General features: G+C 35.5%; 7 protein-coding genes across 9 annotated transcripts; 2 read left to right on the plus strand and 5 right to left on the minus strand.

Moving 5' to 3' along the window:
• Positions 1-8,769: 8,769 nt before the first annotated feature.
• Positions 8,770-39,187, minus strand: NijA (Ninjurin A). Its single transcript, XM_068774050.1, has 7 exons — positions 38,904-39,187; positions 21,894-21,993; positions 21,304-21,417; positions 17,896-18,012; positions 11,608-11,675; positions 10,242-10,415; positions 8,770-9,372 (listed from the first exon to the last, which is right to left on the minus strand). Exons 1-7 carry the CDS (start codon positions 39,075-39,077, stop codon positions 9,169-9,171), a joined length of 951 nt encoding a protein of 316 aa, XP_068630151.1. The 5' UTR covers positions 39,078-39,187; the 3' UTR covers positions 8,770-9,168.
• Positions 39,188-53,648: 14,461 nt separating this feature from the next.
• Positions 53,649-70,723, plus strand: LOC137930570 (23 kDa integral membrane protein-like). 2 transcript variants are annotated; one of them, XM_068773865.1, is made up of 5 exons: positions 53,649-53,773; positions 64,030-64,218; positions 65,964-66,116; positions 69,216-69,401; positions 70,131-70,723. In XM_068773865.1, the coding sequence occupies exons 1-5, from the start codon at positions 53,714-53,716 to the stop codon at positions 70,200-70,202; spliced, it is 660 nt and encodes a 219-aa protein (XP_068629966.1). In that variant the 5' UTR covers positions 53,649-53,713; the 3' UTR covers positions 70,203-70,723. The 2 variants fall into 2 exon arrangements, with proteins under 2 accessions (XP_068629966.1, XP_068629974.1); XM_068773873.1 differs by lacking the exon at positions 53,649-53,773 and adding an exon at positions 57,430-57,542.
• Positions 70,724-72,737: 2,014 nt separating this feature from the next.
• eIF5 (eukaryotic translation initiation factor 5) lies at positions 72,738-112,400 on the minus strand. Its single transcript, XM_068773145.1, has 12 exons — positions 112,198-112,400; positions 111,868-111,995; positions 81,906-82,011; positions 81,176-81,292; positions 79,683-79,921; positions 79,139-79,256; positions 78,389-78,575; positions 77,165-77,266; positions 75,954-76,089; positions 75,431-75,590; positions 74,685-74,874; positions 72,738-74,276 (listed from the first exon to the last, which is right to left on the minus strand). The coding sequence occupies exons 5-12, from the start codon at positions 79,837-79,839 to the stop codon at positions 73,962-73,964; spliced, it is 1,365 nt and encodes a 454-aa protein (XP_068629246.1). The 5' UTR covers positions 79,840-79,921; positions 81,176-81,292; positions 81,906-82,011; positions 111,868-111,995; positions 112,198-112,400; the 3' UTR covers positions 72,738-73,961.
• Positions 112,401-112,866: 466 nt separating this feature from the next.
• Positions 112,867-119,484, plus strand: LOC137929674 (mitochondrial import inner membrane translocase subunit TIM44). Its single transcript, XM_068772732.1, has 7 exons — positions 112,867-113,017; positions 113,091-113,189; positions 114,385-114,688; positions 116,213-116,319; positions 117,496-117,585; positions 117,912-118,034; positions 118,770-119,484. Exons 1-7 carry the CDS (start codon positions 113,015-113,017, stop codon positions 119,355-119,357), a joined length of 1,314 nt encoding a protein of 437 aa, XP_068628833.1. The 5' UTR covers positions 112,867-113,014; the 3' UTR covers positions 119,358-119,484.
• A 794-nt stretch (positions 119,485-120,278) lies between these two features.
• Positions 120,279-235,220, minus strand: LOC137929746 (echinoderm microtubule-associated protein-like 2). 2 transcript variants are annotated; one of them, XM_068772842.1, is made up of 20 exons: positions 234,988-235,220; positions 206,649-206,746; positions 165,631-165,813; positions 162,364-162,472; positions 161,618-161,767; positions 160,583-160,696; positions 159,673-159,744; positions 149,833-149,997; positions 139,450-139,660; positions 138,406-138,606; positions 137,287-137,473; positions 133,362-133,570; positions 132,158-132,284; positions 130,537-130,667; positions 130,245-130,366; positions 128,707-128,839; positions 124,650-124,737; positions 123,465-123,609; positions 123,251-123,332; positions 120,279-122,403 (listed from the first exon to the last, which is right to left on the minus strand). In XM_068772842.1, exons 2-20 carry the CDS (start codon positions 206,713-206,715, stop codon positions 122,278-122,280), a joined length of 2,622 nt encoding a protein of 873 aa, XP_068628943.1. In that variant the 5' UTR covers positions 206,716-206,746; positions 234,988-235,220; the 3' UTR covers positions 120,279-122,277. The 2 variants fall into 2 exon arrangements, with proteins under 2 accessions (XP_068628943.1, XP_068628935.1); XM_068772834.1 differs by having other exon boundaries at positions 165,625-165,813.
• Positions 235,221-263,051: 27,831 nt separating this feature from the next.
• On the minus strand, positions 263,052-270,781 carry LOC137931224 (MD-2-related lipid-recognition protein-like). The gene is made up of 4 exons (XM_068774637.1): positions 270,491-270,781; positions 265,017-265,133; positions 263,993-264,165; positions 263,052-263,366 (listed from the first exon to the last, which is right to left on the minus strand). Exons 1-4 carry the CDS (start codon positions 270,570-270,572, stop codon positions 263,277-263,279), a joined length of 462 nt encoding a protein of 153 aa, XP_068630738.1. The 5' UTR covers positions 270,573-270,781; the 3' UTR covers positions 263,052-263,276.
• Positions 270,782-275,212: 4,431 nt separating this feature from the next.
• Positions 275,213-281,967, minus strand: LOC137930826 (MD-2-related lipid-recognition protein-like). The gene is made up of 4 exons (XM_068774162.1): positions 281,830-281,967; positions 277,639-277,752; positions 276,661-276,830; positions 275,213-275,533 (listed from the first exon to the last, which is right to left on the minus strand). Exons 1-4 carry the CDS (start codon positions 281,909-281,911, stop codon positions 275,444-275,446), a joined length of 456 nt encoding a protein of 151 aa, XP_068630263.1. The 5' UTR covers positions 281,912-281,967; the 3' UTR covers positions 275,213-275,443.
• Positions 281,968-285,945: the final 3,978 nt, after the last annotated feature.

Here is a 285,945-nt window from a genome sequence, read left to right on the forward strand (position 1 = left end):
TCGTGGAACTTGTTTTTTATAGATAAAATATACCGGATTTATGTAAACACAGGTCATTGAACTATCTCGAAAGATTCAAATGCGTAGGCGTTTGTCTGGTCTAGTGAAATATCTTTGATACATACACGGGTCTTATAAAAATTCATGTTGTGCGTCGAAATTAATGAACATTTAATTATTGTACTGGAACTTTTTTGAATGAATTTAATTTTAAGTTATTTATATTTATCGAATTACATTTTATATTTTTTAGTAACAAAATCATCACCAGAAGCATTACTAACAAAAAGGTACACAAACCACTTTATAAAAATGAATATGGTAAATGAATATCGCAGAATTCAATACCCCATCTCATAAATAACCTAGCCTAGAAATAAAAAAATAAAATTTCACAAAAAATTGTTGTGTGTCTTTATGTATGTGTGTATATAGGTATATGTAAGTATTTACGCACTTATATATACGTAAGGTATGTATGTATATATATATATATATATATATGTATATGTACATATATGTATACATAATATCAATTTTTTTGGACGAAATCTTATGGTCCTATGTTTTCTATGTGGCATCTCCTTCCACTGTCATTGATGCAAGAGGGACTTTACAATCGGTAATGATTTTTTCATTATTTCTTTATTTCGCATTCTCTTTTTTTTCTCTTTATTTATACTTTCTATCATCCTTCACCACATCCTTCCATACATTGCCTTCCTTCTGTCATCATTCCTAAATCACAGTTTATTCTTTAGTATGACGGTTTATGATTCAGTTTTGGTTTTATCTACATTTCAAATTTTTAAAATAAACCTTTAACAGTTAAACGCGGTTTTTATTGTTTTTGGTTTCTTTGGTTTTTATTGTTTGTTTATATATTATGTTTTATAGTATATTAGTTCCATTATTCCTTATTGCTTTAGCCGACTCTTTGTTTTATTACTAAGTCTTATTTAGGCTGATGACATTCCGTATCACCTTCCCGCTAAACTCCAAGAAAGTTGAGGAAGTTCATCATCCTCAAAAGGGGAGGCGACACTTTCAATGTCTATTTATCTTCTCAACTCTACCTGTCAATCTGTTCATTGACCTCCATCCACGGGACAGAACGTGATTATATGCACTACGGTCTGGTCCGCTGGGTCACAGATGCAGTGACTCTCCTTGTGTTTAAACCTATACAGGTCCTAGAATCTCCTGTACCCCGTGAACATTTGGATCAGACATGGGTAATGCGCCACTGTCCGAAGTACTCGATAGACAGACACGAAGTCTGAGAAGAATTTCCGCTTTGTCGAAGCCATCTCACCTTCCACATACCTCCTGTTCCTCGCCAAGCGTATCCAGCTTAGCTGTTGATTGTTGAATGAAACGGGGCATCTTATATTCAGGTCCTCTTTTGCTCTTTAACTGTTATATTTTTTTTATTATAGCCCTCGTCTTTGGGAACAGAGTTTTAAGGAGTTTTTATTTTTTATTTACTAACTGCAAAAACAGCTTTCTGTTTTACAAATTGTATTTATGTTAACAACATTATCCTATGAAAATAACACGAAGTACATGATGAAGTGAAAATAATTAAAATAAATGTTGTGGTAGTTACATCTGTTATAAATAGCACGTAATTAACAAAACATATACAGACAGGCTGTATCATTTGTCATTGGATGAACGTCCTGTTCGCCTTTCTCTGTTTAGATTTAAAAAAAAAACTAATTTTATTCGTTTTAATTTAAAAAGTTAAACGACCATTGGATGTCGGGTCGTTGCCCCCAAAAACGAATCGACTGGTCCTTTGAGGCTGCGCGGACCGAAATGAAACCCTAAAGATAATGTATCCATAAATTATTTTTTAATACTCGGACATATTTGTTTTTTTTTATTTTAAAGGTCCGAAATTTAGTAATCGCGCTTATTTCACTCAAGGTCGTGTATGATGAGGAAAGTGAGATTTTAAAATGAATAGAGTTCAAGTTAAAAAAAATCTGACCATTAGTGTCAACTTACAAAAATTGTAGCACCAATAAAAGGTTGAATTTTCTTCATTAGAAATTAAATAATAATGTATTTTAAAAAATGACAGGTATAAATAGGACTGACTCTTTAGAACTGAAGGAACTGATTTTTAATAATATTAAGAAAAGTAATTGATTTAAATTTCTGATAGATTCAGGCGTTACTTTGCGGAAGTCCATCCTAAGTAAAAAAGGACTAATATATAGCTACTTTCGCTATGTAGCAGTAGTCGTGCAATAAAGTGCACCGCCCGCCAGCCTGTGGTAAATGCGCATGCGGCAAACAATGCGAATTACACAACTACTACCGTTAAATCACTTAACACGTGTTTCACCCCACCACGGGGCATCCTCAGGAGTAATGTTACACCGATTAGTGCCAAATCACTCGGTGTTATCAGCGGGCTGGCGGGCGGTGCACTTTATTGCACGACTACTGCTACATAGCGGAAGTAGCTATATATTAGTCCTTTTCTGATTTAAATTTCGTCACAAATTCTCCATTTACAAAAATGCGCGCTTGACAGGCGGGTTGGCGAACGCGGTGTATTATTATGGTACACAGAGGATGTTAATGCCCATCTTCCGGACATTTGTCAACAAACAAACAATGGCAATCCTATATAATCAATGCACAAAGTGCGAAGTATATAAAATTGTATCCCGGGATTCGAGCCCGCGACCAACAATCGCAAATCTTAGTTCTCAACCGCTAACACTGCTCGCTGTACCATTATCAAGTGTGTAATTATCATTTTATTTACAATTACTTTCGACATTTAGAAAAACACTAAGTTTAGTGTTTTAAAAGGCTTTTTGTCATTTTATTAAATAAATAAAACATAATCTCGTGGACACACTTGTGCGTCAAGGATATATTACTGTTATAATTAAATATGTAATTTTATATATATTTACAAAACTCGTGGCAGTTATGAGAATTGTTTTATTTGTCGGCAAGTTCAATTTTTAATCAACAACAAATACCTATATTAAATTTGAATAAAAAATAAAAAAACACTTATGTCTTGACCACATTTGAGTTTAAAGCAAATAGAATCATATTCAACATACACTTGTAATATCAGAAACTTTTCGCTGAAGTGCTTTTGCTGCACGAAATCAAATCGACCGCCCGAACAGAGCTGGCTTAACCGTTATTTTATCGAATTTAATTAATTTAAACTTGATTTTCATTAAAAATATTCAGTTAAAATCAAACGTCAGGTTGACGAGCGTTTCAACAATTTAGCTGCTGCAGCGGTATGTCAAGCGCTTTAAAAGCGGACGAACATTTTTATTTATTTTGCCGTGAACAACAAACTATTAAAAAAATACTTTAGGAGATTCTATATATACCTATGTCGTAGAATTTGAATTTATATTTTTAATTTTTTTTAAATTGCCTCCTTGGCTTTTTGTACCTCTTGGCCTCTTGTACCTCCCCTGTCATGATTTACTTGGTACTTTATAAGTTCACTTTCTTCCTTTTTTCGTCTCAGTGTCACACACACTCTTTTATTCATCACAAACGCCCTATAAGTCCTCATCTCTTATAAGTCACCTCGCTTCCATCACCTTCCCTCAGAACAACTACATGAAAATTTTATGCTTATTTTGTTATTTGAATCATAAGTAAATATACACTAGGTGGATCAAGGATTTAATCAAGGTGTCAGGAAATCGCTGCCGGCGGGAAGTGCAAGACTGATCATTCTGGCGGTATTTGGGGGAGGTCTATGTTTTGCAGTGGAAATTATAAATTATATTTATTTATAACCACTAACACTAAATATATCATTACGGGTCAAATGACCCATTTTGATATGTTGTATTGAAAATTTAAACAATATGATGAGCTATGGATCAAAAATTTTTGTATTTTGCGTTTGTAAAAGAAATGATCAACGTAACATTTTGTAAATTATAAAAAAAAATTGTATTTCCTTCCTAACTACCATTATCCATACGTTCTAGTAGGACCCAATAAGTGTTGGTATAATTAGTGCTAAAGAAATGTTTAATTAGGAGCAGTATTCAGCGCTGAAGCCGCTTAGTGGTTGAGATAATGCGGTCGGACCGGACCTCGGGCCGTTACCGGCCGGAGAGCAGGTGGCGCCTTACGCCTACACACGTGACGCTGCCTGTGGCACGCGGTCAACATACATCTACATACATACTGATCATACTAGGACTGTATACGTAACCGACATATGACAGCTAATTAGCAAAAGTTGCAGTGAGATCCTAGAACCAGAGAAACACTCTGTACCTAACACCAAAGCCAGTAAACACGTTCATGCTCACTATCCTATAGGCCAGTGATTTCCAAAGTGGTCTATAGCAACCCGTAGGCGTCTGTAAGGGGTCTATTTGTGGGTGCATGAAATGAAAATGGAGGTCCACGATAGTGGATCTCAACACGTGTATACTGATAGTACCTATTTACTTACATCATACTATCTTATAATATCAAAACATTAACGTTATTTATAAAAGCACCTATGAAGTAGTAGTTTTAATTTAAATTCAATTAATAAATGTATAAATTAACATGTGTTTTTACTTTAAGTTTTTAACACTAAACTTCACTACAGTTAGAAATTTACAGGAAATCAATATCAGGTAAGTAGGGGGTCTACCCAACACGGAAAAACATGGCAAGGGGTCTACGACAAAAAAAAAGTTTGGGAAACTCTGCTCTAGGCTCAGGGGCTAAAGAGCGAGATGGTCATCTTCCGTCGAACTCCCTCTGGCTGTATAACAATGTCCATCATGCGGTAGCAATATCACGTCACACACGTGCGTGTATTGCACGGAGGAGACTCAAGATGCGATCGCAAGATTCATCGATGTGGCGAATATGGCAACCGCCGCACAGACACTGGCATACTGGAGTAAAGATGGGGTTACAAACGTTGTTTTTAAAACTGAACAATGTCAGGGCGTCAGCGCCGCTTTCGATCAAGTGAGTTGATATTCAAACATGGACAAAAAGCACTTAATATAAAACACATGTAAGTAAGAAAAGGACCAATATTTAGCCACTTCCGCACATGCAGTGGTAGTCGTGCAATGAAATGCACCGCCCGCCAGCCCGCTGATAAATGCGTGATAAAGTTATGTAACATAACTCCTGAGGATGCCCCGTGTAGGGGTGAAACACGTGTTGAGTGATTTGGTGGTGGCGGTTGTGTGATTCGCATTGTTTGCCGCACACGCATACTTTTCTTACTTAGGATGGACTTCCGCGAAGTAACGCCTGATTCCATTAAATATAAAACACATGTATTAGATTTTATACTCATAATTACAGCACGCACACAAACACAAAAACGAAATGTCACTTTAGCAAATCCTGTAATTATTTGTACAACTTAATATTGATAAATTAATATACTAATAGAATTGTAACAACTTCTATCTTTGCAGATCTTTGCAATAAATAACTGTGAGGCTAGTGAATCTTTACCAGTAATTCAATCCTATTAAGCATTGTACATATATCTATACAAATAAATAAAATTGTAGTATCTGTTTGTAATATTAACCGCTTTACAACATGATATATATACGGTACATACATATACCAAAATAACATTTTTTCAATCTTTTGTCTGTCTTTTTGTTTTGGCTAATCTTTGAAATGGCTGGACCGAATTTGACGACACTTATACCGTCAGGTAGCTAATTTAATAAGGATTACCTTAAGGCTTTATCTTAGAAAAATAGTAAATGTAAAAAAAATTATTCAAGTTAATATTTTTTTGTTCCACGCGGACGTAGTCGCGGGCATAACTAGTAGTAAAAAAATTAAAAAATATTATAACACACCATCCACGATAATGTGTTCTCAGAAATCTAAACTAACCCAAACCTAAGATGATCACCTTCTTCATCACTAGTCACTGTTCGGAGCCTTCGTCCAAGTGTAAGAGCTCGATTCTGCATCTGATAGACTATGTGCCATCTCGCACAGTTACTATAAAAAGGCATATTAGATCAGGTTTCTACCACTCTAAACCTGACAAAACTGTGCTGAAAGGCAAAGAGAAAATCCGTCTATAATATTATATTAAACTCTACAAAATAAAGGATAAAAACGATTTTTTAGTTAATACAGTGTGTACTTAAAAGTGAGAAAGTTTACGGTGAAAGCGTACATTTCGTAGAGATGCAAGTACAAGGTGATAACTTATTTAACACTTAATAACTTTCTTGACAGTGTAAGGTATATATAAGTAGACACCGCCTTTTTCCTTGCTCAGAACTCATACATATATATGTCTATAATTACTATATGATAAACATTAAGGAACCCAACCATCCGCAATAAAAGTTATATAACATATGCACGTAAGTACATGTTAAACAAGTTTACACTTTACGCACGAAATACAACGACTGACAAAACGACACAGGTAGTGTGGGACAGAGATAGTGCTCTACGAAGCCGAAATTAGCCGATGGTCTCTTTCCAAAGGTCGATGTGCAATATTTTTTGCCGTGTACTATACCCATTAGTATATTTATGTAAGGTGTTTTTATGTGAATATTTTCGCTCTTAAATCGAGTTTTTTAATGAAATTATGTTGTTTTTATTGTCGCAGTACTGCTGTACCAAGGTCCGTCTTCTTATTTTGGCATCGATTTTTGGGCTGATAAAATATGAAGGTTTAAGTGGCAGATACAAATGTGTTTGTAACTTTGTCAATACATGTAAACGTTCCTTGGAAACAAACGACAGCCTTATATTACAACCAGGAAAACGTATTCCTAAGGTTATATGTTCCTAAAATTTTGAGTTCGTTATATCGAACCTAACCGTCAAAAATTTCGCGCCATTTTTGTTTTTTTTTTTCATATGAGAGGGCTAGGTATTTAAATTTTATTAATAGATGTAAAAAAAAAGAAATAATTTATGTACAAAATATATTGCTGAATATAATATAGTCACACAATATATATGTATATATATTTACTCTTATATTTATACAAGAATTAAATATGTTAACAATTTACATATGCTTAATATGACATATACAAATAGCATCTTAAACGACATTCAGATCTATACAAAGGTAGAGTATATACAGAAGATTAATGAACTTAATTAATAAATGCTTTTCTTGATCCTTTTGGCATCATATTAGGAGATTGACGCCCACTGGCATAGGCCACCAGAGATCACCTCGATGACTGGTCTACCTGCCTCCAACCCATGCTGCGTCTACCGCTTCGTCGTTTAATCAAAAATGATTCTCAAATATAATAAATACGTATTTTTAAATTTGATTTTCATGTACAGAAATCCAAATAAATTAATTTTATAACAAAAAATATTTTTTTTTCTTTTTTTTAAAGTATCCTATAAATTTGAATAAGATGATGTAGTCATTATAAATTGTGAGAGCAAAAAAATCATCACCATTTTAACATATGACGTTCACTGTTGGACATGGTCTTCCCTAATAGATTTCCTATCGGAACGGTCGGAAGCGGCCGGAATCATTTTAAAATATCGTAGTTTGAATTCAAATCGACGTTCGAATTTGTGTTCGAACGCGCAAGATTATTTAAAACTAAAACTATTGTGGCGGTAGTGGCCTGTATTACAAAGTTTGTTTACGTGAACGCAACATAACTTTAATACAAATCTTTATGTTTATTTTTTTTACATGATCGTATAAAACTTAAACTAAATTATAATGACCACTATTAAGCATTTAATTAACAAACAATCAATTAGATTGTATTAAGAACTTACGAAAAAATATAACAAGGTATATTATTGCATTGTTACTAGCAATTAACACTAAAATTAAAAAACTAAGTTTTTAAATATGGAATATAAATTCATCTATTGCCGGTGTCATACGGCATCGTGTGAGATATTTTTAAAAAAAACTTTCAATGTACAATTTTAATTTAAACATATTGAAATGACTTAAAAATGGACCCACAAATATACATATATATATGTCGGAAACCCTGTCGCTTCGGGCGGCGCCGATAGATGGCGCTAGTAATTTTCTTTGCACTAAATGCAGCGTTCATTTTAATTAAGACGTTAACATAAAAAAGTTAATATAAAAAAGGAAAAACACTTATTATAACAAATTTATCTTTGAGAGTGGTCGAAAATAAACAAATTTATTGCTGATAACTTTTTAAAAATACTATTGCAGCTATTTCTTCGACAATATATATTATAATTAAATAGCACTATATTAAAAATTGCTATGTGTGTGTCTAATGGAAAGAGATTGAGACTTAATACCAATTCTGAGCAGATTTTTGTTATGGAACCATAATGAAAAATCGGTAATATGGGTCCCTTATTCTCTTAGACTAGGACTTAATTCTTAATTTAAAATATTATATCTAAAGCACCGTGCGAGATTCAGATAAAAATATTAAATATTGTATTTAAATAAATAAGATTTAGGTTCAAACGTTTTACAATTCATTCAATATATTTCCGCTAAAATATATATTCAGTTTCAAATCTGTAGGTGTTGACATTCACCAGGAAACATGAATAATAATCACACATTCACACCATATGTACAGCTATTACATTAAATAAAAAAATAGTTATAAATTATCTGTGAAAAATATGTACAAGGTTTAGATATATTTTTTAATATTTTTTATCTGTTACATTATAAAATATTACGTATTTGATACACCATGTTCAAAATTATCATTAATATAAATAAAGATTTAAAAAATGTTTGCATTTATATAGAGTATTTTTATTTATAGAGATATGCTTACTTTTTGGTTCGATCTGTAGCAATGACAGATGTCAAATGTCAATGGAAATAAATATTTTTAATTCGTATTCGGAACATTTCGAACTTACATTATTATGTATTTTAATGAAATAAAAATTTTAAACCTGTTAATTCGTTAGTAATTTAAATAAATGAGCAATCAAGTCTTTCTTCATTTTCACACGTCTTTTTCATCTTTAGACCTGTACGTAGCTAGTACAGTCGCGAGCAAAAGTTTACGCAAACCAAGCAGTCTTGTAAAAGAAAATATTATATTACCAGCATGGTATAACACAAATTCCTTGTTTTACTGATACTCAGTAAACTGTGATTGTCTTTTATATAAAAGCTGGTATGGGAAGCTATTGTTAACCAGCTTGTTGAACCACTGCACCAGTTACAACCGTGGCTACGGGTGTCGATACGCTGAACGACGTGATGAAGACATTGACAATGGTGATCAGAAAGATGCCGAGCACAGTCATGTTGTTGATCTTGTCGGCCTTGCAGATGTCCTTTTCGTCCTTCACGTTATAACGGCTGTTCATGATCAGGCCAACGCCAACTGCGATCTACAATAAAAAAATCAATTAAGTTTGAGTCGTCCAACTATTACAAACACATTAAGTGTCCTACTACAAGGGATAGGCCTCCACCAAATATTGCTACGGTGACCAGCCTTACTCTGCCCAAATCTAGCGACTTCCCCGTCAGTATAACAAACTTTTATAAATTTCCGTTATATTTTTCTTCATGGTTAGAGTTCGTGTAAATTGTTAATCTTGGTAAATGACTTTTCAGGAGAATTCTTGCGAAATTCTCGGCCCGAGCTGTACATAAGACATTCCTACAGATTCAAAAATCATCATTTAGGTTGCTTTGGAGGACGCTTCGTACTGACTGGATACAAGGCCTTTTAGACCTCCTTGAGGATTCTTGCGGAGGCCTCATCTCGAGTTGTACATAAGACATGCCTGCAGATTAAACGATCATCATTTAGGTTGCTTCGGAGGACGCTGCATACCGACTAGATACAAGGCCTTTTAGACCTCCTCGAGGATTCTTGAGGTAGCCTAGTCTCGAGCTTTTACGTAAGATATTCAACTTTTCAGTAGCTCTGGATAACGCTTCTTGGATACGCGCGTAGCTTGGACTGGCACTTGAGACAAATTTAGAACTGAACCATGTTTTTCCTGCTTGCGTTATATCCGTCACTAATGAGGATCGTGGATCTTTTTGGACAACTTGGAAATTCTTTTGATTATTGAAAGATAGAAGGTAAAGATAGCAGTTTCATGAATTGATCCGATCAGGTTCGAACTATGATACTCGATACCAGAATAGCCGAAGTAATATGCCGCTGTCGGCTGGCACAGCTAGTGTAACAGTGCGACGAACCTTCAAAAACATCATGGCCGAGTAATTAGTAACCGAAAGTTACCTGGAAGATGATGCTCAGAATTATGAACACCACGCTGGGATAATAGTAAGGATGCGTGCTGGCGGACTCCAGAACATAGCGCAGCTGGTTAGCGTTCGCCGAAAGCAGTGCCAGGTCCATCATTCCCTGTGCCAGGTTCTTCTTCTGCTGGTACGTGTTCACGTCCGGGATAGTCTGTAAAGTTCAGACTTACTTTTAGATGGTATATTAACATGAAAACAAATAACAAACACAAATATATAACTGATTGTTTACAAGTATAAAAACTTCAAAGAACTAAATGTATAGCATATTTGTCAGCATCATGTATAGTGTGATCATTATAAAATATGGCATATCAATTAATTTTTCTATTACACTGCGTTAGCTCAACAACTTCTGGCAATTCAATCTTTAGGGACAGATATTAAACAATAATTACTTTTTAAACGGTTTTATTTAGTTCGACCCGTACGGAATTTATTTGGATCAGAATTAGAAAAAGAAATTTAAGCACCTTCCCGTTGTCAGATTGATCTGGAATTGGTAAACACATTTAATTTAGATGACAATACAATATAATAAAATCAATAACATTATAAACCTAAGATGGCCGCCGATACAAAATGGCGGATTACATATTTTTCTTTAACCCCCTCAATATGGGTATCAAAAGAAAGGGCTACACTAGTAAAACACAATGATTATGTCAAAATTTAAAATTCAAGATGGACGCCGTTCCAATATGGCGGACTAGGTACATATTTTTCCACAACCACCGTATCAAAAAACCGTTTAACTTAAAAGTTTTTTAAATGTATTTATAATAAGTAGGAGTTCCAATTTTGAAAATGTCTTTTTATAATAAAGTGGCAGTCCCTTAAGAAAACCTTAGAGTTTAGAAAAACCTTAGAGTTTTTTTATGCAACCACTTCCTTGTCCATTTTTTACAATCCTCAGGTTGTGCGCCAGTATCTGTGCGACGGTTGCCGTATTCGTCACATGAACCTTGCGATCGCATCTTCATTCTCATCATCTCACTAGTTCGTGTGACGTGATATTGCTACCGCATGATAGACATTGTTGCACAACCCGAGGGTGTCTTTTGTTGGACGGACAATGACCGTCTTTTTAGCCCCTAAACCTCGTGGTTGGTGAGCATCCTATATCCCATCTCTCTACCGTATCTTTGGCTAATGAGATATTGTTTTGACCTGGATGGTAGGTACAGGGTGTTTCTTCTAGTGCTCCATCTGGACGAACATATACCGTCGTATACCTCCTTCACGACATACATACTTTCGTTTAGTATTTTAATACACATATTTATGTCATTTAAGACATTTATAGAAGCATGAAGAAATGTGAAATGATCTATGATACTCACGCCTGGAGGGAAGGGAGATCCGGGTCGGTCGTCGATGCCAAATCTTGGTTCGAGTCCATTGACACCGCCTATAAAGATAAAAAAAAAAAACTTTTATTAAACTCATTATTATACAAAAAATAAAAATTTCGTACATTGTAATGTAAAATTACATAATACAATAGTATTTTCATTAAAATGAACAAATCGTTAAATATTATTGTTTCGTAGCTAAGCTAGTTGTCAAAAAAAACAAAGATGTTCGTAAATTCTAAGCAATTGCAATATCTTCGTCATTTATTATATTTTGAAATATTCAGAGAGCTTACGGTTAATTTAACAAAATAAGTGTCTAACTTGTACATGCCATTAATTATTTTTTAATTATGTATGTTATGTTTTGACATAGTCTACAAAATTGGTTTTTATTTTTTTTTGTACCACCGCAAAACAAATTTGAATTATTATAATTTAACAGAGCTAGGTAATGAAGGTCGGGTTCTCACAAAAAACTCCCCTCTTCCTCCCTTCCAAGAAAACTTCTGTTCAATGTTCAAAGAACTATTCTTAGGGAAGTCAGAAGTTTTATGCTTTCTATATATAAATCGTTACATTGAAATAAAATAAACATACAAATATAAAATTACATATCAATAATTAAAAATATCTTATAATGTACAAATCAAAAATATAAAAATACTGTTAATTTAGTGTCTAAATATATATATATTAAAGCATGCAAACCATCAAAATTTAGTGCAATAAATTGACGTGCTAGAATAATAAACTTCCGTGCGCCGCCATCTTGTTTAGACTCGCATGCGGGGATTTGTGATATATTTACTATATTATAGTTAAATTATTATAGATTAAGAAAAGCATAACATAGAAGAATCTAATTTGATAGAAGCTAGAATTAATTTGGGCTGCCTTAGCAATAACCAGATTTAAATATATGACTCCGTGCTTCCAAACGCGCATTTATTTAAGAATATAAAACAATTTCATTCGGTTTTTTTTAAGAACCTTTTTAACAAGTAATCTTTAATCTATTAGTTACCAAACCATTTCCTAATTTTATTATAATATAAAATATTTTACACTTGAATATGATTTTTGTGCCGAATTTATGTTTATTAAACTTTTTTTGAAATATGATAAATAATAATGAAATATGATAAATATGAATTTACGTTTATTAATTTTTTTTTGATATTTCTTATACAAATTTTCATCATCATTTCAACCACAGGTCCACAGCTGGACACTGGGCTCCGCAAAAATTTACAATAAGACTGATTCAAAGCGGCTTGTATTCCTCATCTTCCAACGGCCTTTTTATTATTAGAATCTATATTCCACAGACATTAGTGTTTTATTTAAGCAAACAGTTTAAGAGAGTAAATACTGTGATATGTAAACACACGGTTTTTACATTTACGTTTAATATTTCCGAACGTTTTTTTTAAATTCTTCAAATTCAAGAAGTATGTGTCGGATGTACAAAAGATTTGCAGTTTTCTCATTACTTTATTGCGAAACAGTGTAATAGAATGCCGTGTTGTAGAAGGATTACTTAAACATATGTATATCTCGTGTACTTTTGACTAAATAAATATTTAATGGAATCATCTCAGAGGACATACAGACAAACAGTCTTATATATAGCTCGCTACCTATATATCGGTGTAATCGGTGTAACATAACTCCTGAAGGTGCCCCGTGGAGGGGTGAAACACGTGTTAAGCAATTTGGCGGTGGCGGTTGTGTGATTCGCATTGTTTGCCGCATACGCATTTATCAGCAGGCTGGCGGGCGGTGCACTTTATTGCACGACTACCACTGCATGTGCGGAAGTGGCTAAATATTGGTCCTTTTCTTACTCCAAAAAATAAATGACTTTCAAATAGAAGCATCTTTTCGCGACACTTCTTTTCTAACATTTTTTAATTTGATTATAAGTTTTATTTTATTTATGTTATTGTGTCCAATGTATTATTGTAAGTATTATCAGATTTGGTCATTCTACGTATCACTATGTGATCCCATAGCCGGTTACAAGGTATATACCATACATAAACACATTGTCAACCAATAAAGTTTTATTTTCCTTATACAATTGAAGGAAATATTGATATGTTTGTTTACTTGCAATTGTGGTCTACAAGGCAATTATATAAAGAAACCTGACTAACCTAATTTGTAATATGGCGATTTTAATTGACGACAAACTGACAATAGTCTAGCCAGATGTCGCAGAATCAAATGGTCGTAGACCATATGGAAAGCCATTATTGCTATGTTTAATAGGCCAGATGATATATCTGTTTTAGTATATAAAATGTTCATAAACAAAATGACAACGTGTCGATTTTCTAAGATAGATATGGCATTGATAAAAAGGTTATTATATATCACACATAGCAGAGATTTGCTCCAACCACCGACAGATATGAGAAGACATTTATTTACCATTTATTTTTCTATTTTTTGGAATCATTTGTCTACGTTATAAGAAGAATTATAGAAGAACCCAATTTAGATCCCATTTTTGATCTCACTTATAATGTCAAAGATCAATTCACATACTTTTTTGATCACTTTCATCAATATAAAGATAAAATTCGTTTATTCTTTTTAAATTTTGTAATCTATTTTATTTTTACTCTACTTTGATTTGCAAGTCGTTAAAGTTGTGGAGAAGAAGCAGTAAGAAATTCCACAACAAAATCTTTTAATAAAGTTTAGCATAGATTTATACATATACACTTTATCAGATATAGCCTATATGAAAACAAAATAATCAGATGACATCACCGCCAAGTATTCTTGTCATTTAAATATTCGTTTATTGAATAATAAGCTTTTTTAATTTTTGTTAATTTTTAATATGCGTTTGAATTTTGTAAATGGCGGTCCAATAATGTTTATTCTTAGTATTTCAGTATTCAAGCTAGCTATATCACCCACGAGGCAGTGAATCAATATCAACCTTCATTTTATCATCATCATTATATCAGCCAATAGATCTTCACTGCAAGACATAGGCGTTCCCCAAAGATCACTGCGATGACAGGTCCTGACCTGACCGCGTCCAGCGACTTCTAGCGATTTCTACTCTCTCGCCTCTCGATCTCTACTCTCTCGCCTCTCGATCTCTACTCTCTCGCCTCTCGATCTCTACTCTCTCGCCTCTCGATCTCTACTCTCTCGCCTCTCGATCTCTACTCTCTCGCCTCTCGATCTCTACTCTCTCGCCTCTCGATCTCTACTCTCTCGCCTCTCGATCTCTACTCTCTCGCCTCTCGATCTCTACTCTCTCGCCTCTCGATCTCTACTCTCTCGCCTCTCGATCTCTACTCTCTCGCCTCTCGATCTCTACTCTCTCGCCTCTCGATCTCTACTCTCTCGCCTCTCGATCTCTACTCTCTCACCTCTCGATCTCTACTCTCTCGCCTCTCGATCTCTACTCTCTCGCCTCTCGATCTCTACTCTCTCGCCTCTCGATCTCTACTCTCTCGCCTCTCGATCTCTACTCTCGCGACTATGTCGTCAGTCCACCTAGGTCCACGGTTTCGTGGTCGCCACTGGTAACCTTTCCCAAAGGCCTTTACTTTAATACCTTCTATCTTTTACTACCCAATTAAAAGATTGCTATACAATTCCATAACAATTAAGAAGGATTAAAAGTTCATCTCGGGTCATATGATCCCACGCCAGTCGTGATCAATTTTTTTTAAATTTATACCAGACTATGACGCCAGTCGTGCGGTATGCCACAGATTATAAATGTTACATACACAGGGTTCGTCATCTTCATATATAAACTATATAATATTATATGTCAAGATTTGTCTGTTTAGTCATTATATGTACGTAGACGTTCTTTATGTTAGTTTTAATTAAAATATTAAAAGTATGTTGTTAAATAAATATTATTATATCATTCAAGAGTATTTAGTTGGTCGAAATATGGAACTGGTTTGTTGACTCATTTATATGGTTATAATCTATATCTATATTATAACCTATGTATGAAATTTTTTAAAATTTCTTTTCTAAAGTGCAACTGTTAATTTTCTGGCCGTCTCTTCTACAGATATCGTTCTGAGCCAGCGGTAGCTTACTACTTATAATATTAAAGTAATCAAGTATTAAAAAGTGCACGTAAACGTCTACTTGAATTAAGATATTTTGAATTTGGAATTATTTTCCATCGTCAAAATGTCATTAAGTTATATCTGTTAGTACAATATTTTTCTATATTACATTCAGACTTGAGGATTTTGGTATATCGTGATATCAATACAAAACAAAATGTGGTTAAATTTATATAGTGATAATAAAATAATTAATCATACGTCAAACAAGTTTAAAACCGTCAGTAGTATGGTATTGTATGTAGAGACAAAGCGATCTTAGGCAGGTATATATACATACATATATGTACATATATACGTGTGCGTACATTGGTGGACGAAGGCAATGAGCTAATCACTATATCATGCAACATCGCCTTCGCTGTCGTCACTCTGAGCCGGGAAGTAAATTCTTTACCTATTTCATACCTTTTACAACGCAAATACAAAATTTGTTAGAGTTATATTGATTTTTATGTATTTTTTAATAAAAACATCTAGCAAATGGTTTAATAAATCACTTTTAAATTTTATTTTCAAAAAATAACTTATTTTTATTATACATTGATAAAACAAAACGTTTTTAAAAAATTATCCAAAATTAAAAATGTAATTTTAAAATTCGAAAATAGAACTCTTTACTAATCTGTTCACGTCCATCGTTGTCATTTACTTGCAAATTGGTGGCAATTTGAAAATGACATTTCAGGTTATCTGTCATAATGGGTATGTCCATAGAAAATTTTACATGCAGCATGCTGTAACCAGATATATGTTAAAAAGATTGTAATACTATATATGTTATTTGCACAAAGCACCGGATGTATAAAATTTTAAAGAATATAATATATTGTATCTACATATATTATTTATAACAAAAAGACTATCTAATCAATAAAAAATAATAAAAAAGAACATTCTACAACAATTAAATCCTATGTAAAAATAGTTATATTTTTCAGGCAAAAATTTATGCAATTATATCGTAAATACGTCAAAATGTGCAGATTAAAAATTGTGTTAGTTATTGTCAAACTGAAAATAGGTTATACAACATATTTTCAAATGATAACTTATTTGCACTTAGAATATAAGTGTAATTTAATACAAACTTGTGTCAAATTTGGCTCCCCTATTGTTACTTTAAGATATATGTTAGATATTCAAATTATTAATGTTGTGTTTAATATGTTATAGGAATCACACAAGTTTCTATTTCTTATTTAATTCTGAAAGATTAGTGTATATATTTAGTTTTAAACTAAATACATAAAATAAATAACATGCCTTGATTTCAAAAGCGCCCTGATAAGAGCTTATAATAAATTCCGCTAGGTTTAGGCTTATAGCTAGGCATTATTTTGACTTATATTTCATACCCAAGCTCTATTAACACTCGATATACTTAATTATTGACTAGTTTTTGATATACAGGGTGCTTGGTTATAGGTTTAATAGTTTAAAATGGATAAATGTATAGCTCATTTGCAGTCAACTATTGTATACCTATATATAATCAGTTGCGGAAATAATTAGTAACGTAATGGTAATAAAAAAAATATAAAAAGTATAAAAATATAAAAAGTAATTTCTAAATTTGAATTAATATATATTAAAAGAAAAAAAATTGTTTACTGCCTAAAATTATACACCTGACGTATTTTAATACAATAAACAAATTAATATTACATATTTTATATATTAAAGATAAATACGTATTCTAAGGCAATATTTTCCAACGTTTTTTGTGCCTTAGACTTTCCTAAATTTTGCGACACCTATGTAGCAAACATACTGTTTATATTAAGGAGATGGTTAAACTCTTGTCGAGTCCACTTTCGAATTGCCTCCCTGTGGGGCGTGGGTCCCACGTTGTAAAACACTGTTCTAGAATGATAACTGTACACAGGGCTATTGAAAATAGGTGAAAAAATATTTATGCTGTCAAAAGAGCTATATGACATATATAGCTGACAAATAGCTATATATAACTTATAACCTATAATTCTGTATTTCAACAAGTATGAGATTGAATTGAAAATTTCAGTTGGACATTAACGGAATATTATAATTAACAGTTTGTTAATATGGAGGGGGGGTTATGCGGGCGTGAGGTGTGAGGTTAGAGGGGGGAGGGGGGAGTACGGTGAATAATCGTGCATCCAGTCACCGTATGGATAATCAGTCTCGTCGGTGGAAGGCCACAGCCATTTACCGTCGTCGGTGCCAACGCCGTCGTCGTGTAGCGTGTGACCTGTTCCGTCTGCTGTACTCTTGTCGTCTCCTTCTGCAATGAGAACGTACAATTACAACTACATCTCTATCTCTTTCACGAAAGCATCATTGCCACATTTGAAGCTACATCAACATCCTATCAGCCGATATATATCACCATGTCTTCTGCAAAGCCTATGTCTTCCCTAAAGATTTTTTATGATCACCCTTTCTAATGACATTGATACAATAAAGTGTTCCTTTCCCAATTTTCTAACCACATTATAGTCCAATAATCTTATTGATTTCGTCGGAAAGCTGATGTTGGCCGCTTCCAATCTGTTTTATTGTAAATCTATGAGAAGGCTTATGTGTGATTCCCAAACTTTATTATATATTAAAAACTCTTTACTCAATTATAAACTTTTTAGACCTCTGGCAGTACAAACTCTGCAGGAACAGATAGTGAGCAAAAATTAATTTTAATGCGGTAATTCGAATTTTGAAAACGCTTCTTATATCTCTATCACTATCTTACGTATTATTTATTAAACCATGTTGTTGTTTTTCACCATTTGTACAGAATAAACCATATATATATATATATATATATATATATATATATATATATATTATACTAGCTGATCCCGCAAACGTTGTTTTGCAAAAAAAATATATTAATTTACAAATAAAAAATAATCGTAGAGGGGTGAAAATTTATGGTTGTATGTATTCTTGTATGCTGTATCATAAAAAAATAAAAACAAAATTTTTTTTAAAGTGTGAACAACCTTTATCACTTAGGGGTATAGAAAATAGATAGTAGCCGATTCTCAGACCTACTGAATACGCATATTAAATTTAGTAAAAATCAGTCAAGCCGTTTCAGAGGAGTTCAAGTTCGAACACCGTGACACGAGAATTTTATATATTAGATTATGTTTTATATGTATATGTATAAATGTTGGGATGTATGTCTTTTATAGAATCGTAAAGTAAGTATTTGATCATTCGGTGATTTATGACATGTGACATCAAAGGTTTCTAAGCTGGTATGATCGTTTTTCGACAGATGGCGCCACTTCCGTTTCCTCCAAATTTATTTCATTTGATGACGTAGCAACGCGCCCAGTGTACGGCTAGTTCTTCTATATAAATAAATATAATGCACATATAGTACATGGTCAACGGACATACGTGGTTAAAAACACGAAATATTTGAAACATCGCACGGTACACGAAACTTATCACTTGACCACTTCCTAACCGCGTGGTCAGATAACCTATATATAAACTTGTTACGTTAACACGTTTAATAGTCCTTAAAAACAATAGGCACAAAGTGACCCACAATACATAGTTAAGTGCGAAATGATCTAGGCTAAATTAAGCTATAAATACCAACAGATAAACTGCATTTTCTATAAAAAAATAATCTTACTATATGTTAATTTAAAACTATTTATAATTTCTAGAATATTCCAGTCTTCCTTATGATAACTTCTTCGCGTAGAAATGTCAAGCATGCCCTTATGTATTATGTCAACATTAACACTGTAATATATATAGACAGAAGCATTGGTGAGGATTCCACCGCCACTTCGCTCATCTTTCCAAAGTGGTAGCAGTGGTTTTAGCCAGTCAATAGCAACCGACCAAGTCAAGGTTTGTTCCCCCTGGTGTCCTTGTGTTGGAATGCTAAGCGGATATTATCGACGATTGACAAGCCAAGCGATTGAAGAACTCGTCTACCTCCCAAGGCTCTAAAAAAGCCTTTTTAGAGGCCTTTTTCCAACTAGACCTAATGAAAATTTGAAAGCGATCCCTTTGTTCCGCTGTGTAACCGGAAATGAAGATGATGAAACATGGTGGTGGACAGACTCCTTCATTTTGACGTGTTCAGTCATGTACGTGAGCGTTTATCTAACAACGTTTTGCCTAAACCATGACTAGTCTTGCACTGCCTGTTTCCAGTAACTTCCCCACGACATTAACTATGTCAGTCCACCAAGGTATATATATATATATATATATACCTTTAAAGATTTTACACCTGTAACCAATCATCCTGTATATTCTTTGAGGGTGATCAAATCTAGTTCACCGACCCTTCTGTTCCGTGAACTCAGTACCGATGAAGCTGTAAAAGCCTTAGGGCTAACAGCATTAACATCTTCAGAAACAATACAGGGTGATCTTGATTGCTCTCCAAACTTTAACTTGTCTTTTACGATCGGAGTAGTTAATAGTTATAAAAATGCTTCGGTTTGTATAAAACGTGAGGTAAGACATTGGACAGTACACTTTGTAATTATTCTTATTTAATTTTAAATAAATTTAAACAAAAGAATTCATGCGAGATGTTAATGAAGACATTGTTTATTGTTCGCACGTTGATAAGAAGTGCAAACATTCCCAAATGTCAGCATACATTGATAATAATAACATTAAAATAGTTTATTTTTTTTCTTTTGGTCTGAATCTACGTCATAGAGCGACCACTGCTAGATATGTCTCTACATCAAATTCCGATAAATTTGATTAAAAGCCTTCCATCTTTTCGTCTTCCTACAACCTTAAAAAGGTTGTATGTCCACCTTAAGGTTGTATTTTCTAAGCTTTGCTCATTCCCCTATCATTTCATCATCAGGGACTTTGATTTCACTAAGTTTTTCAGTATAGTTTTATTTATTTACCTACCTTATTCCGTCACAATATCTGACATTCTATCTTCTTCCTTCCTTCACATTTTCTTCCATTCTTATTCCTTTTATTTACATACCTTCTATTATTCGACTTCCATCATTCGCAATATTTTGTACAATATTACATTTTATTCTTTAATCAACCTTCTTTACATTGGTTTTTATGATTCTTATTGTTTTTTTTTTCTTAAAAGGCATTTATTTAAAAGTTAGGACATTAGATATTTCATGGAATCAGGCATTATTTTGAGACAACATAGTGAGTCAGATTGAGTGATTTAACGGCGGCGGTTGTGTAATTCGCATTGTTTGCCGCATGCGCATTTATCAGCGGGCTTGCGGGCGGTGCACTTTGTTGCACGACTACCACTGCATGTGCGGAAGTTGCTAAATATTGATCCTTTTCTTACTAAGGACATTAGACCGCAAACTATCATCTGCCCTGTGCGTTATATATGTAACCTGCCTATTGCCACTTACCAATCCTCTAGGCAATGTCGGTTACATTTTTTCATCTGTGGTACTTCTCGTTTCTGATAACCTGATCTCTGAATGGAGCCCAAAGTTTGGAGACCATGTTTTAGTGCTCGTAATAATTGGATTGAAATAGAAAATATATATAAAAATATTACAGAGAAATGTTGGTAAAAGATTCTTACCTTCGTGTGGAATGTCAGGGTTCTTCTCTTCGGGTGTTAAGAATCCGTCGTCGATGCCTGGGTATGGAGCTAAGTCTGTAGGCTTTTCATCATCTAAATCATCTATTTCAGGACCTGTATAATAAAAAAAAAATAGTCCATTCGTATGACTGTCTGCTATAGATCTTTCATAGTGAACAGTTTTTTTACGTCAAATGTAGAATTTAGCAACAGAAACTATTTGACAGAATCGAATTGATGGAAGCTCCATTTCAATTGAGTCTCAACATGAGAAGTTTCGACAACAAAGTCGTATACATGCAACGTCCAAACATATGTGGTTTTATTGTACTAACCCATATTTTACACCTTAACTCTGTTGTTAACCGTGTTTTTTGTCACGTGGTAATGCTAAAGGCAAAAAAGAGACCTGTGACCTGCAATGGGCTTCTATGGGCTGAAACGACTGCAGAAACTTAAGGCCCCAGCGGCTACCTTTTCCTTCCTCAGAGACTTATTAGGTTTAATAGATGCTATTATATATATATATACACTCAGTTATATAAGAGCATTTGATTAATATATTTATTTATAAAGATTAATATATTTACCAGCCAGCGGTGGTTTTGGTCGATCCCGGTCGGGTTCGAGGAGCGGCTGCGACGGATGGGTTGTCTCGCTGTCCAGCCCATTGTTGTGATTGTTGTGGTGCTGGAAAACACATATCAATATAGCGAATCGCGCTAAAGATTGCGATAAATCTACAAAGAAGGACTTTAAAACACCAGACACTCTACCAGACTACTTTTAAAACGTTGTATTAAAGGTTGTCTGGTAGAGATCGCCTCGAGTGATAAAACCACCTCTTGATCATATGTATTGTTTCTTTTTTTCGCTCTATTTATTGTCTGTGGCGTACAAAAAAGTGTTTATGCATAAATAAATAAAAACGAAAGAGTAAATTTAATAACTTTAGTATCAGTGTCAGTGTCTATAGTAAATATTCATATATTTATGATGAACCTATTAAATTTAGGTTAACCACTTAAGTCCTTTTAGAAATTTAACCAATGTTTAAATTTCGTCATACGAAACATTTCAGACTAATTTTATTTTCGCTTATTTTTTTCATCTTTTACCATTACCATATTTAAATTATGTTACATATATAGATTCATAAATAAAAATAGTTTTTCTTGTAAAAGATTAATATAAACATACTGTACACATTTATTAGTATGGTATACTAAGGATTCACTTTGTTGTTGTTGATTTATTTTACTAACAGTGATATGCTTCTTTTAAGTTCACGGACCCTTCCGCTCTGTAAACGCAGCTCAGATTAAGCCTTAAAAGCCTCCGGGCTAACAGCATCTACATCAACAGAGAATAAGTAAGACATGCTTCTACTTGTAATATAAAGAATAAATATTGTAAGATGCTAGTTATATAAACAGCAGTCTTATAGGAAGTTACATCTATTTCCTAAACCTTATTTTGCCAAATAAGCTGTCTGCAGAATGATATCATCTGACGTTACTTCCAAGAAACTCAACATGAGGACGTGAGTGATATCGTATCACAGCGTCAGTTCTGGGTCAGGCTCCGAGGAAATCCCTGCTTACCAGAGCACTAACTTAGTATCACAGAACCTCCAAGTCGACTCTTAGGTAAGTTAAACAATGGAATATGACATATATTCTTGTATAATTTTTTAAAAATAAGGTCTTAAAAAACTTGACAGATTTGAGACTTTATTATTTAAGGGATAGACGTGGGGAACCTTTTGGGGTGGGTAAAGGGAAAGTCAACCTCCTTTAGTTGTCAGTCGAATTGACCCCGCATAAAAGTTGTTGCTGTTAGCCCGGGGGCTTTTATAGCTGTACTGAGTACGCCGAGCGGAAGGGTCAGTGAACTTTACCAAAAAATATTAAGAAGGCACTCGTAACAGCTCTACCCGTGTAGAGATGTGTAGTTGTTGTGTATGCGGTTTGAGACGGCTTATTCTAAGGGTGGATCCTGATCTCCCCTCGGATCCCCCACGCTGTTCACGATTAGGGGCAGGAAGAAGCCCAGATAGACAGTGCGATTTAAGTTTCACTGCGTTATTGTATGTATATTGTTAAATCAGTTCAAAATTTACGAAAACTCTCTTAAATAGTTGTTTGACGAAATTAATCTGTTAAAAGACATCGTTAGGTAATTACAACAATAAACCCAAATAAACTTAATATCCCAACCCAAATAAATTCACGACATTTATGGAAATAAATTAATTTTTTTTTTAATTTAATATTTAATGTCACATTTCTACCATGTAATATGTTATCTGTGATGCAATCATAACATGTACGAACTTTTGGCGCGTATTTCATTCATTAAGAGCGTATAAAAAAGACTGGCCTTAAAACTGACACTTGTGGACTGTATTCAAAATGACTTTGTATAAAATTTTTCAATTTATCCATATTAAATATAAAAATGCGACAGTTATTTCTCGATTTTTAAACCAGTCATAAACGAACAAGAAGAACTAAATAAGTCACATGATCACACTAAACTTACTCCAAACTATCCTATTCGGCATGATACAAATATGTTATTATAAATATTTTCTGCTTTGTGTATTCAAAATTTTTGTGACAACCAATTTTTCGTCTCCCCTAAAAAGTTGCAATCATAACATGTTCATGTCACATATTGCAACATTTCAGGAGACGAAAAGAGAGTTATATAAAGTGGTAAAAATATTTATAAAAAAAAAACATGATTATACCATGACGAATAGAAGTAATGTTTTCACTTCTATCGTTGTAATCTTTTTATTTTTATACGTACTTTACCTTGTTATTAAAAAAAAATCTATAACTATAGCCGCCATTTTAGACGAGAAAATTATGGCATGAATTGACAAGATGTTTGATTGAATTAGAACGTATAGATTGCATATGTTTAAAAACCCGATGAAAATGATGACTACAATTGTATAGATAGCGATATATTAAAAACTGTCAAAAGAAAGTCAAGTAAATAAATCAAATGTTGTTGTTGTCGGGAAACAATTTCGTTCGAAATTATTGAGTACATACAATGCAACTTAAACCATAATATAAATATATAAACAAACATAATATAAATATATAAACCATAGTCTTTGATCCCTGTTTAGTAATGTTTTTATTTTTATTTGTTTTTTCATTGTTTGACTATAAATCATTATATGTTCTCAGTATGATAGTTATAAGGTAACAACTGTAACTAATTTTATATTTCTGAGCTTCTAAGTTTGTACTTTCTTACTGCCTTTTGTTACTGTCTATCTCCAATAAAGTAAATAATCACTCTTTGAGTGATTTGCCGGTGGCGGTTGTGTGATTCGCATTGTTTGCCGCATACGTATTTATCAGCGGGCTGTGCGCTTTGTTGCACGACTACCACTGCATGTGCGGAAGTGGCTAAATATTGTAAATATTCTTACTTAGAATGGACTTCCGCGAGGTAACGCCTGATTCCAATAAATACTGAAAATTCGTATTTAAAGCGAAAGTGTCATTAATAATTTCTCGACAGATAGTTGTGCGTAGATCAACAACGTTGGTGACGTCATCGGTTAGCAACCTTGGTGAAGGTTGTAGAATGTGACCGAAAAAACTTCACTACATTGTAAAGTCGTAGACGATTTTACCAACTTGATCTTAGTCCGTATAATTACGTACCGGTTTATCATATAAGGTATACAGTACAGCTGTTAAATTTTTGGTATCCTATAGTCACAGCAACTGGTTGTTAGTTCTTTTTGTTCATGCCTAACTGGCTTAAAAATCCCCTAAAAACTGTTACATTGTTGTATTTAAATTGTATAAGTTGATAAATTTTAGACAAAGCCTTTTTAGATTATACACTCTTCATGAATGACATACGCACTAAAAGTCCATAGCTAGCCCTATTTTCAGGTATAGCCTTCGTTACAAAATACATTTCAACTATTACCATCTCTAGTTATTACCGAGGTGCCACCATCTGACTTAAAAAAGTAAGAAAAGGACCAATATTTAGCCACTTCCGCACATGCAATGGTAGTCGTGCAACAAAGTGCACCGCCCGCCAGCCCGCTGATAAATGCGTATGCGGCAAACAATGCGAATTACACAACTGCCACAAATCACTCAACACGTTTCACCCCTCCACGGAGTCAGGCATTTTCAGGAGTTATGTCAAACCGATTAGTGCCAAACACAGAGTGAAACACACCACTGCATGTGCGAAAGTGGCTAAATATTGGTCCTTTTCTTACTTAGGATGGACTTCCGCAAGGTACCGGCTGATTCCATTAAATATTTAAAACAGTAGTTAATGTTTCATTGTTCCGATTTCAAAGCGCCATATCTTCTTCTTTTTGATCCGCTAAAGATCGCCACGATGACAGGTCCTGATCTTGTACCATACAGGCATGGTTCCAGCGACTTCAACCATGTCGGCGGTCCTAGTAGAGGATGCCGCGTCTACCGGCTTGTGGTCGCAACTCAAGAACCTTTCGGCCGAAACGACCATCAGTTGCACGAGTGATGTACCACGCTCCCTGCCACTTATACGAGAAATTCTTCGAGCTACGTCTGTGGTTTTGGTTGTTCGGATCTCATTTCTAATTCGATCTCACTGCAATCCTCCGAGCATAGTTCCCTCCATTGTCCTTTCCGTGACCTTGGGCCTTCTTATGAGGCCTGCCGTAAGTGACCACTTCTAGTGTCCGTATGTCATCACCGGCAACACACATTGGTCAAAGACCTTCGTCTTCTAGTATTGCTGTACTTATTAGCACAGTATAGTACTACCAAAACCGCAGTACCGCGCCTTGGGAAAACGTATGGCAGGGGGAGCAGAACGGAGCTGCCAGTGCTCCCCCCCTTCTCCGCCTGTCTCGCCGCGCGTATACCAAAGGCGCGGTACAGCGACTTCTATTGCGCTGGAATTGTGAATGTTATCAGGCTTATATTAAGCCAGCTTTCGTAATACTGCTCAGGAATGACTTCAAAACCATCATATTGTTAATGAGCAGTAATGTATAAACTTAATTAAAAAGAAAACCCCAGTTTAATTACCCGAATTGATAATGATTGTGTAAAATTAGAAAGTGATTATGGTAAAACCGAATCTCGATGTAATGGAGTCGATATTTACTTATGATAATTTCGAACAGTCGCCAAGTGGAGTCGCGTGCGGTTTTCCTTCTCCATTAGTCACCGGGACGAATTGTAATTACGTACAAACCATATCACGCAAGGGCATACCGTCAGATGGACAACCGTGCACTTCCGTTGTTGAAGTGAATTACACAGTGCTATAATTGCACAAGTTATTCGTAACTTTGTTTTCCATCATATATGGGTATATATGTGGTTTCAACAGGGTAATTGTGGTACCATCTATATGTCACACGGAGATCGACACAAATCAATACAAAATAAATTACCTGATCAATTAGATGTTCTCTTGTAGAAGGATTGTTGGATTATTAGATCAAATATAACATATAATAAATATCGTGAATATTATTACATACTGTGGGTTCTGACTCGAAATGAAAAACCAATGGTTAACAAGGAGTTCTTTATTCACAAATCAGATGGTCACCCTTCTTAAACACAAAGTATACTTTCGCTTAGTCCAAACTACACTTTCAAATCGCTCAAGAAATCACTGTCCAAATAACTTACCAAATGGTCACTTTACATCACTAATCGTAGATCTATATCTTATAAGACAACAACAAAACAACACCGAACTGTCGACATGGGGAGTACACCTGTTTATACTACAGAGAAGGTTCTAATAAGTTAGTTCACGATAGAACTCAGTTAAAATTTCCGAAAACCGTGCACTTAATTCTCAACTCCAAGTTTTTATTTATTATTATATTTATTAAATGTATTACACCATATTTATTATAATATATATGCTATATACATATGTATATTTGTATGTATATACGTTTTGTACACGTTAACAACCCGTTATTTATATTTCTACTGTTTCAATACTATGGTTGTCTGTAAGAGATTTCCTCGTGTGATAAGACCGTCCGTTGTACTTTTTTCTTTATTATTATTAAACTGTGTATATTTGTCTAGCGCGTACAATTAAGAATATTAAATAAAAATAAATAAATATAAGCGTAGTAAGTTTTTTAAAGTATATATCACTTCAAGATTATCACAATATATAAAGAATATATTGCAGCTATCGTTTCGTCAAATTTATAAATTCGACAAAGATTTAACATGATAATAAAATACAGTAAACTTACGTATAACATCGAACAGTCTGTTTTATCACCACTAAATATATTATATGTATCACATGAATAAAAAACCACCACTAACGTCAATTAAATAGCACATCTGTAACGCTAAAGATCACTAGTTATACTAAATCTAACGTAAGACGTGACAGATGTCAAGTTTCAACAAACGCGCGGGATTAAGAATGTCAAGGTTATCTTTATAGAGCTGTCATTAACCTTATTTCGTTGGAATAATTACAATATTATCTGTATCGAGGCGAATTAGAACTATGCATTGAATTTGTTTAATTGAAATATAGTACTGTATTAGTTTAGTGATAATCGTTGTCGGAAATATCCTTGAGAGGCAGAACGCTTTGTAAATTATACAGGGTGACCCGTAATGTTAATAACTTGACATTATTAGGACGTTGTGAAAAACGAACAAGATACTAATGATTTGAATTATAACAGTAATTAATTTATATTTAGATAAAAATTGTTTAAGAGATTTAGTAAACACTGCGACATGCAGAAATGTGAGCAAACACTGAAAGAATAAATGTAATTGTAAAAACAAAGGCGCGGACGTTAATGACTGTGGAATGTATAGTCTATACGAAAAATAATAACACAGTGTGATGGATTATTGGTGATAATGCTTAAAGGGGTGAACGTATTACGCTTTTAAAACAATTTATATGATTAGCATCTGGTATAAGGTGGTCACTCTAAAATATATTTATTAATTTTTTTTTATTCCAATACGATAATAACGTCTGGCTGTACAAAGGTAAGGTCTTGTTGTAGGTGATCTTTGGGGGCACCTATGTCTTGCAGTGGGCGTCCATCGGCTGATATGTTGATAATAATTTTACAATAATTCTTAAACATTATTTGATTACATTAAAAAAATTTAACGTCAAAATAATAAATAATATGTAAAGGAAACAATATAAAGAAAATATACGGTCTCATTGCAAACGTATGGGCCACGAATGGAGCTCAGATGGGTTTAAAAAACTTATAAACTACCTTGACATTGGCATTACTTCATAATTATTTTGAGATACTCGACGCCATCACCCACGCGCACGGGAACTGCCAAACGTGTAATATTCTACGAACGTTGTTAATGATTTTCCCGCTGTAAGCTTTTGCGTACTATCTCATTTTCCTTTATGATAATTATAAATAAAACAGGAACATTTGATTAACAGAATTGTATATCTCAACGTTACTTCCTTTCATGTTTGCCAAAACTAAAACTGGCAAATATAAGAGAGTATTTAATAGAATCAGGCGTTACCTTGCGGAAGTCCATCCTAAGTATGAGACTCTATGTTTGTCACTAATCGGTGTAACATAACTCCTGAAGATGCCCCGTGGAGGGGTGAAACACGTGTTGAGTGATTTGTCGGTGGCGGTTGTGTGATTCGCATTGTTTGCCGCATACGCATTTATCAGTGGGCTGGCGGGCGGAGCATTTGTTGCACGACTACCACTGCATGTGCGGAAGTGGCTAAATATTGGTCCTTTTCTTACTTAATATAAGAGAGGACTAAAAGCATAGGAAAACATTATTAATCCAATCATGTTGATTTTAACTAAAAAGATCTTCAAAATTTGAAGTGATTTATATGTCTTTGATGAAAATATTTCAAGTTTATTTTTAATTTAAGGGTAAACTCTGTTGACAAATTTCACTGGATGTAAGCTGGCGTACAACGGCGTTTAGCCTTTTTTATAACAAATTAAAACGAGTTCTGAAACCTCGGCAGGGTCATTGCCTTATTTATTTCAGCACATTAGGATGCTTCCAAACTCCTAATTTGTTCAAATCGACCATTCAATGACTTTTTGCCATCAAGTAGACATGATACACCAACGTATAAAAATAATATAATGGAATCAGGCGATACCTCGCGGAAGTCCATCCTAAGTAAGAAAAGGACCAATATTTAGCCACTTCCACACATGCAGTGGTAGTCATGCAATAAAATGCCCCGCCCGCCAGCCCGCTGATAAATGCGTATGCGACAAACATTGCGAATCACACAACCGCCACCGCCAAATTACTCAACACGTGTTTCACCCCTCCACGGGGCATCTTCAGGGGTTACGTTACACCGATTAGTGTGTGTGGGCTGGCGGGCGGTGCATTTTATTGCATGACTACCACTGCATGTGCGGAAGTGGCTAAATATTGATCCTTTTCTTACGTATAAAAATAAGAAATTTGTGGTCCTTTTAAAAGGAAAAGCAAGTGAAAAATAAATAATAACAAAATTTTAAATTGTCTAATGTCATCAAAACCAGCCAGATACATATAATGCAGCCAAATACGTTTTACTTATAGATACTATTTACAAAAATACTTTTTATTCGCACTTATATTAATTAGGTAATGTTATTTGGAAGTCAAGCAAAAAGTGAATGAACTTCGGATGTGTAAACATATATACATATATTCATATAAATTTTAGTGCCGACGTCCTCGTCACGTGACATACATTTCAGTGAATAGTCCCAGAGCAGTTTCTAAGAGTTTTTTCAGTTTAATTACATTTTCCTTGTCCGATTAAATCGATGCTTTATTTTTCAAACTAAAATAAACCTTATTTATTCTACAAGATGATATGTAATTTAAAGATTTCGTTTTGCTGATATTACTAGCCACTACTACAATATTTTTTTTAAATTTAAATTACGAGCGCGCGTTCGAATTCAAATTCGAACGCCGGTTTGAATTCAAACGCCATTGTTTGACTAAAAGTCATGATTTGTAAATAAAAGTGTCTGTATCTTTTCTATCTGTGAGAGCCGCCACAAATGCCTCTACTTTTCTTACAAGTTGCAGTTTTTCGAAGTTATTTCGTTTCTTTTTTATCTATATTATAATTTATCGTAAATATAAAATGATATTATACCTTTTATAGTGTTATTTATAAATAATATATTATTTTTTAATTCATTTGTTAACGTTTAGATGCAGGCTAGAATAATTATGTTACGGGATGAACTAGAGACAATATTACAAAGGTTTTCAACTAATATGTCCGCATTATATGTATATATTTTTCTCAAGAAACCTGTCTAGGTGAGTAACACCGTAAGAATTTATACCGTTAACTAAAAATACATTAACTTTTTACACGTTTTTGCTTACACACTCTTTGGTAGGAATTTTGAAACGAATGAACGAAAGATGATTTTTATTTTGTTTAAAATCGTGAAAATTAAGTACGTTAAGATGTGTAAATAATGATTTCCGATTGCGTTTGAAACATTAAAGAATCATTGAACGCTATTTCCAGCATATACAGGGTGATATGTTATAGGTATAAAGGCTTATTTTGGACATTTCTCCGCAAAAACTATAAAACTTTTACTAATATCTTATAGCTATTATTTACATAAACTAATTATTTTTAATTAAAAACATATAATTATTAAACCTGGAACCAGCCACCCTAAAAAAATTGTTATTTTTGAACACTAAGTCTATGATTCTGTGCCAAGGACGTATATATATATATATATATATATATATAATATATATATAATATATATATATATATATATAATATATATATATATATATATATATATATACTATGTGTCACTACGTGTATTAAAATACTGATAGTTCAAAAGATCGATTGATTAATTTTTTTATTTTTCAAGTCCTATACTCAACCTTAAAATATTATAGTTAGTTTTTTAAATTTTTACATCTATAATACCTTTACTTGAATTTGAGACTTGTATGTATTGCACCGTTCGTATGCAATTTTTCATTTTAATTTCTTAAATAACTCTGTGATAAGTTTTAAAGTAGGTTAATATTAATGTAGATTTAATTCATAATATGTTATATTATATAATATACAATACATTAAGTTACCCATTTTTAAAATAAAACACTTTTAACTCGATATAATATATCATCGAACGTTCTAGAATTTCGACAAGACCGTTACATTCTTTACATTCGTTTGTTAATAAAAAAGAGCATAACTATTTTAAAATTAAAAAAAAAACTTTTGTCAGAATCAAATCTCTAATTCTACGTGTATGATTCTTGGAATTATAACCAGTGAGTGGAGCAAAATTCTTTTCCTTACAATGACATTGCAATTTATTACAATAAAAAAATTTAATGGAACGCATCGCTTTTTTAGTTCCAAATACAGTTACGAGAAATTTGCCCAATCATCGAACGTACAACGTATGTTAATATATATGTTCCAAATGTCAGAACCATAGACTTTACACTAGTTTTTTTTGTGTAGGTATATACAGGTGTTTGGTTATAGTGTAAAAGATTTAAAGCGGTGAAAGTTTAGCTCATGTAAGCAAGAAGCTTGAAAATTTTACACCTATTCCCAATAATCCTATTTTAAGCTATCAGTTTTAAAAAGTAAAAAAAAATATATAGTGATACAGATTAATAACTAACGGTACATCGTCTGCAGGTACAGATAAAAAATAATAATTAATTTAAATTTTTCTAATGTGAGTAAAGCGCACAACAACCTCTAAAGGTTTTTTTGTAATCATTTTATAAATATCTTTAATATTAAAGAGAAGTTAATTTCATAGGATTGTTAATGTCATAATAAATATGACTTAAACAGCATTTAACTTATTTAATAAGGTTTAAAAGTTATTGTTTAATATAAAGTAATGTTTTATTAATATCAAACGTGAATGTCAAAAAATTCCTTTTAATTAATTTATCTGTGGCTCTAAAGACAACTGTTAACCAAATATAATTATATATCCAAACATTAAAACTAGTATTTTTAAGTATTTTTAATATTTTCACCAAGTTACAGGAATTATTCACAGCTAAAACAAATTATTTCTGGTCATAATTTTCCGCAATACAAGAATGACGCGACATATGTTTCCCGATCGCCTTCGTCACAGCCTCCATGGCCAACGGAATATATAGTAAAACATTTCGCATTACGTTCAACTTAAGGTCAACGACCCGATGACGTCACAGAGCAACTAACTACTTATTTAAACTTCGAACAATTAACACGCAAATTCTAAATCTGTGATTCCTCACAACTCTTTGTCATAAACGCCATTTTGGCAATTGTGCAATAGATAACAATATTACTTAATAATAAAGGTATGAACTTATATGTTCATTGGTTATAGGTAAAAGGTTTAAAAGGGTGAATGTATAGTTCCTTTGCTGTCAATTAATGTAACATATACCCAGAGGCGTTTTAACCTATAGTGCAAGGTGTGCAATGCACACGGGCGCCGCGACGCTCCTTGAGACAGCTAAGAGCATCATCTTGAACCATCATGCTCGTTTAGTTTCGCAACAGAGATGTGCTATAGCCATAAAAACAATGAGTGTTATTATGCCGTCGTAAGAAGAAAAGCCTACTAATACCATACTGTAAGCTATACCTACTTATAAAATAGCTTGAAAAAACTTTCTTGTTACGACGGCAAAGTTAATAGTTATAGCCGCGAGGGGGGAGGTCAGGCCCAGGGGGCGCCAAAGGTTTCATTACACACGAGCGCTACTCGAGCTAGAGATTGCTTTTGCAAAATGCTTACAGAAATATTAACGTAATGATAATATAGTTACAAAAACCGGCAGAATATTCGCATTACTACATATTTAAATTAATTATTGTTATCTATCTGTTTTGCCAAAAATGATTGGTCTGTCGCATTGCTACAGATAAAAAAGGTAATGTAGCACATTTTAGAATGACAACTTTATACAGGGTAATTGGAAATATATTTAAAAAGCTTTTTGCTGACAAATAAGCTACACGTCCACCAATTCAAAGCTTTCGAATCTATAACCTATCACCCTGTATAATTTATAGGTACAAACTGAGGCTTTCGGGAAGGCTTATCTATTAAGCTCTTTCAAACCAGGTGTAACTTAGGTAGTAATAAAACTCGGTAACGTAAAACAGGGTCGGGTGAGATAAAATTTGTTATTAATGTAGGTGTTTCTAAAAAGAACAAATTAAACCAGTAACTAAGTCTGAGGTAGCAAAGTAATGTGATGGTTAAAACGAATCTGTGATATCTTGGGAATGCAGGAGAGGGTAAGTGGGACTCTGAACGGAAGATGATGAAAAAGGAAAATATGAAGCATGAAAGAAGAAAATAAAATGAAAATAATAACTGAAGAAATGAGTTACCTAAGCAAAGTCCCTATACCACACGGTAAGGGGTGAACAAGAGGTCACCATAAATGAGTGCCATGAGAAAAACCCGGTGAAAGTATAAATGCCAACGGGCAAAGAGCTGCTAAGAGCTTCTAAGAGCTGCTAAGAGCTGTTAAGAGCTTCTAAACTATCGTGTGTTGACCATTTGATACCAAATCACTTTTAGAATAATTTTAGTAAGTAATTAAATTGTTCTCATTGGAAATTGATGTTAAAACCTCAAAGCATTTGCTGTCAAATGACCTAAGTAACTTTCACCTTTATAAATATTTTATATTTATAACTAAACACGTGAATACAACTAGTTGGCCCCGGCTTTGTGTGACGCGTACTGCCTTTTGATTACGTAATTTCATAAAATCTATTTTTGATAATATATTAACATGCCAATAAAAATTATGGTCAAAATTTTTACCTTTAAGAACTGTTGCTTCAAAATATGCATTTTTAAAAGAAAGCCACCTCAACCCAGCTTGCAGGTAGAATTTCATAAAATGAGTTCTTAGCAAATATGTACTTGAGGAAAGTAATATTTCTACCAAATTTCAAATCTGCAAACCTTGTATTTCCAGAGATATTGTGATGAGTCAGGACATAATAAATCTAATAATAAAATATAACGTATGCAGATACTATATCTTGTATTAAATATACATAATAATAATAATAAGTTCATACATCACACAATAGTTTTATTGTTATACTAATATAGCTCAAGCTTGGCTCTGTCGCTTCAAGTGTAAACTTTTATTATCTATGGCTAACTCCAGGAAGTAACAACGTAGTTTTAAAATTGGAATGGCAATTCGAAAAAAAAAATAATTTTATGGAGTAACGTTATATGGTCATTGAGACTCAGAGTTTCTGGAGTGGTTACCAAGAAAACAAACATAGCGTAGGAGGTCAAGGACATATTACCTTGGTAAAGTTATCAGAAGATGCTGAATACAGGGCTTTTTCAACCAGACCTTTTGGAAATCTATAGGGTAAGCCAAAATCTAACAGTGGACGTCCTATAGGTGAAACGATGATGATGTGACGTTACTATGATCACCTTTTTTCATCATCGCACAGATAAAAATTCTGTTGAAACGGACGGCTATTTTGAAAGAACATAATTTTCATTGCAGGATTTAAATTATTACTGCTTTCAACTTTAATCGAATGTGTTGAAAAAGAAGTTTAATTTAAAATACAGGATGATTCGCCATATGTATGAAAACTTCAAAAAGGTGAATATATTACTCATTTTCTGTCAAAGTACGGTATACTCTATAAAAAATATATAGATTTCAAACATAATAAGTAACATAATGATAACATATTAAAAAATAGTTTTTAAAATTCGAATGACTTTCATATCATAATTGATTGTTGTTTATTATCTGTTCCTATAGACTTTGTACAGAAGTTACTGGCCTGTAGCATCCCAATAAAAAAAAAATTAATATGACATATTTCGGAGTGATCACTTTGCAGCGTTGCAAATGTCTTATATCTTTAATGCTTTTTGCTGATTATCTAGGTATACGTTCACCGCTTTAAAGTTTTTGCACCTATAACCCATCACCCTGTATAATACTATGATCAACAAGTAAGGTAATTTTTGTTATAAAATGTAAATTCTTCGTCTGATAAAACGCACTTTTGTCAACGCTTTTTCCAGTGCTAGAAACAGTCGGAATAGACTTTTACCGGTATAAGCTTCAAGACCTTCTTAGATTCCTTTATGTTCTCAATCGTGTCAAAATGGCGTCCCAACATTGTTCTTTTAAGATTGCTGAACAGCCAGAAGTTGCACGAAGCCAAATCAGGTAAATACAGATGTTGACAGATTAGACGATATTATGGAAAAATGTCGCGATGAATCTGAGCCAGTATGACATCGACCAATCAATACTTGCCGCGTTTGTGTCGCAAAATATCGATCAAAATTGCTTGGGCCGAGTCAAATGATATTACAATTTTTGACAAACAGATCTTTGGCAATATATACCTACCAACCTAAGAAAAATTAACTTCCCTTTAATACCCGGGAGTGTTACTTGAGAATTTTACCTTAAATTTGTTGATAATTGGATGTATTTTATAGCAAACTAAATTTATAGTTAAATTCATAGCTGTATTTTGTTAAATATATTGTTGTTCAAACCCGAAGTCATTTTTAAACGGCTTTATTTAGTTCGACCCGTACGGAATTTATTTGTTTATTTATTTGGGTCAAAATTAGAAATTGATATTTAAGCACCTTCCCGTTGTCAGGTTGATCTGTAATTTGGTACACACATTTAATTTAGATGACAATACAATATAATAAAATCAGTAACATTATAAATCTAAGATGACCGCCGATACAAAATGGCGGATTACATATTTTCCCTTAACCCCCTCAATATGGGTATCAAATGAAAGGGCTACACTAGTAAAACACGATGATTGTGTCAAAATTTAAAATTCAAGATGGACGCCGTTCCAATATGGCGGACTAGGTACATATTTTTCAACACACAACCACCACAATATGGGTATCAAAAAACCGTTTAACTTGAAAGTTTTTTAAATGTATTTATACGACTTCAATTCATATAAAACAAATACACTAAACTAAACAATGATTCTCTGTCAACAGAATTTAGAAGACCGTCATGTTAAAGTAATTCAAGAGACAGTGGTACCCATTACCCATACACGTAATTAAATTCCTACCAAATCGTCATCGCGTTCTTGGAAACTGTATTTGAACTTGACCTGCATTACCCCGTCTGACTGTAAAAAAATTTAACCGCATTGTGGCGTTGGAAAAACCACTCGTAACTCGTACAACAGCGCAAGAGAAACCTCACATTTCATTACGTAGTTTCATTACGTTCATTCGCATGAGAGATATTACACTTTTGATTCATACAAAATCGAACAAAGAAATTATAAGGCAGAGTAGAACGAATGATTTTATTTTGATTATTAGAGTTTACTTGCAATCCAATTTTAAGCAAAACTTAAAAAATACTAAATATGTACATTTTTCAAGAATTTTTTTGTTTGTGATACGAAATGTTAGGCCAAAATTTTCTTTGACATGACGTTTATGAAATAGATCTTGAAATATTCGTTTTAAAAAAAAGTTATTTTAAATTAAATGTAGTACTCTTTGTAGATTGCTTTGATCTGTAAGAGTAATTTGAAATGCTATTAGATAAAATTTTAATAATGCTGGCAACTAATCTTAAAAGTGTATATGTATAAGTCTGTATTGTTAAACTTATTTTGTGGAGTTTTTTTTTCTGCCTCTTCTCCTCAACTATAACACTTTGCAAGCAGAGTAAAGACAAAAATAAAACAGATAAAAAATAAGTTGACGATCAATAAAAGTTCCAATGTTGAATAAATTAATTTTATCATATCTTTAAAAACTATTCTACAGTTATCGCAACTTAATTTATATATTAATTTATGCCATACTATAGACGCCAACTGGAAGGCATATGCCTCCCCGTTTTTGTTAATTGTCACAATGACAGGTCCAGCGCTGGCTGCAGCCAACGTCTTCCTGCAACCATAATTATGTCGTCGTTCCACCAAGAGAAAGCCTACTTATGCCGGCTCTACCGGCTATATTGGCTCAACCATGAACATTACAAGTATTTTTTTTATCTACATAAATGTTTTTATAGGATTACCTCGACAAATTACTTCGAAAATTAAATCGTATTCAAAATTATTTTTATTTTAAAACACGCAAGCTTTGAACAGATTTATTAACCCATAAACTAATACATAAATATTAATTACTTTTGCTTAACCCTTTGTTTTGAAGGACACTTGACGGCTATTACACAGTTTGTACCTAGAAGCTGCCAACGACATACTTCAAATACATGTCGTAATTTATAAATGAATAAATAAAACCAAATATGTTGAAAAATTATAAATATATGCAGCCAGTATATATTTACGTTAATCTACATAGTACTATACAATAGTAAACGACAAAAATGAACGACGTAAAACGTCAAAATTAGTGCTTTTGTTCGACATACTATAAAACAAAGCAGAGTTTGGAGGTCGCCCAACAAATCGTGTTAAACGTATCAAAATCCAGTGGTAGTCATCTATAACTAAAATAAATATAACAAGAACAGAATAAAAATCAATATTAAGTTATAAGTTATTCTCTTCCTCTAAACACAGTTACTTTAAAACACAAAATTTACATGTAGGTCATTTGAAGCGTTCAATATAGAATCTGCTTTTCATATAGCAGTCCTCGTAGTGGATAACAGACAGTTAAATAATCATTTTATATATTATTTATTTATTTAAAAGTCTCTAACAATGTTTACGCGCCGAATTTACATCGTGACGTATTCCCTAAATTCGTATATCACAAGACAAACATAAGTATTAAGATCAAAAAGAGAAAATAAACAGAAATCCAATTATCTCACAATGTCAAATGAATCTTGAATATTATTCATTTAAACAATATTAGCTTTCCCGCTATGATGACAAGTCATTGAATTATTCAATAAACTTATAAATTCATTCAGAAATATTAGATTGCATTTTTGCACGAACAAAACGCTAATGTATATTGATGCCGTTTTTGTTGTAATGAGACATGTCTTATTTATTCATTTCTTGATATCGAAACGCATTTTTATTAAATGATACCCTAATCAGAATTTTTGACATTAATGTTTTTGAATGTGACATTTCAGCTTGTTTACATTTCTTAAGCGAGACAACGAAAATGTTCGTTGATATAAAACATCGTGTAAAATTTATCTGTGAATTTGTTTGCTCGATTCCTTTTACTTATTTATCACATTTATTAAACCCGACACTGGGTATATTAATTATAGCATTGCTTGTATTTTTTATTTACTTATTTCGCTAACAGTATAGCTTACTTTAATGCAAAAACAAAACGCAATTATGTTTTTTGTTATTAACACTATACTCTGATATTTGAGTATTAATTTCGACATTTGTTAATGTAGTTATAAATTGTAAAATGTAGTTATATATTAAAGCGTGCGAATTGTTAAGAAAAACGTGTACATAAACGTCAAATAACAGAATCGCCAAATACTTCATTTCAGATAAAAAAAAATAAAACTCACTGTGCCCCTCCCATGGTTCCTCTCGTTGGTTATAAGATGCACGTCCGGTTTATTAGATTTCGGTGAATTAGGGGTCCCGAAAACCATTTCTATATCATTAAGATCCAGGGGTTTCGTGGTGTCGTGAGATTCCTTAGCAGTCACTGTTTTACCCGACATTGTATGATCCGACATTATAACACTTAGTATAAACAAGTTAACTTATATTTAAAACTTTCAAGGTAACTGTATGTTACACTGCGATGTTGAAGTTTATAGCGAAATGTTCGAGTTGGCCGACACGTCTTGCCTCGGAGGCGACTGTAATGTCACTGGCTCGTCCCGCGTGTATGGAAGGTTGCTATCTAAAAATATCTACATTATGCCGTTAAACTATTATAAATATTGTTAAATGGTTTTCCCATCGCTTGCATGATCAGGAGACGTCTGGTTTATGTAATATTGTTATTTATTGGAATCAGGCGTTACCTATATAATATATGTATAATATTGTTATTGTTTCAGCGGCTATTAAAAAAAATAACACTTCAGTACATTAATTGCATCAAGGAAACCTAACAAAATAACTCGGGCATTTACGTCTATTGTTTTAAATATATTCGTAAAAGTAATCAAAAATAAATTTAGATTAACTAATTTTTTATTAAAACATTAGAATTCATGTGAAGGAAAAACGTTATCAGAGATCTTTGGTTAAAATGGGCGTACCTCAGGGCGGAACATAGGGTCCTTTTATATACCTAATTTATGTTAATATCTTGCCTGACCTTATAAAAGACAAGTATGCCATAGTATTGTCTGCTCTTTCTAAAGCTGTGCATTCGTTTAACTTTAATTTCCAGCAATTGTTCCTTCACACAAATTTGATTGACGTTGATTTATGGGACATCTTATATTTCTGATTCCTGTACAATCCAGTCTTCGTTCTTCTTTCAAAGTTTGTAAGCACAGTACATTACATAATTTATAAAATAAAAAAAATATCAAAATCTAAATATTCTTTATTCGAATCAGCTATTAGAAGCACTTTCGAATCGTCAATCAAGATAAATTATCGGCATTGTCTCTGCAGGAAGTTGCCACCCGCTCGGAAAGCAGTTCTGCTGAGAAAAGCCGGCGAATCAACTCTTTTCAAACATACTTTAGTAAGCATCAATAATTTAATTCTACGCATTAAAAATCATTATAGATTCTTGTATAGAATAATGTCCTTTTTTCGTTATTTTAGATTTTAAATCTCTCCAGTGACAGATCTGAAATTGTTTATGGAATTTTATTGTGCACACGTATACTTAGTGCCATAAACAATTTATGTAAATTTCGAAGAAGAAAACTAAGGGTATACTGCTAATTTTTATTCCCTGCACTAATACCATATCTATAACTTTATAAAATAATAATTTTCGATGTTTTTGACGTGAACAAAACATTATTTGAGTTTTTTTTACAGGTCAGTTATTTAGTTTGATCAGGATTCGAACTTCAATTCTAAGTCTTTATAATCTAATCTTTCTTTTACCTGTAATATGTCAATATCTAGTAACTGCTTATTAATCATTTTAATTAAACATCTTTGTTAACCTCACAAATAAGTTCAAAAAACAAACTTCTCTTTTTAAAATCTCCTGCTATTGAAGGCCTCTCTTACTTCCCCTGTCCTGGACATACAGAGATAATAGTTATTTTTATCTATTCCTGCAGCCTTTGAACTACTGGAAGTTATTGTCCTGTAGAAAGAACCCGTACGCGTCCGAGGAGTTCGGATATTTTCTTAGGCAGCTGACAGGTTAACTTGGAGTATGCTTTATAATTCCATTTTAATAAATAAAATAATATTAATCAAATTATGTTAAAGGCATTTAAATTAAATGCAAGTTTAATTAAGCAAAATTAATTATTATATTCTATTAACAAATTATTTGAGTATAAAGTGAATAAATGTGACTGATATATATGTAACGTGCTAGAAAACCAGAGATCGATAGATATATATATTCTAATTTGTAGTGTCGGATCCATTTGTTTGTTGAGATTACTCGCCTACTTGACTCGAAGGCGGTCTGCCTTTGCTTTTACCATCTGACTCGTAGCAATTACTCCCCAGTGCATTTAAAACCAATATTTAATGGAATCAGGCGTTACATTGCGGAAGTCCATCCTAAATAAGAAAGGGCCAATATTTAGCCACTTCCGCACATGCAGTGGTTGTCGTGCATGAAAGTGCACCGCCCGCCAGCCCGCTGATAAATGCGCACGCGACAGACAATGCCAACTACACAACCGCCACCGTAAATTCACTCAACACATGTTTCACCCCTCCACGGGGCATCTTCAGGAGTTGTTACACCGATTAGTGCTAAACACCAAGTGAGCTCAGTCCGCTGTCGCCAATATTGACACTGTTTATCATTTCTCCGATATCTACCAGCGATAATTACATTAAACCCGTAAGATTGTCCTGCTTAACACGTTGACTGCCAAAAATCTAACCTACAATTATAATTTGATTTAATAAGATTATATTATTAAAGACTATAATTCTAGTGTATAGTTATTATCAAAAATCATAAAAAAGGGTTTTTTTTCGTAAAAAAATTTATCGTCGGGTATTGTATATGTGTAGGTCTATAATAGCAACGAATCACTTATTTTAATGCAATTGTACTCAACGCAGTGTTGATGTACTATACATAAATTATTAATGTTAAAAACTTCAGAGTAATTACTTTATATATGTTTATTAGAATTAAGTAGAAGGATTTGAGGCTTAATGCTGACAAATGAACTTTAAACAAATTTAAAGCTTTTATATCTATAAAAAATCAACCTTTATAGCAAGCAATGTTATATATTTGCGCCAGTCATAGATACCTTATCTATCTTTCGGGAATTCTCGACCTTCTACTATACACATCACTACAAATTTGAATTAATGCAATATCGTCGTGGGTTTTTTTAATTATTTCAAATGAACAACGTTTTTTGTTGGCGTCTCATTTCCTCTGCCATGTGTGGGGGTGGGTCGTTACAAATTCAGATAAAATAAGATTTAATTCCATAATTTTCGTTCTACATTCTCTTTCGTCATTTACATTATCTTATATTCATTCCTTTTACGCTTCACATGATCTGTCATTCTTCGCTTGCATCTTCTTCCTTCCTTCAACTTTATTTCTAGATCACAGTTTTTTTACATTAAAATATCGCTGTATGTTACTGAATGTTTTAAAATATAGAAATACTAAGAAGTGATGTGATCTCATTTTCGACATTTCCTGACATTTAGATATGACCGGTAAATTTATTAGACTGAGAGATTTGAAATTATGACTCAAATTTCCACATAAATGTTTCAGTTCTGGGGAAAGTACCGCGTTGATGTGCTTTAATTATTTGTGAGTTTGTCTTTAGTGTCTCAATCCTCATTGCTAAGAGTCGTGACTCATTTTACGGATGCTTCCACAAGGAGTTTTTGTGTAAAACTGTATGGTGAATTCCCGCGTCTTCCTGTGTCCTCCCACGTCCTCCCGCGTCTTACCGCGTCCTCTCGCGACCTCTTGCAACATCCTCCCACTCAGACTGTGAGGGTCGTATACTTCTACTAGGCTCTTGTAACCATTTCGTGCTTTAAAGTTACCGGGCTACCTGACCGCCGACGCCGTCTCTACCTTACTAACCAAAGTCCTTTTACGTCCGGACATAGGATTGGTACTGTGGAAGATATTATTTTATCGCCTTTTACGATATCCCAGATAGAGTGGGAGTGGTGACATAAAAGATTATTGTAAAAGAGAGACTCCAAGGTGGGGTGCCTATCCCCCCACTGAGGGTTCACTTTCAATGCTCTTCAACTTATCATTAGACGTTGGTTATAGGACATTCAGAGAATCCCCGGTAACCCAAGCCTAGTTCCCCTCTTGGAGGTCAATTGTGGGTCGACGGCATCACAACGGTGAAAGGTATCTAAGTAAACTTTCGAAATAAGTTACATAAGCCACCACTAGACTAAGCTCCTTTTGCGCTCTGCGCTTTTAAGCCCGCGTAAAATAAAAATGTCATTTTGACAGTAGTATAATTCCAGTGGTAAATATATAGTAGATATAGCCTTCCCGTAAATATAATCTAAATTCATCACACTGTCAAGCGGAATCGGTAAGTTCTTTGCATTATATGGCTTCACAATATCGAAGAGTTTTGTCATCACCATCAGATAGACCACTACAAGGTATAGACCTCAAAGACCTGAGACCAGTTTTGCGCTGTCTACTTCCAGCTACTTCCCGGGACCTCGAGAGTAATAAAAATCATGTTCCCGAGACACGCAAAGCATAATGAACTCTAACGGCCGCGTACAGAGTACATTGTGGCTTGACCATTCGGGGGCAATTTTGAGACAATAAACTTCGTTACGCACCCCGGCATTTCCTTTTGTTTCCTGTTCCTTATAAAACTGTTAATGTATACCATTCTTTATTACTTATTCTAACTAGATGTCCGCTGCGATATAAAAGCCTCCTCCAAATATCACCACATCAGCGCTACTTGCAACTAAAGACTTCCCGCGAGGTTTTTTTTAATGGCCCCCGTTATTGGGAGCCCCTCGTACCCCCTATCTGGTGTGGGACAGGGACTTTTTTTACACTTTTTGTTTACATTTATTTTTTTTCACATACATTTTTTTATTTTCTTTCTCTTCTTTCATACTTCATATTATCTTTCATTCATTTCTTTCTTTCCACAATTCCACTATCTTTCCCTTTCGCTCTGTATCGCCTTTCATTCATTCCTCATTACTGTTACATTTTCTTATATTCTATTATTATTATTACTCTTACATTTTTATTATTTTATTTCTTTATAGGAATATTACATATTGATTTGTTTTACATTATTTTTAATTTTTGTTTTTAAATTTTTTATTGGCTTTTATTTTTTTCTATTGCATTTCTTATTATTTTTTTTACAAAGTATGAGGAACTGTTCTTTCCCGCGACGTTAGCTATGTTGACGGTCCATCTAGTGTTTTATCTACCTGCGCTGCATCTATCGTCTCTTGGTCGCGACTTACAAACTTTTGGTTTCGACAGCCGTCGATTGCAAGGCTTGACCTGTAAATCACCAGTGAATAAAGAGGGAAAACATCTCCTCTTTATTAACACGTTCACTGCGGACCCAATTTTGAAGAACTTTCAGCTGGTGCGGCTGAGGTCGAATCAGCCTCAAGCTATACTTCCTAGTAGTGCGGTTGAGGCCTTTTCTGCCTCATGTTCATCAATATTTTTTTACAATATTGAGTCAATGCTATGTAAACAGCCGCACTAGAGCCGCACTAGAGAGAAAACACGAGTTTTACGCGCCGCACCAGTGCAAAGTTTACCATGAGACTGAATCGACCTCAAGCCGCAGTGAACGTGTTAAATCACGACAAATCACGAAAAATTCTTTTAAAATTCTGCAAATACATTATAAACAAAACAGTAAGTAGAAATAAGACCCAGCCTACCTCCAATATAAGATAATTTAAGCAAGTAGTGTAAGTCAAATATTATTACATATTATTACATACATGAACTAGTTTAAGAAAATAGTATAAGAGTATAATTGTTAAAATAAAGAAAAGACATAAACATAACCAAAATGTAAATTAGCATTAAGAACTGAGGTGAAGAATGAGAGAAGACGGAAGAAAGGAATGTAATAAATGATAAAGAGTGGAAGACATTGTGATGTGTGGCAGTAGAGTGAATGAATGACAATGTGGCGTATGACAGAAGAAATAAATTAAGAGTGTGAATAACTTATTGTATTGTGACTTAACGTAGACCTTCGCAAATCAAATTGACTTGAATATGAACAAAGAAAACAATGAACCGACATACAATACCTGGCGATAAACATTGCACATCGACCTTTAGAAAGAGACAATCGGCTAATTTCGGCTTCGTATAGCGTTATCCCTGTCGCACGACTGACAAAACGTCAAATAAGTAGTGTGGGATATAGATATTGCTCCACGAAGCCGAAATTAGCCGATTGTCACTTTACAAAAGTCGATGTGCAATATTAATAGCCGGTTACTGTATATTTATGCACATAAATTATACTATACTTAGATTACTAGGTTTTTTTTATAAACGAGTGCACTTAAACAGGTTCTGTTATGATGCTGAACAATTTACAAGAACGTAGCAAATTATATGGCATTACGTTACGTCTCTTTGGGTTTTTGAATAAATTAATATATTTAATCATTTCAACTTAGAATCATTTATACTTCGGAATAACTCTTTCCGGTGTATGTTTTTTATATTAACTTAATAAAGTTTTTTGTATAACTTAATATTTTAACTTAATAATTTTTCGTTTACGTTCTTTTTTATTTACTCGTTTATTCTTCTTTTCCTCACGATATCTCTCATTCCCATTCGTTCCTTTAACTTTCATACATCGCCTCTTTTCCATCACCATTCCTTCCGTTCATTTCTACTGTACAATATTTATATTGATTTATATATTTATTTAACATTTTACAATTCTTGTATTTATATTTTTTATTTTATTGCTTTTATCTTAAATCACATTTTTTATCACATAATATCTTAGTCATAATTTATGTGGAGGCTTTCCTCTTTGTTCACTAGTTAGGCGATGTTTTTTTCTTTTATCTTTTCGTGCAACCGAGACCGGCATTCAAGCCTTATTACGCCAAATACGATGACTATATGTACCACGGTCTTGTCTACCGCAGGGTCACAGGTACAGGTATACTAGAGACTATCTTTGGGCTTAAATCTATGCAGGTACTCGGAAAATCAATACCCCGTGAAAATTTGGTCCAGAACCATGTCCAGCTGGATTTTCCGGAGCTCGCTGTAGACCAGAGTTCCCTAAACTTTTTTGTGTCGTACACCCCTTGCCATGTTCTTCCGTGTTGGGTAGACCCCCTACTTACCTGATATTGATTTCCTTTAAATTTCTAACTGTAGTGAAGTTTAGTGTTAAAAACTTAAAGTAAAAACACATGTTAATTTATACATTTATTAATTGAATTTAAATTAAAACTACTCAAAATAAAATTTTGTATCTGTTATGTAAAATATACGTAACATTAAATAATTTTTTTTTTACATCATTGGTACTTTTATAAATAATGTAAATGTTTTGATATTATAAGATAGTATGATGTAAGTAAATAGGTACTATCAGTGTATGTGTTGAGATCCACTTTCGTGGACCCCCATTTTCTTTTCATGGACCCCCAAATTTTTTTTCGCTGACGTAGACCCCTTGCAGATTGTCATAGACCCCTAGGGGTCGATATAAAACACTTTGGGAATCATTGCTGTAGACCGACTCGACCATGACTAACGGGATTTTCTAATTTACAATGATCTTTTATGTCAAGTGTCGTCGGTATTCCGAGTGACTATTTTGGTATATTTTTATTTTGGTAACACAGGTAGACTACAATGTTACACGAGTTGACTGCATGAAGCAATTAAAGGCGCTGCTTTGTCGCGTGAGGTAGAACAATTAAGATGGCGTTTCACACGTGGGCTGACGTGTTTAATTTTTCAATTGCTCTCGAGGTGTGATTAAGTACAAAGGATTTTCAAGGATTATAGGATTATACATGATAATCGATGGATATACATCTAAACAATTACTGGTAATGAAAAATTATATGTCGCCTGATTTCGACATTTTTGGTACTTGTTAGATCAAGTTTAATTCTATATATACAGTAAGAAAAGGACTAATATTTAGCCACTTCCGCACATGCAGTGGTAGTCGTGCAATAAAATGCACAGCCCGCCAGCCCGCTGATAAATGCGTATGCGGCAAACAATGCAAATCACACAACCGCCACCACCTAGACTAAATATTAGCGAGGTAACGCCTGATTCCATTAAATATCTATATATACACTGTTATAAAAAAGTGAATTTGTATATAAAATATATTTTTTTTATTTATTCGTTAAAATCAATTTTATCCCCTTCATAGTAATTCCAGTTCGATAAAACGCATTTATTGTCAACGCTTTTTCTAGTACCCAAAATAGTCTATAAAAAGATTCCATTAGATTAGGTTTTTATCTCCTGAATAGCCAGAAGTCGTACGGGGTCAATCAGGCGAATTCGATGGTTGTGGAATACTATTCATTTTGGCACCAATCGTGACTTATTTGAACGTTTTTATCATTTAGTCATTTCATCATCATCTCAGCCGCATGATATCTGCTGTGCATAGGACACGCCACAGATTACCAATAGGACCGATTGGATGCGACCTGTCACCCAGCGTCTTCCGACAACCTGAACAAGGACACCTGTGCTCCTTAAGAGAACGTATTAAGGTTCTAAATAATTTTCCATTACGGTTTTTTTTATGACCCCCGCTATTGGGTACCTCTCGTACCCCTATTTATGGTGGGACAGGGACTTTATTTGCAATTAATTTTTTCACATAGTTTTTTATTTTCTTTCTCTTCTTTCGTACTTTATTGTCTCTTTCGGTCTATTATCTATCTTTCATGCTACAGTGCTTCTATCTTTCTCTTTTGCTCTGTTCAATCTTTCATTCTTTCCACTTTTGTTATTACATTTTTCATTTTACATTTTTTTTATTGTATATATTTTACATATATATTTTACATTATAATAATAAGTAATAACTTATCCTATAATTATTCTCTATCACAGTTTTATGTATCACTTTGGTTCTATTTTATCTTTTTTTTATCTATTTTCTATTTATTTATTTTGTTTGCGTTTTGTTCCTTTCAATGGCACATTTTGCAATTGTTTTGCAGAGGGCTATGAATGAGTTTTTATCTATTCCGCTTATCAGGTAGGCTATTGACTCCTTCCTGATTTTTATGCCAGACCGGCACTCGAATTCGATCCATTACGGTTATGGTATCCTGGTAATAAACACTACTGTATACGGAACCGATATAATTTTCAAGATCGCGGGAAGTCGCTGAATGTGATCTGCGTAAGACGCGTTCGATACGCTTGGTAATTGTTATACAGTCCTATTAACTTAGGAAAAAAAAAATCTGCCTTCCTAATGCCCGGGAGTTTTAGATGACAATTTCGTCTAACTACACAGAAGTATATATATGTATATACCTATAGTATTACTAATATATATATATATATGTATACCTACCAGAGAGATGGGAGAAAGTGGTCTCTAATGATGGACAATACTTTGAGTAATGTCATTGTAAGCATTGTATTTTAAATAATTTTTTTTTGAAAAAAAAAAAAACAGCGACAACTTATTCAAGGTCCTAATATATATATAAATATATTATATATATATATATATATATATATATATATATATATATATATATATATATATATATATATATATTGTGTTGTCATACACAACTGAAAGAAGTTAGTGCATCTAAACTTTAATTGCTATGACGCTTAATTATACCATTATTAATGCTTTAATTTCCGATGTGATATTCTAAATAAATAAATAAAAAACCCATGAATGCGTATGTAAGACGACAAATAGGAAGTAACGCAAGTAAATTACTCACAAAATAATTATTTGGTTTAATAAACCGAATGAGACGACTTAAACAAACAACGCGACTTCATGGTTTCTAGAACTGTAAAGATATATCTGTGGAAGTACTCAAACAAATGTGTTATTTATTAATTTATTTCATATTCTTTATTAAACACGATAATATACATAATATACAGATACAATAATATACAGAAAAGTACAATGGGCGGTCTTATCACACTAGGCAATCTCTTACAGACAACCATAGTAAGGAAAAGATAATAGTACTTATAAAGGGTAGTTCACGTGTACAAAAAAAAATACATATTCACAAACAAATGAACATAAATATACATAAACATACATACTTAAACATACATACATACGTAAATAACATATATACTTATAATAAAAAAAGGTTTAATACATATTATAAATATAATACAATCTAATATATAAAATTCTCGTGTCACGGTGTTCGAACTTGAACTCCTCTGAAACGGCTTGACTGATTTTTACCAAATTTTACATGCGTATTCAGTAGGTCTGAGAATCGGCTACTATCTATTTTCTATACCCCTAAATAAAGGTTGTTCACACTTTAAAAAAAAAATATTTTTTTAACGAAATTTTTTGTTTTTATTTTTTTATGATACAGCATACAAGAATACATACAACCATAAATTTTCACCCTTCTACGATCAACCCTTATTTTTTATTTGTAAATTAAAATATCAATTTTTTTTTGCAAAACAACGTTTGCGGGATCAGCTAGTATTAAATAAATACATCAAACTGATTTGGATCGCACTTGCCTCGGATAAAATAAAGAAACAGAGGAAGAAAAAGTAATGAATGAAGATATAAATAATCATAGATCTAGTAAATGATTTTTAACCAAATTACAAATTGAAAATAACGAAGTAAGTTAAATTACTGGACTAGCATCATTGTTTCAACGCAAAGATATCTGTGGTATATCCCTACCATAATTGCCACACATGACTGGCGGTTTTTTTTTGGCCCCCCCTATTGGGGGCCTCTCGTACCCCTATTTATGGTGGGACAGGGACTTTATTTGCAATTTAATTTTTCACATGATATTTTATTTTCTCTCTCTTCTTTCATATTTTACTTTCTCTTTCGGTCTATTATCTATCTTTCATGCTACATTTCTACTTTCTTACCCTTTTTCTCTGTTCATCTATCATTCTTTCCTCTTTTCTTATTACATTTTTTCATTTTACATTTTTATTTTACATTTTTACTTATTTTCTATAATACATTATATATCACAATCGAGTTTTATTTTATCACATTTCTTATTGTATTTTTGGATTTTTATTTTTTTGTATAACGTTTTTAACTATTTTCTTGCAACAAGCGAGGAATTCTTTCCTAGTTTCTTTTTCGCCTATCAGGGAGGCTATTGTCTCCTCCCTGATTTCAACGCCAGACCGGCACTCGAAGCCGTGCCGGAGTCCCCCGAATGCGGGACACCGGGCCACAAGGTGGATCACGGTCTGGTCCACGCCCAGTTCACAGAAGCGCGAGGGGTCTTCCTTGAGCTTGAACCTGTGGAGGTACTCAGAGAACCCCCCGTGCCCCGTGAAGAGCTTGGCCGAGACCGCGTCCACCTCTGACTGGCGGGTTGGCGATTACACTGTCTGTGTTATGATACACAAAGGATACTGCTGCCCGTTCTGTGGTAACTTGCCTATGGGCAATAGCAATCCTACGTATTTAATGCACTTAGTGTGAATTACAGATGGAAGTAGAGCTAGGGATGTAACATGCAAGAAGCGAGTTTCACCTAAAGTTTTTGTATCTTGACATTTTGAATATACACCTATCCCCCGATTTACACGGTAGATACGTTCCTGAGTAAAACGTGTAAACCGAAAATTAAAAATTATCAAGTCAAAACCGTGTAAATCGAAAAACTTGCAGAAAATGCATGATTTTGCTATTTAACAGTTGTGATTATTTTCAATATTTTTAAGTGTACACAGAAATAAAAATAAAATGCATTGACAAGTTAAAATATTTAATATATTACGGAAACACTGTTTTTTTTTATTATTTAATTACAATACATTAAACAGAAGAACAAAAAATAAAACCAAAAGTGTTTTATTATCCTTTATCATTGTCAGAAATTACTCTCATTCTTTTTTTCGGAATCGAAGGTTCGAATTCACTTTCATCACTCGAAGTTATTTGTACCGATTCGATGTGTGAAGCAGAAATTTACATTATGATAGATAGAAAAAAACTTATTTGGAAAACCGTGTAAAAGCGAAAACATGTAAAACAAGTACCGTGTAAATCGGAGGATAGGTGTACAGTTATTTTTAACACAAATGTTAAATTTGGAAATATTGAACTGCACGCGTTCTAGACAACGTGGGTAATGATACGATGATCTATTTAGTGATTATCGTCGTATGCTGAAAAGAAGATCTATTTAGAAATGCTTTGCAGACTTATATATTTAGACATACATATATACGTAATGTAAACTTGTGAAATGCTAAAAATTGTTTACTCCGATCTCATTCATTTTAATTTCTAAATTTAAAAAAACCAAAGACACTTCCGATGATTCATTAATTGAATAATGTTTTAAACGAGCAAGAACAATTGATAATTGCAGCCATTTCTGTAAACCAACGTTTTTCCCCTTCAACATCCAGACAATGGAGCCGTTATCAAAGGGAACTTCCCATTGGGAAATAACCCAAATTAATCGCATATAAAAATATGAATATTCAACTTCCAAATCTATTTTCAGTGAACGTAAAATACTTATTACAGTCAACAGTGACTAAGCACTCAAAGATAAAGTTGTAAGTTAGATGTAATTGACTTTTATGCCGATATATTGACGTATTGAAGCTCGTATCCGCTTTTCATGACATTATTTAGGGTCAACGGTTTAATAACAATAAGAATCTATTGTATTTATTACGAAGACATACTTAAGATATAAAACAAAAGATTTCACAAATTTTATACTCTTTATTTTTGAAATGTTGGTTATTTTAAACACAAGTCCAAAAAGGTAATTCATTTATTCCCATGTCCCCAATATGGGACAGAGGACGTCCACAGTACGTCGCCATTCCGAGTAGTCTTGAGCCTCGCGCTTTACTTCACTCCACGTCATTCCAACTGCCTTCACTTCTGCAGTGATCGTCCGCCGTCAGGTTTGCTTTGGACGGCCACGTCTTCGCTGTCCTTGAGGATTCCTTTCTAGGGCTTGCCTCGGTATGTGATCAGGGTCCCTACGGAGCATGTGGCCTATCCAGATCCACTTGCGGCGTTGGATCTGCTGGTCTATCGGCATCTCACCGCAGCGTTTCCATATATCTACGTTGGAGACTTTCTCTAGCCAGTATATACCGAGAATACGTCTAAGACTTGGAGCTGACGCGAGATATCTTTGGTGATCTTTACGTCTCGCATCCATATAAAAGGTTATAGACCATTAAAAAGGCACTTAAATTTTAACAATATACACGTTGTAAATAATAAACGACACGCTTATTCAATATCGTTTCCGGTTTTACACGCGAATCACACATAATTGCAGAGAAAGACCAGTACGTAATATAACCAATTAGGTGGCTAAGAAATCAAGTTAAATTCTCGTTCATATGCTACGATTATCAATATATAGTCTCTAAAGGGATATGAAGGTTTCGCAGAAAGCATGGCAAAATACAGTATAGCGATAAAGAATATGGTTGAACTAACTAGTTCAGTTATCAAGAAATCATCATCTAGTTAATGGAAAGTGCTCCAGCGTGGCTCCATATTTTTTACTTTTTATTTATATTTGATTTTTAGGATCTATAATTAACAGGCTTTAGCGTCCGTGTCTTTGTTTTTACATTTACATTTCATATTTATTTCTTTGCTCACGTTTTGTACATGTTACAGTGTTTACCAAGTCTCTAAATCTAAATCAACGACACCCTAACAATGTTTTTAAAATTACCTTTCCCATAACCACGTCTTCTTCCTACTATATATTGTCATCCTCAAGTTGTATGCCAATATATGCGGTGGTTGCCGTATTCGTCCCATTCATAGCTTTAAGAAGAAGCATGTCTTATATGAAGTTCAATATGATACTAGTTTCTATCATAGAAATCTTCTGGATTCTCGTCAACACTGCTCGCAGAAAATTAAACGCCTGCAAAAATTAAATAGCAAAAATGTGAAACTTTAAAAATGCATTTTCAAATTCAAAGTCAAATCGGTCATAAACTTAATAAAATATAATGTTTTCCAGTATGTTTTACTATATATGAATAGACAACAAGCAATTTGGCGTCATATCTTTTATAATCTATTGTTTAATAATCTGTATCTTATTAAGTATGAAAAGAAAACTTTCAATTACAGATAACATAATAATAATGATTATAAAAACACTAAATATCAATTTTAAAAAAAATTATTTGGAATTTTATAATGTTTATGTTTCGTTAATGTTTTCTGCTTTGATTTGGACTTCTCTTTTAGTATAGGCTTCCTCTGGCATGTTTCATGCATCTCTCCGCCTTTCGTATGGCCGGCCATCATTTCTTTTCCCTATTGGATCTTTCCATTTCTTAGAGAATAGTGTCTACCTTTCATCTTTACGATGTATACATACATACAATACTGACAATTGTTAAAGAACTGTGCTTTCATTACTGTATAAGTTATGTATGCAGGGCCCAAAGGGCGTTTAGCCTGAAATCTTTTTTAAGATAACGAAGCCTCGAGGCTCCCAGAAGAATGTACGTAATACTATTCCACCGCAGGGCAGGCTGCTGAGATCTTAGATAACTTTAGTGGACGCTCCATGGAGTGAACAGGCTCAGAGGTTCCCATAAGGGGAAATCTCGGCTTCGGCTGTCACTCATAGAAGACCGAATCTGGTCTTGGTCGGTTGCTATTGCCTGGCTAGTAACAATAACAACTTCGGTAAACAAAGCAGTTATGAAAGAAACTTTTCAATACAAGAACGCACCAGAGGTCAATAAACAAAATATTATTCGTCATATATGTATAGTAATAACTATTATAAAAACACACATCATGTTTCGTTAGAAAATTGATGTTTCACATTTCCCAAGCGTCGTTATCGGCTTATCTACTGATAAATATTTATTATCTACGTCGACCATTTTATATTGTCAGTGAGAAGTGTGCAACAAGCGCGTGCGGCGGACATTTTGTTATTTTTTTTTTGGTAACATTAAAATAAATCAATCAAAATGGGTTGCGGTGAATTTTTAGTAAAATATATTTTGTTCTTTACAAACTTATTCTTTGCGGTAAGTAATCTATTTATATATTTAGAAGTACTTGATATTTAGGCGACGTAAACATGTCATTTGAAGAATTTATAACGCGAGTGCCGGTAAGGGGGGCAGGGTTTGGTGTTCGATATAGGTAGGCTTTAAAATACATTTTAATCTCGAAAAGCTGTTTTTTTAAAGCAGGTTGATGTTGTTTCAGCTTCATAGAAGCCTGCAAGGCATAGGTCCACCAAATATTAGAGGGATCAGAAAGTAATGTAGCTATCTTAAGTTAAATTCACACGAATACATTTTTAACAAGTTTTTATTTTTAATCAACAATATATTCACCTTCGTTATCAACAACCTCTTGTCATCTTGTATACAACGTCTTCCAAGTGTGTAATGAGCTACCAAATGACAAACGAATATCAACATGCGTAGAAACGACATTACTTTCTGGTTCCCACTAATATATCAATAAGGGGATGTACAATAAACACCACGCTCGGTAGGCGGGTTGGCGTAGTGAGGTATTTCAGTAGGCAGAGGATTCTGCTGACCATCATCTGAAAATTTTTTTGTGAGCAGTAGCAATCCTATATAATTAATGCACAAAGTGTGAATTATAACATTGTATTCCGAAATACCGTTGGGTGACCAATGTTCGACGTTCACACTTGACAGGCTTAAAAATTATAGAAAGGTTTATCAAAAGACGATTAAAAAAATTAACAAACTTAGAAACCTTCGTATGCTCATGCACAACAACCTTGCTGAATCATCATAAGATCAAATGCATAGTTTGCGATTCCATAAAGGACATACAGACAAACAATCTTTTATATATATATATATTTAGATTAACAATGTAGTATAGATTCATTTGTTATAAAACTGTTACTTTTAGACCTTTCTTTAGCGGCATCTTCAATATCATAATTAGACTGTCACCAGCCACATTAAAAGAAGAACAAAATGATTTGCCATGTTTTTCTTCACTTAATACAACTGCGCTGTCTACACAGTTTCTTGTATCTTATTGGAATAATCGTTAAGGATATAGCTACCAACATAACACAAGCGAGAGAAATAATGAATCACAAGTAATATTCCTTATCAAGTATCATTATCAATAACAAGAAAACTATGTTAGCGTTGACAAAGAAACGCAAACACGTGACGCAATAGAGAACGTGTGTCATACAGAATATTTAAAAAACATTGCGTCTTATGAATCCTCGTCTGTTATATAGGGTATTGAGCAGTGGTAGCCTAGCGGACGCCTGATAGTTGCGATTGTAGTTCGTAGGTTCGATTTTCGAAAAAAGAAAATGTATGTTAGATAGGCATTTAAAATTTGAAAGGCTAATGTGGTGCATCACACCATAAAGGTTGGAAAAAGCATTTTCACCCAAGATCGTCCCGAGATGGCCGAATCAGTTGAAATGACTCTATATCGGTTTTGTCACAGAAAAAGTGTTTTTAAAATTAACTTGCCTTCAGAACACATTACTTTAGCAAACTTGTCAATTATGTTTTTTTTTTCTTGGTTTTATGTTATTATGATCTATGTTCCACAGTCTTTTTTGCTAACGTTTTAGCTTGTTACAACGTTTAAGTTAAAAGAGATCTATTCTCTTAATCCAGAGTTCCCCAAACTTTTATGTGTCGTAGACCCCTTGCTATGTTTTTCCGTGTTGGATAGACCCCTACTTACCTGATATTGATTACCTGTAAATTTCTAATTGTAGTGAAGTTCAGTGTTAAAAACTTAAAGTAAAAACACATGTTAATTTATACATTTATTAATTGAATTTAAATTAAAACTATTCAAAGTAAAATTTTGTATCTGTTATGTAAAATATACGTAACATTTGCCAACCCTTGCAGGTTGTCATAGACCTCTAGGGGTCGATATAGAGCACTTTGGGAATCACTGTCTTGATCGATTGTAACGACGCCTTAACCCTTTCGTTACTAGCGCCGGAGTAAACCGGCGTTCACTGGACGACCCGTGTATACCAGCCGGATTTAGCTGGCATCACCTTGTAATGTAGGCTTTCCGTGTTTAAAGATTTATCACAGCCAAATAAATTACTAAGAATTATCCTAACTTCTATATTTATATATAAGTAATATCTTTATATATGTACAAATGAGAAAATTGAAACATCAGCTTACTGCCATGCAATGTGCACATTTCTGCGAGCATAAAGAGGGAAAACATCACCTCTTTATTAAGTCACGACCAATCACCAAAAAATTCTTTTAAAATTCTGCAAATACATTATAAACATAACAATGAGTAGTAATAAGACCCAGCCTACCTCATGCAATAATACAAGATAATTTAAGCGAGTAGTATTAGTCAAATATTATTATATAGCGGCATTGAACTATTTTAAGAAAATAGTATAAGAGTACAATTGTAAAAAAAAGAAAAGACATAAACATAACCAAAATGCATATTAGCATAGCTGTAACATTAAGAACTGAGGTGAAGAATGAGAGAAGACGGAAGAAAGGAATGTAATAAATGATAAAGAGTGGAAGACATTGTGATGTGTGACAGTAGAGAGAATGAATGATATTGTGACGTATGATAGAAGAAATAAATTAAGTTAACAAAGTTCATTTGTTAAGATAACGTTTCGTCTCAATTATGTTTGATTCATAAAATCAACTCTAGTGCATACAGAGATTTAGAGTTTACTAACAGTTGTGTGTTTATGAATACGGCACTATGTAATGACCCATCCCTAACGTAAAAACGTCTTATCGCGTTCGTCAGACTGACAGATGTATAAGTCATATATATGACGCGTTTACCATTGACTAATTGTTTGATTTTTGTTGGACACAGTTTGCCTTATGGAGGTACACCTATCCCCCGATTTACACTGTACTCGTTTTACACGATTTCGGTTACACGGTTTTCCATATAAGTTTTTTTTTTGTTTTAATAACCGATTTTATTACCATCTCTCATAATGTAAATATTTCTGCTTCAAACATCGAATCGGCACAAATAACTTCGAGTGATGAAAGTGAATTCAAACCTACGATTGCGAAAAAAAGAATGAAAGTAATTTCTTTTTTGTTCTTCCATTTAATGTGTTGTAATTAAATAAAAAAAAAACAGTTTTTCCGTAATATATTAAATATTTTAATTTGTCAATGCATTTTATTTTTATTTCTGTGTACACCTAAAATTATTGAAAAAAAATCACAACTGTTAAATAGCAAAATTATGCATTTTCAGCAAGTTTTTCGATTTACACGGTTTTGACTGGAAAATTATTAATTTACGATTTACACGTTTTTCTCAGGAACGTATCTACCGTGTAACGCGAGAAATAAAAATCGTGTTTTTGGTGTTATTAAAAAAATCTTAAAAATATGTAATATTAATAAGATTTTTCGTTTACGATGTAAAAAAAGTATTTTTATGTAAATAAGGATAGCTTATGTTATCAATTACTTTGTGTTTACTTTGTTGTGTTTATTACATATGAAGAACTGGACATTCGAATATTGAACCATTTATATTTATAGACATATAGATACATTTAAATACGAACGTTGTATTATAGTTGGAAGTAAAAATGCAGTAACCTGCGTGGACGCGCTTCCTTATCAGTTATCTACTGATAAACGGCCCCTTACGTCCGCTATTACGACCAGTGGAATTCGTTCCAACGGGTGTGCACTAAATTGTTTTTGCATAACAAAGTTATTTAAAATGGGTTGCGGCGAAGTCCTCGTGAAATATGTTCTGTTCTTTTCAAATTTATTCTTCGCGGTGAGTTTATTTGGCCTTATATCGTACAAATACCGTTTGGCAGTTGGTATCACCGGGTTTCGTGTGACAAAATGCCAAAAAACCTAAACCTCTCAACAGGGATCTCATTTATTGTTAGATTCAGCTCACCTGTTCATAGCCAAGTGAATTATTTAATGGAATCATTATCATATCATACTCGCAGAAGTCCATTGTAAGTAAGAAAAGGACCAATATTTAACCACTTCCGCACAAGTAGTGGTAGTCGTGCAACAAAGTGCACCGCCCGCCAGCCCGCTGATAAATGCGTATGCGACAAACAATGGGAATCACACAACCGCCACCGCCAAACTACTCAACACGTGCTTCACCCCTCCACGGGGCGTCTTCAGGAGCTATGTAACACCGTTTAGTGCCAAACACAGAGTCACATCTCACGACTACCACTGCATGTGCGGAAGTGGCTAAATATTGGTTCTTTTCTTACCAAGTGAATTGGCACATTTAAGTGGGTGTGGAATGTGCACATAGCGCACAGAACAAATGACTTCTAACGCATTAAAAACGCATTAAGCCGAGACCACGGAAGAGCAAACGCAATGTAGAACGTCCAATCACATGGTGGACAGATGACCTTAGTAAAACCCTCGGAAGATGCTAGATGCAACGCTTAACCCTTTCGAAAGTCCCTGAGGGAAGCATATGTCCTGCTGTGCACGTCTCACAGTTGAAACGATGAACACCTCTTAAATGTTATTAAACCAAATTTCTATATGTACTACTGCTATTGTTTCTGTAGAAGTAGGTGCTGTTATTCCAGGGGCTTTTATAACGGAACTGAAGGGTCTATGAAGATATCAAAATTAAAAAATACTGGCCACTAGCATTCCTGTAGCACCATGACGTTTGCGTGTAGGAAACAGTTCTACCCGTGTAGAAGTGTGTAGTTGTTGTGTATGCTAAACGGCGGTGTGGGAAATTTGTCCACGATAGTCTCGAGGCCAGGGTCCTACCTGATACGAATCGTGCTGTGTGGTGAATAACGTGTTGTTATGAACAATACGGTGTCCTGTGCGGTGTGGCTGGTGCAATGGCTGTTGATGTTGAGGAAGTTGCGTTTGTAGTGTTATGAGTATACGTACGTACCCTGAGATTGGAGCCACGAGGAGAAGTGAAAGAAATAGTCTAGAAAATTTTTAAACGTCAGCGCTGGTTTTGTCAATTATTTTATGCGACCGTTTTTGAGGGTAACTCGTACATCTCCTAACTCGAATACACGGGGACTATTTTTACAAAATATATTTCTGTTATCATTTGTGTTATTTGGGCAAATATTTTATTGATTAGCAAGATAATATTTTTAAGAATAGAAGAAATATTTTTCTTTTTAATTTTTTTACCAGAGTTACATTGCTTTCCATGTCGCATTCGCTTCCGTGATACAAGGCATCAGGCGGGCAGGGCGTCGTGGGCGACCTCTTTTATCGAAGGGATCCCTGAGAAGCCTTAGAGGCAGCATAGCTCTTATATCACTTAAGCGAACGCTTCATGGGATCCTCCACGAGAGTACTTGTGCCGGCACTCGTCATCAAGATCGCCCGGGATCGTCAAACCTCGACATGACGTTAATATCACATCGAGAAGCAAAAATCTTAGATTATGCTTGTATTTCAGTCGAGTAGAGGGTAGTTTAGTAACTAATATATATAGCTATATATATAACTTCTGGTAATATATATAGCTTCTGGTCAAAAATTGTTTACATTTCCTCGAGTACAAATTACAATTTAGTGGTGTTTTACAAGATGAACAACTTACAACTCAAAACACTAAATATGGTATTTTACTAGAGGTTCACGTTTTATTGGCGACAATGTACTTCTCTTAAAAGAATATTTATTAAAAAGGTTTTACAGAAAATCGATTGACGTTATTGCTTTGTGAAAAATTCTTTCGGCACACTAGCGCCATCATTTAATATTTACGTAACCGATGCACTACAGTCCTGAGAATTAAATTTTTGCTACAAATGAACTCGATTAATGGTAGGTTTGGACTTGTTTTACCTGTAAAACAGTGAGCAAGGACACACGGGAGGTGCTACTCGACCGATAAAATTTGAATTAAAAAATAAATAAACTCGATTTAATTACAAACTAAACAATTTAACAACATTTTTTGGTGTCCGAATATGCTTAGCTACTAAATTACTAGCTACTAAAAACTAGGCTGGAAGAAGTATCGACAAAAAACTCTAGCAACGGTTCCATATAGAACAGGACATCTTAAACTATTGGTCGCGACCCCAAATAAGGTCGCGAAGCAAAATTCTGGGGTCAGGAGATTTTAATGTCAAATATTTATATATACCAATTTATTACTACTTGAATATATACGAGCGAATTGAGACGGTCGGAATCCACTTTTATTTTTGAAACTATAATAAATTCAATTTTATAATATTTTGTGCGATCTTTAATTTTAGATTTTTGTATATTACAAAACGAATTCTAAAACTATATATTTTCATGTGTATATAGTATATTGCTACCTTATAAGTAAATCATCAAAAAATATTAATTTATTTCTCTTTTATATTTGTATGGGGTCGTCAAGAAACTCGCAATCATAAATGGCGTCGTGAATGACAAAAGTTTAAGAAGCACTGATACAATGATCATAGGTACACACTTCATAATGTGTTATTTTAATTAAATGATTTTAACGACGCATTTAACAATGGTCGATATTCAAAAATTAACGATTAAATAAGTCTCGTGGGCAACTCAGATGAAATGTAACAATACCTCCAGTGGTTTTAACTTGAATATTCCATACAAGTAAACGATAGCGCGAATTTTATCGGCACAGCGCCATCTGTTGGTGGTTAAGGAAATTAACTTGGAATTGCATTTTAGTGGAATATGAAAATATGTATTAAAATCAAAACTTATAAAGAATTATAACTTGTTTCGCAATTTTTAATTTTGTTACAAACCTTCAGAAATGTATTATTATTATTTTTTAATACTACATTAAAAGAAGTCATTCCCAAAGCAGTAAGAAATAAATATCTACAGAATGTTTGATTATAGGTAAATGCTTCAATGCGGTAAATGTATAATTCTTGCTGCTAGAAATGTATTGTATGCTAGAAAATTATTTGCAACAATTTGCAATCAACCTATATAAATTGATCACTCCTAAATATGTTACGTTATATTTTCTATTAGAATGCGAGAGGTAAATAATTTCTGGCAGTAGTCTGCAGAGATACATAGTAAACAGCTATTTATTTTAATATGTAGCTATCCGAATTTTTAAATAAACTTTTTTTTACTATATTATCTTTACATTATTATATTTGAAACTGTTAATTTCTAAATAAAGTGTACCGTACAATTATTGACATTAAATAAGCTTTACTTTCACTCCTTTATAGCTTTCACACCTATAAATAAATACATTTAAAAAACTTTTAAATTAAACGGTTTTTTGATACCCATATTATGGTGGTTGTGGAAAAATATGTACCTAGTCCGCCATATTGGAACGGCGTCCATCTTGAATTTTAAATTTTGACACAATCATCGTGTTTTACTAGTGTAGCCCTTTCATTTGATACCCATATTGAGGGGGTTAAGGAAATATATGCAATCCGGCATTTTGTATCGGCGGCCATCTTAGATTTATAATGTTATTGATTTTATTATATTGTATTGTCTATCTCTCTCTCTAAATTTAATGTGTGTACCAAAATTCAGACAACGGGAAGGTTGACCCAAATAAATGAACAAATAAATTCCGTACTAAAACTAAATAAAACCGTTTAAAAATCATTCTTTTGTAATATTACAAAACATATATATATTTAAGAAGCGATATAAAAAAATAGGCTGTATTACGGATAGATATCAGGGAAGAGTTATATGACGCTCGCTTTCCAAAAATATTTATTTAGGATATATACGAGGAACACAGCCATTCGCAAAAAAACGTGTATTTACCTAATTTCTCCAAAGAAAGTGAGGCTGGGCAGGTCACGTGGCGAGGTTCGCTGATGACAGGTGGACACAAAGGTTTTTATATGGACGGAACCACGAGGTACTAGAGTGAGAGGCGAATATTTTTACTTGATCATGTTATAACTTGAGAAGGACTTTAATGATTTTTTCGAAAATTTTTTTAAATGTTTCCAAATAATTACGGATACCTTATAAAGACAAGTTTCGCCTTTTTTATTTATGTTAATAATCATTAAGACAATATGAATATTAAAACATTTAGCGTTTGAAAAATTGTACGCAGTAAATTTTTATAACCGTTTAATATGTGCATATGTAAAAGTAGGCAACAAAGTCAACATAAACCTAGGTTTAATGTTCATCACAGTATTTATTTATGGCCATTTATTTATTTTTCCTGACTCTTATGTAACATATACAAGGTCTGTCATAAATAGTGGACAAGGGTTAGCCCCCATGTCCAGCTGCAAAAAATATACTTTTTAATGTTAGGGTTGGCAGCACTGAAAATTATGAATATTTTTGTGTTTTTTTTTATTTTTTCCTGCTGCGACTAGGAATTTGTGAACTTTTACAAATTAAGGTGTTTTTGAGTACTTTTTTATATTTACTAGATATGCTTGCACTATCTATCTTCAATAATATATCCATCCACATTGCTATTTTACTTTCTTAAAAATTGCAATATATAACATCGAAATACATTTTAAACGACACATATAGTAATGGTCGCGTATTCAAAAATATATGAGGCATTACTTCTTTCAATGCATTGCATATCCGTAATATAAGCGGAACAGTCTTCAATATTCTCTTCGAGGAAACGAAAGCGTGTATTTTATTAGCGCAGCGCCATCTATTGGTGCGAAAAGAAATTAAACTTTGACTTCTGTGGCGTGCTATATGTGAATCACATAATGTGATACAGACAATGTATTATTTTGGCTTATCATATCGTATGATTAAAAATAATTCATTAAATGTCTATTCCAGACGCTGAAATTATTTATTTTCTTCTATTTTTTGCTAAATGAAAATAATTTTTCTTTGGACACATACGTATTAAATCATGTTCACATGTTGACATCAGACGATCGTCTGCATATGGATTGGATATTCAGGGTCTGCTCATCTGACGGGACCATCTTAAGACAGGCCTCGTTGGAACCTCTCACCATCTTTTTTAACATTTACATAGTGGAAGACAACCCTAGTTCATATCAGAAAGAAACATTTTTTAACTTTCTTCTGTCACTTCTTCGACGAAGACAATATGTTCACTGTTAGATAGAAGATAGATTATGAATCAAACATAAAGTCAATATACTACGTACAAATTTTCACAATACCTTTTTTTGGGGGTTTCGGGGGGGGGGGGGCGGATCTTCCGGACATTCAAAATACCCTTCCTCTGGGGGGAGGATAGGGGTATGTGGGATTTCTATCCACTAAAACCCCCAGTGATCGCCCTCTGCGCTATACGGGGGACCGCGATATCTCCCGGTCAGAGATCGCCACGCGGTCTTCCCTCGCGCTTTGCTATTTTAGATAGCCTGTTCGAGACCACGTCGAACCATCGTCCGTCTCAGAGTAACCTAACCTAACCTAACTTTTGTAACATTTTTGTCGAATTTTTATTTGAATTGATAAGGTATAATTTGTATTTGACGTTTTGTATCAGTTAGTGTTTATATTATGTAATATATAAGTATTAAGTTTTGAAGGACCTCAGTAACATCATCATGTCAGCTGATGCTCCTCCCTCCAGGATCGGCGAGACAACCGGTCCTGCGCAGCCCGTATCAAGCGACTTCTCGCGTCTTTAACTATACCCTCGGTTCATCTAGTGCAGAGTTCCCCAAACCTTTTTGTGTCGTAGACCCCTTGCCATGTTTTCCCGTGTTGGGTAGACCCCCCTACTTACCTGATATTGATTTCCTGTAAATTTCTAACTGTAGTGAAGTTTAGTGTTAAAAACTTAAAGTAGAAACACATGTTAATTTACATATTTATTAATTGTATTTAAATTAAAACTACTCAAAATAAAATTTTGTATCTGTTATGTAAAATATGCGTAACATTAAATGAACAAATTTTTTACTTCATAGGTACTTTAATAAATAATGTAGATGTTTTGATATTATAAGATAGTATGATGTAAGTAAATAGGTACTATCAGTGTATGTATAGAGATCCACTTTCGTGGACCCCCTTTTTCATTTCATGGACCCCCAATTTTTTTTTCGCTGACGTAGACCCCTTGTAGGTTGTCATAGACCCCTAGGGGTTGATATAGACCACTTTGGGAATCACTGATCTAGTGGAAGACTTACCCACGCCACTTCTACCGGATCATCATTTCACAATTATCTTCTTTAAGTTTTATAATTGCTGGTAGTACCATGGATGAAATATATAGGTTTAATTTTATGGCATTTCCTCAACAAAAAGCAGAAGATATAATATTCTTTTTGTCTTTCTAGCTAGCCGGCCTGGCCTTACTAGGTCTGGGAGTAGCTGTACAGCTGCAGATATCCCCGGTAACAGATATAGCAGATGCCGCTATACAGGCTGCTCCCATCGGTTCCATGGTGGTGGGAGGGGTGGTGTTCCTCATCGCGTTCTTTGGATGCTGTGGAGCAATAAAGGAGAGCAACTGCATGTTGATCACGGTAAGTTGTCGTCGTTTTAATAGAAATATATAATAAAAGCTGATCTAATGGTCGATTGAAATTAAAGATCGTGAAAAATCTGACATTTTCATAAATACCTGCAAAGGTATGTGATAGCTTGTTACAAGGTGGCTTGAATCTAAGCAATAATGGTATAAGATATTCAATTTGGAATTCCGTGATTAACCTACATTATTTTTTAAGTATATTTTTTTTCCTAAACCCCACCTTGTAGGATTCGGGATATTTTAAAGCTTAACAAATGTGGGGTGTCGTTAGGGGAGTAAATAATCAGCAATCTCTACAAGACTTTGGATGGAGATGAGAGACATGAAGGAGAGGGTAGTATAGTTACATATACATTTATAAACATACATGTACTAATATATATTTACGTGGAATCTTATTACATAAATACGAATAAATAACAGATGCTACAAAATATCCTATTTTACAAGTTAAGGAAGTGGCTTTTTGCCATCTTTAATTACAATTCGATCAGTAACAATAATCCATAAAAATTAAAACATCAGATAACTGGGTTCCTTATTAAAATTCATTGCTGTAGTACGTGTTAGGCTGTATTTCAGTACAGAACTATGTACAGGTTTCCATTATTGATACTTTTATCGTACGCTATCTACAAATATTCTACATTTCTTCCTTTATTTGTACCCCTGAAACAAACACAGTTATTTCAAATAGTGTGCGGGTATTTAAGCTTGCACTGCCTTACCTTTTTTGGCGCAATGGTCTGTAAAATCTCTTAGTGTATTATCATATAGCGATGCAGTTTTATGACATATCATTTTGATGCGACCAAATTTAGTCAAAACACTGGAATTTGTGACGTATTTCTATTAAATAAATTCAAGTTTTAAGATTTAAATTCACTGCGATTTCATATATGCGCACGTTTCCACCTAAAATGTGGACTGATGAACTTCTTATTAAACCAAGAAAGGGATTAATATATAGCTACTACCGCTATGCAGCAGTAGTCGTGCAATGAAGTGCACCGCCGGCCAGCCCGCTGATAAATACACGTGCGGCAAACAATGCGAAACATGACTACCACCGTTAATCTACTCTACACGTGTTTCACCCCTCCACGGAACCCCTCCTTCTTATAAAAGTCGCCTGAATGCAGGCCGCTTCCAACTGGTTTAATGAGTAATCTCGGGGAAATTTATGCTCAGCAGGGGACGTCTTTCGGCTGAAATAATGATGTGTAATTAAAATATATAAGGGGTACCGGAAAGTAATGTCGTTTCTGTCGACGTATTTTACAGAAACACCTATTGATTTCTCTGTGTTTGGCACTAATCGGTGTAACATAATTCCTGAAGATGCCCCGTGGAGGGGTGAAACACGTGTTGAGTGATTTGGCGGTGGCGGTTGTGTGATTCGCTTTGTTTGCCGCATACGCATTTATCAGCGGGCTGGCGGGCGGTGCATTTTATTGCACGACTACCACTGCATTTGCGGAAGTGGCTAAATATTGGTCCTTTTCTTACTTAGGATGGACTTCCGCGAGGTAACGCCTGATTCCAATAAATACCTATTTATTTGTTACCGCTCCGGCATTGATTTGTATACTAGATGGCAAAAGGTTGTTGATAACGAAGGTGAATATATTGTTAAATAGAAATAAACACTTGTTAAAGATGTAGTCGTGTGAATTTAACTTATTAAAGCAACATTACTACCCCTAATATTTACAAATTAATTTTCTATGATTTCAGTACTCGATTTTCATGATCATTCTGATGATTTTGAAAATTACTCTCGCCAGTTTGATATTTGTGAATCTGGATAAACTGGTGGAAGCCGTACCGCGTCTCCTCAACGAAGCCTTCAACAAGGACCGGATTTCCTTCCAAGAGATCGAGAGAACCGTAAGTTAGAAATATAATATTTCTCTTTGACGTGTATTGTATTGTATCTGCAGATGTTAATGCTGTTAGCTTTTACGTCAGTACTGAGTTCACGGAGCGAAAGGGTCCGTGAACTAGATCTAAGAACTAGGAACTAGAAGCTGGTAGGGCGCCTACCAGTTGCACGGGGACGCTCGCACGTTGTTAAGGCTCTTCGCGGTAGAGCTTTGACGGGGTGTGTTGCTGGAGTGTGCTTGCGGGTTGGGACGGCAGCGTGGACCACAGGCGAGCCGAAGAGGGATCTGGATCCAACCACGGTTCGCCCACGCTGTCCGCGGTTAGGGAGCGGGCGGCCGCTCACTAAAAACGGGTGTTGTGGCGTGATGGGTAATGTTTTGTTCTGTTGTGTAGAACGCGACGACCTGTGTAAAGTGTTGCAGGTGCTGTGGTTCTTTTACGTACTTTTCAAGACCTGGTGGGTTTAATTGAGTGAATACTGGATTTCAAGTGACTCCGGAATATCGGTGGTTTCTCAATTCAAATGTCATTTACTGGAGATTTGGAATGACCCCGAAGGCTTTTACAGTTTCACCGGAACTGAGTTCACGGAGCGGAAGGGTCCGTGAACTTCAAAATAAACAGAAGCTGGACAGACGTATTACAGCTGTACGATGAGGTTCGCGCGTGGTAAACCGCTCTACCCGAGTAGAGTTGTATAGTGTTGATGTTGTGTATATGCGGTTTGCGACGGCAGCGTGGACCACAGGTGAGCGTTGTTCACGGTTAGGGAGAGCTCTAAGAACAGCTGCTGTGGTGTGGTGAGTAGTGTTTTGTTCTTCTGTGAAAGACGCGATGTCTTACGCGTATCTTCTTGGACGCGTTTTATTAAAACTACGAGGACTCCTTCTCACATTACCGTAATCAAGAGAAAACCTAACAATAAAATAGCCTTATATATCACTTAGTAATTATAATATCAGTAATATAATTATCAAAGCAATTAAGTTTGTCACTTCCTATCTTGTTTTCCAGTTAACGGCATTACCATTTCACGTTTTATATGTTATATGATAGCTTATCAATTGATATAATATTAGTTCACTTCGTAACAATTGAACTGGGCTATGTGATGATAATGTGTCTTTGTCGAAATAATGTCTTGACATATAATATTATTTTTCAATCGCTGGTGGATATTAAAAACTAAAAAATATAGTTAAAGTTCATTCGCATGTTATATATACATGGGAAAACATATTTTTAAGTCTATGCAAATAAACGAAAAGATTTTTTAGGAGACTGTCTCTAAGAAATAAATGTGAAATTAGATTGCAGACAGTAGATTGTATTTTATTCGCCTTTTTAAAAATATCTTTATTCAAGTGGGCATTATACATGCGCATTCGTCGATTATTTTAACATTTTAAGAAGTAAGCTATCACCTGTTCGGAACATTGATCTGTTGAGAAGAGTCGGTCAGAAACTCAAAAACTGTTTTTTTTTTTAAATTTTAACAATTTACATTATAATATCAATCATCTAATTGAGTCAACAAACCAAGTACAACACATTTCGAACAACTAATAAATACATTTAAAAAACCTTTAAAGTTAAACGGTTTTTTGATACCCATATTGTGGTGGTTGTGAAAAAATATGTACCTAGTCCGCCATATTGGAACGGCGTCAATCTTGAATTTTAAATTTTGACATAATCATCGTGTTTTACTAGTGTAGCCCTTTCATTTGATACCCATATTGAGGGGGTTAAGGAAAAATATGTAATCCGCCATTTTGTATCGGCGGCCATCTTAGATTTATTATGTTATTGATTTTATTATACTGTATTGTCATCTAAATTAAACGTGTGCACCAAATTTCAGATCAATCTGACAACGGGAAGGTGCTTAAATTTCAATTTCTAATTTTGACCCAAATAAATTAATAAATTCCGTACGGGTCGAACTAAATAAAACCGTTTAATAAAAACCCTTGAATGCTATGATAATATATATTTAATAATATGCATTATAAAATAAATCTGTTATGATATATTTACCGTCAAACCGAAATAAGTGGGAAGCACCCTTTGCTTCCGATCGCGACTAATTTTTTAACGATGTTTTTGACTAACCCAAGTCACTAGCTTACGGAGTTACAGGAGATTTGGTGTTATATACACGAATACAATGTTTATTCCTAGAAACATAGAAAACAATAAAGCACATTTAGTTTTTTGAATGAAAAAGTATAAAAAATTAGTAGCGATCTCACTTAAAGAGGTTTATGTATAAAATTACTGTGCCTGTACAGTAATCATATAATCATTTAAAACTCCCGGGAATTAGGAAGACAGGTATGTTTTTAAATATTTAATGGAATCAGGCGTTACCTCGCGGAAGTCCATCCTAAGTAAGAAAAGGACCAATATTTAGCCACTTCTGCACATGCAGTGGTAGTCATGCAATAAAATGCACCGCCCGCCAGTCCGCTGATAAATGCGTATGCGGCAAATAATGCGAATCACACAACCGCCACCGCTTCATCTTCAGGAGTTATGTTACACCAATTAGTGCCAAACACAGAGTCCAGAGGTATATTTTACTTAGGTTAGTAGGGCTGTCTATAACATTTGCTAAGCGTCTGTTTGTCATAAGGTGTAATTATTACCGAGTTTTGAAAAAAAAATGCGTCAAGAACTCGACTGATATCGTTCCGCAACCACCGTATTCGCCTGGTTTGGCTCCGTGCGGCTTCTGGCTGTGCAGAAAACTAAAGTCCAATGCAGGAACGCCGTTTTGACTCTATTGAGGAGATTAAAACCGAAACGAAAACAGTCTTAAAGGCTACACCGGAAAAAGGCTATTCTGAAAGTTTTGAGGACTGGAAAATGTTGGCAAAAGTGCGTTTTATCGGACGGGGATTACTTATAAGGTGATGAAATTGATTTGGATCAATAAATAAAGAATTAACATTTTATTAACAAATTCGCCTTACTTTTTATCGCAGTATTATAATTGTTTTGTATTTTTCGTACTTACCCAATTCTCATTTACTAAGGTTTGACTGTATATCTGTTAAAAACAATGAAGTTTAATAAATAATTTCCTGTGTTTCGCAGTTCCAGTGCTGCGGACCCACAGGTCCGTTGTCATACCGCGACGTGATGCTGCCCGAGTCGTGCTGCGCTTCGCTGCCCTGCACCATCGTCAACGCGTACACCGGCTGCGACGCCAAAGTGCAGAACTTGATGGAGTCCTTCGGTCTGGCTATCGGTGTTGTCGCAATAGTTATTGTCGCTATTGAGGTAAGACTGCATTCTTCCCCACATGCTTATCAAGTGGAATTCTTCTTAGAATCGATAGTAAGAAAAGGACCAATACTTAACCACTTCCGCACATGCAGTGGTAGTCGTGCAATAAAGTGCACCGCCCGCTAGCCCGCTAATGAACTTCCGTTCATAAATGTAGAGAAATCCCGAATCTTTTTCATGGTTAGTTGAAGCGCTGTGAGCTTGTTGATCAAGTCCGAAGTAAGAGTCCACGTAAATATAACCCCGTCATCATCATTGCAGGTGTAAGACATCCTCTGCTAAAAATTAGCTTCCTCCAAACATTTATAGTATCCTGCCTGTAACCCTATATAGGCAAAAAAGAACAAACGCAATGAAAATAATAAATAAGAATGATAAAATACTTTGAAATTAGAAATGTAAACTAAGTGCGCTTATCTAGTAAGAAAATATACAGGAATTAAGAAGAAATAAACTTAAACAAATCATAAAAATAATAAACGTAAATAATGTAGTGCTCTGTATGGAAGGCGATAGAAGTGAGGCGATGCATGGAAAAGAATGAAATTTTTTTAAAAATGAGTTTGTATATTAATCAAAACTATTAAAAAAATGACAATGTTAATATAAACCCTTTCTTTGAGGCTTTTTAGAGGCCATAAAAATGGGGCGATTAAAAAACCTATACTAGCAGGGTACCACTGGCACTATACATATGTATAAAAAATCTAACATCTTTTGCAGCTGGTAGCAGTGGTCTTTGGTCTTTGCTTGGCCAACCACGCGCGCAACAAGAGCAGGCGCTCGCGTTACTGATCCAACCCTGGTCTACAGCATCTTCGAGAGCCGTCACCGTGGAAACCGAAATTTTTAAACTCTGTTGTTATACTTTTTTATATAAAGTGTATTCAAAACAAACCTTATCCTCTATGGGTTTAAGTCGTGTTTCAAGCAATGAAATATCGAATTATATTAATTATAAAAATATCTTGAACAAATACCATAAAATATGTAATGTATTCATTAATGTTGTAAACTTATCCCGTTTCAAGGGTAAATAGGACTAAAATTCTCTATTAGCGTCCAAATATTAAGTCATTAATTTATATTAATCTTTAAATGCATAATTTTAATAATAGAAAGTTTAAAAAAAACAACAAAATTCCCTCCAAAAGTAATGTCAATTCTTTAATGTGTCATTGTCTATGGTTATCAACGTGCGTTCAAAAACGAAGAAGCTATTTTTTGCAAAATAAATTTACGTCAAATTTAAGTTAGAAAATATGCATTTAAAGATTAATATACATTCAGATATAACTATTTGTTGTACCCACCTTATTGTGATTAACAATAAATATATTAAAATAATTGTACATTTTATTTTATGTGAAATAATTCGGCGTATTAAACAATAACATGAAATATGTTGAGCGATATATAAAAATTTGATACAAATTGGAACATTATTGAATCATCTATCAATAAAAAATACTACGTAGAATATTACACATCTGGCAAAAGAACTAAGACTGTAGATGTAGTTCGAAGAATTGTTGTCTGAAGTGGCAGTAGATGGCGCACATCACTCGTGCAACCGATGGTCGTTAGGGCTCGAAGGTTTCGAATGGCGATCACGAGTTGGTAGACGCTCCACTAGGTAGACCGGCGACATATTTATGGTTTCAAAGTCGCTGGGTGCGGGCAGCGCAATACCGGTCTTTCGGGAAAGTCTATATTGTAGTGGGCGTCCACCGCATTAAAAGAGGACATATATATATATATATATATATATATATATGTGTGTGTATAATAGTTCTATGTAATCTTCAAATAAAAATATAGTGTATAGTGACTAGTCCTTTCAGTGCCGGGAGCCGATATATCAGCGACTGCTACACTGGCGAGAAGTGCCAGAGCCGATATATCGGACCGCGCTTCGCAGCTTTTTACTATTCGCATTGCGGAAGAACTTCATTTCAAAATAAATTGGTAATACGTTATAAATGATCTAATTTTATTATGAGAGAATTAAAAATAAAGGTTTTCGTTTTAACTCTGTGGAAGACTACTGAATATGGAGGTACGGAAATCTAACAAACACCGATGGTTGCCGCTTTAGCGACATACAAGCTGCGGACTCATTCGCTGAAGGTTTGGGCTCTTATCGTTTCCAGATATATTTTACAATAATTAGTCCATATCAAATTTGGAAGAAAAGATGACTATTTGTATATGCAAATACGTTGTGTAAGACAGAACTCAACTTTTACAATTTTTATATTTATACCTTTTTCATTTACATATTTTTTAATGAGTAAAGAAAAACTAGTCAATGTTTTGTTCTCTACTTCAACCAAAGTACATTGCTTTTTGAACCATTTAAATATTGTTTCTTCTTAGGTTTTTATGCGCATTTTCCCCAACCCTAGTAAAACTATGAAATTCGACCGGTTATTTATGCGTAGGCACATCTTTTTCGCCCGGCACTAAAAGGGCTAGATGAAGATATTTGACCAATGTGTTGCCAGTGATGACATATGGATCCGGGACGTGGTCACTTACAATGGGCTCCATAAGGGTCAAGGTAACCCAGAGAACATTGGAGGGCTATGCTAGAAGTTTTGCTGCGAAATCGAATCAGATATGAGACCCGCAGAAGTCAAGCACGTAGCTCACGTTGTCGACGGCCAAGAGCTGGTAAATATGGAGTAGGTAAAACCCTCACGAGGTAGACCGACGACAGTCGCTGGATGTGAGCAGCGCAGTCTGGTCATCGTGGCGACCTTTGGTGAAGGCCTTGCTTGCAGTGGACGTCAGAATTTTCAAGTGTAAAACGATATGATGTTTATACAGTTCCTTACTGCAATCCCGTAATATTTTAAAATTGCTCTAAATAAAATTCTCTTAGTGCTTTCAGTGCATGTTTCTTCTTCTTCTTCTTGCCAAGTTGCTTAAATATAAACTTCCTTAAGAGCATTTAGATTTGTTATCACATTCCATGGCATGTGGGGCGTATACGACCACCGCTGCACTTACCGTTCAGGCCATTTGAAGTTCTCATTGTAAAACAAATGATTTGTATGGTCAGATATAGATATCACGTACGCGTGTATATAATGCATAATTTTTTAACTTTTTCCCGCTAATTATAGCTTTGCAGTATTGAAAAAGTGAATCATACGTCTTAAACGACTTTTTTAAGTGTGGGTCGTACAAGCCCCACGCGGCCTGAATGAAAAATCTTCAAAAAATTGCATGGGCACGGAACATGTTAATATTTAATGCATCAGCATGTTACTGGATTTATCTGTAAATGGGTAAGAATAGGTGTAGGTTAATAAAAAAAACTCATTCAGAATCCAAATGTATTGAATACAAAACAAATCTAATAAAATTGTCAGGTGGCAATTTCAAAATATTCTATTTATAATAGTTAATAATAGGGGAGACGCAGGCACGCGTACTAACCTAAACATGTACACGTGAGAGCGGTGCGGCTGCACGCGGGATCAACCTTCTCTTTCGCACACAAGTACACTTCATTTGAGAGAAGAATATATTTAATCTAGAAGTTGTTTCTTCTTCTCTTACCATTACCCCACCCCGCACGCACCTGCACCTTCAATTTACTATTTAACACTAAAATCATTTAAATATTTCATATAAACATCCATCGATTAGAGCATTAAATCAGAAATACCGTAAAATTCCGTATAGCTCACGCATGTTTGTGACATGACCAAGATGGAGCCACGTGTAAGTTTTTATAAAATAGGCATGTGATTAACTTATCGATATATTGCAATCGATACATCGAGTTGTCAACACCATTTTCACCAAGTTTTTGACAGAGCTCCATAGTGGCGCCGTGCGGAGATCAAGCGCGCATACCATGATATTATTCGACCGATAAATCATCCCAAAAACAATAGAAACAAAACGTTGAAAAACTTCAAAATATTCAAAACTCTATATATAGGAACAATTATCTTATTCATCCGAGATAGAAAAGTGCTACAGAGGGTAGTTTGAAGCGCTTATGTTATCGTAAGGGACACAGACTAACCTACAGGGTCCGATACACCTAGTGCGTGGCACGAGCCTGCGGATACCTTATTGCACAAATACAATTTTAATATTCCGAGTTGTAATGGAAACGTTCCGTGGACGCACGCCGCCAGGTCGCAATACACACTGTCTACGCGAATAATAAAGACGGCCATCGCTACACCGGCGCGCCGCCCTACACACCGACGGTTATTATACATACTAATTATACAATACAAATAGTTGCGCAAACCGCGATCATTTACAAATATTGAAAAGATTTTTTATAATCGGTTCATCTAAATGGTACAGGTCTATATTCCAAAGCGAGACCGACGTATCGAAGGCGAGGAATGTTAGCGAACCGAATGAGTACACATCGAGTTTACAAAGCGCCGAAATGAAAGAGGTGCTTAGATATTTTGATGTTGATGTTGTTCGCTCGCTACTAGATGGCAGTCGTGTTGACAGGGCGGGTAGCGCGACCACGCCTACCGCACACGCCATACACCGATGTCAACAGCAAACTTAGATGGCATCGATATCAACGTCGTCTTCTCCGTCGTCGTCGGGCTTGGGTGCTGGTGGTGGGGCGGCGGCTGCAGGCGCCTGTCGCAGAGGCGCTCGGTCGTCGTACTCCACGTCCAAGTCGTCGGGCTGGTGTCCATCGTCGCTATCCTCCTCGGCCTCCGCCAGCCAGTCGATGAACGGCTGCGCGCGACGACGAACATCCGCCACCAGCTCCTTGGGCGCGTACTTGCGGGACGGCTTAGCTGCCCAGTCCAGCACTGCGCGCTCCTCTATTATATCCGTGTCGTACAACAGCTTCAAAATTGCTGGCACCTGGAAACGATTTATTAATTATTTTAAACACCAGCCTATAGCTGTATATGTTCACGCTTGTATATCTTTATGCTGAAAATAAGTAGATATATGTACATTTTATAAGCCCTAAAATCCCTTACAGACTAGTACCACATCTACAAAAACAGAACGACGTCGAAGGTCGACGTTTAAAAAAAAAGACGTCTAAGGCTTGACATCTACGGCTACCCCAGAATATTTCCAATAGGAACTGCTGAAAGAAGCCTGCTATAAACTGCATAACTGACGTAACACTTAATTTTAAGCTGATGATTATGAACTATTTATTGTAATGATGCCATTTAATAAAGCTATTTTGACAATGGCATTATGTGTGACGGATATGCGGTACAAAGTAATGGGGCGTGTAAGTGATCAAGATCAGACCTTGGGCAGTAGAGCAGGGTGGTGGGCGCAGAGGGCGGTGAGCGCGTTGAGCACGGCGCGCTGGGCGCGAGGCTCGCCGCGCGTCAGTCTCAACAGCAGGTGGCGCTGCTTCTTGACGTCGGCGGACAGCGTGGCTGGCCGCACCAGCACTTCGAACACCACCAGCGGCGCCTTCTCGCGCACCTCCAGCCTGACAACGCAATACGAATATTAAAGATACTGTTCAGCCCACAGATAAGCAAAACACTATAATATAATGCACTGGAAGTATCATTAATCCATGAAGCTTTAAAAAGAAGATTTACATTTATTAAATAGTAAATATATCATATTTAAACTGCAAATTTATGAAAAACTTATGAAGCTGGGCAACCGTCTTGTGTTAGACAAATTAACCGCGACTATTGCTAAGGTCCCTCCGCCCTTACATAGAATAATTTGATAACGTGAGATTTGTGTTCCAAGGAGACCACGGAATGTTACCTCAATTTTCACTGTAGAGGATATATACAGATGGAAAAAGACAAAGCTACGTAACATTGTTACTTTGAAATTCCACGCCCAACTAGTCTGACCACATTTGCCTTATTGGTAACTGTAGCTGTCAAAAAGTTTCAAGTATGAAGAATGCCTATAGACCAAACATCACTTTTTAAGCCTCTGCACCCATAAGTGAGAGACAAGTGTGTAGGAGCTGGAGAATGTGTGTGTGTGTGTGTGTGTGTATAATGCAAATAGATGGTCACCGCTCAGCCTCGTGCACGATCTCGCTGACGGCCTTGCTGCCCTCCGCCGCGGCCGAGTCGGCGCGCTGCTTCACGAACGCATAGAACAGGTCCATGCGCTGCTTCTCGTTCTTCTCCGTGTCCTCCGACAGCGTCATGCTCTTGGCGCCCTCCGTCAGATCTACAAAGTGAGGCGGTAAAATAAAAACCGTCGAATTGTTTCAAGCATTTTAAATTACTAAACCTTTTTTAACCACTTGCACACGAAAGTTCTTTTATCCCATATTACCAGCAACTAAACAGTTTCATTGTTCTAATATTTTGGGCTAATTACCCCCTCCTTTTCTTATTTGAATTCTACTTGATCATTTTAAAATTATTTGACCCTAGATTACAATTTATTCTTGTTGGTCCTACAACTAGCGTATGTACAAATAAAGAAGGCAGCCAATCATCGGAGCCGTGCGACAGAGACAGACTGCTACGCGAAAGAGACCAAAAATTGTTAAAAGCAATTATACCATTAACCTAGTACCCCACATACCTTGCATCCTGGCGCGCACCGCCTCCTCGCTGACGTCAACGGTCCACGTGCCGTCGTCATCATCGTCAACCTTCGACTTATCCTTTTTGCTGCTCTTGGGATTTGGAGTGGTGGGAGTGATAGGCGTTTCCCCATCCTGAAAGGCAACCAATCAGCACACACTAACATATATACCACAGTATTTAAAGATTTTATACTTCTTATTATCATGATTCTTTCCATACTATAGAATCATAATCCATAGAAGTAGGAAAACAGCTTTTTGCGCGGTAGTGTAGTTTTTTTGAATCTCTGGTTAAAAATTCTATTTTATCTTTATTACCAAATAGGTGAAAAATATTAGATATAGAAATATATTTAAATAATACCCAAACCATATTTTGTTTCGTTTGAATAAGCAGAAATCAATTGTCGCTGGATATGTGTGTATACACATCCTAAGTTGAAGGCTGGCATAGTTTTGACAATACTTATGTAAGATGTCTGTCATAGAACACATTGCAAGTGATATTTAGTAAACAATGTAAATTAAATGTTTGGGGAAGGTTTTTATCCAATATGATTTCCAGTTGTGTATCATTTTCATAAAATTATGAATTAACATTCCAGTATTAAAATAAAAATATATTAGCCGCTGGATTTATTTTTATCTATTTATTCATATAGCAACTGTCTAGTAGAGATCTCCTCGAGCGATAAGACAGCATCTTTTACTTAATTTGTTTATTTTTAGTTATTATCTATGGTGTACAAAAAAGAAAATATAAATACTCTGTGGGCCACTTGTGCTTGTCATGATGAACATGGCAGAAAAACCTAATTTGATACAAACTAGAATTCGATTGAATCTATAAAAGCTACAAGGTTTCTAAATGCTTTCTGATCTAAAGGCCCACAACAACTTAGTTATATTTGTGGTCACTTTTACAATACTGTTAATACAATAGAACATAATTCATTTCCAAGTTTTAATGTCCCTTAAAAATATTTCACTCTGTAATACAATATCTTTGCTTTTGTTTCAAAAATTTATATTTATAAATTGATAATTAAAAGGCATCAGTTCAAGAGTAGCTTTTTCGTTTTTGATTTATCATTTTTCTTTTGTATATTGTTGTGTAAATTTAATGTACATTTTTTTCCTGCATTGCCACCTCTCAAATGTAATGTGTTATAGGATAATAGGTGCTAGTGTGGGGGTGCGTGCTTACGTTCTTGCCGTCGTGGTTCTCCTGGCCGTCGTGGTTGCCGTTGGCGGGCGGGCCCGAGCGTTTGGAGCGCTTGCCGCGGTTGCTCTCCGTGAGGGAGGAGCCCTGCACAAGACGATCATATTAACAAATGAACAACTGCTATTGGTCTTATAATCCAGCATGTACCGACATTTTGCAGCTTAGCGCTTGGTCTGGACACATATATACAGCAACCAAGTTTGAACGCTCCCTTTAGAGCCAGTTTAGCGATGTTACATGATCATTAAGCCGATAAACGCTTTCTGTAAAGCATAGGCCTCTCTCAAAGATCGCCAAGATTTCTTGCGCTGTGTCGCCTATGTCGTTTGACCTGAGCCGCGTGACAGCCAACTTATTAAGATGTTACATCAAGTTTGCTAGCTCAGAGTTGCCTAAACTTTTTTGTGTCGTAGACCCCTTGCCATGTTTTTCCGTGTTGGGTAGACCCCTTACTTATCTGATATTGATTTCCTGTAAATTTCTAACTGTTGTGAAGTTTAGTGTTAAAAACTTAAAGTAAAAACACATGTTATGTTATGAAAATGTATAGCATCCACAAAGCGAATACCAACATCCTACAACATACACAATTTTATAAACATATATAATAATTTTTTTACTTCATAGGTACTTTTATAAATAATGTAAATGTTTTGATATTATAAGATAGTATGATATAAGTAATTAAGTACTATCATTGTATGTGTTGAGATCCACTATCGTGGACCTCCAAATTTTTTTTCGCTGACGTAGACCTCTTGCAGGTTGTCATAGACCCCTAGGAGTCGATAGACCAGTTTGGAAATCACTGCTTTAGCTGATGCTACATGGTGCACAGTGCCACCAAGTGAGATTGAGTCTGTAACTATAATACTCATTAAGCATTTCATTATCAATATGCTTGCATACGGAACTGTCCAATAAGCTGTACCAATTAAAGGCAGTGTGTGCACTTTTGTAATCATTTTTAAAAACAAAAAAGTTGCAGAAGCTAATAATTTTCATTCCTTTTATTTGTACTCTAAAAACAGTTTTTAAATGTAACCTCTAGTTTTTATATATAAAAGTATGTTTGTCTAAAAAGTTAATACAATAACATGCTTATATTTAGCTTGTAAAATTTTAAATCAAAAATGTAGGCTATTATTTATTTGTGTTTAAGATTTCCCTTTATGGATTGGTCAAGTTGTATATATCTGTCTCTACCTGCACGCTGGGGTCCGCAGCCGGCGGGTTCTTCAGTATAAAGGTGTTGAGCTTGTGGTTGAAGTCGAGCGCGCCGTGGTAGCCGCACGCCTTGCAGCCCTGCGAAATGCTGTTCTTCTTGGTGGACACGATCAGCTCAGTCTCCGGGTTGTCGCACTCCGGGCACAGCACGAACTTGCGGATGAACCTGTCCATGCAAACACTTTTATTATAAAATTATGGCTCGCCTATGTAGAGTCCTTTTTATTTTAAGATGCTAAGTAAGACTTATACATTGCTAATTTGTGTACTGTGCTTTATCTCATTCCACTCGAAATCAGAAAAATCAATTCCATTAGAAACTGGCTGACTCGGTAATTTTTGTTCCGCCTAACAGACAATAAAGAAAATGGAAATGGAATAATTGAGGTTGTGAAGAACATGCATGCACGCATGACTCCACCGTTTAAAAGCGTGAAGCTAAGGGTGGAAAACTTTGAATAACTAGTTTAGTACGTTAACATATCTTTTTCACTTTATATAATCACATAGAAAACTATAAAATCTTTTTTTTTTCTTTCAGAAATTATTGGATTTTTTTTGTAACAGAACTCATGGCTAGACTAGGTATACTATCCGTTAAATTTTTTTACAACGATACAACTTTACAACGATACTATATTATTAGTATTGTGTATTTGCTCAGATTTTTTTTTCGTATGCGCAAACAGATCATTAAAGAACCAGCAAGCTTGAAAAGCGTGAACCCACCCGTCCAGCAAGTCCTGCAGCTTGGCGGAGTCGTGGCTGCCGTTGACGATGAAGCGCTCGTTCTTGAAGTCAAACTGCGTCTGAGCGCCCAGCTCGCAGCCGAAATATTTTGTTGGGTCTAGAACACGAATGCGGAGATTAAAAACACTGTTGTAGTGATTATTGAAATAGTTAAAATTTTTTGTTTAAAAGTAAGCTGTCATTACATCCGTATATTTGATTAAATCAGAAAGGAGATCCGCAAAAGAACTACGACTACATAACTTGCAACATAGCTTGTTAAATTGCTAGTATGAATTGGACGGGATACCACTATTGAAACCAACGATCGTTGATCATCATCGATCATCGACCAAAGTAGGTAGACGTAATGTGGATACGCACCCAACTAGGTGGTCGACATAGTCAAGGTCACTGGAAGTTGCTGGATGCGGGTAACACAACTACACCTTGCTGGTGGAAGTCTACCGGCTTACATGACGATGACAAGCTAAAAGTATTGATGATGGGATTGTAGGTGGCAAGTAGAGCCAAGTATACTCACAGGTGGCGGGCCTGCCGAGCGCCTTGGCCACCTCGGGCATGTTGACGATGACGGTCTTGATGCCGTTGCCCTTGCCCTCGACCTTGGCGCAGATGCGCGGCATCTTGTAGCGGTAGAACGCGTCCGCCACGTTCCTGTTCACGTTGACCGACCCCATGATGGCAGCGGTGTACGCACTCGCACTAAACTATTTAACCTAACTAATTATATCTTGGAGGATGGTACGCCGGTGACACAATCTGAAACAACAACACGACTATTATCTAAAATGCACATTATTCTTCATAACGCTATCTTGGAAGAGAAGTTTGCTTTGCAGTGGGCCGTCTATCAGCTTTCAAGTGAATAATCGGCCATTACGTTCCGTCAGCCCGCCCAAGCTCGCGGCGATGGACTTATCCTCTATTTTTCTTCGGCATCACCTTTGACTTTGGAAACACTATGGTCAACACACCGTAGTAATACGTATCGTCATCAACTAGTAATGATGGAACAGAAATGATAACACTTGTGTAATCTTTGTTGGTGCCAATCCAGATAAATACTACCGAAATCCGTAATCGTTAAAGTGGGTACAGCAATAAGCAGACAGCGGGATGCTATATATAAATTCAGAATCTTTACTGCTGTTAGTGTGGCATCTGCAGATTTAGAGACTTCAAGATGAGAGGGCGTAGATGGTGCCTAGCCTAAGACTTGTTTTAAAGGCATTATATGTCGAGAGCAACTGGTGGAGTCTCACTATATCACAGGATTGCCAGGTCAAGCTGACGCTCCATGGGTTACCACGTATGTCACTTGCTATATCTCCTCAATAATATTCATTTAACATACCCACATGGGCACCTGAGACCGAACTTCGACTTGGCCAGTTGCCATTGTCTGGCAAACTACACCAGAATCATTTCGAAAAGCGTGGCGGAAGAAACTTCAGCAACACTTCTATCTAGTATAATGGGGGTTGCAGTCTTTTGGAGTCTATAAGGGCTAACACATATGTCGAGTTAATTTTCCGGCAATATCACATTTCACATTTTACGGACAGATGTTTTATAGATGCTTAAAAACCTTTTATCTATAGTTTAAAATCATATTTTGTAGATCAGATTTTAGAGTGCGCTTGTATGCTTCCGGGCAAGTTTGAACGATCCGGCCTTGTTCGCTACAAGACAGGTTGTTTATAGAATGGTCTAGTGCAAGGCTTCTTAAACTATGGGTCGCGATCCCAAATGGGGTCGCGAAGCAAAATTCAGGGGTCGGGAGTTTTTAATGTCAAATATTTATACTACTACTTGAATATATTCGAGTGAATTAAGACGGTCACAATCCACTTTTATTTTTGAAACTATAATATTCAATTTTATAATTTTTTGTGCAATTTGTTTTATATTTGTATGGGGTTGTCAAGAAACTCGCAATCATAAATGGGGTCGTGAATAACAAAAGTTTAAGAAGCCCTGGTCTAGTGGATGCTACCCAGCCAAGGTACTGACCTGCACTAGAGAGCGAGCGTGCGGTACGCGGGCGGGGCGAGGTCCCGCGCGCGCGTCAGTCACGTCTGCCGCAGCGGCAGCAGCTTCCGGTGCCTGCTGCTGCTGAACTTGGATGCTCTGCAACACAACGCGCGCCGCGGTTACTTACTGTCTGCTTATCGATGGACAGTTGACATAGGTTCTCATGTTAAGGGTATACCATGGACAGTAGGAAGATCAATGCTCTACAGCAGACTGTTTCCAGAGATAATTGGCATTGTTAAAGCAGTTTGATATGCAATATATGCTTAATGCAGGCGTAAGGAAATGTTTAGACAGATATCGGCTGCCGTTATTTTCCGGTACTGCAGCAGATGCCGCTTGATGATAGTCACCATTCCCATCAGAATCAGGTATAATAATTCGGAGGTTTTTACTTCCAACGCAATACAGAAGAACCTAGAACCTTCCCAAAATTTCCTCGAGGTTTCTATAACACCATACACTTGCCGTTTTCTATGGAGGTTATGCGACACATGGATGTTCACCAAATTTCTCTACTAACTAACCAGAATATACTTCTATGCAAATAGCACAGCGTTTCCTCGGGTCTTCCTGGATCTCCGGTTTCCCCCACTACCACACTTCGTGCGGCCGTTGTAGGAATGTTGCGGTATAACTAGGGAGACTGTCGTTGGAACTGGTGAGGAGATTGTTGTAACTAGGGGGGGTGGGGGCTGTTGGTGTGCACCTGCGGGCAGTGTTGCACGGCGTGTGCAGCGTCATGCACGCTCGTCGGCAGGCGCACGCTCCCGACGCGACAGTCCGCCTGCTCTCCGCGCTCTGTACTGATGCCTCTGCAACAACCAAACTCACACTTCAGTCCGAGTGGCTCAGTCAATCGTGCCGCGGGGAACTCCCGCAGCTCAACACACTGACGATCGTAAGTTCGTTTCGGTCTTTCAAACTAACAGGTTCTTTGGCAAAAAAAAATACACATGTCACATTAGCGCGCTGAGAATTTTTGTATAAAGCCTGAGCGTTTGAAAAAACTGAAGTTAGAAGCGCTAGAGCTTTGCTATCTAAAATGACAATTCGATAACAAGGCTATAGCAAACTATGCGCTCTGTTTGCTCTGTATATAATACCTGTAAGGGCATCTGTGACTTTCAAATAATTTTTATATACATATTATTCCCCTAGCAGCACCATAAATGCTCTGGTCATCTTCGACCTTAGAGATATTTAACAATATTCTTTACTTCTACTTAATTTCTATAGCCACGACGACTTTTAAGGCAGGACTGATCCTTACTTGTGACAAATTAATTTTAATTTTTCAATTTCAGACGTGTAACATCAAACATTTACTTGATTTCTATTATACGATCTATTGAAGTAACTGTATTTCCAAATACACGCAAATTTATCCAGGACAAAAGATCCCGGGAGCAGGGACACATCGCTGAATAGAATAATCGGGGTTAATGGATAGCGGTTTGAAAGATTACAAAAGGGTTTTCTTCTATTTATTTTGTGCGGTGAGCTTTCCAAAGCAAATTTGTATACTTTCACACTTCCAATTAGCATTGACGTTGACTATTCAAAATGGGAAATGCTCATTTGATTACCAGCCTATTAACACTGAGTAAAAATTATTTAATATATATATTTTTTAATTGTGGTAGACAATAAAAGACTGCTAGTAGCACGTGTAATTAGATATAGACGTAAAAATCTTTTAATGAGGTTAAAGTATAGCATGATAAAAGTATACATATGGTAATGATAATAAATCTAGCAAGAAAAATCTTTTTCATAATTAGCATTACAAATGAGGGATACATTCAACCCCTTTATAGCTTTTACATCTATCATGAATCACCCTGTATACTCCTAATAATCACTGGTTAAGAATTTCGATGGTAAGACAAATTTTCATTTATCCGCTTCATACGGTACGTCAGTTAGCGGAATCGATAAAGAGCAAACGTGGCCGGTTGGTGTCGCTACAATAATTTCCTTGCCAACGAGTTTTTTAAATTTATTTATTTCTTTGGGATGTTTAATAGAAAATATATATTTTTATTTCATTTATAATTACACCAGAAAATAGGTGTTTGGAGAATATGCCAGAACCATTGGTCAACAGCCCAAGAGTAGCAATTTACCAGCAAACATATGATGTCCAAATTTACTACTAGTGCGACAGGTTCTTCAGGACCTATCGTTGTGATTCTTGGAATTTAAACACTGGAGTCGGATAACGTAGGGGTCCGAAAAACATTTATGTGGTAATATTTTATACAATCATTTATATAAGTTTAAAAAATTATGTTTACAAGACATCGTAAAAAAACTGACGGTACCAAAGTTTCGACTGCAAAGACTAATTCATTTGTAATAAAATGAAACAAAACTATTTATTAAAATGCCGCAAAACTTTATTGGACTACCATTTACAAAATTTAAAACGCGTGTTAAAAGTAAATTGACCTAAAAGCTTATTATTACAATAAACGAATATTTAAATGATTAGAACCTTTGGCAGTAATGTCGTCTGATTATTTTGATTTCATTTAGGCTGTATCTCAAAGTGTATATGTATAAATCTGTGTTAAACTATTAAAAGATGTATTGTGGAGTTTCTATCCGCTTCTTCTCCACAACCATGACGCCTTGTGAAGCAGAGTAGAGTCAAAAGATTGACAATTAATAAGAGTTTCCTTAACTTCCAATGTTGAATAAATTAACTGTAACTTATCTTTATCTTATCGTTATATTTATTTTAAATATCCTAGTTACCAATACCTTTATGGAATAATTATGGTTCTCTGCTAGAATAATATATAATTCTAGCGCCAAGCATCGGCTTCAATATGGTTATTGGACCTTCCAGATAAACATCTCAGAACTAGGATTTTTTTACTTATAAAAATAGGAATATATATAATTTTTTTAGTTAGCAAGTTTTTAGATCAAGAAACTGCGGCTGCTGTAGTGTACGTGACTTTACACTGCTTATCGAGGCGCCGGCCGCGTGACGTCGGCGAATCGCAAACACTTGTGATAATACTCTCCCAGCGGCAGAGTTGCGAAAATGTGTATTTTTTGCATTTATTTGTAGGAGTGGTCGTAGTACGGTAGCTTCTTGTTCTTCGGTAGCTTCTTGTGCTTCGGTAGTTCGTCGGTTGTATCTTGTTCGTCGATCGCTTCTTGTTCGTCGGTTGCTCCTTGATCTTCAGTTGCTTCTTCCTGCGTTGACCGGACCTCCGCTAGCCCTTATAACGAGCGCGGAGACTCTCAACAGCGCGATGCAGATTTTCGTTGCGTCTACTGTGGCGCCATCTGTCATGTATCTGTTTCACTGGCGCCGCCGCCATGCGATTGACGGTCACGTGGGTAAGAGCTTGGTGTTTGAGTGGCGCGCGATATGCACGCCACATATTGATTTCACTGAAGGCAACTACCGCATACTACTGCGCCGTGTTCAATGTGTTTCAGCGCTGAAGGTATATAGTCTCACGTCTTCACTAAGATCGAGGGCTACACTTCGGTGCGAGCTTTGTTTACATATAACTTAAGCAGTAGTTCTATGACTGAGCTCCAAAGTTCTCAGAGTACCGACCTCACACGGTATAGAAAAATCATTGCCACAAAGTTTTACGTAAAATATCGTGTCAGTCATAAGACGCCAACTGCAAAGCATAGGACTTCCCTGAAGTTCACCTCGTTGTTGACTTGAGCTTTCCACAATCTCCACTATGTTTTCGGCCCATCTAGTACGGAGGCCTTCACACAACACACACACACGCACGCACACACACACACGCACGCACGAACACACACGCACGCACGCACACACACGCACTCACGCACACACACGCACGCACGCACGTACAAAAAGTAGTGTTGTTTATGTCGGCAAATATTACAGAAAAACCGATTGATTTGTACCGCTCCAGCATTGATTTGTATACTAGATGGCAAAAGGTTGTTGATAACGAAGGTGAATATATTGTTGATTAAAAATAAAAACTTGTTAAAAATGTAGTCGTGTGAATTTAACTTACGAAAGCGACGTTACTTTCCGGTCCCCTTAATATATATTTATACCTATAAAGAAATGGATCTTATCCAATTTTATATAATACTAGCTGACTTCGCAAACGTAGTTTTGCAAAAAAAATTAATTTACAAATAAAAAATAAGGGTTGATCGTAGACGGGTGAAAATTTAGGGTTGTATGTATTTTTGTATGCTGTATCGTAAAAAAATAAAAATAAAAAATTTCGACAAAAAATTTATAAAAAAATTTTTAAGGGTGAACAACCCTTATCACTTAGGGGTGTGGAAAATAGATAGTAGCCGATTCTCAGACCTACTAAATACGCATATAAAATTTGGTAAAAATCGGTCAAGCCGTTTCAGAGGAGTTCAAGTTCGAACACCGTGACACGAGAATTTTATATATTAGAAATAATCAATTCACGTACAAATCACTGATAAATATAACTGATTGTAGTTGGGAAGACAAACGGAGTGGTTAGTGATCGAGATGCGGGCCGGATCCGAGTGGCCTTGGCTATTTTACGATTCAACCTACTACGACTGGTTTCATCCCACTACTGTATACACTTTGTTTACCGTTCTGTTCGCAGAGGACAAATGAACTCAAACGATTGTAAGGATAGCCTCGGCAATTTGCAACGGAGCGATGCGCTATGCTCTAGGGCTGGCAGTGGGAATCATTAATAAATGTTCACTTTGTGCAAAGAAACACTCGACGTTTTGAATGGAACAGAAGAAACTGTTCTGTTCAGTTTCATTTCTGATGTCTACCTTCGAACTAGATAACTAATAATATACAGGATGATTGGTTATTGATGCAAATACTTTAAAGGGGTGAATATGTATATATATTTCTTTTCCTGACAATTACTATAAAATCAATGAATTTAAACATAATGAATATCTTAACACTAAACATACCACAAGGGGTCAAAAGACCCATGGCTCAAATATTAATATTTTTTGCGTTTGTAAACGAAATGGTCAATATACTTTTTTGTTTAATAATAATAAATTAAATTTTCATTTCTTTCTTAATAACCATACTTTATACATTCAAGCAGTAAACATAAAGTGGGGTCATTTGACACGCTATGGCAGAAATAGGTACCTAGTAATTGTTGGTATGATTAGTGTATTATAATTGGCCTGACAATAGAAATATGGACTCTAATAAATTTCAGAGTGATCACTTTATATCGAATGATTGGAAATAGGTATAAAAATTTGGATAGCTTTTTGCTGACAAATTATACACCTGAAGCTTACATACATACATATTATATATATATATATATATATATATATATATATAATATGTATATATATATATATATTTGTATAAGACTTCTAGTAGTGTATATAATAAAAAAATTCCGTTGCGTAAAAATCCACATCAACAACATCTACTTTTTGAATTTGGAATAAACATTGAATAATGATTTGAACACTAGATATCGTCTCGAGCTGTGCATTAAAAAAGCACTAGACAGAAGTACACAAAACCGTAATGTATCGGCCCACCGGAACGGCGCGGCGACAACGGCACGCGTGACATCATAGCACAAAAACGCAAACTCACTAAATTTACGCCATCTTGGGTACTACGTCGCGAAAGCCGCGCCACACGCAGAGAAAAAAAAATAATCCATCATATCGCGAGTGTAGGGGTGTAGGGAAACTGAATATCGATGTTTTTATTTATTGTTACTCTGCAGCTACGATGACCAAAATTTATAATAACACATTAAGGATCGCTCACGAATTTTACTCGTGTTCCACGTTCCGTCTGTAACGGATACGTCACTAAATGACCAGTGTTATCTACACGCTGTCTTCAGATGACACTTGTGTAATTTGATACATTGTGCAAGTATCTATATCAACAGCCAATATATTAAACTTGACGGATAAATCCTTTTCCTGCCAAAAATCTAACAGAGCCTACCGATGGCTCGCTTTCGTCTCATTTAAACCGAAGGAAGAAGCTGGCAGCTAGACCACCACATAAGATCCTCCCGGAAGGTTGTTAGGTGATATAAAACAGCATCAACCTACTCGTACGCTTGAATGCAAAAAATAAATATCCTACCTGGCCTTGCAGTTCGTGCTGCACATGTCAAACGAAACGAATCAAGATATATATGTAAATTTTGTATTATTTATCTTTATAGAGAAAAATGTTTCACACAATATACCCTAAAAAATGTACCAGAAAACATCAAACTTTTTTAACATTTCCAAAAATTGATACAATTTTTTTTACGTAAAAAATTTTATACGGATATTAAAAAACAATTTTAAAATCCAATAGTATATAGAATGCATCTTATTGTGCAATTTCAGTTTCAAAAAGATTGCTTCATAAATAACAAAGTTGTGATGATTTTAGAACGTGCAAGTTTGCTCCCAAAACGTGTGGTGTCCAGGCGTGTTTTGCAGATTCCGTTGCTGTCTTTACAGTGATAACAAAGTGCGCTGTTATGATAATATGGGCAATTAACATCAACAGGCCGACACAGAACACGTCCGGTCAGTTTTTAATGCTGTTGTGTTGACATTGGATATATTTATTACTCAATTTAAATAATCGCTTTCTTAATATAAATAGCTATCCTTGTCGACGGATTCCAGTTTACATAACTAATTTTGATAGCTAAGCCTCTTATTTGCCTAACCAAATAACACAACGACAACATTTCTAAAATTTTTCTTAGACATGAGGGCGAGTGATTATAGATGTAAAAGCTTTTGCATAGCTATTTCTGTTAATCAAAGTATGAGACCATATCCGAAAGCAATGGTTTCGGAAATAATAATATACTATATTAGACAGAAATAATAATACACTACATGTTAAAGTACTAACTAGAATTATTCTTTGTTGAAAGAGAAATTATTCGCCTGCCGCATTCTAACAAAAAAAGGTTCTTAGGGCCTGTAAATGAGCGCTCATTTTATAAAGAATGATTGGAAATAAGCTATAAAGCTTTTAGCTGACAAATTACCTTTTAATAATTAATATCGATAATTACGACATTGGACAACCCTATGTAACAATTTGTAAACTCAAAACTACGAACGAATTCACGTGTAGCGCACGATAACACCGCCACGGCAGCGGATCGCGCGCACGCGATTTTCAACTTTGAAACTATTGGGGCGAGTGCTAATTCGGCAAGGCGGTCGGAGGCCGGGTGACAATTCGCGATCGCGGCGGCGTCCTTGAGCGGCGTGTCGTGATTGGTCAGGGGGGCGCGTGGGTTCTGCGCCGCGGGCCCGTATTAAAGCCGCGTGCGGTTCGGACGGGACCCGCGCCGGCCAAATGCAGCGCGATTGTAATTACCAAAATGATCGGTACACAGAGGTCCAACAGTCGGGTCATTTGTGACAGTACCATGCAGCGTCTAGGCGACCTCTAAAGAAACTTAACACTTGTGAAAGACTGCAAACAAACATTATAAAACATTGCTGTTTAGTGCTACCTAGTTACGAGAACATTGGTAATAGTCACGAAAATCCATGAGTTATCTCCTTCCTAAGCGCTCCAAAATGTCCACAGCTAAATATAGCTCTCCCCATAGATTTTCTTCAAATGGGCCGGTTGCCGAGACTGAATCGCTTAGCTTTGACCTCTGTAGCAACGAAGTTAATAGGTCCCCCCCTAAGAGCTTTTCAGGTAGGATGTGAGTAACAAGGTAGACAGGACGAATTAGTTATGATCGTCGGATGACGCCGGATGCAGACCGCTTCCATTCGGTCATATTGAGAGGCCTAACAGAGTCCAAAATCTTTTTCAACCGATGGATGCCCACTACAAGCCTTAGCAATCCCCCAAAATGGCCAGAATGAGCGGTCCTGCTCTGCTTATATCCAGTGCATTTTCCGCGATCTTAACAATGTCGACAGTCCACCTACAGGGGAAGACCTACCAACGCCGCATCTATCGGCAATCGGTAGCACGAACGATGTGCTACGCTTACTACCACATCAGATGAGCAATTCTTCGAGCTACGTCGGTAATATTGGTTCTTCTGCGAATCTCTTCACTTATAATTCGATTTAGCAGCGAAACTGAGCAAAGCCATTTCTCTCTGGGTGACTAGGTTTCAGATCCGTACGTCACATTCCCCTATTTTATGAGTTACGAGAAGAGGTTACGAAGCTTCCCGAACGCTGCCCATCAGAGTTGGATTCAGTGAATGTTACACAATCTAAATACTACCATTTATTTGATACACATTGATTGTATCATTGACATAATGATATTATCAATCTACATATTTATTAAATAAAATAATTTAACAAAAATCTATTATGCCTAATGATTATAGGCGAATGCCAAACTAGCTGAAGCACTACTCCGATGTACCTATTAGTGTACATCAGGGCTTCTTAAACTATGGGTCACCTCAAATGGGGTCACGTAGCAAAACTCTGGGGTCGAGAGATTTTAATGTCAAATATTTATTTATACCATTTTATAACATCACTAGAGTTAGCGGAATACAGTGGACTTGCAGCGTCTAGACACGCGCATTTGTTGAAGGTTTCAAACTAATATAAGTACAATTTTATAATTTTTTGTGCAATTTTTATTTTCAGATTTTTGAATGTTTCTTGAGTTCTAAAACTACATATTTTCATATGTATATGTATATTGTTACCTAATAAATAAATCATCAAAAAATATTTATTTATTTTTCTTTTATATTTGTATGGGGTCGTCAAGAAACTCGCAATCATAAACGGGGTCGTGAAAGACAAAAGTTTAAGAAGCCCTGGTGTACATAGCTAGCTAGGTATGGCACGCCGGGGCGTAGTTTTAAAACGGCCTAAACAAAGCGCGCGCCCGGCGGCGGCCACGCTGTACCCGCAATGCGGTACTGTTTAAACCACCTCAGTGTAAACGCATTTACAGACGCCACTATTCCTGTATTACTTCGTAATACTCGGTCAATGCGACGAAACATCTTGTAAATGCGCATTACACAAACCCTACCTTGTGACACTTCTATACGGTGATAGACGTAGAAGCTTTAAAGATATAAATATTTAATGGAATCAGGCGTTACCTCGCGAAAGTCCATCCTAAGTAAGAACTGAGAGACACAGAGTACTTTTTTTTTTGTTTGACTCTGTGTTTGGCACTAATCGGTGTAACATAACTCCTGAAGATGCCCCGTGGAGGGGTGAAACACGTGTTGAGTAATTTGGTGGTGGCGGTTGTGTGATTCGCATTGTTTGCCGCATACGCATTTATCAGCGGGATGGCGGGCGGTGCACTTTGTTGCACGACTACCACTGCATGTGCGGAAGTGGCTAAATATTAGTCCTTTTCTTACTAAAGATATAAACGTATAGGTGGTTTGATGTCAATGGTATATGGTGTGGTACACCCCCCACAAAAAACAAATTACGATACTTTCAATATATAAAAAAAAAAAACATCTGTCTTATATTTTTTTCTGACATAAGTTATTAGGCTGTACGAGTTTTAAAATTTTCACAAATATTGATTTATAAATGAAATTACGATGATTTTAGAGCGTACAAGTTTGGCCCCAAAACGTGCAGTTCCCAGGTTGTCTTACAGACGTATTTGCCGTCGTTTGTGTTAATACACCTATCCTCCGATTTACACGGTAGATACGTTCCTGAGAAAAACGTGTAAATCGAAAATTAAAAAATTTCAAGTCAAAACCGTGCAAATCGAAAAACTTGCAAAAATGCATAATTTTGCTATTTAACAGTTGTGGTTTTTTTTCAATATTTTTAGAGTACACAGAAATAAAAATAAAACCAAAGGTGTTTTATTATCCTTTATCACTGTCAGAAATCACTCTCATTCTTTTTTTTTCCGAAAGGTTCGAATTCACTTTCATCGCTCGAAGTTATTTGTGCCGATTCGATGTTTGAAGCAGAAATATTTACATTATGAGAGATGGTAATAAAATCGATCATTAAAAACTTATTTGGAAAACTGTGTAAAAGCGAAAACGTGTAAAACGAGTACCGTGTAAATCGGGGGATAGGTGTACAGTATTTATATCTAATATATAAAATTCTCGTGTCACGGTGTTCGAACTTGAACTCCTCTGAAACGGCTTAACTAATTTTTACGAAATTTAATATGCGTATTCAGTAGGTCTGAGAATCGGCGGCTACTATCTATTTTCTATACCCCTAAGTGATAGGGGTGTTCACACTTAAAAATTTTTTTTTATTTTTTTAACGAAATTTTTTGTTATTATTTTTTATGATACAGCATACAAGAATACATACAACCATAAATTTTCACCCCTCTACGAACAACCCTTATCTTACATTTGTTAATTAAAAACTTCAATTTTTTTTGCAAAACAACGTTTGCGGGATCAGCTAGTAGTAATATATATAGTATTTATATTAGTATATCAGTATACAGCTGTTGAGCCGGGGTCGCGCGGTGCATGGATATTAATATCATACCTATATATAATATAATACCACTGATAAACGTTTGAAATAATAATGCGTTCGTAATGGCTTTCCTCTCCGCCCATAGCTCCCGCGTCTCCGACACTATGATCTAGGAACTCGAACGATTACCGCGCAAACGACTTCCCGTTGGAAAATAACTATGTATGTGTTCATGTTGCGATAACATTAGCAGGTTGAAGGGCGTGGGGCGCGACAACTTATAAATAGTTCAAATCGACATCTGATCTCGGGACATCAGCGGTGAATGGATAATTTCATTGACACAGAGACAGTAGCCCTTGCAGTGAAACACGCACACATGAATACACCCCGCGCAAGCGAGTGTGTGAATATATAGGTATAGGCTCCGATTACATAATAATTACCCTTATTAACCTTTATTATCCACCACGTCGCTTCGCGCGGTAATGTACATGCAACATATAAATATGCCACTAATATAAAAACAATTCACACCACAAGCATCTATTCTGGTGAACATATTTCAAATTAAAGCTATATCTGATAGTACATATAAATTTGTGTTACAATTTATTAAAGAATGTGTTGTTGTAAAGGATGTGTGCTGCTTGTTCTCCACAACTTAAACACTACGAAGCAGAGTAAAAAAAAATAGATTAAAATTTTTAAAAAACGAGAATTAATATCGCGGAGACACCGTTTAACGAATGTCGTAATGCCTCTGCTCTAGTCATTCTGTTAGAAAAGCTATGTGTTAAGTGTGTATTGAATCTGATCTAAACCTAGGAGTATTAAATACTTTCGTACAATTTGAAGACGGTAATGTACTACGACCATAATCTTTAACCCCTTGGAGTGCTTTTTAATGAGCCTGAATAGTGATGAAAATTTTGACCCCAAACATGAAAATGACGAACCAGGCCCGTGAATAGATCATCAGGCCAAACGTATACATCACGAACCTGGGTCGTGATTTAATGTTAGTTTCTATTTATATTTCGGATCGTATCGATCTGTTTACCACGCATTGACGCGGGTTAAAGAGAAAGAAAAAGTTCTAATAAAGTAGATCACAAAATAATACCCGTCTTCTTTCGTTAGTACGAAACAATGTGCATACATAACCTAAAAACCCAGTGCGAGTCCGACACCACCGCGGCTCCCATAACGCGATCGCGTCACAAAGCGGCGATGAAACGCGACGCCTGTCCATCCGTCCGACACAAACACAGGAAACGTATACAGCCACGCGCCAAGCCAAATTGAATGTTATCATCCGGTGTGCAAGCAACACAATAGCGCGGCACGCCCCGCGCCGCCGCCGAGATGCACGTAACCTACCACAATGTTGTCGTTTGCGCTGAACGACAATCATTAAACAAACATTTAATCGACGCAAGTCAACACCTCAAGCGATATTTATTCACAATTCATTAACCTTCTAACTGCCAACCTGTCTTGGCCACGACTTCCCCAGGTGCCAAATGGAAATATCAAGTGTAGACTTTCCTTATGTGAAAATTTGGGATCTTTACATTCTATGAATGAATATAACACATTATGTACTGAGACCGCCGGCGACATTCGTGGCACTTAAAGGCAACAGAGTACTCGGTGTGCCATGAGGTCGCCGGCGGGTCACGTTTTTGTAACACAGAAAACACGATAGGTTTTCAAAGCCAGCTTTGAAATATGAATAAATTGTGAATTCAATACAAAGAAAGGTTTCTATATACATATTCTAATGTAAATTTTATATAAAAAGTGAGGCCGCCCGCGGTCTCATTGGCACCCATGGTAACCGCTTCTAAAACATGCAGCAAATCGTATACCATCCCGTGATCCAGGTGCCTAATGAAGCTAATAATTACCGGAGGGTCGGAAAAAAATAATATTCCTTAGATGTACAGATGAAAAATTGTGAGGTAGCCGGCGGCCCTCACTGCACCTATTGTTGGGTATCGTGAGGTAGCCGGCCTAGTCCTCATGGCACTTAAAAGGTTAAGCTCTAAAGTATCACTCACAAAGGAACTAACTCCACGTTTCTCTAACTTCCTATAAAATTAGTAATTCCGTTGTAAGCAACTGTGTGAAAATAGATTTTAGAGCTATTAGCTAACAAATGAGTTGCATAAAGCGGTCATTCTGAAATATATTTCAATAATTTAACTCCTGGCAATACAGAATTTGTAACGACATAAAAAAATCGTTACATTATTTCAAAATGTACTTGTTATTGTAAGTACTGTACTGTCGGGCTAAAGCACTTTAACAATGAGCTATTAGATTGTTGTAAGGTCGGCCCCCGCTTCAGCGCGTGGCTTGAGGTCGACGTTCGGCATCAATAATTCAAGGGTCACGCGGGCGGTAACAAGATCACCGAGTAAAGCAGCCTTCAGCGATAGCCCGAGCGCGTCGCAAACGACCAGTGTACATTTTATACTAGTGCAACTAATTCTAGCAGATTCTCTGGCTTACTATTATTCCTGCGAAAATATTTGTTTTAACTTTATAATATTCCAGTTTCAAAAACCAGGCCTTCACTGCGACCAAAGTTACGTTGGCAGATTCAGCTGATTTGAGATGGCAAGACGAAGAGCGCGCATAACCCAAGACCTCTTTTAATTTCCCGGGAAGCCTGGGCTTGGGCCCTATATACTATACTTCACCGGATAGGCCTTTCCAAAGTTAGATTAGAAACATCCTCCCAGGAGACTACATAGTATATCTACAGCGGGCTTTGATGCGAATGATATGTCAATCTTTCGAATTATCTCATCTGAATCGGATATCCTTCTGCCTAGAACCTTATGATGTTATACTAGATTCTTACTGGCTTGAATCCCACGGTCTATTACGTCGGTAGTCAAAACCTAATGCGGGTCTTGTTCCTGGAGTAATTGGGGTGAGGAATCAAACTGCCTAGCATCACGGCCAAAGAAAGCCGTCTAGGAATTGGGAAAGGTGAAATGCTACTGATTGTTAGATTCTAAGTCATTTAGTCCGATTAACTTAAAATAACGTTACATGTCGGTTTCGCGGGCATTGAAAGATGGAAGGCATTTATAGTCAACTAAAATCAAAACTGGTAGAGGAGAAACCGTCGGCACACATTCCTCATAGCCCAACTCTAGCATAAACAGTTCATTTGTTTTTTAAATCCGGTTCCAGTGACCAATTTCCAGTGGAGTTGCGCTGAGAGGCTAGGTAAATTATCGTCATCATCATTTCTATCTATCTAGATCTCTCACTCCCACATAGACTTCCAAGACGACTGGTTGGAAGAGTTTAATGGAATCAGGCGTTACCTTGCGGAAGTCCATCCTAAGTAGGAAAAGGACCAATATGCCCACATGCTTCACCCCTCCACGGGGCACCCTCCGGAGCCATGACACACCGAATAGTGCCAAACACAGTCTCTCTAGACTTGTGCATGCATGTGTTGGGTGGTTTGGCGGTGGCGGTTGTGTGATTCGCGTTGTTTGCCGCATACGCATTTATCAGCGGGCTGGCGGGCGGTGCACATTGTTGCACGACTACCACTGCATGTGCGGAAGTGGCTAAATATTGGTCCTTTTCTTACTTGGTTGGAAGAGGCCTGCTGCAGCCAGTTTCAACAAACTTAATTGTTGTCCACTTTACAATGTAACTTATATTGATTCTAGTCTTGAATACTATATGGTATAAAATTACAATCGATAATTACAGTATGGATATCACGAGCGAAGTCCACAAGTGTTCCGGGCTAAGTGGCTGCAATTCACCCCCACTCCCTCCCCCCTCTAGACAAAGCAGCTTAGCGCACCGGTAACCGGGACAATGTCACACAAGAAGTTATTGTTCAGCTAATCTTTTACCAAGTGAAAATAACGTTATACAGGGTGATTAGACACTTGTCAACGTATGGATATATACATCTTATAAAAAAATCAATGGTTGAATAAACAATTTCGAATGTCTTCTTTGGCTTCTCGTGAATATACAAGAAAATATTCAAATCGAGTCTATTGAACAAAGTAAAGCACGTTCAACTCGACGGAAGACATTTGGATTACACACTAAAAAATTAAATCAGCATTTATGTTCTATTGTTCAATTCTTTTGTTTAAACTATATTTGAAATATATTTTTCATTTAATCTCAACACCATAGTCCGTCACCAGGCATCCCGTATGAACTCGAAATAATTTCAATCACTAATCAACTTTGAATCTGAACCGCATGATAAAATCATTAAAGTACAACACAAACTAAAGTTGATACTGTTTTTATACATATGTACACGATACACAGAAGTTATCTAATAGAATAGAGAGGAAAACATGAAATGCGAGAAGAGATCCCACCATGGCATGCAAGGAGAAGAGATAAGACAAAAAGTCATCGTTGAAAACATACATACAATCTTCGTAAACCACACCAAGAAGGATATGGACTGCTTAGAGTAACCAAGCTTCGACAAGGTACGTAAACAAAAGCTCAAGGTCAACAGATTAAAAACAAAAACAAGTCAAGAACATCGAACAGATCACATAGAAGAGTAGAACAACATCAAAGACAACAATTTAAAAAAGGAACTTTCGTTTACCGACAAGCAGCCGCGGCAGCTAACAAATTAAAAAAAATAACCACTCGTCAATGGCGGCGGGCAGATAGCGTCCGATGCAATTCATCTTGTATACAACTGCAATTCGGCGTCGCCGGGGCTGCAGAGGCTTCGCAGGACGACGGCGGAGCGGGCGGAGGGGGGGAGGGGGGAGTGCGGGGCGGGGGGAGGCGCGCCGCACGCATGTGCCGGGCTATCGATTAGGCAAACCGCCTCCTGGAAAGCCTAAGCATCGTGAAAATTTTACACCCACGCAAAACCTAGCGCTACATACGTCATTAGACTTTAAATGTTAGATTGACTAAATTAAAAATAAGAAAAGGACCAATATTTAGCCGTACAATGAAATGCACCGCCCGCCAGCCCGCTGATAAATGCGTATGCGGCAAAAAATGCGAATCAAACGAAACAAGAGAGGACTCTGTGTTTGGCACTAATCGGTGTAACATAACTCCTGAAGATGCCCCGTGGAGGGGTGAAAGACGTGTTGAGTAATTTGGTGGTGGCGGTTGTGTGATTCGCATTGTTTACCGCATACGCATTTATCAGTGGGCTGGCAGGCGGTGCATTTCATTGCACGACTACCACTGCATGTGCTGCTGAAGTGGCTAAATATTGGTCCTTTTCTTACTTACGATGGACTTCCGCGAGGTAACGCCTGATTCCATTAAATAAATTAAAAATGTCGTCATCCAAACCACATCAGGTTTAAATCGATTTCCTCGTTCTACCATTTTTACCATCAGTTACCAAATTATAAATCAAATTTACACGTATCATACACTTACTATAATTATGTACTTATCAAGTAATAAAACCTTTCTCGTTAATTAAGCGCCCTTAACCATTTAATGCGAGTGTTTTTCTGTGAAATGAGGTAAAAAAGCAAGTACTTTTGTTTTCATTTATAATATTCATAAAATACAACTCGTAGTATAAACTTAAAAAACATAAAATTTGTCTCATTCGAGATGATTGTGTGGTCAATGCATATATCCTAATAAAGTAGATCTATCTATTAATCTATTGTTATACGAGTTGTCCCCCCAAAGATCTAATCTATGATGATGTCAAATATCAGACAAATTCTGCGTTTAATAGAAATATGAAAATATTACAGAACACGTAGAAGTTAACATTGAAATATGTATCGAATACATATTTCTCTTTTCTCAAATCATTCGGACATGTCTACAAACAAATCGTTTCGAGCTGAAGTCTTAAATAAAACCGGATGTTTTCAATACTCCGCACCCGCATGTATTTTTGACATTCCAACAAGAACTAGTGTGGTTGCAGTTGCGTTTCACGTGCACCAGCACACGGGCGCCCTGTGTATGAATGAACGGCGAGCGTGACGCAAGCAGACGTCTCTTTCTACTATTGTTACTCGCTCTTCGATCCCACAACACCCGAGCGCACGCAGAGATATACAACATCTGTACTACGGTTGTAGAGAGAAAGTGCAGGGTTTGTACACATGTACTCCAGAGGACAGGCGGTACTACCAGATTGAACTTATCAACTAGATTTTTATAATCATTTCGCGACAAGACACATGTTAATCTAACTCCGCCTTATATAACTTATTGCTTTATTTAATTTAGAAATTTGTTTCAATTAATTTAATTTTAATAAATAAATAAATAAAGCCACAACATAATTCTACTTACAATCGAGTTAATTACTTCTATACGAGGGCCAAACTGAAAGTTTTTAGAACTGGCAACTTAAAAGCATTATATTAAAAAAATAAGTTTAAATTTTGAAAATAGAACTCTTTACCAATAATATTGAGTATACATTTCATTCATTTGTCATTTGTTTTACGATTTGGCGGCAAATTGAAAATTGTCTGTGCACGTCAGAATGAATTTAAGCCGAGAAAATTTTCGTGCAATGATTTTTTATGACTTTCGATGTCATATAAGTCAACAAGAAAGTTATGATAGACTTCGATTGGCTTTTCACGATGAAGCCCCATCTCGTGCCACAGTTTACAACTGGTTTAATGAATTCAAACGTGGTCGAACTAATCTCACCGATGATTTGCGTGAGGGACGGCCTTCTACAGCGACGACTGAAGACAATATCGGTGTTGTGCGGCGTATGATAGAGACTGACAAAAGAGTGACCTATCAGCAGATTCGGACAAGTCTAGGCATAGGTATGAGTCAAGTGCACAAAATCCTCCATGAACATTTAGCGGTCAGGAAGCTTTGTGCCCGCTGGATACCGCATAATTTGACCGAGGCTCAAAAACTCCGCCGTGTTGATTGGTGCCGAGAAATGATCCAAAAATTTAACGGAGGTGACTCAAATGCTGTGTTCGACATACTAACGGGTGACGAAAGCTGGATTTACTGTTATGATCCGGAAACCAAAAGACAGTCTGCTCAGTGGGTGTTTCCTTCCGAAGAGTTGCCAACTAAAGTGAAGAGAGGTCGAAGTGTTGGAAAAAAGATGGTGGCCTCGTTCTTCGGAAAGACAGGTCATTACGCGACAGTTATCTTAGAGGATCAGAAAACGGTTAATGCAGAGTGGTACACTAACAACTGTTTGCCACTTGTCTTGGAAAAAGTTCGAGAGAAACGACCTCGCAGCAGGATCCTCCTTCATCACGACAATGCCTCGTCGCATACCGCCAGGGAAACGATCGACTATTTGGCGACCACAGACGTGGAATTACTGGGTCACCCGCCGTATAGCCCCGACCTCGCACCCTGCGATTTTTATTTATTCCCGAAAATAAAAGAAAAACTTCGAGGAAAACATTTTATGGACGCCGAAGAAGCAGTGGCTGCGTTTCAAAACGCCGTCGAAGAGACCCCTAAGGCCGAGTGGGCAAGGTGCTTTTCTCAATAGTTCCATCGAATGCAGCGATGTATTGATGTAAATGGACGCTATTTTGAAAAGTTATAATAAAACTAATAATTTGCTAGAATGCTTAGTTTTTGATTTTCTAAGAACTTTCAGTTTGACCCTCGTATTGTATGTTTCGTTTTTATTCTTATCCTGACGTGTGAAAAATATTTTTTTCAAAATGAAATTTTGCATTAGCCGCCTTATGGTGGGTTATTTTTTAATGGCCTTCGTTTTTGTGAACCACTTGCTCCTCCTGTATGTGTGATAGGGACACTGTTTGCTCAAATATTATTTTTAACTTTAATTTAAATTACTTTCTTGTTTCAGTATGAAACTTATTAAGCTCTTATCATTCTTCAGTCTTTTTTTACAATATCTTTAATTTTTAATACACTTAGCATATTTATTTCTTTTGTAAGTTTACATTACTTCCAAAAATCTCTTTTCATTCCTCATCTTCATTCCCAAGGTATCACAGTTACTAATTTTTCTTTAATAAATTCATTTCTCTTAGGTCTTCATATTTGATTCTTAATCCTTTTACGATTGACAATTCTTATTTTAAAAACTTTTCGTTTCCTTACCTAACCACTATTTCAATTTAAGTCCTATTTCTATTGATCATGTACTGAATTATCATCCTACAGTAACTCCGGTAGGTTATTTTATTATTTCACTACCTTAGACGTAGGTCCGTATAATCTCACGTCATTGAAACCTTGACGGCTGTATGACAAAATTGATAAAATATATATAAACCACATCACATATATACACACATATATATAATTAATGCACATGAAATAGAACCCGCGACCTACGATCGCAATCTGAAACCTCTGCGCTACAACAGCTCCTTGCCTTGTCATATCACTATTATGTAACCAACGTCACCAACTGTGTAAAACACATTGTAAAAGAAATAAATTAACGCGGTAACTAAAATGAACATGTAACGCGGACATTCTTGATTTATTTTTGCTAACCATTCAATAAACAAGAAGAAATAACATTTTTTTTTCGGTTTAGTATGAATTACCATTTCATTATAATTCATTTATAACAATATATTGATGGTAGAAAAAAGATGAAATAAAATAAATTTTTACAATGCTTGGCGGGTCGCATGAACATGTTAAAAGGGCGGCAAGCGACCCGCGAGTTGTTCACTCTTGCACTAGACTAAAACGTGCACGTATGTCACCACACCTGAGGTGTGTGAACGACAAAAGGTATTTATTATGTTTAATATATTTCTAGTAAATTAATATAAGTTCAAGGCCAGTTAGTTTGATGGCTCGAATCATCATTTATGTCCTCATAAATAAAATCTAGGGTATCCTGTAACAGAGATGTCAGGCCATTTTATATACCTCTCTACCATTGATCGGCAGAGTGCTTTCAATGCGCAAGTTGTATGTTAATAATGCTAACCGCCCTTTATATAGGGTGGGCCAAAAATTTTTGCAAATAGCAACACTTGATTTCTCCAAAACCGTGAGAGTAAGGGGCCAACGGCGAGACGGAGCACATCACGACGATGTAATTTTTAAAAAATAAATTTTAATAAATGATAATTACGGTAAATAAATCATAAACAAAATAGCATTTGTACTTTTACTTCTACACATGTTTCAAAAGTGCAAAAATTTATGGCCCACCCTATATTTTACGACCTTTTTCATTACGTCCAGAAACTCTACCATTATCTATCTCAACGTTGTCGTATATTATGCGCGTTCATTTACAGTTTAATAGTAATTTGTCTGAATCCATGAAGCTGTAAACTTTCTTCAGGTTTTTCAGGTCAGAGGCATCTGGACCTCAAGCAGGTGCTCCGAAACATTATCCTGTAGGGCCGCGCTGGTCACCCCGCGTCGTCTGCCGTCGGGCAAATGAATGCGATTATTCCAGCGCACCCCGCCGCAATGAATCACGCAAAGAATTTTCCCACGTGCGGTGGACGCGGCACCCGATCGCCTGATAAGCATTACGGATGCCTAGTGCGCCCGCTGTAATGTCACCATGTGTTTAAGCGTTTTGGGATAATCCGCTTCTTGGATTACGCACCGATGGTCATCTAAGCAGCTGTAAGATGTTCACTGCTGGAAATAGACCTTTCCTATAGATCGGTCTTCGAAATTCAAATGTCTTCATACGACCTAAACAAGGATCGTATGGCCACATGGGTAAATATATTTCCAGAACAGTTAATATCAAAACACTGAACTGCTTCTCGTATGAATTTAAATTTGATAAAAAGTCTGTTCAAAAGCAGGCATGCCATTGTCAGTCTCCCATCTTTTTCCTGTGTCATTTTTACCTATTATCCAATTCAAATTTTAAGAAAATAGTAGAAAGCTGTTTATTCATAGGTATATCATCGACACTTCAGCTGTGTCGCGTCCACTGCTCCCCCCCCCCCCCCTCCAGATATCCAATAGTACTGGATAGATTTGTAGCCAGCGTCTTTCGACAACCTTTACGAGGTCCTCTGACAACCTTGCAGATAAAAGTTCCAGACTGCGCACAAGGTCCCCGGCGGCCTGCTCCGCCATGATCGGTTAAGCGTTCACAATTAGACTCCTCAGTACACTAATGATCTAGGTGTATTGGGTATTTACAATATTAAAACAGTGCTTACGACATAAAGAGACAGAGCGATGATTAGTTATAGATGTAAAAACTTTAAACCTTTGCTGAATGACCAGTCACCCAATCATATGTGAAGTCCACAATCCCGAAAATCGTGCCAAAAGCCTGGCGAACGGAGCGCGTTCACGTTTCGCAGCCGGGGGCGATGACCTAAACAAATCTAAGGTCACTGCAGGATTGCACGTTTGCAGTACTCCGTTTACCCGCATCGGGCGCACTACGGAGGGAGGGTAACAAGCACTAACAGTATTGCAAGACCGACATTTTTTTTTGCTTTGTACTATTTGTAATATTTCGGACAAAAAACCATTGTTTTTTTTTTCAAAATAAAATTACGCCCCAAAACTCCTCACATTGAAAGTATTTCAAGAATCCTATCTCTACAGAACACCAATTTAAACCCTGCGGTTCATTCCGTGATTAAACTTGACATCGTTTTCACATTTCAATTTAACTAAATAAGAAGAATCTTAAACTCTGTACATAAATACAGAGGATAAATTTGATTAAACAACATGAATGTAGAGATAATTAAATTTTGCAAAAAAATATGTAACTAATTTACTTGTCTAAGGTGTTAAATACGAACAACTGTATACAACGTCCGTATATATATATTATCCTCCCCTTTAAGTATGTGTTTATAAATAACTATGCAATAAGTATAGTATCTACTAGGTATTTGTTTATGTGTTCACATATAAAAATAAGTTCTGTATAACATTTAGACATCTGCCTATTATCTTTACACCGAGACTTGACTGGTAGAGAATGCCCAAAGAAATTTATTCCACCATTACACAAATTGTAAAATTGTCATTTCTACACACACACACACACGCGCACACACACACACACAATATCCTCCCCTTTGAATATGTGTTTATAATATATATATAATTTTGCAATAAGTATAGTATTATTTATTTACATCGAAATTTGACTGGTAGAGAATGCCCAAAGGAATTGATTCCGCCATTACACAAATTGTACAATTGTCATTTCGAGCATGGGAATCTCTAGTCTAACTTTTTGGACCTTGGAGCTCGTCGCTAACATGTCCAGCAGCAGGGGGCCTGCGGCCGCGACGCGGGTGCGTTCACCTCTGACATAACGCGTCGCGACCAAGTTTCCGGCTGTCGTTGGCCACTCTGCTTGCGTAACCTCAGTCGCAGACTTTCGAGATTCTTCGACCTACTCCCACAGACATGGAGACCCCATTACTTTCCTTTCTAACATATCACTCAACTTCCTTCCTTTCTGCTTTTACATCTTACATCAGTATTTTACAACATTTTATGTGCCCACGCCCCAACTAAGCCTTTCTAAAATTCTTACACTCCCCTATGTAACACTTAACTGATGTATGACTTACGTATGACTTTCGAATTGCTCTCCTTTACAATCGAATTGCCCACTGTGGGGCATGGGTATCACGTTGGAAAACACTGTTTTACATCAAGTAATTATACTAGCTGACCTGGCGAATTTATTTCAGTCCAATAGCCAAATAACAGGTACATTTCAGATTTTTCAATTTACGAAAGATTGGGTTAAATTTTTTACACATCTAGATTAGTTCTTTTTTTGTCATATTTTTTTACAAATAATTCTATTTCGGACATTGACAAATGAAAAGACAACCATAAAAATTGGCTCAGCCGTTCTCGAATTATAAACGTTGTAACACTTTACATACATTACTTCTCTTTTATTTCCAACTATATTTACTGTTCTATATTACCATACAATAAAGTTGTAGGTTTTTAATTAATTTACCTACATTTCGCTGCAGGTCCATTACAACTTTTTATAAATTCCTCACTTGTTTTATGTCTAGACTTTCTAGATTCATTTACCGGCCACGTGACATTAATGCGCATAATGTAAGAGTCATTGTATAGGAAAGTAATTTATCGTCGATACTAAGCCACGCCCTCTTATTAAAGCCGCGTTCACACAGACCAGTTCCAGTGATTCAGAAGGAAAACTAATACGTCACCTGTTAAAGGTCAAGTGTCGGAGGCCAATTTGTTAAGGCGTATGCACACACAAGCAAAATTAAAGTATAAATGCTTGTACAACATACAATAGTTAGGGGCACGGAAATTTCGTATTTACGAAATAGATGCGAATAAATGCGAAAATTACTCATAAATGCGAATAAATGCGAAAAGTATGGTATTTTTCTTTTTTCCAAGGTCTTCCTCAAAATGAGCTAATTGATGAATATGCACACTATCATAATTATTCGGTCCAATAATATAAATAAAAACCCCAATGTGCAGGACATATTGTTGGCCGTCAAATGCAACTTTTCGTATTATTGCTGAAGCAGCATTACATAGTGCAATTAACAGCGTGGACGCTTAACGCTTCTTCTGCATATAAAATCTCGTCGTACAGACCAAAAAACGACGTTTAAAAAGTGGAATCTTTATTTTTTACAATGTTATCTTTTAATTAATTAAAACTGTTTGATGTTAAGACTTGTACTTTAAAATTTTGTTAAATTTTACTTTCATATTTAGCAATAAAATTACTAAACAAAAATTTTTGTTTAATAAATGCCTAATTTACCCAAATTTTATAATTTTAAAGTATAAATGCGAAATTTGCAAATTTTGAAAAATATAAATGCGAAATTGGTGATTTTCTTTTGCGAAAATTCCGTACCTCTAACAATAGTTATTAGTACAACGTCAAGTCTTGTTTACGAGGGGGAAAGAGAAAGAGAAGTTGTCTATACAATTACAACGCTTATGTCGCCTAGAAATATAGTTACAACGCTTGTGTAGATGCTTGCTATCGTTTATATATGTAAGCGGTGAAAGGATGCAATTGAAAAGACGCACATGAGATATTTGAGACTAGATGTCTTGTCTAGGTGACTTGCCTTGTGAGTTGTGTAGTTTCTACGAAAATGATAATATCCTACTGGCGATGAGGCATTGCGTTGGTACATTTCCTCATCAGATTCATGAGGAAAACTGCTCATCGGAGGGACATTCTAAGTCAATAAATCATGTACTAGATCAGTGATTCTCTAAGTGGTCTATATCGACCCCTAGGGGTCTATGACAACCTGTAAGGGGTCTAACGTCAGCGAAAAAAAATTTGGGGGTCCATGAAACGACAATGGGGGTCCACGACAGTGTTATTTATTTCTTAGTAATTTATTATTAAAGCATCAGGTTCATCCTTCTCACTAAAATATTGACTTATTGCTTATGTTATTTTATTTAGTTTATTTAATGTTACGTATATTTTACATAACAGATACATCATTTTATTTTGAGTAGTTTTAATTTAAATTCAATTAATAAATGTATAAATTAACATGTGTTTTTACATTAAGTTTTTAACATTAAACTTCACTACAGTTAGAAATTTACAGGAAATCATTATATATATAAGTAGGGGGTCTACCCAACACGGAAAAACATGGCACGGGGTCTACGACACAAAAAAGTTTGGCGAACTCTGTACTAGATGATAAACTTTAAGAACATTTATCTTTAGATTCGATACGTTCCGAAGACAATACGATCTAATATACATTTCAGATAAACTTAGCTGAAAATCCTTTATTTATTTAAACATTCTAGTCGTCTTAGAATTTAAAATAAAACGAGGGTTCTATACGCGTCGGAGAAGAACCCAGAACAAATTCAGTTACAACCTGACGATAACATCATGGGAGTAAGGATGAAGTGGTCGTACGGAACGTAATGTTAATAATTGTACATTTTTAGGGTGTTGTGAAGAGACAAAATACCGATGACTAAAAAAAATAGTTCACCCAAATTTTGTTTTATATAGTTTATAATTAAACTTAGGAAATAGTTTACCGACTTAGTGAACACTGTAATATGGAATATATGCAAGAAAATATTAAATGGTTTTGTAAAAAAGGCACAGACGCTAATGTCTGTCAAGTATAGATTCTACCTCATAAAAAAGAACAAATACAGTCGGGTTTTTTATGAAGTTTACACATGTAGTTAACACCCATATTATCATACCAAGGAAATTTGTAAAAATACATGACGTATAATATAGGTAATGGTTATATACAAGAACAAAGAAAGACTAACAATAAATATCAAATTGATAATTTATATATCATAATATCTGAAATGTATAAAAAGACAAAATGATATAAAAGTTATCTGTTACGGACTTCCAAGATAATTTCACACGATTATAACGCGTCATGAGTTACAGTAACCTAATCTCGGGCGCGGCGTGTGCCGCCAGACGCGCGCACCCGCCGAGCAGGGGGAGCAGGGAGCCCCCGCACCCGCCGAGCAGGGGAGAGCAGGGAGCCCCGGCGCGCTATCGATCCGAGACAGCGCCCCGCCCCTGCGCCCCCACACCGCCGACACCGCTGTCGCACTGCGAGAGCCTTCGCCCCCCCAACCCCCCTCCACATTAGCACGTGCGGGTCACAGGCGTAATATGCGAACGAGCGTGTTCAATTTTTTCGTCGAGTCAGCTCTAAGAGATAGATAGCTCTATTTTTTACGTCACTTGCAAAATTTACGTTTTTAGGTTTCTATAATTTTTGTACAAACCTTCCGCCACTGCCACAGGAAAAATAGATATGATTTTTTCTCTTCAAAAAACTAATTTTCATCCATTAACAAGCCCGGCTTATATACATATCATTTGCCTTCAAATCTTTTTATAGGTCAAAGATTAGATATAAAAGAGATATGAAGTAAATATGTTAACAGCAAAGTTGTCGTTATAAAGTTTTAATATTTTTTATTTAAATCTCATTAAATGCGCTTCTTTTAATTATTTATTATAGCTCGTTAGAGGAAAACATAGGTTTTAATTGCTGGCAATCTTTACATTAGACTTGCAATAAATATTTATTTTTTACTTAAAATCACACTTCTGTAGGTACAAAAGAGTGTTATGTAAGCGATCTAATATATAAACTACTAAGATAAAATAGATAAATAATTATAAAACCGTGATATAAATAGATATAAGGAAACATATTTTATTAGATACAGAAATACGTAAAATCAATTTACATTTAATTTATGATATAAAAAACATTATTAAAGAAAATTTTAGATAACGATAATATTTTTTTTACGAGTTGCATGACTTTGCAAAACATAACAACTGTATTTTGATAGATTTGAAACACAGACCACGCGGGTTATCCAACAGGATGTAAAAAGATCGGCGAAGAAAAATTTTTTTCAAAATTTTTTTCCAATCATATTATTAAAATTAATTATAATTTTATTTACATTTGAATTACTTCGATATCGTTGGCGTTTAGCTGTACTAAACACAGTAAAGGTTATCGCGTGATAAGGGGGAGTGAGTACTTGCCGATCCGAGAAGAGATTACACAATCTTCCGAGTTGAACATCCGGCAAGTTGGGGCATTCATGCAATCAAATTTGATTGACGGCTACAGACAAACGTGAAAGTTCTCTATACATGTTTAAAAAACGATTTAATATATATATATATATATATATATATATATATATATATATATATAAATTATCAACAATAAGAGAATATATTTTTTATTAATTCTAATTTGTATCGCTAGTGTTTTTTTTTATAATATTTATTTTTCGTTCAAACTTAACACAGACAGTTGGGAAAGGGTTGCTGTTATTTAATACGGATCTTTCTTCTCCCAGCTGCGAGGCACGAAAGCGTTTTATAATTTTACAATTTTTCTTACACAATTTTCTCTTATGGGTAAATGCAGCTAAAATTTATACATATTAACAATACAATTTTGGAATACTCAATTATATATTAGTTGCTACATTATTTTATTTCAAGTCGCTGCCCAAGCGCTACAGACCGTTAGCTGTGATATTAGAAATGTAAACTAAGTGCGGTAATAAACTGTTAAACTAATAATAAAAATAATATACGTAAAATTATAGAACTTTGAAAGGAATTGAGGCGATGTATGGAAGGAAAGCACAGAAAGAAATGAAGGTTGTTTTAAAGGAAATTAGAGGGACGAATGAAAGACGAAGAAAATAGAAATGTGTACACCAATAATACCTCGCTTTGCGTCGTTTCGTTTTGCGTTTTTTCGAAGTTGCGTCGCTGCTTAATTGGTACTAATTTTCACTGTGCGTCGTTAGATTTTCGAGGTTGCGTTATTTTGGATTCGAGTCTGTAATTTTTTTTCTTATAGATGGCATTACGTTTGTTTCTAATTGCGCCATACCATCAAAACACCGTTGTAAATAAATAGTTATTAATTAGGAAATAGTTTAACGAGATAAGAGTAAGTTAGTAAACAATGTGATATAAAGTCACGGGATGTCTGGAACATAGATTCAATAAAAATAGAACAGCTGTCCCTGTACAGTCTTCCCTTGCAAGAGATTTTAATACGACCCGATTCACAGTTTACTGGCATCAATAGATTTCGTGGATAGTAGTGCAAAATGAGCTTAGGATAAGTCAGCTTCCTTCGGGATATCAGGTCCAGATCTTTTCTTAGAACTGCCATTATTGGAGATCTCTCGTTCACCCAAATCTCCGGACGTACGGGCTTTATACAATTCAATTTTTTTTATTTTCATTTTAATTTTTTTCCTCTCTATTTTTGCGTCACAAAGTCAAACATTCCTCCATTTTATACATTTTAGATCCTACCTGACCCTTATTATTTTATTTTCTTTGCTAAATTTTAGGAATATGGGTGATGTTTTTCGTCACCTACCTAGATGATGTTCTTTACATCAATCCTGCCTCCCCTATTTCAATGCTGAACAGCGGGCGATAAAATGCACCACGGTCTGGATCGGTTTAGACCATTACATCACCTACGATGTTACCGGATTGTGCTGCAGAGCTGCAGAACGACCTGACGGGCTCTCAAGAGAGTATCTGAACATGAGCTTTCAATACGCGTTCGCTCGTTGAAAATCAAAGGGCCCACGCGTGGGCGTCTTAACTTAAGCTGTCACTCAAAATAACTTTAGCGTTCGTAATCAAGAAAGCCTGCGAGAACAAACGTCGAATTGGACTGCAATTGCATGGATAACTCTGAAAGCCTTGGTAACAAAACACCTGTCTGCCACGAGTAAAATATATTACGTGTAAATATAGCATTGTGCATCGCTTTCGTAACAGATATGCCAAAATATCCGGTCAGTGTCAGGGGCGCAATGGAAGTGCGCTGCGCTTATCGTCCGTCGCGTTATCGCTACGTGTCCGAAACCGCGCACGCGTCGATCGACGTGTCGATCGTGGCGCTGCGATTTCGACACGCTCTGAATACTTTATATACGAAGCCCCAATTTGGTGTTCAAAATAGAGTTCCTAGCAGAATCCCGGAACAGTCTCTCTACCACATTACTGTAAAGCGACTTAATCCCTTAGCTGCGAAAAGCGCCACTTGGCGCTCGACTATAGACACTTATTCTCAGCCAACAGCGCCTTTTGGCGCTCGGCTATAGACACTTATTCTCAGCGAACAGCGCCTTTTGGCGCTCGGCTATAGACACTTATTCTCAGCGAACAGCGCCTTTTGGCGCTCGGCTATAGACACCTCTTCCCAGCTAACATCGCCTTCTGGCGCCGTACATTTCTTTTACATTATCGTGTCAATAACTGCATGGTAATGGTCATTAATTTGTTTGTTAGCAACGCGACAGCTGCACACGCTTCCTGTGCGGATATTTTGTCACATAACCAAATGTGTGTGGTTCGTACAGAAAATCTACTATCGTGCCGGCTGCTGAGAGTGTTTTTATTGTAGTTTTTTATGCTGAGAGCATTTTTATCGTTAGGCAGCGAAAGGGTTAACTTTCTAACGTCTATTTACTTTAAGTCCTTGCTTACTTATTCTCTGTTGACTGTTGAGTTGTTGCTGTTAGCGCGAGGGCTTTTACCGCTTCATCAAAGCACAATTCAAGGAGCGGAAGGGTCCATGAACTTAAAAGGTCCCGATGTATCCCTAAGGAATACACGAAAAATCAACGGGAATGTACGCTGACATGATAAAAATTGGAGGTTCATAGGTCGTAAAGAGTCCACGAAAATTTATCTGCTTTCTGTTAAGCAATAAAACATTGGCTTGGCATTACCTATCATTTGTAAAAACTTGTACTTGTTTATATCAATGTCGACGTTTAAGAATATGGTAGAATATCAACGAAGTGTTCACAGGAACAAGCAAAATTTTAAAATTGGTCTATATGGAAAAGTCTGGAAACTTCTGCTTCAGGTTGTACAGTCCTCTGTGCAAGGCATGAGGAAGATACTACTGCTCAGATTCTGCTATGTATCAGTATAGCATCTTACAGAGCCTCCCATCACGGTTCCCTGGTGGACCTCCAGATCACCAACGACATTAAGAGTCAATTGAGATCTACCTTAATTTTAATTACTACAGTAGCAGGCCACATCATTTATTAAAATAAAACTTGTAATTTTTTAACTGCTATAAAAACATTTTTCAAACAAATTATTTAATCTTTTTATTACTATGTTAAGCTTGTTTATAATCCAATGATGGTTCTAAGCTATGACAGAAATTATTCACCAATAGTGATAGTTTAAGTCGAATGTATTAGTCAAACATTATAGTACATACATTACTGTTAATGATATATTGAAATTAAAAATAAAGAGATAATATATAAATTGTTATGCAAGAGGGACATGAACAATCTAACAAAGTAATTAAAACCAAAATTTATATCATTCAAATTCTCTAATTCTAGAACTACTAAAGATTAAAAATCACAGGTTGCAATGTAGGTAGCGAGTGGTTCCAGCTATAAATGCCTTATCGTGCCATAAAAATTCAATTTTATGCCAAATGAATTTTATCATCATGTATGTGTAGGCATTACACAAAACTTGGAAAAGAATTTTTCCTAAAATCCTAAAATGATTTCATAAACCATAGTATTGGTTACAATTCATATTCCATTGGCAACTTTGCATAATAGTAGCACATGATGATATGTGATCAATTAATTGTTATTATCATATAAAAGTGTTCACTGTAAAGCATGGGTCTGCCAAAGACATTTGGGGAAATATACCACTATCCCTACACTGGGCAATGAAATTGGTGATTCAGTATAGTATTATGGTAAGCAGAGATTTCGCTGCCCGTACCATGGAAACTTATGAGGTGGCAATGCTATATAATTAATGCACAAAGACACACTGCACAACCTGCTACAACCTACTTTTAAATCTCAGTTCTCTGCCACTGGACTACCACTACTCAGAAATGTTTATAGCTGAACACCTATGGTAACTCAAGGTTTTGTGATGACAATCAAAGTAATTTTTAATTATTAACATAATTTTTTTGGCATGTTAAATTTAAACTATTAACTGGTTTTTCAGTTTTATTTTCAATAATTAGAAAATATTAATATTGCAACACTATCGTTTTCAAATTTTACCAAAAGGAACCTATTTAGATTATGAAAACATGCTCAAAACTTGGAGGTGAACTAAAAGATAATTTGTTCATAATTACTTCAGATGGATGTGATATAAGGACAATATTGGTGATAGTGCCTGAAAATTGGTAACCTAGTATTGTTAAAATCAATATTAGTCAACTGACTATAGCAATTTATTTTTACAAATTATGATATAGACACACGAGGTTAAAATCCAATTTATATTATATATAGGAATTTTTATATTTTATATTAAATATAGGAATACTGTAGTAGTATGTTTGTTCATCTTATCTATAAGCTGTTCGACCAGGTATAATGTTGACAATGACCAATTCATTATGTGTTACAAAATGAAACGTTCTCAAGAAATTGTGTTCTATAGATGGTGTGCAAATTTGGATAGAATATTTAGTAAATATATATATATATATATATATATATATATATATATACACATAAGACGTGTACATATTTTAGTTATGAAATTGATAGTTGCGCAGTCTATTGCGAAAATATTTAATATTTTACAAGTAAAATAGTTAAGAAGTAAATTCCGTATATTTTTAAAAATCATTTTGGTTAATCTAAAATCAAACTTAAACCTCTCTCGTGGAAAAAATTGCACTAACCTTTATATCCTGCTAAAGTCATATAAAATGGTAGCGCCCCACTGGACGAGAGTTCACAGATGGGATGAATTGTTGATCCTTCGAAGAAGCTGCACCAGGGAAACACGCGACCAGCCGGGGACACCAATCTGTCGCAACCAATTTTACTTCATTATAGCGAGATACAACACATGCTTACACATTACGCACAAGTGCAGATTAAATCATGGCGAAAATAAGAACTAGTACTACAAGCCGAAGCGTACGCACCAGCTGGCGAGAACGTGGTGTCTAGTGCACCCGCTAGTGTAGCTATATAAGTAAATATGGATTGAAGATATTCGATAGTACCTTCCTCTCCGTATGACGAAGCGCCTCGTAAATTGTTACTCTATATGTTTAAGTTGAAATTCACCAATAAAGACCCGAATTGCGCTACAAATGAACGTAAAATAAATTAAATATCATTGAACGCGTACACGAAACCGTGGCTAAAAATGACGACAGAAAATAAATGAAAATGCACACTTTCTTATGTTTCTGGAACTACGTTCACACCGGAAACGAGAATTTTTTTTAAATATGAAACAACGAGCATCTTATATTTGAAAACGTATAAATTTTGGCGGATAAAATATTTCATCTCTATTTATTAAGACGTTAAATATAAGAACAAAAATTTGCTATACTTTCAAACCGTGAATTAGAAAAACGTTCTTGTTATAAATTATCAAACAGGAAGTCAAGTTTAGAATAAAATTGTCTATGACTAGTGACAGTGACAATTAACTTTTTCCGAAAAAAATTTCAAAAAGTTTTGTTATAAATATAATTATAAAAGCTGTTTATTCACCGTTCTTTATTTCTTTACTGGAATAATATATTTAAAAATATATACACATTATTTAGAAGAAATATTTTTTAAGTGTTTCAAAAGTCAAAAGCTTTACATTTAAGGCAAAAGAAAAATTATTTACTTGTCCATAAATTGACAAGTACCATAAACCGATCTTACCCAAAAGTCGACTAAAAATGCCAGAATGATTTAATTTATTTACCAATTTTTGGCCATTTAACCTGATTAAAAACCGAAAGATCGGTTGTGTGATTATACAATAGTAACCTGTCATTTATAGTTATTAGTGTTTCGACTGTATTATTTATAATAATGGTAAATTCATAATCTTCGTTTTTAGGAAGTCTTATAAGGTTATGTATTTTACGAGTAATTTGTTTAATTTTAGCACTCGTGTCGACAGTTATTGAATAGTACCGCGCGATGGAAATGCGCAGCGCCAGCTTATTTAAAGGCTTCGTCAATATCAGCTTGTAAAACTGACCAGGTGAGTGCGTAATAAAATAAGTTAAATGTGACGAAATTCGGTTACAATACTTAATAAGAACTAAATTTGACTTTTTATTTCTGATATTAAAATAAATTAACTAATGTTTAAGTTAGAATAATGTATACATACATTATTCTAACTTTATCTATTGACCTTCATTGCTTAGCATATAAGACAATTCTTACATATTAATAGCATCTGTTCTATATCAACCAATATAGATTTGATATCTTTAACAATATAGTCTTAATTCTATGATGTCAATGTAGATAAAGTTGGCTGTAAATACCAGCTGAGGTGACCGGCTCTTTATTAGATGGAAGGTATATATTACAATCTACCAAACATATAGGTACTTGACTAACCAGTTTGGCTAACACTAATGAAAGTAGTGTTGTCGATTTAGAGCTCTTCCTTCTGACTTACTACCTTCCTGTGTAGGTATGGACCCTAGGCACTAATGTTGACACCACAGGCCTTGTAGGTTGGAGCTGATAGCCAGTGCAAATTAATCAGATATGTCATAAATCTTGAATTCAGGCATTTGTTAAATGTCTTGTATATGTTGTCATCTAGAGTTGAAGTTGGTCCATGATAATAACATAATGCTTAACTAAATTATTTTCATTTATAAGAGGGATATCAGTAGATATTTCCTGTATATGTTGGCTACAAGTGATAAATAAATGTGGAATTCCTACCAAGTAACAATCCTTTATAATTTATCTTATATGCTCGTAGGCAGGCGTATTGACACTTCTAACGAAAATAACAAAGATTTGGAACATAGGCAGACAGGGCAGGCAGAGTTACTATAAGTAAAAATATATAATTTCATATGACTATGAACTAACAGACATTAAGATGTTTTGTTGGAACATCAGTATTAAAGATATAATTGATTTTAATAAATTTTAAGCTTTTTCTGCAAATTTGTTTTTTAAGTTAGCATTGTTTGGTGGCAATATGGAGCCATTCATTGAATATGACACCAGAAATTTTAGTTTTTTTTAAACCTATCCCTTCCTTTGTAACATTATGTTACATTCTCTGTGACCTATCTTCTCCTTTGGAAATGTATATAATTATGTGAAAAAAATGAAAACATCGATACAGACCCTGTCCCTACCCACAATGGGTTTGAATGAGAGCTCACAATTGTTATAGCTTACCAAAATAATTATATTTTCAGTTCACAGTTCAAGAATGTCGCAGTTATTCAGCGAGAAAAGGTTTCTTCTCCTCTATAATAGAGAATATAAAAGAAGATATTGCAAAAAATAAGGAGATGAAAGAGAATATTAAGAAGTTTAGAGAGGAAGCACAGAGGTTAGAGAATTCTGAAGCGTTGCAGGCGGCGCGGAAAAAGTTTCATGCTGTGGAATCGGAGGCATCAAAGGGTTCTGAAGTACTTAAGGATACAATAGAAGGAATTAAAGGAAAGGTTGAGCATGTTCTAGAGGAGGCTAGCAAAACAGAATTCGCAAAGAGAGCAGGTAATAACAATAATTATTATTTATTTATGTAAGATTTTACTATGACTTCGACGGGGGGAGTCCAATGCTATGCAGTAAACTGGTAGTGGTGGAGCGCTTTTTAACTTCAGCCATATGTGTATGACGCCTTCAAGTTGTCATGTATAGCTCATAATGAAATACCATGAGGTCAGGTCAAAAATGAGAAAATCCATAGAACAAAAGTAACTGGGTTCGAAAGTAATGTGGCAGTGAAAAAATCATGTAGCTTGTAGAACAGTTGGTCTCTGGAACTTCTGGAATGAAGACCAAAGACTGGTAGTGTAAAACTTTTTTATGGTTATCAGAAGAGGCTTGATAAACTATTGTAAATCCACAGGGGAAGCCTATGTCCACCAGTGGATGGCCTAGGGCTTAAATGATGACCATCATTTATTTACTGTTAGTAATGTTACTACTACAATATAACTAGATATGTGATTTCTGTACCAGGGTAACAAGCCCATGTCACAGAGATTGCATTGGTTTCAATCCAATAATTTAAGATTGTTCGTAACATGTTACATATTTATTCTGAATGTTATTATTTGAAAGCAAAAACAGATTTTCTTAAAGTTAAATAAATTAGTATGGAAACAAGAAAGAAGAAACCTTCACAAAGTTACAGGCTTGTTCACATTTGTGAATGCTGTGATTACAATAGTAGTTTTGAATTTATGTCAGACTAGCTGTGTCTGCAATTAAGTCTGCATGTAAATTAACTAAAAAAATATAAAGTTTATGTATTTTTATTTTCTTGAAGAATATTTCTGAGTAAAAGCTTGAGTTACTCCTTATTACATCAAATACCTGCCAATATAAGTCCCGTCCAAATCGGTCCAGCCATTTCAGAGATTAGCTGGAGAAAAGAGACAGACAGATAAAAATGTAAAAAATATAACTATGATATATGTACCGTATATTTATTTATATGTGTAGTAATAAGAAGTTGTTTTAATATTACAAACAGATGTTTTATTGTTTTATGGCCCCCACTATTGGGGGCCTCTCGTACCCCTAGCTTTTTAGGATTGGGGACTACCTTCTTTCTTTCCTCCCCTTTCTTCCACCATCTTCTCACTCTAAGGTGGCTAGGTACATTTTATTTATTTTTATTCTTTAATTTTATCTTACATTTAATTTACCTTTATTTACACATTTATTTTACTTTCTTAATTCTTTATTACACATTTCTTTTTTTATTTCTAATTATTAGTTAACAATTTATTTTGTGCAGAGTTTACTTAAACAGTTTTATTTCATTCAACCATATTTCTCACCATCCCACGAGCGAAAGATAGGAATGATGGGCGAAGGTTGTCGTCGCCCATCATAACGGCGATGCTCTCTATGTCTATCTTTGTTTCGGTCTCTAGGGCACTGCGCATCCGTGCATGTGCGGGACAGTAGGCCACAAGGTGGGCCACGATCTAGTCCACGCCATAAACAGATGCTCCAATTTTATGTATCTGTATAGATATTTAATATTGTTACAAATGTTTCCAGGTAAGATAACTGAAGACATTTCAAAATCGGCCAAAGATGCAGCTGAGAGTATAGCAGACAGAGGGCAGAAGCTTGGACAGACATCAGCTTTCAAGACCATATCACAGGTAAAGAGGAACAAGCAGAGATGTAACTTCTAAGCACTTCGGGTTCGCAGTGCGGTTGCACTATGCATACATATTCAGTTTCAGAGAATGTTATTATCCAAACCAACAGTACCAAAGGGTGTTTTAAGCCACAATTTCCTATTTATGCCTCCAGCTCGCTACATTACTTCTTTTCACTAACAAAACTTATTCATCTAACATCTATAATTATTTTTCAACAATGCAGAGGTCACAAAATATGTCTTCTAATAATAGGCTACTAGTCTAGTCTTGCCTCTGTGAGCTGCTTTACGCAACCAAGAGGCACTGCGCTCGTTATACATTAGAGTACCCCTTACTCAAACCAACCCAACTCTTTGAGAAATCCCTGCTGACTTTTGATGTAGCCGGAGATCTCGAGGAGATATGGTGATCCGATATGGGTAGCTCTGTGTGGTGTTACCCCTGTACACCGAAGTAAACAGTGATGAGGACAACAGTTTCTTCAAGGCACGCCCTGTATAGAGAACTGTCAATATCACCTAAAGTAAAAAGATTTTTTAAAAAAAAGACCATGACTGGTTGAGATCCCCACCACCAGGAGCAGTTGGGATTTTATGGTAGGCGTTGCCTCTTGCTTGTCAGGACTTCTCTTGGCTCGTCCATCTCTGACTATGTTGACTCCTAGTACGCTCTGATGTGATGGATCTGATCTTACTGGTTGTTAATGGGATGAGGGGCTCCGGGGCGTGAACAACCTTGCTGCAATCTCCCCTGGCTAGCTCATCTACATGATATATAGGTTACCTAGGCAAATATAAGTATATACCAAGGCTTTTTTTTAGAAAATGAGAAGAAATTTCTCAACTGGCGATATAAAGAGTCACTTTACGCTTGTTTCCATAATTAATTTCATACTTAGTCTATAAAAACACTTATTTATTTATAGTATTGATGTGTAAAAGCAATAATACAAGGGAGTTTACCAATGAATAATCATTTTTCACTTAATTTCTATTCTTGGAAGTGTTTTTGGTTATTTGTTTTGGTATTACAAGGGATTTTTTCACCAATCAATGTTTAATTTTCATATTATTTCTTTCATTCTTAGTAAATTTTTGTTATTATTGGTAACACCAAAGTACCCAGGTAATTTAGGGGTATTCTACTGTACTTAATTTTATATGTCGTCCGCAGGCAACTGAAGTTGTTAAAAACGAAATGGCGCCACGTGGACTGGAGGGAAGAGTTTATACTTCTCCTATTGCGTTGCGGAAGAGAGTGGAGGTGAGTGTGATAGATATTTATTTATATTATTAACCATATAGGATCATTTAAATCGGAGTTCCCCAAACTTTTTTGTGTCGTAGACCCATTGCCATGTTTTTCTGTGTTGGGTAGACCCCCTACTTACCTGATATTGATTTCCTGTAATTTTCTCTTGCTTCACCCGTCTTCTTTATTTTGCCGCTATATTTATAAATTTTAGGTTGTACAACTCGTGGGTTAGTAAACCCGTACAGTTCTGCGTGTAGGTACTGTGCGAGCGAGACAGCACTAGAGATTAATGTTTGATGATATGGCAATGCTCATAATAATATCTGATTGTCCAGGTGGCAGAAGATGAGCGAACTTTCGCGCCGGACACCGAGACTGTGGGCCTGGAGCTGCACAAGGACTCGAAGTTCTACCAGCAGTGGGAGAATTTCAAGAACAACAATCAATACGTCAACAAGGTAAGTTTCTAGGATATACCCTTATTGTGCCGAGATTTATATACAGTATTAAATAGATTTTTGACTGTTTTAATAATTATTTTTACTGTCTCTATCGCTAATGTTTTTCTAAGAAAGTAACTTTATAAAAGTTGAGTTAAATATATTTGGAACTTAAATTAAAATACCATTTAATTTTGAAGTGTTTAGACACTTAACAAACATTCAAAATACTCAAATTGCTCAAGTGGCAGTGGACAGGGCACGGTGCCAGCAGATGCGGCGTGGGTGTCTACCCCCATTTGCCATTTGTCGATTAACGTACGGAAGAATATATATATATATATATATATACATATATATATATACTATATATATACATACATATTTTTGTGTGTGTATATATATACATGTTGGTAGACGTATGTGGGCAGAGCCCCTCCTCTAGGTGAACCGAGGTCTTAGTTAAGGTCGCAGAAAGTCGCTGGACGAGGGCCGGGCCTTTTTCATCACATAAATACTAAATTTGAAAATTTAGACAAAGCGCGACAGAAAAGCAATCCATTTTATGTCGCCGTTTCGGTCGCTAACGTGTTCAATTTCTAAGTGTTGTCATATATTTTCTTGAAGTACTTACTTTAGCTATAGGTTAAAGATTGATTTAATTGATGCTTAATAACTTTGTCGATGAAAATACTCTCGATATGAAATATTTTCCCGGGTTAATAACTTGTATTAATAATTAAATTTTTAAAGGTTCTAGATTGGAAAATACGATACGAAGAGTCCGATAACCCCGTGGTGAAGGCGTCCCGATTCGTCACAGAAAAAGTTGGCAGCCTCTTTGGTAACCTGTTCGAGAAAACTGAACTCTCCAAAACCCTCACTGAGATATGCAAGATCGACCCCAACTTCACAGCGCAGAAGTTCCTGGAGGACTGTGCTAATGACATCATCCCAAATATCCTGGAAGCGATGGTACGCGGAGACTTGGATATATTGAAGGACTGGTGCTACGAGGGTGTGTTCAACATCTTGGCGACTCCAATTAAGCAATGCAAACAGCTCGGCTACCGGCTCGACTCAAAGATACTGGACATCGAGCAGATTGAACTGGTGATGGGCAAGATGATGGACCAGGGGCCCGTGCTCGTGGTCACGTTCCAGTCGCAGCAGATCATGTGCGTCAGAGACGGTAAGAACAACGTGATCGAAGGAGACCCGGACAAGGTGATGAGGGTGAACTACGTTTGGGTGCTGTGCAGGGACCCGCAGGAGTTGAACCCGAAGGCGGCCTGGCGACTGCTCGAGCTGTCTGCGAACAGCGTGGAGCAGTTAATTTAGGTTTAGTAGTTGTTCATAGTTGAATTAAATCGTTGGACATTTTCATACGTCTTTGTATCTTCCCTTATTAAGTTTTATTCGTCGGAATAAACTACAATTCTATGAATTACTTAGTTTATATCATCGTTACGAGAAATTTTATAATTTTTACAAATTTATTTTATGTTATTAATGGAATAACAAAAAATCGCTTTGGTTATTTATTTTATATAACGTTTAGACAACTAGAATGGAGTCTAGTCTATCTGTACAAATTTAAATAAATAAAATTTTACAGAAGAAATGAAAATTTTTCTAAAAATGTTTTGTAAGGGGAATGGTATGTTTACAAAAGAGGTTTTTGTGATATTGTTGATACATATATTATATACAAAAACTATGCTTGTACATCGTAATTTATTTTTAATAAAAAGCAATAAGTTGTCCAAGTAATTTATTTTTTGAAAAATTTATAATATTCTAGTTATTTATTAAGTTTTTGTTGCAATGAGTGGATCAACTTGTTAAGGTGTTTGTGGAAATCTTTGGGTAAGTCTCCGTCCAGCTGTGGACGTCAATGAACTATAATAATACAGAGCTGTCAGTAAAATAAGCAGTGGTAGCCCAGAGGTATCGGACTGATAAAAGGTCGTAGGTTCGACAGCCGGGACATAATGTTATATAATTTTTGTGTTAGTTACATAGGGTTGCCACTGCTTACAAGTTTTAAGAGGATGGGCAGCAGCGTCCTCTGTGTACCACAATACCACACCGCGATCGCCAACCCAACCAAATCGTGGCGATTATGGTATATCCCCATAGATATCTTTGGAGGAGGCCTATGCATTATAGGCGTCTATCGACTAAAGAGAGAAGCAGTAAATTGTAAAAGAAGAGGGAAAAAAGGTGTAAATAAAAGATTATGTTTAAAAACTTTCTTTATTGGAGGCACGTTGGCGTTATGTACACACATGCCTGGGCAGTTGCTGCAGTAAGAGGGCGCAGTCCGAAGGAAAGACGCCCCAGGGACTACACCTCACAGTTCAGACAGCATGCCCTTTGTACTGAGATTTGTAACGCTCGTTATATACGTTCAAAGCTTAAAATCAACTTAACAAGCCGTTATGTGTTACATATAACTTAACATTGACTTAATCTAAACGGTACGGTTAAACCGGCGCCACAAATCGCCTATTATGCGTTAAATTAAAAAAAAATACACAAAAAGCTTAATCACATACAAAGTACTCAGTGTTGCCAGTGTAAAAATACTTAATTAAAATGTTGCCATATATAGCAAACTAATCTACCGTGTACAATTCGACGGATTCCGTACATTAGGCGATACAACCTACTTTCCAGCGATTCAATCACAATCTTTATATATTTTATATAATTTAAACATTGAAGATAAAAATGCAAAAGCGGAATTTAATTTAATTCAATAAGCTCTTGCAAAGCATTTAAGACCAACATATCACTTTTATCCCAGATAACCTTATTGGACGCAGCATTCATTCGTTATATAGAACTAAGTCCAATATAACCTGTATTAGAAAATTCCTTTCCATATTTATTATCTGTGACCGGAACAATTCGAGAGATTTACAGTATAACTTGGAATAAATTTATAGTTTATTTATACGCAAGAGAGATATTAGTTAGAGGTATATTAACTACATCTCTGTAACTTGCTTAAGGATGTAGGCTTTGTCGAGAACGAACATCACCTTATTGTTCTTGTTGGTGATAGTGGACGCCTGTGAATTGCATTGAAGGGATGAACGTGTTGGTCATTTGTAAGGCAAAAGCTTTTACACGTATTTTCAATCAGTATATAAAGTAATCACTCCGAAATATCTTTTTTTTTAATTGGAATACGACTGGTAAATGACATCTGGCAGTACATTCTTTGCTAGGACAGATAGTAAATAGCCATAAATTTTAATATGTTACTAATCCGAATTTTGAAAGCGATTTTTATAATTTTATTGCCATTATCAGGAAGAGTGTTCCAAACTTTATTGTAAGCAAATAAGCTATATATTCACCCCTTCAAAGCTTTTACACTAATAACTTATCATCCCGTATAGAGCAACATGAAATTTTAGACCTGGTTCGTATAAAAATCGACCGCCATTAATTTTTGAATGTAAAATATTTTGAAACATATCTCTTTATATATTAAAAATGTCGGAAACGAAATGTCAAGTGATCAAAATTTAATTATATTTATTAAAATTAGCATGTCCATGCCCTTTTTTGTCTTTGGTTGAATTTACTTCAGTTTAATTTGTAAATGTCACTTTGACATCCGTTTCCCACCATTTTTTGACATTTAAAAATATTAAAGATAATTAAAATTTGCGAATAGAAATGATCACACGCTTTCCAATCACAGACACAAGAAGCAGGATTTATATATAAATATAATATAATATTACAGAATATATTGACGTTTATAATTATTTTTCTTATAATTGCTACATTTATAAAGGATGTTACAGGATTACACTCAATTTTTTTGTGCAATTCACTCTGAAACAGTGTAGGCAGAGACTCAGAAATTTAAGTTTATTCCTTTTAACAGATTTTTAACCTAAATATAACCATTTATACATTTATAAATATTTATTCAAAATAATGTTAGTGGATAAAACGCAATAAAAAGACGAGTAACACCGTCTGTGTGTAGATGGTGTTACGAACTATACATTGCTGCATTACAAGCGAACATTGCACTGTGTGCGTGAATACGTGTAACATGTAATTATGCGTGTGTGCATAGAGACGCGCATGCATATACATATAGGTACGCACACATGCGTATGTTTATACGCATGTGTGCGTACGGGACGCTTGTGACACGTGACTACGTGCAGGTGTGTGTACGTATATGTGTGTGTGCGTACGCGGCGCGAGCGCATGCGTGTGTGGGCATTCAGTCGACGAGCCACTGAGCGACGGCGGTGTCCAGGCCGCCGGTGCTGATCAGCCTGGAGTCATCAGGCAGGAATCGCACGCAGGTCACGTGCGACGAATGACCACCATACGCGTGCGACAGCGACTACGCATACACGTGAGATTCATATGTAAATAGCGAAAAACTTGACATAGTGAGGGCGTTGTAAAGATAGATTATTAGACTTTCTTTTTTACTTAAAAACTACATGCAAAACGTGAGCTGAATGAATAATCGTGAATGTAAAACAAAGGCATGTATGCCAATGTCTGTGGAACTTAAATCTTTATAATAAAAAAAACATACATAGCAATATTAAACGGGATATTCCAAAAAAAAGTTTTTTCTTTGTGTTTTGTTTGTGTTATTCTACTTTTTAATACTTCGGCATAAATAAGGTAAACTAAACAAAAAACGATATTAATACATAATTAAAATGAGATCGTCGTAGTGTGTAAAAGCGTGTATAATTCCCAAAAAGACTATGTATCTATGGAAGTACGAAATAGGATATTCCGTGCACTTGATCTTTGACTATAATTTTTAGATAGGACTTATAGCTTTGAGGAGGTACGGTTTCCCCCCGATGTGGCTTGGCAAAGTACTGGATCCAACAGCACCTCAAAACTTACAGAGTACGGTTTTGATGTTATACTAAGAATGTCTTATAAAGCTATCTTTTCTCGAAACAGATTATGAAGAAAGCCTGATGAGACACTATGTCTTTATAAAAAAGTAAATGTATTTTTTATCAAAGTGGAGATAAAGGTCTTTCGGCAAGAATCAAAGTTTAGATGGACTAGTGGTCATGTATTGTTTCTAAAGATGTTCATCCTGTTAGCCGAAAGGCTTTTACAGCTTCATCGGTACTGAGTTCACGGAGCGGAAGGGTCCGTGAACTAGATTCTAGTGGTCAACTGGGGTTACCAGTTTATATGTGTGATCTGCTCACCTTGGGCTGTGTGACGGGATACGCGTAGAGCTTCACCTTACCGAAGTCATCACCTGTTGCCACCAGCCGTCCATCATACGACCTGTTCATGAACAATATAAATGATACATAACAAAAACAATAAGGATTTCAAAAGGTATATATATATACCGATAACAACATTTCCAACTAAATTCGAGAGTAACTCCATTAAAATGTCTGTTTGTTTGTATACCTGGTGCAAGAGTTGATGTCGGTGCCATCAGCGTTCTCCGGCCATACGCCGATGGTCTGGAAGGTGATGGGGCAGGTGTTGGTGGCCCATGTCACGTCGCGCATGGACGTGGGGTTGGTGATCTGGCGGCACGTCGTTGCGTTCCCTGCAATGTGGGATAGATGTTTTTTTTTTAATCTAATAAACCCACTTCTGGTTATGGTACGTACCACATTGGCAATTCTTTACCAGGTAACTGATTTGGCGGTGTATCCTTAACTGATATACACCAATACTTCGCTTAGCGTCGTTTCGTGTTGCGTTTTTTTTCGAAGTTGCGTCGCTGCTTAAATAGTGCTAATTTTCACTGTGCGTCGTTAGATTTTAGAGGTCCCGTTGTTTTGGGTTCGAGTCTTTAAATTTTTTTTCTAAAAGATGGCAACACTTTTGTTTCTAATTGCGCCATGCAATCAAAACTATTGCATCAACATGCCATCAAACACACACTTTGTGTTTGGCACTAATTGGTCTAACATTACTCCTGAGGATGCCCCGTGGAGGGGTGAAACACGTGTTGAGTGATTTAGCGGTGGTAGTTGTGTAATTCGCATTGTTTGCCGCATGCGCATTTATCAACGGGCTGGCGGGCGGTGCACTTTATCGCACGGCTACTACTGCATTGGTGGAAGTAGCTAAATATTGGTCCTTTTTTACTTAGGATGAACTTCCGCAAAATACGTGCTTTTAAATTTTCGATTATTTTAACATTATAAATAGTAATCTACCACCCGCTCGGAACTCTGATCTGACTGAGAAGAAACGGCTAGATACTTGACTATTGCACCTCTTTCAAACGATTTTTTTAATGGTTCAATATATATATGTATACACATATGCATATAGATGTTGCTGCTATATATACATACATATATTACGTCGCTGCTAAATGTATCAAATGTGTATTTGATTATTAAAAAAAAAATAATAATAATGTCATGTGATAAATTGGTAGATGGCTGGTGTTATTAGGTGAAGAACTTGTTCAGGAGTTTATAGTACTATGTATATATATTTAGCTTATTTTCATTTTTAGGCAGAGGGCTTGCAGAGAATGACGTCAAATCTGCTTGCCTTAGTTTAATGGGACACCTGGTATTTAGGTGGAGGTATGGACTCTATTTCAATAAGTAGAAAAAAAAAACTCACAGAACAGAAGCTCGTAGTCCCCGGAGTTACTCCTGATATACTGACTGTCCTCCGACCAGTCCAGGTGCGTGATGTAACTTGAGTGTCCCTGGAAATAAAGTGTACACATACACTAACCGATCTTCATATATCCATATGGCTGAGTAAGCTTTCTAAGTCTACCATGCATTTTATATTACAAGTAATTATTAGTTTTATTATAAAGCGTTTCTATTTACTACAGCGATACACGTATACTCAACCATTGGTTTACAAATCTATTTTATTATGTATACAACTTTCTCTATCGCACACATCTTCCGTCGTTCTCGCACGAACGACAGTTGTGATTGGTTGTAAAATAGGGATTTTGATTGGTAGCATAAATAACGTTATTTGTAGGATTTCCTAACGTAGTTTAAAAGGTTTGGTATAAATATAAAGTTTCGCAAATAAAATTAATTCTGTACATTGCACTTGGGTTTTAATATTAACTCCTAGTGATACTTCTAGAAATTCAAGATGGCGACCAATGACTTGAAAGCCTCGTCTGAACATTGTAATTAATATTTGAAATCATTACCCAAAATTTTATTAAATGTGAATGTGACCTTATGTTATAATAAAGTATACGTACAAAAACAATAATACTTTTATGGTAATTAATTTGTTTAGAGTATAATATTAACGATTTTGAATCGAATTGATACTGCTTAAATGGCATTTGTAGATTCTGCGGGTTTAAGATGGCAAGGCGCTGATGGCTCCTACTCTAAGGTCTGTTTTAAAGGCTCCTGGGGGAGCTTTGGCTCGGAGGAAAGATACTCGGCTTGAACTATTACTCGTCGATGATATCTGGTTAGCATTCAGACACGAGCTGAGCGCTCACACGAGCCAAAAGGGCTGAACCGGGTTAGTTGAATACTATTGCCTGGCTAATACCACTATTACTAGTTTGGAAAGCCTTTGCGCTGGGAGTAGAAGTGGAGGAAGAAATACCAGCATTGCTTCCATCTAGTATGATCATGGATTGTTGTCCCATATACGATCCGACCTCGTTTCGGACGAGACCGGTTGGTTATTGAATGATGATGTAGACGGTACGTGGCTTATCTTATCATCGTATCGTTCGGAAACACGAGTATATGTTGGTCTCAGGTCGGTGTGGTGTTTGCAAGTGCCTATTAACGGTACTGTACCATTGCATCTCGCCTTTTAACGGACGTTTTCCATGTACGCATGGGAATGGATAAAGAAATGAACTGAAAATTTGGCAAATGGTTTGCAATATTTGGGATAATATTTTAAAATATTTCATGTCTATATATTACAGAGAAAATTAAAAGATTTCAAATATAAAAATATCTCTACTGCGGTCAGGAGGTACATCGCAAGAGATAAGACTACAGCATAATTGAGTTCACGACGGCTACCACTGGGGAAACGAAGGTAGAAGAATGACATTATACAATAAAGTGAAAATGTTGCCATACTGCATTCATCTTGTTGCAACTACATTACGTCATCATCAGCCAATCATAAGCCGAGAAGTGTTGTATAGCGCTCTCTTTCGACGGTTTTATATAAAGAATTATATTTCTATGGGATTCCCCTTTTCGATGCGGCGCTTACTATGACGTATTGTAGTTTCTACAATCTCTTTCTATATCAACCTCTCTCTGTTATGACTTTACAAAAAGAAATATATACATTAATGTAAAATATATAAATATATAGTATGATTAACTACATCCAACTCTTTTTTACACGGTGGATAAGTTTCTGATAATAAATACATTTAAAAAACTTTAAAGTTAAACGGTTTTTTGATACCCATATTGTGGTAGCTGTGGAAAAATATGTACCTAGTCCGCCATATTGGAACGGCGTCCATCTTGAATTTTAAATTTTGACATAATCATCGTGTTTTACTAGTGTAGCCCTCTCATTTGATACCCATATTGAGGGGGCTAAGGAAAAATATGTAATCCGCCATTTTGTATCGGCGGCCATCTTAGATTTATAATGTTATTGATTTTATTATATTGTATTGTCATCTAAATTAAATGCGTGTACCAAAATTTCAGACCAATCTGACAACGGGAAGGTACTTAAATTTCAATTTCTAATTTTGACCCAAATACACAAATTCCGTACAGGTCGAACTAAATAAAACCGTTTAAAAATGTGCAAAAATATTGTTTAAAATATAGTTGTGATTTGTGATAAATTTGGGGACAAATTTTAAACTAAAAAATCGTATATGAACACATAGTCTTAGATATATATGAAGAGATATATTATCACGTTTGGTAGAAGGGATTGGCTATCGTAATGTGATATTATGGTACTCAGAGAACGTTGCTGCCCATCTTTGGAAACTTGTTTGTAAGTAGTGGCAACTCTATGTAATTATTGCACAAAGTGTGAATATATAAGATTATGTTCCGGGAATAGAACTTGCGACCTAGGATTGCAAATCTCAATCCTCAACCGCAGGGCTACTATTGCTACAATTTATAAGTACAAAACATATAAAAATTTATAATGAGAAAAGAAATAAAAATCAGTTTCGTAACTTCTTCGCTACATATAACGTGGATGTGTTGCTGACTGTACCAAAAATAGTATCATCAGTTCATTTGTTAGATATGCAAATGTTTACCAAAACTTTTTGTTTTCCAATTGTATTTTGTTGCTATATAAATAAGTTTCTAAAACTAACGTCATAATTATGTAGGGATTTGTGTTAAGACAATAATTCTTGTAAAAGAGTGTACTTATTCCTCCCGGCATAAAAAAGAGTTGGGTGTGCAACCATTCATGCTATACCAAGGTTCTATTATTACCTATAATCAGGCGATATTTCTACCTATAGCTTCTAATTACACCGTTGCAAATAAGTTACACGCAAGCGACATGGCCTATACTACACGTGCTGATGCAAGCTATGTTGTATGGGTTACCCTTCTACGTTTTCTCTCCGTGCACTAGAATCGCATGAAATGGATGTCCAATGTTAATATTCATACGTTAACTTGCTAAACCTCGATTCAGGGTTGGCATGTTCGCTAATAGGGTTGTCACAAATGTATAAATAATATTAAAAGTACATGCGAAATGATATAAAAGTTTTTGTGTAGATTACATCTTCATGATAAAAAACGAAGAGTTTCTTAGCCTTGATCTGCCGTCACCATTGCTGCTACCTTACCAGGGGCTTGGAGCCTGATCTTTTTGTTGCTTGTCATGGTTTCTTGTCGTTTCTAATATAATCGGTAGATATTGCTGCGGGTAGACGCGACATGAACAGGCCACTAATGGTATCGACGACACAGTTAAGTTCGAAAGTCGCTGAATACGACGCAAAATCGGTAATTGTGCATCTTTGGGGGATCCGTATGCCTTGCAATGGGCGTCCGATTGAAAAGATGCTTACGCCATCATCTGTTAATATTATTTTTGTCTCTTGTTTTTATATATATACAAGCTGTGACCCGTGAATTCGTTCACTAGGGATTTTTTTTTAAATCTTTCGTTTTTCTTTTATAATTTCACACAAATCTTATGTCACCCACAACTCGAAACGTCATCTATCGTTCGCTGTTTTCGTTTCAATTGAAATCAGCAGTAACTGTCACGTCAATATATAGAAGGACAATGGTGCCATCTGTCAAAAAATGGCAATATCAACATAGAAACCTTCGTGGCCTCATGTACAATAACTTTGTTAAAGATCATAACATGATCAAATGCATAGTTCACGACTGTATAAAGGACATACAGACAAACATATATGTTATAGTACCATTAATAGTTTCACACAATTTATGATATTATTCTTACCACTGTGGCAGTTTTAGTTAAAAAAAATAATTACGCTTAAAGGCTCTTTCTGGAGCTTTGAAAAGGTTAAGCTATTTGGCCAACTAGGTTCAAACCTGAGCGCAGTTGTCCCCTCTTGAAAAAGTTACGACCAAGTAAGGCATTAGTTCTGACAAGTGGAAGAGTTTTAACCTTACAAGCTAGTAGAATACCTGATATTTGTCGAAGTTAGGATGTGACAGTTGGTACTTACCAGGCACTTGCCGAGGCGAGAGTATCTGGCACAGTTATCGTCGACCTGGTAAATGTAGATGAAGTTGTCGCGCGACCCCAGCGCCACGTACGCGTTGTTTGGCGAGTACTGGATCGTTTGGATCGGCTCCGACCTACGCATAACCAATAGAGCCTTACTAACTATACAAAAGTTATCATGTTTTCCTGTTCTGAAGACATCATCACAATCTGAACAAGATTGCAGGAAGTCGCTGAATCCAGGTTGCGTGAGACAGATCATCGTGACGATTTTTGAGGGAGGCCTATATATTCCAATGGGCCTATCCTCAGATCTGATAATACTTATCACCTTAATAAGTTATTAAAGCTATAAAGGTGATTGAATATTTGTGCAAAAGTTTTGCAATATATTTCCATGTTAAATATAGCTTTGAAGCTTTTACATTTATTTCCAAATAACTATATAATGTGATCATAATGATATATGTTACAGAAATATTTTTTTTTCTATAGGAATCCGACATGACAATGACATCTGGCAGTATAAAGTCTGTAAGGACAGATAGTAAACAATAATTAATTTTAATATGTAGTAATCTGATTTTGAATGCGCTTTTTATTACTATATTCTTCTTCTTTTCAAACACTGCAAGGCATAAACCAAAGATCACCACGATAGCTTACTTTATAACCATTACGTCATTTTTTTACGTATATATATGTAGAATAAATTAATAAATGGCAAATTAGTAAATCACCCTGTATATATCTTAATTTGAATTAAGTATATTTATGAATAAAAATAATATTAACACTGGAACAGCTCATATAGTGTAGAGCTCGTGGGGCTGAAGCAAAATAATCACTGTTGTCAAAATGTTTTCGCTTATCTGTCAATCCATCGGTCTACGCATGCGCAAAAACTAAAAACGCGCGGCGTTTGATTTGAAGGCGGCTGTCAAAACCGCATCTCGCGCCGAAAAATATTATGAAACATAAAAATGGCGAACGGCGTCAAGTGACATATGTGTTGTTATTGTTTTGTGAATTTGTATTAAATCTTTAGTGCTGTGATGGAATATGGAATTAAATAATACTATGTTATATAAATTTTGAATCAATGTTTAAGATTTAAAAATGAGTGGAGAAAGTTTTATGTAAATATTATTTCATTCGAATGACAAATAATTTATTACGGCGTTGGTGTGTCTGAAGTTGTAGACGGATGCCTTTTACAATAAACTGTGTCTATCTTTCATCCAAGCGTTTTAATTTTTGTGCTCTAGCTCGTTAGGTGTTGTCTCTCACATTGCCTACCTAATCTGTTAAACTCCACGACAGGGCCTTATAAGTTAAGAAGTTATAAGGTAGTCCGAAAAGGCAGGATGAAGAGTGCTTATTATATGCTAATAGGTCCTATTGAAAACCTGAGAAAAGGGGGAGGCCTATGTCCAGCTGTGAACGTCGTAAGGCTGAAATGATGTTGTTATTTGTAAATGTTTGCGATCAACATGAAGTGCTAGTGTGTGAAGGTATGTGATGGTGTGTGGTACTTACCCGTCGTGGTGGGAGGCGAGTAGCTCGCGGGAGTGGGGTTCGAATACGAGCCAGCGGCCGGACAGACAGCCCACGGCGATCGCGCTGCCATCTCGTGACCACGCACAGCATTGGGCACGCTCCTGTGACAAACCATATGCCTCGTGGTTAGAGGATTCATTCATCTTATTCCAAATGACTTTTACACATAAATATGATTAACATAAAATCATCACTGTGCATAATTTGTATCTAGATGTTGCTCTAATGTAGAAGATTTTATAGTTGAACACATTAAATGTCGTGAACTTACTTCAATGTCTTTACTCCAGACTGTTGAGTGGCTTAGTCCATCCCAAAGCTGGAGTAATCTATCCCAGCCGGCGGTGACGAACTGAGGCAGCGTGGGATGCGTAGCCAGACCCCATAGCTCATCCACATGTCCTGAAATTAGAAGTCGTTCATTAAATACGTTTATTCTGAAAAGGGATCAGTGTAGGATCGTTTAGCGTCTCATTCTCATGTGGTTATATTATTTTCAGGAGGGTTTAGGTTTTTTTTTTGATATTTTAGATTAAGATAACGTGGTGTGATAATAAGAGGGGGGGGGGGGGGGAGACGTCGGTTTTATTTATTAATTTGCATGGAATGTTAGCATACTTTATCTTTTTAAACGGTTTTATTTAGTTGGACCCGTACGGAATTTGTTTATTTGGGTGTGGAATTCTCGTGTCACGGTGTTCGAACTTGAACTCCTCTGAAACGGCTTGACCGATTTTTACCAAATTTTATATGCGTATTTAGTAGGTCTGAGAATCGGCTACTATCTATTTTTCATACCCCTAAGTGATAAGTGTTGTTCACCCTTAAATTTTTTTTTTATTTTTTTGACGAAATTTTTTGTTTTTATTTTTTTATGCTACAACATACAAAAATACATACAACCCTAAATTTTCACCCCTCTACAATCAACCCTTATTTTTAAATTGAAAATTAAAAATATTTTTTTGCAAAACAACGTTTGCGGGTTCCGCTAGTAACATTATAAATCTAAGATGGCCGCCGATACAAAATGGCGGATTACATATTTTTCCTTAACCCACTCAATATGGGTATCAAATGAAAGGGCTGCACTAGTAAAACACGATGATTATGTCAAAATTTAAAATTCAAGATGGACGCCGTTCCAATATGGCGGACTAGGTACATATTTTTCCACAACCACCACAATATGGGTATCAAAAAACCGTTTAACTTAAAAGTTTTTTAAATGTATTTATTTTTATTTCACACTTCTATGCCCTCGTTTATAGGAAATTTCTGGTTCTTCTTCTATTTTAGGAGAGACAGGGACTCTATTGGTCTTAGCAGACGCGGCGTGGGTGGACCTCCGCTCGGTGGATAACGACATTATTAAGGTCGCGATAATTACAGGTTGCGGTCGCAGCAGGAGTCGTCTTGGCGATCTTTGTGGGAGACCAATACCTTGCTGCACAAAAAAAAAATTTTAGATGACGTCTTCTTCTTCTTCTTCTTCCTTCCCTTTTCCCTTTATTTGGGGTCGGGTCTCCTTATCAATTTGCGTCAGGCCACTCTATTCTGGGTTGTCCCTGCATCAAGTTGAAGGATTTCCAGTTCCTTTCTGATATTAGACCACCACGTAGCTTTTGGACGCCCTCTCCCTCTAGGGATTTCTGGGACGTATTTTACGAATTGTTCCTCCTCTAAAGATCATAATGTTTCTAAAAAGATTTAAGGTTAATAAACTCTATTAGATGCGGCGTGTTTAGACCTTCGTGGACTGACGACATAGTTAAGATCACTGGATACTGTCATATCTTTAGGTGAGGCCTATCTATAACAGTGTTTGTTTATCAGCTGACACAATGATGAATCTCTATTTGAAGATAAAGAAATAAAGATAAAGGTTGTACCAAGAACAGCTGGTGAGAAACCCAGCTGCAGATCTCCGTGAAGAATGCAGTTCTTTGTTGTACCAATATAGATCTGACTACCTCGCCCTTCCGCTACCACTCGCACTCCACCATAATGACCCTCGATCTGAATAAAAGTTAATATTTATTAATTTCTAATTTCTCTTGTGTTATACAGGTATGGAAATGGCATGTATAAGGATACTTCATTTATATACCAAAAAGCTTTAAAGGTTTTACCCCTATTTTTTATTATTCTCAAATATGTCGCATTAATATATTTTTTATTGCGATGTAACAGGCCAATGACTTTTGAAAGTAAAAAGTCTGCATGAAAAGATAGTAAATAAAAATTAATTAGTAATAATTGCGATAATTGGATATAATTTTTTATTATATACATAAATAGTATCTTTAGATATTTAAATATATTTTGTGTGGTATGAGTGTTTTTTATCTTAACCACAATTTGATTTTACTTTTCAATTTTATTTTGTCTTTTGATATTATCTTGTCTCACCTACTTTCATTGAAAGTAAGAAAAGGACCAATATTTAGCCACTTCCGCACATGCAGCGGTAGTCGTGCAATGAAATGCACCGCCCGCCAACCCGCTGATAAATGCGTATGCGGCAAACACTGCGAATCACACAACCGCCACCGCCAAATCACTTAACACGTGTTTCACCCCTCCACGGGGCATCTTCAGGAGTTATGTTACACCGATTAGTGCCACACACAGAGTCTCTGTGCATGTGCGGAAGTGGCTAAATATTGGTCCTTTTCTTACTTAGGATGGACTTCCGCGAGGTAACGCCTGATTCCATTAAATACTTTCATTGATTTATCTCTGCACAGCCTAAACGGTTAACTGGTAGAGTATGCTTTCGACATTAAGTTAGTCGTTATGTATAGACAGCATATTAAGTGTTTTAAATAAATAAAATAAATAATATTAATTTTCAAAAGGCTTTTTCTTACTATTTTAACATTGACAGCAAGTGAGCTAGAAGACTTTCTAAGTAAAGTTTTTATACCTTTCTCCAATCACCCTGTGTAATTTATAACTTTAGATTTACTTAACTAAATGCAACGATGTGTATTATGTAAAGGCCTATGCCTTGCAATGGGCGTATACCAGCTGAAAAGAAGAAGAATAGAATTCAGAAGAAACCTATATACGTAGTTGTGTGTGTATGCTTACCACATTCTCCATTCCGGTGGCGTTCATCTCGGAGTCGAACATGACAACTCTACCATCCTTTCCGCCGCCGGACAGCACGCTACCGTCCTTGAGGCAGCACAGCGTGAACACAGGACCCTCGTGGACGCCACGCACCAGCTTCTGGATGGTGTTGGTGCCGCGGCCCCATACTATTATGTTCCCGTTGGAGTCCCCAGAGAGCACGTCACCTGCGAATGTGTTTAGAAGTTTTTTTATATAATATTATTAACCAGTTATTAGGAACTACGTGAGGCAATGGCGTCTCTTTTACTAAAATGCACCATTAGTAATAAAGTACACACATACGTATTTTATTTCAATATACGCAGCAATATATCTGTGTAAATAAGCGATTTCTATCTAAGTACTGAGTCATCACGAAATCTCTAGAGCCGTGTAAGGCTTAGAGATTTTAAATATTGTAGAAATATTTCTTTCACGTAACGCAAGTCAGCTTAGTATGGATTTTACACATTTTTTTTTTAAATTTCACCCCTTAAAGGGGGTTGAAGAGACAATCATGAAGTTCGCGGAGCACACGGGAGACAGCTAGTGGAGATATAGATTTATTCAAAGGGTGTAATGTTCAAAATATTGTATTAACACTGGTTTTCTTTTATTAATACTTAGTGAGTATTATATCTATTTATTTTAATTAAGCTTCAGACAAAGCAAAGTTCACCGATTTGATTCTGCAATGGACGAACTTTGACTTGCTCGGTTAAACTTAAAATGACATATTGCCTCAAAACCTTTTTTAAACGGTTTTATTTAGTTCGACCCGTACGGAATTTATTTGGGTCAAAATTAGAAATTGAAATTTAAGCACCTTCCCGTTGTCAGATTGATCTGAAATTTGGTACACACATTTAATTTAGATGACAATGCATTATAATAAAATCAATAATTTACTAAAAATCTAAGATGGCCGCCGATACAAAATGGCGGATTACATATTTTTCCTTAACCCCCTCAATATGGGTTTCAAAAACCGTTTAACTTAAAAGTTTTTTAAATGTATTTATTTAAATTAAGCTTCAGACAAAGGCAAAGTTCGTCGAATTGATTCTGGATTGGTCGAACTTTGACTTGCTCGGTTAAACTTAAAATGACACATCGCCTCAAAACCTTTTTCTTATCTTTTATAGATGGAGCATTTGACATCTGTCTACGACGGTACATGCTTAGAAAACACCTATTCACTCATGTCTTTGTGGCATGCATATCGCGCGCCACTCGCTAACCGCTCCGCCTTTGGACCGCGCCTCGAATGGTGACCCCGACGTGATCCAGTGTAGGAGTGGTGGTAGTACTGCAGCTTCTTGTTAATGTTGACCACACCTTCGCTCGCAGTTATAATGAGCGCGGAGACTCTCAACAGCGCGATGCAAACCTTTTGTTGTGTATACCGTGACGCCATCTATCATCTATCCGTTTCATTACCGACGCTGCCGCGATGTAATCGACTGCGCGGGCGCGTGGGTAAGAGCTCGTTGCTAGGCAACGCGTTTTTCGAGGCGCGGTCCAAAGGCGGAGCGGTTAGCGAGTGGCGCGCGATATGCACGCCACATCTTAAAGACTTAAGTTATAATTGTCTGGAAACAATGACGCCGATAGTTTGTTCCACTCCTTGTCTGTTCACACTGTAATAGTATCAAAACGTGCGAGGAATGTATTTATCCGTGTAAGTACAAAGTGTTTCATTGTTAGCTTTTAAAGATTACACGAGCTTGAGACTGCCAAGTACTTACGTAACATAGCTCAAAGGAAACTTGCACGTACTGTATGTACACCAATACCTCGCTTTGCGTCGTTTCGTTTTGCGTTTTTTTCGAAGTTGCGTCGCTGCTTAATTAGTACTAATTTTCACTGTGCGTCGTTAGATTTTCGAGGTTGCGTTGTTTTGGGTTCGAGTCTTTTTTGCAATTTTCTTTTTTTTCCAAAAGATGGCAACACTTTTGTTTCTAATTGCGCCAAGCCATCAAAACTCGAGGATTCCCTTTCTAACTAAAAATTAACGCAATTTGAATACAGTTTTATTATCACTTTGTTTTGCTAATTTTAAGAGTTCAGTTTCAATACCATAGTGTGTTGTAATATAGTGTGTTGTGACTTTTTTTAAAGAGATTAATAAATTTATATTAATTTTTAGGTGTTGTTTCTGGTTACAAAAGAGGTAAATATTTTTTCCAATGTGTTTATTGGCAGAGTTATATTATTTTTTTTTAATGTTTACTTTGTTCAATTTTCTTTATAAAAAGTAGTATTTTCGTGACCCTGGAACCTATCTTCGATCTTTACATGGTTTGCTATAGAAAATCTTAATTCACTTTGCGGCGTTTCAATTTGCGTCGTGTTTTTTTTGGAACGTAACCACGACGGTAAGTGAGGTATTGGTGTACATGTATTATTACATGATTGGTGGTTTATTACTGTGGAAATTATATACAAATAATTATTAATTAATATACATGTAACGCCATCTATTGGAACATAGATTGTATAGTGTTCCTACCATCATTGTTATAAAGTAAAATGTATGTATGTTTCTGAACGTATAATAAAAAAGTTAGTTCTGTTCGAATCTCATAACCGGCGTTTTATTATAATTATATAATGTTAATACATTATCGTATCAGCCGTAGACGCTCACTGTAAAACCTAGAATCTCTACGTATATCATGCGCTGTCCACATTTGGTGACCTTCCGCGATCTTGACTATATCGTACGCCCATCTAGTGGTGGTTTTACACACGCCACTCTTTTTATGGTCTGAATTCCTACTGCTGCCCAAATGGCATTTGCAGATTCCGCGTGTATGAGGCAGCAGGGCGAAGAGTTCCCCTAAGACCTCTTTTAAACTAGCGAAGTTCAAGGTTCTTATGTCTACTTGTTACTATTTTATAAGATTGGGAGACGGCTGAGCTCTTAGATTACTTTGGTGAACGCTTCATAAACACGCCGCGTCAACTGACTTGTGAACACTTGGTAACCTATTCTCCCCAAACATCGAATTTTAAGTATGTGTTCTAATTTAATTTTCATCTAGGACTAAATAAACGAAACAAATAAAAGTTATGGATTACGAAAATATCAGTCTACGTAGTAACTGGTTGAATTGAAAAAATTTAAATGTCTTGTCAAAACATTTATTATGACCTAAAAACGAGTATCGATAGTTTATCAAAATGGCGGCTCTCAAGCTGTCAATGTCAAGGAACGTCATTTGAAATTTTGGCGGGAATTCGCTCGATCACACGCTTTCATTATAAAATATTCAAGGAAATCGAAATTAAAATAAGAAAAAATTGTGAAAACCTACAAATGTATTACGCAAAATTAAAAATTAAAATTTGTAATGTAAATCTTAGCTACTTTCTGAAAATTTAATACGTGTTGTTTAAATAATTTCACATATAACCGCTTAGATCTTTGATATGTTAACCATTTTTTCAAGACTGTTATGTAACATCGATAAAATTTAATTGAATTATAGTATCTTGCGATTCTAGAAAATGTTTCATTCATTCGTGATTCAAACATTTTAGTAACAAAAATCTTTCCTGTTTTAAAATTTTCCGCAAAAAGAAGTATTACACCATGTCGAATATCACTCGACAGTGGAGCTTGTGGAACAAAATCAGTGTCGAGTGACACTCGACATTGGAGTGGAAAGGGTTAAGGTTTTATAATACAAAATGTCGCGTAGCATGTGATATATATTATCCTAGTGATTTTTCATTCTATCAAAGTTTAATCACTAACGCGAATATTATTATAAATTACAATTTTGAATTACATATAAATGGCATCTTTTTATTTCACCATTAGCCCAATGTAATTAGCTATTGATTGTGGACAGGAACGAGTATTGAAAACAATAGAATTTATAAAAGAACTCACCGTTAGGATTAAATGCCAAGCAGGTGACGTATTTAGGTTTATCTCTTCCCTCAAACACGCCCATCCGTTTGTACAGCATGTTGGTCTGGTCCAGGGTCCAGAACGCGATGTGGTTCTTGCCGCACGTCACGATCTGGTTGCGATCCAGCGGATGGAATTCCACTGCCACCACCGTGTCCACGGAGCACTGGTAGATATGGAATTATGTATAAAAATGTCAGAGAATTTTTGTAGCAATAATTTTTTAGGCCGTATTTTATAACAATTCAATCATCATCATAAACACGTCTGCTGTCAGACGTCCAATATAAGTCAAAGGCTCCTCCAAAGATCGACACGGTGACCAGTATTGCGTCACTTTGACTATGTCTTTAGTCTCCCTAGTCTACCGGCTTTCCATGAGCAATGTGCCCCGCCCACTATTACTACAGATGAGCTATTCTTCGAGATGCTTCGATGACTGGTTCTTCTGCGGAACTCCTCGTTTCTCCTTCGATCTCGCAACAAAACTCCTAGTATAGCTCTCTCGATTGCTCCCTCTTTGCATTAGGTAAGTTTCGTAACATCTCGTCCAAAATACCGCAATGTCTGAAGACGAAGAACTTCGACCTGATGATCTGAGACTTGATCGCTTACGAAAGGCCTCATGAGACATCTCATCGTTACACTAAAAACCTTACCTATACCGATACCACCTATCTAATATATAAAATTCTCGTGTCACGGTGTTCGAACTTGAACTCCTCTGAAACGGCTTGACTGATTTTTACCAAATTTAATATGCGTATTCAGTAGGTCTGAGAATCGGCTACTATCTATTTTCTATACCCCTAAGTGATAAAGGTTGTTCACACTTAAAAAATTTTTTTTATTTTTTTAACGAAATTTTTTGTTTTTATTTTTTTATGATACAGCATACAAGAATACATAAAACCATAAATTTTCACCCCTCTACGATCAACCCTTATTTTTATTTGTAAATTAAAATATCAATTTTTTTTTGCAAAACAACGTTTGCGGGATCAGCTAGTAATATATAAAAATCCTGTCTACTTCAGAAACATTGGCTTGCGATAATTTACCACGGTAAAATACATTAATCTTATGGAAAGCTTGTACCTTAGTTTCCGCCAAGCAGTGTTTATCAGGCCTCTGCCAGTCCCATACTGCGATGGTGTGCTCGGGCGCGTCGTCAAGCGCTGCCAGAAGTGCGCCATCAGCTCGCGAGAAGGCCAGTCCGGCCACGCCGCGCTGCAGCTGGGCGCCGCCCAACACGGCCAGGGTTGCCAGCGACACCGAGTTCCATACGCGGACGTGAGGCTGTACCATGAAGTAGTCACATTAATTACGTACAGTAAATAGTATGGAAAACTACAAATTAAATTTACTCGTTTATTTCCATACTTTTCGATTTTTTACTAGTTTTTGTTCGATGAGCTTTTTCAACACTATGAGTCAAGACGCTGCAAGAGAATATACACATACAATCCGCACTTGTATAATACTGTGATCAAAAAGTAAGGTAAATTTATTGATAAAACTTAAATTCTTTATTTATTCTTCCAAACCAATTTCATTCGCTAAAATTTTTCTAGTCCTTGAAACAGTCGGAGTAGTCTTTCTTCTATATCTTGCATGACCTTCGATTTGCTTTTCATCTCCTCAATCGTATCAAAACGGCTTCCCCGAATTGGACTTTTGAGTTTGCCGAATAACCACAAGTCGCTTGGAGCCAAATCAACGAATATGTTAGTTACGGAACGACATGAGTTGAGTTTTGGACAGTTTTCTCCAAAAACTTTAGCAAATTTTGGCGGCAATCGAGACATGACGCGTTACTATAATTACAACTTTTGACAAACAGACGCTTAATAAATATTATAGCCAGTTCTATCAACCTAAAAAACATCTGACTTCCTATTGGCTGCTAGTTTTAAATGACAATTTTACCTTATTTTTGATTATAGTATAACCCAAGAGCCTTATAAAAAGATTACGTTTTATAAAACAGTTTTTTTAAATATCTTTTAATATTATATTCTATATATGGCTATTTTAGTTGAAGACGTTACCTTGATGTAAATTAAAAAACGCACGCCTCGTACTGCAGTACAGCCTAACATAAATTATAAAACAGTATAGTTTATTCAAAAGTCAACTGACCCTGGCGTCCAGGCGATCATGACCTGCGCACTGGCCACTGGCCACGATGAGCTTGTTAGGGTGGATGGCCAGACACTTGACGTCATCGGTGTGACCGGTGTAGTGGCGCTGGCACTGCTCCTCTACGTTCAGCATCACCACCACCGCCGCCACGAAGTACACGATCTCACCCGTAGGTAGTAGGTACAGGTTGCTGCGGCAGTCCTTGCCTCTGTAACAAGCACATATAGACAACATAACTCATAGATCCATCCCAAAGAACGCTACAATGGCTGGTCTTTCGCTGAACGTATCCAGCTTCCCGAGACCTTGATTAAGGTCGATCCACCAAGTGGAGAATCTATTCGGCTCCTAGGTCACCAAACGAGAACCTTTCTGCCCCAAGGGCTGTTACCTTCACGTGCTATCACACGGAAACCTCTATTAATAATTATTATAATTTGTGTGATCTAGACAAAGCAACTGCCACGCCATAACTCACATTTTCGCATGCATGGATTTTTTTACATGACCCTCTTTTATGGAGGCTTTTCGTTACCCTACTTTATCTATGACAGTGATTTGGCTTTCGAAATATTTAATTCAGTATTTTGTTCTTCATTTTTCTTCTTTCATCCTTCACATAACCTCACATTTTCTCTCTTTCCCTCTGTAGCTATTATTCACATTTAATAATACAATTTTAAATTTTTAGGTTAAAACTTTAGACGGAAGTACACTCAGACTCGTGAAGGATTTGTTAACTTTTGTAAGCTAAAATTAGGGCTTTACGTGTTTATTTTTATTTTTCTATATTTATTAAATCTGTCAGTATTTTTAAAATAAGTTCTAAAATAATATGTTTTAAAAATTAAACCTTTGAGATCTTTGTGACCCCAAACATGATCATGTAAATACCATCTATGTAAAAGCAATTGTCGATAATTAAGTACAACTGAAATCTTATACCATTCGCTGTAAACTGTAACAGGAGTAGAAAGGAAGGCATTGTGTTAATTCAACGCGGAACAAACGGCCTGTGGTTTGCGAGGCGGTCATCGGCCCACTTGCACAGTTGTTCTGTGAGGCGTGAACACGGCCTTGGAGTACGTGCCGGTGAGCTTAACAGCGGATTGAAAGAAAACAATAAAACTTTGTTCCTGTTGACGCATAGAACAGAAATAGATTTGTTTTACATGATACGCGTTGTATCTCATTTATTGATATGATTATCCCACTTTTGTACGTTACACGTAGAATCCTGGAACAACAAATTTTGAAAAAAAAAAAAAAACTAGAATGAGATTGATAATCAATATATAGACTAAATAGGAATTATAGAATCTAAGTAATAAAAATGTGACATAAAATAACAATGTAATTTAAGAAAATGTAAAAAGAAATGAGAAATGAATGAAAAGTGATACAGAGCAAAAGGGAAAGACAGTAGAATTGTGGAATGAAAGAATAGACCGAAAGACAATGTGAAGTATGAAAGAAGAGAAAGAAAATAATAAAAAATTCTGCGAATAACTAAATAAATTTGCCCAAAAAGTCCCTGTCCCACAAAAGATTGGGGGTACGAGAAGCCCCCAATGCGGGCGCCATAAAAAAAAAAGACTAAATTGGAAGACCGTGTTCACAATGACCACTTCAATTAAGCGCTTTAGAAAGTACAGATGCGATTTTTTTTTAATTTAAATGTATAATGAGCGAGAGTCCAAATTAAAGTACGTCTAGGGGGCCCTTGCACCATGTCACCCCATGGAATGCCCAATTTAAATGCCCGAGTAAAGGTTCTCGAGGGAGCAGCCTTCGAGCGCAGTTACTTAGACGAGGTTTAGATTAAGCTCTGTTCGACTTTTGGTCACTAACACATACGGATTGAGTAAATGCTAACATGGCAATAATGTAGATCTATACCGAAATACTTAATATACAACAGATGCTCTAGCTTTCAACTGAACATCATGTGATAAAATAGATTTATTGAAAACTGTCCACCACAACAATTACAGTTTCACGAAACTATTGCGACGGTAATAAATCATTGGTTTTAATTGCATAAAAACAGTGCAAGTCTAAGATAAGACAGCCATTTTCGGAGGCCGACGTGGGTGGCCGGCGACGAAGCGGTAATTATGCCATCTCCGCAACAATTGGTAAATTGCTCAACGAATTTCAGTAAATGACGGACAATTTTCAACGTTCTTTTCAACAAAGGTTTGAGAAAATACTGTAACTAGTCATTTCTTAATTGACATCGAAGTAACTAAAGGAGTGAACAGGTCACATATTGCATAGAATAGATTTTCGCTGGTGCTTTAAGATTATGAAGTGAAAGGTGATGAACCAGCAAGCACAGCGTAGGATGTTCACCCTCAAGTTGAGCAGGCAACCTGGTAAAGATTGTCGAAAGAGGCAGATCCCTTCCAACTGTTATTTTCAGAAAACTGGACAAGCCGTGTATTCAGCAGGCTACGTCTTACAGCTAAAATGATGACGATCATGATATCATACATCATCAACGAGGTTCTAACATACGTGATGACAACGTGTGACAAGATAAAGATAAAATTAATTTATTCAATATTGGAACTTTTAACAAAACTCTTATTGATCCCCAACTTATTTTTTAATCTATTTCATTTTTGTCTCTACTCTGCTTCGCAAGGTGTTATATTTGCGAAGAAGAAGCAGAAAGAAACTACTCAATAACACATCTTTTAATAAAATTACAAATCATTTTATCAGATATAGTTTAAATGAAAATAAAATAATTAGGCGACATCGCTTCCAAGGATTCTTGTCATTTAAATATTCGTTTATTGAATAATAAGCCTTTTCCGTCAATCTACTTTTAATATGCGTTTTGAGTTTTATAGATAGTTGTACAGTGTTATTTTGCGGAATTTTATTAATCAATAAAAGTCTGATAACGTTTATAACAAATTAATTAGAGATTTTTTGCAGTTGAAACCGGTGCAGCCACTTTTTCACGGCGCCTTGTGAATACACTATTTTTATTGAATTAATTATAATTATTGTTAAACAATATTATCATAAATATATCGTGAGGCCAGGTAAATATATAGACCTGTTTAAATCGATTTGTCAAGGAGAATCACGACCGTAAATAACGCGGATGGCTCTCTTTTGCAAAACATATATATTTTAAATATACGCATCTCTGTACCAAAGCAAAAATCTATAGGACATTCTTTTTTTTTTCAGCCGATGGACGCCCATTGCAAGGCGTGGACCCCTTGGGGGAGGCAGGAAGTTTTTTGTCCCCGCTGTTGGGGACCTCTCGTTCCCTATCTCATGTTGGACAGGGACTTTTTAATTCTAGTAATTTATCCATATTTTTTATTATTATCATTCTTCTCTTTCATGTATCATCTTATCTGTCGTACTGTTTCTTTCATTCTGCAATTTTCCCAGTCTTTCTCTTTCATTCCATTAGCCATACATCCATCCTCAACCACTACATTCTAGGTTTCCTTACTATTTTATAATGAGATAGGAGGTTTGCAACAATGACCAGTCTTACGCAGACCGTATTCAGGGATTCCTCGCGACTTTTAATATGTCGTTGTTCCACATACTGGGGGATCCCCCACGCCGCGTCTTCTGGGTCGTGGTCGATACTCGCGAATCGGTTCTAACGGCAATCTTCACTTCATACGAGCAATTCTTAGAGCTACGTCTGTCATCTTGGTTCTTCTGCGGATTTTTCCATTTCTGATTCTATCTTTTAGCTATACTCTAGGCATAGCCTGTCGTAAGTGACTACGTAATCTAACTTCATCTTCAAACATTGCGGTTCAGAGAAGAGGTTTCGGAGGAAACAATGCTGTGGTAATAACTAATATTTAGGCGGAAAAGATAAACAGTCATTCGTATCCCTCTGTAAAAAAATCGCAATAGATAAAAAAAGACAAAATAGAACCAAAATGATACATAAAATTGTGATAGAAAATAATTATAGGATATAAGTAATAAAAATGTAAATTGAAAATGTAAAAAGAAAATGGGAAAGAATAATAGATGAACAGAGCAAAAGGGTAAGAAAGCAAAAATGTAGCATGAAAGATAGATAATAGACCGAAAGAGAAAGTAAAGTATGAAAGAAGAGAGAAAATAAAAAAATATGTGAAAAAAATAAATTGCCAATAAAGTCCCTGTCCCACCAAAGATAGGGTTACGAGAGGCCCCCAATAGCGGGGGCCATAAAAAAAAACTTATATTAACTCTCCTACCATCAATTAATACCAAACTAACGTTTTATATTTTTAACGGTATAAGCTGTAAAGTAGATACTGCTTGTCCATCGCCTTTAATGTTATAAATTCATTAAAACTTGCTTCTAATCCAATGGGAAGGTATTATTATAATTTCCCCGTAGACTAGAGCGACACGTACGTTATTCCAATTATATAATGGAGAACCATTACATATAATTCCAACTGATGTATGTATTAAAATGTATACAGTGTCTAACCTCGATTACCCGATACGTATCCACACCATTAGGGACATCAATACAAAAGGATGGCTCCATAGATTTAAACTAACCATATTCGACTTTATCTATATATGATCTTGTATCAATATAGTATGTGATTGAACATAATGATTTATAATAGACATATATCGGTGGTAATTTTTAGGTATTTTTATTATTATTATTTCGTAGAAATTTGTGTGTGTTTAAACGATTTTATTTAGTTCGACCCGTACAGAATTTATTTCTTTATTTATTTGGGTCAAAATTAGAAATTGAAATTTAAGCACCTTACCGTTGTCAGATTGATCTGAAATTTGGTACACACGTTTAATTTAGATGACAATACAATATAATAAAATCAATTACATTATAAATCTAAGATGGCCACCGATATAAAATGGCGGATTACATATTTTTCCTTAACCCCCTCAATACGGGTATCAAATGAAAGGGCTACATTAGTAAAACACGATGATTATGTCAAAATTTAAAATTCAAGATGGACGCCGTTCCAATATGGCGGACTAGGTACATATTTTTCCACAACCACCACAATATGGGTATCAAAAAACCGTTTAACTTAAAAGTTTTTTTAATGTATTTATTTTACAATTACATTTAGTATTTCTGATTTTTTTAAATCCACGTTTTTACATATTAACTCAAATAGTAAACTAAATTGAAGTTACCTAATTGTTACGTTTTTTATAAAAATTGGTGTCATGTTTGATTTTAACAACGATTCAACAATGTTGGGTTTTTAAAATTACGTTCCGTGCGACCACTTCCTCATCTCCATACTGCCATCAGGTTGTGCGCCAGTATTTGTGCAGTGGTTGGCGTCTTTCACATCGATAAATCTTACGATCGCATCTTGAGTCTCGTCCGTGCAATACACGCACGTGCGTGACGTGATATTGCTACTGCATGATGGACACTGTTATAAAGCCTGAAGGTGTCTGTTTTTTTTTAATTAGCCTCTCGTACCCCCTATCTGGTGTGGGACAGAGACTTTTGTTTTCATTTATTTAATTTTTTACAATATTTTTTTTTAATTTCGCTCTCTTCATTTACGCATCCTATGATCTTTCATTCCACATTTCTTCTTTCATTCTCTTTCGCTCTATGACCTACCATTCCTCTCTTATTATACATTAGTATTCTATTTCTGTTTATTTACATACTTTTGTTTTACATTTATTTCACTTAAGCTTTATAATCCTATTTATTTACAATTTACTAAGAGTTGTTACCATTATTACTTATTTTCTATTTACATTTTTATTATTATTATTTAGCTTTGGTTTTTGTGAATTGCTTTTTTAATTATTTCTCTACAGTATGAGAGCAAGTCATCTTTTGTCGATTTATCTTTTATCAGGGAGAGGGTGTCTGTTGTTCGACAGACATCGATGTCCGCCTCACTCTTTAGCCCCTGAGCCTCGTGGATTAGACTTCTAGCTTTATATAATTAACCCTTTCCACTCCAATGTCCAATGAGTGTCACTCGACACTGATTTTGTTCCACAAGCTCCACTGTCGAGTGATACTCGACATGGTGTAATACTTCTTTTTGCGGAAAATTTTAAAACAGGAAAGATTTTTGTTACTAAAATGTTTGAATCACGAATGAATGAAACATATTCTAAAATCGCAAGATACTATAATTCAATTAAATTTTATCGATGCTACATAACAGCCTTGTAGTGGAAAGGGTTAAAGGCTTTGATATGTCGGTAGGTCGCTTTTATATCCTATACAATGATAGTATATTAATGAGTATTATTTTCAATTTTTTGTGATTAAATAATTAATTGTTTATCATTATATATATACAAAACTGATTTACATACATTGTTACGTTCTTAATTTGAATTATATATGTATTGTATATTTCGTATTTTAATTTTCCCATCGCAAAATGAACACATCGAAGCTTGCTTGCGATAATCAACTCGTTCAGACGAAACAAGATAAGACATGATCGTGTTTAGTGCTACTCCATCTCATACATGTGAATAACATCACCTACTTCTTATTATTAAGTATATTAATCCTACGATTTTTTTACACAAATAATAATATAACATACTCGTCTAATAAATATAAATTAGATTTATAGAAAAATCTTTCACTGTTGTCGCTGCCAGGTGGATGGTCTATACCAGTGATTCCCAAAGTGGTCTATATCGACCTCTAGGGGTCTATGACAACCTGCAAGGGGTCTACGTCAGCAAAAAAAAATTGGAGGTCCATGAAATAAAAATGGGGGTCTAAAATAGTGGATCTCAACACATACACTGATAGTACCTATTTACTTACATCATACTATCTTATAATATCAAAACATTTACATTATTTATAAAAGTACCTATGAAGTTAAAAAAAATATATATATGTTTATAAAATTGTGTAAGTTGTAGAATGTTGGTATTCGCTTTGTGGTCGCAATACATTTTGAACTTGTAAAAACCTGATAGTCGCAGTCTCAGAGCTTCGCTACCTTGCATTGACTTGTTCAATTCACTCTATAAATACGAATGTGGGACAAACAAATAAATTTACAGGAAATCAATATCAGGTAAGTAGAGGGTCTACCCAACACGGAAAAACATGGCAAGGGGTCTACGACACAAAAAAGTTTGGGGAACTCTGGTCTATGAAATGAGCTACAAGAAGCAATTAGCTGGTTTTCTTGTAGAGATTACCTCGAGCGACCGCCTATTGTAGCCGTACATAAATAGTTTTTTTTTTTTAAGTTAGTTAATTCATAAACTTCAAACAGTAACTTAAATACAACATGCTATTACATTAAATCAGAGTTCCCCAAACTTTTTTGTGTCGTAGACCCCTTGCCATGTTTTTCCGTGTTGGGTAGACCCCCTACTTACCTGATATTGATTTCCTGTCAATTCCTAACTGTAGTGAAGTTTAGTGTCAAAAACGTAAAGTAAAGACAGATGTTAATTTATACATTTATTAATTGAATTTAAATTAAAACTACTAAAAATAAAATTTTGTATCTACTATACCAACAAAACCAATCTATTATACCAACATCCTACAACTTATACAATTTTATAAACATATATAATATTTTTTTTACTTCATAGGTACTTTTATAAATAATGTAAATGATAATAATTTTCATATTATAAGATAGTATGATGTAAGTAAATAGGTACTATCAGTGTACGTGTTGAGATCCACTATCGTGGACCCCCATTGTCATTTCATGGACCCCCAAATTTTTTTTTCGCTGACGTAGACCCCTTGCAGCTGGTCATAGACCCCTAGGGGTCGATATAGACCACTTTGGAAATCACTTTATTAAATGAACAAACTTTCATTATATTTTATATCTGGCTTGGATTTATAACTTTTTGCTGGCCTATAGAACCTCTTGTAATACAGCCGTCACCTGTGAAGTTTCAACAAAGACTTGGTCAAGTGCTCTAGACTGAATAGCCCTTGCTTTTAACTACCAATGACACTTGGCTTCTGTTTCACTATCGTCTAAAACTTTCGCTTATAATTCATGTTTCTAATTTTTTATTATACGATGTAGGTGACAACGGCTTGAAATGGTTCTTTCTTTCGGAGGGTCAATTAGTGGCTGTGGCCTGTTGGGTGGAACTTATATGGCTTGTTCGAGGTATGCTGATCAGGTAATTTTGGCTGCGTGATGTGGGTCAGAGGATGGAGTGTCTGAACTTACTCTTCTAGTAGACGGAGTTATCTTGGCAAAGGAGAGTAGATACTGATACGTCGCTTTTACTATCTTAACTACTTTCTTTTTATTTCGTATCCGTTTCTGGAGGACTCTTGAACTTGCCCTGTCTTGCGTACATATGGAAATTTTGATTGACGCTCTGATCTTTGCAAGAAAAGGACCAATATTTAGCCACTTCCACACATGCAGCAGTAGTCACGCGAGTGTTTGGTACTGATCGGTGTAACATAACTCCTGAAGATGTCCCGTGGAGTGGTGAAACACGTGTTGGGTGGTTTGGCGGTGGCAGTTGATTCGCATTGTTTGCCGCATACGCATTTGTCAGCGGGCTGGCGGGCGGTGCACTTTGTTGCACGACTACCATTGCATGTGCGGAAGTGGCTAAATATTGGTCCTTTTCTTACTTAGAATGGACTTCCGCAAGGTAACGCCTGATTCTATTAAATATGGTTTGATCTTTCTTCCTCCTCAATGTCATTTATTCATTCATCTTTTATTATTAACATATACTTTCATTCTTTAAGTTTTTCCTAATCTTTTCATAAAAAAAAAACAGAAGTGTATAAGACTATTCTAAATGTGAAGAAAATAGGAAAGTTAAAATGTAATTATAAAGGAATGTAAATGAAAGTGAATCAGAACAAAATGCTATCCTGTAGTAAGCTGGTGGGTAGGTGATGAAAGTGAGGTGATGTGTATATCACAACTACTAATCGGGTTCATGAATAATCATTCTCCACGGTCTTATTATGGTAGGCGGTGGAAGGGGGCAGAAAAGAACGTCTGTTAATTGTTTTAAAAACATTTGCACTGCTCACATTTTTAGCCGTAACATGCTGGACCACTGCTGAACATAGACTTCTCCCATAGGATGACCAGAGAGACTTAACAATGTCATTTTATCTACCTAATGAGTGGACTCTGTGTAATATAAATAATATTGGTCCTTTTCTTACTTAGGATGGACTTCCGCAAAATAACACCTGAATCCATTAGACCTTTAGTTTTAATATAAAAATATATGTTACATAGGGGGCGTAAGATTTTTAGAAAAGCTAAGGTATGCACATAAAAGGTTCATAAATACTACTCTAAAGCAATAAAACTCAGTACAAACGGGATTATTTCATTTAAGTATCATTGTAGGATGACCACAATGAACCGTGTTTAACAAGGACAAAGTATTGATCAGCGTACAAGGTCTTCTCTGTCCTCATCTATTATGTACCACGCCTGTACACGACAATGTCACGGCCATACCTACAGTTATATAAAATTGCGTGGCAAGCCCCTATATAATTTGTTAATAGCTCATTAAAATAGTCTGGTGACTAAAGGATGGTTTATGATTGTTATCGTACCACATTCGATTCTCGTGTCACTCACATAAATGGTGCAGCGAAATTCATTTTTTGAAAGCAACGGTTTTTAGTTGTCATTATAATTTTTGGTAGGAATGGTAGCTTTTAACTTAGTAATTTATTCAATTATTAGATGTGTGTGTGCTCAATGTCTTGCTACACTTAAAACTCGACACCTACTCAACTAAATCCTAAGATTTAAACGTAACTTGTGAGAATTTTTTTTATTATTACAAATGCAAAATGATATTAAAGTATTATCTGTGGCAACAGGCTCCGTATTGCTGGCCACTACGAACACAATATTTTTGCGTCAAATACGTGTTTGAATTCAAAAGGCGATTTGAATTCGGATGTCAACGGTGGTGTCTTGTGAATTATGAACTGCATAAATATGCCATATACGCAAACTAATTCACTCTTGGCTACCATTTTCCTCACCATTAAGTAGAAACGAACACGTGTTAATCGCGTATACTGGTAACCTTCGCTTCAAAGAAGTAACAAGATGAATGAAAAAAAGAAAAATATGAACATAAATACTGGAAAAAATATTTGACTCAAAATTGTAACGCCTCTGCTCCCAAAAAAGCAGAGGGGGGGGGGGACAGATGAGGGACCCCAAAAAAGTGCTAGGGTGGTAATTTACCTCCGAGGATCAAACACGTGCTCGTGTGGTCAATCACTTTCACGCGCTAATAGCATATATATCAGATGGGACCAAACATAAAATTCTAGCGGCCCACAGGTAGAGAGCTCGCTATAGTGGGTCAATTTTAAGTTTTAACATCTGCACTCACCTGTACCCATACACCCACTCCAGCTTAAGCTTGCTTTGAGGTGGCGGCGCGACTTTGGCAGGGTCCAGACCATCCTGATCAGAAGGTCCGTAGAGGACCACGGGCCGTCCACGCAGGAACATACGCATGGAGCCCTCCTCCTCATTGTACTGACAGGTGTGTGTACTGAAATTAAATCGTGAAAATAAGATACAAATGTTTCATTAAATATTTCTTTCGTATACATCTTATGTACAGCCAAGTGCAATGTCTCATATAAAATATTTCGCTGTAGAAGAGTATATACTTTGAAATTAATATTTTTAGTAAATCATTAACATATGAAGCAGATAAATAATAAACATATATATTGAAATGCGATACTAACACAAGACTTTACAAACTATTACAAAAATTAATAAATATTAAAAATGAATATTATAAGTTAAGTAACACTTGTGTTCGCGACAGTACATATATTATTAAGCTGTATTAATCGTTAATTCTGCTTGTACATCACACAAACTCACAACACGGTGCATGATTAAATACGAATGTTTGGAATAAATATTTTTCGCTTTCGCCTCGCCTCCTTATATGGCCTTTGTGTTTCATCCTTAGCTTTTCATTGTTCGCAACGATTTACATTTAAATATAACATATATATACATATATATGTGTGTGTGTGTGTGAAATAAAATTTTGTATATATTTAATCGGTGTTTAAAAGTATAAAAGATGAACTAATACAGGAACATTTGTAATTAACATAAAAGCCTTCAAGCGATGAAAGTTAAGCTCATTATATTATCAATCATCCTGTATTAAACGATCACTCTGAACCTCTTGCAATATGATAGACTAATAACTAGCGTAACAGTCTGAAAGGAAAGATAGGAAACAAAACATTAATTTTAATACGTAGTTAACTGTATCATGAAAAAGCTTCACCTACTATATTATGCTTATGTTATTATTTCTTAAACAATTAACATTTTGATAGGATGTTTATAATACAGATCAAAAATAAAGTGAATTGATGAATTTGTTACCGCTCCGGCATTGATTTCTATACTAAATGGCAAAAGGTTGTTGATATCGAAGGTGAATATATTGTTCATTAGAAATAAAAACTAGTTAAAAATGTAGTCGTGTGAATTTAACTTAATAAAGCGACATTATTTTTCGTAGTACTATTTCATAGACATATCTTAAGCCATCAATTCGGAAGCTTTTTCTATCTGCAGTATGACCCCTCATGCCTGCAGTATTTGTAAATGCCAGTAACACAACAATGATCTCCCAAATAACTTTTCTGAGTTAATAAAACAACACGTATATAACACCTATTTTGTATAGGTAAACAATTAGTTATGTATCATACTATAAATGTAACATGTATATACAAGCCTAGTAGTTTTGTCTGTGACTGTGACTAAAGATTAAAAAGTATATATATATATATATATATATATATATATATATATATATATATGTGTGTGTGTGTGTGTGTATATATATATAATATAACAAGGTTGGTTAAAATTAATTCAATGATATTTAATTAATACTATTGAATGAAAATAATAAAAAAACTAGTAACCAGCTCATTAGTTTCATATATATTTAAATATGAAGTTATTTACATAAAAATAGATTGCTAACTTTATTTACATATTAAAATTTTTATATATTTTCTTTAAACTTTGCGTATATTGGTCTTGTCTATAAATAAAAATAAATGTAAAATGTATTGTAAAACTATTTTAATAATATGTATTTGTATTATTTCAGTAAATAATGTGAAAACCTAAAACACATAACAATGCATACTTACCCAATGAGAATTTACATCTAAAAAAGGCAAAAAAAAACTCGAAATGTTTCAGCGAGTATAAAGCACATAAGTTACTTTCCCATAAGTGAGTCACGTCCAAGTTAAGCACGGCCAAGTTATTTTGTGCGTAAGTGTGTTAGTGGGTGAGGTTGCGTGTCATAACTTACTATTGCTTGGTTTAACTTAAAATACCTTAATTAAGATTAAATAGGTTAATAAGCAATTGTATTTTTAGGACACAAATTTTGGTTTTTTGTTACATTTTTATTTAATATTTCCACTAACATATCCTGCTAAAATATATGTATACAAAAATATTAATTTCAGATTTATATAAATATCTATATTTTTGAAAAAAACAAGCTCGTATTTTAAGAAACAGGAAAATGCTAAATAACTTTAAGTAAATCAAGTTATGTTGAATATTTATCATAAGTATATAAGCTAATTAAATAAAATAAATAAACGAAAGTAACCCGATTTGCTATTACAAATTTATGTAAAATAAATAACGAAATATAACGTGCGAATTAATAAATAGCATGCTATATAGCAAAATAAAAGCAAAAATAGACGCGATCGCATCAAACGCATCAAACTCCCACTTACATCGGGGTGAATGACATCTCTAATTCTTTAAGAAAAAAAATCCGGCAGCGAACCCAAAAGACGCCCACACCTCGCGCTTCCACAAAACAGACTGACTACACAGTAATCAATCTAAAATAAAATAAAAAAAAAGAAACAAGCAATTATCATTATCTAATCTACAAAATGGCGGTTGTTATAGCGTGATATAGACTTTTACCTGTCCTCCATGGCGGTAAAATAACGAAAGCTATTTTTTTTAATCTATATCAGGATTTAAAATTCGAACGCCGGTGTAACTTTTTAAAAAACCGGTCGACGCGCTTCGACCCGCACTGCCCGTATCAAAACCAACTACAGACTGCGCGTTCGCAGAAATAAACGAAATGACCTTCAACGCTGTATTATTTCCATTGCCGCTCTGCTACTACGACGTAATATTTACAAATGACATAATCAGCAATGTACAGCGTATGTACCGTAAATTCGTAATAAGGATAGTTTACTGCAACTGTCAGATTGGTATACACGCCTTATTATTATATTTACGTATAGTGAATCATTGTTATAGCAGATGACGTAGTTTAAAGAAAACTGGATGATAGACAAGGCAAACGACTGAATATATACCCGATAAGGAGATATGGTGTTTCACGTCTGGTTTTCGACCAGACTCGACGTTATAGGGTCATGTTTAAAGTATATATAAAGAATTTTTTAAAGATGTTTTTAAGATGTTTATGTTAGAAGTAAAAACGTGAGACTATAGTAACGTGTTTTCCAGAAATATTAAATTTCTTTCGCAAATTAAATGTTAACACAAAATTAAAAAAAACTGGATAAAACCCTTATTAGTAAATTCGTTATAACCGTACGGACGTATTATGCTTTTAAGGTGATTTAGATTGATCACCAGAAAAATTCAAGTTACATAACTTCATAGTAGGGGGAGGGGGTCAAAAAGAAAGAAGCCCCTCTCTCTTCATATATATATATATATATATATATATATATATATATATATATATATGGGTGTATATAGAAATATATATTGTTTATAATATAGTATAAACTACTTAATCCAGTAGTTAGACCTGTCCATTATTACACTGTTATAGATATATGAATATATATAAATATAATTATACATATGAAAGATCCACTTAAATACATTTTTAGAACTTTAAGACTCGGTGATTTGAAATTTTATAGGAATATTTTTTCTCTGAGTAGAGTTTACGCAAGTCTGATTTACCAAAATCCGGCTGCAAGGTACGTTGAGGAATCGTTAATTATGTTCGTGAAGTGGAACGGGTGATATTTTTCACTTTTGTAATATACAATGACAACGGCTGCTATATATGGGACAAAATAAAAGTCGAGCCATTTATAGTAAATAATGTAGAGAAAAAACAAAGGAAGTTGACAACCACGGAGAGAATATAATATCTAAGATCCTCATAGCGTAGTTCAAGATGAAAACGAGAACGTTGTCTACAGCTGGAGCATGGAGATCTTCGCCTTAATGATATTGAACCTTAAGTGTAAGAGAATGCTATGTACGAAAGGAAAGGTAAGAAAAGGAATGGAAGATATTTTGAAGCGGGAAAAAGAGAAATGAATAGAAGAATATAAAAATAATAAAATAATAATTAGCTATAAACAAAGGCGTAGGTTGTTTCATACCTTGTCTGCATGTCTCGCATTATAAACATAGAATAAAAACCACAAGAGATTTTCAACTGTGAAACACTTTCCTTTGTAATTGTTTCGAATAGTATATAAATACATTAAATGTATAGTCGTTCATTTAATATAAGCAAAAACCTACATAAAAACTTATTTACACTAAAACGATTATCCAATAGATATACGTACGAAGGATGAAATAGGAGCATGACAATAATAAAATTGATTTATTAATTATAATTGTATATATAGCCCCTGCTTTACTACGGCAGGGGAGAATGAAAGGTCCCCAAAAACGGGTGACTTATATAAAAAAACACAGACATTAAGTATATGCACTGTAAGAACAACCACAAGGTAGAGTATCTAATGGATTCAGGCGTTATTTCAAGTCCATCCTAAGTAAGAAAAGGTCTAATATATAGCCACTTCCGCCATACAGCAGTAGTCGTGCAATAAAGTGCACCGCCCGTCAGCCCACTCATAAATGGGCATGCGGCAAACAATGCGAATTACACAATTACCGCCGTTTAATCACTCAAAACATGTTTCATAACTCCACGGGGCATCCTCAGGAGTAATGTTACACCGATTAGTGCCAAACACACAGTCTTTTGACTTTATTGCACGACTACTGCTGCATGGCGGAAGTAGCTATATATTGGTCCTTTTTATACACAAGGTATAGACCTCCCCAAGGACCGGTCTTGCGTTGCCCGGGTCCAGAGATTTCCCGTGACCCTGGCTTTGTTATAGGTCTACCTATTGGGGTCAACTTACATCGCGTCTATCTGATTATGATCGTCACTTTAAAACCTTTCGACCCAAAAGCAATGATACGCATTATCTCATGAATTAAGACAGTTCGTTCCTTTTTTGTCTATGATAAATTCTGAATGCCTTCTGGCATTTACAGCATTAATAGACAAGAGCTGGTAGAGTTGAAGACGCTTTAAGACCTTCTAAACACACTAGCTAACCAGCCAGATCGTGGGCTTGATTGGAGCAATGGTAAAGCTGTATTCACTGATTTTGTAAGCCGCCAAGCTTTAAGTGAGGACATTGGTATATGTCGTTAAATTTAAAGCAAATGTTATTAGTTAAGTGATCAAGTTAATTACATAATGAACTAATCTAAGTTGTCGTTTAATTGCAAACAAATATAGGGTGGGCCAAAAATTTTTGCGAGTGTCAACGGCGAGACGGAGCACATCTCGACGATGTAATTTTTAAAAAATAAATTTCAATAAATGATAATTACGGTAAATAAATCATAAACAAAATAGCATTTGTACTTTTATTTCTACACATGTTTCAAAAGTGCAAAAATTTATGGCCCACCCTATATCTTGAAACTAAATCTATTTTTAATATGTAATCTTTTCAATTGTATGATAGATTTTGTTGGACTTTGGCTTCTCGTATAGATTTTCAACGTCGGTCTGAATAAAGCGTCTTTGGACAATCTTAACAAGTTCATCTATTATTCTTCTTGGTGGACATCTTACTCTGTGTTTGCGGGTCGTTCAAATCACGTGTGGGTCATCAATGTGGGATTATTCCTAGGGCCACTAATATTCAACAAGCTTAGCTTTTATTTATATCTATTTATAACTAAGAAAACAATGTTCAAGCAATAAAAATCGTCAGCCAATCAAAAGTCTAGAAGTACGGTAAAGCGCCCTCTATCGCTCCATGTATGTAAAGAATTATATTTCTGTGGAATTCCCCTTTTTGATGCGCCGTTGACGATGACATAATGCAGCTAATACTGTCTTAACTCTAGAACCCTAAGGCCCTAGTAGCTATGGCCCGCCTACTACCACTTATTTTCGTATGTCTACGTGCGTTCCCGTTATTGATTTTAAATAAAAAATATTCCGAGCATTGCATCTATGGTTTGTAAAACGATTGTAAATTAATCTATATTTACTTTTAAATATGACATACATATGTGTTAAATATGAATAATAATAAACATATAAAACATAAATTATGTAGAAACTACACGATTTATACTATTAATTTATTATTAAAACATTTTTTTTTCAGCGCATGTTTTCACTTTAAAACCGATGTGCTAAATATCAAGCGGTGACAGCTTGCTTTATTGTAATACTGTGATCAAAAAGTAAGGTGAATTTGTTCATAAAAAAATGTAAATAAAATTCTCTGTTAATCCTCCAAATCAATTCCCATCCATTGAAAGGCACTTTAAATAACGCTTTTTCTAATCTTCAAAAAAGCTGGAATAGTCTATTTCCTGTATAGCCTTCAAGATATTCATCGATTAGGTTTTTATCTTCTCAATCGTGTTAAAATTAAGTCCCCGTATTGACCTCGTTTTTGAATTGCCAGAAGTCAAGACAAATCAGGTGAACACTGTGGTTGCGAAATATTAGTCGAGTTTTTGGACAAAAAAGTCGCTAAGATTCAATGCAGTATGACATCGACCAACGAGATTTGATGCGTTTAAGATGTAAATCATCCTTGGGCTGCGCCAAATGATATTCCTACGCCATCAACGAGATCTCTAGTTGTCAAGCGATGATCAAGCATCAAATCTTTGATTTTATTTCGACGTGGCAGTCGTCGGTTTTAAATGACAATTTGACCTTACTTTTTGATAACATACAACGTTGTTGGCGTTTCATTTAATTAATAACACACATTTTACGCAAAACTATGTACATTAATATACACATATATATGTATATGATATTATATGACTATACATAGTGAAAACAGTGCAGTAATCGAATATGAACAAACATACTTGCATCCACTTCGTTTCCTGATCGGTTCATGCGGAAATAAAATGTACATATATATAAATTTAATCACAATTTTCCTTTAGCCATGCCATAATAATTAGAAAAAAAATCAGAAAATTTTGTGACACATTGCTCGCAATAGCGATCATTACTTGGAGCGCCTGATCTCTTTTCGCAAATGGAAGGGATAGGTTCTACAGGCCAAAGTATCAAAAGGTAGTAGATATTGTATATCTATTTTTTCCAATAGTTGTACTTTGATATAATATGGAGACACCGGCGCATTTACCAGAGTACTAAGAACGGTTTAAGTGGGTAGGAATCACACATAACTTTGTCCTTCTCCCATAAGTCAGAGGAGAACTTGTACACCAAAAAAGTTTTACCAAAAAAAAAAGATATTTTAGGAGCTTTAGTTAAAATAAGATTTGCATAAAGTAAGTGAAATTAAGTGACGGATACAGCTGATTATTGGAGTTACTATTAATCTTCTACTTTTCAGCCGGTGGACGCCCACTACAAGGCATAGATAGACTTTCACCATAGATCGCTACGACGACTCGTCCTGCACTGGAAGCGACTTTCCGCGACCTATGTATATGTTATATTCTTGCTTGTATAAGAATAAATGTGTTTGTTAACTTCATCGTTCTGTGTGTTTCTTTTAGGAGTTAACTTCTTATGACACGCTACAGTTCATCAATTGTCAACGTGAAAAGCGCCTCTGTGGAATTGTGTAAACCACTGCATAGCATAGGCCTCCGTCAAAGATCTTTTCGTGAAATGAACTATGTCTGTCTACCAAGTGAGGATTTACGAAGAACAGATTCTTCTAGAGCAGGGCAGAAATGCAGCTTTCTATCTTTATAATTACAGTAATACATTTTTTTCTTAAAGCGAACAAAAGTTAAACTATGTCCGTTGAATTTGATTTGCGTTTAGTGTAGGGGCCCTTTTTTTGTTTCGGTGGGGGAAATCTTCTGGTGTTCAAGATGCCCCGCCTCTGGGGGGGAGAACAGGGGTATGTGGGATTCCTACCCACTAAACCCCCCCCCACCCCGGTGGTCGCCCTCTGCGCTATACGGGGGACTGCGGTATCTTCCGGTCAGGGATCGCCACGCGGTCTTCCCTTGCGCCGTGCTATTTTTTTATTTTTTCGATAGCCCATCACGTTGTATGCGTGTATACGCTACCCCCGAAACTCTCATGGTGCTATCACGATGGTTCGAGACCACGTCGAACCATCGTCTGCCTCAGAGTCGCCGAAGCTAGTGGGAGTTTAGGGCCCCCACCCTAAACTCCCGCGACTCTGAAGGCCCCGTTTATGGCAGGGGAGCACCAATAACCGGAAGGCCGTCGCGATGCGCGTCCCCTCGGCTGACGGCGTCGTCTGCGAGCGCTCTGTCTTCTGCCGATCCCGTTCAGCCGCCTCCTTCTGGCCCATGACGGTCTCACAGATAGAGGCCACGGCCCTCCACGCAGTTGACCCGCTCAGCATCGCCAACACGAGTGCTGGCAAGGAAAGGTCCTGTTCGATCTCGTCCGCCAGGATCCACTGCTCCCACTGCCATGCCGGGCAGTCCGCTAGAGTTGGGGCCCTAAACTATCTCTACTTTGGCAACTCCAAGGCAGAAGATTGATCGATGTGGTATCAAACCTTATTACAGGAGGGTTGCTATTAAAAATAGTGCGAAGGCCTGTGGGGAGGTTTGAACGGAGTTACCAGGATATCTTGCCGGCGCAAATGACATCTCCGAAGATGGTTTAGTGAGTATAAATCCTACATAACACTGTTCTTCCCCAACGGACAGGGTATATCTTGAAAATATAGATTTTCCCGGAATAAAAAGCGACTTTATCTTTAATTGTTTCATAATCGGAATACGTCACAAATAATGCAGAGCTATATATTATTATAGATTCAGTAAGTAAAAAAAGTTTTTGGTGAACGTTCTTAAAAATAAATTGGTTTTAAAATTCCCTGTAAGATTTGTATGTTTGTTATTCGTACATTGATGTTAATGCGTGAAATTTAATTTTGTTGGTGCTCAATCAGGAAACTAATTATTGTCGGGCACTCTTTATAAAAATATATTTCTAAAGAAGAACTGTTGTATTTCTCGCAAGCTCTTTTCCTTCAGCTTCCTATAGAGCAGTGTTTATCAACCTTTTTTGTGTAACCACCTAAGCCTTTCTAAAATTGTTACGTTCTCCTATGTAATATACATAATTTTTATATGAAAGGGTTAAATCCTTTCTGAATCCATTTTCTAATTGGCCCCTTAGTAATCATTTGATTACTCCTATAGAGCGGCTGTGCGCTTTGTAACACTGCTGTGGGGTTAACAATACCGACGTTTTATGTTATTTGACGATTCGAAAGTGATTTATACGCTTATAGAATATTTATTTATTAAACAATAGTAATGATTTAAAATAGAAATTTGTATTAAAGTAAAACAGATACAGCAAGAACAACGCAGTTACAATGAAATTCATACACGGTTTTGCTCTAGTTAAATTTTCAGGAACAAAGAAAAACTATATACTGTATTACTCAACACTCCCCCTAAAACTTAACTATAATTCAAAAAGAAATCCATCACTGAAATTCACATCAAAAGTTGTGAAAAGAAAACAAAATCTGATCTCTTAAATAGATAAGACTGAGTTGGTAATGCTTTAGTTAACATATCAGCTAATTGATTTTTGAAACAGAATATTCTAATAAAGAATATTTTGATTTTGATTCATCTCGAATTGTAAAATAAAATGAACCTTGTCATGGATCTCGTATCTGATATTTAATGTTTAGTTTATGTATAAAATGAATGATTATATTATTTAAAATTAGAATAACCATCACAAGCTTGGAAAATACGGATCAAACGGTTAATATATGTTAGTGATAGAAAAACAGAAGCTCCCACAAATTCCGTGTAGCACCATCACCATAAAACACCATAGACTTACCCATGTTTCATTATGGGTCCGTTTTGCGACGGCTTAGAATACAAATTTAACAACGATTTTGTTGTGGTGAATCTATAGGAGATAGAACAAAGGCATTAGATTGACACAGGACTTCAAATTGGTACACGAGAATCTCACAGAGTAGATAAAACACCAGAAAACAAAAAAAGTTTTTTCGTGTATTAAAACTAAATTATCGACATTTAATAATCAGAAATATTTTTATCCATAGACCAGTTTTAAAAGCTGTTTTCGGTGGACCTCTTGCAGCTACGTTTTTACCACATTTCCAAAATTCAATCAAAAATGTGAATATTTGATCTGAATATGAAACTAACAAGTTTTTACAAATAACAGTCGTTCAGTTTTACATTATTAAAAGCAGAAAAATTTTTGAGGAACGCCACTTTTTATTACACCGACATGGAACTCTGTCGAGACCTCAGAGGGTCCAAGTGTATAATTTTGGAAACTATGGATCGAAAATAGATGTAAATGCTCTCATCATCACTTATACTAGAGAAATGAAATGTAAAACTTAAGTAATGATGATTATCGCTATCAGCAAAATTCGGACATTTCCAAAATAATGTCAAATGTATAAAAGGGACTACATAGGCATGCAGAGTTGTTGGGATAATCGATATGTTATGCATACGTTATTTTATTTAGTTAATTTATAACACTTTAAGTAGAACAAGTTTGGTTTAATATTATTATAATTTTAGCCGTAGGATGTCCAGTGTTGGACATTGGAGTGGTTTAAAGCGACCTGCATATAGCGTCCTCCGACGACCAGGTGGTTTGTACAACGTTCAACTTCAACTTGCTGATCTACTGGGTTATTTCTATGTTGTACATTAAGTAAAAGGTATGCATAACATATCGTTGGCAAAGCGGGAACACTGACCTGCTGGTGGCGATGAGACCCTGCGCGTTGAAGTCTCCGGTGGAGTTCCAGCGCTTGGTGAGGCTGTTCCCGTGTGTGCCGCTCTGGTTGCTGGACGTGGAGTTATTGCGCGATCTAGTACAGTGCACAAGCCCGGACGTAGCAAACTAAGTAGGATTCGACGGACTATTGTGTTGGTAATGCCGCCAAGTAACGTCTGGTAGGGCTATAGGGTCTACTCTATATTTATGTTTTCTATGATGACTATATACTAAATAAATTATACGTGGAAATATTGTAAATACAAGGGTTTAGACGAAAATAAATATAAAATGAGATTACTGATTGGCTATGCTTGTGACAACCCTGGCTATACCAATGTGTTTGCAGAGAGAGTTGTAAAAAATTATCGGATCTCTCAGGCACTTTTGTGGCGGAATGAGTGACAATCCAAGCCAGGGTGCCCTCGTCCATGAGAAGCGATGATAAAAGACTTGGGAGGCTTTAGCGGCAGGAGCAGAAGCTGCAGCCTGCCCTAAAGCCTACAAGCTTCGCTGATCGCACTTTGAAAACTTTACCTGTAACGGCCTGTTCACTTTAACCTGTTAAAACAGATGTACAATACCAAGTGCCAGTCCTATAGACGCATTTAAGCAAATTAAAGTTTTTTTATATATCATTTTCCTAATAAAGCCAGGGTTGTCACAAATGAGTTATATGTTTTTTTTATAATTATTTACTACACTAATATTTCTATTGGACACAAGAGATTACTTACTCAGGGTCGTCACAATGAAGTAAAATTTTAAAACAAAATATGGAATTACTTAGAGATTCTAATTTTCTATCAATAATTCTACAATTATTTGTACTACTTTTAATGTATGGGTTATTATTGTAGTAGGTTGCTAAACGCAAAAATATAGTCATATATAGCAATGGATATGTCATAAAATTGTGATTTTTTTTTAAATCACAGTTTAATCTATCTATCTATACACGTATCTATCTAAGTACTTACGTATAAAAGAGATGCAAAAGTAACCTGGGGTATACCTGTATGGCTGCGGGGGGTGTGGTGGATGTGGTGCGAGGTGGGGGGCGGGCGTCGCTCGTGGCGATGGTGATGGCGCTGGTGACAGCGATGATGATGACGCCGGCGAGTCCGACTGCAGCGAGCCCGTCGACTGGTGTTGAGGACCGCGTCTACAACCAATGTGCACACAATGTCAAATATGGGCACGTAATTATAACTAAGAGTCTTGTTTGGCCCTAATCGGTGTAACATAGCTCCCGGGGATGCCCCGTGGAGGGGTGAAGCACGTGTTGAGTGGTTTGGCGGTTGTGTGATTAGCATTGTTTGCCGCATACGCATTTACCAGCGGGCTGGCGGGCGGTGCATTTCATTGCATGACTACCACTGCATGTGCGGTAGTGGCTAAATATTGGTCCTTTTCTTACTAACTTTGTCTATGTCCAAAAAAATATTAAATGTATGAATAATGTACATAAAGTTACTAGTAAAAATAAAAACAAAGTATGCTCTGTTAATAGGCGTTTGAATTGTGAAGGGCAAAGAATTTCCCTGCGACTTCTTCACCAAGAAGTAACTTAAATGGATAGCATTGTAATGCTAAGTACATAAAATATCTGTTACCTCTGTTTATTAATTTTGTTTAATTCGATCTGTTTACCCTCTTCGTTCTTGTTAAGACAACAGTCTACCAATAAGTCTTTAGGAAAACTATGGTAGAAGTATATGCCGTAGTGAACTTTCTATGGCTGAATCATGATCATGTTACCTTTGCGGAAGAGATGATGCACTGGAGCCATAGCTGGAGGTTCTCTTAGCGGTTTCTCTATAGGAAGGCTGCCTTAATCGAACCTCCCGCGTGGGAGTGCCAGTTGAACCTGAAATTAAGAAAAACATATTTAATTGTTATATTATCAAATTCAATGATAGTCAATTAAGATGCCTATTATGCCGTGTATCGTATGTATAATTATTGTTTAATAACAGACAATGATAATTTAATTGATTTAAAATATAGAAAACAATAGTTTTTCCTGTCCTAAAAAAACAGGAAAATATATTAAAACGCCCGTCCTTAGCTGTGAAAAATTTGACATCAATTAAAACTTATGTCAAGATTAAGTTCTTATGTTTGAAAAATATAATAAATAATTATTGGAAGTAATTTTTGTTTATTATTTTATATTTACTGGTATTATTACTATTACAAGCACCTTCGGTGTTTATTCCACAATTTCGTTTTTACTGTGGGCACTGATGGTCACTATTTATTTTATCAGTCAACGATTATGTAAATGCGGTTTGTAATACGTATTTATGATTTTTGGTTATGAAATAAGTAAATAAATATATGTGTGTGACCATTTTGAAATAAGGTCACAATATGTAGATTTTCGGACAAGCTTATAGGTATGTAATAGTATAAATATATCGTATGTGTATTAGGATATTTTTATTCCATTTTCAAAACTTAAGTACTTCTATAAATCACAACATGAAGTCCCTATTGCAGTTCTAGGTCTAAGGATAGACCAATAAAAACTTAGTACGTAGTAATTACCCCATTATTACGTTGTACATTGTTTTCAATAAGCATGTGAACTTCCAAGGAAACCTATTTGTGTTGTGTGACTATGAACTTCATGGGCACATGTCTATGTTAGTATGATTTTTAAAGAAAAATCATGATATCACTTAGCAAATTCTTAGAAATTCTTTACACTTAACAATATACACAAACATTAATAAATATATTACATTAAATTTAGTTGCGTAGAGAGTAATACAAATTTTTTAACTAAACTTCAATTATTTTGTTATTTGAATGTATCATGTAATTTTCAGGGATACAAAAGTAATGTCGCATTCTTAAGTTAAATTCACAGGACTACATTTTAACAAGTTTTTATTTCTAATCAACGATATATTCACCTTCGTTATCAACAACCTTTTGTCGTCTAATATACAAATCAATGCCGGGGCGGTCAAAATCAATCGGGTTTTCTGTAAAATATACAGAAAGAAACGACATTACTCTCCGGTCACATTAATATTCAGATATTTATGATATAAAAAGACTTAGTTCATCAGTTAAGTAGATTCAGGTTCAGTAAATGTGTATGGAATGAAATCTCTTGTCGGAATCATTGTCCATACGAGCGAGGCAATTTTACCAAGAGATGGAGTGTGATGTGTTTGCTAACATAGTGTTACAAAGCACGAGTTACAGAACCCTCTAAACAATAAACACGGTACCCTAGTAAACGCCAAACACAAAAGTGCTGTAAAACTGCTTTTTGTGTGCGGTTCTCGGAAATTTTAACCGAGAACTATCGCGAACTTACTAGAACCTTCTCTGTGGTATAAATAGGTGTACTCCCCATGTCAACAGTTCAGTGTTGTTTTTCGAGTTATAAGATTAAGATCTACGATCAGTGATACAAAGTGACTATTTGGTAAGTTATTTGAGTAGTGATTTCTTAAGCGATTTGAAGGCGTAGTTTGGACTAAGCGAAAGTATAATTTGTGTTAAAGTGGGGTGACGATCTGATTTGTGAATAAAGGACTCCTTGTGAACCAGAGGTGTTTCATTTCGAGTCAGAACCCATAGTACGTAACAATAGTTTCCTACGACCCGGGTGACCTATCCGTGCGAGATGCTGCGTTGCAAAACTCAACCGCTACATGATTGACATCTTCTAATTGTTCAAGATATCGAATCTGTTTCTCAGTCTTAACAATGGTACTACGAAAGCCGCTCTCAGGTCCGGTGCGAGCGGATATCAGATATTCTTGTTACCGTGGGACGTTATTGCAACACTATTTGGAATACATCGTTTGAATTGTTCAACTTATATGGCAACATCAATCTTTTTATTTATTTAGACCATTTACGGACAATACAATAAAATAGTACATATTTTCACGTGATTGTATCGTTATATTTTCACTGTATCTCTTGTAACTGGCTACAATACTTTCAAAATATTATTCAGAATTCGAATTCAAATCGAACAAGAGTTTAAATTTCGACGCATTTAGTAATGTTACCATCGTCATTACATTTGGACTGATTTTGAGAAGCAAATACCTGATTTTTACTTCACATCCACCCGCTAAAGGTGTAGAAACTGTAGGTTAACAAGTCGAAGTACATCAATTCGCTGGGACATGTACTATATATGTATGTACACCCTAAGCTGTCCTCTCATCCATGTGTATGATCTCCTTCCAAAGGTTGTCTGCTAGAGATCGCCTCGGGCGATAAGACCGCCCCTTGTACCTCTATATAAACTGTTTCTTTTTATAGTTATTATCTATGCTGTACAATAAAGTGTAAATAAATATATAACTTCATCATGTGTGCTCTTGTTGTATTTCTACTAAGATCGATTCGGTGTTTATTTTTATTATAAATAGTGAAGTCGGGTGATGTGAGGGTATAGGCATGGTTGCACAGACTTATTAAGACTAGGGGCCACTCGGGTAAATCATGAACTGATGGCGGGCCGGCCGCCAGAAGTATAGGTAATTAGATAGTAAAGATTTGATAATAAATAGAATTCAATATTTTTCGAATGTACGAGAGTATTATTTTTGCTGTCGGCGGGCCACCAGTATTCGACCGGCGGGCCGCGGTCTGTGCATCCATGGTACGGAGTACATATCTCCGTAAACACGAGATATTTCTCACTTTTATGTCGTATAGGGTCTTGCAATAATAACTTAAATTTCCAAGCGATACAGACAAGGTTTCAAGATTGAAAATATGTACAGGGTGATTGATATTTAATGGAATCAGGCGTGTAACATAACTCCTGAAGATGCCCCGTGGAGGAGTGAAACACGTGTTGAGTAATTTGGTGGTGGCGGTTGTGTGATTCGCATTGTTTGCCGCATGCGCATTTATCAGCGGGCTGGCATTGCAAGACTACCACTGCATGTGCGGAAGTGACTAAATATTGGTCCTTTTCTTACTTAGGGTGATTGATATTAGGTGAAAAGGTGGAAACTATGATATAAACATTACCGTTACCTGTGTAGGCGCCATTTCTCTGTGTTGTGGCGGGTGCTCTGCCCTCGAGTGCGTTGAGGCGCCGCAGGGCGTCGGCGAGGGTCGAGCGGAGACAAAGGAGCTCCTCGGCTTGCCGCGCACACCGCACCTCCAGCTCGGCTACTCGCGCCGCTAGCCCTGCGCCTTCGCCCTCTAGCATCTCATCTGTAAACGAAAAATATTAAATTAAATTTACGAACATATATGTAACAGTACTAACTGACATAGTTCATACTAAGAAAGTTTTTACAGATGGACACTTTTAAGAGTTTTGAAGCCAAAATACTCAACGAGTGCCGTAGTGATTTTTAAAAATTGTAATTGTTCTTTAAGAAACTTCTTTAAACTATTAGGAATAGGGAGTCAGTTACAAAACAAGGCGTGAACTTTTATAAATATAAATGCTTTGAAGGGGTGAACGTACAGTTCGTTTGTTGGGAAATATGCTAATATATCCAAAAATTAATAGTGTCTTAAATAATAAATTTCGTAATTAGTAAATAAATACAATTACGAAATTCAGATTCTTACATAACAAAATTAATTATTGTTTAATATCTATCGTATCCAAATAGAAAAAATAAATGAATGTTACATATTTTAAAACGATCACTTTTATTTAATGGAATCAGGCGTTACCTTGTGGAAGTCCATCCTAAGTAAGAAAAGAACCAATATTTAGCCACTTCCGCACATGCAGTAGTAGTCGTGCAACAAAGTGCACCGCCCGCCAGCCCGCTGATAAATTAGTGCCAAACAAAGAGTCAACTTTATGTTTGGCACTAATCGGTGTAACATAACTCCTGAATATGCCCCGTGGAGGGGTGAAACACGTGTTGAGTGATTTGACGGTGGCAGTTGTGTGATTCGCATTGTTTGCCGCATACGCATTGTGACATTATTGGTCCTTTTCTTACTAATGATCACTTTATAACACATGTAACCAATAAAGCTTATAATGATGTTCTTCTGAACTTTTATTTCCATCGTAATGTTGTCTGACGGCGTCGGTGACAGTTGGTGCGATTGTCGCGCGGGTTATTTTCAGGTCATGCGCTAAACGGAATCGATTTGCATGCCCCTCGCCGTACAAGTGTTGACATCTCATTGTCTTCAAACAATGCGTATCCAATTGTGGAATGGAAAGCATTCGCGATTCTCGACCCTATTGTTTTGGGGACATGGCGCAATCGGGAAGGAGATTGCTTTGTCGTGCCGGTTGTCGAGATATGTGACGTCGGAGAGATTGGACTTGTGAAGGACGCTCTTGTTTTGCGCCGTCAATAAATATTTATCAATATTATCAATCGATTCTTAGTATATAAATTATTTTTTCGATCGAAATTATATTTTTTAGAAGCATGACTTTAAAAGTATTATCAAAATATTTCCAAAAAATAATTGTTATATAATTAAATTCATCTTGACTTAGTAGGGTCTGTGGAAGAAGGTCTGACTTCTAATGATAATGAATAAGTTTAAAAAGACTAAAAATTAAGCGCGGTAGAGTCAAAACGAAAAATTGTATATAGAATGGATAACACATGGGTTAATAGAAAAAGGTATAACAAAAGAGGTCAGGAGTCATAAGAGAAACAATAAATGTCACAAATGCACAAGCCTTATAAAATGGCACTGGGCCAGACCAGTGGCGTACCTAGGTGGGGGGGGGGGGCGGTGGGTGCGGTCCGCACCGGGCGGCACTTACCTTGGGGCGGCATTTTTTATATTTACTTATAGTTGTAAAAAGCAACTTTTTCATTTTAAATTTATTTTCTTTCTTGAATAATAAATGATTATTATAAGTTTAATATTTGATTTATGTAAATTATGATTAACTTTATGATTTCGAATATTATTCCTCGGTGTATATAAATGCATTTTAGTGCAAATTTTTGATTCTAATTCAAGAACAAGATAATAATTTTATTTTATTGTATTCATTAAAATTCGTTGAATTCGTAAAAGGATCTTTACGACTTTGTTCGGCAATTTTTCCTAACTAAAATTATTTGATGTCAGTTTATAAATGTCATTTCTTTTGAAAAGTTTGTATGATTACTTTGAAGTGATATATCAATATTTTTTTAAATCAAAAACCACTATTTGATTGACATATAATAGAAAGGGCGGCAAACTGGAGATCGCCCCGGGCGGCAAAAGTTCTAGGTACGCCACTGGGCCAGACATAATACTGTGATCAAAAAGTATGTTGTTTCATACCTTTGCCGTTCGCACATATACGTTATATATATATATATGTGTGTGTGTGTATATACAATACTGTGATTAAAAAGTAAAATGATTATGTATCCTTCCAAATCAATTTCATTCTTTCAAACTTATCACCGTTCGATAAAACGCAGTGGGCACATATGAGCTCAAACGAAGACGTGACAACGTTTTGAGCCTTGCAAAAGGGATTCAATTCAGTTGGAACTTTGCCGCAACGCAAATTTTCAAAGTTAAATCTAATACCAAAATCTACTCTGACTCAATAACTTGAAAAATATGTAACGACAGTAAAACTAAACTTAAGTAAATACACACACGGCTAAGACACATTTGAATTGTAGAATAAATTTAAAATTAAATTTTATTACGGTACAGTGCCGATTGTTTCTATATTTTACATTAAAAAGCTATATGCGATATTTATAACTTAAAGCAAGATATCACCTAGAGATGTTTTTTTATTAAATGGTGTATATACATATATGCTCTATATACTATGGATATAGTATAATATAATAACATATTACTTATGCGCCAATATTTTAAATTATGTGAAAAATAGTGACAGACATATGATAAATTTCGACATCAAAAAGTTAACAAATCCTTCATGAGTCTGAGTGTGTATATGTAATAAAATTTCACGAGATATCTTAGACCTTCCGTTGCTCAGTTTTAAAAGTACATATTATAATAAATCTAATTATAGCATTCAAAAGGTTTTAGTTGATTGTAATGTGTGGAATAGTGCGAAGTACATATCAAAAATTGTTAAATTTCATTTAAAAAAGCAACTGTTGAGTTTCTTGCTGGCTTATCAATTCGAGTTGATAACTTACTGCGCATAATGTTAAAATAATCAATATTTTGAAAAAAAAATGGAATAAGAAAATCCTCATGAAACTTACACCAGGCCGTGTACACATCGTTCATGGTGTCGCCGGGCGAGTCGCTCGCGCGGGAACTCCTCGAGTCGTGCTGGCTCTCCATCTTCGAAGTCCGCTTCCACACTTAGTTATCACTCATTGTTTACGAAGTGTGCAGTTGAACGCGCATATAATGCTTGTTTATACACACTGTGGCATCTGATTCCGGTCGTTTATGTTTTTAAAACAATAGCAATGATAGTTCAACTATTTTGTTTTTAATATATATTAACAAGGAAATCCTTGTTAAGCGTTGTAATAATTTTATATAACATTCAATTATTTATTTAATTTTTATAATGAGATAACTTAATCCTTAATAGCGTAGATTTTCAATTTTGATACCAATCTTTTAAACCGAATGTTCACATTACTATTAGTTTTTTTTATAGGTTGGCTGAACGTATTTTACTGTTGTATAATATTCTTTCCAAAAAAATCTATTTTCCCCTTCATTTAGACCCCCAAGCAAACACAGTAATATTGAAAAAAATCACTTTCGTAAATCAGGCTATTAAGGGTTATAGCTTCTAGTTCGAGATGTGTATATAAAATGTTTGCTTGTGTATCTGCATATAATTAGAATGAAAAAACTTTAAATTTGGAACGACATTGGCTATAAAACGACTTACTATGTTAATAATTCGATTTATAGCTGTCAAATATCCAGAGTTGGACATAGCTGAAAGCGTTCTGCTTTTACACTGCGCTTGACCATCCATGTTTTTTTTTATATGATGCCCCCTATTACTTGTGGAGCAAATATGTTACATTTCGGGAAAATAAGTTATTCTTACTTCACAATATCTTTTATACCTTCCTTTTGTCCTTCACATGTTCTATCATTCCACATTTGCAAATCTCCTTCCATAAATCTCCTTTTTTCCCTTCACTTTCACATAATCATCATAATTTCAACGTTCATTTTGATATAATATATTTTATGCCGATCCGTGATTTTCTCTAGAACTTTAAGGCACTAGTGGCCATAAATGCTGCGCGCCATTTCACCTGCCTCGTGCGACTTTAAATCATCAACCATGGCCACTGTAGCTCGAAGAATTGCTCATGTGAGCGGGGCAAATTACCAGTGGACGTAGAATAGGTAGGTAGCGTAAAACCGGTGATTGTAGCTATTTTTGTGTGAGCCATATGCCCCGCAGTGGGTGATGTCAAGTTACAAATTGTTACATCTATATGTAAAGCCTAAACTTTGAAAGAAGAACAAAAACTGCTAGTGACGGAACGCAAAATCATGCGGAAGATCTTGGGACCAGCGAAAAATCAAGACGGATCTTGGAGGCTCCGAAAGAATGCCGAAATTGAGACTTTAGTAGCACAGCCAAATATCATTTGCGAATATAAAGCTCAACGAATCCGCTGGCTTGGTTACTTGGAGCGAATGGGATCGGATCGGAGCGTGAAGGTAGCGTACCTGGAAAAACCGAGGGGTCGAAGACCAGTGGGTAGACCCAGGTATCGCTGGATCGATCGCGTTGAGGGAGACTTGTGCGAATTGAATGTCAGCCAATGGCAGACGATGGCGCAAGATAGAGGAAAGTGGAAGTCTCTCGCTTCGGAGGCCAAGACCCACTTTGGGTCACTGAGCTAGCGGAGTAGTAGTATATGTAAAGCCTACTAAACAGTCAACGCACTGTATGGTTGGCTGCACGTATACGGTCGATGACTTCGAGCTTTTTTTAAAAAAAAATAATGCCGTACACGGTCACCGCTTTGTCCTTTTGTTTAAATTAACATAACAGGTTCGTCGTGTTTTTAAGTTGACAAGAGTTACATTGTCACTGTTGTTCGTTAATGTATCGGTGTAAAACTCTTTACTTATATTAACGTTTTGTTTGTCCGATTCTTTTGTTGTTGAAATCGCTTTATGCGCTATATATAAAGGATTATGTTCCCCGCAAATTGGTCACTTCACAGCTTTACTTAGTTATTTCTGTGGGACTTACAAATACATGGTGTTTCGTAATAGATATAAAAGATTTATGTGAATGTATGTCTCATTTTACAGCAAAGAGTTTTTATATTTTTAAACCTGCTTTTTATCCTTTATAGGCGAAGAATTTGACCTCTGTCTCGCCTGATGTTAAGCAATGACGAGGTCAAAAATGCTACATGCTTGTATAGAAACCTATTCACTCTTGTCTTAGAGACTCCTAAGTTATAACTGTCTGGAAACAATGACACCAGGAGTTTGTTCCACTCCTTGGCTGTTCGCGCTATAAAAGTATTGGCAAAACGCTTAGTGCGAGTGAAAGGAATTTCAACAGTGTACGGATGTTGTGAAAACGTGCCTCTTGTTGTACGATGGATAAAAGATGGGGGACTTATTTTGTGTAATTATGCTCCACACTCTCTAAATTGCAGTCTGGAATAACATTTATTTACTTATTGTACTTAAATGCGGCAATAAATTCTATCAGTACAAAGTCTACAGCGACAGATAGTTAACAATAAATAATTTTATTATGTACTTGTAATAAATTCCATCAATTTAGAAAACGCATTATAAGCATTATGTTAACAAATCAATCTGTATTAGAGATTTCCCACTTATGTACAGACTCATCACGATATCTCTGAAACCATAAGGCATGGAGAATTAAAATTTGATAGAAGTATTTATTTTGCAAAGAAGAATTTAGTTAAGAATGCATTTTATGAAATTCTACTCGGAAGAGGGTTGGAGAAGTCAGTTTATTAAGTTCTCAAAATGACCACAGCTAGCATTATATAATACTAGCTGAAAAATAAAGTTTTTAATTAACAAATATAAAATAAGGGTTGATCGTAGAGGGGTGAAAATTAAGGGTTGTATTTTTATATGCTGTATCATAAAAAAATAAAAACAAAAAATTTCGTCAAGAAATTTAAAAAAAAATTTTGGGTGAACAACCCTTATCACTTAGGGGTATGGAAAATAGATAGTAGCCGATTCTCAGACCTACTGAATACGCATATAAAATTTGGTAAAAATCTGTCAAGCCGTTTCGGAGGAGTACGGTAACTAACATTGTGACATGAAAATTTTATATATTAGAAGATATTCATTATTAATCAACATATGTTTTTAAATTGTAATTAAATAAATAATTAGGTATATAACAAATCTATTTACTATTTTTTTAATTAGTTTTTATAAATTTCCCCGTAAAACAGGACAGAAAGCCTGACATAAGCTTGTCTTTGATTTAGTAGTTTCCTATTTATAAATAAGTTGTAAATCTCTATTACGAGATGGGATCTTGCGAGATGACGGGGTTTTCCTCTCGCCCACGCGTGGCCGATGGATTTAAAAACGCATCAGAATATCATTAATGTTCGTCGCTTTGGATCCGGCCTTGCGGGTTGCATTTGCGGCTAGGGTGACCATGGAAAAAAGTTTTCCCCGGATTTTTATTATTATTTCCAATATACAATTTGTACAAGTGGTATGACATACCTTTTTATGTTATAATTAAGTAGTATAATACACTACAAAACTACTAATGCAGTTTTTCTGGAGTAACATAATATGCATCTAACTTTATATGCACAATCATTCGTTGGAATTATTATATACAGGTTGATTTGGTTAAAGGGGTGAATGTACAGTTTATTTGTCAGCAAAGTGTTGTTTTTATTTTGTTCCTCTGCCATGTGTTAGGCAGGCATGTCACATTTCGGATATAAATAATTTTTTAATATTTTTTTTTGATTTTACACCTTTCTTTTTCTTCTTTCTATTCTTCACTTTCTGATTTTCTTTCACACGTCGCCTTACTTCCTCATCTACATTTTCTGATTACCTTTGCTTAGTAAAGTGCTTACCCGAATATCCCTTTATAAAGAGATCGCTCTGAAATAAGTTATATTAATTTATCTTTTCTCTATTATCATCACCACTGCTGGGTTTTAGCCTATATCAAAGATTAGATCACCATTTATAATACGTCTTCATTTGACAATGGTTAAATTAACTGCATGAATTATTTTTACCTTTTTTATTACATAACCTAACAATTGGTTATTACTTTTAATCTTTTCTATATTTGAAAATCATAATTTTTATAAGTAATAAAGTGCTTTTTCTAAATGTATGCAATAGTATTAAATTTTATATATCGATTTAAAGTATATTTGAACGTAACGTACGGTAACTTCTGTTCATTTAAAAACAAGAGTTACGGAGCAATAATTATTATTAATTCTTCTTTTTTTCAGCCGATGTACGTCGACAGCAAAAAATAGGCCTTCCTCAAAACGACTCCTTAATTAATCATGTGATAATTACTTTTAAATTACTAATCGAATATTAAATTTGTTCACTGAAAAATACATAATATTTCTCTAATTTAATCGACCTTAAAATTCCTGTCCGTTTATAACAAATTATTTGGTAAACCTATTATACTTATGTAAGTCAATATTACACAGGCAGTCATAAAAAGTAATTCAGATATAATATCGACGAGCGCAAAAACATAACATAAGTGCGAATGTGATGGTGAAACATTATAAGCGTGCGTCGATCCTGCAAGTGTTGGATTTGCTTGCAATATCTGTAATCTATTTGTTTGTCAAACTAGCTGTATCAGTGATATAATAAATTATGAATGGTAACATATTTTTCAGAACTAAAAATGAAATTTATAACGTCACCTACAACTTCCACTTCTCCTTTTCAGCTGATAGAAGCTGTCTGCATGACATAGAACTTACATTCAGCAACCTTCCTGACCTTAACTGTGTCGTTGGTCAGCTTAATGGAAGGCCAGTCCAGGTCTCGTCTACTGGCTCGTGGTCGCCACTCGAGAATCTTTGGGTTTCGGGCATCACGACCGATGTAAGCACGCTACTTCAGACAAGGAATTCTTTAAACTACATCGGTGAACTTGGTTCTAGTGGTGGCCACGAGACGGAAGTTGGGTCCTGGGTAAATCCCTCACTAGGTAGACTGACGACATAGTTAAGTAAGAAAAGGACCAATATTTAGCCACTTCCGCACATGCAGTGGTAGTCGTGCAACAAAGTGCACCGCCCGCCAGCCCGCTGATAAATGCGTATGCGGCAAACAATGCGAATTACACAACTGCCATCGCTAATTCACTCAACACGTGCTTCACCCTTCCGCGGGGCATCTTCAGGAGTTATGTTGCACCAATTAGTGCCAAACACAAAGTGAACGCACTTATACGCTTTGCTGCATGACTACCACTGTATGAGCGGAAGTGGCAAAATATTGTTCCTTTTCTTACTTAGGATGGACTTTTGCAAGGTAACGCCTGATTCCATTAAATATAAAAGACATAGTTAAAATCGAGGATAGTCTCTAGATGCGGACAGCGCTGGATCGGACATCGTGGCGATCTTTGGGGGAGACATATGCCCTGCAGTACTTGTCCATCGGCGGAAAAGAATTGTAACAGATTGCTAATACCAAGCTTCTATCGTCATATTATTAATGCACGAATTATATATGTACGTTTAAAAGAATATAACAAAAGTAGAAAATCAAAAGAAGAAACAAAGGAAGAAATTTTTTACTAAGAGTTTTTTACCGTGATGAGGAAGTTCATTAAATCCTATCGCAAGCGCAAGAACGAATTATTACTAGACGTAATAAATTTTCAAGATAATTCTAAGTTTATAACAAAGCAGGAAACTCTTTTAAATTCAACGACGGAAGCTTTCAAGCAATCTACACGAAACGACAAGTCACTTCCTGCGGGGAAAGCTAATGCGGTTTAGAGAAATCTATAATCAAATTTAGTACGTTCGTCAAGTTGTGTATATTTGACCATTTTTGATTCATGTACCATTTGTTTTGACCTTTTTATGGTATGTATTTACACTGTTGCTTTACTACCATTTACAGATGTGGACTTGAGGGTTTAGAGTGCGAAAGGTGCTTAGCTTACAGGCTTTCACGTAACTTAGAGGCTTCCTCGAGAACCTCGGCTCGGGTCTTGATATCACATGCGTTATTACCGTAGTAGGAGAGTCGCTGATGTCTTAAATACCTCAGATAGAAGGGCCATCGAGAGAAGATCACAGCTTCCACTGTAACTCCATACGCATTTAATATTCCGACCTTACCGAATGCCAAAGCGCATGGAGAAGAACTGAAGAAACTCAATAAACTCACTCTGTGTTTATCACTAATCGCTGTAACATAACTCCTGAAGATGCCCCGTGGTGGGGTGAAACACGTGTTGAGTAATTTGACGGTGGCGGTTGTGTGATTCGCATTATTTGTCGCATACGCATTTATCAGCGGGCTGGCGGGCGGTGCACTCTGTTGCACGACTACCACTACATGTGCAGAAGAGGCTAAATATTGGTCCTTTTCTTACTTAGGACAGACTTCCGCAAGGTAATGCCTGATTCCATTAAATCAATAAACTCCTTCTACCTAGGATGAACAAAAGATGCCAAACTTTATGAATTCACGCAAATTGCTTTGGCAACTGTGTTATTGTCATCTCGGATAGTTCAGAGCATGTCTCTGTCTTAGGTCGGCGGTTTGAAATCCTTGGATCAATTGTTTTGTAAATGACGGCATCTATAATTAAAATATTGACAGGGTTTATTCTGATGGAAATTGGGGCCGAGTGACCAGGATCCAGTAAACGCGGCATGGGTAAGTATCCCACTAGTGGACCGACGACTTAAGGTCGGGAAGTCGATGAAAGCAGGCGCAGGATCGGTCATCGTCGCTATCTTTGGAAGTGTATGCTTTGTAGAGAGCGTTTATAGGTTGAAATTGCACATAAAAAGAATGGTGATGTATTATATAAAAATTAAAAGCGAAGAATAGTTAGTAAGTATTTAAATATTATATGTTGTTAAGCACTAATACATGATATACGATCTGAGAAGATAAATAGGAAAATGGAATGTAAAACAAAACAGTTTAGAGTCGAAGAGCCAATTCGCATTGTAAGGCGAGACAATGGCATTCTTCTATTCTCTCTCCGTAACAAATATGGCGTCCAAATGCTCTCACGTAGACGAGTATCACATGTTATGCTTTCCTAATACGAGATATCTAATTGTATAGTTTACATTCCATGCGAGTCTTATTTTGACTATTAGTGCTGCCCAAATGACATTTGCATATTCAACGGTTTTGGTAGTATGGCGCGCACAAGGCGCCTAGTTTAAATACTTAACATAGAGTAATTCCGAATTACCAGGGGGTGAGGGGGGTGTGATGGCCCGATTATTTATTACTAATTATTTATTTACACTTAAACTTACTTACACTTAAAAGCTGACAGCGATTTAGCGCATCTTATCGCTTGTTGGAAAACACTGAAAGATATTTACATAAATATAGTAGTATGAGCGGGCATAGTCAATTTCAAGTTCCCCGATAATCTAAGCAACTTATAATATGACTCACGTAAGAAAGGAAATCTAGATTTAAGGTAAGAGAAAGTAAACGGGTTAAACAAAATGCTATATATAAGGGAAAAGTATGCGGGTATTCCGAACTTATTACGAAATTCAGAAACATGGTCATATTTGTGCAAACCAAATATCAACCTGATGCCAAAATTCTGAATGCGATCGAACTTAAAGTTGTTATACAATAATATTGATATAGCCTGCATCAGCATGATCAAGGATTGGAAGGAAAATGGATTGTACAAGTGAGATCTCGGTAGCCAGCGGTAGGAAGTATGAAGAAGAACAACATACTTTTATGCTGATTGGTAGGCTGTCAATATATTAGATCGCTTAGGTGGATGCTTCATAGTTACTAAACTGAAAGGGACCTATACTTGAGCTGTGACTCTTCGACAACACCCGCTTAGTATTCCGATATAAGAATGTCCGAGAAGGTCGTACTTCTACTTGGTCGATTACTGTGCCTGTATATCTATCACAGCTACTATTTCTAGAAGCGTTAGCGCTGGGAGAAGAAGTGGCTGAAGAAACTACAGCCACGCTTCTAGTATGATCCGATCGAGTTCTTGACGAGACTGGTTGATCGTCGTATGGTGAAAATTGTAACGCTTTCAATGCAAAGAGCCTATAGTAAGGACTTAATTCGTTGAGATTGTTCAGAAGGTTTACTTCTGTTGGAAATATACAATTATCAATAGCAACATTATTGTCAATATATCAATGTGAGTTGTCAAACAATCTCATTAGTAATATACTTGGGACTAGAAAAGCTGTCATTAACTCCACCAATTCCTATTGCAACTTTTTCGCTTTCGTTCAATATCTGTTACTATATTATACCGATGATTAAGAATTGCGGTGATTATACTGTTTTATCTACTAGTGTTTTGTATGGATAAGTCACTCAATTTTTTACAATAGATATTAGATGTCCACAAGACCTTGTAAGACCTCCTTCAAAGATTGTCACTACAACGGGTATTGCTGCTCGCATTCAACACCTTCCCGTGACCTTGATTTTATCATTGGTTTTTCTAGTGGAGACCCACAGTACATCTACCTCTTCATGGTCATCACCCGAACCAACTGCCTTCGCGTGTACAAGAAATATGCTTCTCTCACTGCCATTACACGAGCAATTATTCAAGCTACATCCTTATCCTAGATTCATTTTTAATTAATAAAATCAGATAATTACTGCAGAACATTCACCTTTTCCACGTATTATATCGCAATAAATCTGTCACATGAATGTACATCCAAACAAGTTGACCGCAAATATAAACCAAATATAGATTTCCTGTACTCTCTGTTTTCGGACGGCTTGGCATTTTGTACCGTACCGCCTCCGTCTGTGACATTTTAACTGTTCAGTTTAACCTTTATATGGTTCCATTTTTAAATTAAACCTGATCTTCTATATACATGCAATATTTTACTTTCACCATTTAACTTTTTGATGTTTTTTTGCCCGTGGCGTTTTATTTAGTATCAAACAAGAGATTGTTATGTCCATACGTTAAATATCAGGATTAGTAAATTACCTCAGCTATTCCCATCACTGGTTATGTTTCTCTTTCCTAAGTAAGAAAAGGACCAATATTTAGCCACTTCCGTAAATGCAGTGGTAGTCGTGCAACAAAGTGCACCACCCGCCAGCCCGCTGATAAATGCGCATGCGGCAAACAATGCGAATTACACAACTGCCACCGTTAAACCATTCAACTTGTCTCAATGTGCGGATGTGGCTAAATATTGGTCCATTTCTTACTTAGGATGGACTTCCGCAAGGTAACGCCTGATTCCATTAAATATTAATATATTGACCTGATTGATCACGTTATTTTTTCTATTGGAATACTACAGGCCAATTCTATAATAATGATATTTGGAAATTAATTTTTATATTAAAAAAATATTGTAATTGTAAAAACAAAGGCACGGGCTCAAATGTCTGTGGAATACAGATTCAATATTTAAATAAAAAATACAGAGTATAAATATATTTTTTGATGAGGATTCGTTAGAATATAACAAAGAATGCACTAAATTTTCCCATAGCGCACGCAATCGGTAAAACGTTACCGAACTTACCGTGGTTTATGCCGTCATCTCTAATTTGCATGGATTTCGTAATCTGCGACTAACTGTAACTCGTTGTTACCGTGCCGTGCGAACATACGACACGGGTTTATCATTGCGATATATATAAATGTAATATAAACTCCATTTAGGGTGAGAGGGTCCACGTTTTATACACCTTCAACTAATATGGTCAATTGAAAATTAGTTTCAGCACTGCTATAAGCTGGTTTTTATAACGAAATTGATATAATAACTGTGATCAAAGATATTTAATGGAATCAGGCCTTACCTTGCGGAAGTCCATCCTAAGCAAGAAAAGGACCAATATTTAGCCACTTCCGCACATGCAGTGGTAGTCGTGCAACAAAGTGCACCGCCGGCCAGCCCGCTGATAAAAAGTATAGATAAAGTGTAATCAAAGAGTAAGGTAAAGTCATTTAATTAGGAAGGAACATAATATTTAATATTTTACCAAGGTTGGTAGGACTGTCTATAACATCATCGTCTGTTTGACAAAAGTTTGAATATCATTTGGCTCACATCAAACCATTTTTTAAATAGTTGTAGTGGAATAGGCGTTTATCTTCCATCTCACCTAATTGAAAGTGTAGATGAAGACGAAGGTGGTACACGCCTATCCAAAAGTAACCTGTTCACTCTACTCTTAAAGGCTCCAGAGTTCAACTCAACAGGAGAAATAGACCCCAGGCAGGTTGTTTTAAATCTTGGCACTCTCACCAAAAACGAACTGTCAAACCGTTTAGTTCTACTTTTGGATATGTCAACAACGTATGGATGAAACTTTTGCCTGCGCCTAGTAGTCAGATAAAAATGGAGATGGCTCAATCAGTTCGAAAAGAGCCTTCGAGCGCTCTCCAAAGTATATCTTATTAAAAACCGATAAGCTGACAACTCGACGATGATGATCAAGGGTGTGTATTTTTAAGGATGAAAGCAAATAGCTTCTAGTCCCGATTGGTAACACATTGGTAAAAAAAAACTCGACTGTCTTAAAACCTTCTCAGATAAGTGAGTCTTTGAAATTTTCGTAGATTTACGTTGAATGATGCCTTTAAGGGTTTTTCAATCAGATTGAATCCAATTTGATAGAAACTTTCTATCAAATTGGATTCTTTTTGAATTTATATAATGACGTACGTGGTAATTTTAAATGATAGTATATGTGTAATAATATAAACAAATAGATATGAATTGTTTAATAATTATTTTATATTCATAATATTAAAGTTTTAATAAACTTTAAAAATTTCTGATAATGTTATCGTGTTCTACTTGCATAGTTATTATTCTATCGTTTATTGATGAAGCGTTTGACCTCTGTCTCGCCTGATGTTAAGGGATGACGAGGTCTAAGCCACATGCTTACTTAGAAACCTACTCACTCTTGTCTTGAAGACTCCTAAGTTGTAATTGTCTGGAAACAATGACGCAGGTAGTTTGTTCCACTCCTGGGCAATCCGTACCATAAAAGTATTAACAAAACGTTTAGTAGACGTCGGCAAGAGATATTTATATCTACCTGTATACCTTTTACAGGTGAATGTACGTGACCTACTCTAGAATATGGCTTTGGGCATGTTAAATTAGTCCAATGTAATTCAAATATTATGACGGCGATAAGATAAAGCGTTAGTATAGAATGAAAAGGTTTATTTTTTTATATAGCTGTGGTAGCTCAGCGGTATGGACTGAGATTTGCGATCGTAGGTTGCGGTTTCTAATTCCAGGATAATTAACATTTTGTGCCATTGCCACTAATAAATTTTCAGAGCATTGGCAGCCGCGTCGACTGCGTACCATAATAACACACTTCGATCGCCAACCCTAATGCCAAGCATGGCAATTATATCTCCCCATAGAAATCTTTGGAAGTCTTTTTACTTACTGACATAAATTTACTATAAATTAATCACCTAAAAATTGAACTGCTACAACTTTTGCTGTTGCAAGATCTTCAAGGAAAGTGTCAATAATTTATCTTTATTTTAGTCATGTAGAAAGTTTGCACTTATTCTTCTTCCAGCCGATAGACATTCTCTATCAGACATAGGCCTCTACCAAATATCGCTACGACGACCGCTCTTGCACTACCCACGTCTAGAGAATTTCCACGATTTTAACTATGTCTTGTATTAGACGGATTCTCGTGGTAGCCACTCAAGAACCTTTCGATCCCAATATGCTGGAGCGATGTGACTCGCTCACTGCCATTCTAGATGAGCAATTCTTTGAACTACGTCTTGATGATGGATCTCCTTATATCTGTTTCGATATCCGAGCATAGCCCTCTTCATTGATCTCTGGGTGACGTTAGGCCTTCTTATGAGACATATCATTTGCATTATATTAGTCTGTTTAACTTGTTTCTCTTTAACCAACAGTTACTATGATCGCTATATCGTGACATAAATTCTAGAAATGTGAAACGACAATATTAACGACGAACACTTCTAAGTATATAATCGCATATTGATGTTGTTTTTGTCTCCTTCGTAAGTACGATGCGAAGTGAGACGTCGAAACATCTGACGGTGCATTCTCACGGGCAAGAAAGTCGAGGTCGCGGGACCTGTTCGGAGAAAACAAAGACATTTCTATTTTTATCTCCTTTTATCTTAGCCGCCGGCGATGTTGCGAGAAATACAATTAATGATTTTCGGGGTTTCGCGTATTTGGTTAACAAGTGTTAATTAAAATCAAATACTGATGACACTAAATGGATCTTTTAATCCAAACAGTTATAAATGTAAGTTCTACGATCCTACCAGATGATTCATTTGTGTTGGTTAGTATAACATCTTATCCTAACACTAAACATCATGTATGGAAAGATCGACATAGAAAAACTATTTTAATATATATACCACTATGATCAAAAAGTACAGTGAAATTTTCTCATGGAACACCGGGCATTAGAAAGGCTGGTAATGATTTTTTCTAGGTTAATAGGACTGTCTATAACATTTGCTAAGCGTCTGTTTGTAAAAATTTGGAATGTCATTTGGATCAGCCCAATTCACCCCATTGGTGCCAAAATCAGTCGCCTAGCCAAAAGCCTCCAAAATTCCACTCATATCCTTTCGCAACCACTGTATTCGGTAAACTCAAAAGGTTAATGTAAGGATGCCGTTTCGACATGATTGAGATAATAAAAACAAAATTGAAGGTTATACCGGAAAAATACTATTCCGTTTCGATTCTGGTATTATTTTGAAGGACATGAAAATAAATAAAAAAATAATATTTTATACACAAAGTCACATTACTTAAAGGCATTATATGTGTGAAATATCTACAAAAAGTGCTTATCCTATGTCCGAATGTCGTGTTTTATAATGGAGACAGTAAAATCGTGTTATTGAAAGTGTTTTCGTCGTCATCATAATCATTTAACCATAGGATGCCCAGAGCTGGACTTTGTTAAAAAAGACTGATATAGCTTGTGTATATATATATCTATATGTATATTATATTGCTGGACGTCCTTCGTTGAGATTTCGTTCAAGGTATTATAGGAGCTATCTATTCTACGCTTTCTGAGAGAGGAATGGAAGGTCATAGAGCGAAAGAGAATGAATAAAGAAATGTGGAATGAATACCGAATGGAAGATCATAAGATGCATGAATGAAGAGAGCGAAAATAAAAAAGGTTGTAAAAAATTAAATAATGTTAAATAGTCCCTGTCCCACACAAGACAGAAGGCACGAGAGGCTCCCAATAGCGGAACCATAAAAAAATCTATTCTACGCGTTGTATGGCCTGTCTACTTCTTCTTTCTTCTTTTCTAGCCGATGGACGACCTCTGTAAAGTATAGGCCTATCCTTAAAGTTGCTACGATGACCACTCCTGCGCTGCCCGCGTTTAGTTACTTTCCGAGAACTTAACTATGTCGTGGGTCCATCAAGTGGAAGGATTATCCACGCCACGTCTATCGACTAGTAGTTGCCACCCGAGAACTAAACATTAAATGTAAATTTTAAGCAATACGTTTAAGTTAAAGTTATATTATGTAGTAACTGATGCCTTGCCCTTTGCGTGCGGTCGCAAACGGCCTTCCGCGAGCGCAAGTCAGCGAGCTCGAAATAAATCGGAATCCGATGAGAACCTGTTTGGAATTGAACGCTGTCCCTTTCGCCGCCGGAGGGCGTCGCCCGGAAACCGTCTACTAACGTTCTACCCTTTCTACGAAATATTCTACGATATTGCAATATAAATTGCTTTTAAAACATTTTCGAATCTCGAGAATTTGCGCAAATCTTTTTACTTAGGCAGTTAGATATTACCGTGGCGTTTCTAACAGATCATAAAGCATTAGTTTTTAAGTCAAGTTTGTATGTTGTTACTTAAAAAAGATTACGCATTCATATATAGAACCGAAAAGGGAAAGTCCCGCAAATGCTGTGCTAGAGCGGCATTTAAGGAGCCAAAGAACCATGCGACTGTGGATTCACACTTAGCCGACTTTTCTAGTGTATTATTTATTCAATCAACCAACAATCGAGGTAGTCTTCAAGATTCTTTCTGATTATTGCAGATGTCTGCAACGTTCATAACATTAATATAAGAGAACACATAATTTACGACACATTACAGCTATTTGCAACCGTCTGAACGCCTTTAATCTATTACCAATTTATAAGAGTTAAATTTATAGTTGAATCAGAATGAAATAATGTAGGTAAAGAACTAATTGTATACGAAATAATAATATCCTTGTCTAGGTTTATCAAGTGTGACTGCACTCTTTTCGAAAACTGCTTAAACACGCATCAGATATCAAGTCCTGTAAAGGTTTTTTATATACAGTAAAAGCTCCGCGTGTTCACTATTCGTGCATTAACAAAAATGCGAACAAATTCTTCTATCCGCGAATCTAATATGTACATACATAATAAAAAGATTCCAATAGGCATCCAATGCACATCCTTCTTAAATGCCGTCAATAAAAAAGTTATGTTAAAATTTTAAATTCACATCACATTGAAGAAGATGCTTCAACACGCACAAACATGACATTTAATTTGAAAAATCTTAGTGAAGGTAGAATTGAAAATGAGCTCTGCGATTTCTATATGAATATTGATCCGTCTATGGAACAGTGTTATTTTTAAAAGGCGAAATTGCTAAAGCGATTGCTGCGTGTCAATCTGAATTGAATGATCTTAAAACTGCCAAGCGAGAGAAAATTACAAAATTCTTCAAACCATTGTATAAGCCTTAATATCAAAATGTTCAAAAACTCCAATTAAGTAGATGTTATGTTACATATTTGTGTTTTTTTTTATATTGTCATATGGGAACGTGTGACCTACAATCGAATAAAGACCTTTCATTATACGTATACAAAATGTTCAAAAACTTAAATTAAGTAAATGTTATGTTACATATTTGTGTTTTTTTTATATTGTCATATGGGAACGTGTGACCTACAATCGAATAAAGACCTTTCATTATACGTATACAAAATGTTCAAAAACTTAAATTAAGTAAATGTTATGTTACATATTTGTGTTTTTTTTATATTGTCATATGGGAACGTGTGACCTACAATCGAATAAAGACCTTTCATTATACGTATACAAAATGTTCAAAAACTTAAATTAAGTAAATGTTATGTTACATATTTGTGTTTTTTTTTATATTGTCATATGGGAACGTGTGACCTACAATCGAATAAAGACCTTTCATTATACGTATACAAAATGTTCAAAAACTTAAATTAAGTAAATGTTATGTTACATATTTGTGTTTTTTTTTATATTGTCATATGGGAACGTGTGACCTACAATCGAATAAAGACCTTTCATTATACGTATACAAAATGTTCAAAAACTTAAATTAAGTAAATGTTATGTTACATATTTGTGTTTTTTTTTATATTGTCATATGGGAACGTGTGACCTACAATCGAATAAAGACCTTTCATTATACGTATACAAAATGTTCAAAAACTTAAATTAAGTAAATGTTATGTTACATATTTGTGTTTTTTTTATATTGTCATATGGGAACGTGTGACCTACAATCGAATAAAGACCTTTCATTATACGTATACAAAATGTTCAAAAACTTAAATTAAGTAAATGTTATGTTACATATTTGTGTTTTTTTTATATTGTCATATGGGAACGTGTGACCTACAATCGAATAAAGACCTTTCATTATACGTATACAAAATGTTCTAAAACTTAAATTAAGTAAATGTTATGTTACATATTTGTGTTTTTTTTATATTGTCATATGGGAACGTGTGACCTACAATCGAATAAAGACCTTTCATTATACGTATACAAAATGTTCAAAAACTTAAATTAAGTAAATGTTATGTTACATATTTGTGTTTTTTTTATATTGTCATATGGGAACGTGTGACCTACAATCGAATAAAGACCTTTCATTATACGTATACAAAATGTTCAAAAACTTAAATTAAGTAAATGTTATGTTACATATTTGTGTTTTTTTTATATTGTCATATGGGAACGTGTGACCTACAATCGAATAAAGACCTTTCATTATACGTATACAAAATGTTCAAAAACTTAAATTAAGTAAATGTTATGTTACATATTTGTGTTTTTTTTTATATTGTCATATGGGAACGTGTGACCTACAATCGAATAAAGACCTTTCATTATACGTATACAAAATGTTCAAAAACTTAAATTAAGTAGATGTTATGTTACATATTTGTGTTTTTTTTTATATTGTCATATGGGAATGTGTTCCCTACAATCAAATATGTACCCTGCAAATAACCTTTAATTATGCGAATAGTTGTTTTTCTACCAGCCAAAGGAGACTAAATGAAAGAAGACATTAAGCCTTAGGTAGTCGTCCCTGACCGCCGGCCGCCGCGGCTCTCCCGCGTCATTGCACTTGTCGGCATTCTGTCCACGCCACTTCGGGACGCAGCTTGAATATATTATTGCTTGTCAGAAGGCACGGCGCGGGCCCAATGTCACGGTGAATTTATGCACCCTGCTTGTGTTTATATTATGACTATGTTTTTGAAGACTTACTGCGCAATAACATATCTGCTACCGAAACGATTTATACAATACTTTTTGATTTGATCATAAATTAAATAAGAATTATCCTTTCATGATCATCATTTCAGCAGCTTGACGTCCACCGCCACTTAAAGGTTCTAGGATCGGTTGGAATTAGCCAGGGAGGTTACAAAAAAATATAATAAAACATAAATAAGAACATAAGAAATGTGGCGAAGGATGGCAAGTAATGCCTAAATGAGATGCAATTGTAATGAAAAAGAGAGAAACTGTAAAGCACCAGAGAGAGAGAGGGTGAAAATAAAGAAACATTAAAAAATTATTGAAAAAAGCCTTCAGTGACGGGAGCCATTAAATATATCCCGGTGGGCGTTTTGCGCTCTTTTACGGTTCCTCTGTAGCATAAAACTAATTTAATATCTTTATTCAAAAATATATTATTAATTATAACAGCAGGTACGAACGCGTCCGCATTGCATAAACTCTAAATATCGACTGACATAATGCGCCCTTGTAAACGCATCCTTAAATCAATATCACCAAACAAAATGATAAGTTGGTTATTCTTAGGCATTAATTTTTATCTATTATTATTTTTATCTACGACAAATTAGTGATGAGCCTGGCTGCCCTATTCTGCGACACTAGCTACGTGTTCATGTTCACGTAGCCGGCACGAGTACGGGCAAATATTTAAATTAATAGATTATATTTTATTTTTATTTTATTTTATTGTAATATGGAAAACGCCCGAAATAAATGATTTATTTATTATATATTTAGATAATATATTATTGTGTTTGTTACTTCACATCTGAACAATATTTATATAATATTGTTTGGTGGATCCACGATATGGTCGCTGGATGTGGATACAAGACATCGTGGCGAACTTTGCATGCATAAGCATCTTGCAGTGTCTATCGGGTGACATAATGATTATGGTGATTGATAAACGAAAAACATATATATACAACTATATATATATTACTGTACTTTTATCTCGCATGTCCTTTAAGGATATATAGTATATTACTTACCATCAGACGATGTTTAGTTGGTTGACGGACAGTTAAAAATATTGATACAACCTAAAATTTAAAGCCTTTTCAAACAACACAGTAGTGATATATACTAACAAGTGAACACATAGAGAACGTAGCACACAAAAGATCATAAACCTAACATGATATTATTGACGTTTACGTAATAAGTACTTGGTGTTGCAATTAAATAATGGAATATTCTAGAAGGTTACTTAGGTTTTAATTCATTATCATTTCTGCAGTAGAACGCCTACTGTTGGACAAAGACGCCTTTCATAGATTTTTAATAAGGTCTTAAGAAAGGTCATCTGTTAACCAATGTCCTTGTTTTAACCCATTGCAAGGCATAGGATTCACTCAGTCTTTCCTCTGGAAATATGTTTACATGCAGTGAAAATCCTTTAATTAATGCAGTTAGCCCTAAGGCTTTTACAGCTAAGAAAAGGACTAATGTATAGTTACTTCCGCTATACAGCAGTAGTCGTGCAAATAGTAGCAATGCACTACTGCTGCATAGCGGAAGTAGCTATATACTAGTCCCTCTCTTACTTAGGATGGACTTCCGCAAAGTAACGCCTGAATCTATTAGGCTTTTACAGCTTCATCGGTACTGAATTCACGGAGCGGAAGGGTCCGTAAACTAGATTTAAAAACTAGAAACTAAAAACTGGTGGGGCGCCTACCAGTTGCACGGGGACGCTCGCACGTTGTTAAGGCTCTTCGCGGTAGAGCTTTGACGGGGTGTGTTGCTGGAGTGTGCTTGCGGGTTAGGACGGCAGCGTGGACCACAGGCGAGTCGAAAAGGTATCCGGATCCAACCACGGTTCGCCGACGCTGTTCGCGGTTAGGGAGCGGGCGGCCGCTCACTAAAAACGGGTGTTGTGACGTAGTGGGTGATGTTTTGTTTTGTTATGTAGAACGCGACGACTTGTATAAAGTGTTGCAGGTGCAGTGGTTGTTCATGATGCTGAGTGGTTTGCGCTTGCAGTGTTGTTAGTGTCTGCAGGGGGTGCGGTGTGGCGAGTGTTCTGAAACCCTCTGATGGGCGCGGGGAGAACGTCTTTAGGATGTCTTTTCGTCAACCCGGGAAATGAACTTGAGACCTATGTATGAAATATATAGAGGAGGCCTAGAACGAGCATTGGATGTTCTACATGATGATATGACTGAAAATAATGCATTTGCACTGTTGGCATGACACATGTGGGCGAGACAAAGATATATATACATAAATATATTAAATTTGCACGATAAACGTCTAAATGTACATATTCAGTATGATGTTTCATTTGACGGCCATTACTATTATCATTAGAGTATCATCTTAAAGCCTGCCTTGGCCCGTATTGTAAACGTCTGAACAAATCGCAAAAATATGTAAAGATAAAGTAATTTTGAAGATGAACAGTACGTAAGAGCAATATATATAACAATACCTCATTATCTCTTGTGGTTGTAACGTTTCAAATGATTTTCAAGTTTGGTTTTTTAAATTCATGTAATGATGTACGCTTCACTTGTACGAATGTAACCGCTGCTAACTTTGTTAAAGGACACAAAGGTAATTAAATAAATGATGCAAACTGATTGTTTTAACTAATATTGTCAATAAATTATTTTTCTGACATTTACGACGTGAAGGTTGAAAATATATAATTTTGTTCTTCACTCCAATACTTTAACAAACACTTATTATTATTACAAAAAGCATACGACATGCAGTTTTCGAGGTTTTGTTTATAAATAATTTTCAACCTTTAATGTATTTTTATTGGACTCGTTGCTGGGGCCTCTCTTTCTACCGCTGTCGGGGGTGGACAATTGTCTTTATTTTATATTATAACTTTTTACATATTATATTTTGTTTTTCTCTTTTATTCGTTACACTATCTCTGTCTTTTTTATCGGTGCTTCATTTCCTTTCATGCCTTAATTTTTGTGCATCACTATTTCATAGGGTATCACAGTTTATTTTTACATTTTTTCCTTTTTATTACCAATAAGACCAAGGTTAAAAACCACGTGTATCCATTGACTTCCAGCCACATTCACGTCTGTCTATATTTCGGAGAAATAGTCTTAGTAGAGTTATTTCTAAAGAGAGTGATGTGGGTAAAGTTGATGCCAATAATATGAATTTAGTGATACGACAGTTCGAGATCGAGATGGGGAGAGTATTAAAGAAAGTAACACCGCCTTCATGAGCGACGTCAAATGTCAACCTATATTTTCAGAATTCTCCAAAAAAGTAGCACAACATACTATAGAAAAGAATAAGACTCGGAAGTAAGTCGGAGTTGAAAATGGACTATTTAGGTCCCAAACTAGCTATAAATAAAGCAGTAAAGGTTTAGTAGATAAGAAAATATAATAAACTAGCTATAAATGTATAAAAATAAAACTAGAAATAATTGAGTCAAAACTGTGATGATGTAGTAAACTGAGTTCTAGGAAAGAAGATGCAAGGTGATGCACGGGAGACGATTTGAATGTAAAGAAAGACGGAGATTGTGAATAGCAGAAGGATAATGTAATATAAGAGATTGTGTTGGATGAAAGGAGAAAGGGAAACAAAATTAATAGTTTACCCTAGTGGGAACGTCCCTGCCCCACAGATACTAGAGAGAAATGATTAAAAAAATATAAGACAGTTTCGATTATTTACATTTTGATTAACAGTGTAAAATTGTGTTGTGAGATCCGAACATTTCGGCGATTTGAGTTGTCGACTTACATATATTCATCTTCTATCAACTATAACATGGTTCCAAAATTGATACAGAGCTTTGGAGTCAGTTGATCGAAGAGCCCGTAGGTTAATTAACAACGAAAAGCTCTCAAATAGCAGACTACACACCCTTGAGCATCGTCGTCGAGTTGCCAGCTTATCGGTTTTTTATAGGATACACTTTGGAGTGCGCTCGAAGGATCTTCTCGAAATGATTGAGCCATCTCCGTTCCTTTATCTGACTACTAGGCACAGGCAAAAGTTTCATCCATATACGTTGTTGATATACACAAAAGTCGAACTAAACGGTTTTACAGCTCGTTTTTGGTGACATTCGCCAAGATTTAGAACGACCTGCCTGGATCTATTTTTTCCGATGAGTTGATCTCTGGAGCCTTTAAGAGTAGAGTGAACAGGTTTACTTTTGATGGGTGTGCACCACCTTCGTTTTCATCTACACTTTCAATTAGGTGAGATGGGAGACAAACGCCTATTCCATTATATTAATAAAAATATATATATTTACCTCGCAATAAACAATTACATGATTTTACAACACTGTCATGGCAGCATATAATAATGTACCGTTTATATTCGATGTTAAAGTAACAGATGTTACATTGACAACCTATAGGTATAGGGTGACCCGACGCGGCCCTAGCCCTCGCATTCAAACCCTCGGTGTATTTTACTAGAGAAGGGGTTGATAAGGGGTCCACGATAGTACTTACACGTAATTGCTCTTCATTCAGTAATTAAAGATAAAGATAAAAGATAAAGTTTATTTATACAATTTGGAGCTTTTAACAGAACTCTGATTGATTGTCAATTTATATTTGACTCTACTCTGCTTCGTAAGGTTGTGAAAGAGAAGCAGGAAGAAACTCCAATTATATTATAGTTTAATAATACATTTAGCGGTAATAATGCATTACTATTTTAAACAATAGGTAAGAGTTTTTATCTGTGGTATCCAAAAAACATTTGTTCCGCAAAATGTTAATTAAAAAAAAAAATTAACATGGTATGTTTGTCGGGTTTGTTTACTTCCGTGGCGTGCCTTGGTGATTTATATCTCAACTTTTGTGTTACAGTTAGTATCCAAAAAGTTCAAGATTTCACAGAATCATTGATTTTATTTAATTTCTGATGATTTGGTTAGACTGCACCACTCTCTACGTAAATGTTTCAAAAGCCACACACTTTGTGGAGCACCAGAATAGATGGAGGAACATCGTTAGAGATAAGATCACTGTATGAGATCACCACTACCAGCATCGGAGAAACGATGCAAGAAGGAGAAGCAACGTCTGGTGAACTGTTAATATCTTCTAGTAAATTCCAGTTGTAATCAAAACACACGTGACTCTTTCAGAGTAGTCGTTTCAGCTTATAGACGACCACTTTAAGGCAAAGGTCCCCCCCCAAAGACTTCTATATATGGGGGATATACTATAACCAACACGCTTAGCAGGTGTGTTAGCGATCGCAGTGTGGTATTATGGACACTGCTGCCTATTCTCTGGAAACTTTTATGGGTGAGCAGTGGCAATGCTGTATAATTAATGCACAGTGTTAATAACAGGCTAACAGGGTGGTAAGTAATGCTATTAAAAGGAACAAACCAAATAGAAAAACTGGAACCAATAATGAAATAAATGAACATGTAAACGAACTTTTGAAATAATAATATAATATAAGACAAGTCTAGCAATGTATTAAAAAGTTCAAATCCAAACAAATCTGTGATATCAAAAAATAAAGATTGGAAAATGAAAATGTACCTAGCCACCTAAGAGTAAAAAAGATGAGGAAAGGAAGGCGATGAAAGCAAGAAGAAATGAAAGAACATAAATTGCAAGATATTGTGAAGGATAAAAGGAAAGAATAAAAGAAATTGAGAAGTATGAAAGTGAGTGTCGAATAAAGATAAAACACTGAAAAAATTATGTGTAAATAAAGTCCCTGTCCCAAACTAGATAGAAGGTACGAGAGGCTCCCATTAAAGGGGCCAAAAAAAAAAGAGTTAATAATATAAGATTGTAGCCCGAGAACGAACCTGTGACCTACGATCTCATGTCTCGGTGATCCAGCGCTGGGATACCACTGCTTTATTTTTCATAGTATGTCCACGATAAAGATATATTATATAACGACTCAAACTGAAGCTCCCGGGAGCCGTCTAGCTTCGCTAGTTTAGAAAAGGTTTTAGGCTAGGCGTATTCTGTGTTCTGCCACCTCATACCTGAGGAATCTCCAAATGCCACTTGGACAGCAGTGAGTCCGGTCAAGAAAAAAAAACTCGAAGCTATAGAAAATGATGTATTACATATCTATTTGTTACTGTATAGTATCAATTTGTAACAATCGATGTCCTATTTGGAAAGTTACCAAAATATTCCGTATCATTACCCTTGTTACTTACAAAGGTAGGCAGAGATACATTTCTAGTTGGAAATTAAGTTAATTATGAATATACTTCCGAATTTAAAGAGATAAATGCACTTTCGGCAACATCTCTTCCCTTTTGGAAGAAGGGAGCAGTCACACATTCTTGCGGTTTTATTAATCGTAACTAAATCGTGTAAGCAAAAGATATTGTAATATGTTAAATTATTTATGATATTGAAAAGTTGTTATACACAAAGTGAGAAAGCTATAATAGTACTGTATAAAAACACAAAATAGAAAACTTGAAGGAAATCAAAATACAAATAGTCAATTGGAATTGTAAATAATTAAAATTTCTAGAAAAATCGCGAAGGTTGGGAGGAGATGCGTGAATGTAATTAATGTAAATGAATTATGTGAGAATAATAACAAATATAAGGGATGAAAGAGACAAAATGTGAAGGAAAGAGAGAGAGGGTCAAAATAGGAAAGTTTGTGAAAATATCACAAAATATATTTTAGTCTTTTAAAAAGGTATAAATTAAATTACCTGTAAGACTATCACGTTAATATTGTGACGTAAATTACGAACTGGAAAAACACACGGATCAATTTGTTTTGATACGTCATCTGTAAATGTATGTATATATGTTTGTTTTGTACACGTTAACTATGTTATTTATACCTTCTACCTTTCCATACTATGTTGTCTGTAGACTGCCTCGTGTAATAAGAACGCCTATTGTACTCTTTTGTTTATTATTATGAAACTATAAAAATAAATGAATAAAGTATTAAAAAAAAACCTTATTAACGTACGGAGTATATTATGGAATTGAATATAGACGTGAAAAGCTTTAAAGATGTGAATGTATATCTCGTTTACTGTGAATTCTTGTATAGTACACACGATATAGATATCAATAACGTAATTATAATATTGAAATACCTTTTCTAAATTATGATATTACTAGTATTAAAATTAATTACTGTGTAGTATCTGTCTTATCCCTGTGTTATTAGCCTGAAACAGTTCAATAGTAAAAATACATTTTTCAGATAGATCACTGTGTACACAAACTTTTTGCTGATAAATAAGCCATATATCTTCAAAGCTTTTGCAACCTATTTACAATTATCATGTACAATAAATGTAAGAGCGTACTATTTTTTTCAATACAAAGTAATAGATCTAAGACGGAATTAAATAGTGTTCGAATTTTAAAAAACATATCGATTTCAATAACCCATGCAACATATGCATGCACAGGTTCAACGACCGGACGATGAACTTGCAATAACAGACCGAAGAATCAGCAAGCCACTGCCATACCACTAAACACTAAGCACTAAACACAAGACACGCAGTCACAGCGACAGTGCACGGACAACTCAATTAACTGGGGGTGCAGCCAGCTGATCGTGTACTTCCGTACTGTCTTAAACCTTGCACTTTAAATTAGACCTTAGTAATAAACATCTAAGGCATAAAGTTAAATAGCTAAGGTGTATTAAAAGTTTCTGGTAACGAATGGGAAGGTTAACGCGTGCGCGAGCTATTGTTAAGGGATGAAATTCGAGTTATTATAATTACAACTCTGTGCACTTAGTCTTAGAGTATAGATTCGCATATTTTGATTCACGCATGCGTCGAAAGGTAGAATATCTTGACACATGAGCACAGTGAACCTGGCACAGTTCAACACAGTCGGTTTGACTTGCGCAAGTCGATTTGTTCACGTGTGGCGTAAAAAGCGTAATCATTTTAAAAATATTATAACATTAATCTAAATTTCTAGAATAATCTATACGTATAAAATTTAAATGTCGATATGTTTGTTTAAGGTGCATATTTGTATTATATAATAAAAAAGGCTCAACGTCACCTAGAGTAATGGAGAGGATTACCCTCGGAATTTGCGAGATCGAATCAGGAATGAAGAGATATGCTGAAGAATCAAGGTCAACGACGTGGCTCCCATGCTCGTCTCAAGTGGCAGGGAACCAGGTCCGAAAGATTCTCGAGTGGCGACCATGAACCACTAGACGCGGCGTGGGCATGCCCCACTACAGTGGACGGACGACATAGGGTCAGGGAAAGTCGTTGATTTTTTTGGGAAGAATGCATATTTGAAGATATTAATGTCATGCGACATCCGCAGGCCGCTTTCTGCCTATTTGAAATCTATAGAGGATACCCATGTCCAACTATGGAAGTTCCATGGTTGAAACGATGATGATTATAATGCAACTTTAACACATAAACATACACAAGTGGTTTTTCTTTCTTATGGTTCCGTTTTAGGTGACCTCACACGTGTAACAGGTACTTTGTTTACCAGGAATTTTTTTCAGTATTTATTTTTATTTGATTTTCTTCTTTCGTACTTCATATTTTCTTTCATTTTTCACAGTATCTGTTACTCTTTAAATTCTTTGTATTACGTTCAAACTTACTCTTACATCCCCCTTGAATTCCCAAGATATAACAGATTTGTTTTAACTATTACATTACTTTGGTATCACAGACTTGGTTACTAGTTTACTTGCGCCCATAACTTGATTTTATTTAATTCTTTTTAGTAAACATCTATATTAATTAGAAATTTTATCTCAGATTTTTATTTATGAATGTATTGGGTGAGAAAAGGACCAATATTTAGCCACTTCCGCACATGCAGTGGTAGTCGTGCAACAAAGTGCACCGCTCGCCAAAAGTCAAAAGACTCTGTGTTTGGCACTAATCGGTGTAACATAGCTTTTGAAAATGCCCCGTGGAGGGGTATAACACGTGTTGAGTGATTAGACGGTGGCAGTTGTGATTTGCATTGTTTGCCGCGCATACGCATTTATCAGCGGGCTGGCGGGCGGTGCACTTTGTTGCACGACTACCACTGCATATGCGGAAGTGGCTAAATATTGGTCCTTTTCTTACTTAGGATGGACTTCCGCAAAGTAACGCCTGATTCCATTAAATATGAATGTATTGATGTCTTGCCTGACTCTGCCTTACGTAACTAAGTCTTATTATTATTACTCTATCCTATTTTTCTGCACAAACTTAGAAATATGGAGCGATGTTCTTCGTCGCCCACCAGGGAGGCGGTATATTACTGTAAAAGACTTGAGTAAATAGTTAAATAAACTGAGTCAATAAAAATGTCACCTAGAATTCAAGTATCGTAGCGGCACCTACGTAGTTTAGGATGTAACTTAGTAAACACGATTCAGATGTCGTCATTTCAAATTGATCGTTAGCGAAGCTGGTGTTAGCATTGTCAGGTGGAATGAAATCATTCCTAATAATATAAACTACGCGGTCACGTCATGATTTAGAAGTAATTTGAATAAAGAATACAAGTTGGACGCTCGAACCCATAGAACAGAGTTCCGCAAACTTTTTTGTGTCGTAGACCCCTTGCCATGTTTTTCCGTGTTGGATAGACCCCCTACTTACCAGCACTCTCAAACAAAATAACACTGACTCACTATAATTTGTGTGATATACTATCTGTTTATATTTTTTAAAATATTTTCTTAGCACTTTCCTTTTCAAGATTCAGGAAACGAATCAACGTATTTGTCCCACATTCGTATTTATAGAGTGACAAATTGAACAAGTCAGTGCAAGGTAGCGAAACTCTGAGACTGCGACTCTCAGGTTTTTACAAGTTCAAAATGTATTGCGACCGCAAAGCGAATACCAACATCCTACAACTTACACAATTTTATAAACATATATAATATTTTTTTTTATTTCATAGGTACTTTTATAAATAATGTAAATGTTTTGATATTATACGATAGTATGATATAAGTAAATAGGTACTATCAGTGTATGTGTTGAGATCCACTATCGTGTACCCCCATTTTCATTTCATGGACCCTCAAATTTTTTTTCGCTGACGTAAATCCCTTGCAGGTTGTCATAGACCCCTAGCGGTCGATGTAGACCACTTTGGGAATCACTGAGAGATAGATAAAAGAATGCAAGATATTTTAAAAGGAAAAAAAGATAAATAGAAACGAGGCGTCACCAAATACGGGCGCCATAGATAATGTAAAGTGAAAAAAGTTTGATTTAGCTGGCAACATCGACGCCGATAGGTTGTTCCATAATCAACTGTGCAACACTACTTTGTAATTGTTTTAAATAGTTTATAAATAAATGCATTAAATGTACGAGTATAGTGTTCGTCGCTATATAATCGATTGAATGTAAAGAAATAACTTACATAAAAACTTGTTTACACGTAAATGATTATTCAATAGATGTACATACGCTTGGTGTACAAGGCCGATGAGGCAATGTTGATACAAGTGTTCGACGGTCGATCGTGTCGATTGCGGTTTGCCTTATCTCAGATGCATTGATTTGAATCTACAAGTATTGTCTCAAAACTAAGTTTATATTTGTTGGATGGACTGGGACAATATTTTCTTAATAATTTATTTAAATATTTATTTTATTTTCTCGCTCTTCTTTTATCCATCTCATCCTCCAAATAATTCTTTGTTTTCTCATGCTCTTTCGTTCCTTTCCTTGTTACCTTTCATACATCAAATCTCATCCTTCGCCATCCTTTTTAGAGACTGCTATTTTGCAATTATTTCATTTACTTAAATTTTATGTTTAATGTTTTTCTTAATATATATTTATCTATTATTGTATCCTCCCTGACTTACCGAGACCTAAACTTAACTAGTGGGGGGTTTACCCAAGCCCAAGATCCTTTCGGGCCAGAAACTCGAGCATACAATTAGTGCTTACTCAATATGTTACGATACTGATGCGCTGTATTTATATATAGGTAATAAACACTAACATAATATACAATTATGTTGATGTAATATAGTTATATATAGGAATAATACAGACAAAATATTGTACGTTTTTAAATAAAAACTCGCACGCTGTAGTCAGTCAATATTTGAAGATTATGTTAACAAGGACTTTGTTCGCCAGTTTTCCGTGTTGAATATAAATTGTCACGCATTACGTGGTCGTACAAGTTTGATATGGCGGAATCTTGCCTAAAAATAATTACATATGTTTCTTGTTCTTTTTTTCAAATGACTAAAGCTTTACTGTAAGGCATTGACCCCTTGAAGATCACCACGAAGTCTGTTCCTGCGCTGCCGGCATCCAGCGGCTTCTCATAACTATTTAATGGAATCAGGCGTTACCTTGCATAAGTCCATCCTAAGTAAGAAAAGGACCAATATTTAGCCACTTGCGCACATGCAGTGGTAGGCGTGCAACAAAGTGCACCGCCCGCCAGCCCACTGACATATGCGCATACGGCTAACAATGCGAACTAGCGTGTAGGGTCTCATAACGTTAACTATGTCGTCGCGTCTACCGGCTTGTCTTCGCTATTAGAGAACTTGGCCCCATGACTATGGATGTGCCCCGCCTACTACTAACACCAGACGAGCAATTCATCGTGCTACGTTGGTGCTTTTGGTTCTTCTGTAGATCTAATTTCTCTATCTAGCAACGAAACTCCAACCATAGCCCTCCCCATTGGTCTTTGGTAACATAGAGACTCGTCGTGACAACCTCTCAGATTCATATGTCATCACCCGCAACAAACATTGGTCACCAGGTCCACCTATTCTTGGGATCTTAAAGGTGACTTATAAGCGGTGATGGTAGTTGAGGATGAGATTAAACCTGTACGGAAATCAGCACCGATCATCAGGTGGTCAAGTAGCTTGACGATATGGTTGCTATTTAAAGACCATAGCTACTATAGTAATCCAGAAGATGTAAAGTAACCTAAAAGTCTATGAGTGTTTTTTTTGGCCCCCTTTTATTGGAGGCCTCTCGTGTTCCCCTAACACGGATAAGGTTAAGGTTTTTAATATTAACAATAAGTTATTAATTTTATTTTTATTTTATTATTATTTACAATAAGTATATTGTCATTCATTCACTCTACTGCCACACATCACAAGATCTTCCACTCTTTATCATTTATTACATTCCTTTCTTCCGTCTTCTCTCATTCTTCACCTCAGTTCTTCAGTTTATGAGTGTTATTACAGGCCATTCGACATCGTCGTGTGTTCTAGACGTACGTGAATAAGTTTCTATCAGCAGTAAAGTTCCAAATTGACGGGTTAATATAAAACACAATCAGAACTTGTTAGAGGACTCGATAATATAATGGTTTAGTTAACATAAAATTTTAACATGTGTTACCCGGAAAGGAATGCAAATTCGACTCGTCATCAATGTATTGATAGCTTTGTTGTTAAAACAGAATCGCGAATTATAATCGCTGTAGTATTTACATATCCGTGCACCCTGAATAAAATGACAAACACTTCTTTCTAAGCCTTTTCTAACATATAAAATATAAGTATTCGACTTCTTGCTCTATATTTTAAAAAATTCATATAAAAGCTTATTTAAATTAATTGTTTATTATCGGTCCCAACAGATTTACTACATATTTAATGGAATATTTTGCGGAAGTCCATCCTAAGTAACAAAAGGACCAATATTTAGCCACTTCCGCACGTGCAGTGGTAGTCGTGCAACAAAGTGCACCGCCCGCCAGCCCGCTGATAATTGCGCATGCGGCAAACGATGCGAATTCAAGATCGCCGAAGAAGATCGCCATCCCGTCTGCTAAGTAATAATATCCCCCACAGATATCTTTGGTAGAAACGTGTGACTTACAGTGGGCTATTAGCTGAAGAGTAGAGAATTGATAAGGGATTCTTTGTCTTCTACCAAAGGGTGGAGTAACATGTGTATAAAGCTCCTGCTTTATATATTAGGACCGGAAAGTAATGTCACTTTCTTAAGTTAAAATCACACGACTACATTTTTAACAAGTTTTTATTTCTAATCAACTATATATTCATCTTCGTTATCAACAACTTTTTGTCATCTAGTGTACAACGTCTTTCAAGTTTTTAATGACCTGCCAAATAACAATCAAGTATTGACATGCGCAGAAACGACATTACTTTCTGGTCCCCTTAATATATATATATACAGTAATACCCCGCTTTACGCGACCCCGTTATACGCGGTTTCACTATAACGCGAATTGCAAATTTCGCGCTCTAATGCCTCGAATTACGCGAAAGAGTGCGTATAAATATAATGTAGTCATCAACTTCTCTATGGTGTCTTGACCATCTGTCAAACAATTAAAAACAGTGTGAGGTGTTATGAACGTATTTTACAAGAACGTAAACAAAACGTATCACTCATATGTTTATATATACGATCCTATGGAAGGTCGACAAATCTATATCACAAATGAGTTTATTCACTGTTCGCTACAAGATAAAAAGAAGTCATCCTACAGTTATTTCCTTAAGAAATAATTAACATAAGTTATTATTGAAAACATCTTTATTTAATTAACAAAATATTCCTATATTTAATCTATATTAAATATAGATCCTGAATGTAGGCGTCCAGATGGGGCTGTTGGATGTTTCCGAGGGAGAAGATTGTCCAGAAGTAAAGAAAACTTTCAACATTTAATTATAAGAATACGTGTAAAAGGCATTTGATTTGTCTGCCTTTAACATTTAAATTGAAGGCCGCCATTTTATTTACATCGATAGCGATAAACGTAACTTGTTTATTTAAAACGCGCGATAAAAAGAATTACGCACGTAATCGAAGCGGCCGATTTAAAATATTGGCCAATAGCAGATAATTAACAATCTATAAGACTCGCAGATAAGTAAATACATTTATAAATACATTTTGGAGAAATTGAATCAAACTTGATATCGTGTCTAGAGATGCGAAATCCCGTACCTAAATATATAAATAGCGCTAATAAAATGTTGTCCATAATTTTGTTTTTCAAAATCTTTGCAACATAACGTCGATTTTTTATGTATTAATTAAATCTATATTCCACATACATCCGTCCCTTTTTTTAACAATGACAGTTAACATTTCCGTATTTATTTTTATGCTCATGTTTCAGTGTTTACTGGCCTAAGTTACTGTTATTTCTTAAATTTGTTTTTTAATATGTAAATTCAATATTTATTATTCAAAATCAATTACATCTCTTTCAAAGTAAGTCAGTACGATTAAATGTACTTTTGCCAAGGCTTTTTCCATTCCTCGGAACAATCGGAATAGTCTTTTTCACGTATACCATGCAAGACCTTCGGTTCGGTTTATCTTCTCAATCATCAAAACGATGTCCCAGCATTGGCTTTTTTTAATTTGCTGAATAGACAGAAGTCGCACGGAGTCAAATCAGGCGAATGTGGTGATCGCCGAACGATATCAGTTTTACAAGTTGCTTTTTTTAAAAAAAATGAGCGATTTTGTCACCAAACGGGCTGATTGGGCCGAACCAAATAGCCTTTTCACAAATAGTCGCTTGGAAAAATGTTACAGGCAGTCCTACCAAACTAGGAAAATAAAAAAAAATACCTGACTTCCTAATGCCCGCAAATTTTAAATGACAATTTCATCTTCCTCTTTGATCATAAAATTACGTTACGAGACGACAGAACAGTTGTAATTAAGCTAAGTATGTATATGTGTATATATATAAATAAATGTATATATATATATATATATATATATATATATATATATATATATATATTAATAATGCACAGGGTTTCAAGTGTAGATCATGATTCATCATTAAAGTCGCTGGAAGACAGTGGATTTGGTCGCTTACTATGGGTCTCATTGCATATCTTTGGGGGAGTACCAAGTCCTAGTGGTTGATGTTGACTCTATATTTAGGTAAATTTCCGGAAAACGATAAAACTAAACAAAAAAAGTCAGATTTATTTTATCATCACGACAGCCGATAGACGGCTAACGCAAGGCATATGCCTTCACCAAAGTTCGACACAATTTTTTTTTCAATTTAAATACATATAAATTAATTAACAATTTAGATACTTCGTAAGGATCTATTAATAAATAATCATATAATTAATGACACCCTATTACAGTTTTATAACAGTCCCATTAAGAACATAGTCACCCTAAATCTACCACGTAACAGTAATCTGGAGTTAGTCTAGACGCAACCTTGGGGGCCGCAGAGCGTAAACATTTACCTTTCGGTGTCGATTGCGTATCGAGTCGGTTGGCCCTATTGGCTAATCACCTTTTCATCATTACCTGATTATAAATATCCAAATGTTACACGTTTTTCATGTGTATGAATTATTGATTTTTAATTAATATTCTTTATTGTACACGTTAGGATACATTTCAATAGTTTCACAATAATATACAGAAAAGTACAATGAGCGGTCTTATCACACGAGGCAATGTCTTACAGAAAACCATATAAAACGTAGAAGTATAAATAACAATAAGAAGTAAAATATACATACATAATAGAAATATAAGAAATTGCTCCTTCAGTATATTTAGTGCGGTTAAAATTCCTTTCTTTCAAAGATTAAAGGATTCACGACATTCGTACACAGTTGAAATTCGTTCCACCTATAAGGATATATATATATATACACATTTATTTTCATATATATATATATATATATATATATATATATATATATATATATATATATATGTACGTATTTGTATGTATCGTGTAAAGGTGAACGACCTCTAACCGCTATGTAATTACGATTTCTTAATAACACGTTACGTCCGTCACAAATAGCAACTCAAGCCGCCGGCTAATTGCTAAACAAGCGTTACTCTATCATTATATAATAAAAATATGTAATTCGATTATAGCTACTGATTTGCGTGTTTATTTTATGTTTAGTCGGTGACATGAGATAACTAAGAGGAGTTACACTGGACTAAATAGTAGTTTCGCATTGTTTATCGCACGCGCATTTATCAGCGGGCTGGCGGACGGTGCACTTTGTTGCACGACTACCACTACATGTGCGGAAGTGGCTAAATATTGGTCCTTTTCTTACTTAGGATGGACCTCTGCAAAATAACGTCTCATTCCATTAAATATTTAGGATATATCTAAGTAAGCACTCGGTGTTTAGCACTGGTCGGTGTAACATTACTCCTGAGGATGTCCCGTGGAGAGATGAAACACGTGTCGAGTGAATTAACGGTGGTAGTTGTGTTTCGCATTGTTTACCGCATGCGCATTTATCAGTGGGCTGGCGGGCGGTGCACTTCATTGCACGACTACTACTGTATAGTGGATGTAGCTATATATTAATACCTTTCTTATGTTGGACTTCCACAAAGTAACGCCTGAATGTAGCGACATAATCGCCGCTTCAAAACATATCACTCACACACAGGCATTGACATTTCACCTCACCTTTTCTCTGTTAGGACATCGTTCGCTTACATTCTTTTTTAAATGTATATATATTATTAATAAGGATATCCTTCTGTCTGACAATTAGTTAATAGTGGTATTGTGACTGTGTTATTTCAATAAAATTCGAGTCTAAAAAAACAGGTTTTGTCCCAAATTCCCTTGAACTCATAAAATCTCTTAGTACTATTTTCTGAAAACATTTTCATGGATATATACCAACTTACATTTGGTATTCAACAGTGAAACTTATAATTAACCTTATAAGGAAACACCGATCGCGTCTAATGATTACAAATGCATCTTATAAATACAATAAAATGTCATCTGCATTACTTAAACTGATCGAAGATAGTTACGCATTTTAAAATTGTACCTATTTACGTGTTTATTGTTTTTGTTTCTTTTAAAGATAAATACATTACCAACATTATTATTATATTTGCAATCTGCAATATTCTAGAAAGGTTTGCCTACATATCTATTGTTCCATCGTTTCCCTCTTCTATTCTCTCTTATTATCGAAACAGGCAGTTCTTACGCTACGAGCCAAATACGAGTCAGCCGGTGATCAGGCGCGCCATGGTCTGGTCCACCTTAATAAGAAAAATGGAAGGTGCAAGCCGCTATTAAATGACACCTTAGGAAATCTATAAGAAATTCTGTGTTTGACACTAATCGGTGTAACATAACTCCTGAAGATGCCCCGTGGAGGGGTGAAACACGTGTTGAGTGATTTGACGGTGGAGATTGTGTAATTGCATTGTTTGCCGCATACGCAATTATCAGCGGGCTGGCGGACGGTGCACTTTGTTGCACGACTACCATTGCATATTGGTCCTTTTCTTACTTAGGATGGACTTCTGCAAAATAACGCCTGATTCCATTAAACTATAAGAAAGACCTACTTCTTGTCTTCTGCAGGAGTTTATAGGCCTTTACCTTTACATTTTCCGTCGCCGTATATATTACTAAATATCTATGTTTGTGCACGAATGTACTTGTACAGGTGTGTGTAAAACAGTACTTAATGTGAACCATGACATGGGTGATGGTTTGCAGTTAGACGGGGCAGCGGAGCGCGACGTCGCGGGTTCGGCTCCCGCGCACAAAGCACCGGACGCGAGGCAGGAAGCAGGTGCGGCCGACAGTTAACCTGCATCATGCCCGACCCATTGTAAGTACCCGATCCAAGGTTCAACGCCTGTTTAACTAAACTAAATGCCATATAACCGACGGATATATCTATTTACTATGATCACTTGTGTAACTTCAGAGTACACCATCATGATGCCATCGTCTTAGTAGACGTGGGTTATAAACATGAAGGACCGCGGAGAGCGCCCAAAGTCCCCTTACTCTCCAAGCGGAAAACGCATTGTGCCGAATTGATGGTAAACGGCGACTGCCAAGGAGATGGGATAAACAATATGCAATAGAAAAAATAAAAGTTAGGCATCAACAAACAAAAACAAAAACAAAAAAGATATGTAAAAATAAATAATATTAAACTGTGATAAAGATAAAGATATAAATGTGATACAACAAAACTAGAAATTAAGAAAATGTAAAATGAAAAGAGGATGAAAGAATGGTAAAACAGAGCAAAAGGGAAAGAAAGCAGAATTGTGGTATAAAAGAACAGAATGAAAGAGAAGAGAATGAAAATAAAATAATTAAGTGAATAAATAAAATGCTAATAAAGTCCCTATCCCACCATAAATAGGGGTACGAGAGGCCTCCAATAGCGGGAGTCATTAAAAAAAAAAAGAGAGATGAGATTGGGCAATCACCGGGGGCTCGACAGCAGCCCGATATAGAAGACGCTCGAGAGCGTCCCCTATTTCTGGCTTAAAAACCAGCAATGAACTCGTGCCTCCCGGTCGGTAGGGAGAGTCGAAACACCTTAGCCCGAGCTCATTAAAATGAGGTTAGTCCACCGTTGTCGTACGCCCAAACCGAAGGCAACGGTTAGACTTGAGGGACACGTGTGCCCCCCCATCTGGGCTATCCGAGCATCTCAGCTCGAACCTGGCAAGGGTCACGCTTCGCCGTGAAGCTAAGCGCTTGCGCATGCCGGACGAATCCAGCAGACCCGCTCACAAGCCTGACTAGCGCCGTAGGTCAGAGACAAACAGCACTAGTGGAAAGTTCGCTTCGTTTCTCGCATTTTCGAAGAGTAGTAAATCAACCCCGATTGTCATTCTCTTTTTCTTTTCAGCCGATAAATGCCTACGGCGAAGCCTGGGCCTCCCCCAAAGTTCACCACATGGACAGGTCCTGCGCTGCCCGCATTCATCAACTTCCTGTGACCTTGACTATATCATCGGTCCATCTAGTGGAGTACATACCCACGGCGCCTTTACCGGCTTGTGATCGCAATTCGAGAACTTTCGGCTCCAATCACCATCTGTTGTCTGTCACTTTCTTTGAGGTGATGATAAGCGCCCACAACAAACTCAGACAGGTATTTTTTAACTGCGTAGAATTCTAGTATATGATATATACAGTAAAGAGTTATTCATACCATTATTTTTCGACGGAACACGATTTCAGTTTATTTAGCATTGTGTAACCTTCTAGTGTACAAGCGTGTGGGTATGTAGGTAAACAAATGTATAAAATTCACGAAAATTCCAGGTAAAAAAAACTATAATAGCCGTTGCGTGAAGGCATTATGTCACCGAGAATGCCGCTTAATGTGCCTTTAACATGAAACGCGAATGACAATGCCTTATTAAATTATTGTACGTGGTTATTGTACGAACATATTTTTTTACGAATGTTTTCGTGCGTCGCTATTAAAGATAGCTTTGTTGTAGTTTCTTTCGCCACTTCTCCTGTTGCTTTTTGAAGTGCTAGTAATATTAGCCAGGCAATAACCGACCAAGTTGAAGTTTAGCTATCTCGGGTACCTTTGACATGGAATGCATGAACGTTGAGCCGAGATGTATCATTCTCTTTTGGTGCCAGCCTCTCCGTGGAGTGCTTATCTGAGCGAGCTAAAAGCTCTAAGGCTTTCCAAATCAAAAAAATAAATAATGTAATAGTAGAAAGTTCTTCCCAGACTCCTTGTCAGCTTACCACACACTGCGTACGGTACTGAAGATTTTCAGAGTACTTGTACAGGTTTAAACTTAAAGTAAGTCCCTCTAGTGCATCTGTGACCCAGCGCTAGACCAGACTGTATTACACGCGATCACTTGCTGTCCCGTATTAGCTAGATCTAGAGTAGTGTGAACTTAAAAAAAAAGAGACAGCTAAATTTTACCCGTTGGCCCCCTATTAGGTATACCGGCGACTTAGTCAAGGTTTCGATAAGTCGTTGAATGTCGGCAGCGTAAGACTTGGTTATTTTATGACTCCCATTATAATGGACCTCTTGTACATTTCCCTGTCTCAGGTACGCAAGGACAATATGTTCACAAAAAAATTTTCACTGACTTTTTTATTTATATCCTTATCTTTTATGCTTCACATTATCTTCTACACATCTTTTATTCGTGACATTCCCTTCTATTCTTTTTCATGCTTTTTTTTTTCTTCTCTTACGCCCTTACTTCGCTTTCATTTCCAAAGAGATTTTACATTTTTTAATTTCTTTTCATTTGCGTCTGTTTCTTTTTGTTTTTTAAATTCTACATCACATGCATTTACAGTTTATTTTCACATTTTCATTTTATTCGACTAGGATTTGTAGCTTTTAAAAGCGCGACACCGGTCATGATGTTTCTTTTGAGGACCTATGGCTTGCTTGTCTATCGGCTGACATTACCAGATGTTTTAAAAGCGTTAAGATATATTTTTGTATGCATTAGAAAACACGAGGATCTAATACTGTGACGCACATAGCAAGTCACGTTCGCTTGTGCGGATGTCACGCTTCTATATCGCAATAGCATCTAATTACATACACACGCGCGTGGAATTTGTAACGTTTTAGTTAGGTAACAATAATAAACTTGGGTACCTGTGATTGGGTTACCAAAGGAGTCGTTGGCGGCTTGAATCCTCGGTAAGATCGACCAGGATAATTTCTCGAAATCTGTAAGGTGCTGACCTATAACTTCATACCACCATAGATTATTCTTAGATGTGTTTTTTTTAATCTACGATACTAGAAATGTGATAAAAGTTTTGGAAAATAGAATAAAAATTCCAAATTTACTCGGTGTGTTGAATTGACTATAAAATTGCGAAATTTGCTGATTGATCTAAAGCCATGGAATACACATATATTGTATGTTTACGATATCTTTTTGAGTTGTTGTATTATTTATTATTCACTCTTTTCTTGAAGACTTCTAAGTTTTAGTTGGTTGGAAACAATGACGCTGATAGGTTTTTCCACTCCTTGGTTATTCGCGCTATCAAAGTTTTAACAAAACACTTAGTGCGTGTGGAAGAAATTTCCACCGTGTACGGAAGTCGTGAAGATGTTATAAACACGATAATATATTAAAACTGATTTGGGTCGCACTTGCCTCAGAAAAAATAAAGAAACATAGGAAGAAAAATAAATGAATTAACGGATAAATAATCATAGGTCTAGTAAATAGTTCTTAACCATTTTCTTAAAAATAGGTAGTGAGTTAGCACGTCTTATATTCAGCGGTAAATCATTCCATAATCGAACGGCTTGTGTTGTAATAATTTGTCCAAAAACTTGTTGTCAGATGGAAGAAAGGTTTATGATCAACATATTCCTTAATATATCGTTATATAGAAATATATATATTTAATTTGTATTAAAGGAAGCAACTAAAACCATACCCAGGTGACATGAACATCTCCCTACAAAACCATAATGGTTTGTTATTGATATAATTAAGAAAAAGAAAGAGAAACACTCACTGGCGTGGTCATCGTCGAGGAGGTTGTGGTAGCGGTGCTGGGTCCCTGATGCCTCGAGCCTCATCATCACGCCGGGCTCACCACTGCATCGCAACTACCTGCACATGAAAATTAAACTTCAAATCTTCTCCACTAGAACCTTAATTCTCGAGTACAAGGTAGATATGTGACATTCCGACCGATGTTATTGCAAACCTATAGGAAACACATTATCAATAAGAAAAGTGTAAACAAAAACAAACATTAAAGTCGTCTAATTATACCTGATGAAATTCAAATCTAGTCGGTGCATTTGAACCGAATAACATACGGATTGCTAGCTTCTAAAGCGAGTGTATTCGATTCTAAACTAGATCAATATATCGAATAACTCAAGCGAAATAGTAACTCAACACGCTGACACTGCGTGACGTCCTCGCCTGCGTTTACTGACCGCAAATGCTGATGTCTCTTTCTATAAATATATAGAAAAGAAACCATAGAACAGTTAATTACCAAAATTTCTTGATATAGTGTAGTTTCTATTGCTTGTTTACAATACAGGGGGCGTATGCTTATCGGTGTAAAAGTTTTAAAGAGATAAATGTACAGTTCGTCGTTGTTGTTCTAGCCCAGTGATTCCCAAAGTGGTCTATATCGACCCCTATGGGTCTATGACAACCTGCAAGGGGTCTACGTCAGCGAAAAAAAATTTGGGGGTTCATGAAATGAAAATGGGGGTCCACGATAGTGGATCTCAACACATACACTGATAGTACCTATTTTCTTATATCATACTATCTTATAATATCAAAACATTTACATTATTTATAAAAGTACCTATGAAGTAAAATATTTATGACATATGTTTATAAAATTGTGTAAGTTGTAGGATGTTGGTATTCGCTTTGGGGTCGCAATACATTATGAACATACACTAAACTTCACTACAGTTAGAAATTTACAGGAAATCAATTATGTAGGGGGTCTACCCAACACGGAAAAACATGACAAGGGGTCAACGACACAAAAAAGTTTGGGGAACTCTGTTCTAGCCTATAGATGCTCACTGCAAGGCATAGACCTCCTAGATATTTATTGGAGATATGAGATATAATCTTCTGCTTTGGTGTAATGAAACAAGGATAGAAGATGTCGACTTATATAATGTTACATATATTCACAATAAAATCGAACAGCTCGATATATCCAATGCGAGTCGTATGTCTACTAGTAATGCGAACGAGTGACGTCAGAGATGTTTAGTTTCGCGTTTGGGAACGTGAAGTGGGCGAAAGAGTCGCCACAAGGGGATAATACCATAATCGCCACGCTTGGCACGCAAGTTGATGATCGCAGTGTGGTATTATATTACGCAGAGAACGTTGTAAACCTTTGAATCTTGTGAGCAGTATCAATTCTATATAATTAATGCACAGATTGAACCCGCGACCCACGATCGCAAATCCGAGTCCTTACCACTGGGTTACAACTGCTCCTGATGATCCTAATTTTGGGGACATAGGAATAAATGATAAAAGAATATGACACTTAGTAACGTGAGCCAAAATAAATACATATAAAAAACTTTTAAGTTAAACGGTTTCTTGATACCCATATTGTGGTGGTTGTGGAAAAATATGTACCTAGACCGCCATATTGGAACGGCGTCCATCTTGAATTTTAAATTTTGACATAATCATCGTGTTTTACTAGTGTAGCCCTTTCTTTTGATACCCATATTGAAGAAGTTAAGGAAAAATATGTAATCCACCATTTTGTATCGGCGGCCATCTTAGATTTATAATGTTATTGATTTCATTATATTGTATTGTCATCTAAATGAAATGTGTGTACCAAATTTCAGATCAATCTGACAAGGGGAAGGTGCTTAAATTTCAATTTCTAATTTTGATCCAAATAAATTCCGTACGGGTCGAACTAAATAAAACCGTTTAAATACAATGACACCGACGCTATTGTCTGTAAAATATAGATTAAATAAATAAGAGAAAAAGTAGCGATAGATTCGTACTAGTTGCAAATATGTGGGCGTTTACCTACTTGTCAATTGTTAGTATAAAAAAAAAACATAAAAATATAAATTACGTTATTCCACCGACGTAAACATTGCTCTGTTATCACGTGCGGTTCGCTGATAACAGTGATAACCGTTACGCAACCACGCCTGCACCCAATAGAACTTTTAATCAGTTTTGTAAACAAGGGGAACGCTTCCGTGCATGGACCCTTCAGCCTAAAGCCTGGATCATCACATCTGTGATATATAAGGAAAAATTGAAACATTTTAATGCCCCACAGTTGGGCAAATCGGAGGTGGATTCGACACAGTTTTAAGCATTTCGCTTTTAAATCAATTATTGCAATGGGTGGAGTAAGAATTTTAGGAAGGCTGTGGTGGAGCATGGCGTAAAAGGTTGTAGAATACTACATTAGAGGTTTAAAACCTTTAAAAGTGTGAACGTATATTTACTGTGAATTAATGTATGACATAAAATAAAGGTAATAAATGATAATGAAGTCAGAAAAAGTGTTTTTAAAATTCGGATTACTACATATCAAAATAAATCATTGTTTACCGTCCGTGTGACTGTACTGCTCCCTAGAAATTATTCGTTTCTGGCATTTCAATAATAAAAATAGATGATTAGAAATAAGTGTACATTGATATTAGACAGTAGATCAGTATGAATGTTAAAGTAATTTATTTGTGTATAACAGTTCTTATATCTTAAAACACCTTCACCGAATTGATAAGAAGCACTCTAAATGATGTTTTTAAAATCTTTATTTAATGGAATCTGGCGTTATGTTGCAGAAGTCCATCCTAAGTAAGAAAAGGACCAATATTTAGTCACTTCCGCACATGCAGTGGTAGTTGTGCAACAAAGTGCACCGTCCGCCAGCCCCCTGTTGGCCCATGTTTGGCACTAATCGATGTAACAAACTACTGAAGATGCCCCGTGGAGGGGTGAAACACGTGTTGAGTGATTCGCATTGTTTGCCGCATGCGAATGTATCAGCGGGCTGCATCCACTGCATGTGTGGAACTGGCTAAATATTGGTCGTTTTCTTATTTAAAACCTTTATTTCTTATATTCTATTTTTTTACATGTATCATATTCTATTAGATATATTTTCATTCAGGTAGTTTATGAATATATTCCTCTTGTTTTCAGCCGACGGACGCCCTCTGCAAGGCATAAGCTGCCCGCATCTAGGGACTTCCAGTTACCTTAACTCACTCTTCGGTCCACCTCGTGGAGAGCCCTTTCGATATAAGATTGTATTTCGAACTTAAAATTCGAATTTAGAATCGAACCCATTATCTACGATTGCAAGTGTCAGTTTTACTAATGGTATACCACTGCCGCCTCCACCGGCTGATAGTCGAGAATCTTTGTTCCTAAAAGGCCATCCGTTGCACGGGCTATGTCTCCGTGCACTGCCATTTCAGAGTAGCATTTATTTCAGCCACGTCGGTGATCTTGGTTCTTTTACGGATATCCTAATTTTCGATCTCGCGGCGAAACTCCGTGGGTAGCTCTCTCCATTGATCTCTGAGTGACTTTCAGTCTTGTAAGTGACCACGTCTGGGATTCGTATGTCATCACCGAAAACACATATTGGTCAAAGACTTTCATCTTCAGACATCGCCGTTTTAGCTGGATGGCTCTTTATAAATTTTAAAACTATTACTTCTTGTATTATTTTTTGTTTTTGGTACATATCCTATTAGATTAATTATCTTTAATGTAATTTTCCATACAGCATTACTACAATATGTATTAATAAAGAGTTTTGTATGTATTATTTGTTGCAAATTCTGTATTTTAATAGGTATTGTAAAACAATATTTATATTTAGAAATACATATAGCACATTAAGAAACATTTGCATCGAACAAGGTCATAGATAATCTAATCACAGATAGCGCAACGATGTACCGTCCTTATCTATTCACAATTCAATTCGCCGATAAAGTTTCAACTTGATTCCGAGTGATATCTTCCGGTAGAGTCTCCTTAATGTAATGTTAAATATATAAAAACACAATAATGTTTAACTTTTTAGTATTGTACGTGGTCTTCCATACTGACTCCGAAGTCGAGACAGGGAAGAGGATCGAAAAAGGCAGCATCATCTCCCTCATGAGCGACGACCAATGTTACTACTATTTCCAAAATTGTCCGAAAAGGAAGTACAGTATACAATAGAAAAGAATAAGACTCGCAACTAAGTTCAAAATGGTGGAGCAAAATCCCAAGTTAATTATGAATGAAGCAATATAGGTTGGTATATGTCGAAGAAATACTCTCAGTAAAGTTATTTCTAAAGAGAGTGATGTGGGTAAAAGGTGGGATGCCAATAATATGAATTTAGTGATACGACAGTTCGAGATCGAGATGGGGAGAGTATTAAAGAAAGTAACACCGCCTTCATGAGCGACGTCAAATGACGACCTATATTTTCAGAATTCTCCAAAAAAGTAGCACAACGTACTATAGAAAAGAATAAGACTCGGAAGTAAGTCAAAAATGGTCTACCTAGATCCCAAACTAGTTATGAATAAAGCAATATATGTTTAGTAGATAAGAAAAGATAGAAATAATTGAGTTAAAACTATGATAATGTAGTAAACTGTGGTCTAGGAACGAAGATGATGAAAGGAAGGTGATGCACGGGAGACGATTTGAATGTGAAGAAAGATAGAGATTGTGAAGGATGAAAGGAGAAAGTGGAACAAAATAATAATAGCAAAAAATACTTTATCCGAGTTGTAATTTCCCTGCCCTACACGTAGCAGGGGGATCAACAGGTCCCACAAAAATGAGTGCAATAAAAAGTAGTCTTCCATTGAGTCACTAGCAGACTCTGTCGTACAAAGAGGTATAGAGTGGACTTCGCTTTTGATTTCTCTCGATAGAATCATAAGTGAGAAGATTCGTAGATGGATGAAAGAAACGGACAAGACCCAGCGGATTTGCCAGTTGGAGGTATAGAGTCAAAGAGGTATAGAGTGGACTTCGCTTGGGATTTCTCTTCGAGATACAATCATAAGTGAGAAGATTCGTAGATGGATGAAATGAACGGACATGACCCAGCAGATTTGCAAGTTGGAGTGGCAGTAGCCACATAGCCTGTAGAACAGATGGTCGCCTTTTTATGGTCCCCGTTATTGGCGATCCATCGTTCCACTATCTTATTTTTGGGGATGCATTTTTACATTTACTATTTTTTCTCTCTCTCATCCTTGACTTCATTTTTTTTCTTCTCTTTCCTTTTTCACATCTTTCATATATCATTTAAGCTTGTCCTTTTGTTCTTCGCCACACTTTCAGCAATTTTACATTATACATTATTAATTTTGGTTTTTATAACTTTCTTTATTCCATTTTAAAAACTATTATTTAATACATGCTTAAGAATAGTTAAAATCACAGTTCATTTTGCATATATTTTTATACACGACCTTCGTTTTATTCTGTTATGTTACATCTTCCATTATTCTTTTTTGCATTGCAGAACAATGTGACGGTTCCATTGTCTCCCATGAAGGATGCTATAGTGCCGCTGGTGATCTATTCCCTCATCTCTGATTCAGTCAATTATGTTCAGCAAGTGCCGGGACTTTAAGCTTACTGAATGGAGACTTGTGTGTTAAATAGCGGTGGCCGGTATTTTTAAGATATCAGTTTTTTTTATTAATTCTAATTTGTATCGCTAGTGTTTTTTTTACAATATTTATTTTTTGCTTAAACTAAACGCAGACAGTTAGGAGAGGGTTGCCGCTATTTGATACGGATCTTTCTTCTCCCAGCTGCGAGTCAGAGTTTCTTACACGATTTTCTCTTGGTAAATACAGCTAAAATTTATACATATTAACAATATAATTTGGAATACTTAATTATAAATTAGTTGCTACATTATTTCATTTCTAGTCGCTGCCCAAGCGCTACAGACCGTTAAATGCCTTGAGATTTAGGACAATGTGCCAGACCAACTCATCAAAATATTCTATTGTAGATTTTTTTCTTGAGAAGGTCCGGTAAGTTGAACGGAGGTATATTAAGATTTTCACATAAGGTCACGTGGTTATGTCTTTTGGATGCGAATCGGGAGCAGTGTCCGAGTAAGTGACCAAAAGTCTGTACTGTAGAGTCGTCACATGGGCAAGTCCCATTATCGATTATAAAAAATCAGTTCAGATTACACATTGTGCGCGGAGGTTGTGTTTTATTAATTCCAGGATAAGCACAACGTAAGATGAAGAGACAACCTAGTTAAGGACGTTGAAAGACGCTGTTCGCGATCCTTTCTGGTTCTATTGAAAATCCATAGGTAATGTTATATATAATGGAACCTATTAAATCATGTCCAGTGAATGTCTCATGGTTGAAATCATGATGATGATTGTTTGATCTAGACCTTGAAATGTAATTTTAAAAGTTTAGATAATAAAATATCAATTATGATTGAACACAAGCATATAGGGCGTATTCAATTACGAGGGACCAGTGTAAACTTGTAAGAAAAGGTGGTCTATTGTATACTTCGGCTTATTATGCAATGTCAACTTCTATAGACTTACATTTCTTTACGCTAATCAAAGATGTTTTAAAAAATATGGTAAGTAAGAAAAGGACCAATATTTAGCCACTTCCGCACATGCAGAGGTAGTCGTGCAACAAATGCACCGCCCGCCAGCCCGCTGATAAATGCATATGCGCCAAACACAGAGTGGCACTAATCGGTGTAACATAACTCCTGAGGATGCCCCGTGAAGGGGTGAAACACGTGTTGAGTAATTTGGCGGTGGCGGTTGTGTGATTTGCATTCGCATCAGCGGGCTGGCGGGCGGTGCATTTGTTGCACGACTACCACTGCATGTGCGGAAGTGGCTAAATATTGGTCCTTTTCTTACTTAGGATGGACTTCCGCAAGGTAACGCCTGATTCCATTAAATAAAAATATGGTAGTAATCAGAGAGGAATATCCTTCAGTGTGCATTTCATTTGAATCCAACTAGATATCCCAATAGTGGGAACATCAAATATTACACGAGCTCAAATATGACAATTGGACGTAGGATGTGCGTTGGTATGACAGAGGCGCCGGCGCACATCTCAAAGCAATTGCAAGTACTATTACATCATCGAACGCCGAAATTAATGATTTAGCTACACTGTATAATCTAAGAATACAATAGAACATCGCACACCAACAAGTAAATGAATATATTGTATTCCTGGCCACTAGTCACAATACTTTTATATAAAATCATTCTTGGGCTTCGAAATTTGAATTTAACACGTTCACTGCGGGCCCAATTTTGAAGAACTTTCAGCTGGTGCGGCTGAGGTCGAATCAGCCTCAAGCTGAACTTCCTGGTAGTGCGGTTGAGGCCTTTTCTGCCTCATGTTTCGGTTGAGTGTAAACAGCCGCCGCACTAGAGAGAAAACACGAGTTTTACGCGCCGCACCAGTGCAAAGTCTACCATGAGGCTGAATCGGCCTCAAGCCGTAGTGAACGTGTTAATAAACGAGATTAGCAGAGATGAGATACCGCCCGAGCACGTAAGCGAGGAAGATGATAGCAAAGAGTGATCGAAGGTGTATCCATATTAAGTGGAATTTATCGCTAACAAGTACGTACCCGCTGAAATTTTCTGATTAAATCATGCAGAGGGAAATATATATAAATATGAGATAAGATGAATTTTTTTTCATATTTTATACAAACGTAACATTCTTTGAGATTTCATGTATAAAATCAGATTATCTACCTTCTGTCTGCGTGGAGTTCTGGATTTTTAAACGGTTTTATTTAGTTCGACCCGTACGGAATTTATTTATTTGGGTCAAAATTAGAAATTGAAATTTAAGCACCTTCCCGTTGTCAGATTGATCTGAAATTTGGTACACACATTTAATTTAGGTGACAATACAATATAATAAAATCAATAACATTATAAGTCTAAGATAGCCGCCGGTACAAAATGGCGGATTACATATTTTTCCACAACCACCACAATATGGGTATCAAAAAACCGTTTAACTTAAAAGTTTTTTTAATGTATTTATATTCAATAAGACAGCCAAATAAGACGGACATAACCTCAAACTATTGAAGATGACCTGGAAACGTCATAGCAAAAGGAAAGAAGTCGTAATTCCTGCAAATGTTTTGCTCAATTCATCACCAACCTTCATTTTGCTGTCCATGATATCAAAGATGAGGAAAAGATAGCGCAGAATTATCAACACAAAGATTACACTTTAGACTTAGACTATTGTCTTTTCACATTACTTGTAGGTAACATATGTAATTAAAACCAATCGCATTATCGTCGGATACAAGACGCTTTCAACCGCACCTATTGCAGATCCATGAACGATGTCTGTTCAGCAGTGGGCGTCGTATCACTGATGATGATAATGCATTATCGTTGGAAACCGTAATGATGTCTTTTTATAGCCATTTCATTACTAAGACAATCATTAATCACGTAAATTGCAATGAAACGACACTTAATGATTAAAATCATTCAGGTAGTATAAAACATACAGCACAATGGAGATCAATTAAAAGTCATTACGAAAGGTTTCTGCGTTGTCAGAAGCTGTTACGACGCTGTTCTTAATTGGTACACGGCCACCAGACACAGTTGCAAGTAAAATTAGTATCAATTTATGTGTATTGAAATCTTTATGATTCATAGAACTTTGAAACTTATCTAAAAGTATAGTAAATAATAGTATATTATTTATTAGTATATAATAGTAAATACTATTCCGACAAGCTTATCGGTGTTTTGTATAGAAACTCGTCGCTTATTACCAGCGCAGATTAATCACGCTGGCTGGTTCCGATAAGCGCTGGTAGATCAGCGCAAGCTGCCAGCTTTCTTTCTGCATAAGGCTATGCAACCGACCAAGTCGAAGTTCGGTCCTTACTGTATCGAATCGGCAAAAATTTTGTATACAAATTACGTAAAAAAATATTTATTTAATTTTATTTGAAGATTACTAGTTATATGATAATAGTTTACATACATAACAAGGTGTCATCACAAGTTTCTTCCTTTAGCACGATTTAAATAATGTGGACGTAAAAAAAATTAAAATCTAACTTACAAGCTTAGAAAAGTTACTTAACCAGCTTTACAGTGTACACAGGATACGTAACATATTCTTACAAAATAAAAATTTCTTCAATTTAAAAGCACTTGGATTGAAACTAAAAATGTCAAATTCATACTGTTAGATCAATGAGTTTAACATACGTGTAGCTCGCAATAAAAATGAGTTTTGATTTTTTTTAAGTATTTTATGTAAAAAAAGTGACATATATAAATGAATATTCATGACACAGTATCTAGAAAGTTTAAAATAAATAAGAAATTTTGTTAAATAGGAATCGATATCTAATAATAAATCGATTTCGACCTCTGAGGGTATATCGATCATTTTGAGAATCCCCGCTTTAAAGGCCATTTGTATTTTAGATTCCGGACGCCATCACATTTTGAGAATTCATTATTTTCAGACAACTGTTCTAATAATTTCAAATATGATTTATTATTTATTGCATATAGCAATTCAATGATACATGTGCGTAGTGTTTTCATCTAAGTATTATGTATTTAAATAAATCGTACAAACTTCTACTAGGATTAATTAGGTTTCTAGTTTGCGCGGCAATATCGCTCACTGTCTGAGATAAGTAGTAAGAGCCCAAGGGCCTAATTGAAAAGACGCACACGAGATATAGAGATCAGATGGCTCAATGTTAGTGCGCGACCGCTGTAGTGGATACTATGTAACTTTAGCCATCCTTTTCTGATTGATAAATTTTCAACACTTATTATATCATTTAAAACATTTGTTTAATGGAATCAGGCGTTACCTTGCGGAAGTCCATCCTAAGTAAGAAAAGGACAAATATTTAGCCACTTCCGCACATGCAGTAGTAGTCGTGCAACAAAGTGCACCGCCCGCCAGCCCGCTGATAAATGCGCATGCGGCAAACAATGCGAATTACACAACTGCCACCGTCAAATCACTCAACACGTGTTTCACCCCTCCACGGGGCATCTTCAGGAGTTATGTTACACCGATTAGTGCCAAACACAGAGTAACTAAAATATTTGGTTCAACCGCTAAATGCTTATAGTGAAATTAAAATAATTTAGTTTACTACTGGCTTTATAAGAAGGCTCAAAGTCACTTTGATAGCAATGGAGATGTATATGGTCGGAGTTTCGCTGCGAGATCGAACCAGAAATGAGATAAGCAGAAAATCCAAGATTAATAACTTATCTGGAAGAAATACTCGTTCGAAGTGGCAGACAATTGTTGAACATTCGGGTCCAAAGGTTGTCGAGTGGCGACCACTAGCTGGTAGACACGGCATGGCCTATCCCTTCGCTAGATGAACTGACGACATTGTTAAGGTCCTTGGAAATCGCCGATGATGGCAGCGCAGGGCTGATCATCGCGGCGATTTTTGGAGTAGGTCTATAAAAAGAAGTTTCAAGTAATTTAATTTAAAATGTATTTGTTTATTCATCAGGATTTGATGTGAAACAACACTAGATCTATAAATAAGTCATATAATTCATAATCCATTTATACTTATATAGTTAAATTATTTATTTATGTATCTAAGGGTTGGTCGTTAGTACAGGCCTTTCGTCCCGTAATAGATAATTCGATGTAGAGAAAAACACTGGCTGGATGGTTGAACTTATAATATAATATCACAGAATAAGAAATTTAAATCTGAGTTACAAGTATTTCCTTTGTTGAACAGCGGTTGAAGCGACACGTCCGTTTGGTAGCGCGGTGCGTCAGAGAGAGCGCCATGTACCGAGTGTAAGAAGGAGCATGCAAAAACAGATGCGTTCATAGATAATAAATTTGGGTGCGTTCAAATGAACGCCACATATCCAAATTCATTAATCAATTACATTTATGTTTACATATTAATGCATTTTATATTGATTTAACACTGAATTCTATTATATGTATGAGTTGGTTACAAAAACCTATATATTTTTCTTATTTATTCCATGCGATGTATCCTTCAATACAGACAGGATAGTAACCTTTTTTTGAAAGATTCTCGTGTATCGCCATCTGTGTTGGTCTTCGGCGGTATTCTGTATACTACGGTATACTGTATTTCTTCAAATACTGCGGTATCTGATCTTATTGGACTAGTGCATGGGGTTAGCGAGCGTGTGGACTGTATAAACGTATAAAATACATTTAAATGATGGCGGTAATTTAATTATAGTTATACAAAACTAGGTAACAGTAAAATAATACGTAACAATAGAATGACAGAACAAACTAACAAGCAAAACTGCATCACGACACAAACTCAATATAGAAAGTATAAAAAAAAAGCAAAAGAAAGTATAAAGAAGGTTTAAATGACCCATTTAGTCGCCAGAAGGGCTGTGGACTTGTTCTATAATATTTGATAGAAGTTATGGTTTTTTTTTTAAAAAATGGCCCCCGCTATTGGGAGCCTCTCGTACCCCCTATCTAGTTTGGGAGAGGGACTTTATTTACACATAATTTTTTCAGAGTTTTATCTTTATTCGACACTCACTTTCATACTTCCCAATTTCTTTTATTCTTTCCTTTTATCCTTCACAATACCTTGCAATTTTTGTTCTTTCATTCCTTCTTGCTTTCATCGCCTTCCTTTCCTCAACTTTTTTACTCTTAGGTGGCTAGGTACATTTTTATTTTCCAATATTTTTTGATAAGTTCGTTTACATGGGCATTTATTTCATTTTTGGTTCCAGTTTTTCTATTTGGTTTTGTTCCTTTTAATAGCATTACTTACCACCCTGCGAGCAAACGATAGGAATGATGGGCGACAGAAGTTATGTTAGTAGCTGATTTTAGCTTTGTGTAGCCTCTTTGGAATTGAGCTAGCAGAAGCAGGAGTTCCGAGCTAAAATTGAACGCTGGGTGATAGTACTGCGTTATAACGAAGACGTTAAAACGAAGAGGAACTATATCCGTGTAGGTGAATAGTGTTGTGCGTGTAGTGTAGAGTAAGTATTTCAAAACGAGGACTACTCTGCGGTCGATTTCGTCACGTAAGCCCGAGGGGGTCCGATGTGCGGTGTGGCCTCTAGATGGCTGTCTGTCCACATATCTGATGATTAAAACTTTATCCAAGACATCACTATTTTACTTAGCTATATAAGATTCAAATATCATCGTTACATTGCGCGTAAAAATTTAAAATAAATGTTTGACCAATTTAATAGTTAAACGTCCTTGAGACATGACTCAGGCTATCCTCCCACTTTATAAAACGATTTGTCAGCGCATACATTGGTTTGATTAAATCTCAGAAGACAGAGGGAGAGGAAAGATTCAGACGATGCAGGCGACTCGATTGAAACAACGCGTTGTGGTCCCCTATGAAGTGGTTCAATAAACCGGGTTCCCGCGTCTCGCTCGCAACCTGCCGTCTTTACAACATCCGCTTCTGCGGTCGGTGTGTGGCCACGAAATTGGCGTATTATTTCGAAAATGAAAAACTAAATACATTTGTCAACACTACAACAAAATATTCAGTATTTCCAAGCGTATCACTCTTTGTTTCAAGATATGAATGTATGGCGAAAGTGACCCAGAGCACGACGCGGGAATCGAACCGGCAAGTTCTAAGCCGGCGCCTAACGAGCACATTTACATAACTTACTTAGATTACATACTTTCCGTTGAGAAACGAGAGAAATCATTTTACCGCCTGCAGTGCGATAAGCTATTGCTTTTACATCTACTCTAAGTTTAAGTCAAGTTATATTTAATTATATGTAAAAAAAATTTTATAATAAACTGACTTGAATTGCACTTGCCTCAGAAATAATAAGGAAACAGATAAAATATATATTTATGTATGTATGTTGGTATATATGTATGTTTTGTACATGATAACTACCGGTTATTTATACTTCTACTGTTTCCATACTATGGTTGTCTGTAAGAGATTACCACGAGTGATAAAACCTCTCATCGTACTCTTTTCTTTATTATTATGAAACTTTGTTTATATTTTCTAGCGTGTACAATCAAGAATATTAAATAAATAAATAAAATTTGGCGATATCTCAAATAATGTGTGTCAATGACATTAGTGTCTCTAATCACAAAATAACAAACCGAGTGTGTTTGTTGTGGGCACTTTTCTGATCAGTATGCGTTTGGAACCATCGTGCAGGGGAGTTCAATTTGTTTCCGGTTTCATATCAATTTTAGATCTTCAGAACTATTTCTCTTGTACGTCAAGATAATTACGCAGGGGTGGCTTAACCTATAGAGCAGGGTGTGCTATGCACACGAGCGACGCGGCGCTCCCTGAGACAGCTAAGAGCATCGTCTTGGACCATCATGATACAACAATTATATGTCAGAAGCGGCTAACCAGCGCGGTGGCGGCAGTTATCAAACGCGAGCGCCCTATGGGCAGCTTCTTTTTCGAACAGTTTCAACTCGAAATAAACCTTATTTCACGTATTTAAAGTTTAGAAGCGACGGCAAAGTTAATAGTTATAGCCGCGGGGAAGGGATCAGGCCTAGGGGGCACCAGGGTTTCATTGTTTAATGGAATCAGACGTTACCTCGCGGAAGTCCATCCTAAGTAGGAAAAGGACCAATATTTAGCCACTTCCGCACATGCAGTAGTAGTCGTGCAATAAAATGCACCGCCCGCCAGCCCGCTGATAAATGCGTATGCGGCAAACAATGCGAATCACACAACTACCACCGTTAAATCACTCAACACGTGTTTCACCCCTCCACGGGGCATCTACAGGAGTTATGTTACACCGATTAGTGCCAAACACAGAGGGTTTCATTACACACGGGCGCTACATGAGCTAGGGTCGCCCCTGTAATTACGAGTCCACGTGATTGTACCATAATCGCCTTGCTTGACGGGTTGGCGATCACAATATGGTACTGTACGCATAGGACACTGATGGCCACCATCTGATTACTTGTGAGTAGTGGCAATGCTATATAATTTATGCAGAGTTAATATATAAGATTGTATTTCAGAAATCAAACCCGCGATAAGATTGCAAGTTTCAGTGCTTCATTTTTTCTTTTTCTTTTCAGCCGAAGGACATTTACTATTTTTTATGGCCCCCACTGTTGGGGGCCTCTAGTACCCCCTATCTTTTGTGGGACAGGGACTTTACGGGCAAATTTAATTATTCACATATTTTTTTATTACTTTTTTTCCTTTTATTTCATACTTCACATTGTCTTTCGGTCTATTCTTTCATGCCACAATTCTGCTGTCTTTCCCTTTTGCTCTGTATCACCTTTCATTAGTTCCTCTTTTCTTTTAACATTTTCATAATTACATTGTTATTTTATATCGCAGTACTGTATATTATTTTGCTCTTATCTTTGTCTTCGTTATCTATTTATTTGCAATATTTACGTTTTATTTCTTTCTATAGCATTTTTTACGATTTTTCTGCAGAGGGTGATGAATGACTGTTTGGTGTCTGTTTCGCTTATCAGGGAGGCGATGGACATTTACTGCAAGGCATAGGTCGAACCCAAAGATCGCCACGATGACTTCCCGCGACCTTGACTATGTTGACGGTCCACCTTGTGCAAGGCCTATTCATACCGCATCTATAGGCTTGTGGTGGCCGCTCGAGAACCTTTCGGCCTCTACGACTATCGGCTGCACGAGCGACATGTGCCACACACTGCCACTTTAGCCAAGATAGTCTGCGTCCAAATAAAAATTTCGACTACGCCCATTGTCATATAGTATTTAGTTGTTGAATCCCTATAATCAAAGGAGAAAGTGTGGTAAAATAAAGTTCATAATAATGGTTCAACCGTAGTCATTACACAGCGCAATGTTCGCGGTAAACTTTCGCTGTAAACATTAACTTTACGGTTGCATAATTAAAAAATCGATTCATCGACAATAATTAATCGATTTGTTATGATTCGATTATTTGCGAAATGGTTTCAATACCGTTATCTATATAGTACTATAAAGTGTAACCATCAGATATGCATAGCTGATACTTCATTTTGCTGTTATTTATCACATTTACTAAATTACTTATTACACCAATACCTCGTTTTGCGTAGTTTCTTTTTGCGTTTTTTAAGTTGCGTCGCTTGTTGCTTCATTAGTACTAATTTTCACTGTGCGTCGTTAGATTTTCGAGGTTGCGTTGTTTTGAGTTCAAGTCTATAATTTTTTTTTTTAAATTTCCTTTTTTTTCTAAAAGATGGTAATAATTTGTTTGTAATTGCGCTATGTCATCAAAACTCGGGAATTCCCTTTCTAACTAAAAATCAACGCAATTTTAATAGTTTTATTTTCACTTTGTTTTGCTAATTTTAGAGTTCAGTTTCAATTACATGGTGTTTTGTATAATGTAGTGTGTTGTACTTTTTTAAAAGAGAATAATAAATTAATATAAATTTTAACGTGTTGTTTCTGGTTCCAAAAAGGGTAAATATTATTCCAATTTATTTATTAGCAGAGTTATATTATTTTTGTTTTTTAAATGTTTACTTTGTTCAATTTTCTTTTTAAAGAGTAGTATTTTCGTGACCATGGAACCTTCTTCGATCTTTACATGGTTTGCTATAGAAAATCTTAATTCACTTTGCGGCGTTTCAATTTGCGTCGTGTTTTTTTGGAACGTAACCACGACGCAAAGTGAGGTATTGGTGTATAATGTTATGTTTGGCATTGGAAGGACACAGTAAAGGTCGCGGAAGTTTCAGGATGCGGGTAGCTTAGGACGAGTCGTCGTGGTGATTTTAAAGTGAGGCCTGTACCTTACAATGGGCGTCCAATAGCTAAAATTAAGAAGAAAGATACGTATGTAGAATAAACAACACCAGATGGCCAAAACGCCAAGAAGAGTTGGTGCCAAGGGCGTGTCCCAAAAATAGAAGACGGCCGAGTATAATGTAGAATAAAACCAGAGACAGGAACCGGTATGAGATGAATGTATGAGGCACGGGAGCGAGATAGACAGAGGCGTTTAAGAGAGGCCTACTCCAAAGAAACGATTACTACATAGTATAAGACATAAAGGCTATTTTTATTTATAACTGGCAGGGTTAATGACTGTACCAAAAAGATGTTTTTGTTGTTATCTTATCACCTGCAAACACTTCGAAAACTATAACCTGATTCAATTTCATTCATTCAACTGCAACTGCCTATCCAAAGATTATTTCTCTTCAATCTGTAAACCACATTGACGTAATTAAATATTCCTAAGGCGAGCAAATTGGGAGGTAGGGAAAAATTTATTTAAAAAAAAGAGCAAACACTAAAAAGTTAGCAAGGCTTTTTTTAGTTTAGTTTGACAGCTTGGAACAAAAGTTTAAATTTCCGCAAAGTGGTTGTTTTTACTATCATACTATCGTAGCGATTTTACCACTTTTTCTATTTATGAATGATTCTATTGCGATAATGAATATATTAAAAAAATGGTAATCAAAGAAACAGTTCTCAAGTTTTGCGCTTGACGACGCATTTTTCTATTTAGAAACCATCGTCCCGTGACAACGTGGTACAATTAATATAAATAAAACGTACTTACTCGAATAAACATTGAATTGATTATTCGAGTACATCTTCTCTGAAGGACCATCACGTACACATTTATCTAAGATCACAAAACTTTTAATTTTTTTTTAATTTGTGACTGTTCATTATAAACATAGTACTGATACAGGTGATTCATATGAAATTATAGCCGCATTTTATATATATTCGCACGCATTTCATATATATGTATTACTCATTTCATATATATGTATATATATATATATATATACATATACATATATATATATATATATATATATATATATATACAATTATTTGTCAACAACCAATGTATTATATATATATCTACATCATAAATGTCAAAGCACAAGGACACTTGGCGTCATTTGTTACAATTACGTCACGTTCACATTATGATATTACTATTGCACCACCTGTAATTATATTCAATAAAACAATGCATTCAGTAAAAAATATAGTAACATACATAAATATTTAAAATCATTAACACTTTCTCTTGCGAGTGTATTTGCATGTTTAATTATTGATGTATTTTTTGCACCGCTTTCGTGAAATGTAACTAAGCGTCTATTTGATATAAAGGTAATAAATAAAGCAATTGACCACACAAATGTCCTTTCATTCAATACAATAGGACAGCTGTCACTGAAGTGGATTATGTCAAGGCTGCGCTCCGGTATATTATTGTTAACGAATGTTATATTGAATAATATACATTGGGAGTGTAAGCAATTGCATAATGTCCCTGCAGATTTTATACTGCCAAAAATTATTGGCCTATCGTATTCCAGTAACAAAATATAATTTACGTAACACATTTCAGCGATCACTTGATTTTTCGGTTCAATAAAAAAAAGTAATTTAAAAAAAATATTATAATTTCTGAATTTTTAATTCTAATTTATTTTGTCATAAGAACCTTCTAAAAAAATTTTTAAACGTTAGTGTGAACTAGGACATCAATATACACGTGGTTAACTATTTTTGATCGATCAGGGCACATTTCATTAGGTATATATAATTTAATGACTAAAACATCTGCACCAAATGTGGAGAGGTGGGGTATGCCCACCATATCCTCGTGGAAAGTCTCCAAACTAAAGCATTTAGGAAATCTATCAACACATAACAATGTATCTGTAAGCACGGTAAAGAGTATTATGGCCTTTCATACATCGACAACAACTATATTATTATTAGAATCAATAAAAAAATTCTAAGTTGTAAATAATATGTTTTGTATTTGTATACCTTGTTATGGTTTTATGAGGGCGCCATACTGAAAATTTGGCGACGATAATGGGGTGATTTATGAATGGAACAAAGAATAAAAAACAATGATGGAATACGTGAGAAATAAAAGAAGTAAGTAAAAAACACATTAAAATAGAAGAAAAAAGAGGATGTAAATAACGGAATTATGTGAAGAAATTATTATTGTAATAACATCACTGTGTTCCGGAGACAGAGAAAGAACGAGAGACCTCGAAAAATGATGGCCATAAAAAAAAAGTTGTCATGGCTTCCAATAGCATATACAAGCTGATGATTACCGACAAAGTGATGGGGCTATGTGTGATCAAATTCACAATAGACCGTATACCAGGCAGAGCTGCTGGCTCTAGCTGAGGCAACAGGGTACGCGGCCGGCGAGTCGGCGCAAGTCTGTGCCGTACTGAGCGACTCGCGGTCCGCTCTCGAAACTGTCGCAAGATCGGACACCCTCCATCCCTTAGCGTTAAGAGTGAAGGAGAATGTAATGAAAGCGAGAGAGAAAGGGAAGGATGTAAGGTTGTTCTGGGTGAAAGCGCACGCGGGGATGGAGGGGAACGAGAGGGCGGACCAGCTGGCCAAGGAAGCGGCCCTGAAGAGTAAAAGACGACCAGAGTACGAGAGATGCCCTGTTTCATTCGTCAAGCGGCAACTGAGACTGGAGTCGCTCGACGAATGGAACAGGAGGTATGTGGAAGGAACGACGGCTTCGGTAACGAGGATGTTTTTCCCGGACGCCGTCTCAGCCTACCGCGTGCTCCGCAGCATCGAGGTGGACGCGGTCTCGGCCCAGCTCTTCACGGGGCACGGGGGGTTCTCTGAGTACCTTCATAGGTTCAAGCTCAAGGAGGACCCCTCGTGCTTCTGTGAACCGGGCGTGGACCAGACCGTGATCCACCTTGTGGCCCGGTGTCCCGCATTCGGGGGACTCCGGTTCGGCTTCGAGTGCCGGTCTGGGGTTCAAATCAGGGAGGAGTCAATAGCCTCCCTGATAGGCGGAGAATACCAGCAAGATTTCATAACCCTCTGCAAAGAAATAGTTAAAAGAACAATAGAAATAAATAAAAGACAAACATAAGTAAGTAACAAAGCGACAATAAAATGGGAAAAAATTAAGAAATAAGACTGTGATAAATAAAAAATAATTATAAAATAAGAAATCCAAATGTAAATAAAAAGATAAAAATGTAATTATTAATAAGAAAAGAGGGAAGAATGAAAGCTGAATAGGGCGAATGAGAAAGAAAGATGAATTGTGGAATGAAAGATAGAAAATAGAATGAAAGAAATGACATTATAAGGAAAGAAAGAAGAGAAAGAAAATAATAAGAAATGTGAAAAATTATATTGATACAAAAGACCCTGTCCCAAACTAGATAGGGGTACGAATTTAAAAAAAAAAAAAAAAAAAAAAAAAAAAAAAAAAAAAAAAAAAAAAAATTCACAATAGACATCACAGCGTCACGACAGAAGCTAGTAAGAACATTGAACATAGATTTTTGTATTCAAATTTGTAGATTAGACACTTGCAATATATCTTCATTGGCTTATTTAAAGATTAGTAGACTGTGAAATTAGATTAAATATATACAATCAAACATCAAAAGACACCCTATAGCCGTCAAAGAGCCATATCTCACTTGATAATTTTATCGATTTTTTAAAAACATTGAATTCAGAACACGGCATTGCCTTAATGTATTGAATACGTCACCGATGTCCTTGTAATTATTTATCTCCAGGACTCTAAGGTTTTACTATGGCCTCCGCTATGGGGACCACCCGTGTCCCTATCTATTGTGGGACAGTGACTTCGTTTTCATTTAATAATTTTTTATGTAATATTTATATTTTCACGCTCTTCTATCGTTTGTCCTATGTAAGAAAAGGACCAATATTTAGCCACTTCCGCACATGCAGTGGTAATCGTGTAACAAAGTGCACCGCCCGCCAGCCCGCTGATAAATGCGCATGCGGCAAACAATGCGAATCACACAACCGCCACCACCAAATTACTCAACACGTGTTTCACCCCTTCACGGGGCATCTTCACACGTTACACTCACATGGTGTGGAAGTGGCTAAATATTGGTCCTTTTCTTACTTAAGATGGACTTCCGAAGGGAACGCCTGATTCCATTAAATGTTTGTCCTATGATCTTTCATTACTTTATTGTCTTTCTTTCTACAATTCTTCTTTCTTTCCCTATATATCATTGGTTAATTCTTAGATCACTTATATATGTAATACCTATAAGAGTACAATTTGATAGAAACTACAATAAAATTATTACCCCCTATTAAGGCATCTTTAATCTTATACAACGAGAGTTCAAAAGGCATCATGATCTAAATAGAACCCACAATAAATTTAAAAGGATTTTTTTAGAACACATTTAAAATTATTCTTAGTACAAGACGCCAAAGCAATTCATTCAAATATTTTTTCATTTTATTTCTCTATGTTAAAAAAATCTATATGTATAAAAATGAGTGTTTGTCTGTATGTCCTTATTATAATCGTAAACTATGCATTTGATCATGTAATAAGTTGTTGTGCGTGAGCTTAGGATTTCTAAGTTTGTATGACCAATTTTTGACAGATGACGCCGCTGTCATTCTATATGTTGCAGTGACAGTTCATGCTAATTTGAATTGAAACGAAATCAGCAAACATTATTATGTTTGGTGTCGTGGGTGACATAAGAATTTAAGTAAACTGTGAAATTCATGACCGGCCCACATAATTAAAATTAAAATAAAAAATGAAAAAAAAATAGACTTAATATTATTTTTTATTAAATTCCACGCGGAAGTAGTCGCGGGGCAATGCTAGTATTTTTTGAAAAGGTTTCCATAGAACCTTCATAACTAAATTATAGCTGTATCATTTAACACCTTAGTGTTTGTCGATTTCAATATTTAAATATCAGTGATCATATGAAATTAGTAACTAACTTTGGTTATGTAGATATATATACATATGTACTGATAGATATATATACATATATATACATTTACACATATGTACTGCCTCATCACTATATCTCTGAAACTAAAAGGTTTACAGACTTGAAATTTAAAAGGAATATTCCGTACATCGAGTATATGTCAGCTAAGAAAGGTTTTTACAAGATTCTAACTGCAAAAGGTTAAAAGCGGAGTTCAATAACAACGCATATTTACAACTTAGTTACATTTAAAATTACCATAAATAGACGCGAAGCGAGAAACAGCTAGTACATAAGAGGTATATATGAATAGCTATAGGATCTAGGTACGGAGGGATACATCAGATTATGTTAGAACAACAAAACATATCCTACGTTATGCAAAGCCTGTGCTCCCCTTCACTGGCATTCCGCGTCTTTCAAAACGATCGTTAAAGTTACGCGCGCCGAATTACTTAACATAACTTGTGCTGTTAAGTGATAATCGTGTTGCATGACTTAAAAGTATGTTAGTGTCGCGGACATGACCACGTATCGCTACCGTCATTTTACCAAATAAACTTTTGTTCGTTTGTTCATATTCAACAGTTGTTTAATATGCCATGGACTGGTATCCTGGAGATTTCTCTACGGGATCTTGAAGTGGCAATAGGTAAACCTAAAGCACGTGACCGGTGACCGCTTGAGCTTCAAGGGTTTGGAATAGAGATCACACAGTCAAGCACGACTTTGGACGTTTACCCACAAGATAGATGACTTTATTTATTTTTATTAACACTTTTTTGTACACCATAGATAATAACTAGAAAAAAATTAAGAAAGCAATTTATATAGAGGTACAAGAGGCAGTCTTATCGCTCGAGGCGATCACTACAAGACAATTTTTGTATGTAGATGAGAGACATGAAGGATAGGGCAGTTTAGGGTGTACATATGTACATACAAACACAAATTTACGTGAAAAAAAAACCTTGTAAATTATAGGTAACGGATGCAGGTCGCTTCCCATTGATTTTATTAGAAATCTTTGGGATCGCCATGTCCAACAGTGGACGTCTAACAGCTGAAATAATGATGATCTAGCTTCTATTAAGATTGAACTAAGATTTACTTTAATAATTGTAAATTCTTAAATATTGTTTAATGTCCAATGTCTATGAAAATAGAATTATTTTATAGTTTAAATTTATTTATTTCACCTATTTAGACGTTGTTTTTATGTCCTTTCTTTCTAGATCTTTCCATGATTTTTATAATATAGTTAATTTATATACGCACATTGTTATTCCGTTTGTATATTTGTATTTAAGTATAATTGATAATTGTCTGTAAGAGATTGCCTTGTGTGATAAGACCGCCCATTGTACCTTATTATTATGAAATTATTCTATTAGGTACAATAAAGATTATTCAGTTAAATTATTAGAACTGAAGTTTAAGCTTGTTCAGCTCTGCCACATATAGCCAAGTTATTAGTGAAGATACTTGAAATACATGGAGTACTGCAGTCAACTCTTGGAAGGTGCAGCTAAATATCATCTGGTAGCCTTGGACTTACTTGACCGAAGATCCTGTAGGTTAATTAACAAAGAAAAGCTCTCAAATAGCAGACTACACACCCTTGAGCATTGTTGTCGAATTGCCAACTTATCGGTTTTATATAGAATACACTTTGGAGAGTACTCGAAGGCTCTTTTCGAACTGATTGAGCCATCTCCATTCCTTTATCGGACTACTAGGCGCAGGCAAAAGTTTCATCTATACGTTGTTGACATACCCAAAAGCCGAAATAAACGGTTTGACAGCTCGTTTTTGGTGAGAGTCGCCAAGATTTGGAACAACCTGCCTGGGTCTGTTTTTACTGATGAGTTGAACTCTGGAGCCTTTAAGAGTAGAGTGAACAGGTTTCTTTTGAATGGGCGTGTACCACCTTCGTCTTGACTTTCCATCATGTGAGATGGAAGACAAACGCCTATTCCATTACAACTATATAAGAAAAAAAAATCAAAACCGTACATGAAATAACAAAATTATATTAAAATTCTATGAACATAAAATTACGTAAATATTGTACGACTAAAAAAACCTTTTATAGAAAGTGTTAAATATATTTGCATTCATGGTCCGTACACTTAAATATCAGGTTGCATATGCACGAGGAATGCATGTAAAGCAACATAAATGCGATATGTAGAACAGCTAAATTTCAAAATACATTCTCTTATACATGATTAGTTATATCTTTAAATTTGTCAGCAAACAACTTTAAAAGTTTTATGCCTATTTCCAATAATTCAGTATTAAATCATGATTCTGAAATAAATTACATGTATTTATTTTTTATATTTCAATACGACAGGTAAATAATACTGGCAGTACAGTATAATTAATTTTAAAATATAAGGTTCGAATTTTAAAAACGCTCTTACTATATTATAATTACGTTACTTATTATTTCTGGAAACACTACTTTTCGAAAACGGCCTGACATGAACACCATTAAGGCTTTTAAATCTATAATACGAGACAGTTTTTATTTCATTGATTTTCAATTATAACATAAATGTTATAGTTAAACTGTGCAATTCTAATTTGTTTCGTACAGCGATTTCTTCTAAGCAATCATTGGCTATTTACAGGCATTTGAATTGGCACGTCGGGAATATATATTTTAACTACTCTATATAGATACCTAACTGTCAGAAATTTGTGCGATAAAATCAGTGTTCTACAAGATCTAACAAGGCGATGTGTTCGGTGTGCCAAATCAATTGCCGGAGGCCATATTAGTTTTAATAAGTGGAGATGCGTTTCCCACGCTCGTCCACAATGAGATAGACGTGTGAAACAGAGCGGAGGTGTTGGCTGGGGGGTCAGAGTGAAAGTGGAGTGATGGGATTGGTCTCGCCCGGCGCGCGGACATATGCCGCTGGGCATGTAGGTTCATGAAAGTCAATTCGGTCGGCTACACTGTTTAACTTTAGGCGAATAACCGCTGTTATTATAACTGTTTAATCCAAAACTGTACACTGTGTTAGTTTTTTTTTAATGAATGATACAGTGCCCATCGCGTTTTGGACTTTACTGATATGATCGTTTTGAAATAAATTATTGTATGGCGTGGGTAAGCTCCCACTAGATGGAACTGGCAGCGCAAGACCTGTCATCGTGGCGACCTTTGGAGGTGTGGCCTAGGCCTTTCCCTGGACGTCCATCAGCCAAAGACAAGAAATGTTTCCCCACTTTAGTATTCTTATATACGTACTATATATAACTTTTATATAAAAGCGAAAGGGTTAAACTCGTGTAGAGTCTATTTTCGAATTGTCCACCTGTGGGGCAAGAGCCTTATGTTAGTGAACACTGCTCTATGATATAAATTAGTTAAATCTCAAGGTGTTTATAGAAGATTATTATTCATTATGATGACATATGGAACTGACACGTGGTTAGTTACAACGGGATTACATAAGAAACCTCAAAGTCACACAGAGAGCAATGGAGAGGGCTATGCTAGGAGTTAAGTTCTAAGAAGGATATTCATTACGTGCTTAAGACAGAAGTCTACGACTAATGTGTTACCAGTGATGACGTCATAGAAACGTAATTCCTCATTCCCTATCTCACTCGATCAACGGAAATGAAGATCCGTAAACAAAGGTAAGAAGATTGGCAAGTTGAAATTGGAGTAGTCATGCCACGAAGCTCGCAAATAGCTTGGAAATAGCATCCACAATGATTATAATTACATTTAATATTTACGATTTTATTTCCTCACGTTTTGGCAAGGTAATGTTTACTGATCCTCTTAAACTATTTACTGAATTAAAACGTACACTATTTAAAACAAAATTGAACTCAACTAATTTTTTTTTAATATTTAGCGTCTTGTATGTTTCTAATGACGATAAAACAATGTCCAGTTTTTCCGCTATTACAACCTGAGGATGGCAATTTAAGAAAAAATATTTTTGACTACTACAGGATTTGAAATATTTGCCCAAGCTACAGGCCGTTAAATGCCTTGAGGTTTAAGACAATGTACCGGGCCAGCTTACCAAAAGATTTTGCGGTACGGTAATACATCATTGTTTTAAAAAAAGGTCACGTGATTACGTCTTTCGGATTCGAATCGGGAAGTGTCGTGTGTTCAAAGATCTGTACTTTAAAGCCGTCACATGGGCAAGCATTGCTGTCGATTAGTTTAAAACAGCCCGCTTAGTAGTTGCATGTTGTGATAAGTTTGCGCAGTTTTTATCTCGAGTTTCAGAAGGAGTTATATGGTGTCATGACCCTGTGCAGACCACCTGTGTTTAATGGAATCAGGCGTTACTTTGCGGAAGTCCATTCTAAGTAAGAAAAGGACCAATATTTAGCCACTTCCGCACATGCAGTAGTAGTCGTGCAACAAAGTGCACCGCCCGCCAGCCCGCTGATAAATGCGTATGCGGTAAATAATGGGGCATCTTCAGGAGTTATGTTACACCGATTGGTGTGGAGGGGTGAAACACGTGTTGAGTTATTTGGCGGTGGCAGTTGTGTGATTCGCATTGTATACCGCATAGGCATTTATCAGCGGGCTGGCGAGCGGGTTGCACGACTACTATTGCATGCTATTTTTGCATGCATACTATTGCATGTGCAGAAGTGGCTAAATATTGGTCCTTTTCTTACTCAGACCACTTGTACCTACTCTCATCGGAAAGAAAGCATAAGCTTTTAGCAACCAAAACGGCCGCTTTGTTATCGACAACACCTGTGTGTGTTTTGACACAGGTATAGTGTATCAGTGTGCGTGCGTGTATCAATTTATTTGTGAGTGTTGCTTCGATTCTATAGTGTGATGAAAGGCGATTGCAAGTATGTATGAATATTGGCGTAAGCGTTCGGGTGTGTTGAACTGGTCCACGAGCAGGTTTTCAAAATGAGAAAGAGTTATAGTCTATGAGTCTACATTTTCTGGAAACCTGGCTGGTAGTCTGGCGGGCTTTAAGATATACAACGAATGCCACTCCCACGGAGAAGTCCTCTAGCTTGTTCCTTAAATGTTCATAAGATGAGAAGAGGGCAGAGTGATATCACTATTTCTAGAGAAATAGAGAATGCAAAAAGACACTATTGGGGTGCAATAACTTGTGTGGTAGGGTTGGGTATTCCAGAGCTATATATATAATATGGAGACGCGATATTTAATTCCAGAACCTTCCAGAAGAGTGAAATAATGCCTCAGTTTTATCGTCACAAATATAAAAACATGTAATTATTCAAGTGGTGTCCTCATATAGTGTAAAAACATTGCGCTATTTATTATGAAACAATGTTTCGATGCAATGTTTGCACACTACTGAGCATATATTCGAGTCATGTCGCTATTCATGTATACAGGAAAACGTTTACTACGATGAAAATGTTCAAAGAAAATAAATAACTTATTAAGAGATATTAACACGGTTAACTTAGATATAACTTGATTAGGATACGAACTAAGTTTAGAACTTGCATCACGTATGTAATGTTACGGAATTCTAAACAACATCGTGATCTGAGATCCCTAAGCAGACCCTAGACCCCCACTCCCCCTTTTGTTTTTTTTTGGAAATTGCCTGTTTGTAGCGTCTTCTGATGACCATAAGGTCCATCATTTATGTGAACATTCTACGCTTGGCTTATCACTTATCATCACTGATCTAAAATCTTACATCCCCAGCGGCCATCTGTTGTACGCGCTATTTGGCCAGTCTACTGCTACTTGAACTTGCCAAGCCGCTGGTTTATATCACTTACATTGGTACATATACGAATCACATTCCTAATACGATCACAAAGAGTAGGTATTTATAAATTTAAAGCAAGCAATAGCGTTCAAAAATTACCTAAAAAGGTTTTTTTTAAATAAATATATGTATATGTATGTCAGCAAATATCGTTCTACAATTGTATAAACATTCGATCAAGTTATTTCAAAAATTTTCTAAAACACATTTGATCAAACATTGTCGCGAGAATTCCAATATGGCGTCGACGTTTCCCGCGTCCCAGTCGAGCGGTTGGTGACCTCAATGCGACGTTACAGGTAACTAAGGACACAGGTAAACGCAACCGTTGCATGAGAAAAAAAAAAACAAAAAGATATAGAAACTATTTATTAAAACTAATTGACCATGATGTTATTTTTAAAATTGTTTTATTATTAGAATTATAATAAATTTCGAATCTTTGTACAGAATTGATTATATATATACATATTCTTTTACGAAAGAACTTTTTTTTTCTCTGTCAATGCTAAAAAAGTTCGATCTCAAATTATATTATTGGTTGCCAAGACTGTTTCTATTTATTTTTACTATTAAAAATACATTTTAATAATTTTACTTGTAAAATATCAATATGAATAAAACAATTTAAAAAAAACCTCGCATTCCATAGATAAAACTGACAGATAACTTTAAACAAATAAAGTGCCTATTTGTATACGTCAATATTTGATTAGACTTTCTTATGGAACACGAATATGATATACTGGCCTGACGACATACATATGCAATGTCAATATAAAAACTGGTTTCATATTGTATTTTTTGACCTTTTCAAATACAGAATCAAAACGTATACATCAAAAGCATTTCTGTAATGTAAATTATTTATTAATAAAATTTTAATTCATTTATGTCATAAAATTATAGAAATATTTATATTTACGATAGACTGGTGTGATAAAAAATGATAAATGTATTCAAGAACTGATCTCATTGATAAATATAGAAATTATAAAAATTACACTATAATATTATAATAAAAGTAAACATTACAACACATTACTGTTGCCCTAAAATAATAAAAAAATAGATCGTTATAAAAAGAGCACAGGCGAATAATCTGTGAATTTAGTTTTACTAAAAATAATTTTATGTACATATGTAATGATTAAACTATTGTCAATTAAAAACCTATAAATTAATAAATAATGTTTTATTAATGTGTTTAGAGAGATAAATTACCAGTTAATTAGGCTTGTCAATAGTAATTAGTTAAAAGAATGTTCGATTATTTTTGGCGTAAATAATAAGAGTTTGCTTTAATGAATCGCCTTTAATCATAGAACGTTTTTTTTATTTATTTTTAGTGATATCGTAAAATTATTGAACTAAGTTTATTACGTAGTTATTTACATATTTTATAACCATTAAAAACCTGTCGATGGGAGATGGCGCTTATCTTCATCACTAATTCGTTTGATGGTAACCAAATAAACTGACTAACGTACAAAACAACACCGAAGAGCAATTTGCCAACGAAGATTTTGCAATTTGAATATTTTAAAGTGGGTTAGCAAACCAAATACCTACCAACAATCTAGTTATCTGAAAGGTCACGGAGGCTACTTTGCGACATCGGCTTACCGCATCACATTTAAATTAACAGACCTCAAACTCGCCGTTTACCGTTAAAGGTCACCATAGAACGATAAACACCATAGAAAATCCACTTACCGGAGAACAGAAAAATCCAACACACGAGCAGTTCCGTTAAAAATTATTGCACGTGATTTTGAACAAAATTACGTGAAAACTCACGGATTTAGCACTGATAATGCACTAATATTGAATCACTCACACACTATTTTCTCACTTCGCGGGTTTAAATACATCGAATATATTTCGTGAGAAGATTTGAGTGTAGACCTAGCGGTAAAAACTTCAACCGTACACTTTGAACGGCTGCCGGGGCGATACTGGTGCTGCGCGGGCGCTCGTTGCGGCTATTGGCGGAACTAATCAAACTTGTCATCGGAGGAAGGCCAGCAAAACGATTTAAATTAGAATTAATTAAAAATAAATACATAGAATATGTATTTACATATAGATTATATCATAGTGTAGAATTGATCAATAAATGCGGAATAACAATTCATTATATTCTATATTTGAATTACACTAATCAAGAGAGACCAATTCTAAATTCAAATCTTTGGATTTTTTTTGTTTCGAATAGGATATCTTTCGAATTGATTTTTATAACAAAATTAATTCAAATCATTATTAATTAAAGTAATCTGTCAAAGTTAAAATTTAACGGTTTTTAAAAGTTGTAACCTAATGTGGTTGGAAGATGTCAGAATATATGTGTTAATTAATAAAACATACCATCAAACAATTTTTGAAGGTGAACATGATGCAATAATTTATCTACATTTTGTAATTCAAAAACTCTGATATGATATACTTCGAAGCATTTAACATCTTTGTTTTGTTTCGTTTTTAAATATTGTAGCAATAAAGTTATTAAAATTATTACATTACATTAAAATTTATTTTAAAATATAATACTATTGAATTAAAATTTCGAAATGTGAACTTATTTGTAGCATATGAAATAAACTTTTAATTAAAAAAAATATTTTTTATTGTAGTTTTGTTGACGGTACTTAACTAGAGGTCCTCACGCCTATGAATTTATTCCAAAAGAATGCGGACTTTTTATTTAAAACTGCAGGTAAAACTTGCATCAAATTGTCAGCTGTTCAGTCAACGGACTATAATTATAACAAAAACAATTTCGGCATTCACCAATACATTGCGCATAAAGTACAGCATACAATAGCAGGTGTCAAAACAAACTATTCAATGTAATTAGTGGATTAATATTTCTTATAACTTTAACGAGGTGTTGTAAAAGTGCAGGTGCATTTGGTGAGGGTGACAACAATTTTTTAATATTTTTTTTTTAATAAATATTTGTCTCTTACATTTTTTTTAATTCTTCAACAAGATCAAATTTAGAATGAGGAGATCCGTAGTCGAACGAAAGTAACAAACAGCTTAGCGGATTGGTAAGTTGAAAAGGCAGGCGATAAAGCGCAGAATAGTTGTAGGATCTCTAAAGTTTATTCCATAAAGACCACGGCCCTAAAAACGCAGCCTAATACGTCCCACTACGTGGACAGGTGACCATGTTAAGATCACATAAAAGATAAATCATGTAATTTTGTAATTATTTAGTTTTGCATTAGCTAGCAATCATATAACCTTGACTGGCGTACCCTAAAACATTTGTTAATATATAAACATTTTTATATAAAAAGGTTATCTTATTGGAGACCTGGTATAACACAAGGCGCCAACTCTGTTTTTACGATACATTCTTTTCCTTTCGTGCTCCTCTTATGTCCTTCTTAATATATTTCATTCATTCTCTTCCAACCCTTTCCATACTTGGTTAGCTATCATACATCGCCTCTTTACCTCCCCCTCCCTTCAGAATACGATAACAATTCTAAATGTTTATTTTCTGATCTTTCTCATTTAACGATTTTTATATTTATTTAAGTTTTGTTTTGTATCCGTTATTTTATTATGTTTTGTATACATTTCTCTGTGACAATTTTAAGATTTATGCACATTTTCTCGCTCTGGAAATAAGACACTTAATTTCTTAAAAAACAGGTATCGTTCTAAAAAAATGAGCTCGTTCGTTAAAGGTTTTCGATTTTTCACAGTTTATTCCTAATATTTTTCACTCTTTCTTCTATATTGACTTACGTCGTTCATTTTTATTACCTTTCCTTTTATCCCTCTAAAGTACTGCAGATAAATCTGGCCTCCTCCCTCTTGGCTAACTATCGAGGCGATGTTTCTTTCTTCTATCTTTTCCTACTACCGAAACAGGAAATCCGTTAGTTCTGTCTATATACAGGACAACCGGTGACTGTAATTTAATGTATCTTAACAGGCCATGGTGCACATAGTCAGTCAAGATACATTACAGTTATATGTTAAAACAATTATAGTAGTGTTTTGCGACAATCTTATTTCTACGTAGATCGTAGGTAATTAGATTTTACTAGTAGCTAGGAGTATCGCGTGTAACATATCAGCATCGTTTCAACAATAGGAGGATCACTGTTGGAACAGAGATTTCCCCGTAGACTTTCAATAAGACTGTTTGTTTGGAAGCGGCATGCATCCAGCGTCTTTCGACTTTCTTAAAATAGTCTGCCCATCTTGTGGGCAGCTGTCTTTAGCAGCCTGTCGCCTCCATTATAGGAAGTTGACTATACATAGGCTACGTCAGTGACTTTCGTTCCTCAACAGATCTTCTCATAAGTTAGCAATGACTATTTAAGGCTTTATAAAACAAACGTAATATTAACTTCTGCAAACAGGATATTAAACAGTTTTTAAACCATCACCAAGGACTTATGTTGTCATATTAATACTGTCTATCAAGGTTAATACTATCAGTTCATAATGTAACATTTTTAAATTTGAATTAAATATTTGTCCTAATATTTTTTCCATAATTATGGCCAACGTACTACCATATGTCCGTCAGCTGTTAGAGATATTTACTGTGTACGCTCCATTAATTCAAATATCCTATATATATATATATAGAACAATTTTTTATTACATAGGTAACTGACAAAGAGATTCTTCACCTGCAATGCGTGTAGGTTTTTGACCAGTCCTTTTAACGCAGTTATTTTGCAAGCCACTATTCCCTTCAACTGGACGTTAGTATGAACATACATTTAGAGTGGACAAGACCAATATATATAAATATATATATATATTTAATATTGGCGCCTGTTTTTGGGGCCTTCTCCTACCTTCTTCTTCCTATCCTATAGCTATAACTTTGGACTTTTTGTGTATAATTTTTGTCCATTTTATTCTCTATTATATATATAAAAAAACATAGTTAACACCATGTATATACACTTTTTAATTGGAGTTTCTAGCGTTTGCTTGTAAAGTCAGTACACAATACCTTTCAATTAATTATTTATTATTATATCACCATGTCTGATGTTATAAAATGTTTTTTTTATATCTCAACCACAAAGCAGATACGATAACGTAAAAGATACTTTAGTAAAGTGATCCACGTGATTATATCATTGTTCTGGAATAGGCTCTAATTAGCTGTGGTTTAATGCTAATGGTCATTGAGAAATAGCATCGAAAAAACCGTGTTGGTTTATATATATGGTTTCATATTTGATAATCATCACCATTATCTTCATCTTCACCTGACAGACGCCCACTGCAAGACATAGCCTTCACCCAAAGATGGCCACGATAATTCACCTTGCGCCTTGCTTCCAGAAAATTCCTGTGCCTTAACTATATCGCCAGTCCACCTATGATATAACAATTCCGTCGGAAAATATAGTCATGTAATATATATTTCTTCTTTGTATGTTTAAACAAATTTTGCATGGTTCGAGTATTGAAAAATCTGACTGTTCCAGTTGCGTCTCGTTCTGTGAATTGAAATGAGAAGTTAGCCATTTTTTATCTATGGTCACTTTCACAAATACAGTAGTATGTTCAACTTATACTAAAAAGGTATTATCACATAAAAACACATCTACAGACGCTCACTGGAAGGTATAGGCCTTTTCCGTAGATCTCCACGATGATCTTGACTATCTCGTTGGTCCATCCAGTTGGAGAAGCAAAGGGAGATATAGATAGCTAGATTCATCTAAAATCAAATATATTACATTCAGTAATCAAAAACAATACCGACAGTACATTTCGTATTTTATTTTGCGCCAGTAAATTAAAAGATATAAAAGATAAACAAATAATGCACCAATTATTCGACTGCTTCATGTATATACATACATATGAAATGAGATTTAATTTTATATCCAACACATATTTGTAACCATAATGACATTATTTAAAAAAACATCATCTGTCATACTTTTTTTTAAAATCGAAACTTCGTCAGCCAGTTGTCACACATATTACTAGTATTTAATTTTTTTATATAATTTAATACATTCTAACATTTTTAAACATCTAAATAATTACAATAAAAAACCGTAAGCGTTATTGATTGAATCATATTGACCAAATTGAATTTAACGGTTTTTTAAAAAACACGCTTTCCAAATGACAATTGTTCGTAACTTTTTTATTTCAATAATTTAGTCTGCATACCAAAGAGGTTACATTTTCAAAGAAGTTCATATAGATGTATTTCCTCTTATGGTTAATCATCCCACGTTTTACGATAATCTTAACAAGTTCACCTGTTCACCCTGTGGGAGGATGTAACAGTCTGCTATTGTCGATCCGTGATGTGACTTCTAGAACCTTGAGACTTCAGCAGCCATCTGTTCTGCGCGCTAAATTGACACATTTCCAGTGCCACCTCAACTTTTCAATCCATATTCGATCTTGGGAACTAAACCTTCACATTTTAAGGAGACAGTATTTACTACAATGATAAATATAAAATAGCAACGACAAACCATCTGCCAGCTCAAAATAAATTCAAATTACGAATTTCGAACTTGAAGAATATATGACTGTTGGCGACTCACGGGGTCATATAGAAACTTTTTATATTTTTTTCTTTTTTATACTTTATATATACACAGATTGTGTCACAATGCAGTTTTGCTTGTTCGTTTGTTCTGTCAGTCTATTGTTACGTATTATTTTACTGTTACTTAGTTTTGTATAATTATAATTAAATTACTACTATTATTTGAGTTTATTTAATCCGTTTATAAAGTCCACACGCTCGCCAATTATGCAGTGATGGCTAGTATATCCATGTTAATAATGATCTGTGTTTAAATTCATAAAAATTAGTAAGGTTATTGAACTAAACCTAATAGTTAACATGAAAACTGAGAAAGAATATTCCATCGTATTAAAGTAAATAAAAAATCAGTATGCCGCGAAAATCGGATGCCATGTTGTAACATTAAAAAAACTTAATGAAGTCATTTTACATGAGGCAACACCGCGTATAATGTGTTGCAAGCGTTTGACAATAGGAGGCTAGCGGAAACTGCTTTACCGCAATTGCACCACTACGTTGTTATATACTATGAAAACAATGCGACTTTACACGGATTATCTTTTCACTTCTGTGATATATTGAAAAAGAAAACAATAATTGATATAATGAAAAATATGTCTGACTTGATTTCCGACTTTATCAAAATTATGTTCTTTGTTATAAACAAAAAATAGATGTTGAATTTAAACACATAGATATAAAAATTTTTACACTTCTGTATACCTACGATCGCATGTTTCTAGTTTGATTCACGACATACAATGTTATATAACAAACACTTTGTGTATTAAATATATAGCATTGACACTACTCACAAATAAGTTTCAAGAGGATGTGCAGCAGCGACCTCTGGGTGTCATAATACCACACTGTGATCGCCAACCCGTCTTCATCTTCATCTTTGGGTGAAGCCTATACAAATCAATGGGCATATAGGCTTCATATATCAAAGTGACGACAGTATACATATATTTCTATAAGATTTTTAAATCTTACAGTTGAATTTCTTATACATACATATGTTACGTTTAGTGACAATACACGATTTGAATAACACAATTAAAATTCATTTTCGTGACGTGAGTGTTGGTTAGTTGTAAAAGGAATGCGACTCGTCCACTTTTATTGGTACGCAACCTTGATAGGAAGTTTATATCTAATAAGGCGTACCGAAAAGTGAAACTTGGTATTGTTTGTCAACGTCGTGATCGAAATGGGTACTGATTTTTTGTACTACCAACATATCCTATTTTATGTTCAGTACACTTCACAAGTTTATTATAGGACGTCGATATAAAGGTAGACATACCTTGTTAAATCCGTTAGAATAAAAAAAAGTATGAATCACATACAAAATAGGAAGATATAAATAAAATAGAAGTAATGTAAATAAATTGAAAATCGTATCTCTGGCAAAAATGTGTTAGCCCGTATTAAATAAGTATAAGAAATATAAATACAAAATAGTACAGCATAAAAATAAAAACTAAAAACGAAAAATTGTGATAATTACCTGAACCTATGATATTTGAGGAACAAAGTGAATGAAGAGAAGACTATGCATGAAAAGAAATTAATATGTATAAGAATGCTAGAGAATAAATGAAGAGGAAAGCTAGATATGACGAATAAAAGAAGAGGGAAGTTACATATGACGAATAAAAGAAGAGAGAAGTTGGATATGACGAATAAAAGAAGAGGAAAGTTAGATATGACGAATAAAAGAAGATGAAAGTTAGATATGACGAATAAAAGAAGAAGAAAGTTAGATATGACAAATAACAGAAGAGGAAAGTAAGATATGACTATTAAAAGGAGAGGAAAGTTATATATGACGAATAAATGAAGAGTAAAGAAATAGAAAAGTATACGAAGAGAATTATCAAAAAAAAAGATAATGTAAATGCCCTGTCCCAAAATCAGATAGGGTAGTACGAGAGGTCCCCAATAACGGGGGTCATAAACATTGATCAGTAGAAGACGCTAGATGCAGGCCACTTCTAACTGATGATAATAGAACTCTATGGATGAGGTCTATATCTAGCAGTAGATGTTCTCAAGCTGAAAAGATTATGATAATTATGGTTTATTACGTCGCCATCCAGTTAATTTTGAGCAAGCTACTGGTGATCACGTCAAGTCAATAGCTGGACTCGCTATTACTACCCGCCCTCAGTAAAGTAAACAGTTGTAGCCCAGAGGTAAAAGATTGAGACATGCCATTTGCTTAGTATTATACTATACAGACTTTGTGCATTAATTATATAAGATTGCTACTGCTCACAAACAAGTTTTCAGATGATCAGCCGCCCGCTCCCAGCGTGGGTAAACCGAGGTTAGATCCGTATCTCTCCTCGGCTCGCTTGTCGTCCACACTGCCGTCCTAAGCCGCATATACATAACAGCAACACAAATACTACACAGCTCTACTCGGGTAGAGCGCTTTACTACGTGCAAATGTCTTCATACAACTGATATGCGCCCGACCATCTTTTTTTATTTTTAATTTCTCAGACCCTTCCGCTCCGTGAAATCAGTTCTGATGATACTGTAAAAGCCTCCGGGCTTACAGCATTAGCATCAACAGAGAATAAAGAAGATGATGGGCAGCAGCGTCCTCTGCGTACTGTAATCCTCACTGCAATCGTTAACCCGCCTGCCAGGAGTCGCGATTATGGTATACACTCTGATAGATATTTATTTTATAATGGCCGCTATTGGGAGCCTCTCGTACCCCCTATCTGGTGTGGAACAGGGACTAGCTTACATTTTTTTTTCACGGACAATTTTATTTTCTTTTTCTTCGTTTGTACATCATATTATCTTTCTTTCGTTTAGATGTATTTGGGGTAGGTAGTCTTGTAGTGGGCGTATATGGCCTGAAATTATGAGGTAAGTAAAGGAAAAACTGGCATGGAAGTCAATCGTCATGTCGGTCATAGCCTTCAGTGGTAGAAGTTACGATTAAAAAGAAGAAGTAAATCAAGTGTCTTTATAAGTCCGTACTTGTCTTTCAAGACAGTTGGATGAGACTGGGTAAGAACTAACTAGTTTATAAGTTATTTTTTAAATCTTATTTTAGAAAAAAACTTAGCTGAAGAATTGTGTCAATTACTTTGTGTATTCAATTAAGGTATAGAACTTCAATTGCTAGAAATAGACCTTCCGCATAGATTATCAATAAGACCGATTGTAAGCTGCCTATATCCTAATAAGGACTGTCCGCTTTGCGGATTAACATCCTACGCTGCGCTTGCTGGTCTATTATCTCCATTCTAGAATCTGAATACAAACATGGTTACGGAAGGTATTAAGTATCTAGTAGTAAGTGCTGATCATATCCTGAGATATGGCAGCAGGGCGGAAAAAAACAAGCTGTCTGTTCTCAATATCTCATCTGCGTCTTGTCTACGGATCTTTCACGGCTCACAAAAGAGGGAAATTCTAGAATAAGGAACATTAAAGATAAAATATCACTATTTTCATAAACAGCTTCATTGTTAAATAATTTCCCAGAAACTTTAATCTAACTTTACAGTTAAGTTGCAGGGTTTAATAAGTTTTTTTATTAGCAACTATAATTAGATTTCTAATACCAATGCGGCAAGACAGGTTCGACATTAAATTTTCGCAATATCATGTACCATACACGACAACGCCCACCGCTAGTATGAAAGTAAAAGTTGCCCCATAAAAACTAAACCTCTATAACTTGATACATGGTATACAGTTACAAGTTACTCCCTAAGGCATTCTATTATCGTTGAATGATTGATTCATTTCATATCTTATCTAAATTTGTAGTGTTACTATCACAGAATGTTCACAAAATAACTTATACAAGCATCAAATTATTTTAATTGGTTAATGTTTGGTTATTTGCATTGATGTGTAAGCTTATTTATTGTGATTTAGTCAAAATCAGTTAGACCATATAAATTTCTTATTGTATAGAATAATAAAACACGTAGCTTTTTGTTGCAATTTTCAATAGAAAGCGTTTGAAACATAAAAGAGTCTATGCAACGTGTATTCATGGAATGATTCAACTAGACTATTTATAGCAAATAGAAGAATGTATACACTAGATTTAACGTCTAATTAACTCCTATTGACATTTTGTTTGTATGATACCTCTTCTTGGGACTTCTCGATCCTCTCTACTCTGTGTGGGTCAGGGACGTTACAACTCGGGTAAACTCTCTTTTCATTTAGTTCTTTTATTTCACTTTCTTCTTTATAATTCACAGTTGTAGTACAAGATACTACAATTTTCTTCTGTCCTTCACAATCTACATCTTTCTTCACTTTCAAATCATCTCCGTGCATCATCTTCCTTCTCTCGTCTTCATTCCTAGACAGTTTGCTACATTATCACACTTTGGCTCGATTATTTCTACTTTTGTGTTTACGCCATTATAGTTAGTAAATTTACTAAACCTATAATGCTTTATCCATGATTAACTTGGGATCTTGTCTGACCCTTTTTGACTTACTATCGAGTGTTTTCATATTCTGTTATGCATTGTACTACTTTTTTTGGAGAATTCTAGAAGTTTGGGCGACATTTATCGTCCATGAGGGAGGCGATGCTGCCTTCTTTGATCTTCTTCTACATTGACATTTTTTATCAGATATGTCATACTTTTTTGATGCAATGCTGCATTGCAATGCAATGCATTTTAGGGCCTCTCGGTCAACGTATATGATGGGTGGACAGGGTTTTTATATGCGTAATATGTTTTCATATATTTTTCATTTTCATCTTTCGTCCTTCTTTCTTTCGTCCGTCTTTCATTCTTTCCATAGATTTCTCTCTTAATATCTTTCATTTTTTTCCCTACATTTATTCCATATATCACCTCACTTTACATTTATCATTTTTATTTCTCTATTCTATGGCTTTCATATATTTGTTCCGTAATTTATTTATGCTTGATTCTTTTTTTCTTAATATATATATCGTACTTATTTTACATCTCTATTAATATTTTTGTTTATTATTTTCATCATCCTGGTTTTTTCATTTATTTTTTATTTGCTTTTAGTTGTTTTTCCTACGGACATGTATGTAATCGATGTGTGAGTTAACATCTAAAAAAACATGAATGTGTTACAAAACAGTTATATAAAAATATGTTAGTAAAATATCTGACTTTGTACTGCCAGAAGTTGTAAGTCTCCCGTATCTCAAAGTAAAGAATGCCTTATTGTAACGATTTTAATTTTAATTTAATTTATCGATTAAATGTGAAAACGTGAAACACATTTTATATAAACACTGAACGACGCAGCTGTTAAATGACTATATATTTAATGAACAAAGTGTGAATTGTATAAAATAGTGTCTTGAGAATCAAATCCGCAACCTACAATCGCAAGTCTTAGTCTTTATCATTGGACAACCACTGCTCGTTTTGATAAGCTTTAATCAACATTCTAGAATGTGAATTTCGAACACATGATGAGTCAGTAATATTTAGAATGAGAAATAAACTTATCTTGTAGTAACCACGACGTGATTTAACAACAAGATTAATCTATGATTTAACTATTATAGTTTGACTTTCTCATCCGAGACATACGCCGGTCTAATGTAAGGCGTAGTATACATTATTATATATATTATTTATTAATTTAATTCACTTAATTTCAACGGTCACTTATATCTTACATATTTTTCCTATACTAGGCTTAAAACAATTATTAATGTTGAAAGGAAAATGATTTTTATATACATATATATGTGAAAAACTTACTGTTGAAAGGATTCTATTAACCAATAGAAATATAAACACAAACAGGCTTTGTAAATTTTATATTATTATAATAATGTGGCGGCATAGGTCTTCCCCCAAAAGATATTTGGTGGGGGACATATAATACAGGGACCAGGAAGTAATGTCGCTTTCTTAAGTTAAATTCACACGACTACATATTTAACAAGATTTTATTTCTAATCAACAATATATTAACCTTCGTTATCACCAAACTTTTGCCATCTAGTATATAAATTTTCAAAGCGGAAGCCGTAAAAATCAATCGGTTTTTCTGTAAAATGTCGATAGAAACGGCATTACGCGTTGGAGATGGGAGTGTGCTATTATGATACGAAGGAATGCTCCGAGTACCTTCATAGGTTTAAGCTCGTGGAGAATTTCTCGAGCACCTGTAACCCAGGAGTGAACTAGATCATGGTGCACCCAATCGTCTGCTGTACCGTATTTTACGCTGAAAGAGCAGCTAGCCAGTTTTAGTTGCAAGAAAGAATCGAGGAGGGAATTATCGCCTCACTGGTAAGCAATAAGGAAAGTCCGCTGGAACTTTCCAGACTTCTGCAGGAAGGTCATAGGATGTACGATAAGAGCTAACACATAAAGAATAAGAAATAATTAAATAAAAGATAAGAATAAGAATAAAAAATAAAAAAAGTAGGAAAAGCGGTAATAAATTATACATAATAAGGAAATAAAATGATATTAATATTAAAAGTAAAAAGTAATTATAAAAGAAAATTTAAATATAGGTTCCCGCAGAGTAATAGATGGAAGTGAGGCGATGTAGGGAAATGTTAGGAAAGGAATGAAAGATACCATGAAAGGTAAAAAGAGAAATAGAAGATATACAAAGGCTTATAGGGAAGCATGACAATAACAAAGTTCAGTAAAAAAAAAAATTAAGTGCAAATAGTCCTTGATTTACCATGGTAGGGGAAAAAGGACCCCAGAAACGAGGCCTATAAAATACAGCGCCATCTAGCGGCAAAAAGGTATATATACACACGATATATATATATATATATATATATGTATTGTGTATTAGTCTTAAGATCGCCGCAGATGCCGCGGGCTATAGTCACATTCGCTTGTCGCCTTCTCGTCTACCGGCCGACGTCAAAACAGAACTAGGTTAACACATCAATCGCTAATGCGTAGAGCTCGATTTAAAATGAGGTTGCTTCTTTTTTACTTATTTAACCTTTTTTATTGTACTGCCCCTTCATTTACTGAACGATGACCAGCTGTTTATATATTAGTAATGATAGTGCAGTTTCTCAAGGTTTCTTTTTAAATGTATAACTATCACACGACAATTCTTTTTTTAAATTCACAAAGATGGCTGTTTTTAATGGTAAACAAAGACACACTAAATGGCGAAACTTGCTCAAAATTTGACAATGACCTATCAATAGATACATCATGGATTTTGATGACTTGCCCCGGCACATTGTCCTAAATCTCAAGGCATTTAACGGTCTGTAGCGCTTGGGCAGCGACTTGAAATAAAATAATGTACCAACTAATATATAATTGAGTAAAACATCCAAATTGTATTGTTAATATGTATAAATTTTAGCTGTATTTACCCATAAGAGATAATTGTGTAATAATTGTAAAAAATTATAAAACGCTGTCGTGCCTCGCAGCTGGGAGAAGAGAGATCGTTATCAAATAGCGGCAGCGCTCTCCCAACTGCCTGCGTTTGGTATGGAAAAAAAATATTGTAAAAAAAAAACACCAGCGATACAAATTAGAATTAATAAAAAAAAGATAAATCATGGAAAGGCCCACTTGGTAAAAGAAAGAGAGGAAGACCCTAAGCAAGTACGCGACGACGTAATTAAAGTTTTCGGTGCAGATAGGTTCAAAAAGCCAAAACTAGAGAAGATTGGGCATTCTTAAATGACTCTTCACCTGCAGAGGAGTTATAGCAGAAGATTTAAAATTTAAGTCTCCTTTTAATATTATATTACTTTAATCTTTTCATCATGTTTTATTTTTAAAGTTACTACTATTTTTTTGTACTATGACATGTTTACCATCTGTCTAGAAATAAAAGGCTTTCTATTCTTTTATTTCAAATATTTAATGGAATCAGGCGTTATTTTGAGGAATTCCATCCTAAGTAAGAAAAGGACCAATATATAGCTACTTCAGCACATGCTGTCGCAGTCGTGCAATAAAGTGCACCGCCCGCCAGCCCGCTGATAAATGCGCATGCGGCAAACAATGCGAATTACACAACTACCACCGTTAAATCACTCAACACGTGTTTCACCCCTCCATGGGGAATCTTCAGGAGTAATGTTACACCGATTAGTGACAAACAGAGTGCCTCTCCTCTCTTTTATTTTATTTTTATTCATCACTACATATTGTTTGACGGCTGCAGTAATGCATTTAAAGCTATTGTGAGGAAAATTTTAAGTCACAGAGTTATGATATATAATAGTCTCCGTACTTTATTTATATAATTATTAAGATAAAATGATCCGCTCCAAAATTTTATTTTTCCAATTCACAAATATTACTCCTTTTCTTCACGATTAAATATTAATAAATTAAACGTAGTAATGTTTACACTATTCTTGTTTTCGGTACTTTGTTTGATAAGGAGAAAAATATTTGCCAGTTGTAATAAAGGTGATATGATCACATATATACAAGGACTATTCACAATAGTGTACGAATCAAACACAACGGCAGCGGCTATCTTAATAATGGTGTCCGAATTCAAATCGGCGTTCGAATTTAAAATCGAACGCGCAGGAATGATTCAAATCTAAAAAGTATTGTCATAGTGGCCAGTATGTGTATGGACGCAGTATAGACAAATAGGAGGGATAGACTTGGATGCCCTATGTCAACGCGGAGCTCACAAGATGGCGATTCAGCGAGGTTGAGATAATGTAAAACTAATATTTAATAACTTAGTAAGTTGGGTTCCTCTAAGAAGTGTTTGATTAACATAACAGCCAGTAATACAGAGCGTTGTCACGTGAACTGTACCTAGTAAAGACGTGTATGTGTATATATATAAATATATATATATATATATATATATATATATATATATATATATATATATATATATAGCTGATAGCTTCGGTACCCCTACGGTGTCACAGAGGGCCGAAGAGGTCAAGGCGAGCGACTGGCTAGTGTAGTACCGTTCCAATTTATAGTATATGTCGCACCGTCAAGGCGTACCGGTAAATAATCTAAAACGATTTTTTTACTGATAACAGGAAAGATATTTTTCCGTTAAATATCCGGTTGATAGATTTAGATTATTTAATTATAGGTTTTGTTTATTAAAAATAAGTTAGAGACTTTTTGCATTCGAAACTTTCGTTGTCAGTTTTTACGATACCTAATAGATTCAGGCGTTACTTTGCGGAAGTCCATCCTAAGTAAGAAAAGGACTAATATATAGCTACTTCCGCTATGTAACAGTAGTCGTGCAATAAAGTGCACTGCACTCACACAAGTGCACTCGGTGTTTGGCACTAATTGGTGTAACATTACTCCTGAGGATGCCCCGTGGAGGGGTGAAACACGTGATGAGTGATTTAACGGTGGTAGTTGTGTAATTCGCATTGTTTGCCGCATGCGCATTTATCAGCGGGCTGGCGGGCGGTGCACTTTGTTGCACGACTACTGCTACATAGCAGAAGTAGGTAAATATTAGTCCTTTTCTTACTTAGTTTTTACGATGTCTTGTTAATACACTATGGACGTCACATATTTTTATCAAAATTATTATTATTATTGTAAATATACAAAATATAGCATAAATATATTGTGAGGACACTTTCAAGCTAGGTTCACAGGATAAGGCTTCTGTTGCCAAGGCTTCGTTAGCAAGGACTTTTAGGCAAAAAAACATTCATTGTTAATACGTCACGTATTAAAAGAAATAGTTGCATTGAAACCCTGAACACGAACCGGCGTGGAAAGTTCAAGAGGACATGACAGGAAATATTAAATCAATTACTCATTTTCATTCCTTTTACGTGTCGAACATGAGTTGGTACGTTTCGGTATTAAAACGATTTAAGCTGTCCAATTTAAAAGTTAATAGCGAGTCAAAAGAGTACTTCTACGGTATTTTGGACCACAATGGCGACATATATATAAACATATAAATAAGTAAAAATATGAACGTGTGTCTGTCTGTCTGTACTTGATAGATCCAATCGCCGAGGTAATTTAGTAAATTATAAAGAAAAAATATATTTAACCTTTCATAATTAATGACGGTAAAAATGTGGTAGTACATACACATATTTTATTAAATAATTAATATATGAACTTCATTAAACAAAAATAACAAGGCCTGTTACAGTGTGCAGGATTTCCTACGAAAGCATAGTTTCTTTCAGTTTCATATCTATATTCTCTCTAATTTTAGTTAGATGTCGATGCTGTTAGCCTATGGGGCTATTATAGCTTCGGTCAAAGGGATCTCCAAGTCGCGAGCTAATATTTAAGTTTCACCTTCTACAATTTCTAGCCTTTCTTATGTGCCACTTGAATGTTATGTGATGCGTCTGTGTGAGACGGGTAAACTGTTGCTTCGACCCTCCGGGTGTTGAAGGCGTGAACAGTCCTCATTTTGCAGCTGTTGGCGCTATTCAAAATATTCCGACCCAATGTGAAAATCGTGTTGCTATATGGACGCGAGACGTGGAAGGTTACCAAGGATATCATGCGTCGGCTCTAAGTCTTCGTTAACAGCTGTCTTCGACGTATTTTAGGTATATACTGGCCTGAGAAAGTCTCCGATGTATATATCTTGAAAAGCTGCGGTTAGATGCCGATCGGCTAGCAGATTAAACGCCGCAAGTCGAATTGTATAGGCCACACGCTCCAAAAGGAACCTGATCACGTACCGAGGCAAGCCCTAGAATGTAATCCTCAAGGAAAGCGAAGACGTGACCGCCTAAAGCAAACCTGGCGGTGGACGATCACTGCAGAAGTGAAGGCAGTTGGAATGACGTGGAACGAAGTAAAGCGCGAGGCTCAACCGCTCGCGATGGCGACGTACTGTGGAAGTCCTCTGCCCCATCTTGGGGACATAGGAATAAATGATGACTAAATGCATATGATTATACTGTACAAATATCAACACTACTTTTTTTTCTGTCTGTCTGTTTGTTACGGCTGATCCCTGAAATGACTGGACAGATTTTAACGGAACTTGTACTGGTAGATAGCTGATATAATAAGGAGTAACTTAAGCTTTTTAATTTGAGAAAAATTTTGAAACGAAAAAAATAAAATAAAAAAAAGATATTTTTTTTTGTTAATTTTAGGCTTCATGCGGACGTAGTCGCGGGCATAGCTAGTACGCAATAGATGTAACGCAATTTTTAATTAGATTACACTTCTCGAAGGTGTTACCATAAAGCTCGAAGTCAAGGTCACCGCTAAGCGGTCCAATTCGATGGAACCTTATTAGTAAATTAACGTGAGCAGAAGGCGACTCCGTATATAGCGAGCCATCTGTCTTGACACGTCGACCCCGCGCCGGAAGGTTAAGCTGTTAACCAAAACTTGTTCGGCTTGCGCTTTAAGGTACATCTTTTAGGGTCCCTTGTGACAATAAAGCCTTTATTTATTTATTCATAATCTTTATATTGGATATGAAAATTTAATTGATTCCATGTTTAAGCAATTGCAAAGAAGAAAGTTTATCCTCCATTTTCAAGACCCTATAGTTTATAGTCTTCAAGAGTTACCTTCTCATCATCGCCATTAACAGCCTACCATCATCTACATCTGTACACAGTTCCTTCCTTTTTTCCTGTCTTTTACCATCCACTTGAAGACGATATTATTTTATTATTAGGATCAATATTCCATAGAAATTAGCGTGCAAGCCTTTGTTTTTACATTGATTTAATATTTTCAGGTCACAGTGTTTATTAGGTTATTCTAAATAAGAAAAGGACCAATATCTTACAGAGACTCTGTGTTTGGCACTAATCGGTGTAACATAACTCCTGAAGATGCCCCGTGGAGGGGTGAAACACGTGTTGAGTGATTTGGTGGTGGCGGTTGTGTGATTCGCATTGTTTGCCGCATGCGCATTTATCAGCGGGCTGGCGGGCGGTGCATATTATTACACGACTACCACTGCATGTGCGGAAGTTGCTAAATATTGGTCCTTTTCTTACTTAGGATGGACTTCCGCGAGGTAACGCCTGATTCCATTAAATATTAAGTTATTTTAGTCTCATCTTAAACTATTTCTTAACTTAAACTAGTTAAAGTAAATTTAACTAAATAATTTAATTTAAGACGTCTTAAAAATGTCTAGATTTTAAAATTACGTTTCGTGCGACCACTTCCTCATCTCTACTCCATGTTGCCATCCTTAGGTTGTGCGCCAGTATCTGAACGGCCACTTTCTTTTTTTTTATTTGAACTCCGCTATTGGGAACTCTCCCTCCACCCCTATTTTGTTGGGAACAGGGTTTTTTATTTCTTAACAATTTTTCACATGAATTTTTTATTTTCGTCCTCGTCTTCCATAGTTCACAATATCTTTATTTCTTTCTTCTATCATTCCATAATTCCATCTTCCTTTCTCAATCATTCCATTCCTTTCAGGCATCCTCAAACACTTCAGTTGTATTTTTTATTGCAGTATCACAGCTTTATTTAGTTTATTTATTTTTTACATGAACAATTTGTTTCACAGATTTTTACATTTTTTATTTTAATTTCAATAAATATATCTTAATAAGATTAAATATATAATAAGACTTACAATACTTTACGTTTAAAAATATTTTAGTCATATTAATTACGTATTGTGCAACTTTCCTAAACTATTTGAGGACGGACTCTCTTGCATCCTTTTCCGTTATAATGGAGGCAAGTGTTGCCTCCTCTATCATTTTGTTTAGCCGGCATTCGGTCTCCACATCGGCTACTTTCTTGAGTATCGTCCGTGCATTACACGCACGAGTTCGTGATATTGCTACCGCATTATGGACACTGTTATACAGGTCTAAGGCATCTGTTGTTCAACGGACAACGATGACAACCTCGCTGTTCAGCCCCTGAGCCTCATGGATGATGAAAGTCCTTGAACCTATCTCTGTACTGCCTTGACTAATGAGAACTTTTTTACCGGTTTGAGTGTGAGTTAGGTACAGGATGTTTTTCTGCTTTAAGATATTCTTACCTGAGTAAAGACGCCTACTCAGGTAGTGTACCATCTCTATGGACGAATTGGTATTCGTTGACTGATCTGGATTAAGTACACTGTATCATTATCTAGGTAGGATGACGGTTTTAAAATAACTAAAATATAGTTTATTTCTTCATTATCTTGTAATTCTTCAATCTATCCTTTCTGATATGAAATAGTTGCCATTAATATTTTTGAATATACGGAACACATTTTATAACAATAAGTCAACTTTGCAGAAGTTAAAAATGTCTGCATGTCTGTTTTTAAAGAGTTTTTTTGTTGTCACGTGTTTATCTTAAAATAACTCGCCACCTGCATTCCTATGTGCCTGTGGTTAACCAGTTGGATGTCTTCTACATGTGTACATACATTATTGTCATATCTGCTATATACAGGATGATTGATTATAGATGTAAAAGTTCTAAAGGATAAATGAAACCATGAATATTTATTAATTCCGTCTGAATTTTTATCAAACTTTTGATTTTGACATTTCGCTCGAATGGCCATTTATTTGTCAATATTTCTTAGTTTTTTTTTGTTAGAACATTCACTCCTGCCCAAATGGCATTTAGAGGTTTCGCGGGTTTAAAGTGGCAGGGCGCAGAGTGCGCGTAGCCTAAAACCTCTTCCAAAGTAGCAAAGGTCGAAGGCTCTAACGGCAGCCATGGGTCGCTACATATTACTATTTTACCGAATTGAGAAGCCGCCGAGCTGAACCTTCGGTGAACGTTCCATAGGGAGACCACGCTCATGGGCCCCCATGAGGGGAACTCAGTTTAGGCTGTCACTTGTCGATAATACCCGCTTAGCATTCCGACATAAAGGCAGGATGGTCGAAACTCTGCTTGGCCTGTTGTTATTGCTGGCTGATACATTTTATACTTTAACTGTTTACTATTTATCCTCGGTATTATTGTTGTATTCTTTCCTATTTCTATTCTTCCGAAGTAGAAGTAGTGATATTTCACTACTTCTACTCCTCCTACGTCTCCTATAATCAGTTTAACCTGTTAACCGGGGAGTTCTCTTTTTCGCGCCGACTTTTACATTACGACATGTCAATTCTTCGCGCCCGGAGTACTTGACTTTAGATTATTATTTTTTAAGTTTACGTTTATTTATAGTATTGGATTCATGGATCTTATTCATTTTGCTTTGTTCCGAAAAATAGACATGGTTTACAGGAAAAGAGGTTTTTGCTCTGGAAAAAGCTTTTCAGCTAAGCGTGATAGTTTAAGTCTAGACCTGCTTGTTAATGTTGTAGTGTAAGTGTATACTCGTCGCCGCTCACCAGGAATACGTCAACCACTCTCAATATCTAAATGATACTTAGTTCCCTCGTATCTTAAACTCATGTCAAGGTATGCACATCAATGACCCATTTGCAACGGCTTCGAGTGCCGGCCTGGCGTTGAAATCAGGGAGGAGACAATAGCCTCCCTGATAGGCGAAAAATAAACTAGGAAAGAATTCCTCGCTTGTTGCAAGAAAATAGTTAAAAACGTTATACAAAAAAAATAAAATCCAAATATACAATAAGAAATGTGATAAAATAAAACTCAAATGTGATATATAATGCATTATAGAAAACAAGTAAAAATGTAAAATAAAAATGTAAAATGAAAAAATGTAATAAGAAAAGAGGAAAGAATGAGATGAACAGAACAAAATGGTAAGAAAGTAGAAATATAGCATGAAAGATAGATAATAGACCGAAAGAGAAAGTAAAATATGAAAGAAGAGAGAGAAAATAAAAAATAATGTGAAAAATTAAATTGCAAATAAAGTCCCTGTCCCACCATAAATAGGGGTACGAGAGGCCCCCAATAGCAGGGGTCATTAAAAAAAGAACCCATTTGCAAGCGGTTACGCGCCCCACCTGTCCTAGGGAGCAACATATATTTCGAGGACATAATCATACTTCCTCCTCATACACGCTAGTGTTTACATTGAACTTACATGCACCTCTTGCCCTATTAACAGGTTAAGATGCATTTCCTTTTCTATAATTGCCGCAGAGGCTTTAGTGCAGCTTTTAGTTCACGATTTCCGTGACATTCTTCTCCAATGACACATTTTATCTCTGAGTACCTTCACAGGTTCAAGCTCAAGGAGGACCCCTCGTGCTTCTGTGAACCGGGCGTGGGCCAGACCGTGGTCCACCTTGTGGCCCACTGTCCGGCGTTCGGAAGACTGCGCGCAGATTCCGAATGCCGGATGGGCAAAAAGATAGAGGAAAGGAATATCTCCGCCATCATGCAAGACGAAGGGGAGAGAGTATGCTTCCTCAGCTACTGCAGAAAGGTGGTAATAAATGCAATAGGTAAAAATAAATAATGTTGCAAAATAAAATAGTAAGGAAACCTAGAATGTAGTGGTTGAGGATGAATGTATGGCTAATGGAATGAAATGAAATGGGAAAATTGTAGAATGAAAGAAATAGTACGACAGATAAGATGATATGAAAGAGAAGAATGATAATAATAAAAAAAAAGAAATGAATAAATTACTAGAATTAAAAAGTCCCTGTCCCACACGAGATAGGGGAACAAGAGGTCACCAACAGCGGGGACCATATAAAAAAAAATGTCACATTTTAAGTTCATCAATGCTCTCTCCTTCTCTATCTTTTACCGTTCGACACAATTACTATAGAAATTACATTCTTAAGTAAAACTGGTTCTCTAATATGGCGTGGTCGTTTTGTGGTTGATCAAATGACCTCTGACTACCATACGCGGGTCTAGAACTGCGGGGGAATTCGACCGCTGAGTCACACCGACACGAATTGGACTGTCCGTTTGTGTTGTAATAGATAAGGTGATTCAGATCGGATTTGTGTTTTGCATTAGTCAATAATATTCCTTTTAATTGAAATAAAATTTCCAATTCAGTAGCGAATGATTCTTTAAAAAGGGCACTAAAACATTTTTTATAAGACAGTTTGTGATATTTTAATACAAAAAAATCAATATTTTTCATGTGATAATTATAGTAAGATGTTTTGCTTCAATATTTCTCTTATATATAAATAGTAATTATATCAAATAGTATTTTGATTTAATAATATATTAAATAGTATTTTTTCTTAACTTTTACGTAATTTTTGGTTGTGGTCAAAGTCCTCCGTCTCTTTCCAAGTTCTGCAAAATTGTCACTGTATATTCTTCTCCAACACAATATTCTCATCATTCTTCTGCATCTCATATTTTTGCGCCTCTTTAGATTTGTTTATAGTTTTTTTTCTCTTGTCCCTTTACCATTTTTGGGACTTCATTTAGTTTTGGCAGTCTAGTTTTATTTATTTCTCTTCTTTCGTCCGTCACAATATCTGGCATTCTTTTTTTCTTCACACTTTCTTTTATTTTTATTGATTTTATTTACATACCTTCTATGCATCGTCTTCCATCCTTTGCCAAATTTTTTACAATATTTCCTTTCTTAACGTTTACTTTTATATGCTAATTTTATAGAGTTTTTCTTCAAAAGCATTTATTTATAATTATAATTTGTGAATATGATTTATTTCTATCATAGATAGGTTTGTATACCTGTTTAGTTATTTTCCCGACTTTAAGTTAATTCATTTTTATAATTTCCTTTATTATAACTTATGAATATTGCAAGAAAGTCCATGATTCCACTCAGTATTTGATACAGGTGGACGTAAGAAAAAACGGGATATCTAGAAGAATGCGAATACAGTGCCTGTTCAGTGCGACATTTAATTTCAATTCTGAATTAGTCGTGAGTATTGACAATTCCAATAACACCGCTGTAGCTCGAAGAATTGCTCATCTAAAGTGGCAGGTGGAGTAACCTTATTCGTACAACCGACAGTCGTTGGGTGCAAAAGGTTCCTGAATGGTCACAACATGCGTCGACGACATTGTGATGGTCGTGGAAAGTCAAGACCGGTCATTTTGGTGATCTTTGGGGTAGGCTTAGTCTATCGGATCACATGATGACGATGGTGATACAGCAAAAGATGAACAGACTTTTTGTATATTTTAGACGTTTATCACATAGGAAATAATGTCTGAATTCATGTCAGTTTCTCACATCTCTTTATCATTGTCCACGGCATGCCCACTGTAACTTCTACTTGTCAATCTACTTAGCTTTGTCGGTTGGTCGCTTGTGTACTGATCTCTTCGTTCCCTGTTCAATATATTTAAGGTAAGATCATTTTTAATACTTGTGACGTATAGAATTTAATAGGAAGACAATGTAAAAGTTCTCTAAGGATGTTATGTATGTAAGGCTTTTGCGCAAAGTGCCTAGTGTTTATAGTATAGTTAGAGAAAGGCCGGGTCGGCGGGGTTCGTTCACTTGCATTCCGCAAATAGCTGGATCCGGTCTTTTATGCTGCATCCCGTTTTATTAGCTCGTTAGATGTGTGGTCACACTGATAGCGGTGGTCTCTTCCTGTACTTCTTTTATAGAAGCCTTATTGTGAGTTCATTCATTGGTAAGAAAAGGACCAATATTTAGCCACTTCCGCACATGCAGTGGTAGTCGAGCAATGAAATGCACCGCCCGCCAGCCCGCTGATAAATGCGTATGCGGCAAACAATGCGAATCACACAACCGCCACCATCAAATTAATCAACACGTGTTTCACCCCTCCACGGGGCATGTTCAGGAGTTATGTTACACCGATTAGTGCCAAACACAGAGTCAACTCTGACTACGCATTTATCAGCGGGCTGGCGGGCGGTGCATTTCATTGCACGTCTACCACTGCATGTGCGGAAGTGGCTAAATATTGGTCCTTTTCTTACTTAGGATGAGCTACCGCAAGGTAACGCCTGATTCCATTAAATATTCATCCATTGGCATTTCCAACTATTACAGCTAGTGTTGACGGCGTTTAGCTTACTCCTATTAATGTGTCTTCTTCATTCTTCTTTGTAAGATCTAACTCATTTTTTGTTTCTTTTTAGACCGGACTTGTATTGCTACACAAATGGAATTTGCAGGTTTTGCAGCTTAGTGGCATGGTGAAGAGGGCTCTAGGAGAAGCCTGGGCTGGAGGCGCAACATACTGAGTTTCAGGATTGGAAGACTGCCGAGTTCCTAGAATCGCCTCGGCGGACGCTCTGTGAAGCTTACTCGTCTCTAATACCCTCGTGGCATTCCAACACAAGGGCCTCAGAGAGGGTCGAACTTCGGTTTGGCAGGTTACTATTACGTAGCTAATATCATCGCTTAGTCAAGTATTAACGCTGGGAAAAATGGCGGAAGAAACTCCAGGAACGCTTCTATCAAGTATGGTCGCGGGATAGCGTTCTCTGTGATATACTATGTGACCACCGGCTGCTATCGAATGGCTATTGATTATTTCAGCGGACGCTCTATGGAGTAACCAGGATCAGGAGCCACCAGGAGAGGGTCTCGGTCAAGAACGTCCTGCACTGCTCTTGTTGGTTCATGGTCTCCACTCCAGAACCTGAAGTAAGCAGTGATCATCTATTCGGTGTGCTATGTGGCGACACGTCTTTAGTAGTCTGATTCAAGGTTGCCCGAAAGAGTACATCTCAACTTGATCGATAGCTATATCTATTCTAATCTATCTATATATCTGCACAAATAAATAAAATCGGAGTGTCTATTTATAATGTTATAATAACCGCTTATTACTACACGCACATGAATAAATATATATAATATATACAGTACAAACATCAATTTTTTTCTTCATTTTTGTATCTTTTTTAAATTGTTCCGGCTAATCTTTGATATTTGGGCCGATTTATATTAGCAGATATATGTAATAAGAAGTAAACGATTAAAACAAAATAATTCTTTTGTTAATTTTTTTTACATAGTTTTGTAAAACAAAATCCTGCGCCGAAAAACAGTTTACGTTATAAAAGAAGATCGATATTGCGTGAGATGAAACCCCTTTAACTGCTAAAGCATTTAGTCTGTCAAAAGGCGAACTTCAACTAATATCTGGACCAGGCTTTTATAGCGACATAGGATCATTCAGAATTTTTTAAGGTGAGAATAGTCTAGTCGGTAGACAGGAACGCCATTGCAACCTACCTAAACCTGGTACCCCAACAGAAAATTTCCTCCCCAAGAAATCAGATTTGTCCAAGTAATATATCATTAACATAGCATTTATATCCGCTGGGATTAGAACCCGACAAGGTACGAGGAATGCGTACTAAAGTCTGCGTGCAATGGAATAACAGGAAACGCTTTGACACACACACCAGCGTGTCGTTCATAGACAATTCTCGACAATGTATGTGTGCGTATTATAGCATATTTATCCGGGTGGCTGTGATAAGGAATAATCCATTAAGTACAAGATATACGTAATAAATTAACACTTATATGGTATTTCAGGAATCATGTTGGTGGGTTTTTCGTCTGGGAAATCATATAGTTGTTTGCTTTCAAGTAATTCTTGTAGGAAGACATATAGTTTCGTACCTAGCAGGTGTATATGCATAAGTGATTTTAAAAACACTTTACGAAATTACTGGACTATTTTAAAACATCCTCTGCCGGATATAAGCTTTCCCGAAAAATATTTATTAGAACCACTGGCTTCTAATAATCAATATGAAACTTAATAAATAAGTAAAAAAATACATTTAAAAAACTTTTAAGTTAAACGGTTTTTTGATACCCATATTGTGGTGGTTGTGGAAAAATATGTACCTAGTCCGCCATATTGGAACGGCGTCCATCTTGAATTTTAAATTTTGGCATAATCATCGTGTTTTACTAGTGTAGCCCTTTCATTTGATACCCATATTGAGGGGGTTAAGGAAAAAAACGTAATCTGTCATTTTGTATCGGCGGCCATCTTAGATTTATAATGTTATTGATTTAATTATATTGTATTGTCATCTAAATTAAATGTGTGTACCAAATTTCCGATCAATCTGACAACGGGAAGGTGCTTAAATTTCAATTTCTAATTTTGATCCAAATAAATTCCGTACGGGTCGAACTAAATAAAACCGTTAAAAATACGACATGAATTGTTTGTAAAATGATTTTGGATACACGACTCGTTAGATGTATTTTCTGGTGCGTTAATAAATAATAATTATGATTTTAAAATACGTGAAAGGTTGACATTTAAGTAATTGTCTAAATCAAAAGTCGGCAACGCGTGCACCCTTAAACTATGTTAATTTAGAAAAGAAATTTAAAAGGTTGTGTATAATCGATTTTGAAAAAATTGCAGATGATATGGCAACTCAGATATCCCATTAAAATAATTTTATATTAAAAATATGTCACTGCGCTTACCACCATCTTTAATATGCTTAAAGATATTCTTCTGTATTTATTTAAGATTAATAATAAATATGAATATTATTCTTATATATTTGTCAGGTCGAAAAGATATTTAGCGCACGCCATGAATTTTTAATTTAGTATTTCACTCTTTACACTAAGAAGGTTGCAGACCTCTGGTCTAAACTAAAAGTTTATTGCTTTATTTATTACCATTGCAAGTGTCACACTAGAAGTTGTAATATACAAAAGAACGCTCTGGTACAAAGTATTAGGTTCGAAAATTTAATTGAATTGTCTTTATTGCAGACGTCACACAAGAATTGCAAATATGTTCCTTAGAGTGGAAACTACGAAAAGTTTTATTAATTTTTATATTTTCTTAAAGCTTTTACGGAGAAAAAAAAATATAAAAACTGCTAGCAAAAAGTAAAAAATCCAAAAATAAAAGGTTGCAGAAATATTACATAACGTAATGATAATATTGTAAGAAAAATCATTTATTAAATTCCAATTACTACATATTAAAATTATTTATTGTTTACTATCTGTCCCTGTAATTTCTTTGTCTGTTGTACAGTCAGAAATTACTGGCCTGTTGTATGTCAATGGAAAAAAAAATAACGTAGCATTTTTTTAATTCGGTGTTGTTCAGTCTTGTTTCTCTTCAGTATTCATTTTATATCTTACCCCGAGATACTAGGACCACAGCGTAACATTTTTCAGAATGTGGCGTTTTCCTGAACGCAACCATTGCATTATAATGGCCACCCTGACAGAACTGTCAGATTTTTAGTTCCTATTTTGATTACGCAAGCATTGGACAACTTTCTGTAGTAACGCTCTGTATTAATCACCGTGTGCTCGTTTTATTCCGGCGCCAATCCTTCAAGATTAATTATGATACAAGGATTTCCAAAAGAGGTTACACTATATAGGTTGATTGTAAATAGTTGTAAAAGCTTTATAGCTTTTTGCCGACAAAAAAGCTACAGATTCAGCCCTCTATAGCTTTTACATCTATAACAAATTAAATTGTATATTGTTTTTATTACATTATAATGCTACGTTTGATTTTCTTTGAGATTGGAATTTACAATTTCTTGTCCAAGGTTTCACTCTCGCGCTGTGTCTCAGCTGGAGGTATCGTCAACACTTCTCGGAGTCTACTTTGTTTACGTTTTTTGCCCTCGTCGTGGGTTTTTGCTAGATCAACTAGTCGGTACAACTTTCCGTTTTTTGCATTTATTATTCATCGGATTTTTGTATAAAGGAGTATGGCGACTGTACTATATGTTTTGTCACCGTTCAAAATTGTTGCTGTATATATTGATCCGTGTTTGATGATTACAATGCGATTTAATGGGTAAATCCTGCTACGTACATTCTTCTTTTTTACAGCCGATGGACTCCATTGTAAGATATAGGCCTTTCCTTAAAGATCGCCACAATGACTAGTTCTGTTCTGTCCACATTCAGCTATTTCTCGCGAGCTTAACTATGTCGTCGATCCACTTAACGTGGGTCAAGTTGCGTCTACCAGCTGGTAGTTACCACTCGAGAACTTAACAACCATTGGTGGCACGAGCGATGTGCTCCGCCAACTGCCATTTTAGACGACACACAATTCCTCGAGCTACGTCGGTGATCTGGGTTCTTCTGTTGATCTCCTCATTTCTAATTCGATCTCGCAACGAAACTACTAGCGTAGCCCTCTCTATTGCTTTTTTGGTGACCTTCGTCTTCTTATGAGGTCCATACGAAGGCTCTGTACTAAATTATCGTTTTGTCTGTTACGTTTGTATTACCGTCCGAATAAAGAAACAATAATATAATTATTTATGTAAGAAAGGGACCAATATTTAGTCACTACGGCATACGCAGTGATAGTCGTGCAACAAAGTGCACCGCCCGCCAGACCGCTGATAAATGCGTATGCGGCAAACAATGCGAATTACACAACTGCCACCGTCAAATCACTCAACGCGTGTTTCAACCCTCCACGGGGCATCTTCAGGAGTTATGTTACACCGATTAGTGCCAAACACAGAGTCTCTGTAAGATATTGGTTCTTTTCTTACTTAGAATAACTTAATAAACACTGCCACACTTTATGTTTGGAATTGTTTGCCGCATACGCATTTATGAGCGGGCTGGCGAGCGATGCACTTTGTTGCACGACTACCACTGCATGTGCGGAGGTGGCTAAATATTGGTCCTTTTCTTACTAAGGATGGACTTCCGCAAGGTAACGCCTGATTCCATTAAATAATTATTTATTCTTTTGAATAAGTCACACTAAACGCATACTAAAATTTAAAACGTTGACCTAATGTACATCTAAATATGTATTTATATATAGTATGATTTATTACACTTATCTCCACGCTAAGATTCTTCTTGATAGAATAATCGAAAAGAATCTGGCATGAAACTTGATGAAAGAAAACTGTGTTTATCACACAACTTTACATCGGTTGGTGTAAAATAAGAAATATGTTTATAATGCAGTGAAGGTTTTACTGGATTGCATCCAGCTTAGTACAATAGCAGTTACAGCAAATACAGCTACCAATACAGCCTTACGTTTATTTGTATCACATCATTTCCTCTGCAGTGACGCAAACTTTAATGCCAAATAATTTAATAATAATTGTTATACCTGAAAATGCAGTAAAGTAAAATAAAACAATGTTATAGAATATAATATTGTACTGTTAATAAGAACAGTAACTGTAGTTTACAATATAAACTATAACTTCTGAATTTCACGATAGCTAACGGTAATTACAGACAGTATGATCTAACATATTATTAATATTAGCAAGTAAACATAAACAGGAATGTTGACAGTAACGCCATCTCTACGGAAATTAAAACATTAAAATTCGTATACGATTTAATTATTTAAACCATAGATGGCGCTGTAGCAAATTATTTTAAATTTTGTAATGTACATGTATAAAATGTTTTATTTGTTATTTAAAATGTATAAGCAGAATGATAAATATATAATAAGTCTAAATAATGAATCAATAGTAACAAAAGATATTAGTTTGTAATGCTAAAAAAGTCATAATATCTTATATATACGATAAAAATAAATTATTGAATATACAAATGTAAAAGAATCGAACGCATGGATAGATTTCGTTCGATACAATTTAATTACGATATTACATATGTATTCATACATTTACTTTCTTATCTTAACGTTGAAGGTGAAGCAGCACTGCCGGGTTTCATCATCTTCATCGTATATCTTCATTTTTATGGGGAATTTGCCCTGAAATAGTGAAATAAAATTATTTAAGTACTAATATGGCTAGTATTAGTGTCGGTTGTTAAAAATGTCTTAGGGTAACGATCTATGGGTTAGCTGGATACGAGGGTGCATCATGATAATAAAATCTGGTGACCAAAATGAAGAGAGGAGATTGATTAAGGAATCACACAGAATTAAGCATGTACGAGCGAAATACCCCGGTAATAACAAAATAGCGGGACTTCCTTATAATGTTGTATAACATACATGACCACGATTTCTCTGCCAACAGATGTAGAAATAGTCCAAACCGAGGTGGGGGACCCTTTCGCCAAGTGACTCCACGAAATGATCATTTATGAAGGTCTTCCATCAAAACTGAAGGAACTTTGTATGTAGTTTTTACAGTATCATCATCTGGATTAAGCCGAAGAACGCCCACAGCTGGACATAGGTCTACCCATATATTTCCAATAGGACCGATTGGAAATAGCTTTGATTAAGCGTCTTCCGACCAACTTGGTTGATTCAGCTGTCCATTATTTGGGTGGATGTCACTTCAGAACCCTGAAGTCATAGTGACCATAAAATCCAACTGGCAAAAAGAGTTAGTAAGTGACCAAAAAACTTGGCTGAGAAGAACTCACCGGTGACATCTTGGCGAGCGTGAACTGCAGATCGAAGTTCTTCCTCTCCTCCGCCACAAGCGGGCAGGCGACCAGACCGCAGCCGTCTGCTGGAGTCTTTATCGCGGTTTCGAAAGAGTTGGTCTTCTTTTCATCACTGTACATTGCCACCTTGAGTCCATTCGCGGAGAAATCTATCACGATAAAGATTAATTTACTATCTTATAATTTTATTATCTGTATAACTTTTAGTCCATGGACTCAAAACTAGATGGCACTGTTCTCCACACGATATACGACACGTCTTTTCTTTGTTACTTATGAATTTACTCTTATTACCAATTTTTTGAAAGCGTACCTTCCATTGAAATGTTATAAAAAGTTAATTGGTTATACAAACATATGGTATTTAAATAAATACTGTACTTATTACAAGTACATAAATAGTAACTAGTAAACATATATGCAAATAGAGATGCTCATAAAAGAGCTTGTTGGAATATGAAAAAACTTTCTTGTTACGACGGAAAAGTTAATAGTTATAGCAGTGGGGGGGGGGGGGGAGGTCAGGCCTAGGGGGCGCTAGGGTTTCATTGCACACGGGCGCTACACGAGCTAGAGCCGCCCCTGAATGTAGTAATGTCGAGGAAATGGCTACTTTATGTCTTAATTACTTTCAAAAGATGATTAAAAATGAGTAGAAAAATATTATTTCAGTGTGATAAATTTTATAAGTAATTATAAAGCCTGTGTCAATTAAAGAAATATGAGGTATGATAGAAAGAAGTAAGAAACACAGGGCTTAACTTAAATTTCCTCAGTGATCTGCCATTTTAAACCCGGTAAAGATGATGTTAATGGGTGTTTACCCATTAACATCATCTTACTACCTTTTTTTCACTTTTATAAATGTATTTCAGCTGGAAAGGTTCTGCATATAGGGTGTTATATATCTTTATTACTTTTGGAGGTTGGGTGTCTACTTGCTTGGACCAGAAAAAGGGAAATAATCCAAATAATATGTGTATGATAGAAAAAGAGTTACGAGGCGTGAAGTCCACGTTGATGGAGTAAGACTTCTCAGGTTTGACGATGCAAAGTCGCGGACCACGAAGGCACGGCTCCACCACCACGTTGTGAATGCTGCACAAAGACGGCGTGGCTGTAACAGAACAATCAGCATGTCAATACGATAAATCAAATAGATGACCAATAGATTTAGGTAATTAAATAATCTATAACTTTAAGTATATTTATTTATATATAAACCTATTTTTGTGCGGTAAACAACAAGGACTGCATCAAATAAATACATAAAAAAGTCGCTAAATACCTCTTGATATATAAAAAGTATATTTGCAGAGAACGTTAGAAAGTAAAAACCTTATAAAATACTTAGGAAAGGCTAAACCGTACGTACATACTTGAATTCAGTTTAGGGTTAACTTGTTTCAGTTACCACGTTCTCGGTGTCCAGTTTTTGTTACGACTTTTATTTTTTATATTTTTTATATATTTTTTATATTATTTATATAGACATCTAGCGAACTAGATGTCTATATAAGCGACCAGTGGTATATATTTACGTCGGTAGTCTAATCTTTCCGTGTTTTTTCCTTTTATTCCTTATGCAATAGACTAGATCATCGGTGACAAACATCAAGGCATTTTGAAGCTCGTCTTAATAAAGTGAAAATAACATAAATTTAATGTAAATTTTAATTCGATCTTTTTCAGTAATTTCAATATATTGCAAATGTAAATGAACGTTGAAATGATCAGTCTTGTAGTGTTCACAACTTTTGCGACCTTCACTGCTGTACAATTTTAATCATATTGTGTTTGGCACTAATCGGTGTAACATTACTCCTGAGAATGCCCCGAGGAGATGTGAAACACGTGTTGAGTGATTTAACGGTGGTAGTTGTGTAATTCGCATTGTTTGCCGTATACGCATTTATCAGCAGGCTGGCGGGCGGTGCATTTCATTGCACGACTACCACTGCATGTGCGGAAGTGGCTAAATATTGGTTCTTTTCTTATTTAGGATGGACTTCCGCAAAATAACGCCTGATTCCATTAAATATTAATACAAATATTAAAAGACACATTTAATGTTACTTTTTTATTACATAAATTTTATTTTTTATGTAAGATTAGTTTAGAAAAAAAAAGTAATTTTTGCAATGTAAACATTCACACTATATTTAATTTATTTTCAATGACAAATAGAGTAAGTGGAGTTTCTTTCTGCTCCTTCTCCTCTATTATAACACCTCGCAAAGTAAAATACATTAAAAAATAAACGCATTGTTTGCCGCACGCGCATTTATCAGCGAGCTGGCGGGCGGTGCACTTTATTGCACGACTACTGCTGCATGGCGGAAGTAGCTATATATTGGTTTTTTTTAACTTCTAATCATATATTCTTCTTTTCAGCTGATGGACGCTCACTGCAGGTCATCGGACTCTCTCAAATATCGCTAAGATGACCGGTTCTAGCAACTCCTATGACCTTAGATATGTGACAGTCTTAATGGGGTGTACTCTGCATCTACTTGCTCATGGTCCCAAGAACCACCGGCTGCAAGAGCGATCTGCTCCGCCCTTTGCACTTCAGACAAGATTCAATTGATTGTTGATAGCATAATAAGGTTATCGGAGTACTATTTTTTTAATGGTCCCCGCTGTTGGGGACCTCTCGTTCCCCTATCTCATGTGGGACAGGGATTTTTTAATTCTAGTAATTTATTCATATTTTTTTATTATTATCATTCTTCTCTTTCATGTATCATCTTATCTGTCGTACTGTTTCTTTCATTCTACAATTTTCCCAGTCTTTCTCTTTCATTCCATTAGCCATACAACCATCCTCAACCACTACATTCTAGGTTTCTTTACTATTTTACACGTTCACTGCGGGCCCAATTTTGAAGAACTTTCAGCTGGTGCGGCTGAGGTTGAATCAGCCTCAAGCTGAACTTCCTAGTAGTGCGGTTGAGGCCTTTTCTGCCTCATGTTCATCAATATTTTTTTTACAATATTGAGTCAATGCTTCGCAGACATAAAGAAAGCTATATTTGTCTTTTTCATACCTCATACGGTTGAGTGTAAACAGCCGCCGCACTAGAGAGAAAACACGAGTTTTCCGCACCAGTGCAAAGTTTACCATGAGGCTGAATCGACCTCAAGCCGCAGTGAACGTGTTAATTTGCAACATTATTTATTGTTTATCGGAGTACTAAATGACTGAGCAAGAATTGGCAATGTTCATTTGTTTGCAATATAATCTTTCGGTGGCTACTGTATATAGACATCGTAATGTTGAAACACACATATGTCGCTTGTGCCCGATTTAAATGTAATTGAAATCGTTCTCGCTATCAGAGGTGTCTTTGAAAGGCCAATCTCATAAATTGATAATTTGATATCACATGTTTAACCTTTGACGTCTTATCAAGCGATATATAAATGATTTGTTAAATAAATATTCTTAGAGTCCAGAGAATATCAACCGTTATTTACTTCTATTAATAACTAGCAGTGCCCGCGACTTTACCTGTGTGGGTTCAACAAAAAAGTAGCCTAAGTTATTCCTTATTACATCAGCTACCTACCGGTATAAGTTTCGTCAAAATAAGTCCAGACATTTCAGAGATTATCCGGAACAAACTACATAGTATTACAAACACTTCGGTGACATTTTATGTTTTATTATTAGGATCTATATTTCACAGATATCAACGTCTGTGTCTTTGTTTTAACATTTACGTTTAAAATTTTCTTAATTTTAAGAAAACGCTCCCGGTTTTGCCTGTTGCAGTGAGTACTTTGTCTCTTAATCTGATTCAGTGATTCCCAAAGTGGTCTATATCAACCCCTAGTGGTCTATCACAACCTGCAAGGGGTCTAAGTCAGCGAAAAAAAATTTGGGGGTCCATGATTTGAAAATGGGGGTCCGGTCCGACGATAGTGGATCCCAACACATACACTGATAGTACCTATTTACTTACATCATACTATCTTATAATATCAAAACATTTACATTATTTATAAAAGTACCTATGAAGTAAAAAAAATATTATACATATTTTTATAAAATTGTGTAAGTTGTAGGATGTTGGTAATCGCTTTGTGGTCGCAATACATTTTGAACATAAACTAAACTTCACTACAGTTAGAAATTTACAGGAAATCAATATCAGGTTAGTAGGGGGTCTACCCAACACGGAAAAATATGGCAAGGGGTCTACGACGCAAAAAAGTTTGAGGAACTCTGATCTAATTTAACGACGCCCTAACAATGTCCAGTTTTTAAGGTCACGTTTCGTGCGACAACTTCCTTATCCCTACTCCATATTGGCATCCTCAGGTTGTGCGCCAGTGTCTGTGCGGCGGTTGCTGTATTCGCCACATCAATGAACCTTGCGATCGCATCTTGAGTCTCGTCCGCGCAATACACGAGTTCGTGTGACGTGATATTGCTGCCGCATGATGGACACTGTTATACAGCCCGAGGGTGTCTATTGTTGGATATAAAGAGACCGCAGTCATCGTCGTCCATCTGTGCGACTCAATTTTCATTTACTTCTATAGATTTGTTTATACAGAGAGATGATATAAAGGTGTAAATGCTTTAAAAAGACCAACATATAGCCCATTTGCTGTCAATTAAAGGTATACCATATAAAAATATCAATTGCATTAAAAATAATAATCATTGTGATTATAAAGCATTTTCAAAATTTGTATTTCTATATATTAAAATTATTTACTGTTTACAATTCCATCCCTGCAGACTTAATACCGCCAGAAGTTATTGGCCTGTAGCATTTAATGAGAAAATAAATAAATTAATGTAGTATATTTCAGAGTGATCACTTTATATATAGTGATTAGAAATAGATGCAAATGTTATGAATGTTATTCGCGGATAAATGCGCTAAGCATTCACCCCTCTTCAAGCTTTTAAGAAACAATCTATCAATAGTTGTTTATTTTAAATAAATTATTGATACATACAGGGTGTATTCCAACATAGTTTTTGTTAATGAGATATGTGATATAATGTGATATTAATGTTAGGCGAAAAAACAATGTAAATAAACAGAAATAAAATTACAAAATGTTAATGTGTAACGAGAGAGAAATGAAAGGTCACAGAGCGAAAGAGAATGAAAGAAGAAATGTGGAAGAAAACCGAATGAAAGATCTTAAGATGTATAAATGAAGAGTAAGAAAATAAAAAAGATTGTGAAAAACTAAATAAATTAAAACAAAAAGTCCCTGTCCCACACCAGATAGGGGGTACGAGAGGCTCCCAATAGAGGAGGCCATAAAAAAATATAGTTATTAATATACAGCATGATATGTGAAAACAGGACATATAATTCTAATAAATTAAAGAAGGAGGCTCCAAATTTGAACCAAGGCTCCGGTACGAACGAGCAACCTGTTATGCCCACTGAGGTGCGAGTTCTGCTTTATTAGTCATGAAAAAAAAAATGGCGACCAATCAATTTCGTTTCGCATTCAACCGAGTGCATTGTACTGAGCAGTTCTATATGACTTCCACTTATCAATCAGGTTAAGGCTAAATCGTTGAATAGAGAGGACATTGGAATAATGTAAAATAAAGACGGCGCTACGGATTTTTTGTCCAGAATAGGACGATGGTTTAGGATGTACAGAATGCTTTATTTTATGATGGAATCACGTGAAAGCCTTTTCGAAATTACTCTCAACCTGAGACCTGGGACTTAAAATCTCAAAGACAACGGTTTTTAGTCCACCATGTCCGCGACTTTGGTGAACTGAAGTCAGAGGTTCTAAACCATTTCCAGCTGGTTCTGGTCAACCTCTGCGGCTTAATTTCTATCGTATTCCTCTACAAAAATGTCGACGTAAGAACTAACTATGGAAAATTTTCGGTGCGTAACAGTTGCAGATCTTACTAAAGTTATATGATAGCTGAAGTCAAGCCAACATTTTATTCTTAACTTTCGAAGGCAGAAAAAAATTAGTGAACCTCTGTTTCCGAATTATGAACCTCCTATTATTTTATCCTAAATATCCCATGAGCTCCTAGATGTTCACCTGAACCAGTTTGAGAATCAATTTTCTTAGTGTACCTTTGTTTCCGAATTACGAATCTCCTATTATTTTATCCCAAAGATCCCAATTATTCTGTGAGCTCCTGAATGTTCACCTGAATCAGTTTGAGAACTAATTTTCTTAGAGAACCTTTGTTTCCGAATTACGAATCTTCTATTATTTTATCCCAAAGATCCTAAATATCCCGCGAGCTCCTGGATGTTCACCTGAATCAGTTTGAGAACTAATTTTCTTAGTGAACTTATGTCCATTCTAAATTTAAATTTCACAAATAATTTTTTTCGTAAATATCATTGGTACCATTTTTCTTAGTGAACCTAGGACCATTCTAAATTTAAATTTCAGAAACATATTTATTCTTAAATAAGTTTGGTTTAAAGCATCAGAGACTAACATAATACATACCTTCCTTACAGTTCTTCTTGATAACGTAGTCAGAACTGACGCAGAGGAAACAGAGCGAGATGAGAAAGATCCGGGCGTCCATCTTGAGTCAGTCACAGCGCGCAACTGCGACCCATCTATCATATTTATTATAACAATTGGCCATTATTATTAAACGTTCACCTCCTCCGATAGGGTTGATCTGTTTGATTCAATAAACTAATAAACTATACGATTCGATAAATATAACTGTGGATCAACGATGTCCTCTTTGTTTTTGTGCAAAATAATTTGATATCTACAAAACTTTATCTATGTGTATTTTGAAAGAGATCTCCTGTAAATTTGGTATAGCTTTTTTAAAACTGTACAAAATGTACTGGTTATCCCAATTAATAGAATATTAACTTTTGCTAATACTCTTTTTGTTAGCTTTTGCCAATACTCTATTTATTTGCTTTTGCTAGTGTTCTATTTATTACCTTTTGCCAATACTCTATTTATTTGCTTTTGCTAGTGTTCAATTTATTAGCTTTTGCTAATACTCTATTTGTTTGCTTTTGCTAGTGTTCAATTTATTAGCTTTTGCTAATACTCTATTTGTTTGCTTTTGCTAGAGTTCTATTTGTTAGCTTTTGGAAATGCTTTATTAGTTAGCTTTTGCTAATACTCTATTTATTTGCTTTTGTCAATACTCTATTTGTTAGGTTTTGCTAATATTCTATTTATTTGCTTTTGCTAATGTTCTTTTGAAGACAAAGATGATTGTTTAACTCGATAAGTTTTTCAATTTGTTTTATACACTATATCTAATATATTATACAAGGTAAAATAAATATGTACATCCCTGAAATTCCTCTCGCTTCGTACGGTAAGTGTTTAAACAATTCGTCAATTATGAACCGATAACAATGAGTTAAAACTTGTCCATTATTAACAGTATATATGTCGGCACACATCGCCGCGAGTTCATTGTGTCATAGGCATAATGGTATTTTGTTTACGGATCAAACCACTTGTATATTTTATTTGAAAACAATAACATCGTTTGAATTTTCATTTAACTTATCTATCATATCATAACAAATATATATATATATATATATATATATATATATATATATATATATATATATATATATATACATTATATTCTCCTTTTTGGTGAGAGTCACAAAGATTTGGAACGACCTGCCTGGTTCTTGGACTCTGGAGCCTTTAAGAGTAGAGTGAACAGATTTCTTTTGTATGGGCCTGTACCACCTTCGTCTTCATCTACACATCAGGTGAGATGGAAGACAAACGCCTATTCCATAACAACTACATAAACATTTAGATCTTGTACTATCTCAACTATGAATCATTTTAGCAGATAGACATCCTCTACTGAGTACAGGCCACTTCGAAGATCACTACAGTTACCACTCCTGCGTTTCCGCAACCAGTGACTAAACTATGTCGTTGGTCCACCAGGGTGGATGGAGGTACCCAAGTTCTTCTATCAGCTCATGGTCTGCAATTCAAAACCATTTGACTCCAATAGTCATTGACCTTCAACCATCTTATAAGTCCTGTCGTAAGCGATCACGTCTCAGATCCGCATGTCATCACCGGCAACACACATTGGTGAACGACCTTCATCTTCATAAATCATGAGATGTTTAGGAGCTGCCCATCCGAGTTGGATACGGTAAGGCATCTCTTTCTCCAAGATTTACCAAGGTGGACGGTTTATTGCAGGTATTTATAATTGTCTAAGACTTTTAACGTAGCATCTTCGAGACAATTACTTAATATATTATGTAGTTTTAGATATGTAGCGAAATAATCACTGTTGTCAAAATGCTTTCACTTACCTGTCAAACCATCGGTCTACGCATGCGCAAAATGTAAGGACGCGCGGCGTATGATTTGTAGGCGATTGTCAAAAACCGCGCCTCACGCCGAAAAATGTTATGAAATATAAAAAATGGCGAACGGCGTCAAGTGACATATGTGTTGTTGTTCGTGAATTTGTATTAAATCTTTAGTGCTTGATGAAATATTGAATTAAAGACTATCTTATATCTATTTTAAATCAATTTTTAATATTTACAAATGAGTGGTGAATGGTTCATGTAAAAATTATTTCATTCGCATGATAAATAATTTATTACGGCGTTGGTGTATCTGAAGTTGTAGGCTAATGACTTTTAAAATAAACTGTGTCTCTCTTTCATATAAGGGTTTTAATTTTTGTGCTCAAGCTTGTTGTCTCTAACATTGCCTACCTAACCTTTTAAACTCCACTACAGATCGTCGTGCTGTGAGTTTATTTGACATGTTATTCTCCGGGCTGAAGAAGTTTTATGATTCGAACAGATTAATTCAAATTCAATAAAAGAATATAATACGAATGTTTAATAAAGAATTTTTTTAAATCGATTTGGGGTAAAATCTGTTGGTAATATCAGGTCAATTGAGGATTGAGTTTATAATATTTGACCTACAGTATAAAGATAAAAGATGTATTTTTTTTCTCTAAGGTATAGGTTAAGCTAGATAAGGTGCTTGCGTGTGTGTGAGGTCCATAAACCTGTACAAAGATGCGTCGACCACGGAGCGTTGAACTCTTGACTTTTGATCTCAGCGGAATGATATAAATAGATTATTTGTATTTAGAACGCGACAAATGGTTATGTTAAGCAAAATATTATTGTAACATTCTTCATCAGGGTGTTAACCTGAATTTGTTACATCATACCTAGATATATAACTGTTTTGTGTTATATATGGTTTTGATAGATAAATTCTTATGCATTTAATGACACTTAATAACATTTAGGAGAGTGATTCGCTTGTAGTTCAACAGGTATTTACTGTGAGAGCATCATGATTGAAATGGAAACAGTTGATGGGAATCGACACAGGATATATTAAACTTGAAGATGACGCCTTTCGTGTAGAACTTACGAACTTTCAAGTAGAAATGTGTTCCAGAACCCTAAATGTTCTTTAAGATTCTATAGTGGAGTCGAATCAGCAAGTGCACCGAAGCACATCCATCCATAACGGGATACAACCCGCTTTCAACCGGTCTAATTAGAATCATATGTAATAGGCCATAAACAGAGCCTTCCCAGTCACTTTGGGGAAAGCTAAACTCCTTCTGACTTTATTTTGTAATTGTATACTGGTAAAGTGACTTCAGTATTTAATGGAATGAGACGTTACCTTGCGGATGTCCATCCTGTGGTTAACGGTCGCAGTTGTGTAATTCGCATTGTTTGCCGCATGCGCATTTATCAGCGAGCGGTGCACTTTGTTGCACGACTACCACCGCATGTGCGGAAGTGGCTAAATATTGGTCCTTTTCTTACTGAATTCAGTGTGGTAGAAACACTACCTAACAAAAAGGTAGTATCATTTTTTAACGACTCGAAGTAAAGCATTTGACATCTGTCTCAACTGATGTTATGTGATGATCTACGATGCTATATGCTTGCTTAGAAGAAACGTATTCATTCTTACCTTGAAGTTCCTTCTAAGTTATAGATAGCTGTTATGAAAGAAGTATCAAATTCTTAATGTGGGTTGAGGGGATTTCAACCGTGTACGGATGTTGTAAATCCGTACGTGTAGTCCGATGGAATCTCTTCCATGAGATGCCAATGATTCCATGAGATGGGAGATTTAATTCATGTAACTCTTCAAAATACGGTTTTTATAACACTGGTGTATTATCGTATTGTTTCTGAAGATGTTAATGCTGTTAGCCCTAAGGCTTTTACAGCTTCATCGGTACTGAGTTCACGGAGCGGAAGGGTCTGTGAACTAGACATAACAACACTGGTAAACTGGAAACTTTTATTCGATGCTCTAAGGCTCTAAACTTAGCGCTCATCAAAACATAATTATGTTATAAGAGAACTAGAATGTTTTCTAGTTTAATTCAAATTGAACTGTTTTACTATTCTTCTTATTATGTATATACTGTAAATAAATTTGCAACTGTTAAGTGCACAGACATGAATCATTCGATAAATCATTCAATTGAGGGCAATACGGTAACATAAGGAATTGGATATTAATTCCATTTAGATTTTTGTCTGTACATATTTGTTCTTAAAATAAACCTGACTAATATTAATGATAAAACTTGCAAATTTTAATTTTTAATAAAAAAATATTACATTTTATATTTCTTAATTTGTGTTTGTGTTTATATGTTAAGTAATCTATACAGATTTATATAATTGGAGGTGTCTGTTTGTTATATTAAAATAACCGGTTCTCAGAAAAAAAAAATTAAAATATTTTTTTCCGTCTCTCTATTTGTTTGTTCCGCCATATTTCTAAAATACCAGAACCGATTTTGACGGGACTTATACTGGCAGGTAGCTGATGTAGTAGTGTAGAAAAAATAACAACTTTATATTTTTTAAGTTAAATTCCACGCGGACGAAGTCGCGAGCACCGCTATATATATAATTATATATATATATATATATATATATAGCTGTATATTTATTTATAGCTATATATATATATATATATTTATATATATAAATGTGTTAAACCAGTATTTTCCAACCCTTTCGTACCATGCCCTGTCTTAGCCTTTAGAACACGGAAAGCTGCGATCTATCAAACGAAGGTCTGTAGGTATGGACACAAGCGCCAACAAGAAGAACAGACCAATTGGAAAACGATTTTGGTACATAATTGCGCGGATGACCAAGATACGAAATAAAATGATTTAGATAACTTTAAATAACTTTTAATTCTTTCATAAGTTTTTTATGTTATTAATTGTTCAATCAAGTAATTTTTACATATAAAAAAATAATATTTGTCTTTTTATATTACAATGATTTATTTAAAAAATATCAGAACATATCCTGGTATATAAAATTGTATATTGCATTATAAATGTAAAAATAAACATTAAAAAGTTATTTATCTAAAACAATATGTGACTGGCCAGTAAACAGATCACTTTCTGATCTCAATGTTGGCGGTGAAGCAGCACAATTGGTCGGGGTTCTTCTCATTCCACACCTTCCATTTGATTGGGAATTTACCCTGCAAGCGGAAAAAATAGTACAACTATAAATATCTATTTTTATATTTATCTTCTTTGTATACGGTGGCGCAAAAGTAATGACATGATTTGAACGTATCTTAACTTTTACAAATGGCGTCATTTATTATATTTCGTTCATTAACCTTTTATAATTTCTCATGAGTATCTATAAATATAACATAAGTATATTTCTAGGTATATTTAAAGTCATACAATTCATGTCTATACTATATAATCTCGGGAAAAAATCTTTTGAATCGTATCTGGCTGGTTTTGATGACATATAAAAGGTTTCAATTTTGAATCAGAAGTAAGTGAGAAAAATTTTGTTTTCGGCTATTTTTCATTTTTTTCATATTTATATATTACCAAAATGAGTGAATCTAATACAGAGATATGATATTTTTCCACCCGAATTTCTACAATAACGGCATCATGTTATTGACTTGAAAGATGTCAAAATGACATCCAATCAAATGGCACTATAGTATAGTTAAATGTAAAAAAAAGCTTTGAAAAAATATGACTCGAATTTGTTAATAATTAATGAGAAAACTTTTTCAAGTAACTATCTCTTACTTTATGCATTATGTTCTCTTGGTTAATATATTTCACATTAGCTTGAATGAATTTAAAATAAACACATTTAGATCAATTATTTTCTATATATTTACTTTAACATGATTAAGAGAGATATAATTTTTATAGAGTTGATAACACGGAAAAAAAATAATATTCGCTACTAAATTATTTATAAAAAGCCTAAAACTCGCGAATCCTATTTAGTATACTATGTACGTTTTTAATAACATACTATATATTATCTTGTTTGTACAAAAGTACTAATAAAAAAGAGAGAGAGACTACTAATTTGGCAGGAATATTTATTTCCTTTTGCTAAATAAAAGTGAGGTTAGAACGGATTTTTTTAAAATTCTACCCGCAAGGAGGGCTAAGAGGGCGTTCATTAAGTTTGCCAAGGCAGTATACGTCATGTCGTTGTCGAGTATTCCTTGTCAATGTCGACTCCACCGCCATCGTTTTAGCGCCATCTATTGTCGCCGGGCGAAACTACATTATTCCAACATGATATTAATAGTACTGTAAAATGGTGATAAATGTTTACTTTGGGCAGCTTCATGCCGAGTCGGAGGCTGTATTTGAGTTCCTGGGACACGCCGACTGCAGTTGGACACGAGGTGTAATCACAGCCGTTGGCATCGGACAGTTCAGCGAATGGCACCTCCACGGGATTGGCCAAATATACTGCAGTCTTTAGGTTCTCCGTTGCGAAGGCTGTAAGCAAGTATCAGTATTTAGACAAAACATACGTACATATATATTATTCTATATTTAAATTTAACGTTTTTGAGTTTGCCTAATAAATTTAAGAAGTTCGCTATGTAACTATCAAGCTTGAAAATTAGTAGCTCTTGTACTGTATTAAGGATATTGTAAAAGTGACCACAAATAACACAATCTGAGTTTGTTGTGGGCGATTCTAAATAAAATTGCGTTTAGAACCGTCGAATCTTTAAATTGGCGGATACCATTATTGCACAATTTGATTGTGCTTATTGTCAAATAGGATTTTTCTGATATTGACGTACAAAAATGGTAATTGTAATTCTACATGGATGATCATATGAATGAATTTTTGTTCATCAATTTTATTGTAGTAGAAAAATAAAAACATTTAAAAAACTTTTAAGTTAAACGGTCTTTTGATACCCATATTGTGGTGGTTGTGGAAAACTATGTACCTAGTCCGCCATATTGAAACAGCGTCCATCTTGAATTTTAAATTTTTACATAATCATCGTGTTTTACTAGTGTAGCCCTTTCATTTGATACCCATATTGAGGGGGTTAAGGAAAAATATGTAATCCGCCATTTTGTATCGGCGGCCATCTTAGATTTATATTGTTTTTGATTTTATTATATTGTATTGTCATATAAATTAAATGTGTGTACCAAATTTCTGATCAATCTGACAACGGGAAGGTGTTTAAATTTCAATTTCTAATTTTGACCCAAATAAATAAACGAATAAATTCCGTACGGGTTGAACTAAATAAAACCGTTTAATAAAATGATTACTCACATGGTACGAAGTCAAAGGAAATGGTGTGAACTTTCCCCTTTCTCAGCTTGCAACTTTTGCCGTTGGTGCATGGCGAAATCCTCACCTCGGAGACGGTACAGATGTCTTCAGGTACTGGAACGAAATAACTTATTTCAAATTTATAGTCTTTTAATACGGACCTAATTAAAGTAAGCCATGGTCGAAGTCTATGGCTAGGATATCTCTATGAGAGAATAAGGAGGTCTATAGACGAACACCCGGCAGTTAAAAATTAGGACCGTGACACACTGATCCCGAAAGGAATCAAAGACGCATCACAAAAAAATCAGAAAGGGCACCCAAATAAGTCACGTATAAAGTGATTTAATACGCCCAGGCAAGAGGGCCATCGAAAACAAGAGAGAAGAAGAACATCACCGGGAGACGAAATGAAGAGCGGAGAAGGAGACAACAGCTACACACCGAGGCGCCAGTAAGCGCAAATAGATTTTAAATAGTAATTTAAGGGTAGGGTAATAAATAAATAGATCCTGTGTTTGGCACTAATCGGTGTAACATAACACCTGTAGTTGCCCCGTGGATGGGTGAAACACGTGTTGAGTGATTTAACGGTGGCAGTTGTGTAATTTGCAATGTTTGCCGCATGCGCATTTATCAGTGGGCTGGCGAGCGGTGCACTTTGTTGCACGATTACCACTGCATGTGCGGAAGTGTCTAAATATTGGTCTTTTTCTTACTTAGCGAATAATATTGATATGACTTCAATAAAGACTTCAAATAAAGTTACGTAGAAACGAATACATAATTTAATAAAAATAATAAATTATATTGTTTAACCAATAAGAAAAATTTTATATAATCAAATGCTGTATCGTAGCTGGGAGATAAAAGATTAAAAAGTATCAAATAGCGGTAATCCTTCTTCCAACTGTCTTTGTTCAGTAAATGCTCAAAAACACATTGTAAACAAAACATACTAGGGATATAAATTAGCATTAATAAAAAAACACGCAATCTATAAAATTTCGTTGAGTTCATGCCCCTTGCCTCCCCTACTCTGATAACAATATTGTAACCATAAGAGAACGGTCGTCAAATATTGAATTACATTAGTCGTGATAAAATGTTTTTATCTTATCATTCTATTTTTAAAAATCTCAGTTATCAAGCTACCAAAGCGGTTTGGTATAACTGCCAGTATATTATTATTATTCTTTTGTTTTTTTTTTTATTTGGCTTACACTACTGCTTACCTACGGCTTAACTACACTGCTGAAGCCTACCTAAAGAGCCTCGTCTCTGTTATACACACTAGTTTTATATAGATGTGTCTGCAGATTCTGAAGGTAAGGTAAGCATGAAGTTTTCCTGTAGAACCTCTTTTCATACATACATACTATTTTTACCGAATTGTAGATTCATATAATTAATGTAAGATGGCGTTAGTATTCCATTTTTAAAATCATTTCAAATATATGCGTTTCTAAATTAAAATCACAGACGTCGTAACCCGAAGTGAAGACGATGCGAATATACGATAACATTTGTTTGTTTTACATAGTTTAATTTTAAATAGTGTTCAGTGATAAAGTTTTATCTATAAATGTACCGAATGTACGCGAAGTACACGAGCACTTGATGTTAGAAATACATTATTAGATAGTAGCACGCTTGTTCTAAATGATTTGTTTATACTAACGAGAAATAAGACTTGTTTACTATATAGAAAGTTACATAAATGGTAGGGCGTTCAACTAATGGTGAACTGCAGTCTTTAGGTTTTTCGTTGCGAAGGCTGGAAGCAAATATCATGTATCATAAGTTAAATTCCTAAAATAATTACAGAAATAAATGATTTATTAAGTTATAATAAGTGATACTGTAAGTTTTTTATTATTATCTATATTCCACAGTATATGGTAGGCGATTAGATATGACTAAAACAATTCAGTTTAAAAATATTTTCATAAGAAGTTAAATGTCATATTTTCAAAAACTATCACTTGTTCAACTAATCTATTATTTTCAGTATTATTAATTTAATTCTAAGATATTACAAATCACTAGAATATAAATCTAAATATGTAATATATGTATATTACATATTTAGAATATGTTGCACAAAAGTGAGCAAACGCAAACTGAAAATAGTAGATAAAATAAGATAAAATAAACAATAAATTTACGTGAAAGAAGGGTGTCACGGTAATTTATTCTAGAAAAGTGTTGTACAAGCAACTTATAGCTCAAAAACTAGAGATTCCCTGAGAGATGTTTTTAAAGATATTGATATTTTAACGGTTGCTTCGTAAAACATTTTTAATGTCATATTATTTATGCGCCATTATTTAAAATCTCTTCTTTAAAACAGTGACAGATATATTTAACTAATCCTTTATGCATATATAATAAAGTTCTACAAGTCCTATACCTTCCGTTTCTTTGTTTTAAATCTAAGATTAAAAGTATTTTATTAGATATATCTTATTATATGGCAGTTGATCTAAATATATGTAACTTGGTTTGTTGATTCATTTACATGATTGATATAATAATGTATTTATATAAATAGCTGTTTTATTAAAAAAGAACAACTTTGAGTTTTCGGCTACTATAATGATAAAATAATCGACAATTCAAAACCACATATATATGCCCACTCGAATGAAGATATTTTGAATTTTGAATTTGACTTTGGTAGTGGGATACTACGACGGAATTCAATCAGGTAGACAATTTAGAACATTGCAACGAAAACTGTGTACAGAATCAACGAATATGTTAGTATTACTACTGCATCATTTGGATTATTTGCAAATTCGTGGCGTAGGTTAATGTCAGGCAAACATGCATTTTCTATATAGAGGGAAAAACTGTGGGCTTATCTAGCTAGAAATTAAAATGTTAATTCTTTGGAAAAATCTAGAATATCTGTTTTGTCTTTTAAAATACTCTACAGTATGTTACTAAAGTTAAAATGGAGTCAAAGTAGTTGAACAGGAACACCAAAAAAGGTTTTTGGAAGTACAAGTATATAGTGAGAGTTCAACAGCCAAAGCCGAGGTCATTTTTGAGGTCACAAAAATCTAGTCTCTCCATGAAGAGTCCGCCTAAGCGATCTAAGATCTCTATGGTCTCCCAATCAGGTAACATAGAAGTCTGCACCAGCCCGAACTGATGCTGACTTGAAAGCCTTCGGGCTTCGCTATCTTGAGGTAGACTAAGCTATATTTAATTCTTGAAATATAAAAGAATAAGGCAAGGTAAAAAAAACACTTCTAATACTTAATAGAGGTCACTTTGAAGGAAACAAAATATAAGTTTATTAACAAACAAATTTTGGTTTTTAAGAAACACAAAATATGCGACAATTGAACATACAAACTATGTAGTTTTTACATGTGATATGTTATATATGTATGTGAGTAATATTGTAGTGGGATAATAAATGTTTACTTAAGTCAGTTTCATGCCTATTCGAAGGCTGTATTTCAGTTATTGTGACACGTCAACACTCTTAGCGAAATATATATATATACATATATATATATATGGTGGATCTCAAACACTCCTATATATATACGTGTACATAAAATGAAAATTATGTATTCTACAAAGTAATTACCGTCTCATAAAACGCCCTTTTGCCAACGCTTTTTCTATTTCTCGAAAGAGTCGGAATAGTATTTTCCGATATAGCCTTCATGACCATCTTCGATTCGGTTTTTATCTCCTTAATTGTGTCAAAACAGCATTGGCGTTTCGAGTTTGCTGAATAGCCAGAAATCGCACGGAGATAAAACAGGCGAATATTGAAGTTGCGGAACGATATCAGACAAGTACGCTTTTTTTTTGAAGATTTGACCAATTTTAGGACTAATAGAGACGATGCGTTTGAGAAAATTGAAACATTTGACTAAAACACGTGTAATTTGGAGATAATTATACCTTTATACACAGTTCTACCAACCTATGAATAAAATTAACCTGCCTTCCCGATAGTTTTAAATGGCAATTTTTAACTTAATTTTTTATCACAGCAGTGAATATATATATATATCGCTATTGATAGATAAGAACTGCTTACAATAAGTCTGGTAAAAGGACGGTACGTCGTGTTGGTGCATTGTTAGTTGCATTGAAGCCAGCTCGCATGCTTTTGCACCGATATAGTACATGTGGTTGAATTCCACAACTGTGTCCACTTACCGTTTTCACATTTATTGAATTCCACGACGGTGCCGAACGCCACAGCCAAGAAGGAAAGAAGAAGGAACGTAGTGCTCTGCATGTTGACGGATCGAAACGGATACTGCGGTGCCGTACACTGGATTTCGTGATACAAGCGTATCTGAGACCTTTCGACCTGAGCGATAATACTGTCGCTGATATTTGTCCGGCGTGTTTAATTGCTGGTAATAGCCAAATTAGGTGCTGTTTATTTAAAAGAAGAAGTAGATAGATAATGTATACACTATGTTTCATACCCACTAGAACCGAATGCAAAGATATATAGTTTGCTTTCCCATGTTTAATTTTAAGTATTTATAAAAAAGTGACCATTTAAGCGATATATTTTTTTCTTACTGATATCAGCAATCTTATACATAATTTTTAAAAAATTAATCAAATTGTGACATTACTTTTGCGCCACCTTTTGTAATCGTACACAGGTTGACTGGAAATAGGTGAAGAAAGGTTTAATAAGGTATCTGTCTATAAAGGCTGTCATATTGTCAGCAAATAAACTATATCTTTAAAATTTTTAACATGTTATGTTAATTAATTTTGTTTATTAAAATGTGACTAGGTGATAAATTCTGTTAGTACAAATTCTGTAATGATAAAGTGTACACGATAATTAATTTCAATAATTAGTAATACTAATTACGATAGAAGTGGTGCCAGTGACGGTGTGCCAACTGCTACGTTTTTATTCAAAATAGAAGGCAATATACTGTACATATAGGTAATATAATTAATAGATAATTTAAGACTAACATAGAATATGTAATTAATATTATAAATAAGATAGTAAGTAGAAAAGTAATATAAACAGATTTATATTTGGCATTAATCAATCTAGGTAAATAATAAGGATACTTCCTTGTATAATTAGGAATTTTTTTATTCCGTACTAATCTTTTGTCATTCTCAATATCATTCATTCCTCTCCATACTTTCCTCTATCTACATCGCCTCACTTCCTTCGTCTTCCCTTTAGATTTTTACAATTTTATGTTTATTTTTATTATCATGTGTTTAGTAAGAAAAGGACCAATTTTTAGCCACTTCCGCATATGCAGTGGTAGTCGTGCAACAAAGTGCACCGCCCGTCAGCCCGCTGATAAATGCGTATGCGGCAAACAATGCGAATTACACAACTGCCACCGTAAAACCACTCAACACGTGTTTCACCCCTGCACGGGGCATCTTCAGGAGTTATGTTACACCGATTAGTGCCAGACACAGTCTAACACAGAGACAGAGAGACAGACTCAGTGCGGTGCACTTTGTTGTATGACTACCACTCCATGTGCGGAAGTGGCTAAATATTGGTCCTTTTCTTACTTAGGATAGACGTCCGCAAAGTAACGCCTGATTCTGTTAAATATCATGTGTTTAACAATTAATTTATTCTTTATTTTTATTTTCTTACTATCTACATCGCACTTAATTTACATTTGTGTTATCACTTTTGTTTATTATTTTCATTATTCTTCGTCTCTTTTATTTATTTTCCTATTACTTTTTTGCAGAACTCCAAAGCTTGGCGACGATCCTCTTTACTGAATAGTGAGCCCATGTTCTTCTCTTCTATTCACTCTGCTAACAGGGACTTCTATTCTGGTTTGATAATAAGAATCATGTAGACTAGAGTTCCCCAAAATTGTTAGTGTCGTAGACCCCTTGCCTCATTTTTCCGTGTTGGGTAGACCCCCTACTTACCTGATATTGATTTCCTGTAAATTTCTAACTGTAGTGATGTTTAGTGTTAAAAACTTAAAGTAAAAACACATGTTTATTTATACATTTATTAATTGAATTTAAATTGAAACTACTCAAAATAAAATTTTGTATCTACTATACCAACTAAACCAATCTATTATACCAACATCCTACAACTTACACAATTTTATAAACATATATAATTATTTTTTTACTTCATAGGTACTTTTATAAATAATGTAAATGTTTTGATATTATCAGATAGTATGATGATGATGATGTAAGTAAATAGGTACTATCAGTGTATGTATTGAGATCCACTATCGTGTACCCCCATTTTCATTTCATAGACCCCCAATTTTTTTTTCGCTGTCGTAGACCCCTTGCAGGTTGTCATAGACTCCTAGGGGTCGATAGAGACCACTTTGGAAATCACTGATGTAGACGAAAAAAATATAAAGAATTAACGGTAAGAAAAATTAAATTAAAAAACCACAATTCAGATAAAAACTTATAATGTATATTATATTTTGTTTTGTTATTTAATAATGGATCCTACTTTGAGTGTTGATTAAAAATGTGATAGCAAAATTAAACAAAAATTAGAAAATAATAGAAAAAGTTTATTTAAATTTATTTACAATACGTCCCTGTGCAAAGGGAATAATAATAATAATAATAAAAAAATTAACTAACAATAAAGTTGTCTAATGTCGTTGCTCGGAGTACATTGGTTTAAATTTTTCTATACATATATATATACACATGATATGTACATTTAATACATGCCGGGTAAAGTCTTTGGCATACCATTGGAGTGGGTCGTATGAGAGAAGTCTGTGAAAATATTTTTTTATATCTTGTATCAAACATTAGTGTATATTGATTAAAACTTTCTTGGTTGTTATTAAATTGCGTAGAATTATCTAAATTACTCTCGTACATGAAACAATGCAAAAGCCACAATTCTTCTTCTTCTTCCTTCCCTTTTCCTTTTATTTGGGGTCGGGTCTCCTTATCAATTTGTGCCATGCCACTCTATCCTGGGTTGTCTCTGCATCAAGTTGAAGGGTTTCCAGTTCCTTTCTGATATTAGACCACCACGTAGCTTTTGGACGCCCTCTCCCTCTTGGGAATTCTGGGAGGCTTAAGGCAGTTTTTACCACGTGGTCATCTGGTTTTCGTTGAATGTGGCAAAAGCCACAATTATTAAAAGATATTACAACTGTAAAAGTCCTGTGTCATTTATTCGTTGTTCTTATACAGTTGACACGACCATTGAGATCAATATATCTTCGTTGTGATTAGAAACAACTTCATAATCTTTTAATATTAAAACAATAAAATCGCTAGAAGTATCTGCGTGGTAAAATTGGAAAATTTAAATATTATAATAACTTTCGTGTTGATATTAAAAGTGCTTTTATTGCAAATAAAAATTCGTTACGTCCAAGATTCCTAAATAAGAAAAGAACTAATATTTAGCCACTTCCGCACTTGCTGAGTTTGAAAAGATTCTGTGTTTGGCACTAATCGGTGTGGCATTGCTCCTGGAGGTGGCCTGTGGAGGGGTGAAACACGTGTTCAGTGGTTTGGCGGTGGCTGTTGTGTGATTCGCATTGTTTGTCGCACACGCATTTATCAGCGGGCTGGCGGGCGGTGCATTTTATTGCACGACTACCACTGCATGTGCGGAAGTGGCTAAATATTGGTCCTTTTCCTACTTAGGATGGACTTCCGCGAGGTAACGCCTGATTCCGTTAAATGACCAAGATTCCATTATCTTCTTTTTTCAACTTAAGGATGCTACTGGAAGGCACAGGCATCTGATAAAGATTGACCACGATGGCCAGTCCTGTGCTGCTTGCGTCCAGCGATTCTCGCAGCCTTAAATATGTCGTCGGTCCACTTATTGGGGTATTTATCCACGTCTACAGGCTCCTGGTCACCACTCAAGAAACTTTCGGTCGCGATGTGCCATATCATATGAAGAATTGGTCTTCTTCGAGATAAATCAGTGATTTGGTTCACATTGTCCTCTGGGTGATCTTAAGCCTTCTTATAAGGTCCGTCGTAAGTGACCACGTTTCTGATCCGTACTTCATCACTGGTAACACACATTGGTCAAAGACCGTACAAACATTGCGGTGTTTTAACTAAGATGTGGTTTCGGGGCTTCCCCGTACCTTAAAACCTTTGAAATCTGTAATGAGTGTACATGTGACCACGATTTCTGTGCCGTACATCACCAATGTTAGTTATGCTGACAATATTTCTCGGCAGCAGTTATTTCAAAAAAATTCTCTATATTTCTTCACATTTTTATCAACGGTCATCAAGACATATTCAATCTATTTTGTTATGGACGTTTACAAT

Source organism: Battus philenor, unplaced genomic scaffold, assembly GCF_028537555.1.
Source record: "Battus philenor isolate CCGP_79_NKW_IND1 unplaced genomic scaffold, ilBatPhil1.0.hap1 SCAF_11, whole genome shotgun sequence".
Taxonomy (NCBI): Eukaryota; Metazoa; Arthropoda; class Insecta; order Lepidoptera; family Papilionidae; genus Battus; species Battus philenor.

Coding starts and splice junctions, on each gene's coding strand:
- NijA (XM_068774050.1), bottom strand. CDS start 39,077: ATGTCGGATCATACAATGTCGGGTAAAACAGTGACTGCTAAGGAATCT. Junction 11,676..17,895: donor CGAGACTGATTATCCATACG/GTGACTGGATGC, acceptor TTATCTTTATAG/GCGGTGTCAATGGACTCGAA. Junction 10,416..11,607: donor GATCTCCCTTCCCTCCAGGC/GTGAGTATCATA, acceptor TGAACTTTACAG/ACTATCCCGGACGTGAACAC.
- LOC137930570 (XM_068773865.1), top strand. CDS start 53,714: ATGGGTTGCGGTGAATTTTTAGTAAAATATATTTTGTTCTTTACAAAC. Junction 53,774..64,029: donor TTACAAACTTATTCTTTGCG/GTAAGTAATCTA, acceptor TTGTCTTTCTAG/CTAGCCGGCCTGGCCTTACT. Junction 69,402..70,130: donor TAGTTATTGTCGCTATTGAG/GTAAGACTGCAT, acceptor CATCTTTTGCAG/CTGGTAGCAGTGGTCTTTGG.
- eIF5 (XM_068773145.1), bottom strand. CDS start 79,839: ATGGGGTCGGTCAACGTGAACAGGAACGTGGCGGACGCGTTCTACCGC. Junction 79,257..79,682: donor GCTCGGCAGGCCCGCCACCT/GTGAGTATACTT, acceptor TTCGTGTTCTAG/ACCCAACAAAATATTTCGGC. Junction 75,591..75,953: donor GGTGCGCGCCAGGATGCAAG/GTATGTGGGGTA, acceptor CTCACTTTGTAG/ATCTGACGGAGGGCGCCAAG.
- LOC137929674 (XM_068772732.1), top strand. Junction 113,190..114,384: donor CAGCTTGTAAAACTGACCAG/GTGAGTGCGTAA, acceptor TTATATTTTCAG/TTCACAGTTCAAGAATGTCG. Junction 118,035..118,769: donor ACAATCAATACGTCAACAAG/GTAAGTTTCTAG, acceptor AAATTTTTAAAG/GTTCTAGATTGGAAAATACG.
- LOC137929746 (XM_068772834.1), bottom strand. CDS start 206,715: ATGATGAGGCTCGAGGCATCAGGGACCCAGCACCGCTACCACAACCTC. Junction 159,745..160,582: donor GGTCTCATCGCCACCAGCAG/GTCAGTGTTCCC, acceptor TATCTCCTATAG/ATTCACCACAACAAAATCGT. Junction 137,474..138,405: donor ACTGCTTGGCGGAAACTAAG/GTACAAGCTTTC, acceptor CATATCTACCAG/TGCTCCGTGGACACGGTGGT.
- LOC137931224 (XM_068774637.1), bottom strand. CDS start 270,572: ATGGACGCCCGGATCTTTCTCATCTCGCTCTGTTTCCTCTGCGTCAGT. Junction 265,134..270,490: donor CAAGAAGAACTGTAAGGAAG/GTATGTATTATG, acceptor GTTCTGTTACAG/CCACGCCGTCTTTGTGCAGC. Junction 264,166..265,016: donor CAACGTGGACTTCACGCCTC/GTAACTCTTTTT, acceptor TTATCGTGATAG/ATTTCTCCGCGAATGGACTC.
- LOC137930826 (XM_068774162.1), bottom strand. CDS start 281,911: ATGCAGAGCACTACGTTCCTTCTTCTTTCCTTCTTGGCTGTGGCGTTC. Junction 276,831..277,638: donor TTCCTTTGACTTCGTACCAT/GTGAGTAATCAT, acceptor ACTTGCTTACAG/CCTTCGCAACGGAGAACCTA. Junction 275,534..276,660: donor TCGGCATGAAGCTGCCCAAA/GTAAACATTTAT, acceptor TTCCGCTTGCAG/GGTAAATTCCCAATCAAATG.